At 43.5% G+C, this 245,336-nt stretch overlaps 6 protein-coding genes across 12 annotated transcripts in view; 2 read left to right on the top strand and 4 right to left on the bottom strand.

The window, feature by feature from the left end:
* Positions 1-29,661, bottom strand: part of RASSF2 (Ras association domain family member 2) — a 45,393-nt gene extending 15,732 nt beyond the window's left edge. Inside the window, exons 1-8 of one of the 3 annotated variants that reach the window (XM_034761792.1) lie at positions 29,514-29,661; positions 16,032-16,122; positions 12,687-12,762; positions 11,398-11,549; positions 6,496-6,584; positions 2,181-2,341; positions 1,698-1,799; positions 273-324 (exon numbers count right to left, since the gene is read on the bottom strand). In XM_034761792.1, the coding sequence (XP_034617683.1) occupies positions 273-324; positions 1,698-1,799; positions 2,181-2,341; positions 6,496-6,584; positions 11,398-11,549; positions 12,687-12,762; positions 16,032-16,090 (691 nt within the window). In that variant the 5' untranslated portion in view covers positions 16,091-16,122; positions 29,514-29,661. Of the gene's footprint in view, positions 1-272; positions 325-1,697; positions 1,800-2,180; positions 2,342-6,495; positions 6,585-11,397; positions 11,550-12,686; positions 12,763-16,031; positions 16,140-23,310; positions 23,448-29,513 lie in introns of those variants that run through there. The other 2 variants (XM_034761793.1, XM_034761794.1) reach the window with 2 other exon arrangements.
* An 8,177-nt stretch (positions 29,662-37,838) lies between these two features.
* SLC23A2 (solute carrier family 23 member 2) lies at positions 37,839-166,584 on the bottom strand. Of its 4 annotated transcripts, XM_034761789.1 has the most exons (18): positions 157,348-157,451; positions 155,120-155,280; positions 153,703-153,769; positions 114,702-114,979; positions 90,111-90,209; positions 79,473-79,589; positions 75,872-76,029; positions 63,382-63,470; positions 60,057-60,127; positions 58,707-58,888; positions 54,562-54,682; positions 53,612-53,768; positions 51,458-51,605; positions 50,711-50,816; positions 45,959-46,088; positions 45,657-45,794; positions 44,117-44,212; positions 37,839-43,302 (listed from the first exon to the last, which is right to left on the bottom strand). In XM_034761789.1, exons 4-18 carry the CDS (start codon positions 114,804-114,806, stop codon positions 43,070-43,072), a joined length of 1,950 nt encoding a protein of 649 aa, XP_034617680.1. In that variant the 5' UTR covers positions 114,807-114,979; positions 153,703-153,769; positions 155,120-155,280; positions 157,348-157,451; the 3' UTR covers positions 37,839-43,069. The 4 variants fall into 4 exon arrangements, with proteins under 4 accessions (XP_034617680.1, XP_034617681.1, XP_034617679.1 ...); XM_034761790.1 differs by lacking the exons at positions 155,120-155,280; positions 157,348-157,451 and adding an exon at positions 166,511-166,584; XM_034761788.1 differs by lacking the exon at positions 155,120-155,280 and having other exon boundaries at positions 157,348-157,473.
* LOC117871769 (activating transcription factor 7-interacting protein 1-like) lies at positions 161,826-162,723 on the top strand. The gene is made up of 2 exons (XM_034759533.1): positions 161,826-161,987; positions 162,103-162,723. Exons 1-2 carry the CDS (start codon positions 161,826-161,828, stop codon positions 162,721-162,723), a joined length of 783 nt encoding a protein of 260 aa, XP_034615424.1.
* Positions 166,585-175,922: 9,338 nt separating the features above from the next.
* Positions 175,923-183,649, bottom strand: TMEM230 (transmembrane protein 230). The gene is made up of 4 exons (XM_034761787.1): positions 183,501-183,649; positions 179,735-179,862; positions 178,714-178,836; positions 175,923-177,296 (listed from the first exon to the last, which is right to left on the bottom strand). Exons 2-4 carry the CDS (start codon positions 179,831-179,833, stop codon positions 177,156-177,158), a joined length of 363 nt encoding a protein of 120 aa, XP_034617678.1. The 5' UTR covers positions 179,834-179,862; positions 183,501-183,649; the 3' UTR covers positions 175,923-177,155.
* Positions 183,650-188,877: 5,228 nt separating this feature from the next.
* Positions 188,878-192,422, bottom strand: PCNA (proliferating cell nuclear antigen). Of its 2 annotated transcripts, none has more exons than XM_034761785.1 (6): positions 192,092-192,422; positions 191,390-191,487; positions 190,894-190,961; positions 190,307-190,501; positions 189,701-189,824; positions 188,878-189,559 (listed from the first exon to the last, which is right to left on the bottom strand). In XM_034761785.1, exons 1-6 carry the CDS (start codon positions 192,310-192,312, stop codon positions 189,477-189,479), a joined length of 789 nt encoding a protein of 262 aa, XP_034617676.1. In that variant the 5' UTR covers positions 192,313-192,422; the 3' UTR covers positions 188,878-189,476. The 2 variants fall into 2 exon arrangements, with proteins under 2 accessions (XP_034617676.1, XP_034617677.1); XM_034761786.1 differs by lacking the exon at positions 192,092-192,422 and adding an exon at positions 191,780-191,928.
* A 2,726-nt stretch (positions 192,423-195,148) lies between these two features.
* CDS2 (CDP-diacylglycerol synthase 2) lies at positions 195,149-236,011 on the top strand. Its single transcript, XM_034761783.1, has 13 exons — positions 195,149-195,360; positions 220,231-220,373; positions 222,315-222,411; positions 223,814-223,911; positions 224,878-225,017; positions 226,973-227,031; positions 227,804-227,886; positions 228,864-228,951; positions 230,104-230,172; positions 231,554-231,706; positions 232,666-232,785; positions 233,622-233,725; positions 234,351-236,011. The coding sequence occupies exons 1-13, from the start codon at positions 195,298-195,300 to the stop codon at positions 234,478-234,480; spliced, it is 1,347 nt and encodes a 448-aa protein (XP_034617674.1). The 5' UTR covers positions 195,149-195,297; the 3' UTR covers positions 234,481-236,011.
* Positions 236,012-245,336: the final 9,325 nt, after the last annotated feature.

Raw genomic sequence — 245,336 nt, 5'->3', positions numbered from 1 at the left:
AGCAGTACAAACAAGTCATTGTCTGTATGAAATTTTAGTTTGTACTGCCTTTGCTAGTGCTTTTTACATAGCTTGTTCTAAAACTAGGCAAATATCTAGATGAGGTGATATACCCACTCACACACACACACACCCCGGAAGACCTCCGTGTACCTGCAGGGGCATGTGTACCCCTGGTTAAGAACCACTGCCTTAAAGATACGCAGCAGAGGTTGCCAATTAAGCCAAGTTACTCTAAACCATTACAGCTTGAGGATTTCTTCCAGACTTACCTCCGCTGGTGTGGACAATATACAATGCAAATTCGTCAGCCGAGTTTTCAATCTGAACCCAGGAAAAAAGAAAGATGTCAAAGTATCAAAAGGCAGCTAGATTACTTTTTGAAAAAAGAAACACTTTGCACTTTCATAACACCTTGCATCCAAGGACTTGCAAGTACTTGATAAGAGACAATTCTCCACAATATGCTTTTGGCTTCTGGCAAGAATTCTAGCCATTTAGCAGATGGGTTAAAAAAATAGGGTAGAGCTGGGAACAGAGCCTAGTATTCCTTTAGCTCAGGGATGGGCAAAATACTGCCCGCGGACTGGATCCAGCCCATCTAACATTTCTGTCCAGCCCGCCAGGCTCTTTGGCTGCCCCCTCACAATCTCCGGGCTGCTAAATGTCCCGCGGCGCAGCGGGGTGCTCAGGCAGGATGCCTGCTTGCCGTGGCCCCACGCCGCTCCCAAAAGCCGCCAGCTACTGCTGGCATGTCTCTGCGCACCCTGGCGGGAAGCGGCTCTCCACACTGCCCCCGCCTCAAGGGCCATCCTCACAGCTCCTATTGGCTGCAGGGGTGGTGCTTGCAGGCGCAGGGAACACACGGAGACCTGCTGCCTCCTTCCCCGCAAGGGGTGCGCAAAGATGTGCCAGCAGCAGCCGGCTGCAGCTCCCACCTGAGCCCTGCTGCGCTGCCAGCGGGGAGCCACCTGTGGTGAGCACCTCCCAGCCGAAGCGTACACCTCACACCCCCTCCCGCACCTCAACCCCCAACCCCAGATCAGAACCCTCTCCTGCACCCCAATCCCCTGCCCCAGCCCGGAGCGGCCCCCTGCACCAAACTCCCTCCCAGATCCCACACCCCCTCCATTAATATAGTAAAAATGTGCGGCCCTTGACAACTTACCAGAATTCGTGGAGTGGCCCCCCGCGAAAAATTATTGCCCACCCCTGCTTTAGCTTTATTATGGTAACACCTAGCGAATAGGGCCCCATTGTGCTAGGCGCTGTACATACATATAAGTAGCGTCTCTGCCCCAGAAAGCTTACAGTCTAAGTAGACAAAGGGTTCCAGGGGAAACAGAGACACAGACAGGGGAAGTGACTTTACTAAAGTCACTCAGCAGGTCAGTAGCTGATCCAAAAATAGAGTTCTGGTTTCCTGACTCCCCCCTCCAGTGCTCTGTTCAGTAGGCTGCCCTGCTCCGGACAAAACCCCTCCCAAAAGTGGGAAGCAGAATCCACCTCCCTGCTTTAGGCACAAGAAACACTGCTTGGTCCAAGCAATGGTTCACTTCTGACTTTGCTAGGTCTGAACCTAGCAGTTGCCCAGGATTCTCTGATATAAAGACCCTGTTGAACTAAAAAAAACATCTTAAATTATACGAGTTTAATGAGAAGGTTGAATGGAGAGAGTAAATTGGGATAAAACTTGCCTTAAATTTATTGAGCAGCAGTTTGAGAGCTTGAGAAGTGGTCATTGTGCTGTTTATCCTGACATTAGTGACTGAGCCATAGGCTGGTGTGAACACAGATGTCTAGGGATGGAAAAGACAACAGATTTGGATTACAATAAGCACAATATGCATCGGTAATTTTCCTCACAAACACTTCCCCTCCCCCACCCGGGCAAAATTCACTCCAATGCTCTCCTCAGCCCAAGGTCTAGGCACCTTTCAAGTCCCATTTAAACTCCATTTTGAAGAATTCAGGGGATCCCAGGCTTTCTGCACATGGACGGGTTTTGAGGACCCAGCCAAGGTCGCCAAAAGTAGGAACACACTACAGAGCTACTCTTCAGCCACATAATCAGTGCTGACATTTGAATAGTGACACTTTCTTTTTAATCTGCTATTCAAGTTATTTTCTGGCACTTCAAAAGTGTAACTAAATGCTCTGTCTGGGCTCCGAGTCCTTACTTTGTGATTGTAGAAATGCCCATTGATGGAAAACCGATGGCGTTTGATCCGCCGCTGTTCACTTGGAGTACGGAAATTCCCCCTGCGACGGACTCCCACGTCACTCCGAGTCCGCATCAGCTGTGGAGTTTCCTCTTGCTGGGGTTTTAAGTTTCCAACATCTGAGATTAAGAGTAAGAATGGCTTTAAAACAAGAGACTCACATGTGTAAAAGGAAATACCACTGGAGAAACGTGTCATTACTACTTACATGGTCAGCTCTTTGGGGGAGGGACCATCTCCTTGTTCTGTGTTTGTCCAGCACCCAGCACAATGGGGTCCTGGTCTGCCACTGGGGCTACTAGGCACTGCCACAAAACAAAGACCTCCAGAGGTCATCTAGTCCATCTTGATCCTACACTGAGGCAGGACCAAATAAATCTAGATCATCCCGGACAAGCGTTTATCCGACTTGTTCCCAGCACTGGAAGCTGTTAAGAATTCCACAGCTTCCTTTGCTAGCCTTTTTCAGTACTCAACTACTCTTATAGCTAGAGAGTTTTTCCAAATATCTAACCTCAGTCTCCCTTGCTGGAGATTAAGCCCATTAGTTCTTGTTCCACCATCAGTGGACACGGAGAACAATTGATCACCTTCCTCCTCCTAATAGTCCTTACATATTTGAAGACTTAGCATGTCCCCTCTCAGTCTTCTCTCAAAACTAAATGTGCCCAGTTTTTTTAATCTTTCCTCACAGGTCAGGTTTTCTAAACCTTTGATCATTTTTATTGCTCTCGTCTGGACTCCCTCTAGTTTGTCCACATCTTTCCTGAACTGTGGCACCCAAAGCCAGACAGTACTCCAGCTGAGGCCTCACCAGTGCCAAGCAGAGTGAGATAATTACATCCCGTCTTAGATATGACACTCCCACTAATATACTGCAGAATGATACTAGCCTTTTTTTGCAACTGCATCACGTTGTTGGCTCATCTTCAATTTGTGAACCACCATAATAACCCCACGGGCTGGATCTGGCCCCCTGCTTCATTTCATCAGGCCCGTGGCAAGTGTCCGTGCCATGGCCCAGAAGCTCCAAGCCTTGTTACCACTCCCGCCGCAGGGCTGGAGCCGCGAGCACCAGCTTGCCCCGCTGCGGGAGGAGGGTTGCCAGGTCGTTAAAAGTCCAGTCAGCTCCACACAGCGACCATCATGTCCCTGCGGCCCCTAGGCGCAGGGGTGATCAGGGAAGCTCCACGTACTGCTCCTGCCCCCAGCGCCGGCACCACAGCTCCCACTGGCCGGGATCCATGGCCAATGGGAGCTGTGGGGGCGGGGCCTGCAGGTGCAGGCAGTGCGCACTGCGCAGAGTCCCCTGGCCCTTCAACCTAGGGGCTGGACATGGTGGCCACTTCTGGGAGCCTGCCTTAGCCCCGCTGCGCCACCATCGGGGAGCCACCTGAGGTAAGCGCTGCCTGGCCGGAGCCCGCACCTTGAGTCCCCTGCCCCAGGTCGGAACCCCCTCCCGCACTCTTAACTCCCTCACAGACCCCACATTTCCTCCCATACCCCAACCCCCTGCCCTGAGCCCGCTCCCGCACTCCAAACCCCCTGGCCCTGACCCATAACTCCCTCCTTCACCCCAAACCCCTCATCCCCAGCCCCACCCCAGCCCCCACACCGGAGCCCCCACACCGGAGCTCTCACCCCCTTCCGCACCCCAATCCCCTGCCTGGAGCCTAGGGGAAGCCCCGAGCCTCCACAGCCCCCTCCTCCCTCATGGGGCTGTGTGTGGTCCATGACTAATTTTTTTCTGTGGGTCAGTGGCCCCTGATAGAAAAAAGATCCCCCACTCCTGGTTTAAAGTGATGCAAAGTTCTGCATATTTTAGCCTGAAATCAATTAGAGCTAGTGCAATATAATCTTAGCTGCTGGTTTATATATTAACCCTAGGGTGACCAGATGTCCCGATTTTATAGGGACAGTCCTGACTTCTGGGTCTTTTTCTTATATAGTCTCCTATTACCCCACACCCGCTGTCCCGATTTTTCACACTTGCTGTCTGGTCAACCTAATTAATCCACATCTTCTTTTTCATCTATCGATGGAGGCTATTAATTCACAATTGCAGTGTAAATCCATGCAACTACTTGGCTACAGCCTCTTCTTTTATGAAGTTAAGCATCTTACTCTTCTTGTCATATTTTAACATTTTTTAAAAATGAGAACAGGAGACGCAAGCCAATACTTAACATCTCTGAATAAAAACTGGCCCATATCCAGATTATACTGAAATAGCAGTTCATCCATTTTTAATGAACCACTTGAGCTAGGACAGCAGAAAAGCGTCCAGGAGTCTTAAGGGGCAGGGTGGGAAAACAAAATTTAACTGAGAAAAGGCACCTCCATAAGAAGTCATGATATAAACCACATAGGGTTGCAACTGCCCTTTCAGGCCCAACCCAGATTACAATTCCACCTCTCTACCCCACCAGCCAGTCCCCGAGAAAGAACATAATCGAACGAAGCTACATTAACAAGGGAGCCGTTGCAGAAAGGATGTAGACTTCCTGTTTTTACAGACCCACACACAGCTTCCTCTGATATGGTCAGATTGCCCCGGTAAAGAAGGCGTTAGAAGGAGTCCTAAGACAGGCACACTTGTTAAACGCACTGAGCGCTACTTACCCACGATGGAGAAGATTTCCCAACTGTGCATAGCCTTTTAGAGAATTAACATTTAGATAGCACTTTCCCTCCCAATAGATCCCAAAGCACATTGCCATGGCTATACACGAATGGCTTCATCTACTGCTGAAAAGCAGCCATCTCCAGAGAGCAACATGGTGGGTCTTTAACAGTGTCTTGGAACACTGCATAGCAGTCAAGGAGGGGAAGCTGATCAGCCAGCCAGAACTGTAGGAAGATCCAGACAGGCAAACTGTGATTACAGATTGTCTTGTCCTCGGGACTTCTCCATCCACACCCTTGGAAGATGGGCCACGGGGGTCTTCAATGATCCCAAATGATCTGGTTTTCTGTTTCTCTGTCTCAAGAGGACAGCTTTGGCAGCACCACCTGTTAATGCCATTCTGGGGCACCCATTAAGCACCAAGACACAAAAAGGAGCATCATGGGGCAGTTTGGTCCCAGGAATAGGATACAGGATCTGGAGAAAGGAGACCTGGATTCTATTCCCAGCTCTACCACAGAGACCTTGGCCAGTCAGATCCTTTCCCTGTGCCTCTATTCACAGCAGGAACTAGTTCCCCATCCCAACTGGAAAACAAATAACAACGTAGTGAAGAACAACCCCATTCCCTACAGCTTTGGGGCAGTCTCCCATCCAAGCAGCAACCCAACCTAACCCTGCTTAGGGTGGAAGATCAGGCAGGATCAGAGCTCAAGGCAACAGGACGGCACACCACCAGCATGGTAAGGGTTACTACACTAAAGCATGCCTGGAGCAGAGACAAACCTCCCTCTGCTCTTTACACAGGAAAGGCCCTTCAGACTCAATTCTGTGTGCACACACAGCTGAAGGGGGGGGGCAGGAACTTCTTAGAAATGTTTACTTCTCCATGGTAACACTACTAAACAATGGCTCCTATTCTTCCTCTTGCAAACCGGGAGCAACCCAAGCACCAGGGGTGCAGGGGGACTGCCAAAGGAAAGGGAAGCATGGGGACAAGTGGAGATTGTTACTCAACAACCCTTGCTTTCCTTTGGGGTTTCACTCTGGGCTTTCAGAGTAGCTTCTATGACACCTGCATAGCTTCTGGGCAAACAGCAAAGGCCACGATGGTCCCACACGAACATGCTCCCAGAGATTTCTGCAGTGGATATTTTGGGTTAGGCTTAAAGAACTCACAGGTTAACATAGCAACAACTCCCTTCCTGGGGAATCTGAACGCGATAGGGCCAGAGAGGTTGGAGAGGAAGATACAGGAATAGTCAATGTTAAAAAAACAAACCCTGACTCATTCAATGCAGAGGATGGACAGTGCTCACTGGACAAGCAGCTATTGATTGTTTCTTCTTATCCTTATTATTCAATGTGTGGACCTTGGTCTTAATTACTGTACACCGTTTAAATGTGCTGGGAAACTCTTGGGCGACTATAACTAAAGGCATTGCTACTTATAATATAGATAGATAAACCATTTCATGCGAGACACATGCAAGAATAATTTCTGACAGAGCGATTCCACTGAATCAAAGAGATTGGAATAAAAGAAAGCAAAAGTTTTAGGCCTGGGGCATCACCCCTTTGGTTTATACTGGAACAGCCTACTGAAATAAAACAGATCAGTTAGCAAACCCACCATCCTGGTCTCACCTGTTCCACTCTCTGAGTCATCAGCATCCGTGGGGGTGTCAACATCTGTAATCTGAATATCAGGTATGATACTTGGCTTCACTGCAGACCTAATGGAGACAGACACATTGTTACAATACAAGATCAAAGTCACCAGCCAATACAGCGAGCTCACTTTCTCACACATAATGTAATGTCAGATGTGGGTGCCTCATCTAATGGACTTTAAAAAAAAAAAAAAAAAAAAAAACACACTAACACACGCCCAAGTAAGGTTCGTATCTCAGAGTATGTAGCCAGGCCAGATAACCCCTACACAAATACAAGCAAGGTGGAAATTCACCCCTTGTGCAAAAGGGCCAGCCCACTTTTGCTGGTCCTCCACACAGGGGTGAATTTCATACCTGGACACTTTCCGGTTTTATACCAGACTGAGGTACATACACCCGTGCACACGCACACACTGGAAGCCAAGAAGACTGGGACTGAAATTTTGGATCAGAGGCAAGAGTGGGCCCCCTATTTGACAAGGCAAAAGCTTGCTAGGTTTCATTTCTACTGTCATTAGTCTGTAAAGTAATTCAAAGACAGTTGTCCGCTGTTGGACGTAGCAGAGAATTTCTGCCACCCTAGTTTTCAATACGCTATTTACTTCTCCACACTACAGCAGGGAGAGATTTTCGGCTTTTAGTCCCGCAAAGTCTAATACCTGGGGAGAACGCTGAAGTGACCCTCAGATTTAACTTGGCTAAGACACTGCAGGTGATGTACGCCCCTCTGCAGTGACGTGCAATGCCACCGCATGACTTCAGTCCTCTTAGTAGCTGGCACTTGCACCAAGTCACATTCTGCTCTCAATAGCTATGCAGAAGTAGTGGGTCCAGGAGATCGCATTCAGGGCTAGAAGTCAGGAAACTGGGTTCTATTCCTGGCTCTAACCTGCTGGATGACATGGGACAGCTCGCTTCTCTCTGTTCCCTCGCCCATGTCTTGTGTATTAAAATTGTAAGCTCTTTGGGACAGGGACTATTGTACTGTGAGACCATACAGTACCCAGCATAGACTGGTTGGGTCTCTAGATGCTATGGCAAAAAACACAACCGTGTGTCCAAGTGCCATGGAATTCAGTGCCTACATGATGATTTTAAGTATTGTTTTTCAATGCTCCCCACATCTTAACACACAGCTAAATGGAATGCATTGGTCCTGGTAAGACAGTCAATGAAAAGTCAATCTATTAGTTCAATCAAAAGTTTATCATTTGACAAGTCCAATTCATTAGCTGTAATATCAGCAAATCAGTAAGGACTTTATGCAGTTAGAAAGATCAGGTGGCTTTCTAAAAGAGATTGCTCACATTTCTGGAGATTTAAGGGAAGTGTAATGATGCCTTTTGATAACACAGCAAAGCAAAAAACAATGTGTTGCACAGGATTAATGCCCTATAACTGTGTCCCCATCTCAGCTCTTAATATCAAACTACTCGGCCAATGGAAATGTTCTGGACATAGATTTTCCAGCTATGATTTTCATCCAAACTGATTTTTATAGGGGAAAAAAAAAAAACTGATGAAGTTTTCCCCCAAGTTCCCTTCCCCTTTTATTCCCCCCCAGCCAACTTTACTTAAGTTGGATGTTTTGAACAATAAGTTTTTGTTGGGCTTCACTGCTGAAGAGAGGATCTCCTAACAAATACTGGGTTATATCAAATGTTTCAAAATATAGGATGATTTTCCTTCAGAGATAGATCCCATGGAATATGTTTGTACAACACCCACAGTGGCTTCCTCCCCCCACCCCCACACACACACACACACCCTGGTCATAAAGAATAATGTGGTCGTACCAGAATGATGTGAAGAAAGTACCGTGAAGTAAGACAGGCAGCAACACAATGATTCCAAGGGTCGCATGATGCAAGACAAGACATAAGGAGAGTTCACTCAACAATGAAATGATGGAAAAATCATAAGGACAGGAAAGGAGGAGAGGGAGACAGGACCGATGAGATTTACAGTTCAAGACAGTGAATTGGGACTTCTCCCAGCTCTGCCACAGCCTGACAGCATAACCTCGGTGTGCCTCAGTTTATCTAGACTAAAGCAGTGATAATACTAGCTTACTTCACCGTAGGGGCTAGGAGACTAAATTCATTCGTTTGCAAGAGGCTCATTAGTACTCATTTCCTTTCTGGGATAGTCTAAACCACCTAGGTGGAGGCAACGTTAACTTTCCCATCCCAGTCTTCACATTACTTTCTCCCAGTCACATTTATAGACACTTTCATAGAGTTTAAGACCAGAAGCGACTATCAGATAATCTAGTCTCATCTCCTGTATATCACAGCCCCTAAAATTTCACCCAGTTACCCCTCTGTTGAGCCCCATAACATGTGTTTGGCTAAAGCTCATCTTCCAGAACAGCACCGAGTCTTGAGTTAAAGACAAAGACGGGGAATCCACCACTTCTCTGGGTAGTTTGTTCTAATGATTAATCACCCTCACTGTTTAAAAATAAATAAATAAAAATGGTGCCTTATTCCCAATTTGAATGGGTCTGGTTTTAGCTTCCAACCATTCTTGTTCTGCCTTTCTCCACTTAATACCGGCGATTTTCTCCCTATGAAGGTGGTTTCTACGCTCTATCAAGTCACTGCTCAGTCTGGTAAGCTAAACAGACTGAGCTCTTAAAGTCTCTCACTGTGAGACATCTTCTCCAGCCCTCATATCATTGTTGTGGCTCTTTTCTGCACCCTCTGTAATTGTTTCAATGTCCTTTGCAGAACGCTGACAGCAGAACAGGATACAGTACTCCAGTCTTTCTCCTCAATGACATGTATTGTCCATAGGACCCCTAACTCTCCCTCAGAGTCGCTGCTTTCCAGGATCTAGTCCACCATTCTGTAGGTCTGGCCTGCGTTCCTTGGTGTAGAATTTTGTATTTGGCTATGTTAAAGGAAGCACTGTTATTAAAGGTCCCAATCCTGCAAGGAGCTTCATGTGGATCTTTGTCATACCACAGACAGCTCTTTGTCGCCTTGTCTTCACTGAATTTTTGTACCTTAGGTGAAAGATTAGCCTAGGGTAAAAGTCCAAATATTTGCTACAAACATACCCATGGAAAAACATCCAAACTAGTCTTTACAAATATGTCAAGTGCCAATTAACGTTGGATAATCAGTTAACGCAACGTGCAAAAGACAAGGCCCCATCTTCACTAGGGAAAAAAAGGTTAAATCTTAACACGTGATTTAAACAAAACAAAATGTGGACAAGGCAGTTGTAGTTTTAACTTGCGTTAGCCCTTCAAGGTAAACACGAGCGACTGTTGCCCAGGGAGTCTTGCTTCCTCCACCCCCCCCCCGACCCCCTTTTTGACTTTTTTGTTTACTCTGGAAGGTGTAGTTTTTGGGTTAGCCAGAGAGCTGAACTATCCAATCTGCAGGGAAACTGAGCCAACAGCCAGATCTGATGGTGGGAACATAAGGCACGCCCTAGCTGGGCGAGAGAGAACAAAGCTGTATTAAAGTTACATACTCTTTGTAGGGAAGTTGCAAGAGCCAAGCGAGGAAAATAATTCTATTGGCAAATCAAGAAGTTAGAATACCTCCTACGGGATATGGTAAAATACCGAGTCAGTGAAATACACCGACTCTAAATAAAACCAGGGGAAAGTTCACTCCACAGCAAACCTAAGCAAGCTTAGCTTCTGTTGTAGATTGGGTTGCTTTTCATTGCCTTCCAGATAACGCGCACACAAAAAGCAGCACTGCAAGATGGGAACTCACAAGGCTGTCTCTCATGTTTGTTTACCAACTGGCAACGAAGAATTAATACCGCCAGCCAGCAATTGTACAGATTTTTTTCCATCCACAGATCTCCAATAGCTTTACAAGAGGTTCCCAGTTCAGAGATGGGAAACTGAAGCACGCAGGAGTTGTGTGATGTTGAACAGGTCACCTAAGTCAGTGGTACAGCTGGGAAAGAAAGCCCCAGGTGTCTCAGTTCCTACGACCCAACTGGTTCTCTGAAACAAGCAGACTGCACTGGTTGAGCCCTAAGCCCAATAGCAGGACCTGCCCATCACAGGAGTAAGGACTTAGTGGCTGCAAACAGCAGCTTTATTAGGCGAAGCAAAAGAAAGCCTCTCGAGCAAGATGGCAGGAGATGCAAAAAGCTCACCTTAGATGTACTGAGGGCTTTGAGCACCAGCAACTGCCTACACCAGTAGTGCTGGTCTATTCAGCAATGAGCCAACTGGCTAGATTCTCCTCAGCAGCAGCAGGGCTACAGAAGTTCCCCAGTCTCCCCCACAGGGCTGTACAAACCATCACCGTAATGTTGACCAGCTCAGATGGGAAGAGCTTAGCACACAGTTGTAATCTGAAGGCAACCAGTAGGGTGGCAGTGTGGCCTAGTGGAGATGGCACTAGAATAGGACTTTGGAAACCTGGGTTCTGTTCCCGGCTCTGCCACTAACCCGTTGTGTGACCTTGAGAAAGTCACTTCACCTCCCAGTGCCTCGGTTTCCCCTCCCACCCTATTTAGCATGTAAGCTCTTCAGGGCAGAGCGTGTCTTCCTACATGTTTGTACAGCACCTAGCATACTGGGGCTGTGCTCCTGGTTGTGGCCTCTAGGCGCTACTGCAATACAAGTAATAACACACGCATCACTCAATTCTCCAGGTCAGGCATTTCAACACTCTTCCCTAGTGACTGCAGATGACACTTGCAGTAAGCCTTAATTCAACCTCAGTAGGGAGGAAAAGCTCATCGGTCTGTTTCTGGAGCTGCATGTTGGGTCCTGGTGTTGCATGTGTGCGGTCCAGCAGACACCCATGCATGTCTCTACCAAGACAATGAATCCATGCCCGGGAGTTCTAACAACAGCTTCCTCCCTAAGCAGAGCGGACCATCTACTGACCCCTGTGCACCCAGGTTGCAGCCAGAGTGCCAAGAGGAGGAGGAAGGAGGAGGCCGGATCCGCTGGTTGTCATCCTGCATCTGCAGCCGGATGGGCCTGCGCAAGCCCCAGGAGATGTTCAGCAAACCCTCGACGATGAACTCGCCTTCCTCCTGGGCAGCAAACACAAAGACACACAACATCTCAGAGCGCTGCCTTGGCCAGAGCCCTCTCCTCCTCAGCAAGGCAGATCTAAACACACAGCCTTGCCATCCTGTCCTGCCCATACTCCCACCAGGCTCTCCAAACACTTGATCGTCACTAACAAAGCCTCACAATGTGAGAGACAGGCCATATCATCTCCACGGTATGGACAGGGAAATGGAAAACCAAATGGGGTTGGATTTACTCAGTGTGTGACATCATGCCATTGGGCAATGTTGGAAACAGAACCAGGAGTCCTGACTCCACGCCTAGTCTACCCTTAAGTTTTAGGACTAATATTTTGCTTAGGGGCATGATTTTTTTAAGCCAATGTAGTTATACTGGTAAAAGCCCTAGAACAGAGGCAGTTACAGCGGTATAAAGAGACTTTGTACTGGTATAGCTTATTCCCTTTCCCATATGGAAATAAGTATACTGGTAGAAAGCACCTTTATGGAGATACGGCTGCACACAGTAAAGGTAGTTGTGTCTCTTTAACGACACCAATATAGTTAGTGAGATACAACTTTCTAGTGTAGATAAGAAATCCCCTGTTCTAACCCTAGACTATGCTCCCCGCCCAGAGTTGGGAAAAGAACCCAGGAGTCCTGACTCCCAGCCTTCTGCTCTAACTAAAAGCCCACCTTCTCTCAGGTGCCGTGCACTCGATACTCCAAAAAGCATCCCACAGCACACAATGGGCGACAGGCTTAAATCATGCAATATTAAGGAACAATGATATTACTGATAAAAAGTTGGTCTAAAGGATCATGGTGTTCCCATTCCAGCCTTAACCTTTGAATCCTGGGAAGAGACCGGATCCCACTCCCATTTAAATGAGTGTCAAAATTCCCATTGATTCTGAAAGGTGATCGTGTGGGAGAGGGGAGAGCCTATTGGATCTCTATGTCTCCCTCCGTAAAATAGGAGCCCCACAGCTTAGAACTCCTCCTTGCAATAATAACCAGCAATCAGCTTGCTTTGCCAGCAGTCACTTTTTGACCTCCAAGGTGGGCACTGACCCAGGTGGTCTCGTTTTTCCACGCAGCCTCCTCCCTTTAAGTCACAAGACCATCCTGCTTGATATTTACTCATTGATTTCTCACCTCTCTGTACCGGAGCTGCAAATTCTGACCTTCATAATACAAGTTGTAGGTCTTCAAGTGCAACAGCAGTTCGTTTCTGGAAGATAAACAACATTAATGCAGGCAAGGAGTCGCACTGAGACGAGGAAAGAACCAAAGCCTGAGAAACTCAGGTTCTTATGCTGCTCCCGGCCCTGTGGTATCAGAGCGCCTGAAATGGTAACCTGAAGGGGCTGACCTGAAGCAGGTTTGATGGAGTCAGGAATGACCTTCCAGAGCCAGAGCTGGATTAAGACAAACGGGTAATAGGCACGATGCCTCACGACCCCGCAGCCCTGCATCTACATGGGATGGCAGGAGCAGGCTCCCCACGGCAGAGCCATCTGATGCCCTGCTGAGGGACTTAGCACTGCTTCTCTTTGGCCAGGCTTAGGCTACCCCACTTCTACAGCCCTGGGATCTGCCCAGGAGACTGTCTGCAGGCTCTGGCAGGAGTCACTGCAGTGGTTACGCTCGCGTCGCTCTTTCAAGCTTTTCTTTACAACGGCAAGGGATGGAAAAACATTTTCTCTTAGATATGAAAGCAGAGATTCCCACGGGATCTCCTGACTGTGGGAGATGAGGCCCTGGGTGTGGGTCCGTAGCACTGATGGCTTAATCCAGCCATCCCCAGAGCTTGCATTCAACGACTGAGGGCTACGAGACCAGAAATTGGTCGTTCCCTGCCTCGGCTTCCACTCACACTGCACGGAAAAGGGGCGTGTTGGGGAAAAGCACAAGCATGCCGAGGTGGAAACGGAGACCCTCTTCCCAACCTTCATGACGTGGCGCACAACAGCTGCCATCTGGAGAGGGGAACTCACTGCTCCCTAGGGGTGCATCAGGTCTCTGTGTAGCTCCTACTACTCCAGATATGGGGCTGGCAGTGAGGACAGGCTGACAAACAGGACTCCCCACCCTTACCCCTGTACACATACACCTCCTTTCCTTCTCCTCTCCTGTACCTCAGCCTGCCTTGATGGACCTTAACAGAGCACTGTCCTTGTTACCAACGAGTGCCAGGCGGCTCATGCTTTCCAGTAGGGATTCTTCCCAGAAAGTTACTGAGCAGTAAGCTGGAATCTGGAACTGGTGACCATTTAGTATATGCATTATTGCAGCACCTAGATTCTCTCTCACTCACCCACCCACCCACCCTGCACAGAGTCAGAGACTGTCCCTGCTCTAAACAGACACGACTGGGGCAGGGAGTATTATCCACATAGAAGGCAAAGTGCAGCCCTGAGCAGTTAACTGATTTGACCAAGACAGTCTTCGATAAAGCCAAGAATAAAGTCCAGAATTTCTGAGTCCTAGTCCAGGATATTAACCACATGGGACAAGGAGTACACTGTGCCACTCTGTGCTGCCAGCTGCACATCTGGAAATGCGGAAAAACCGATACCCAGAGAACCAGAACCACACACTAGAGGTCCAGTGATCACTTCCCATTTTGTTTCCATAAGCCCTTCAAAAAACAATCTGCAGGGTGCATCAACGTATCGGCCCTAGAGCTGGGCAATGATTTTGCTCCACTCTAAGCACACGCCCCAAATATGGGGGCCATCAATGCTTGTTTATTGCATCTTCCGGTCAAGAGTAAGGAGTGCGCAGCCACAACGACTGTGTCCTGCCAGCCAACACTGTCCTGAAGGAATGCTGTCTGGGCTTCGCAAGAGGCCTTTCTTCCAATGATCAAAAAACCCACTGCAACAAAAAACTCAGACAGACCGACCTTGATAAAGCAGACTTCAAGGCTGCAAGACAAGCAGCTTAGGGAACACACAGTCATTTGACTTGGTACCGCATTTATTGTCAAAATAATAAAACAGCCCCCATCACAACACATTTCTGATGTCTATTCACTGCACCAGCCCCCGATCTTACAGTTTAAATAGCACCACAGGTGTAGATACTGAATGGGAGGAGGGGAGGGAAAAGAGAGACCTAGCATAGGTACACAGGTCCAGATCCTCGAAGGTGTTTAGGCACCTAAGTCCCATTGATTTCAATGGAGGTTAGGAACATAAATATATTTAAGAATTAGGGCCCTCGGGCCTGATCCTCCAGGTAGCTTTGGCTGCTTGGCACTACTCTGACAATGCAAAGCAGCCAAAACACATTGGCCGGTTAGGCCCGGAGTGCGGCAGGTGCAGTATTTTCCTGACCTCTAGAGGCGTTTTTTTTTTTTTTTTTCCCCCAGCCTGGGAATAACATTGTTCCCATGCAAAGGTCACTAAACGTCTGATCCATCCAACCAGGCATCTCACAAATTGCCCAATCGCTGGACGATTAGGTATCACCTAGGTAACATTTCTATTAAACTACCATAGGACGGACACCTAGCATTTGCACAACACTTCCAATTTGGAGGCATCAAACTCTGCAAAGGGGGGCGGTTAGAATTGTAGCAGATTAGGGTTGGAAGAGACCTCAGGAGGTCATCTCGTCCAACCCCCTGCTCAAACCAGGACCAATGCCAACTAAATCATCCCAGCCAGGGCTTTGTCAAGCTGGGCCTTAAAACCTCTAAGGAAGGAGATTTCACCACCTCCCTAGGTAACCCAATTCCAGTGCTTCACTACCCCCTCGCTCTCATCTGTCACTAGGTTGCCTTCCCCCATTCAGTAAGGGTCCCACACTTTCCCTGACCACCTTCTTGTTGCTAACATACCTGTAGAAACCCTTCTTGTTACCCTTTGCATCCCTTGCTAGCTGCAACTCCAGTTGTGCCTTGGCCTTTCTGATTACACCCCTGCATGCTCGAGCAATGTTTTTATAAATATACATAATTATCATCATTCCTATTTTACAGATAGGAAAACTGAGGCAGACAGACAGACTACAGCCAAAAATTTCCCAAAACACTTGTCCAGTGATTTGGGGGCACCTCAATCTAAGGCACATGCAGAGAATTGGGCCTGGTCTACGCAACTTTTGTTCCAGGGTAACTCTTTCAGTTAGGGGTGCGATTTTTTTTTTTTCTTCTTACCAACGTAATTCTACTGATCTGTTGTTATAGCTTATTCCTACTTAGGGGGCTGGGTAATAACCAGCATCTTTCCATCTTCATCTCCTTGGCTGCAACCCATTCAATGATTTCTCAGCCATGGAATGTTACTATTCCCCCCCAAGGCTCCTCTGTGGATTTTTCCATGCTTTGAATCATCAATTGCTAGAGAGATCACCTCCCCTTCCACCTCTGTCCACAGCTTTAAGTTCTTTGTGTGTCTGCATCTGCCCCTCCTCCACCAGTCACCGGGGCCTTTCATAAATAAATCATAATACCAAAAATATTTCTGCGTTAAGCTCTGGTTGTAATCTTACTTTGAAATGTATTTGTCTTTTCCACAGGGGACTAGGGATGACTGGCTGCAGTAATCCATCCTCACAATCTTCTTTCATTAGGAGCGGAGATCTGAATTGTAGAGGGCGGGGGAGGGGGGAGGAGAAAGATACAAGAGAAATTTGCATTAATCACTGCATCATTTCCATCTTAATATGTGTAGATTGGGCCGGATCCAAAGCCCCGTCAACTCTGCGGGAGTTTTTCCACTGACTTCAGAACTTTGGATCCATCTGTCAGCTACATCAGTCCATGGTGCAGACGGCAAAATAGAAAGTTCCAATTCAAATGATGGACTTAAAAGCAGAAATATGAAAAGTCAGGTGAGGGGAAAGTAAAGGGAATCACTGCAAGTGCACCATACTAAGCCGACCCAGGGAGACACAATTAATAGAATACTTTGTATTTCTATTATATCCTTCCACCCAAGCCCTTTTCAGATAGGAAGGTATTGAGCCTCTGAGGCAGATATCATACCCGTTTTACAGATGAGGAGAAGAGGACACTTGCACTTGGACACTAGTGTTCTGGTTTCAAGTCCCAGCTCTATTGCAAACTCCCCACTTACAAGCAATTCACTTACTCTCTGGGCCTCAGTTTCTCATCTGTGAATGAGGATAATTATCCTCTCTCTCTCTCTTTCATCTATTCAGGTTCTAAGCACTTTCGGGCTGTTCTTACTTTATGTACAGCACCTGGAGCGTTGGGAACTTTAGGTGTGATCATAAAAACAAACACTCACTGACTTGCTGCAGGTCGCACAGTGAGCCATTTGGCAGAGGCACAAATAGAACCCAGGAGTCCTGATCTCCCACCTTCTACTGATGGATAATTGTCAAAGGTTAGGGCAATGACCATTTTATTGTGCTGTGTTTGTACAGTGCCTAGCAAAATGGGGTCCTGGTTCATGACCAGAGCGCTCCTTGGTGCTATTGCATTAATAATGATAATCATGTTTAACCCACACATCCAAAGGTTCGGAGGGACATCTCTTAAATCTAACAGGCTCTCATCAGTTACCGGGAGCTGCCAGTTACTTTCTGAGCTGGAAATGCCAGGGGCACCTCTGAAGGTATGTTGACACTTCCACTCCCTGGATTCCCACAAGTGCAAATAGGACCTGGGTGGCGGGAAGGAGAACTATTTATCATTCAGATCAGATTCCAGTTTAGGTCAGTTCTCACCCACCCCTACTCACAGTAAGGTTCCCCTCCATCCTACCACTCCTTATCAGGATGCAACTTAGGATACCCTCTGTTGTTTTGAGAATGGCTGCAACAGACACAGAAACCTCCATCCAGTTCAGTGGTGTTTCTAAAGGGAGACTAGAGGCCAGGCAACCTTGGATTCTACAGATAGGAAGAAAATTTGGAACATGCTTTTCGACTCCACTGGATCAGGAGAGGTGTTTTGGTTGAACCCAGTAGGGAAAATGATAAATAAACAAATACAAAGATAGTTGGCCTGAACACAAGACTCTCCTTTGACCAATCACCAGCAGCCCGAGGGGACATGCATTTTCCACCCCCAGGTATCAACACCAAATATCCCCAGCCATCATATTTGAACCTGCTTCTAAGGAGAAGCTTGTTTGAATTCCCCAGTGGAAAGTAACACTGTCTTTGATCAGCTGGGGCCTCAGTCCAGTTGTTGTGACTATTTCACATCAAACACTCGACCACCTGAACATTTTGGGTCCTGCCTTTCGTTTCAGTTGCAAGGGAACAACACCATTTCACACACAAAGAACTGCCTGTTTCCCCTGTATACACTTGGAAAAAACAAACCAGTTGTGTTTTCATCCTGATTTCACTCCCCTAAAAAAAACAAAACAAAACAAAAAAACCTACATATTATAAACTTTCAAATGCAGAATGGCCTTGCCACCAAAGTTGATTTTTTACATTGAGGTCCAATGATTTATTTATTTATTGCAATTGCATGAGTTTAGATGTGGAGACAGACACTTGCCAAAAAAAAAGTCATTCATTTTTTTTACCTCTGAAGTGTCCCCACATGAAATTGTCAGTTTCTATTTATTTATTTATTGGGAGCTACGAAGCATAACTAAAATGAGATGTTTCCCAAGACAGCCAAGAGCTTTAGGCACTTTGGAAAACATAGGCTCCTAACTCACTTGGGTGCGTGTACAATTTTTTTACTTAAACTCTCACTTCAATTACTTAACAAATAATTAGAAATCATTGCATTACTTTGAAAGATGTACGCTTTTCAGGGCACATTTCTTCATTACGTGTTTGTGAAGTGTCTAGTACAGGGGACCCTGATCCCTGTTTGAGACCCCAGCACAAATCAGACACTTCTGTAATAGATACTTAAATATGAGATTTCATGCCAAAAATATCCACCACTTTATACACAACACACACGCACTTTCCTCAGCTGTACGATGGCAATACTATTATTGGACCTCCTTTGTAAAGTGCTTTGAACTCTGCAGATGAGAAGCACTCTGAGATCCAGGTAGTATTGTTATTTGTTTCCTAAGGAAATTGCTCAGTCCTTCTCTTTGACTTGAAGAGAAGGGCCCACGTGTTAAGTTAAAGATACAGGGTCTTCTAGCTCAGTATCACACTGAAGTCGATGGCAGATCCATACGGTGGTAGCAGGGTCTGGAGTGAATTTCACAGCAATACTGCACAGGGAAGTCGCTTCAGGACCTCAAAGCCCTTCACACAAATACGCTAGTTCGCGTCACACTGCAAGGAGGTGGATATTTTACAGAAGGGGAAATGAAGGCACAGTGAGGTGACTTGCCCGCAGTCACACAGGAGCCAATGACTGGGTCAGAAATCCCTGCTCCCAGTTCTCCTGGGCCACAGTTAGGATACCCTCTCCCATCCCACACTGGCACAATCCTGACCAAAACTGCAGCTACATTCCAACTCCATGCTTCTAAATCCAGCAGCGGCCCAAGCACAAAAGCCTATATTTAAACCCAGCAACAGCGAGCGTGAGACACAAGCAGACAAAGGGCAGGAAATTCAAAGCTACAGCTAACATCTCTGTCCACAGTGCATTCTCCTGAAAAAGGAGAACAGAAACGCAAAATAAGAACGCAACTAATGACGGAAAGACTAACACGGCTTTTTATTTTCTAGCTTATGCTACTGAGTTTCACAACCACCTCAGCAAGGCTGAAATAGCTGGGTTAAGCTGTGAATGGCCTGGAGGGAGGTAGGCAATGTTCACTTAGAAAAATTAGAAGGAAATAGTCTCCAATGGAAAAAAAAAAAGAGTAACAAACATTAATATTGACCAGAGGTGTGTTACTGGTCAGGCAAACATGAGCCATGTTTAGACTGCCACATTATGAACTCTGGACAATTGTTAGTATTAGTACTGACATAGCCCTACAAGTCACAGCTGTGATCGGGGTCCCATTGTGTTAGCTAACGTACCCACACGTAGCAAAGACCGTGCTTGCCCTGAAGAGCTTTTAGAGTCTAAAAGTTGGGGAAAAGTAGTATTGTCTCCAGTTTGCAGATGGCGAGACTTAGACACGGAGAAATTAAGGTCACACAGGAAATCTGTGGCAGGGACAGGAACTGAAACCAGATCCGGCACACCGTTTAGATAGACAAAGGATGGGAGGGGAAACTGAGGCACAGACAGAAAAGCAACTTGCCCAAAGTCACACAAGAGATCAGTGCAAAGCTGGGAATAGAACCAAGTCTCCTAACTCCAAGTCTAGTGGGCTGTCCACTAGATGACACTGCCTCTCAATGTTTTAGTATCCATGTTGTGGTCTCTGGGTCTTGTATCATTCCTCTCCCCTTTTTAGACTTGTTCCACGTACATGCTCATTTTGATAGGCAGAAATGTACCTGTGTAATCTGACTAATTAACTTCACAACCAACCAATCTCAATGTTATTCACCTCCAAGGAGGTGAACTATGGAAACTTACAAAGGGAAAAATCCTGATTTATCAATGGCAGAAGTCAAGAACAGCACTTCTCTACTTCGTGGAAAGTTCAGTGCTCATAAAGAGATCCTCAGAAGAAAAGCATCGCGGTGCGTAGTGCAGTCCGCATCCTAACAGAGAGATTCTCTTGTGGACCAATTCCCCGCCCATTGCAGACCACATAACGGTGTCTAGTAGAGGCAGCTGGGCTCTTCCGCACTCACAGACGTTCTCAGAGGCCATCAGGCTGTCCTGCAAGGAGCCTGGACATCTATCTCAACAGCCTCCTTCCCAGCCAGCTCGCCAAAGATCATGGCCCACAGATTGATCTCTGAAGAGATAAGGCATGTATTCCCAGCATGGCCACTGACTTGGACCTTTTCCCCCCTTCTTTCTCTCCCCTGCCCCCATCAGTAAAACAGGGATAACACTGACCTTCACACCAGAATTTCTGTGACCTCTGAATGAAGAGTGATATGAAATTGTAAGATATTAAGTGGACAGAATTACTGCTATAGAAACAAACAACATACTCACAGGACAGATCTTGCCATGCACTTCTACACCCAGTTCTCCCTGAACGCTCAGCAGAAACATGGGTAGAGAACCAGCGACCAGCTCCTCATGCCCTCTTTGAAAGAGCAAAAATTCAAGACAGAGCAAGAGGGTGGTATGAGTAATGGGGCCGGCCGGACGGCATAGATATCCGAACAGAATGGATGAGCGTCCGTCGGCCAAACTGAAACCAGGATGGGCGACAAAACCCTCGGAGACCCGTAAATGAGGAAATTATGTCTTATTCTATGCGAGCTCAGAAGGGAGGAACAGAGCAGAGACGGCACTGCAGCGGGGGAGGGGTGGGATCCATCCATCTTTCAGACAAGAGCAATTGCTATTACAAAGACAGCAGGGACGGAGGGATAGGTGACTGATAGGCGAGTCGGGAAGAGGCGACAAGGCTGCATCCGAGACACACAGACTGATGCGGAGGCAAATACATACAACCAAGATTTGCAGCAGTATGGCTGAAGATCAACCTTTCAACAAGATGTCTGGCCTGGGAAAGTTTCCAGCCACCTTGTACTACCTCAATTTGACCTTCCCTGAGGGTGGAGTCTCTTGACTAGATGACCTCCTGAAGTCTCTTCCAACCCTAATATTCTATGATTATTTTGAGAGGAAAGGACAGTGTTCATGTAATTGAGACCCTGGCCTGGTGCTGACGGGATCTTGATTCAATTCCCATCTCCGCCAGACTTGTTGGGTGACCTTGGGCAAGTCGCTTCCTCTCCGTGGGCCTCAGACAACGAGAATACTGGCTTTTATCCACCTTTTGTCCATTTGCGCTATTTAAATTCTAAAAGGGGAGATTTTTTTTCTAAAGCATTTAACAGAGTTAGGCACCTAACTCCCTTAGGCACTTATGAAAATTCACACCCCACACTCTTTGGTGCAGGGACTGTCTCTTATTAAAAATCAATATAGAGCCTAGCACTACAGGACCCAAATCTAGGTTGGGGCCTCGAGGCTACGGGAATAATTACCTTCCGCTACAGAGAGCTCCACCAAGAAGCCCTTACACCCACCCATCTCCCTTCCTCAAAGGGGTCCATTAACGAAACCAGAGGCTACGTGACTAGTGTATTCTGCAACATCATCAAAAGTTAGGAACCGTTGGGGAAGTTACCACCAAGTAATTACCACACAGAGGAAGAAAAAGTTACACAGTTACTTGTCCCATGCAAAAACGTTACCCAAGTCACACACAGATGGGCAGTGTGTGTGTTTTTCTTTAGGGCTCTTAGACTCCTTTGCCATCTCAAAACACACACAGCATTATGCCTGTCAGGGCTTCTCCTCAGGATCAGAGTTACCCAAAGGCCACAGAGATAAGCACTGGCTGCATCAAACAGCTGCAAAGAAGCAACCAGACTGATGTTTCTGTTCTATGGAGATAACAAGCCTGTTGGCTCTCAATACTTCATAAAAATACTGGGGAACTTAGAGGTTTTTACCTTGAACTAACCAATGCAGCAATGACAATTTGCATCAGCCGGGGAATTTGCCTCTATCCATTTACTCCCCTTAGCAGTCTACTTGTCTTAATATACCCATAGATAGGCTTTGCAGAATTCGATTTCTATGTTATTGTCATTTTTGACACATAATATTTATTTTTAAGCTTCTCCCCCTTGATTTAAATTCTCACTGTTGTGCAAAATTATGGGTTTCAGGCTTTTAAGATTTGCATGGATTTAAATTTTCACAGACTGAATGACAGTAGTCACCCAGATTCAAAAAGTTAAAGCTTTATAGAACCATTGAAGCACAGAGAGTCAACACCACCTCAAAATGTAGAAAGTACATATCCTCAAATCAAATGCAGCTAAGTTCTCAAGCAGCATTTTCCTTCCTAGGCCTATCTGTAAATGTCGATTATTAATCGATGAAAATATGTGTGTGTCGGATTGTGTGTACACAGTGAGGTCAATGTTTACGATTAAAATCTAATCTTTCCAAGTCTACATGAAGAGCATCCTTGAAGCTCCTTAGCAGCCGCATGCCTAAGCCAAGAAGTGCCGGGAGGCCTCTTAGAGCAGTTTATACAGCACCCTTCAAACACTCAGCCACTGCTGAAATCAGCAAAGGCTCTCAAGCTGGAGCAACCTCAACATAAACTAGAGCAGGGGCGCTGGAACAATTTGTATAGCGGGGGTGCTGAGAGCCATCGAACCAAACTGTAAACACTGCATATGATGGAAACCACTGCAAGCCAAGGGGTGCACAGCACCCCCAGCTCCAGCACCTGTGAAAGAGAACGGTCTTTGATTTGGGAACCACCTATCATGGTCTGGTGGAGCCCAGATTTATTAGCATTTCTGACATGCTGTACACCCTCTCATGCACACACACTGCTGTCTGTGTTAAGAAGAATAGGGGGCAGTGGATATATTTATGGATAGTCCTTTGTTTATGTTCACGTTGCAAGTTTTAATTCAGGCAGTAGGCGCCTGGAGCACCCGGTGGCTACTGTAGTTGCCATTTAAAAGGTTTGAAGCCATATGTAAAACAGCAATAATAAAATGCAGCTGTCTCTGGGGTAGAGTGCAGCAGTCAAGGTAAAGGAGAGAAATTAAGGCCAGGGACACCCTCACAAAAAATGGTTCTTGCAAAAAGGTTGTGGAGATCTTAACTGCAGACGTACTTAGTAAGGTCCCCAAGCTGAGCCACATGGTGTTTAATTTATCTACAACGGGAGAGAGAGAGCCCAACCCTCTGGTTTCTCTTGAAAGTTACATTATGGATGAATTTATAGAAGGTAAATGGGCTTACCCTTATGTATTTTGCCTGCCTTATGATTCAAAAAAGTTGATGCCTGGGAAGAGCCCTCCCTTTGTGAAAGCGACTTAGAGCCGGTGCAGCAGCCTTGCCAGGGTGTCTTCAGCTTCTCAGACGGAAGATTTGCTTTTGATTGAGCTCCAACTTCCTGTTTATCGACTGGCTGCTAGATCTGAAGTGACAAGCTGTTTAAGCCTTCTCTGACACCCTCATCTCTGTCACCATCTCCATTTCCTAAGCAAGACAAAAAGCTGCCAGTTCTTCCTTTTTTGGGGTTTGCTGTGCAGATTCAAGGTTCCTCATGCAGGGTTTCTAGAAAGGGGCTTGGCAGTCTGACGCTGACAACCTCACACCCAAGGCAAGACTTACTTTCCTTGATGTGTAAGGATCTCCTTTTAAAAATTATGAATACCAGAGCTTACCCACAGAGGTGAACCAGTACTTCCAGCCCTCATAATACAAACATGAGGTCTTTTACAGGCCACCACTCTCTTGGAGAGATGGTCTGAGCAGCTCAATGTAAACAAGATCAAACACCTGACAAGTCAATGCACAAAACAACCCCCAAGAGGTGCAGCAAAACGGCTCTTATTTAGACCTGGTCAGAAGTACTGTCTCACTCTGTGGCCTAGGAATTGAAGTGGCACTTGGGAATGTGAAGTCCTTTTGTGGCAGAAGCCCATAGTAACTACAATGGCATTTGGGGAATTCAAGCAAAAGCAATAGAAATTAGTGTTGCTGTAGGTTGCAGAGACAGAGAGGAGTGGTGGGGAATGAATCAGATGATTCATTATCTTATCGAGAATTTAGGATCATAGAAGCTTAAGGAAGAAACCTAGTAAGTCAAGGAGTCAATCCCTCTGCCAATGAAGAACAAAGCCTGCTAAAGGATGATTTTATTAACATCTAGTATTGTAGCACCCAAAGGTGCATGTTAAAAATGCCACCCTCCCCTTATGCTATATAATTACTACATGAGGAGCTTTAGTCTAGTCTAGGGTTACACACACATATCAGATGTTAAACCTTACTTTAGTCCCGATGGCCAGAAAGAATGCTCGGCGCCCTACACGAAGCCTGATTTGCTCCACCACTTTACGGCTGCTGCATCATCGAGTCAAATGGCCTTTCTGCTCATCTCCCTTTAACACAGTTCGACAGGCCACCCAGATGGCACCGGAGCAGCATGGAGCATTCTGAACGAGCAACTGAAGTGCGCAAAGATGGCAAGTATGGGTCACTTTCACGCTGTTACACACGCCATGCCTTTACTCGCAGGTATAAAGAAAACCTGTATGGTGTAGGAATAAATGGGACAAAGGAGACACAGGAACCGATGAAGACTGGTGCAGCAAGAGACGCCACGAGTTTGGGTTATTAAAAGAGAATCAGATCTGATACTTAAAGCTTTGAGCAGACACTGCTAACAGAAAACTCCAGCTGATCAAGGAATCCTGGAGGCTGTCCCTACCAAGCAATACATATAGGTAGAACTGCATTACCTGCAACAATTCCTTTATTTTCAGAAACGCTGGCTAAACAAGATGCCTCTGATCTAGGAAAGGGGATGGCTGAGATCAACAAATTTGTGGACGGAGCAGGATGTAGTGGCTAGTGCACAGGTCAGGGTCAGGACTCCTGGGTTTCATATATAAATAGATTTTAAAGCTTGAAGGGACCATTATGAGCTACTCTGACCTCTCATACCACACAGACTGCAGAATTTCCCCCAGCGATTCCTGCAGTAAAAACTGTGTAAGTCAAGGTTGAACTAGAGCATAACTTCATTTAAAGAGTCCAAGAGAGAGCATTTGTTACACCGCTTGTTAAGCCGTTCCAGCGGCTAACCCTTCCAGTGAAAGACTTAAATCTTTTGTCCAGTTTGAACTTTACCATCTTCAGCTGCCAGTGTTCTATCACCAACGGTGCCAGCAGGTCTGTACGTGACCTTGGGCAAAGTCAGGTAGCTGCACCGTGCCTCAGTTTACCCAACCATTAAAAATGGAGCCTATTTAATTACTATTTGGCCCGCATGCATACTAAAAGAATCCCTTACTCTTTGCAATGTCCTTTCAAAGCTTTAGTGGAAGGGGGCTACATAGAAGTGTGAAATTATATGAGGTTTCCTGAACCAATTCGAAAACTCAATGCCTCCTGCACACACAGAATGTTGGGAATATCAGGATTTAGCAGGTTTGTCATGCAACATTATCTGTTTCTAAAGTCACTTTCAGGGCTGACTGTACCAAAATGCAATCTACCCTAAAAATCTTTTTCAGATCATTCTGTCCAGGTCCTGACAAACCCATCTGCTCTGCAAAGCCACCCCTACCAACCCAGACTGCTGGGTTCCTTCACAGCCACTTGACTCACCCCTGTGTGCTGGCGAAGAGTGGAATGGCATACTCTCCGGCAGCCTATGCCCCCAGACAGCAGTGTTCGGATTCATCCGACACCCTCCCCACTCACAGCACCGCGGTGCCCCGGGCAGGGCAGCACAACACACATGTGCTCCACTCTCAAACAAAGCTGCTCCCGTAAGCCTCTTGCTGGGCCTGCCCATCTGGAGGGCACCCTAAGCCGTGATGGCAACAGTGATGGCAGAAAAGGAGAAACAGGCTGCGATGGCAGGGGACACTTCCGGGAGTTAGCCCAGAACTTGACAGAAACCTTGAGCAACAGCGAGAAGTGACGTTTCTCTGGAGAGATGGGGGTTTTCCATCCCTTCCTATAGAAGGGATTTCATCCCTTGTGGCAGGAACAGCTCTCATTAGTGGCCGGGATCTGGTGTAAACTGCCCTATTGCTGTAGTTTGCTAACCTGGCACCTGCTCATCTACAGGGTGTAACACCAGCACAGTTATGCTAATTGATGGGCACGGAGAATTGGATCAGAGCGATTCCTCGGGGCAGACACAGTGCACCTTCCTAGGCGCAGATCTAAGTTTTTATTTAAAATGAAAGTTAATGACTATACAGGAAACCCTCCAAACACAAACCTAGTGAAACTAACCCCAAGGTCATGCTCCTGCATCTGCAGACAGCCAGAAACATCAGAGGCCACCCTCAGGCCAGAAAGCAGGATATTAAGAGTCAGGAAAGAGCATCAAAACACCATTGGAAGCCCTGGACTGACTTCCTAAACTGTTGGGTCTGGGTGTGAAAAAGGAGCCATTGTTGTGGGTCACAGTGGGGCTCAAAGCTGGGACATTCAGCACCAGTTCCCACCAGCTAAGCATGCAGAGGTACTCCCTTGGCTATGGGGAGATCGCTCTGATCTTCGGAGAGAGCCAGGCATGTCTGAAAGACGTGTGCATAGCAGCTTAGGGTGGAAGAACAACATCCCCACCACTAAAAGCTGCCCGAGTGTGAATCCCCACACATGCCCCACTCAACAGATATTTCTGCGCTTTGAGTCCACCTTGAGAAGTATCAACTCCCTCCCTACCCCGTGACCCATAACCCGGTGAGGGCAATCTGCCCAAATGGTCTTAGGCCCATGCAACATAAATGGTCACATGGAGCCCTCTCCATCCTTGTCCTAAATAAGGCTGCTTTACTCACAAACAGGTGCTCACTCCAGCAATTCTCACATGCCCTAGGCCAGGGGTTCTCAAACTCCATCACACCGCAACCCCCTTCTGACAACAAGAATTGTTACACGACCCCAGGAGGGGGGACCGAAGCCTGAGCCCACCCGAGCCCTGCCACCCTGGGGTGTTGGGGGGGGGGTGTCAAAGCCAAAGCCCCATTGCCCGCCCCCTAGGGGGGCCTGTAATCTGAGCCCCACTGCCCAAGGCTGAAGCCCTCAGGCTTCAGCTCCAGACAGTGGGTGACGACCCGGTTTTAATGGGGTCATCAGGGCTGGCTTAGATTTGCTGGGCCCAGGAGTCAAAGCCTGGGGGACCCACTTTGGGATACCAACCCCCAGTTTGAGAACTGCTGCCCTAGGCAATGGCAGTATCTCTAGCCCAGCTGTTGTAAGCACTGCTGACCCAAGTCCACAGGGCAATTCCTATAATGGGAGCCCAGTATCCAATTTAGCGGGAGAAGGCTAAAGCCACTGTCCTACTGGAAGCCTGGTACTGTGCCCTGCAATGCGGCTGGACAGGGAAAAGCATGCTACCTGTTATGAAGCTGGGCACTAAAACCCCCTGCTTAGGCCCAAGTGGATATTGCCTGGAAGGGTCCTGCTCAGGGGAAATGGAGAGGAGCCAAGTACAAGTTAGATGCAAAGGGTAGTAAGGCCTCGAGATGAGACCCAGGGAAATTAAGTGGGATGGGTCAGAGCAATGGGATCTTCACCCCTAGATCACTGGTTCAAACCCAGCCCGACTAGAAATAGTTGCCATCAAACGGCTCTTTGTGGCCTACAGGAAATGAGCTGGTGGGTTTGAGTCCAGTCCTCTCCCGTGGGCTAGATCCACATGAGAGATCTCAGCAGAGGTCCAGGACTACAGACTGAACTATCCTTTCACCCCTAACTAAGATGTCACCAAGCCAGCGGGGAGAAGCATTCCACTGTACCCCCCTCCCCATTGTTTCTCGCCAGGCAGCAGCTGCTCTGGAAATCAACATAAGACTCCAGCCCACACGGCATCTTTCATGAGCACTAAAACCAGCTCACGCGCAGGTCAATTCGGGTGAGTCGACACTGTCCAAGGGGTCAGCACGAGGCCTGCGCATCTCTTACATCTTGGAGTGGTGCCGATGAGCTGGTGAAATCAGCACTTGAGCAGGTTCTTCGTTAACAGTCTCACTACACAGGTCATTATTCTGAGCCATGTTATCATTACTCAATCACAAACACATTTAAGGAGTCCGTTAGGAAGCCAAGAGCTTTGAATGATCATAATGGCACCTTCTGACTTTAAAAAGAGCTGTGAAGTATTAAGTTAATGACTTTTTACAGTTTGTGTGCTTAGTCACACTTATTTTGTTAAGGCACATGAGTCTGTCTTACCCACACAAGTCTCAAACTTGCAAAAATTTATTTACGGGGAGAGGGGGAAATGTGGAGGTTCGCAGGGCCCAGGGGGCTCTCGACTGGAACATGTTTCACATAAACACAGCATTTGGGCCAATAAAGATCCCTCCATAGTTAAAAAAAAAAAAAAAAAAAAAGGTTCCGAACCGCTGCTGTCTCCCCCTTTCAAAGATTGCAATTGTAGCGGTTTTATTATTTTCAGAGGGCCCATGTGGTAATGTTTGCCCAACCAATTGCTGGAATTCATACTGGGTTGGGATGGAGGAGCACATCTGTGAAAACCCGTAAGTCCTTCCCTCTCTTCCTCCTCCAGGGAAACTTACTTGAAAAGTATACTTGAAAAGTTCAATATACACACACCCACTGAATAGCTCCTGATCTAATCTCCCTCCAACGCCTCTCATTGCACATTGACCTCCCCATAAATCAGGATTTAGAACAGAAAGTCTGACACACTGAACAGCTTTGTGAACTTTGCTAGGTGCCTACTGAAAACAAGACACTCGAAATCCAGAAACCAGTTTCTTCCTCTTTCAGCATCCTTCTCCCCCCGACCTACACAGAGCAGAGTCCAAATGGAATTGGGAGTCTGTGTAAATAAAAACAGGCGGGGGAGAGTTACCCAACCACCCCTGCTGATGGCTAAGGAGGACACCAACATGATGCAATTTGCTTCAGAGCAGATACTAAGTGGCAAAGTTGGAGAAGACTCCCCAGGGGTCTCCAGCCTTGTCCTGACTCCTGGACCCCACTTCTTCCCTGAGCTGGGACGAGAATCCCAGATCTCTTGTTCCCAGCCTGCTCCTGTAATCCCTAGACCCCCTGCATCCATACCTGCCCCCCAGAGCCAGGAACAGAACCCAGGCATCCTGGCTCCCCGCCCGCTGCTCCATCCACTGCGCCAGGGCTGTACGGCTCTGCAGCGGGCACGCGGCTCTAGGCCACTCGCCCCATCCCCCCGATCGCTCCCGCACGGAGATCCGCCTTGAGCAGCCCCCCGGCCGCTCTAGGATGCCTCTTGCAACGTGGGAGCAGCCTTGCAAGCGGCTGCTAAACTTTGCAGGCTGCAGCCCATGAGCAGGGACTGGGGCCGGGGCAGGGATCCCCTGACAAGGGCCCGCCTTTGTTACCCAACTCCTCCCGCCGCAAACCCGTGCACCCCACCCGGGCGCCCCCCTAGCAGGGCTGCAGAGCGAGCGGCCGGCGCTTACCGTGCGCTGGGCCGGGCAATCAGCAGCTGCCCCGCCGGGGAGCCGCCCCGCTGCTCCGCCTCGGTGCCCGCTCCGGGCGCCCACCCCGCGCCTCCATCAGCTGCCCGCGGGGCGAGGGCAGACACCGCCTGCTCCTCTCAGCCTCCCTCCCCCACTTCCCCGTCTCCCTACGCCCCCTCGGCTGATAGGAGCCCCCCGCACCAATAGCCGCGGCTCGTCCGCGCAATTCCGCAGCCTCATTGGTGTCTCCAGCCCCCCTGCTCGGTGGGGAGAAGGGAGGAGGAGCCTCGGGGCCCGCCCCGACAATGCGCAGCTGGTTAGTGGTTTCAGCAGCTGCCAGAGTTTGGAGTGTCATCAGCCTCGGACGGAGGAGGGTGGCTGGCTGGCTGGCTTGGAGAGCCTCCCCCAGGCTGGGACTGCAAACCTCGGGAGGCTAAAGAGGATAGAGCTGGGACGCGGGTGTCTTGGAAAGCCCAGCGCACGGGAGCAGTGGGTTTGGAGGGGCACTAGCTGCACTAACATCATTTGGCGATGGTGGTATGGGGCTGTGATGGGAAAGAGAGAAAACTTTTGTGAAAATCCTTGGTGAAAAGTCACAAAGGCCCCAGGCCTGAGGGGGTCTGGCTACGTTTGAGGGTCTAGGCCAAAGGATCTGCCCAGGCTGGGGGTTCTCACACCTGCATCTCACAGTTGTCACTAGGGTGACCAGACAGCAAGTGTGAAAAATTGGGATGAGGGGGGGGGGGGGGAATAGGTGCCCATATAAGAAAAATACCCCAAAATCAGGACTGTCCCTATAAAATCGGGATATCTGGTCACCCTAGTTGTCACTCCAGATCAAACACAGTACGGGTCTGTAGGGATCAGGAGTCCTCACCACTTTGACGCATCATTGGAATGAGCGAGCAGGAGTCTTAATCCTTAAATCCATGTCGAAGGCATAGGCAGATCCAAACTCCATAAACTAGAAACTGAAGAGTTTTCAAACTGGGAATAAAGTGGAATATTTGAACCGTGCTGGTAATTAACCATGAGATCAGATTGCCAAGGGACATCTGTTCTCCATCCTTGGAGTCCTTACGTCTAGCTTGGGCGTTTCTTTAGGTCAGTGGTTTTCAGCCAGGGGTACGGGCTCCCCTGGGGTACACAGAGGTCTTCCAGGGGGTACATCAACTCATCTAGAGATTTGCTTAGTTTTACAACATAAAAAGCACTAGTGAAGTCACTACAAACTAAAATGTCATACAGACAATGACTTGTTTATACTGCTCTGTATACTATACACTGAAATATAAATACACTATTTATATTCCAACTGATCTATTTCATAAGTATATGGTAAAGATGAGAAAGTCAGCCATTTTTCAGTAATAGTGTGCTGAGACACTTGTATTTTGATGTCTGGTTTTGTAAGCAAGTAGTTTTTAAATGAGGTGTAACTTGGGGGTACACAAGACAAATTACAGTCGTCTGGAAAAGTTGTGAGCCACTGCTGTAGATTAGTCACGCTAGCTTCTACCACAAGCTATTGGGCTCAATGCAGAAATCTCTAGCTCTGACCCACTCCTCTAGCAAGGTCCTGTGTCCTGAGCGTTTGCTGACCCAAGTCAGGCTGATGTGTGTGGATGGAATGGGCACTTGGGCTCAAACCTGAGTCAGAGCCCGGGCTTAGTGTGCAGGGTAAACATACCCTAAGTGGGCTGACCTACCCCGGTGTTGAGCACCTTGCACGTGTCTAGAAGTTCTGGCCTAAATAACTTGCCCAGGTTGGTGCTGAGCTGGGAATAGAATGTAGGAGTCATAGAAACACAGGACTGGACTGGACTTCCTGAATCTTTGAGTCCAGACTCCTGCTATGACAGGCAAACCAATCATATAATCCCTTTCATAAACTGACTCTTTGTTCCAAGCTGCCTCTTGCAATGGGGGCTTTGTGTGCCGAGGTGTGTTTGTGTAGCATTGGTGTCCTGAACTTGTTCTGCGGGATAGGAAAAAATTTCTTAAATTGGATGGATTAGAACTATCTTTCTTTCGCTGCTGGTCCTCTTTGCTGTTGCTAGTGATGACATGCCCTCAGTTGAATAGCGGCACTCGTACTCTGAAAGAAAAAAATGCCTGGCTTGTCCATGCAGCCTGTAAGCTCGTCAAGTCAGGTATTGTCTCTTACTATATGTGTGTCCATTTTCTAGTTGACTTCAGTTTGTCCTCTCAATGCTAATATAATATAGCCTTATAATTTCCCCAAGCCACCTTGGTTGGCTTGCTCTCCGATTTTAATACAGCCGTCTTTTTCTTCAGTTGTTCATAGTTTTCTATATGCAATTGGAAAAGGCTAATTGCATTTCCCCATCTTTTGCAGTGGAGAACATTTGCTTGTTTTGATGAGCTTTTTTTTTTTTTAAAAATGTGGATGCGTTTCTGGTCAATTTCTTTTAAAAGGGGCCTGAGAATCCCAGAAGTAATGGGAAAATTCAGGACCAGACAAAGCGGGAGAGAGAGAGAGAGAGAGTTTCTGCTGCTTTGAAATACTTGATATCTAAGAGGCACTTGGATACCTGTCATGCTGAAAATCAGCCCCGTAAAAGCACATAGCCGTGTCAGGCTGAAAGGGACCTCCAGAGATCATGAAGTCCAGCCCCCCTGCACTGAGGCAGGACAAAGCAAACCTAGACCATCACTGACAGGCGTTTGTCCAACCTGTCCTTAAAACCTCCAGTGATGGGGATAACACAAACCTCCCTCGGTAACCTGCTCCAGTGCTTAACCAGCCTTATAGTTAGAAGTTTTTCCTAATGTCCAATCTCAATCTAAATATGGATATTGGATTCTGCCCTTCTTTGTAAAGTGCCTTGAGTTCTAGCGCTTTGCAGCGGTATGTAAGAGCGAGGGGTTAGTATTCGTTTCCTGAGGTTTTGTGGGCTGTGACAGAGTCATTGCTGTCCTAACAGGAAGCCAGAGGCCGGCACTAACGCCTGTGGAAATACTTTCACGCAGCTCTTTTGCTGCACAGAGAGACCAAACCGAAGCTTCACTGAGCAGCGACCATGCTCACAGCTCCGCCCCTGGAGTCCAGCTGCAGGTGTGCTTGTCCCCTCCCCTCCAACAGCTGGTTCAGAACTAGCTGACACTCCCCTGGAATCAGCAGCTTGAGCTGGGCTGACATCCAGGCCTTGGGGAAGTGCAGACAGGGGAAACGGTGGCTGCTATGGGCTGAGCAGAGAGATGGAGTGTTGCTGTACAGCATCTGTATTTACTTCCAGGCTGACTTTACTCTCAAGTCACCTTTCAGCTTTCCATTGGTTCCACCAGAAGGTTGAGTTGTTCCCTCCCTCCCCGCAGCTGCCAATTCAGCCCTGGAAGAAGATGCAAGATTGAGGGCCCTGACAGCTGTAGTCCTGGATGCATCCACAGAGCAGAACCAGCAGGGGTCTAAGCAGGGCAAACCTCCCCCCAATCCATCCCACCTTGAGCTGGAGGATTCGCTTTGAAGGGATGAAATGTTGGTTCAGCCTCAGTGGCGCCTGCTAGCTGCAGTATTGCCATCTCTAGGCATTCAAAAACCCTCAGACTCCTTTAAAAATAATTGTAATCATACATGCATTTAGGGTTCTTTTTAGTTGCCTTCTGGTTCTGAACCTTCTGGGCTACATTCGGGTCACTTTTCAAGCTTATCTCAACCATGTGTGCCAGAAATTCCCTTTTTTAATGAAAGCTGAGATTCTCAGTTTATCACTTGCCTCCAGGAGCTGGGGCTTTAAGAGAAAGGCGGAATAATTTGAGACTTGTAATACAATTGCAAGAGTTGGCAATGCTGCCCAGAGCCCTATTCCCGCTGTGACACAGGTTCAAGCCCTGTCATGCTGCAGTGTGGATGCAGCTCAAGCCACAGACCCGAGTCAGCAGGTCTGTATAGTGCACACCCAGGGCTGGCAATTGTAAACTCAGGTTTACAATGCGGTGTAGACACTCAAGCGCGGGCTTGGAAACATTGAGTCCACAAGCCTGGGTCCCACAGCGCCAGGCTTAACGTGCAGGGTAGACATACCCTGACGTGCCTCTATCTGGATGTGGGTACCTAGCTTTAACCTCTGTCTCTCAGTTTCGGCATCTGTTAACAGAGTACCATAGAAGGGTTTATGTTAACTTTATGTTTGCAATACACTGTGCGAGCGTCAGATGAAAGCTGTTCTATAAGTGCAAAGTATTAAAGCTCAATAATATATTGAGACATCAGCCATCTCAAATATCTAATTACTAGGAAATTAACTTAGGCCTATTGTCCCACAGGGCCGATGTCTCAATATATTATGGTCAATGCTATGGATGAAACTAAAATAATCGCTGATGCTGTATTTGGGCATTAAGGTTCTAGTGTTATGGTTCTAAATATGAACAGAAAAGCTGATTAAACGGTGGTAAACAGTATAAGCTGGTACCAGGCTGTGTCACTCAGAAGAGTTTCTCTTGTATTTTTCAGCTTCGGGAGCGGAGGGCAAAGCTAAACCACACTCACAAAATCACCAGTCACTGAACGAATATATCAGCAAAACTGTGTTCAGACACTGACATGCAGCTGTAGTAATATGGGAGGTTAAAATATCCAGCAGTGTCTCTGCTTACACCCACAGGAGACAATTTGATTTCTTGATGTGGACATCTACAGAGAGAAATCCTCTCCTTACACTCAGGGCTTGTCTACTGGGGGAAACTGACCAGCAGGACCATACCAGTAAAATATTCGGGGGGAGTGTTGATTAAAATGAAGCTTACAACAGATCTCCAAGCAAATCCCTTTAATCTCGCTATTAAATAAAGCATCTTCTATGAGGAAGTCAAATGTTTATTTTTTTAATCTCTAAGAGGAACAATGAGACACTCCATTTTCAACCATAGGGAGCACAGGTTCTATTCCAGGCCTTACTCCTGACTCATGGTGCAGCCTCATCCAAGTCACTTAGCCTTCCTATTGTTCAGTTTCCCCAGCTGTAAAATGGGGCTAATGATTCCTGCTCCTTCGTAAAACACTTTGCGCAAAACGAGTGTAATTTTTTTTTATTTCCAAACCATTTTGTAGAAAATTGGAAAAAGCTAATAAAATTCTCAACCTAACTTTTTTTTAAAACCAACTCTACTTGGATGAAATTTTTTTATTTCTGAAAAGTGTGCATTTTTTTTTTTTTAAAGGAGGAAAGAACAAAAAAGAAAACCCGGAACATTTTCCAAAAACAAGTTTCAGGATTTTTTTTTTTAAAACCATCTCCAACAGCTAAGCATTGTGATCTCTAGTAGCGCTGGATGGTGATGTTTGGATTACGGGTTTTTTTCACCCCATCAGAGTTGCTGGTTTGTCAGAATCAAAGTGTTCTGTGAGACCAAATCAATTTTGATGAAGTTCTACCTGGATTCCTCCCAGCTCACCTGCCTGGTTCCTTGGCAGCCCACTCAGTGGGCTGCTGGGAACCTGGAAGCCCAGTTTCCAAGGTCACAGATCTCTGGCAGCCTGGGCTCCTTGCTCCAGCACGGTGCCCCAAGCAGGCTGCCCCAGAGCCAGGGCTCCCAGTAGATCGAACAATAATTCTCTCTCAGAGAATTCTGAAATGTTTGATTTTTGTTCCAAACCAAAACAAATTTCAAACTCCTCCATGAAACAGAATGACCAACTCAAGTCTCTAGCATTCGTTCCCCCTCCGCACTAAAACAGCTACTGTTTCGGGAAACCAGGTTGCACCACCATCATCTGCCTACACATTTCAGTGTTGCAGCACAGATGGAATGAGCCAGGTGCTCTTCCAGCAACTTACACTGTCACTGAATTGGGGGCACCACTGGTCTGTACATGACATGTAGCAAACTCCCTTTACTCTTCCTCTTTGCTGCCCCATTGTCACAGGCAGACACAACCAATGAGCTCCTGGCGATGATCATCTGCTTTGTGTATGTAGATGTACCTTGCAGCGTCTCTCCGCAGGGCTCAGCGTGTTTACGGACACCGTGCAAGCCGTGGCTAGCTCCGTCCCTGCAACCAAGGGAAGGTCTCTCCCTGGAAATGGAAATTAAATGTCTGATTTTCAGATGTGCATGAGCAGCTCCCTTTGTCTTCAGTACCTCTGACAATCAAGCCCTAAATAACTTTCCCATGGTTACTCAGTGGGTCAGTGGCAAAAGAATAAAAGCCACGTCTCCTGACACCCAGCCCTGCATTTTAACTACTAGAGAGGCCATGCGTCTTCCCTCATAAATGTATTATTGTCATTAATTTTCATAAGCAAGCTAGTTTAACCCTTCTGTTCAGTGGAATTTAATCAATGGCGGGAGAGGGCAACTGGCACTGCCTTCTATTAAGGACTCTTTTATTGTCACTCAGATGTCAGAATCAGAGGAACACACCAAGGAAAAATACAGTCGCTTCAATGGTAAACTGCTGATGTGGGCTCGGAGGCTCTCTCCACTTTCCTGGAATTAATGTGGACAGCATCATAGATTCCAAGCCCAGGAGGGACCGTTCTGATCATCTCATCTGACCTACTGTATAAGAGGGGCCACAGAACTCCCTCAATGTAATTCGTAGAGCACATCATCCCACATTCTCCAGCAGGAGTTAAAAAGGTGCAGTGCAGAGGGGGAAATTCCTTTGATCCTGACTTCCCAATTAGCAGCTGTCCAAGGTCCTGCATCTGCTGGATCTTGGCAGGGGGAAAGACTCTGGATTGTATTGATATGAGAAAGGACATGGTGTGAACAACTAATCCACTGAGACAGGACAATGACAGAGCAAGTGTAGCAGAGGTGCAGAAGCTTCCAGGATAGGCATCTTTTTACACACCTGACATTGTTAATCTAACAGCAGCCCACAGGGGATACAAATCGCTGAAATTAGCCAAGAGTACCTGGGCATGCGCCTCTCAACACCTTCTAATGGCTCAGCAAGGAGCCTCCCCCTTTGATTTGCTCCTGAACAGATCACATGCACAACTCCGCCCTAGTTTCTGCCTGAAAGCGAATAGTGCGGCTAAACTGACGCATAGACTGAACCGCGCAAACATTGCCATTTTGTAATAGGCTTCAACACTTCATGGCCATGATGCTCGGTACACTGGTAGATCAAAGCTCAATAGCATAAAGATGGATTTTTTTTGTGATTCATTCTTTTTACTGAAGACAGATTTCTTTTAAAAACTGATTTCCTGGAACATGCCTGACAAGAGAGAGTTCTTTACATATTCACATTGACAGTTGTGAAACTCAACTGACTGCGTTCCTCCCTCAATAGGTCCAAGTTTAACGAGCTGGCTTGAGCTTTTCTCATTCAGATACTTCCTCCTTTTTATTCATGCCTCGCAAACGCCCTGACAAGAGGTATCCAATTCTTGTAATAGCAACTGACTGAATCAGGTTAGGAGAGTGAACACTTTTGAGTGCAATAGTAGTAAATTCTATAATCAAAAGTCCAGGCTGAAGAACCAGCATCCTGTATAGTTTAGAATACAATATTCAAAGTGGTGATTGGGGGGAGGAGGGTAGACATACCCTCTTAAAACCAAACCTCCAAAGAACCAAATGTGTGTGTGTGTGTGTGTGTGTATATATATATATATATATATATATATATATATAGTGTGTGTGTGTGTATATATATATATAGTGTGTGTGTGTGTGTGTGTGTATATACACACTCACACACACACACAGTACATATTGTGCAATTATTTGTATTTTAAACAACTTTGTTCTAAGGAATAGCTTGTCTAATAAAAACTGTCAACCACATACTCCTCTTTGTGTAGGCTAGGAAGCAGCATACTGGTCTGATTTCTGGCAGCTGTAATGCATCACCTCTGCTGTTTTCAAAAGCCATGCAAAAATAGTAGCGAAAATAGCACAAAAGCCCTGGAACAGCTATTTGGTCTATTCATACGCTGGTAGGGAGTAAAAAAGGAAAATAAACACATTCCCTTAGGATCTTAATATTAATCTGTTCATTGGTCCCTTAAATTGAATTAAACACACTGTGGTCTAGCGGACAGGGTACTGGACTGGGAACCAGAAGAGGGCCTCTGTTCCAAGCTCTCCTAATGACCTGCTCTGTGATCTATCTGTGTGCTTGTTTTCCTTCCCACCCTTTGCCTATCTTGTCTATTTAGAATGTAAGCCTACAGGCTGCCTCTATGTATTTGTAGAGCACATAGCATAGCAGAGCTCCAATCTCAACTGGAAGATTCAAGACATTGCTGTAAATACAGATTATAAATAAGCCACTGCTTCTCTTTGTGCAAGTTCCATATTTCTTGAAAAATGAGTACTACCAACAAACTGCCAAGTTGCATCTATGTCAGCGTTTATTTATACTGAAAGGCTTTAAAAATACAGAATAAAATAGCTTTATCTACTATTATTCACAACATCTGGTCCAAATATTACATATTTTTTAAATATTTAAACGTTTAATGAAGCCATGTTAGAAAAACAAAATACGAAAACTTCATAAAAGAATTACACGTCTCAAAAAATAAAAAAAACAAACAGAAAACCCTTGGTATGTAACAAAATAAAAATGTTTACAGCCAAAGTCAGTCACAAAAAAAAAAAAAAAAAAAAACAACTCATGGAAAAATATTTATCCCCACTGTCTAAGAACAGTCAATAGTTTGTTATGCCAAAGGTTGTTATAAACAGACAAAGTACAATAATTTGGACTGGCAGCAAGATGCAAAGATGTCACAATAAATGCCAGATAACACAGGAGGCAAGTCTAAATACATCTTTGATATTAATAAATACCGATGACAATGCACAGTCACAATCAAATTGTAACCTGACAGGAATGGTTTGGATGTTGCTAAATATGAATCCCGAACACTTAAAGCAGCCCAGCACTATGTTGTATAGAAGATTCATGGGTGGAAAGCTAAATACTGGCAAGCGTGTGGCCTCCTCCAGTATTATAAACAGCTATATAAAGAGGTGGACATGCAACATTTGTTCTCCCACGTCCAGGAAGGTTAACGTAAGCTTGAGCAAGAAGTCCTACAAAACATGCACCAAATGGGAAACAAACCACTGGAAGATTTTCTGGAGAGGAAAAAGTGATATTTTTTGGTTTGAGAAGGCCACTTACAAAAAATAAAGTTAGGCTGTGCTGGTCCATCAGGCATTTTTATTCAGATCTAAATTATGTTAGCACAAGCTGCTTTGGATTGTATGCAAACATCCAATGGCTAACTTAAACCATCAGATATTGGCTATTTGTAAACCACATGTGCCTGTAGTGCTGTTTATACCATAAGTGATATTAACCTAGTGAATATTTGGGACACTGTTTTGGTATGAAGGCATTGTCATAACGGATTGTTCTCACCTGACACCTCTTGCTGTATAAATAGTACCAAGGATTTCAATTTGTAAGTGTTGATTCTACTTTGCAAGTAATGATATTTCAGTAGGGAGGTGAACAATAAGAAACCCTTCAGTTTTCAGGAATAACAAACACGGGTAAATAAAGTATACACAACTACTATAGATTCGTCAATGAAGAAATTCTATCATCACATGACATTGTCATGACAATCATACCACTCCCTCCCAGGAAATCTGTGAAAATTATCCTGAGTGGAAATGTTATTTTTAATATATGGAAATAAAATACTGCAATATTCATGTACAGACCACGTTGCCATATTGAAAGTCAGTATTAAAAGGTGTAAAGCAAATCCCAAGTAGTAATGTTTTCCCCAATAGGTTACTGATCAAGCTAGTCAGTCGATACATCCTAATATGACATCAGTCATAGAGGTAAATTTGCTATGAAACGTAATTTTGAAGATGCATAATTTGTCAATGTTCTATTTAGAAAATTTGTTAGCAAGAGCTCTTAATTTAACCAAAAAGATCAATACAATAAAAGATTGGCTACAAAAGCCCCAAAGCTATTTTGCTTTGAATATAGTTATACACCTTTGATATGACAAAATGCTATTTTGCCATGAATATTTGCCATTCTATATTTAAATCTAGTTGAAACACCTCATCTTTTTCTAGTCCTTTTAGTAGGTGTTGTCTTCTTTATACACTATTGTCTGATTTATCAATTAGAAAGGCAATTACATATACAGCAAAAACATAGTATTGCAATAACAACCATATTTCTATTCCCATCTCCTCCACCAACTTACCCCTTTAAGTATAAACGTAAACAAGAAACTTTTAAAGTATCCAACTGTTTTTCAAAATTAGAGCAAAACTCTGCAACCTATCTGCCTGCAGCACCTCATGTGGTAAACTTTGCATCACCTGAAGTTAACAGCATTTCAACACCATTCTAACCAAAATTCAAATTTTAAGTGTTTTGTTTTCTCAGGGGTGTGGACTCTCCTACCATAAACAAGGGTATTAAAAATCTGCACTTAGTATTTGATTGGCAATTGTAGATTCCTCTCAGAAACAGACGCACAGAAGGAAGGGGGATTTCTCTTCCCAAGGCAAAACTGTGCACATGAGGTTTTTCCCCACTCTTATCTGAGATATACACAAAGAGACATCTAACATTCTGGGTGCTGCAGTTAACATCAGATGTTAAATGTACTACCAGTGATTTTGTTAAAACATTTTGCTATAAGCAGTGTTTCATCAGCTCTCTTCTGGTTGTCCTTGCAAAATTAAGGCTCAACTTTAACCATTAGCTTTCTTAAAAGAAGAGGATTCAAGAAGTCACCTCTCTCAGAAGTTAAATGTTTCAGGATTTTGGTTGCAAAATGGACTGCTTAACCACATTAAATACTAGTTTTCAAGGTGGCTAGAAAAGCAAAGCATGTCAGCTAAACATTGTGATCCTCCAGTATATATTTTGCTAAACTTCTCTCACCCAATCAATGGAATCAGTGTGGTAGGACCAGGAAATAATCTAACTATAAGTTTTTAGATTGAGGAGGCTCTGGCTTTCCATAATCCAATGTACTTTCTTCTGTCAAGAATGGTATTGTATCTCAGAAAAACAAATCCTCAGAATGATGGTTGAACTGTTATTTGATTCAAACTACCATGCAGCACCTAAAGACTATTTAAAGTGGTTGTTCTTTCAAACATGTTAAAGAGGCCATTTCTGTGTGTGCGTGCAGAAGCGCTTTACTTCATCCAAAGTAAGATCTTGTAGGAAAAAAATCTATTTAATTTTCAAGTCAGGATTTCCCATTGTGTTGTCTGCTACTGCATGATGTGTCACGCTAATACAAGAACGCACAAGCTGCCTGGCATTACAAGATTAACATGCAAGTTGTTCTGCCAGCAATCTTGTAAGGTAGCCAAATGGTTCCTAAAGTTGTTGTAAGATTTTAGTTTCTTTCCACTGCCTTACATTAACACACTCTTTTGGGAAAAGATGAGACAAGCCTCAAACATGACACTCGCTGCTGAGTCCACAGAACAACATGTACTATTAAAAGTCTGCTTTTAAGGAGTGGCATCATCTTTAATTCAAACTTTTGCCTCCTTGACCCCACATTTATGAATGAACCAGCTTTGGCATTTTACATGATTATAACCACCTCAAACAAATGGCTTTTCTTTTTTTAATTGAAACTCCCTCACATCTTTGGTTGCACATAAAATAAAAGGTGGAAAATTTAGAAGCTTAGTGTTACTGATCAGTGCTCTTGGCCAAATCCGTTCCTAAGGAGACGGGTAATTTCTATAACCCCTCATTGCCTGTAGAGCAAAATAGAAAATAGAAGAGCAGCTTTGCACTACAGGTAACATAACCTTGTCTATTACACAATAATTCTTCTAACTGGCTTTCAACAAAGTCCAATTAACACCACAACTGCAAACTACTGAAAGTTCCTGGGAGCAAGAACAAATACATGGTTTGTTATGGAAAAAGTTGTATAAAAATATGTTGCGTAAACAGCCATGACATACTGAAAACTAGATCAATGGACTCATTTTGACTTTGCACTATTCAATACTGATCCATTAAGCAATTTTCTTCCCCTCCCCCACCCCAGCCCTTCCATGCTTCAATAACAAAATTTACTGCTCTTGTCCAGTAGTCAACTTTGATAAATATATTAGTGAATTACAGTATCTACCTTTATTTTTTATCCAGAGATACAAAACGCAAGCATCGTAGAGCATACTGGCCTTAAGAGTACATTACACTACACTTCCCTGATGATCTCCACAGCTTAAAAATGCTTTTTTGGGCCACACTGAAACACTGACATCTAAAACTAACTTGCAATAGTAAGAACATTAAACATGAATAAAACCTTATAATTATGAATGCATGATGAGCATTAACATCCACATAACATCAGAGCTGAGGCTATTCCAGAAAAAAAATATCTGAATGGCACCATCACTGGGCCCAATACCCGTTAAAACCATCCAGTGGATGATGATGCCAAATGTAGTGTCTCTGCTATTTAAAAAATCCACTTGTAAAAACAAAGAGCTGCTTTGTTAGTCCCCAGAGGAGGGAAAAAAGGCAACATATACATAGGCCACTCTTACTCAAGCAGCGCTAGTCAGACAGAGATAGTCTGAACAGGATGAAGAAAATTAGGTACAAGTCAGAATAAGCAAATGCTGATATTTTGCCCTGTTGAGTTCTACATATATGGGGCTGCTTAGACAAATTCACATTTTCATTCAGGAAGAGTTTGTGATTAAGTGGATATATGCACTGTATTGTAATGATAAATGCTGTTGGGCTAAGAAAATGTAACAGTCTTGAAGTTAAATAGTTCGCTATCCAAGTAAAAATAAAGTTGACACTTCCCTTAAAGAGAACTTAGACTCAGGCACCAGTTAGGTGGCAAGCTGCCAGGTAGACAAGAGCAACATATCTAAAAGATATCGAAGTGATTCTTGCACAGTAGTAGATCACATGGGTCAATCAGTGCTTTTATCTGGCGTAATTTAGTAAGGAAACTGTTGTCTGGAAATCTCTGAATGCACTGTCGATGATTGGGAAGATATTCTAGTGATATAACCATTAGCCACAATAATATAATGTCTGAGTTACAGGTGGCTGTGTGGAAAAAATATGGAATGTATGAGCTATAATTGGAAAAAAATACAACTGACTTGATATTGGTGTCTGTGTTTTACAAGTGAATAAAATGGTATTTACTCATTTCACACACAGATTCAAATTTACTGGCACAACTAACTGCCAGCAGTGGAAGTGCTGAAAACACCAGCACCGATGATTTAAATAAAATAATCAGAGGATAAGATTTTCAAAAGCACCTAAGTAATTTAGGAGTCGAAGTTCCATTTTCAAAAATGAGTCAGGCACTTAGGGACCTAAACCTGTTCTGAAAATGGGACTCGGGCACTTAAATTTTACCCAGATCGGTAACCAATTAGGCAACCAGACACACTATATAGAGCCATCACCATCCACAACAGGAAAGCTTTTTTTTTTTTTAAATCTGTCTCAGCTCTGGTTCCAGAATTTAAATGCAGATATACAAAACATATATTTTAATGCTTCTTAATCAGCAAGAAACTGCAAATACATCTGTTACTACAACGAGATAATATAATTGCAACCAAGGCTATACAGTAGCCTCAGAGTCTTCGTCTGAACTCCTGCAGTTACTGCTTTTCCTGAAGCCTTTCCATGTGTAGCCCATGAAGGTGGGACTGATGGGCAAGAAGCTGAAGCACCTGTACTTTTTGATAAAGTTCATGCCAAAGGGCAAATCGTATGTTTCCATGCCCTCCAGGGACTTACTGCCTTTGCCCACGCCTTTCTTCCATTTCTGGATTCCTCTCTCCTCGGGGCTTCCTGAAGTTAAATAAAAAAAAATGGAGGGAGAAAACTCATTCTACTTCAAAGACATCATGTTCCACAAGCAGCCAATACAGGAAGACATATAGTATTCTCGGGAGGGAAAAACAGAACTTCACTGCAAAGGTAGAGCCTCTAGTACAGGGTTGCTCCTACACCACTAAGGGCTTGTCTACACTACCGGCCGGATCAACGGGCAGCGATCAATCCAGCAGGGGTCGATTTATTGTGTCTAGTATAGACGCAATAAATCGACCGCCGATCGCTCTAGTGTCAACTCCGGTACTCCACCTCAACGAGAAGCACAAGGGGAATCGACGGGAGAGTGTCTCCCATCGACACACCACAGTGAAGACACCGGGGTAAGTAGATCTAAGTACGTCGACTTCAGCTACGTCATTTACATAGCTGAAGTTGCATAAATTAGATTGATTCTCTTCCTCCCCCCTCCAGTGTAGACCAGCCCTATGTCAATGGCGACTTGATGGAAGTAGGATCAGGCCTTATATGATCTTCTACTAAGGAGGTGGCTTCAACAGTCTGTTCTTTTCCCTGGTTTCATTTCGGAATCATCAGTACATCTTTTAACTTACATTGCCCTTTCGGCATAGAGACGTTAAATGATTTGTCTAAGGCACCACAGCAAGTCAGTGAATTCAAGCCAAGAATTAAGCTCTGGTCTCCAGCATCCCAGTTCTGTGTTCTAATCTCCAAGCCATGCTGCCTCCCCAGTTAACAGTGAGAATACTCATTCAGAAAGGCAAGTGAAGCCATTTAAATTTCAAATACAACAAGTTGTCACAAAACTGACCTGGAATGGTGTTATCCAAAATAAAGGCCACACACCCGCCAACAAACATGGCTGTAGTGAGAAGAACGTTTAATACTTGATCGATGCCTGCTATTCCTAGAAAAAGAAAAAGAATTAGGTCAGGATTTGCAGTTTTTACATGTGAACACCCTATTTGGGGGCCTGATCTCATGTACCTTAACCAGGCAAAAGTCCCAGCGAGCTCAAGAGGAGCCTTGCTTGAATAAGCAAAGAGCAGAGGCGTAGGTCCTTGCAAACGGTTTACAGGAGCATCTGCCACTAATCTAATCTAGTATGTAGGACTGAGGGAAGTCTGTGCCTTACCTACTCATTTTAGAATCTACAGGTTTGGATTTAAATCAGTCAGGAAACTAACCCTAAAGGAATTCATTTCAGGTTGCTTAGAACACCGTTTTCTTTAATAAATATATAGGAGACACTTTTGTTAATGCAATGAAAAAACTACAAGATAAAAAAATGAGATTTTTTCAAATTTCAAAATGATGTTGACAAAACAGCCCAACTATTAATATCATTCCTTGGCATGGCAAGTAGTTTACAAGGTTCTTCATTAAGGATTACTCTATTATTGCTTTAAATTTACTTCTCCCTGCTTCCTTAAAACAAATCTCAGCCAAAATGAACAGCTAGATTGGCCTCTGAATCTGCTTTTGAAGCAGCATGATTAAAATTGAGTTTAGACTTGTATCTTTCACCAAAACAAATGGTTCTGGTTCAGGCACTTTCTTCAAAAGATTACATATCTGCGTCAATCCCAGTGGTGACAGAAATCAAAACAGCTTCTCCACGGTTTAGTTAAGAAATCAGTCATTAAGAAGTCTGAAATAAACTGAATTTTGAGGCGCTCTCTCACTAAAATACATCTGCAAGTGACAGAAGCACCAGAGTCTTGTCAAAGGTTAAAACAAATACCCACATTTCAAGATCAAGTTCAATGTTTTCCCCAGTGCTTTTAAAACCGTTTATAGATTAGCTCTAGCCTTCTAAATGCACCCTTTTCTCAACTCTTCTTCCACCCATCTAGCAATGGGTCCTCTCCAGGCCCTGCATCTCTCTCCAATGCCACCCACAGAAGATGAGGTGAGAAAGTCATCTCCACACCATCTGGAACAATCTTCTTGGGTCTCACCATCTCATCAGCTCTCTGTATTGGGAACATATCTGCTCCTTTACTTATGGCTCTAAGTCGAGGTCTACACCTACATACTTTTGTTAGCATAACTATGGTGGTCAGGGATGTGATTCCTGGCCAACATAGCTGTGCCAGCAAAAGCCCTAATTATTCTGGCAAATCTGCACATGGAATAAGCTATGCCAGGAAATGTGCAATTTTGCTCCGATAAGCTGCTTTCACACTAGGACTGCATTATTGGTACATTACACTTGAATATACCTATACTGGCAAAGTGATTCTACTGTAGGCAAGACCCTGATGTCTTTTTTTTAAATAAAGTATTTATCACTAGCCCTTGTTTCACTCGGTACAGCATTTTCACATGAATGAATCACAAGTTTGTACCTGTAACCAGTGGATTTTGTTTGAGATAACTTGGAAGGACAAGTCCGAAGAAGATGGAAAATCCAAGTACAAAGAGGTTACGCGAAGAGTTTAAATCTATGAACTGGAGGTTTGACAGACCCACAGCTGTAATCATTCCTAAACAAAAACAATCAAAAGTAAGAACTTTTAGACTCTCTCTCCTTTTTGTTCAATAATTTTGTTCAAAGGTTAGCTAACATCCACAGATACACACCACTGAGGTCAAAGGCTGTCAAACAATCAACTAGCATATGAAGAGAAGCAGAGAAATAGACACTTACCAAAGAGGGTGCAGAAGAGGGCTCCAAGCACTGGGTCAGGCAGGGATGCAAACAGTGCACTGAACTTCCCAACCATTCCAAGTAAGAGCATGAAGGCTGCACCATACTGAATAACCCTACGACTTCCAACCTACAAAGCACAATGGGAGAGGAATAAAGCAGAATACTTCAGAAAAATGCACATTTACACCAACTTTAATGTCTTACTTTTTATACTAGAAAAACAAACAAACAAACTATATTTTATTGTCTAATCCCTCTTGAAATTCTCTCCAAACAGAGCCCAGCAATCTCCTGTAGCCCTTCATGACATCACAAAGCAAAGTAACCCTGCACAACAATAGCTGCTCTGGCTGAGACAATATACATAAGGGAGACTCTGAATTCTCCAGGGAGAACACAGCACAATTCCGCCCCCCCCCCCCGCCAAACCTACACCCTACGGGATCATCAGAGGAACAAAAACAGCAGAGATCTCAATTTTAGGACCAGCTGCTTCAATTTTCCATTTAGATTTCCCCCCCACACTTTTCTTAAAATACTGGCTGCACAGTATTACAAATATCTCAAGTTTCACAGCTGGAACATAGTTGTACTTCAACTGTGACATAATATGGTTTGGTTTTGCTTAATATTTAGACTGTAAGCTGTTTTGAAACTACAGAACCATTAACCTTGCCCAGCATGGTTTCCTTGATGTAGTTTGGTCCCATCTACAAAAATTAAAATCAACCATGTAACACAAATTGTACCTGGGTGTCCCAAGATGATTATAACAAATGGGAACAAAACATAAACATTTGCATTGGCACCACATTAACACAGCCTTGCAGAAAAACATAGCACCAGGTAACAGCAACAGTGTGAATTTTTGCCTCACCTCCATTCACTTCAGACAGGTGTAATTTCCCTGCCTGAAATCATGTAACTCATTTTAAGTCATCTCTCTTTTAAGCAGCTACAGAATTTGTTACCTGCAGAATTTGGCTCAGCTAATATTGCAGGAACTTTAGTATTTCCATTTCCATAATGTTTTTATATTTTAATTATGCAACCTATAGTGTAGTATTACTCTACATTTTATGTTGTATTGTACATTTATACACAAGTATAATGTGTTTTGAACTAGAGAGAGACCTAGTGTACATACATACATATTTGTATGCACAGGACCCAATTCTGGTACGTTTGAAAATTTGTTCCCAGCATAACCTTTTAGAGGTTTTGAATTCAGCAATGTTAAGCTTCATACAGAACATAAGTAACAAAAATCACTCTTATGTGTGGCTGTTTCCAATGCTTGAGCCCTTAACTGAGCCAACTGGTATAACAGGGTGCTTCACCCAAAAAGGGACACTCAGCATAAGCAACAATTAGTTTCTCAAAGTGCTTGGGTACTAACAGGGTCAGACACAATCAGGAGCAGCTCATGCTGCAATTATGTATCATTTGAATTTAAAAAATAAACACATTATGCCTTTGTGGGTAGAGGAAAATATTTTCACAATGTTCTTCACTGCTTAATCATTCTCAATGTTACCTGCTATGTGGAAAGAGACCAATTGCAAAGATAAGCCAGGCTGGTCAACATTAGTTATTTAGTGGATTAGCAATGCAAACAACTCTGCAAAATATCTTGATTAAAAATATTTCCCTATTTGTATAGTATTAATTTCCCTCTGACTTGCTATCCCTTTCACATTACTGAATACTTTATGATAGAGCGTGAACACTGGGTAAGAACTGAATCACCACCACACCCACAGCCAGTAAAAAGGAAACTGACATGCAAACATTCAATCTTTAGGCATTAAACAAATGAAGTCTCAACTGGGATTTGAATCCCACTGAGAGTAGTGTGTTACTGAAAACATCTTATTCAGAACTGAATTAGATCTGAGTACACGTTCCCAGGCACTTAGACACAAACTGAACAAAAAAGGTTTTTATTTCAAAACCAGTGGAAACCACGTACAGCTAATTAGTATCATATAAAGCGACAAAGAGTCCTGTGGCAACTTGCAGACTAACAGACGTATTGGAGCATAAGCTTTCGTGGGTGAATACCCACTTTGTCGGATGCACGTAGTGGAAATCTCCAGAGGCAGGTATAAATAGACTGATTCTTGCCTGCATATTTATATCTGCCTCTGGAGATTTCCACTACCTGCATCCGACAAAGTGGGTATTCACCCACGAAAGCTTATGCTCCAATACATAGTCTATAAGGTGCCACAGGACTCTTTGTCGCTTTTTACAGATCCAGACTAACACGGCTACCCCTTTGACACTTAGTATCTTATTGACATTTAATATCCTTTCCATCATGAATGTTTGTAGTGCAAGATGCCTGAAGCTTTTGCCCTGTAGTCAGATGCACCACTCGATTCTCCTCACAGAGTGAAATTCACCTGAGCAGGGGTCTAACATAAGGCCTATGACCTATCCAAGTGCCACTTAAGCTCTCAAAATTGGACCTTAAACTGTGCATGAGCTTCGTGCTGCACTCTGCACAGGGGTATATTTTACACCCACAGATTTTACACTGGTATAGGCTCAAAGAACCCTATGCAATTTTAGTTCATAGAGTGCCAAATCACCTGCGCTAGTGTAGATGGGCATGCGCAAGAATAAAAAAGTTGACCAATTTCGGAGGGGCATGTTGTGTGCCCCCACCCCAGGGCAATTATTGGCGGGCATGCTCTTGCTTGCTCCCTCCCCTTATGCACCCCCGGAGTGTAGACCTGCCTGCAATTAGGTTTTTAACCCCATACCAAGTTTACATGCCACTTTGGACCTTTGCCTTATGCTAACTCCCATGAGAATTAGGCAGTAGAAATTGAGATGATTTGGTCAAAGTAAACCTTTTATAATTAAACATCTTTTTATAAATATTTACACTAATTTTTTCCTATGGAATTTCCTTCAATAATAAAAAGGAGAAGAGAGATACAGTCAGCAGATGGCGCTGTTAGAATTTCTATTCTCAGCCAAAGCAAATACACTTGTGTTTAGTGGAGAAAAAAAAAAAATGGATAGAGATGCTCCAGAATGGTTATGTGTATGTATGTAAGAAAATGAAGCCATCCCTCTGTACTGCCCAAAGAGTTTGAAAATTAGATCTTGAATTTAACTAAAACAATTTAATACAATTGTTGTAAATGAAATATATATTGTGATTTGTCATCACAGAGCCAGTAGATGCTGTGTACATCTTCTATTTTCATTTGCTAGAAGAAGCTGGATCTTATTTCTGAGTTCAAACACCACAATCACTTATGCCAAATATTTGACAAAAATATGCACATCTATAACAAATGGTTACTCTTAGTAATTGGATATCCTTAACAATATTAATAATGGAGGTTGAACAAATCAGTATGTATTCTAAGGTCCCAAATCAGGAAATTACTAAAGCATGTGCCTACTTAAGCATGTGAACCGTACCCATTAATTCTAATAATAGAATCATAGACGATTAGGTTTGGAAGAGACCTCAGGAAGTCATCTAGTCCAACCCCCTGCTCAAAGCTGGTCCAACACCAACTAAATCATCCCAGCCAGGGCTTTGTCAAGCCAGCCTTTAAAAACCTCCAAGAATGGAGAATCCATCACCTCCCCAGGTAACCCATTACAGTGCTTCACCACCACCCTCCTAGCGAAATAGTTTTTCCTAATATGCAACCTAGACCTCCTCCACTGCAACTTGAGACCATTGCTCCTTGTTCTGTCATCTGCCACCACTGAGAACAGCCGAGCTCCATCTTCTTTGGAACCCCATTCAGGTAGTTGAAGGCTGCTATCAAATCCCCCCTCACTCTTCTCTTCTGCGGACTAAATAAGCCCAGCTCCCTCATCCTCTCCTCGTAAGTCATGTGCCCCAGCCCCCTAATCATTTGTCGCCCTCTGCTGGACTCTCTCCAATTTGTCCACATCCTTTCTGTAGCGGGGGGCCCACTAACAGGACGACTTATCTACTTAAAGTTAGGCATATGCCGACATACTTTGCTGAACAAGCCTAAAGCACAGGGCATTTTCAAAATACACATAGAAATATAGCATCCAAAGCATTTTAGGTGCTTTAAAAACTAATAAAAAGCCGAGGCCAAATGCCAGGTGTCTACTTAATTTAAACCTACAATGGGGTTTTTAACCTCTGATGTAGCTACATCAAGGAAACAGCACCAGGGCAAACTCCCAGTATAGGTGTGCTGCACAGTAGGGGATTTCACTAGTGTTGCTAAACAGGTGGCTAAACAACCCTCCCTTCCCTTCCCCCCAAGTGTAGACAAGACCTTAAGGTTTGCATTGTATTACGCTGTGTGTAAAATGTTCAGTCATTGTTATGAATTACCTCACAGCAAGGATACATACCAGAGCATTGATTTCTATTTACTTTAGAGCCCAACCAATTTGAAAACTGTAAAATCAACTTTGTTTGCACGAAGATCGAATTGATCTTATGTTACATTCTGGAAATAGGTTTTCTAACTGCTTTTGACAAAATGAAGAAAAGGTTTTAAGGTCTCTTATTCATAATGGACACTTTGACAGGAAAATGCCCAGTGTAGACAGATTAAGGAAGTTCAAAATATTGTGTGGCAGATGGTTTGCACAACAAGATACAAGAGAGCATTACTTCTCTGTAGAGGGTTATGTCATGAAACAATATAAATGGTGAGAGCCAGAGTACTACAAGATTAAGCAATACTCAGGGAACTGATTACTGGCTGAGCAGAGTAGAACATGTACCTTAGTGATACCCAAGACTCCGATATTAGGGCTAGACGACGTGGATCCATTACCAGTACCGAATACTCCATCCAAAACACAGGAAAGACCCTCAATGAAAATCCCTCTGTAATTCATGAAGGGAAAAGAGTTAAAATTTAGATTAAATATTCTCATTTCAAAATGTATTAAATGGCTGCACACTAAGTAGATGCTTATCATGGTCCCCGTCCCCAAGTGCTGATCCACTGAACATTTCAACACGTAGGTACATCTAACTAATCGCAGTGGGGTCTTGTTGCCACATCCCAGATATCTACATTCATAAAACAATTTAGGAAAATACAATGAAGTAGAAAAATCAAAGTTTAGAATTACTCTCTACTCTTAAAATTTAATTTCAGTTGCATTTAACAAGATACAGACATTGATTACTTATAATGAATTTAAAGCCCAAATATTTTAATGATTCCAGCAATATGATAATGACAATATTAGGCTATACATGAATGCGGCTCCTACTGAAGCCATAAGTCTAACTTCCATTGAGTTCAACAGGTTCAGGATTGGGCTTTGAGTATTATTTTCATTAAAGCAGCTCAATTCAAAATAGTTATGTTTTAGATATCAGATCATTGGGTTCTAGACTTGATCACCTTATAAAATGTGATACCAAAATATGTGATAACAAAACTCTGTCTCAGCCAGAGTACAAAGCAGTCATGACAACAGAAAATACTATACTTATTTCTTTTCCAAGCGACTTACCTATTTATTGCATGAATAGGTGGAGGAGGAGCACAAGACAACCTTGCACAGGCATAGTAATCTCCGATTGATTCTATAATGCTTGCAACAACTGCGCTAAGCATTCCTATTACTCCAGCCGCTGAAATCGTTGGCAACCCCCACTGAACTGTGAAGAGAAGAAAACTGAAATCTCTTTTGTTCTACTGAAGACAATAATTTAGTTATTAAGATGTAAAACCACTGGTTCCATTGCAGATTGCATGACTATTGCATGATCATTCATTAAAACTCTAATTCAACTAGATATGAGAGGCAAACACACTTGCTTAAATGTAAACCACTACAGTTTTTAGAGACTCTAACCATTTTAACTGGCTTGGCCATGTTTAAAAACAAACTGTTGACATTCAAGAGAAATCTCAATGATCTGAGCTGCAGCTTGAAAATCAGATCAGTGTGGGCTAATCACAGAATTATGATTTGTTTGCCCATTTGGTCTCTGCCTTCAAGGGCTAACAATCTAAAAAAAAGACAAAAACTACCAGCTGTGATTATCCAAATGCCAACACCCCAACTCTCCAAACTTTCACAATACTAAAATAAGCCTGATTTTAAGACAGAAGAAAAATCTTGCCATTATTTTCATAACCACTGCCTTGATGGTTTCATCTTTTTTAAAGACAGAGGCACACTTCCAATTAAGCAGTTTAAGTTATGCATACATTAATGAGAGATCCAGGGAAGTCTAATACATCTTCGATTTGAAAAATAATACCACAACCCAATTCCTCACAGCCCCCCATCTCCCACCAAAAATCTTCATTTGCTTCACATCACATTTTACAGAACATACTTCAGAAACTACTTCTTTAAAACATTCAATATGAACTAAAGCACATGAAAAACCAAAACGCAGGTTCCTCATTTCTGTATGATAGTATTTCTATGCATTTCTGGTATTGCTCCTTTCACCTCAAAGGGGCACAATTAAATTTGGTTGCAATTTGTGTTAATGAGAAATGTGACGATAAGTCCCCCAATATCAATTTTAAGCTTTAGATCCCTCGGCAAAAGAATAAGTGTCTAATGGTTTAACTATAAAATTAATGTATGCCCCAAGTATCCTGTTTCTCCAACCCACTATCACATTTCAAAAGTAGAAAGATACATTGCAGCACTTAATCGGTTAAAATTACCGGGCTGTAATACATCCATTTGGACATTGTGCAGTGCTCAGGAAATTCACCTAGCACAGAGAAAGGGAGTTCAGACACCAAATTTCAAATTTTGATGCCTGAAGTTTGATACTGATCTTTACTATTTAAGCCAATAAACAGAAGTGGTCTAATTTTCAGACTTGTTCAGACTCCCACAGAAAACAATGGGAGTTTAGCCCTTCTGAAAGCCAGGCCACTTCTATTGTAGTGCCCAATTTCAGGCTCCCAAATTTGAAAATTTTCATCATAATTATCAGAAGTGGATGAGAAGAAATGTGCTCAGTTTGGAAAACAACACAAAAAACGCCAAACCTGTGCATTTAAGTGATGCTCTCGGGTGGCTTAAAATCGAGACACGTGTATCCATTTGTTCTTACTATAGCTCTCAATGACTTCAGCAGCTTAACAGGAGCTATACGCACCCGCCACATCACCTCTATCTTACAGTACTATTAGCAGTGGAGTGTATGAAAGTAACAGCTTGCTGCGCAACAAACTGCATATCAGCAAGTGCGTGTAAGGAAAATTAAACCCATCCTTTCCCGGGAACCCCAGGAGTTACTTTGCCGTATCCATTGGTCAAAGGTTACTCTTTTGTGGGAGAACACGTAAAAGCAGATGTTAGTTATTAAACAGCAATAGTTATCTGGTTATATCCTGTGAGGTACTGAGGGTCCTCAACTCCTATTCCAGGAAACGTGAGCTGACGGTGCTCAGCACCTCTTTGAATGAGACCCTGCGACTTGTGCGGTTTTTGTATGTAAAGGCAAAGTCATAACCAGGTTTAAAACTCCTGGTTTCTATAGGTCAGTTTAAAAGTCCATCCCTCTGATTGTCTAAACATATCAGAAGTCATTGGTATGACTTGCTCAGTATTGTTAGCAGGGAACACTGAATGGATGCTTGTGAGCATACTTCTAATTCCCAGCACGTACACATGTTATAACATACTCACAAGGATAAGGAACCTTAAACCAGGGTGCTACCAACAGCACTCCTTGTCTAGCGTCCGTGCGAGCATAGAACCCATACTTTGTGCTGTCAGGTGGAAAGACGTCTGTCACAGTAAAGATGAAGCAAAGCAACCATGACACCAGGATAGCCAGAATAATCTGGGGATGGGGGGGGGGGGAGGAGAGAAGGAAGAAGAAGGAGATATTTAAAGTGAACACACTTTATCCAATTATCAACAAGGAAATATCCATCAATAGTGAACTGTTCATGCAAACCTCTATGACCTACATATCAGACATTCTTAAAACCAGAATAATAAATCCTATAATGGACTTGTTGGATAGATTATCCTTTAATTAAACTGCATCTAGAAAAGCTTTAAAGTCGACTTTTTCCCCTTCTTAAAACAGGGAATGCCTCCAAAATGAGTACTTCAGGAATTACTGCACTAGTTTTTATTTTAACAAAAACATAAAAGGAAGCTTTTCACATAAACTCAAGTGCATATTACAGAAAGCCTGAAGATAGTGAACTTTATCACCCCCTACTTTTGAAAGCTGAATTTAAGATGTGAACCCCTCCTTCCCCCTACACACTCCTTCACTCCCCCTTTTCCTACCCTGGACCCTGTAACTGGTTCTGCACAGGCACAGGGGAGAGCCCACATGGAGCCAGCTGCAAGAATGGGGACTAATAATACTAGAGGTTTGTCACCATTTCCTGTACCAAATGAGAAATTTTGTGGCGTTTCTTAAAAGTGCATCTGTGCTGTTATCCCCATTATTATTATTTTTTGTGATCTGCTGAGCTGGTTAAAGAAAAATCAGAACAGTCTTCACCACTTCAGAGAAAAACAAAGAGTCCCTTCAGACTTTATTACACCATAACCTGTGGTATGGAAAAACCAAAAGCAATTTTATTCCTAAATGAAAGACAAATGGAATTACTTACAGGAAACATTTTGAAAAGCTGCAACCTGTAGGCTGTCCATCCTTTTTTGGATTTGTAAATTGGTAAGGGGAATTTGACGTTCCTTGCATATTGAGAAAACAATAACACTAGGAAAATAGTTCTGAGGGAGAGAAAAAAAGGGCCATAAATCATTCGCATCAGTACATTAAAAATCCTTCCCATTATGAATATAATATTGTCATCTCTTGTGGACATTCTACTTCCAAGGTATAGCAGCATATTTTGATGCTTAACCAAGATGAAACATCTTTACAGAGAGAAAATGAATAATTTAAGTATGAAGCCATTGTAATGAGAAAGCTAATACTATAAAATCTGTATACATGCTTTAGAGTGTCATAATACAGCTAGAGGTAAATAGGTCAGAACAGAGGGAGCGAGATTAAGAGATCTAGGCCACTGAGAGATGCATTTTCAGAGATGGGAAAGCTACTGCGATTGAGAGATATATTGTTCTCTATAACTCCTGTCTTTAGGGTGCTGCCACTATCCATAGCCAGGACTATGTGAAAGCACAGAGATTTAGGACTCTATGAAGTCTCACTGCTAAATACGCAGAAGGGGAGGTCATAGACAGGCTGGAGGCAAGTACATGGAGAGATCTTAATACTTGGTACTTACATAAAGCCCATCATCGCCAAAGCACTTTACAAACATTAGTCAATTAAGTTACCAAAAGTCAGTTCTGGCATCAGCTCTTAAAGGCTCCAATTTTGTGGTGTATTCACCCTCCAACGTGTGAGTGCAATGGTCAAAGATTAATGAGTTACACATTAGCACAGGGTGAAATTTCACCACTATGCAGAAGGACAGCTCAAGGCTTACACACCACTCACATTCTCAAAATAGGGTTTAAGTGATATACAGAACCTGTGCTGGCTCTCTGGCACAGAGGTATAATTCACTTATCCTTTAGGTTAATACATAAAAGCTGCACAATCGATTTATGGGAAGTAAGTCCTGGTGAAGCCATACTCTAATTCCCATCCCACTGCTAAGTTTTTACAGGAAACACATTTTTTCTCTGAAAACAAGTCGGGTCTTCTGGGAATCCAATAACAGAAAGAAGGAGAAAGTATTCAAAAGTGTAAGAAATGCATATCCATTTAGAGATAGCACAAAGCAGGGGAAGGTGCAGCTTGTGTAATGCAGAGTTGTAGGGCAACATGAACTGCTAAAACCACCCACACTGTTCTGTTGAATAGGATACTTATGATGGCAAACAAAAAACAAAAATCATGATCTCTCCCCCTCCCCACCTGAAGGCCAGGCAGGCCAATATTCAAAGTTCTATTCAAACTTTAGTGTTAATAATAATACTGTTTATTACTTGTACTACAATAATGCCTATAAGCCCTAGTATTAAGCAACCATTTCTCTTGGGCCAAAGCATCTGATTCGAGTTTTGGACTTGCCTCTGGGTCACAAGTGCAAACTTCTAGCTTAGAAGGATTAAAAAAATATTAATTTAGCACTGTTGTAAGATTTTAAGTCACTGCTGCTCATACTGTGAAGAGGATCAATAAGGCACGGTATTTCATATTTTACTCAAGCTCACAATAGTGGAGAACAGTCTTAATGCCTAAAAATTACTAACAAATGACCTGAATGAAGGCCTATTCCAGGTCCTACCCAAAGTAGTCACCTCATATGCTTCTATAGTCTCTTACTGTATTCGATGTTGACCTTGAACTAGTCCTCATCTTGAGAGCCAGTCTAGCTCTAATGAGTCAAATCAGAATGTAAACTACATAAAAACTTGAGTTAAGTTGTCCTAAATATAAACCCTTTTTGAAATTCTAGGAGTAGGTTACATTCCCAATTCAAAGATTTTAAGCTTTTTTCTTTCCATCTTTTCCTGTTCCAAATCATCTTTAGTCCAGAAGAAAAACAGGCTTTGTTCTCTCAAACTCCAGGTACAGAATGTTCTGTGCAGGAGTAGTGTCATTCATACTTGCAAAAGTATGAATGATAAAAGGTACCTTTCCTTGCATTTGAGGTACATCTTGCACTCTTCAAAAAAAGACATTACTGAAAGATGGAGTACTTTAGTAAGTGTAACAGGCTCACCCTAAACCAGAGTTCAACTGGTTGCAGATAGTATTAAATAAAAGTAATGATAAAAACTAACAAACTGGATTACCCAAACATGGCAGATGTTACAAGCTTCCTAATTCAGTGGTTAAAGCACAGAAGTGGGAGTCAGAACTCGAAATGTAATTCCAACTCTGCCACTGCCTCATTGGGACCGTACACAAGTAAACCTCTGTGTCTCAACCTGATGATCTACTAAATGGGTATAATATTAGGCCTGCTTCAGGAGGGGAATATTGAGGCTTACTGGCAGTCTCTGTATAGTATTTTGCGATCCTTGGATGGAAGACATTAAGTAAACACAAAAGTATTATAACTAAATTAGAATATTTTGCCCTAAGGCCCTGTGACAAGGCAATTTTCCTGCAATATTCTTGAAAAACATTATTGAATTAAGTTTAAGCATCTTTGAGTTCATTGTATTGAACACAAAGTTTATGTATTATTGTGGGATTGGATGCAACTTCACTGGGGGGGGGGAGGAGTGGGGAAGGAAAACCTGGCCAATGAAAGCCCTAGGAAGTGTGATGAGCTTCAAAGAACTATTTTAAATAATGTGCCAGAGAAGAAGAAACTTCTGGAACAAACAAGTGAGTTTCCTAGGAAATGCAAATGCAAATTCCCACCTCCAGACCCAACTTTTTGAAGTTAAACCCCAAGGAAAGAATCATGGTCTGCTGATTGTCTATTCTCAGAATCTGAAGTTCAAAGATCCAACCTGTATACAGGAGAGATGGACTTATTCATGGGTGTGCTTGTTCTCAGCTAAAGCAGTGATGAACTTGTACCCACAGAAAAAGCCCTTTGTGAGGCCTGAAGGATTGATCAACTTGCCAGAGCCCTAGCTGGATTTGGGAGAGGAGGAGGGGGAAGGTATTTCTGGTAAACTTATTAGCATGCATGAAGAGTTTTATTGTTTTTAAAAGGTTTTCTCTGTAATGCTTTCATCTTAAGAACAAAGGTTCTTGCTTACAAAGAACTGCGGGGTAACTTATAACTGGGCAATTACAGCTGTTTATAGCCTCTGAGGAGAAAAAGTGCAGATGCAGGCCTGTTTAGGCAGTTTGGCTTGCTGGGGAACTCACAGTGTAAGCAGGGAACTATGCAGACTAGAAAATCCCCAGTCTGGAGGGAGAGAGACACAGGTCTCATTCAAGAGGTAACAGCTGAAGAGCCTGGAGCCCAGAGTGGGTGCCCTTACTGGACAATGCAGGGGGAATTCATGTGGAGCTGTCCTGAACAGTGACAGGCCTTATTCACCAAACAGACCAGCATCCTAGATGCACAACTGAAGCACAATCTAGGAACTCATGTTTCCCAATCTTCACTCAGTGCTCAACACACTATGATGCATCCTAAGAGTAAATTATTTCAGCCTTGGACTCTGATTTGAGTAACAAATGAGGTCAGAAAACTGTCTGGGAAATTAAAAACCCTGTAAAAACAGGATTAACTGCCTGTTTAGTGAAGGACAGTTCATTCACAGGTACTTTTCTGTCTCCCAAGTTAGCAACGCAACTCTTCGTAGCATGTCATAACAGTCATGGTATTTTCACGTGAGACTTTTTTTTTTTTTTTTTTTTTTGCAGGTCAGCTGCTCTCTCTCTCTCTCTTTTTTTTTTAAAAAATATGTTGAATTTAGCTGACTGAGGAGACACATTCCAGTCTTGTACAAATTTCTGCATTGCAGGAGACAGACAGGATTTATTGATTGGCTGATACTTAACTATTTAATTGCTGTTCCCTAACAACAAATGGAATGGGGGAGGAGGCAAGAAGTCCACCCACAGTTGGAAACTTGAGAGTTGCTAAAGCTGTGTATATTTCCTCACTAACCATTGTTCAATGGGAACGCAGGAAACCTATACAATAAACTACCAAAACACTAATTACTACTAAAGGCTACGTCCTATCCTTTGTCTTTGTGCAAATCACTCCCTGACGTGGGCAGGAGAACCACTGTGGAGTGACAACGGTATGCATCCTTACTTCATAATGCAGCCCAGTTAACCATAGCCAAGGATACTTACAACATAGCAATACCCCAGTGTTTGCCTGCTCTCTCCCCTGCAGCCTGGAAACCCGACAGGCCAATCAGAGCCACAGTTGGTGTAATTGTCAGAGGTCCAATGTATCTCAGGAGAGCTCCAGGAAGGCCAAGGAAGCCAATCACCACTTCTATTAAGGAGGACATGATAATAGCCCCTTGGATCTGAACACACAAAGAATGGGAAAAAATACAGGTCAATTAAGTTTGAAATGGATACACTAAATATGTTTTTTCGGCTCTGGGTTATAAACTGCAATTAAAGAATTCAGTGACAAAGCAGGCCTAAGCAAACTGTTTTTCGTCATACAACAGCTAATTATGAGTTTAAGTGACTTATTGCTTACGTATAACACTTATGTTTTTCTCCACAAAACTATTACCCAACAGACCAATGGGCCAGTTTGGCAGTTGTGTGGATAGTACATCACACTGTCATACAGGAGACCTGGGTTCCAGGCTAACCTTTAAGCTCTCAGATCGAACCGGCAAGGGCTGGTGGCGCCACGGAGGTGAGATGCTCTTAGCTCCTAGGGGCAGAGCGTATGCTGCATTGGTCACAAGTGCTCCTTAGAAGCTGGCATAGAGCAGCGTTGTGGTCTCAGGAGACTGCCAGCCTTCTTGGCTGCAGGGCTCTTGGCAGGATGTAGCTATGGTTTGAACATGGGGAAGAGAGAGGGGTTGTTTTAAATCGAGGAAAAATTGGCAGCCCAAAGCGACGGGATGGGAGATAAGTTCCATGACACATGCCTCAATTGGACTATGCTACCACCTATCCTTCTGTAGTGTGATGTCTGCGCACAACCCCCATCCTGGGCTCTGTAGGACACGAGCAAGTTCATACTGAAATGCTGGAGGTGGGGAAGGAATTGGGCAGACTCAGCAGGTCTCTGGGGAGCATCAACATCTCCATCAGAACTGTATCCAGCTTTAGAAACCTTGATGTCAAGTGATATGCGAACTGCAGATAATTTTCCTTGGGGAACAGCTTATTGAATTGCTGAGCGAGGGCAGGCAAGCGGCTTGATAAAGTGTTTAACTGCTATTGGTTTACACAAACGGTACAGTCTAAGCAGCAGAATGTTAGTCTCCCTTGTGTATTGTACCGTGTGTCTTTTTGAACGTGGTAAATGACTCGTTGCATTCCATTTTCAGTCATGCATAAAGAAGTTGGAACGGTTAAAATTTGCACGAAGCAGATAATGGGATATATTCACACTGAATGGTAGTGGAGGAAGAAGTTACAAACTTAAAATACAAGAACATATAGAGGTATGGATGAGAAACCTTAACTGAAATGGGATGATCAACGGAGAAAGGCTACTTATGTTACCTCTCGTATCCTGGGGTACCAGATATGTTCAGTGTGCAGCAGCTCTGTTGTTCCATTAGTAACTGTTACATCTTGGAGGAATAAAAAACAAACACATTTTAATTTCTGTGTCCCTTTCAGAGTGTTTTTATTATTTAGGAAGGGAAAGATTCACCTAATACTTCAGCAGTAGTTTATTTTTTAGACGGATTGATGTTTGAGAATCAGAAACATTCTAGTCCCAGCAATCAGCTCTCAGAGTCTGTCTACACGGCAGCCAGACACCAATGGCTGGCCTGTGCCAGCTAACTCAGGCTCGCAGGGCTCAGGCTATGTGACTGTTTCCTTGCCGTGTATACTTCTGGGCTCAGGCTCTGAGACCCTGTACAGTGGGAGGGACAGAGACCAGCTCCAGGACCCTGTATGGTGGGAGGGTCCCAGAGACCAGGGTCCGGCCTGAGCCCAGAAGTCTAGAGGGCAATCAAACAGCCCTGCAGCCCTTGAGTGGCACAGGCCAGCCATGGGTTTTTCTTTGCAGCGTAGACACATCCTCAGAGTACTAAGGCAGCATTTCCTAAGGGCTAGCCTCCAATTCCACCCATTACACCAGAGTGGAAAATCCTAATTTGCCAAATATAAGGGTCAATTCTGGATTCTTTTCACCCCAGTAAGAACTGAATGGGAATGTTTTCATCAGGAGAATTACTTGATTTTATACAATGTCTCAAACAGTCAAACATTTGTTATTTACTAATTTAGCTAGTTCATTAGAGTGTAACAACAGCTCGGTCTGACCCCTTTAGAAGGTTAGAAATGGTCCAGAGCAACAGTAAACTGAAACCAGCATCTCATTTGATCTCTAATACAGGAATAAGCCACAACAGGGTGTGTACTTCTAGGCTAACACACACTTCAGTGCACTGTGATGCATCAACTTGAAAGCAGATCATCTTCAACCACCACCTAGCCTACTAATGCATACCTTAGCATGGCTTACTGCCATGGACACTGAAAATGTGTGTGTAATTTCGTAACATCCAGGCCCTGATTTTCTGAACTATAGACTTGGATATTTACCTTCTCAGATGTTTGCAACAGTTCATTTCAGGTTTAGATCAAAAAGCAAGAAGTGAAAGTAAGAGGGTCACAATTAATTAAAGGGATCTGGGGCCTATAAGAGATAGTTGGAAACTGTCTCTTTCTATCCTTTAACCTGCTTTTCCCTTCCCCAAATCAAGCTGTCTCATTCTGCACATGTAAGCTCTTAAAATCTACTGTAAAAAACTGAACTGAGAGCAATGACATAGTTTCCACTTCAGTTTTTTAATTTAAAGAGAGACCAGATGGTCAGATTTAATCTAAAAGGTGACTATGCACCTATGGAAAACTTCAAGACACTGGGGTTGGCACAAGAGACACTGAAGGCCTAATTTGGCCTATAGTTTTGTTTGCTTATTTAATTGGTGACATTGAGGTAGAAACAACAAAAACCTGGCTCTCAAAAGCCAGGCTTATTATACAGGGATAACAGGTAAACATCTAGTTCATAGAGTTTATGGCTAAAAGGGACCATTAGCTCTTCTAGTCTGATCTCCTGTATATCACAGGCCATAGAATTTTGTCCAATTATTCCTGTATTGAGCCCAATAACTTGTATTTTACTAAAGCATATTTTCCAGAAAGGCATCCAGTCTTGATTTGCAGACATCAAAAGATGAAGAATCCACCACTTCCCTTGAAATTTTTTTTCAATGTTTAATCACCTGCAGTGTTAAAACTGTGTTCCTAATTTCTAATTTTAATTCGTCCAGTGTAAGCTTCCAACCCTTGGTTCTTGTTCTGTCTATCTTCACTACAGCCCTTTAGTACCTGGTATTTTCTTCCTATGGAGGTACTTATACACTTTAATCAGATCACTCAATTTTTTTATTTATTTGTGATAAACTAAACAGATTGAGCTCCGTAAATCTCTCACTCCAAGGTATTTTCTCCAGCCTTCAAATAATGTTTTGTGGCTCTTTTCTTCAACCTCAAATTTTCAACATACTTTTTAAAATGCGGATATCAGGACTGTATGCATAACTACACGGTATTTCAACAATGGTCTCACCAACGCTATGTACAGTGGGGTAACAATCATCTCCCTATTCCTACTCATTAATCCCTTTGATACATTGCAGGATTGCATTAGCCCTGTGCGTCACAGCATTGCACTAGGAATTCATGCTGAGCTGCTGGTCTACTATAACCTCTAACTCCTTTTTAGTTGCCAGGATACAATCCCCCATTCTGTAAGCATGGCCTTCATACCTTATTCTTAGAGTTACAGCTTGGTGTTTTAATCCAATCAAATGCATTTTGTTGTATGGGCCCAGATTACCAGTCAATCCAGATGACTGCCCTATCTTCATTATTTACTATTCAGCTGGTCTTTGGGTCACCTGAAAATTTTATTAGCAGCAATTTTATATTCACTTCCAGACTGTTGACCAAAAATGCTGACTAGCATTGGACCTAATACTAATCCCCGTGGAACCCCACTAGAAATAATCCCATTCAATGGTGATTCCCCAATGACAACTATGTTTTAACATCTCTCAGCTAGACAGTTCTTATTCCACTTCACCTAGGTTTTAATATAGATATAGTACTACTATTTTAATTTTTGAATACTAACATAACATTAGCACTTTTCTGAATTTTCCCTGTTTTCTCCTCAGCCAGATCTTTTATAGCTCATGGATGCAAGTTATCCTGCTGATTTAAAAAGCTTTATCCCTAGTAGCTGTTTCAAATCCTTCTTAATTAATAATAGACTGGAAAGTATTTCAAAATGCTCATGTGACAAGAGTACATCATCCTGCTTCATTCCAAATGCACAACAGAAATATTTATTGAACACGTCTGCCTTTTCTGCATTATCAACAATTTTGCTATATCCATCTAGTAATAGGCCTATACCACTGCTATACCCAACTTACTGAACCAAAAAATCCACCTTATTGTCCTTAGTTCTACAAGCCATAGATTTTTTTCCTGATATAATTAGCTTCTCTCTCTCTCTTTTTTTTTTTTTTTTTTTTTAAAACATTTCATTTACAAGACGAGCGCATTTGACATGGAAATCACTAAAAGAAAATCAGAACTCCACAACAGCATTTTTACAAAATCATTTTTTCAAAAGCAGAAAAGCATACATTTCTCCTAATCTCTCCACTCATCCCCAAAGAGAGGTCAATGACATACCTTTTGATATGTCAACTCAAAATGGGACATCTAATTTGCAACTATCTAGGTGATTTATCATATGGTTAAAATTCCACAAGCATACATGACTTGCATTTACCTGTGTTATTACACTTCCACTTCTCCAAGGAGAGGATAGCTCTGGCAGGTGCTAAGAATGCAAAAGCACTGGCTTGAAACAAAGGTAACCTGAAGAAAATGGAAAGAGAAAATATAGACATTTATAGTTTGCAACATCATAACACTGTTTCTATGTATCTTTCTACGTGTGGTTTTCATGAGGTTAACCCTCCCCAACTTACTAATATTTTTTTCACTGTGTGTTAGAAATTTTGAAGTAAACAATTTTTTATTTAAAGGAATAAAAAGAAATCATAAAAAATCCAACCACCATCTAGAGATACGGAAAGGCATTAAATGCAATAGCAGCTATTATCAGTAACAAATGTTACTGAACACAGGTATGCAGATACCAGGTATTGGTACAACAAGATCTTTATTCAATGGGGGGAAAGGCAGTGCGTAACAGGTATATAATAAAACAGTACAAGTGTCATGGGCTGTATGGATGCCTAATGTGCAGAAGTACAGTATATGAAGTGTTAAACATTCTTCACATAGTTTGAGTAAATGCCACACCTTAATTGCATAGCTGGGATTAAAAGCATATATAGTTTGATCATTGAGTTATAAAGCAGGTCAAAACTGATAAGTTCCAGGTGAGCAAGAGCAATAAATCTGGAATCTGAAAGGATATTAAGAGAAGACATGTTTAATATTGTTTATATAAATTCCCAAAAAGGTTTTAAAAATGACGTCCATCTGTATAGACTTGTATCTTTGTATGCATTCAGTAAGCTATAGCTTTCACATGTTAAGATAGTAATAGACATTGTTTAACTATTTAAGAATAACACTTTGAACTGTTCTCTACATACTGTTTTTGAGAGATGGTCACATAGTTCTCTTTAAAAACAGTTCCAACTATGGCACATCGAGCACTTCCTGCTCATGGGGCACTGGCTACACTCCTGCCTTTCTGCTGCTTGTACAGCCACAACAGAGAGCCCTGATGCCCGCAGAACCAGCAGCACAGGAAAAGGAGCAAAACCAGCAAGCTCAGCTCGGGGTAACAACTAGCACAAGAAAGTGGCACTAGAAATGCGAAATGCCAGAACAACTGGAGGGAGGACCTTCCTCAGTGAAGTACTTCAGGGAGTAAGATGAACAGAGGAGGTGACGAGTAGCTAGAAAACAGAGGAAATAGGAACACGCATGTGTTAACATCATACGTTCACAGGCAGGAAGAGGGATCAATAATTGGTTTATGATTGGCAGGGGAGGTGGTCCATGAGATTCTTTTACAAGAATTGGCCCACACAGAGAATTTAGAAACCTCTCCTTTTTAAAAATTGTAAGTACTGACAGCACACAAGTGAATGGCCATGACTTTGCTTGGATTGTGAGATTCTATGAGTCCCTGTATCGGCTACTTGTGGCAAAAATCTAAACCATATCCTGGGCAAAGAGAAATGGTGTTCGCTGTGAGCAAATGATTCACCTTGTACCTTTGAGCTTCACTTGACAAACTGAGTACATGGGCACACAGGGCAAAATATGTAATGCCTGAAACAAGCTGCTACTCCTCACCTCTACCTACACACTACTCCCCTTCCCCTTTTACAAATCCTTTAATTAATATACCTCATAAACACATTCTTCAATAATGAAGTCAGTTTAGTGTTTCAACTTGATTCCAGTAATTTACTTCATGCAGAAGCAGCTTTTCAAACCTTGTGTAAATTTAACTTCATCTGTAACATGCACATGTTGTGAGCATTCAAAGCTTAACATTTGTTCCTTTCAAATGATTAGATATCAGCACATTCTATGCATAGAAAATAGTCACAGAAGCCTGGACTTCTGCTGTGTCAACTTGCCTCCATTTGACACAAAACTTCTTGATGGATAAATTTAGATTATTATTTTTTTTAAATCATAAAATTACTATGTCTTAGAAGAGATCAGTGCAAAAGAATTCAGGGAGCTGAGCTTTTTAACTATATTTGATAAGAAAATGTTATGTGAAGTGTTCAGAGATATGTTCCGAGCTGTGGAGGTTTTTTTATTTTTTTTAATTAATGATGTTTGGATTTTCAAGTAAAACACTGAAGCCCAGATTTAAGCAAGTATGCACATGTGTGCTCAGGTTAAGCATTTGGATATTCTGCTTTGATAAATTATTTGTACATTATCTAATGCTGTTTTGCATTACGAGGTGGTGAGTAACCGTTTTTTTCTTAAACAACAAGGAGTCTGGTGGCACCTTAAAGACTAAGGGATTTATTTGGGCATAAGCTTTCGTGAGTAAAAACCTCACTTCTTTGGATGCATCGTTTTTTTCTTCTTTGAGTGATTGCTCATATCGATTCCAGTTAGGTGACGCCCAAGCCTTACCTAGGCGGTGGGGTTGGAGTTATGGAATCGCTGATTGGAGCGCCGCTCGGTAGAAAGCTGCATCGTCTCTGGGAAGCTGGATGATGGTGTAATGAGAGGTGAAAGTATGTACCGAGGACCAAGTTGCTGCCCTGCGGATTTCTTGTATCGGGACCTGGGCCAGGAATGCAGCTGATGAGGACTGAGCCCTCGTGGAGTGTGCCATATGAGCCGGGGCTTCTGTCTTGGCCAACTTGTAGCACGTGCAGATGCATAAGGTGATCCAGGAAGATATTCTTTGAGATGAGACCGGGAGTCCTTTCATCCGGTCTGTCACTGCTATGAACAACTGGTTTGACTTTCTGAATGGCTTAGTGCACTCCATGTAGAAGGCTAGTGCTCGCCGAACATCCAGGAACTGTAGCCTCTGCTCATGGCTACTGGCATGAGGCTGAGGCTAAAAATCAGGCTACCTTCCATGACAGATAGAGAAGGAAGCAAGTCGCCAGCAGTTCCAATGGGGGCCCCCCATTAGCCTGGAGAGGACCAGGTTAAGGTCCCACGTGGGGACAGGCTGTCTGATCTGGGGATGTAGCTGTTCCAGACCCTTTAGGAACCGACCAACCGTAGGGTTGGTGAAGACAGAGCGTCCAGACGCTCCCAGGTGGAAAGCTGAGATAGCAGCGAGGTGTACTTTTATGGAGGACGCTGCCAGCCTTGCTGTTTCAGGTGCAGAAGGTACTCTAAAGATGAGAGGTAGGGGTGCCTGAAGAGGGGGTGTACGACACTAGTCACACCAACAAGTAAATCTTTTCCACTTTGCCAGATATGTGGCTCTAGTGGAGGGCTTTCTGCTGCCGAGGAGGACCCCCGCTACTTGTTCTGAGCACAGAAGCTCCATGGGGTTCAGCCATGAAGTTTCCAAGCCGTGAGGTGGAAGAACTGCAGGTAGGGGTGATGAAGACGACCGTGGTCCTGAGCGATCAGGTCGGGGAGGAGTAGCAACATGACCGGGGCATCCATTGACAGTTCCAGGAGTGTGGTGTACCAATGTTGTCGAGGCCATGATGGTGCTACCAGAATTCTCTCTTCCCGTCCCTGCAGATCTTGAGTCGGACCTTGTGCACGAGAGGGAACGGGGGACAGGCGTAGAGCAGACTGTCTCCCCAGGGTAGCAGGAATGCATCCGTGATTGATCCTGGGCTGTCTCTCTGGAAGGAGCAGAACATTGGGCACTTCCTGTTGCTCCGGGTGGCAAACAGGTCGACCTGGGGAAACTCCCACCTTTGGAAGACAAGGTGTCTGACATCCGGATGGATGGACCACTCGTGTGTGTGGAAGGACCTGCTGAGGTGGTCCACCAGCATGTTCTGAACTCCTGGTAGATAGGACGCTTCCAGGTGAAGGGAATGGGCTATGCAGAATGCCCACAGCTGGAGGGCTTCCCGACAGGGGAGAGGAGCGGACTCCACCCTGCTTGTTGATGTAAAACATGGCAGTGGTGTTGTCCGTCAGAACTGCCACGCACTGGCCTTTTAGTCAGGCCTGAAAGGTCTGGCATGCTAGTCGCACAGCCCTCAGCTCCTTGATATTGATCTGGAGAGAGAGCTCATCCTGAGACCACAGGCCCTGCGTTTGGAGATCTCCCAAATGCGCTTCCCCTCCCAGAGCTGACGCTTCCGTTACCAGTGACAAGGAAGGCTGAGGGCTGCTGAAGGGGACTCCTTCGCACACTGTCCAAGGGTCGAGCCACCATTGAAGAGACTCTAGCACCTGCCCCGGCACCGTGACCACTGAATTCAGGCTGTCGTGTCCTGGGTGATAGGCCAAAGTGAGCCACGCTTGGAGTGGTCGGAGCCTCAGCCTGGCGTGCCGGGTCACGTAAGTGCAGGCTGCCATGTGCCCGAGGAGACTCAGGCATCCCCTTGCTGTAGTGGTCAGATATTGCCTGAGGCCTTGAATGATGTCCGTCATGGCTTGGAATCGGGACTCTGGCAAAAGTGCTCTTGCCTGAACCGACCACCCCGATGAATCTATTCTTTGGGTCGGTGACCAAGGTTGACTTGTTCAAGTTGAGGAGGAGACCAGTCTCTCGAATGCGGATCTGACCAATCAGACTTGGGACTCCACCTGCCTGCTGGTGCGGCCCCTGAGCAGCCAGTCGTGGAGGTAGGGGTATACCTGCACCTGTCTCCGATGGAGGAAAGCGGCCACAACCGACATGCACTTGGTGAACACTCAGGGGGCTGTTGAGAGGCCGAATGGAAGGACCATAAATTGATCATGTTTGTGGTCGACCATGAACCGTAGGAATCGTCTGTGTGCAGACCAAATAGCTATATGGAAACACGCGTCTTTCATATCGAGGGCAATGTACCAGTCTCCCGGATCCAGAGAAGGGATAATTGTGTACAGGGAGACCATGAGGAACTTCAACTTTACTATGAACTTGTTGAGTCCTCGCAGATCTAGAATGGGTCTGAGACCCTCCTTGACCTTGGGGATTAGGAAGTATCAGGAATAGAATCCCTTGCCTCTGAGGAATCTCCTCCAGTGCTCCCATAGTGAGGAGCACCCGCACCTCCTAGATAAGGAGCTGCTCGTGAGAAGGGTCCCCGAAGAGGGACAGGGAAGGTGGGTGGGAGGGAGAATAGGAGCAGAATTGGAGAGAATATTCCACTTCTACCATACGGAGAACCCAGCGGTCCGAAGTTATTTGTGAGCAAGCACCGTAGAAGTGGGACAGACGATTCAAGAAAGATGGGGAAGGATCTCCTGAGCCTCTTGGTCTTCAGAGGCCTCCTGTCCCACCTCTCTGTCAGGGTGTGACATTATTGATATAATCTGGGACCATATAGAACATGGCTGCAACCAAAGTCCTGTAGTGGCACCAAATCTTGTAAAAAGGGGGTCAAATGAGGTGTCTAAGACAAGGTTATGGTTTGCTGGTTATGATTATGCTGTCTATATGTGTGTATCAATTTTGTAGTTGAAGTTGTGAATACTGGCTCTATACTGTCTGTATTTCAAACTTATGCTATGCTTCTGGGAGACATCCCAGACAAGTTGGTGTTAGCTCTGCCTAGCCTGCTTGATGGCCCATTAAGGACCATCAGCTAAACAACTGACCCATGGAGAGAAGGCAGATATGCTTTGTAACTCAACAAAGTATGCAGGAACTTGCCCATGTGACTCCAGACTCCATTTTGCTGTAATTTTCCAAAGTAAGAACAAAGAGGTGTTCTTATACCTGGAAAAAGACTATAAAAGGCTGATGCCTCGACTCCATCTTGTCTTCAATCCTGCTTCATACCTCTGGAGGAACTTTGCTACAAACTGAAGCTCTGAACAAAGGACTGATGACCCATCCCAGCTGGGGATGTACTCCAGAGACTTGATTTTGAACCTGCAGTTTATTTCATCACTGCTACAAGCCTGAACCAAGAATTTTGCCATTACTGTATGTAATTGATTCCATTTAACCAATTCTAACTCTTATCTATATCTTTTTCCTTCTATAAATAAACCTTTAGATTTTAGATTCTAAAGGACTGGCAACAGCGTGATTTGTGGGTAAGATCGGATTTGTATTTTGACCTGGATCTGGGGCTTGGTCCTTTGGGATCGAGAGAACCTTTTTTCTTTTATTGGGATATTGGTTTTCATAACCATTTGTCCCCATAACGAGTGGCACTGGTGGTGATACTGGGAAACTTCACAGACCATGGCTCTACCCCCACCTCAGGCCTTCCAAGTCCGAAGACGGGGACCGAGACCATGATGGCCAGGGTGGTGCCAAGCGGAGCTGGACTGGGGAGCGGTGCCGCAAGGTTGGAGAATGGTGCCGGGAACGAGGATCAGCATCGCTGGGGAGTAGCGCCACAACTCTGAGCAGTGCAGCAACTCCACCGGCGGTGCAGAGGGACAAAGCATCACCGGTTTGCCTCAAGACGGTGCCACACGTTGCAGTACTGGAGGTTTGGCTCGAAGGACCAGGGACCGCGGTGCCGTCATGGCAATGAGGTCCCTCGCAACCTCAAAGGTGTCTGGGGTGAATGGCAATTTCACCTCGTCAATGACCTGACTCAACGGTGCCGGCTCCAAAGTCTTCAGCCCTGGCTGCTCCTCCCATTGGCCGGCTCCAAACGGGTGGGTCTCTGAGTCGGAGATCTATTCCTCCTCTGCTTCTGATGCCATTTCTGTGGCAGGGAATGGGACCGGTGCTGGATTGATCCCGTGGGTCTCTCCCAGAATCCTTCTGCGGTGCCGCTTCTACCTCTTCCACTGGGACACTGCACACCAATGAGCTTGGTGCCAGGTCTTGCCATGACAATGTAGGTTGTGGTGTAAGGAGCTGCTTGAGGCGAAAGTCTTGCTCTTTTTTTGTTCCGGGGCAAAACCCTTTACAAATCCTGCACTTGTCCGCTTGGTGTGCTTCCCCTAGACACTTTAAGCAAGCATCGTGGGGGTCGCCCATTGGCATGGGCTTGTTGCAGGACTTGCAGGGTTTGAACCCTTGGGATTTAGGCATACTCCGAGTCCCAACGGGGAACACGGTCGGGGTGAAGAGGAAAACCTCCCACTCCCAACAGCTATCTGCTGTAACAACCGAAAACACTAAAACTAAACTTAACGAGGCTAGGAATAACTGAACTAAACTAAACTGAAAGATAGGGAAAACGAGGAGAGCTTGCTAAGCAAGTCACCGCAGTTCCAACGACCGTCACTGGCGGCAAGAAGGAACTGAGGAGCGCCGGGTCGGCAGGGTCATATATTGAGCGCCATGAAGACGCCACTCCAGGGGGCTCCACAGCCGACCCAACGGGTGCTGCTAGGGGGAAAACATTCCAACAACTGTGCTTGCGATGCGTACACATCTAATTGGAATCGATATGAGCAATCATTCGAAGAAGAATATCAATTCACAACAAACTTGCAAAAAGCAAGATGCTAATTTAGAGTTTAAGTCTAACAGCAAGCCTATTCTGCTACAAGACATTTACATAGAGCAAGGTTTAACTAAACTACTTAACAGGCAGAGGCTGCAGTATGCTCAGTCAACTACTCACATGCTCAAAGTTACACAAGTGCTTAAGCACTTTCCTGAATCAGGGTCTGTATGAGTATAGGACATATCAACTACCCCTAAACAAATGCAGCATCCTTTCCTTGGCTCTCCTATGCAAATACAATTAACTGCAAGCACGCTTTCTTGTCCCAGCATATAAACAATGACTAAAACACTTCCCTTCTGATAGGAGCAAAGTCCACTCCCAAACTGAAGTCTCTCATGCCCCACGGGGGCTGAGAAAGCAGCTTGCAAAGCATATTAAGTTGGGTAAATCGGCAGAATCCATAGTAAATGGTTTTACTACCCACCGTAAAAAGGCACAAGAATTCTGCTACATAATTAAGCAATGAATGCTCCAAAGAGCTTCTGACTGAATTCGCCTCATTCCAATTGCTAGAATAAACTCAAATTCAGCTTACAATAAAAGTAAAACGGGAAAGGATCTAAAACAAAGCGAACGGCTCAACTTTAGCAATGCTATTTCCACAGTGGCTTTATCTCTGTGTTTAAGCCTGGATGAGTTTGGGGAAAAAAACCATTAGGAGTTCTCTATTAGCTTCCCTTTTCCATGGAGATGGTGATTATCTTAACGGTGAGGAGTTATTCTGAATGCAAACTGACTTTTTTTTTTTTAATTATTATTAAAGCATTGAATACAAAAGACACTGACTGTAAAGTTGTTTGATTAGTGCCCCTGCATTTTTCTCCTCTCTCCAGCCATTCTCCTTTCTTCTAAGACACAGGAAGTTGTGTTTATGGCTGCAGGATCAATTAATACTCTTTTTGTTAATATAGTGATTTCCCATACAAAGCTACATTTTCCAGTAGTTTAAAACTAGGGCAGTGGTTTTCAAACTTTTTGTATTGGTGATCCCTTTCACACAGCAAGCCTCCGAGTATGACACGCTTATAAATTAAAAACAGGGGGGAATATAATATAAAGGGGGCTCAGGGACGTCAGCCCCACAGTGCTGACAGCTCACGACCCCAATGTAACCACCTTGTGACCCCAGTTTGAGAATCCCTGAACTAGGGGTCGCATACTTTGTAGCTTGTGTAGGCTGAGCTCATTGCACTCACAAGGGGCTCCAGGCATCCTTCCCTTCTCTCCTCCTCCCCCCCCCACCCCCCCCCAGCTCCTTATGTGCCACTCTTCCCTCCCCCTCTATTGCAGGGACTCCCTGCAACCTCCCCCAATCTCCTCTCTGCCATGGAGTCTGTGCCCCCCGCTCCACTTCTCCCATACCAGCGTCTCCCATTCTCCCTCCCCACACCAGTAGCTTTCCCACTTCCCCCATGTCATCTATTCCCCTCCATCACATTTTGGCCACTGATTCTTATAACACACTGAAATTTTGAAATTGATCAGGTACAGCATTCAAAAGTGATTGTGCTACCCGCATACAGACAGAGAAATGCCATGAGGGGAGCATAAGGCCTCCACAAGTTCTGCTAAAAAATTCACTCTGAGTTGAACATTGTTTCTAAACTACTTTTTTCAACTCAGTCACAATTAGGGTGACCAGATGTCCCGATTTTATAGGGACAGTCCCAATTTTGCGGGCTCTCTGTTATATAGGCACCTATTAGCCCCCCACCCCCGTCCCGATTTTTTACACTTGCTATCTGGTCACCCCAGTCACAATGGACTTTTTGTCAAGGCTAAAATGGCTGGTCTTTTATAAGGACATGATCAAGGGACTCCAGTGGTTATTACATTTCCTTCTTCTCAAGAGAAAACAAATTCACTCTTCTCAGATAAATACATGGTAATTTTTCAGCAATATACAATGAAGTGATGATACATGGAAACACCACACAACAAAAATCAGAAGAAAACCTAGTACAATCTCACCTTTTGTTTTAAGTAACAATTATATATCTTAGTGGAATTGAACTACAATCTTGATAAACTGAAGCTATGCCCTAAAAGTACGCTATAAACAGTAATGCATCACATGCCTAAGATCACACAAAAGTACAAAGTAGATACATTACCCAAGCCCATATAAACATACAGTCGGGATGCAATTTCAAGGGCAACTCTGAATTCCCTAATGGTTAAGGTTTTGACACTAGCGCTATTGAAGACAGATTCTGAGTAATTAAAATGTTGTTTTGAAACATTCTAGTTAACATAAATGCATTGCATAGATGTAACAATGCTTAGATACTACAAAGACATAATTCAGCAAACCTAAAATATGGATCGAGGTACATATTTATCTCTCAGATCATAATAGTTCCTTTGTATTAATTTAAAAGGCTGGAAAAGAGCTATGCTTTGGTAAATAGCCTGAATTCCTAAAATTAGTATGGATACCAGACTAACCACAATGGCTCCAGGTAACTGGCTACATCCATCTCTAAGGGCTTTTAACCAGTGAAATTTGACCTTTCTGAAACCATAATGGCTTTATTGTTTAAACATTTCTTAGTTCACAGGCTTGCCAATAAACCTTGTAAGAATCTCATTTCAAGTGTTTGTGTCTGCAGGTCCCAACCAAATATAAAACAATATCACATGCTAACAGTTACAAAATGTTCAGCTGCTAATTCTCCTCACAAACAAGTCAGTGGAATAGGTCTGAGAGGTGATGGAGCAAGTCTTCAGTGGTCTAAAAAATGAAGATGACTTTTTAATCTAAAAAAGACTTAGAGAACTGACCATATCTTCCGATTTCCGTGACTACTCCTTGACCCTATACGTGAAGGCCAGTATAAGATGCAAGATAAGGAGGTAAAAAGTAATGTGTTAAAGGTAACAAGCATTTGAAGTAAGCAGCAACATAATCAGATATAGCTGTTCAATTTAAATGTGATTAGATTGAAGACAATGAGGGGCCTGGCCCATGCTTCTCTTCTACCCTCTCCCCCTTTATAAATGTATACCTAAAAATCTAGGAATAAGTGTATTTGAGCATTAAGCCAACTCTTAACTTCAAATGAGTATAAACAGGAAGGACAAACCGAATAGGAAAGAAAACTGTCTCATATATGTGAGGGACAGAGAATTTTGTTGCAAGGAAAACATGGTCTTGGGAAAAAGCAAATGCTTTTCTCTCCTTTCCGCCAATTCCACCCAGACAAACATCCCTTCCTATTTCTCAAGTAAACATATGATGAAAGAAATATCAAAGCAGCTTTACAACTCTTAGAAAAGCTGAGGGTAAGAAAAGGACAAAGAATCTTTTCTGAAGAGGTAGAAGGAAGGTGAGATGGCAGATTAGACTTTCTCCAGACCATTGAAAACAAAAAACAAACACCACAAGGACTTTGACTCAGGAAGCCTGAATTGCCTGAAGAGATTTTTTCCCCTTTGGCTGATCTGCATTAACAATCCTAAATGATTTGTTTAACGGGTTTGCCCTTTTTTCCCTGCTGAGTGATCTCCTCCACCCAAAAAGTCTGTTTCTTGGGTAAATGTTTTTAACTGGGACTATGTTGTCCATTTTTCATTGAAAGTCTAAGACTTAATTCATCATAAAAATGATATAAGATGAAGTGACACTTGAACAGTAATGCTTGGACATGATAATACAATGAATATCTTTCTTCTGGTCTTATTTTTCTTTCTTGATTCTATTCAAGATGCAGAAACATCTTGAGTTTTATCCATCCCTTGACCCAGACAAATGATGGATGACCAAGGGTTTAAGTAAATGTTTAGTTAAAATCTCTCTGCAATATTCCAAGTATAATGATAACTACTTTTTTATTTTTATTTTAACTTCACTGTTGTTAGAACATACTACATTTTGGCAATAACATATTATTTTAAAAATCTGGCAATATTTAGACCAGTCTCAGACATGTCATCGTATTAAAATAGCACTTCCAGAAACAGTGGAGTGAAAGATACAGGAACCCCAAGCAAGCTAATCTAACGCTTATGTTCCTTGACAGCTTGTGGTAAAGTGATACTGGCACCTCTGCGCAGCCAAGAAAGAAGACCTTTATTTCCCACCCATTCCCACAGAAGGAATTTACAAGGAAGCATATGCAAAGGGTGTGTTATTGGCAGAAACAGTAAGATCAGGGATAAGAAGTTGCCCTTCCCTTTTCTTAATGTCTATTATATTATCTACCTTAGTTACGTAAAAGTGATTCAAAAGTATAAGGGTTTTGGCAGAACAGAGAGAGATTCTTCTATATCAGCATTTTATCCTTAAGCATGATTAATTAAACAGATCACTTTCTTTCACCGAAATACACCTGCACCCGGAAGCATCAGTCGTACATTAGCTTCTTCAAGTATCTGACTCCAGAGATCCTACTATTTCAACATACTTTGACAATCACCTTGCTGAAACTGTCACAGCACAATACGACAGAAGCAGCAGCAGAAGTTACTGTGTCCATACACCAAAACTTCAACTGGTTACCTTTTGGCAAGTGGTACAATGACAGTATTCTAAGCAGTCACTCTTTAAAGTGGGCTAAATAATTTTTTCCCTATGTTCATTCATCTTGTTTCTCCTCACTACTTCCCCGCTCCTCTACTCTTTTATTCTGCTCATGCCTTCTTTCATTCGAAACAGCTTCCCAGTTATCCAAAATGTAGTGCTGGTCTATATTAGAAAATTAGATCAATCCAGTTATATTGCTCTGGGGTGTGAAAAATCCACATCTCTTAGTGATGTAGCAAAGCTGACCTAACCCACAAGCACATCTATAACAGTGCTACATCGATGGAATAATTTTTCCGTTGATCTAGCTACGGCCTCTTGGGGAGGTAGATTTACTACAGTGACAAGAGAACCCCTCCAGTCACAGTAATAAGTGAGTATAGTAAGTTTACACTGAAGCACTACAGTAGCGTAAAACTGGAGCTGTAATGTTTTAAGTATAGACATAGCCTTATTCTTTTACTTCATATCCATTTTTTTGTGAAACCTTCCAAAATTAGGATCAGACAACCCTATTCCCGAGCAATCTTGAGTCTGAACTGTTATTCTGTATTTCACATTCATCCTTCTGAAATACCCTATGCACTTCTTGGATATCCTGTACATTTAAAGAGATGTGTACCCCACCATCAGTATCGCAACAATAAAGAATGAAGTATGAGTTTTGATCTCACCTGCATCCAAAAGTTGTTTGTAACAAAGTAGTGATCCCCACACAGAAGAAAATGGTCCCAATCAGTTGGCTAGTAGCCCACTGGTCAAATCCAACACACATGGCATCAGCTAGCAAAAAAGGTACTGCTATAGTTCCACTAAAACATGTCAGGTAGTGCTGTGAACACAAAGAATGAACAGCTTGTTAATACTAATAATCACACATACAAGAACCTTAGAGATGCACTATTTTTCCCTTTACACTCAGTTTATTTATTTCTTTAAATTAACCACCAAACCTCTCATTGTTTTCTGGTTCCAAATATTTTAATTTCTAATATTTTTTACTTTCCATGTTTAGCTACTTTTAGCCAGCTACTAATGACTTCTACTTATAGATGATAAATTAGGCTATTTACATAGCTAAATGGTTCCTGTTCTTATTCTTGATGAGTAGGTATCTAGGTAACCATGCTGAAGCAGCTTCCAACTTACAGAAGCAGAAAAATAGCTCGCTCCATTTTGAAACACACAAAACCACAGGGTTAGAAGGGACCGCAAGGGTCATCTAGTCTACACCGCTGCCAAGATGCAGGATTTGTTGTGTCTAAACCATCTAAGACAAATGACTATCCAGCCTCCTTTTGAAAACCTCTAGTGAAGAAGTTTCCACAACCTCCTGAGGCAGTCTGTTCCATTGTCCTACTATTCTTACATTTAGGAAGTTTTCCCTGTGATTTAATCTAAATCAGCTATGCTGTAGTTTGAACCCACTGTCTTGTCCCACTGCCTCTGTGGCAAGAGAGAACAATTCTTCTCTATCTTTTTTATGGCAGCCTTTTAAGCAGACATGCCAAAGCCGCAAAGAAACTGCAGAAATTGGGCTTGTTTTTGGCTTCTGAGTTGCTTGTTGGCTAGTTTCTGGCTTGTAGCTTGTTGCTTTTTTTTTTTTTTTTTTTTTTTTTTGGGATCAGCTCCTGGCAAGCAGGAGCAAAGGGGGTGGAGAGTCAGGGGTGCACACCGGGCCCACGACAGTCCCAGGCTGCACACCGGGGGGATCTAGTCACGTAGCATGTTGGGGTTCTTAGGGATTGGCTTGTTTTTGCCTTGTTTTGAAATGGGATTAGCTTGATTTGTGGCTTATTGTGAAAGTTGGGGTGCTTATTTACAGCGTGAAAGTTGGCAACTGTGCCTTTAAGTATTTGAAGATGGCTGTCATGTCCCCCTCTTAGTCTCCTCTTTTCTAAACTAAACATATCCGGTTCCTTCAGCCTTTGCTTATATGGCTTGCATTCCAGCACTTTGATCATCTTTGTGGCTCACCACTGGATCCTTTTTAGTTTCTCTGCATCCTTTCTATACATTGATGACCAAAATTGGACGCAGTCCTCCAGCTGAGACCTAACCAGCGCCAAATAGAGCAGCACTATCACTTTCCATGACTTGCGTGCTATGCCTCTGTTAATGCGACCTAAAATTGCATTTGCTTTTTTTTGTAACAGCATCGCATTGCTGACTCATGTTGAGGTTGTGATCCACCACAACTCCCAGATCCTTCTGAGCAGTGCTGCTGCCAAGCCAGTTATCCCTCATTCTGTATTTGTACATTTGGTTTTTCTTCCATAAGTGTGGCACCTTATATTTGTCTTTGTTGATTTTCATTTTGGTGCCTATAGCCCAGTACTCAAATTTATCAAGATAATTCTGAATTTCAGCTCTATCCACCAAACTGTTTGCAACCCCTCCCCCACACACACAGAGCTGTGTGTTATCTGCAAATTTGATTGGTATGCTCTCTATTCCTACATCCAGGTCATTAATAAAGCTGTTAAACAACATCAGACCCAGAACAGATCCCTGTGGAACCCCATTTGAGACCTCCCTCTAATCCCACATCATTCCATTAATAGTTACTCTTAGTTTGCGGTTCTTTAACCAATTGCATATCCACTGAATGGTAGTTCTGCTGAGCCTGCATTTCTCCAGCAACTTATCAGAATGTCATGTGAGACTGTGTTAAAAGCCTTGCTGAAGTCCAGGTATATTATGTCCACTGCATTCCTCCTATCCACCAAATTAATTCACGTGAGGATTACATGAAAGACTGTCTGATTAGACATGAATTTAAATAGTACTTCAGTATGAAAACTATATAGGGGATAAGTTCTGGAATGTTAGAGACTAGCCAAATCATGGATTTATTCTGCTCCAATCCAAGTAGATTAAAAAAATTATTAAAAAGCTGCATGTTCAACTATGTAAGAAAAAGAAAATTCCTGCAGTACTGGCTGATGAATAACTGCAGGAATAAAAATAAGCCACTTTGGATTTCTAAGGAGTCATTTGTTTGAGGATCTCAAAGTATTTTTACAAATACTAATGAAGTCTCAACACTCCTTTGGGGTAATTTTATTACCCTTTTTAGAGAGGGGGAGAGAGATGAAAGGACTTGCCCACATTCACAGCAAAACTGCAACTAGAATCCAGCTGTCTTGGCTGTCCATTAAGTTCTACTATGGCCATGTCTATGCTACAGACTACTGCCGGCATTACTAAGTTGATCAAGGATGCAAAGAGTGAGATTCATGACCAACATAACTGTTTTGGCAGAAGTCTGTAGTTTAAACAGAGATATACCAGCAAAACTGTGCTTTTACCACTAGAGCTTGTTTCATTCGTGGGGGGCGCTTTTATTACACCAGTACAAAGCACAGCCTTGCCTGTCTAGTTGTGCCCACACTAGGAGCACTTTGCCGGTATAGTACACTGGTATTCCTATACCCACAAAACACTCCTAGTGTAGACATAGTCTAACTCGCTAACTAACACAAAGTACAAACAAATGCCTGAAAAGTACAAGGAACTCAGCAGGCGGGGGGCGGGGGGGAGAGGTGTTTTTTTCATAATTAACCAGCTTTCCAGCCAGTAGATGCTGCCATCTTGGTGCTAGTCATTCCCAGAACTAACCCTACTAAAAGCAGTACCTCCAAGAAAGATCAGAACATTAACACAGCATCTCTCTCACCTTCCATCCCCCTATATTATCCTCACATGAATTCATGAGTGACAAGTTGCTACTGAATTTTAAATTTTTAGTTAAATTATGGAACACGTGTTAGGTAGCAGCCCAAATGGCTATTTGTGAAGTGAGTCTCCAGTAATTCCTGAAATGCAACAGCTAGCAAGCAACATTATAGCTCTTTGTCAATATGTGAATCCTAGTGAGGTGGTAGAGAAGGGAAGGAGACATTTTGCAGGCAGGCTATCTTGCCATGATAGGCTTTTTTGCAAAAATCTAGGAATGCTGGAGAAAAAAAATTAATACAGATATGAATGTAGGGGAGCATAACAACAAATAGATAGGACTTTTATAAGCTTCCAGCTGTTTTAAGACTCCCAGGTAGTACTTTCCATCCACAATACACGACTCTGTTGCCAGAGTGGGCTTGCAGCCCTCCCCAACCACTTCAATAAGTAATCAAATGGACTCAAAGCAGAAGGCAAGTCACCAACATTGTTGTATCACGTACCATTATGTACTATATAAAAATGCTGAACATTTTCTTAAAGATTATAAACCAAAAAATGGATTTCTTCAGAAATATGCGTTTTGAAATGTACCTGTAACCCCAAGAATATGCAGAGGTACCAGGGAGGAACATCCTCAATTGTGTAAATCATGTCAGCTCTCTGCGCATCTAAACTTCCACTGCTGTCCAGTGTCTCTGCCAGAGAACTCTGTTAAATTAAAAGAGGAAAAGCCAACAGCAGTTTAATATTACAGAAGAATAACTGAATTTGGAATGTTAGACTTTTAAGGTACTCTTGAAGAGGACGGGGTTCTAGTATTCCAAAGCAACACCAGTGCATATTAAAAGCTTAAACCTTTGAGATGATCAACCGCTATCCCCAACTCTAACTACTGAGCGTGAATAAAAAGATTCTCTTTCATAACCCATCCCCTGCCTATTCAGACAAACAAAGCATAATCCTCCATTTGTGATATAACCACTTTGGCAGCAGATTATGCCAAAATAAATGGGGATTATCATGACTGATTGGTTTACACAAAAAAGGAGAATGAGGAAAAAAAGAGTAAGTAGAAGAACATTCAACAATGGATATTTCAAAAGTAAAATGGCAATCCTTGCATCAGAGATCTAAACTGAGGGCAAGAACATTTCAAACTATTATGACTGCATTCTCAGATGGCCTCTTACTTCTTTTAGTCATGTTCAATCATTTTTAGCAACATAGCAAACCTTATGGGGTTGTTGCTTGTTGCCGCACACTGAAGCATGTAGAAAAAAAAACGTTGATATAGCTACATTAAGTAATCCAGAGCATCTTTAATACAGACAAACTGAGTTACTCTGGATTTGCCAAGTGTAAATGAGATCTGAATTTGGCCTCTGCACATTAATACACCCTAATTAGGAGAGAGCATGCTAGAAAAGCAGCTACGTGTATGGTAGTACCTTCCAGCCTCCCTAGATAGTCTGCAATAATTTCAGAATCATTATCGTATTTTCTACACTAAAATATTTTAAACACAATTTTAATGGCTTCATTTCAAAACTGGGGAATTAAAACTGAGATCAAAATACCTACATGTCTTTTAGTGCCAAGAACATTTGAGCAGGAGGGAGGATTTGATTTTAGCATTTTAAACCCTGAATGATAACTTATATAACTACTGTTCTGGTCTAATCCACACTCAGAACAAATTCACATGAAAAAGCCTTACGCAAAACTGATAACTTTCCCAGACTCCCCTTTCCTTTCATTGAGATAAATCCACGTAGAATTCTTACATGATCCCAATTTAGTTTATTATCCAAAGCGTCATGGAAATCAACTGACCCATGACATTTCTTTTTCACACTGCACTGATTTTGTTAGCAAAACAAATACAACTGCCTAGGCTACACATCCATACTCAGATAAATTACATATAGGGCTGGGGAAGAATGGGGACATTGAGATTTTTCCTGTGCGGAGTACAGTGATATTCATATCCTAGAAGCCTACTCAAAATGTTAAATTCAGTGTTTTGTTGAAGGAATGATTGAAATGAGAGGGATAGCTCCTAAATGATCACTGAGAGGAAGCTGTTCAGTGTGGCTCCCATCTGGCAGACCAGCAGCAGCACTAAGCGTATGCTTTTACCAAAGGATAACTAAAAACAGAATGGGGAAAAATCAATTTATTTTTATGAGAGTAAATTAGGTGAGGTTAACCATGGGCAGGAGGTACATAGCACTGACCTCACCTAGCCACTTTCATGGTAGACACTAAGTGCCTTCTGCCTCCACTCAGGATTATACAGCAAGCTAACTACAGCATGTTTGATATCTTGCTTTGTGTCAGTGAAGACGAAGCTGAGTGAAGAGCATCAGTGGGGAAAAGAAAGCTGCCACCGGAAAAAAAAAAAAAATGGAGAGAGAAAGGGAGATGCAGAAGTTAGTGAAAATGTGGGGAGACCCGATGGCACCTTTATGTGACATGGGGACTTTTCTTATTCATTAGGTTGAACAGCTGGACAACCAGAAAAGCCCAATCTAAGGAGGGCTTAGGACAAATTGAGACTGAGACAGTCTGTCGGAAAAGAAGAGCCCTCGCCCAGGAAGTTAAGTATACTTCAAGAGAAATTTCTGTGATGGTTTCAGTCTCATTGCAATAAAGTTCTGCTCAACTTCTTAAGAGTGTTTTTGTGCCTGTATACATTTCTCCTCATCCTTCCTTTTGCTCTGAGATTAGTATATGTACTTGCTGAGGATTTTGTTTATAATAGGGGATTTTGTATTTTAATTAATTTTTTGGCTAAGTCATCAACATACTGACTAAAAACGGTCAAGAAGGAAACACCACCACCCTGTTAAATAAAAGCTAAGTCTAATACCAATAGAGAAAAATTGTTTCCTTGTGAACAATGCCAGAGTTGTTTTGGTAAAGCCATCCATCTAGGAGCACAAATTAAACACGATGGACAGTTGCCCTACACTCCTGAAGGCAAAATTATCATTTGCCCCCTTATCCAACAGAACACTGTTGATACTGTGTGTCATGGGTAACTTTCCAAGGTCAAGTCCTTCCAAAGACTAACTGAGTGGCCTGACCTTGACAAGTTGCCTATGACAGTGTGCTGAAGTGACATTTTTGCCTTCACATGTTCAGAATGCCACAACATTAGGTACTAGATTTCATGCAAAGTCCTGGCCATAATCTGGGCAAGCTGATGTGCCTTCATTGGTCCTTGCCCTTTGGCCTCTTCTCTTGGTCTGCAGCTATGCTGAGGAGCTTCCAATAACTTCCCACAGCTGCATTAGCACCATACTACCCAGAAACACTCCCCACTGGTCTTCACAAGACAGGTGAAATTGCACCAGCTCTACAGTGATGGTGGGAAATTTTCTACGATAAAAGCGTTATTTATTAGCCCACTGTCCTACCTGGCCATTATTTATTATTATTGGCGTTATTTATTGGCCCACCCAAACACAAGTTTACAACACACCCATCTATAACAAAAGAGATTAAAAGCCTGAAAATATATTTAGAAATAGAAAACATTCAAACAAACACATCCAGCAGCTCTGAGCCCAGCAGTCTGTCAGCAACACACCAACCACAGTCTGGCTTCCACCAGCCTAAGATCCTATACTTGCAGGATAACCCCATCACACTCCTAGGCCTGTATTTTTTCAAAAAATTGTGTCTGCACTGTCCAGTCCTTAGGGTGTGACCTGCATGCTGGAAGGCTGTTTGTGAGCGGCCCAGGTTGGGAGCTACATCATCAAAACATTGTGAGGCACCCAAAGTTGCAGGGCAAGTGGTGACCACCCCTCACTGGTCTGGATTGCACCCTGGAATGTAACATGAGGTATTTGATGGGAGTGAGTGTGTGACCAAGTTAGCGGATTTGCGTGAATGAGCGTGATGGAATAGACTGGAAAATAAACAGATTACTGAAATAATTTTTTGTGGGGCTGGAGAAGTGAGACATATATGGATATGTATAGAGAAAACCACACAGAGTAAGGGAACAAAGCAAAAGGGAAATAATGGAAGCAAAGGGAGAAAGACACCAAAAATAACTGACAGACTTACACCATGATCTAATAAAGGGGAAAAAATAAAGAAGTGGAGAGAAGTCAGAAGTGAAAGATGATAAAAATGTAAGAGACATAATTCAAGATACATTTTTAAAAGTGTTATATGATGAGCTAACTGACAACACTTTACAATTAAATCAATTATGCAATAAGCAGTGCACAAGTGTTTATTTCTTTAAATTGGAGCCTTTGGGCAGTGCAGCTATTTTCACTCCGGCTATCAGGCCTAATATTGGGACTAACAGGTGCCAGGTAATTTAGCATTCATGGTCTACAGACTTATACATGTTAGTGTGCATATTTACTTGCCACAGATTATACAAATTTTAGTTATCTTCACTTTGAACTTTTTTCTTTAAGTCTTGTTTGGTCTTTGATGAGTGATATTTTATGAGAAATAGAACAACAACAAAAAAGAAACATGATTGATACCTTGTTGTTAAGGGTGATTGATAAACAGAAGAGATATGTTTACATAAAGGAAATTACAGTGTCAACCATTATCTCCCACACTAGATGGCTAATGGATAAAGCCATCTCCTTTCACCTCTACCAAGTTCCTAAATCAAGCAGAGCTGATAAATTCTCTATCTATATAGGGCAAATTATATTATGCACTATTTACAATCTTGTTCACGTACAGTTTAAAAAAAAGAGACAGAAAAAGAAGTACCCAGAACTGAGTACTTAGTGTGTTGAAGCAATGAATGGATGTTTTTCTTCAGTGTAACGTAATCTGAGTTACACTGGCATGTAGCTGGCTAAATTGTCCTAGAACTAGATGAGGAGTTAAGAAATCAGTAGAAAACAGATAAAAATACAATTTAGGCACAAAAATTAGTCAGCAAATGCATGCTTTCAAATCTGAAGACCAATATACAACGGTGATTTTACCATAATAAATTTTGCATATTAAAGAGTCTTTATCAGATTATTGCTACCACATGCAAGCTTTGCCTTGATGTGACCCAATCCCCATGGTGCAATACTAGCATCAGATAAAATTTACAACTCACCAGTTGCCAAAGTTAATCTTTGCAGTACCATAATGAAAACTGGAGTTTTGCCTGTTAAAATATTATATTAGAAACAGAGAAATAATCTTTATGGCTCTCTGAGTAAGCTTAGTGTTCGCAGTTGGACTCTGGAATAAAAAGTTTTCTGCATCTAGACAAGTTGATATATTGTGGACTTTGTTTCAGATATTTATCTAATGTTCTTGTTAAACAAAATATAATCCAAAATGATGCTGGTATATTATTAGCCTTCCAAAGTTACAGCTAAAAACCTTTCAGATAGTCAAGGAACTAACCAAATATTAATAAAGAAAAGAATCTATGCAGCTCTTCCCAAAAATCTCAATTATGTCCTATGATTTAACAAATACCTTTCCATAAAGTATGTGATTTTAGTATTAGTATGGAAAAGAGGAGACTAAGGGGAGATATGATGGAGGTATATAAAATCATGAGTGATGTGGAGAAAGTAGATATGGGAATAAGTAAATAACTTTTCCTTAATACAAGAACTAGGGGCCACCAAATGAAATTAATGGGCAGCAGGTTTAAAACAAATAAAAGGAAGTTCTTCTTCACACAGCGCACAGTCAACCTGTGGAACTCCTTGCCTGAGGAGGTTGTGAAGGCTAGGAATATAACAGCGTTTAAAAGAGAATTGGATAAATTCATGGAGGTTAAGTCCATTAATGTTATTAGCCAGGATGGGTAAGGAATGGTGTCCCTAGCCTCTGTCTGTCAGAGGGTGGAGATTGATGGCAGGAGAGAGATAACTTGATCATTACCTGTTAGGTCACTCCCTCTGGGGTACCTGGCAATGGCCACTGTCAGTAGACAGGATACTGGGCTAGATGGACCTTTGGTCTGACCCAGTAAGGTCATTCTTATGTTAGTATTAGACAGATCATTTCAAAGCAAAACACACTGACAAATTAAGACTGTGATGCCTGTTTTAACATTGCCTATTTTTAGTCTAAATTTTAAAGATGAATAGCAGAACTGGATTCTAAAGATCTCTATAAAAACCTAATATAAATATATGATTATAACTAAAGCTACCTTCAAGTCAGATATTTTTAACAGTCATTTTTAAAAAGTTCTGGTAATTTGGTCACCAGATCAATAACTATTCCATATAGTTTCACTTGAAACATTTCAGGCTACAGAGTCTACATTACAAAAGGGAAGGTTATAAGAACATAAGAAAGGACATACTGGGTCAGACCAATAGTCCAACGACGCCAATATCCTGTCTTTTGACAGTGGCCAGTGCCAGATGCTTCAGAGAGAACGATCAGAACAGGCAATTATTGAGTGATCTATCCCCCATCATCCAGTCCCAGCTTCAGACAATCAAAGGTCTAATGGCATTTGGGGTTCAAGCCCCAAACAAGATTTTCCTTGAAGAAGTTCTCCAGTCCTTGGCGTATTAACACTCAGCACAAAGATGTCACTTATATGGCTTAACACCAACAGTACTAGGGGAAATACATTAATCAAGATTTCTTTAGTTTCACAAAATCTGTGAAAGTCAACGTTTGTTTCAATATAGAAAGCCCACTTGTTTAACAGGAATACAACACGACTGAAGAGTAATCCCATAATGACTACTGACACTTACAGTTCTATTTATCAGCATGAATAAGGCTGATGGAATAGATTAAAGCCCTCCCCTACTCCACCCTCTAGGATTAAGAAATCCTTAATTCTTTCAAGTAGCCCTGCGGGCAGGTTTAAGGAGAGATTTTCAAAGGCACAAAAGGCAGTTACGCACTCAACTCTCACTGAAAGTCACAGGGACTTGGGTTCCTAACTCCCCTTTGTGCCTTTGAAAATCTCCCCCATAAACAGTGAATCAGTTTCAAGGGATGAGATGTGACAGCCTACAGATAACTTTGTGTAGTCCTTTTCGTTAAAGGAGGAAAAAGACATAGCTCATGTTTGCCACCACCTAATCTATTATGTTTTTCCTGTAACAGAGCAAGCAGCTTCCTGCACTATCTGATTCAAGACTTTTGTGAAATATTTTCCACCAGTCAAAAAACGAAAGATCTATTTCATCCCTATTAGAAATACGTATTTCTTAAAAGGAAAATTGGACGATAAAGATGCCAGATTAGAAAATCTGCAAAGACTGTGAATAAGTAAAATGTGCACAAAGACTGACAAAAGCAGTGCATGTATTGCCACCAAACTCTCTCTTCGAAACTGACTTCAAAATTCATGGGCCCAATCCAGAGAGGTGCTGAAATCAGAAGGAGTTGGAACAGCAGAGCATCTCTTATAAAGGACAAGTGTGAGGGAAAAAAATAAAAAAACACAACTTACTTCTTGCACCAAAAAGGTGCTATGTCTAGTAGCGGCTATTTTGTCAGATTTTTTTTTAAAGTTGATTAAAACGAGCCCCAACTTGAACCAGGACCCAAATTCTACATGATTTTAGCAATACAAGAGTGGTGGGCTAACAGCAATTAGCACAGCTTACCCAGCCTCTTGAGTTCAATGTAACCATCAACAATAAAACAAAATTGCATTGTAAAAGGTAAAGAGCTAATTTGGACAGAGGAAGAAACAGACACATGAAAGGCAGAAATGATGAACCTTTATCATTTCATGCCTGCTTTTGAAAGGTTTCAGGCATGACATGGACAAATGTATTCCATGTATTTGACATAGCATGAGAGCACATTACATTTAAAAAAAGAAAAGAAAATCTGTCCTCACCATTCAAAAAAAAAAAAAAAACCTAAAAGCAGCCAAATGCAACAGATGGAAACCCCAACTCGCAACACACACTTACAACCCAGAACGGATGCATATAAGTGACACTAGACTACTCCAAAGGCATCACCTCTTCTTGCTCTGACTGGTCCATTCTTGTGAGCCAGCAGGTATCTCAGAGGATTGGTCTACATGGGCAAAGAAGAGATGTGCCTTTCAATCTAATCAGCTTAATTTGACTTAAATCCCCCCTCAATGCCCATACAGGTATAGTTTATCACCTTTAAGATTGTTTAAGTCAGCTGTGTTGCGCCTGTGCTGACAATCTTAAAGGTATTAAACTATGCTTATGTGGGCACTGAAGGGTTTTCAGTTTAGTTAACCTACGGCTTCCTCACCATGAGAAAGCTTAAATTAAAGGTGGGATATTAAGCAGCTTTGGGGTATATCTACCCTGAAAAGACTAGAGCAACCCAGCTGCGCCACTGCAGTGCTTCTCTGTGGCACAGGTAATCCCCTTCGACGGGAGACATTTGCTAGGTTTACAGAAAAATTCTTCCATCAACTTAGCACTGTCTAAACCAGGGATAAGGTCCTTATAGCTACATCTCTCAGGGGTGTGGATTTTTCACATCCTTGAGAGATGCAACTATGCCCTTAGTTAAACTGGAACAAAAGGCTGTGTGGTCACTGTGATTTGGATAAACCAAGTTGATTTCAATTTAATTTAAGTTGATTAGAAAGGTGTTAAAGCTAACCAAAATAAACTATTCTTAATCAGAAGCATGTCAACACGGGTTTCCACTGTTTTAACTTAAACTGGTTTAACATATAAGTTCAACTGGGGCAACATTTTTGTTTACATAAGGCCTAACTCAGCAGAGCTAACTCAGCTAAACCACTTGTTTTTGCCCATGCAGACCGATATACAAGAATCTTACTGCCTATGCACCAGAAGAGCTAAGATTCTTTTACATTCTTGTATATTCTGCCTGTTTGCAACACTGCCCTACCCTATTAGCTCTTTTTCTATCTGTGTTATCTTGCAATGTCGATACAACCTAGATGGAGCTACTAATAAGGTAGGTGCATAACTGGTTGGAAAATCGTTCCCAGAGAGTAGTTATCAGTGGTTCAGAGTCATGCTGAAAGGGCATAATGAGTCGGGTCCCGCAGGGATTGGTTCTAGGTCCGGTTCTGTTCAATATCTTTATCAATAATTTAGATAATGGTATGGAGAGTACACTTATAAAGTTTGCGGACGATACCAAGCTTGGGGGATGCAGGGAGGGTTGCAAGTGCATTGGAAGATAGGATTAAAATTAAAAATGATCTGGACAAACTGGAGAAATGGTCTGAAGTAAATAGGATGAAATTCAATCAGGACAAATGCAAAGTATTCCACTTAGGAAAGAATAATCAGTTGCACACATACAAAATGGGAAATGACTTCCTAGGAAGGAGTACTGCAGAAAGGGATCTGGGGGTCATAGTGGATCACAAGCTAAATGAGAGTCAACAGTGTAACACTGTTGCAAAAAAAGCAAACATCATTCTGGGATGTATTAGCAGGAGTATTGTAAGCAAGGCATGAGAAGTAATTCTTCCGCTCTACTCCACTCTGATTAGGCCTCAACTGGAGTATTGTGTCCAGTTCTGGGCACCGCATTTCAAGAAAGATGTGGACAAACTGGAGAGAGTCCAGAGAAGAGCAACAAAAATGATTAAAGGTCTAGAAAACATGACCTATGAGGGAAAATTGAAAAAACTGGGTTTGTTTAGTCTGGAGAAGAGAAGACTGAGAGGGGGCATGATAACAGTTTTCAAGTACATAAAAGGTTGTTACAAGGAGGAGGGAGAAAAATTGTTCTTCTTAACCTCTGAGGATAGGACAAGCAGCAATGGGCTTAAATTGCAGCAAGGGCGGTTTAGGTTGGACATTAGGAAAAACTTCCTAACTGTCAGGGTGGTTAAGCACTGGAATAAATTGCCTAGGGAGGTTGTGGAATCTTCATCATTGGGGATTTTTAAGAGCAGGTTGGACGAACACCTGTCAGGGATGGTCTAGATAATACTTAGTCCTGCCTTGAGTGCAGGGGACTGGACTAGATGACCTCTCGAGGTCCTTTCCAGTTCCATGATTCTATGATAAATGCTACGAAATCAAAACCAAGCTGACTGATTTAATTTTAGGCCTAGTTGCCTTAACAGAGTCTCTTTGAATAGTTAATATGCCACTACCAATACCCAAGGAGAACATTTATGGGTGTATTTATGGGTTCACAATGCTTTCAGTAAAGAACAAAAAAATGCCCTTGTATTCGGAAGGATTAGAAACTTGAGTATGTGAGAAACAAGACAAAGGGCACAAAAATCACTACAGTCTTAATGCCAGAACACCTGCTGGCAGGCTTTTTTCCTGTAATTCTCATTAATTCTGCCTTCTAAAAGGGAAGTGAGAAAGTTCTTGTTGAAAATTTCAAAGTCAGAGTGATTGAATCAATATTTAGAAACATCATTTACCTTGTTATTATGGACATTTTAAGATTAAAACTACCCATCTGATCAAAATTATAGAGTGCTATTGGGGGGATCTAAATGCATTGGAATTGGCAGGGTTTAGTTTGCAGAAAGTTAGCTTTAGAGAGATCTAAAAGGAATAGTTATGAGGCTGCTGTGTAGACTGATGGTGGGAGGAGGAGATCTTGCAATCTCATGACACATAGGAACTCACTGAAGGGATTTACAGAGGGGTTGAGCCCGTGGTCCTTTGTTCTTTCCTTTACATGCTTGTCTACAATAGCACTTTACAGCGCTGCAACTTTCTCGCTCAGGGGTGTGAAAAAAACACACCCCTGAGCGCTGCAGGTTTCAGCGCTGTAACATGCTAGTGTAGACAGTGCACCAGCGCTGGTAGTTAGGCCCCTTGTAGAGGTGGCTTTTTTAGAGCACTGGAGGAGCTCTCTCCCAGAGCTCTACTGTGACCACACAGCATAGACTAGCCCTAAGTTGATACATTTTAATACTTCTAGATGTCTTCAGCAGAAGCAAGTTTGACAGAGTGTGGCAGCACATGAGGATGTGTAAAAGGCCAGATGGAGTTCAGAAATGCAAAAAAGCAGCATATTAAGAATTAAAGAAATTGTTTGTGTGCTTTAACTCCCAACCTAATTGCTGTGTCGCTCCTTGAGCTCTATAACCAAGGACCTGACCCTGCAGTCATAAGGAAGGTAAATACCTCAGTGAACCAAGAATTGGGGCTGTAAGTCAGTGTTTTTTGTGGAAGTAGAGAAGGTAGACAATGAATTTAAATTAATTAGAAAGAATGCCCAGGCCCTAGGATGAAGCAAGAGTAAGTTATTTTATATTAACATGAATTTTACAAAGTATTTAACAAAAAATTATACCTTTTCTGCTATGCCATTTTCTGTGGTATAGATTGCCATCAGCTCTGTGTCCTCTGTGTCCTGATCACCACTCGATGTCGCTCCACCACTTATGACAACCTACAAAAAATCCACATACATCGTAACTTACTTAACTACACAGCTTGTGACACCCTATTTGATGTCAACTGTCTCTAAAAAACATTAAAAAGTATGTAACAAGAAGCTCTCTCACTGTAGCACCTTAAGAATATAGTCAAGCGTTCTAGTGGCCATATTGCAGTGGTTCTCAACCAGGGGTACGTGTACCCCTGGGGGTACACAGAGGTCTTCCGGCGGGTACATCAACTCATCTCGATATTTGCCTAGTTTTACAACAGGCTACATAAAGAATCACTAGCAAAGTCAGTACAAACAAAAATTTCATACAGACAATGACTTGTTTATATTGCTCTATATACTATGCACTGATTGATTTATTCCAGAATTATATGGTAAAAATGAGAAAGCAAGCAATCTGTCAGTACTAGTGTGCTGTGACATTTTTGTATTTTTTTGTGTCTGATTTTGTAAGCAAGTAGTTTTTAAGTGAGGTGAAACTTGGGGGGTATGCAAGCCAAATCAGATTCCGAGTCCTGAAAGGGTACAGTAGCCTGGAAAGGTTGAGAGCCACTGCCATATTCTATAGCAGTTCATAAAGTAAAGGTCACATTTCCAGACATCTTGCTGAGAAGATTTTTTTTTAATTATATATGTATAATCGATTAAAAGCAACACAGTATTCTTGTTTCTCTACTAAACAAAAGCATGGTTTGTGATAATGAATAACCAACTGTCTCTTTTGCTTGTGTTTTTAATGGCACTTAGATGAAAATGGGGAATTTCTGGCTTTAATCTTCACCTTGTTTCCCAAGTAAGGGAAAGGGGAAGATTTTGTCATGCTCTCAAATTCTTTCAGCGTGAGCACAGTAAAATTCTCTGGAAATTAGATGTACTTTCATTACTGAAGCATTTGAATACAACACCATGAAATCAATGTCATGAGTTTTTCTTAACTCCACACCTCTCATTTAGATTGCCTATCTGACAGCATAAAAGCAAATGCTAAGCATTTTTTTATTTGACTTTTCTAGCAGAGTACTCCCCTCCTAAGTGCCTGTAATAAATCACAAGTGTGATGCAAAGTATTTCATTCTGTTATATAATTTCTGACTTTGGACCATGAGATAAATACCAATTATCTAAATAATATGGATCACTGGTCTTTTTAATAGGCATTTAACATAAGAATATGCTGAACTGTGTATTATAATCAATTGAGATTTTGATCCTTACCACCATCTTCTTTTATATCCTGGAATACATTATACACAACATGAATTGCAGTTTTCAGTTCCACAATCAGCCCCCCATAAAAACACCCCCCCCCCCCAAAAGACTGACCCAGTGCATGGGTGTGAAATCACATCTGCAAACTAAAAAATAAACCTATTAAGGCCACAAGAGCAGTAAGCTAAAGCCATTCAGGCAGTGAATGAAGACTACAGGAGGAGGAGGAGAGAGGAACTAAGTAACACAAGGAAGTGGGAGAAAGGTAACAGCAATACTACTAGAACAAGCATAAATTGGTCTCTGCGTCACTCTTGCCATCTGTGTCAGCACCATAACATCTCGAGGAATTATAGCCCCATAATTTATTTGCTTATCTATGCACATATTTTGCAGAGAAGGTCTCCCTTTGATTGACCATGCCTCTCCCTCCACTTTCTGCTCATTTCTGAAAGACCTTCATTTATCAGTTGATTCATTTTAGATTTGTTCTTTCCTCCAGAGTAAAAGCTGATCATCTGCTACTCTATGCCTTTAGATTGCATTTAATATGGAGTAACAGCAAGTTCTCAGATCCATTAGTATAGACAGATTTTGGGGTTCTTCTTATCCATCACGCCTTGGATACAAGACTCATCCTAAAAGCGAAAACCCATCCTTAAAAATACAGCACATGTTCAAATATGGACAGTGATTTAATACATGATTCTCTTTTTCTCTAACAATTCTGAGAACGAAGACGTTATTTTGCAAGGTATACATTTTACCTCCATTTTCTACTAGTTGTAAACCTTCACGGACAGATCAAAGGCAAAAAAAACCCAACACACAACAACAACGAAGGTGTCAATAACCTAGTGCATTCAGTTTGCTAGTTCACCTAAAAACTGCATCAACAAGTTATTAGTATCAGTTTGTGCATTGGCAAAACAGAAGTGATCCAATACCATTTTATAGCTACTTTGAACTATGAGAACTTGATATTTTAGTTGAAAATTAACTAGGTTAGAAGTCACAAAGATCTTAACATTCACGTTAACATTTTCCACCAGTGAGCAAATATTACCGAGTACTGAAAAATCTAACCTTTCCTCTATCTAGAAATAGCAGGCATAATTCAATAAGGGATGACGAAAAAGGAGCTCTCTCACAGAGTTAAGAGGCTATCTGGCAGACAACTGAACTGTTACCAACAATGATTTGGAAGCTCATTTCTGTACCAATTCTGGGTTAGAATCCATTTGTAGTTTTTTAGAACACTTACATAAATAAAAAGAACAATTCTTTGCCATGCCTGGAAATGACCTAATTTTTAAGATATGAAGTTTATTTTAGAAAAGCTTACACACTTGAAAATAAAAGCATTTCCACTAAAAGAATGCAGCAACAGACATTTGTGCTCTGGTCAACACTCTTTTAGATACACAGAACACAATCCTCGTGTCTGTCCTCAAAACAGAGAGACAGACATACAACTCCAGTTTGTCAATGTCAATGAGAGCTGATGTCTTACAAAATTTTATAAATGGTAAACAATGAAGCTGTCCATGTCTGCATTCTTGATTGCAGTACTTCAGACTATTTCAGGCCCTTCCATATTTTAGAAACATTGTATATCGCAAATAAAAATAAATGAGAGTCTAGGCTGTGTAAAGACTACAGGATTAGGCTCAGTGCCATCAAGAAATATAAAAAGGAAATTCCTATTCCTGCTTTCAATTAGTTATAGTCTTTTCCCTGTATGTCCTTCCACAAACCCACACACATTCAGGGGGGAAAAAAGCATGCATTTTGGGTAACAGTCAAAACATCTCACAATTCACTGAAGATCTTAAATGGTAAAAATACTGAATGAATTTCCATATGCATTCTTTTAAGCAGTGCATGTTTCCCAATACATTATTGATCTAACAATTTTTCAAAACGTTCTCTGATTTCATCTTCCCAATGAATTAGGCTGCAGTGAACATGTATGTCATGCCTATCCTCAAGTTCCTTCACTGGCTTCCAGTCAGGTTCCAACGACAGTGTACAGCTTTGGTCCTAAGCAATATTAACTGATCAAGTCCCAGGTATATTAGAGACAGAATTTTGATCTATGAGCCACCATGACAGCTACGCTTCTCTGGGACAACAAAGCTCACAAAGCCCAGAACGAAGTGCACAACATCTGGAGATAAAACATTCTCAGCTGAGTATCAGGGGGTAGCTGTGTTAGTCTGTATCTACAAAAACAACAAGGAGTCTGGTGGCACCTTAAAGACTAACAGATTTATTTGGGCATAAGCTTTCGTGAGTAAAAACCTCACTTCTTCGGATGCATAGAGTGAAAGTTACAGATGCAGGCATTATATACTGACACATGGAGAGCAGGGAGTTACTTCACAAGTGGAGACCAATAAGGGGACAAGATACTTTCAAATCTTGGGGGGGTGGGAGGGGGAAGGTTTTTGTTTGTGTTCTTTGTTTGTGAGGGTGTTCGCTCTCGGGATTGAGAGGGACCAGACATCAATCCAGGTTCTCCACATCTTTCTAAACAAGTCTCTCCTATTTCAAACTTGTAAGTGAATAGCCAGGCAAGGCGTGTTAGTTTTACTTTGTTTTCTCAACTTGTAAATGTACCTTTTACTAAAGTGTTTATGTTTGTTTGCTGTACTTTGAACCTAAAACTAGAGGGAAGTCCTCTGAGCTCTTTAAGTTTGATTACCCTGTAAAGTTAATTTCCATACTGATTTTACAGAGATGATTTTTACCTTTTTCTTTAATTAAAAGCCTTCTTTTTAAGAACCTGATTGATCTTTCCTTGTTTTAAGATCCAAGGGGTTTGGATATTAATTCACCAGGAGTTGGTGGGAAGAAGGAGGGGAATGGTTAATTTCTCCTTGTTTTAGATCCAAGGGGTTTGGATCTGTATTCACCAGGGAATTGGTGAAGGTTTTTCAAGGCTTCCCAGGGAGGGAATCCATTAAAATGGTGGCAGCGAAACCAGAGCTAAGCTGGTAGTTAAGCTTAAAAGTTTTCATGCAGGCCCCTACATTTGTACCCTAAAGTTCAAAGTGGGAATACAGCCTTAACACTTCCCCAGGTGGGTATTGTAGTTTTACGAATGCTTGATAAAGATCTTGTAGGTGTTTGTCTCTGTCTGAGGGGTTGGAGCAAATTCGGTTGTATCTTAGCCCTAACAAGGACAATAACAGAACACCACTGGCCATCACATACAGCCCCCAGCTAAAACCTCTCCAGCGCATTGTCCACGATCTACAACCTATCCTGGAAAATGATCCCTCACTCTCACAGACCTTGTGAGGCAGGCCAGTCCTCGCTTACAGACAACCCCCCAACCTGAAGCAAATACTCACCAGCAACTACACACCACACCACAGAAACACCAACCCAGGAACCTATCCCTGTAGCAAACCTCGTTGCCTACTCTGTCCCCATATCTACTCTGGCAACAGCATCAGAGGACCCAACCACATCAGCCACACCATCAGGGGCTCATTCACCTGCACATCCACTAATGTCATATATGCCATCATGTGCCAGCAATGCCCCTCTGCCATGTACATTGGCCAAACCGGACAGTCCCTCCGCAAAAGAATAAATGGACACAAATCGGACATCAGGAATGGTAACATACATAAGCCAGTAAGTGAACACTTCAATCTCCCTGGTCATTCTATTACAGATTTAAAAGTCACTATCATTGAACAAAAAAACTTCAGAAACAGACTTCAAAGAGAAACAGCAGAACTAAAATTCATTTGCAAATTCAACACCATTAATCTGGGCTTGAATAGGGACTGGGAGTGGCTGGCTCATTACAGAAGCAGCTTTTCCTCTCCTGGAATTGACACCTCCTCATCTATTATTGGGAGTGGACTACATCCACCCTGATTGAATTGGCCCTGTCAACACTGGTTCTCCACTTGTGAAGTAACTCCCTGCTCTCCATGTGTCAGTATATAATGCCTGCATCTGTAACTTTCACTCTATGCATCCGAAGAAGTGAGGTTTTTACTCACGAAAGCTTATGCCCAAATAAATCTGTTAGTCTTTAAGGTGCCACCAGACTCCTTGTTATTATTCTCAGCTGAGGGGATCCAGCTAGCTCCTAGAGAAGATCAGGCAACTTCAGAACCTGACCTTTCAAAAATACTGCAAAAAGCTTTCCTCTTCAAAAAAGCCTTTTCATCACAAGACAGGCATTCAACACTGACGTCCACTTCTACCCAATAAACCCCTCTCCCCCCACCCCAGGGAAGAGGGGGGGGGGAGAAGAGAAAGAGACACAGGAAAATAAAACCTTAAAAACAAAACACCCCCCACCCCAAATCCTCCCATATTCAATTTCCGTGTATCTGAAATTCATAAGCAGCTGTTATACCAGCAAGGAGAAGTTTTTCACAATAGTATTTTGCACAATTCAAATTATTTATGAACTGCACTCTCATATTTGAGCCATTAGACATTATGGGGCTGTAAAAAAAAAAAAGAAATAAATAAAACTAAAAGACATCCTTTTATTATTAACAGGGCAACTGAGATGTTACTGTTCACCAGCAAGAAATGAAACTACCACACAAAATAAACCACATCCCGCACACAGAGTCATGTTTCCCTTTCTGTCACTGAGTTACTTATTTAGAAGTGGCTGGGTCCCATGCCTGCCATAGTTTTTAGTCATGCATCAAATGGAAACATTTTGTTTTAAAAACTTTTAAGCTACAGCATGAGATTGACAAAATGAGTAATACAGCCTACTTCCTCCAACTAAAGGTCTCATCAGGGGATCACTGTGTCGAAACCAAGTTGCCAAACAAGTTCGATCAACTCAGAATACGGATTGGTCTTGTAGTGTAGCCTGGACTTATATTACAGACTTGTACTTCTACAGGACTGTAGCACAATACAAGAGTCCAGATCAGTCCTGTCTACACTGCAAAACCCATGGAATTTCTCAGTGTGTTATTTTTGGGTGCGGGGGAGGGAGGGGAAAGTGTTGGGGGATGCAGAATGATCATCATATTCTAGCCAAGTACCTAAAATTTGGTAGCTTCTACAGTGTAGTCAGGACCAAAACACATTTCACACTAAAACTACCGAGTAATTTCTATCCACCAGTCAGTCTGCTCATGGCATAGTGCTGGTGCGCTGCAGTAGAAGACAGATGAGGATTCAATTTCCAATTCCAGTTTCCGGCTCCATGGGACAACCAATGTGAGAAGAACTGTGCAGGCATTGCATTCAGAACATTTGAAGAGGACTGGCAGATGCTCAACAATACCACTAGTTAAGGAGTACCATCACCTTATTAAAGGACACTTCATCCACTACTCTTCAGCTGGGAGGACGTTGTTCCCAACGTTCATAAGGGGAAGATGCTCATCAGGGATCCGTAAAGGATAGGGTGAAATGCTACTCCCATCAAAATTTACACAATACCTCTAATTTTAAGTAGTCCTCCCTAAAGTAAAACTAGCTCAGTAAAATACCCATGAAAAATCACCCCATTAAGGAAGGCTGGGTTGACAGGCACAGGAGGAAGATGGCATTTTAGAATAATAAAAACGAATTGTGTATTATATATAATGGGTGATATCTTTTATTGAACCAATTTCTTTGAGAGAGAAGCAGCTTTCGAGCCACACAAGAGCTCTGAAGAATAAGCATGAGTATGCAACTACAAACATTAATGGCAGCTGAAAAAAAATCAAACTAAGTATTTCAACAGCAAAAGCACGTGGTGCTCCCATAACAGGGATGCTTTTATGATTCTAAAATGAAAAATACTTTTTCTTGGCATAACTGTCTGTATGTTGCAATATGATCATTCCACCAAGTCTTGTGACAGGATTTCATGAAAACTGTACAAAACAAGTGAAAAATAACTCAGGACCATTGATGGGGGTTTTCTGTTTGTTTGTTTGTTTGTTTGTTTGTTTGAAGCACACACAAAACAGACCATCTTCTGTTTTCTACATGGTGATATTTACAACAGGACTTAGGGTATACAAGTTTATATTCAAAGGGCTCTTATTCTCATGTCACTTACCTCTACTTATTTTACTTTTGGCCTATTTTAAATGAGTTTCACAATGCCGGATGTACTGACATATGTGTGATCACCATTGAGTAGTGATGTGTATGTGAATAAGCAACAGGAGAACAAAAAGCTATGTAGTAATAGTTTTTTTTCTAGTACTAGGTTACTACAGTGATCTTTTACCAAAGGGAAAAAGAATTGTGCCCAACAAAATGTAACATATCAAATATTCTCCTTTCAAAATTTCATTGATTCAAACTACAGCTGTTCCTGGACACTGCTCATCCCTACCTCAAGAGAAATATAAGTGATATTTTAAAGGATTCTCAAAGCAGAAAGGTTGAGACAGACAAGCCTTGATAAGACAAAACATTCTTATCGCTATGGCTGTAGTTCATTCATATACTTCCTACCCCAATCAACCTATTTGTACTGAATCTTGCCGTGATTGTTTGGCACTGGTGCGACAACTGCTGGAATACAGTGTCCAATTCCAGTGCCTGCAGTTCAAGAAGGATGTTGATGAACTGATGAGCTGATGAGGTGTCCTAATTAGCCTGCCTGCCTTAACTAGTTCTAGCAGGTTCCTGATTACTCTAGTGCAGCCCCTGCTCTGGTCACTCAGGGAACAGAAAACTACTCATCCAATGACCAGTATATTTGCCCTCTACCAGACTCCTGTACCCCACTGGTCTGGGTCTGTCACATATCCCTCCCCCCTGCTCAACGTCAAGGGGTTGGGCAGCTTGGGACGCCAGACAGTGCACACGTGACAAGCCATCGGCGTTGCCATGACGGCTCCCTGCTCTGTGTTGCACATGGAACTGGAAAGGTTGGAGGGTTAAGAACCATCTGGTCACTCTTGTGTTCTTCTCCTTGTTCCGCTGCATCCATTGAAGAGGGGCATGGTCGGTCACGAGGACAAATCTGCGCCCAAGCAGGTAGTAGCGCAATGTTTCCATGGCCCATTTTACAGCGAGGCATTCTCTCTCCACCACTGCATATTTTTGTTCCCTTGGAAGGAGTTTCCGACTGAGGTATAGAATTGGGTGTTCCTCCTCCCCGACCATCTGTGATAGAACGGCCCCCAACCCTACTTCTGATGCATCCGTCTGCAGGATAAACTCCTTGGTGAAATCAGGGGCTATCAGTACGGGGTTATTGCAGAGGGCAGTCCGTAGGTCTGTAATGCTTCCTCTGCTGCGTCAGACCATCTCACCAGATCAGGTCCACGGGCTTTCTCTAGGTCTGTCAGGGGGCTTGCCCTTGTGGCAAAGTGGGGGATAAATCGTCGGTAATACCCCACCACACCTAGGAACGGCCGGACTTGTTTCTTGCGACTTGGTCAGGGCCAATTTTGAATGGCCTCTAACTTGTTCACTTGGAGTTTTACCAGACCTTTTCCCACAATGTAGCCAAGATATTTGGCCTCTGTAAACCCTACAGCGCACTTGGCAGGGTTTGCTGTAAGGCCAGCTCGCCTGAAGGTATCGAGGACTGCCTCCACCTTCTCCAAGTGGGTTTCCCAGTCTGGGGTATGAATGACCACATCATCCAAGTAGGCAGCAGCATAACTGTTATGAGAGCGTAATAGCTTGTCCATAAGGCGCTGGAAGGTAGCTGGGGTCCCATGTAGTCCAAAGGGGAGGACAGTATATTGAAAAAGACCCTCTGGTATAGAGAATGCAGTCTTTTCCTTTGTGTCTTCTGCAAGGGCAATCTGCCAGTACCCCTTTGTCAAGTCTAGGGTAGTCAAGTACGGGCATTACCCAGACGGTCCACTAGTTCATCTATGCGAGGTATGGGGTACCCGTCGAACTGGGATACTTCGTTTAGTCGCCGGAAGTCGTTGCAAAATCTTGTGGTGCCATCATGTTTGGGCACCAGCACAATTGGGCTGGACCGCTGACTGTGGGATTCTTCAATGATCCCCAACTCCAGCATTTTTTTTACTTCTGCTTTTATTTCCTTCCTTTTTGCCTCTGGCACCTGATAGGGCCTCATTGTTACTCTGGCCCCAGGGTTCGTGACGATGTGGTGATATGTCTCGGTTGTTCAACCCGGTTTTGTCGAGAACACATCTTGGTTCCGGAAGATCATCTCAGATACCTCATCCTTCTGGTCTGGTGTTAAATCGGGAGACACTCTCACCTGTTTGGAAGGCTTGTTTTCCTGGGTTAGGTCTTTTTGGACCATTGTGCATGCCTCTTGTGCATGCCAGGGTTTCAGAAGGTTAACGTGATAAATCTATTCTTGTTTTCTGCATCCTGGCTGCCGCACCTTGTAGGTTACTTCCCCCATGGGTTCAACCACCTCATAGGGCCCCTGCCATTGGGCCAGAAGCTTGCTTTCTGCCGTGGGTACCAACAGCATAACCCGATCCCCTAGTTGGAACTGTCGCACTTTTGCCTGGTGATTGCAATGGGTTTGCTGGGCCTCCGGTGCCTTCTCCAAACGTTCCTGTACAATAGAGGTAACCCGGGGTATCCGGTCTCGCATCTGCATTACATTCATAGATTTATAGATTCTAGGACTGGAAGGGACCTCGAGAGGTCATCGAGTCCAGTCCCCTGCCCGCATGGCAGGACCAAATACTGTCTAGACCATCCCTGATAGACATTTATCTAACCTACTATTAAATATCTCCAGAGATGGAGATTCCACAACCTCCCTAGGCAATTTATTCCAGTGTTTAACCACCCTGACAGTTAGGAACTTTTTCCTAATGTCCAACCTAGACCTCCCTTGCTGCAGTTTAAACCCATTGCTTCTGGTTCTATCCTTAGAGGCTAAGGTGAACAAGTTTTCTCCCTCCTCCTTATGACACCCTTTTAGATACCTGAAAACTGCTATCATGTCCCCTCTCAGTCTTCTCTTTTCCAAACTAAACAAACCCAATTCTTTCAGCCTTCCTTCATAGGTCATGTTCTCAAGACCTTTAATCATTCTTGTTGCTCTTCTCTGGACCCTTTCCAATTTCTCCACATCTTTTTTAAAATGCGGCGCCCAGAACTGGATACAATACTCCAGCTGAAGCCTAACCAGAGCAGAGTAGAGCAGAAGAATGACTTCTCGTGTCTTGCTCACAACACACCTGTTAATACATCCAAGGATCATGTTTGCTTTTTTTGCAACAGCATCACACTGTTGACTCATATTTAGCTTGTGGTCCACTATAACCCCTAGATCCCTTTCTGCCGTACTCCTTCCTAGACAGTCTCTTCCCATTCTGTATGTGTGATACTGATTGTTCCTTCCTAAGTGGAGCACTTTGCATTTGTCTTTGTTAAACTTCATCCTGTTTAACTCAGACCATTTCTCCAATTTGTCCAGATCATTTTGAATTATGACCCTGTCCTCCAAAGCAGTTGCAATCCCTCCCAGTTTGGTATCATCCGCAAACTTAATAAGCGTACTTTCTATGCCAATATCTAAGTCGTTGATGAAGATATTGAACAGAGCCGGCCCCAAAACAGACCCCTACGGTACCCCACTCGTTACAGCTTTCCAGCAGGATTGGGAACCATTAATAACAACTCTCTGAGTACGATTATCCAGCCAGTTATGCACCCACCTTATAGTAGCCCCATCTAAATTGTATTTGCCTAGTTTATCGATAAGAATATCATGCGAGACCGTATCAAATGCCTTACTAAAGTCTAGGTATACCACATCCACAGCTTCACCCTTATCCACAAGGCTCGTTATCCTATCAAAGAAAGCTATCAGATTGGTTTGACATGATTTGTTCTTCACAAATCCATGCTGGCTGTTCCCTATCACCTTACCACCTTCCAAGTGTTTGCAGATGATTTCCTTAATTACTTGCTCCATTATCTTCCCTGGCACAGAAGTTAAACTAACTGGTCTGTAGTTTCCTGGGTTGTTTTTATTTCCCTTTTTATAGATGGGCACTATATTTGCCCTTTTCCAGTCTTCTGGAATCTCTCCCGTCTCCCATGACTTTCCAAAGATAATAGCTAGAGGCTCAGATACCTCCTCTATTAGCTCCTTGAGTATTCTAGATGCATTTCATCAGGCTCGGGTGACTTGCAGGCATCTAACTTTTCTAAGTGATTTTTAACTTGTTCTTTTTTTATTTTATCCACTAAACCTACCCCCTTCCCATTAGCATTCACTACGTTAGGCATTCCTTCAGACTTCTCGGTGAAGACCGAAACAAAGAAGTCATTAAGCATCTCTGCCATTTCCAAGTTTCCTGTTACTGTTTCTCCCTCTTCACTAAGCAGTGGGCCTACCCTGTCTTTGGTCTTCCTCTTGCTTCTAATGTATTGATAAAAAGTCTTCTTGTTTCCTTTTATTCCCATAGCTAGTTTGGGCTCATTTTGTGCCTTTGCCTTTCTAATCTTGCCCCTGCATTCCTGTGTTGTTTGCCTATATTCATCCTTTGTAATCTGTCCTAGTTTCCACTTTTTATATGACTCCTTTTTATTTTTTAGATCATGCAAGATCTCGTGGTTAAGCCAAGGTGGTCTTTTGCCACATTTTCTATCTTTCCTAACCAGCGGAATAGCTTGCTTTTGGGCCCTTAATAGTGTCCCTTTGAAAAACTGCCAACTCTCCTCAGTTGTTTTTCCCCTCAGTCTTGATTCCCATGGGACCTTACCTATCAGCTCTCTGAGCTTACCAAAATCTGCCTTCCTGAAATCCATTGTCTCTATTTTGCTGTTCTCCCTTCTACCCTTCCTTAGAATTGCAAACTCTATGATTTCATGATCACTTTCACCCAGGCTGCCTTCTACTTTCAAATTCTCAACGAGTTCCTCCCTATTTGTTAAAATCAAGTCTAGAACAGCTTCCCCCCAGTAGCTTTTTCAACCTTCTGAAATAAAAAGTTGTCTCCAATGCAGTCCAAGAATTTGTTGGATAGTCTGTTCCCCGCTGTGTTATTTTCCCAACATATATCCGGATAGTTGAAGTCCCCTATCACCACCAAATCTTGGGCTTTGGATGATTTTGTTAGTTGCTTGAAAAAAGCCTCATCCACCTTTTCCACCTGGTTAGGTGGCCTGTAGTAGACTCCTAGCATGACATCTCCCTTGTTTTTTGCCCCTTTTAGCCTAACCCAGAGACTCTCAACACTTCCGTCTCCTATGTCCATCTCTACCTCAGTCCAAGTGTGTACATTTTTAATATACAAGGCAACACCTCCTCCCTTTTTCCCCTGTCTATCCTTCCTGAGCAAGCTGTACCCATCCACACCAACATTCCAATCATGTGTATTATCCCACCAAGTTTCAGTGATGCCAACAATGTCATAGTTGTATTTATTTATTAGCACTTCCAGTTCTTCCTGCTTATTCCCCATACTTCTCGCATTTGTATATAGGCATCTAAGATACTGGTTTGATCTTTCCTCCCAGTTTTGTCCTGACCCTCCTTTCTCTCTGCCAATATAGCCCACACTCCCTCTCGTTTCCGACCCATCTCCCCAGTCTCCATGTACCCCACTTACCTGTGGGCTTTGCTCACCTGTCCCCGTTGAACCTAGTTTAAAGCCCTCCTCACATGCTCTATTATACTTCTCCCCTCATTGGGTTCCTCTTCCCAGATCTCTTTGGCGACATCTAGTATGCCACGGGGGTGATGCCCATATAATAACTCGAAGGGGAAAAACCCACTTGAGGCCTGTGGTACCTCCCAGATAGCGAACATAAGGTAGGGTAGTAGGGTGTCCCAATCCTTCCCATCCCGACTTACCACCTTCCTTATCATAGCCTTGAGGGTTCGGTTAAACCTTTGTACCAACCCATCAGTCTGCGGATAGTAGACCAAAGTTCTCAGGGTATGTATATGGAGTAGCGTACAGAGGTCCTTCATTAGCTTCGACATAAATGGGGTTCCTTGGTCGGTTAATATCTCCTTCGGTAGCCCCATTCGGGCAAAGATCCCCACCAGCTCTTTGGCTATAGTTTTAGAGGCCGTGTTCTGCAGGGGGATGGCTTCTGAGTAGCAAGTAGCATAGTCCAAAACAACAAGTATATATTGGTGGCCCCGAGCCATCTTCTCCAGGAGTCCCACTAGGTCCATGGCTATTCGCTCGAAGGAGACCTCTATGATGTGAAGGGGTAATAAAGGTGCCCTCAAGTGGGGACGGGGACTATGCAGCTGATCCTCTTCTCCCTCAGTGCTCCGACTCTTTGTGGCCTCTAATGGGCCTTCAGCCTCTCTCTTTTTCCACCTGAGCCCTCCTGGTGGCCCAGTCACCCGAACTTTAGGGCTTGGTGCTGCTAATTTAACCCGGGGTGCCTCTTCCTTAACTGGTCGGGTCAGCTCCCTCTCTGTCCTTCGCCTCTCTACCAGGGCGACAGCCTCGTCATAAGTGGAGGGTTCGTTCTGGCTTACCCAGGCATGAAGGTCTGGTGGTAGTCCCCTCATGTATCGGTCGATGACTAGAACCGCTAGTATCTCTTCCGGACTCCGGGACTCTGTTTACAACCACTTTCATGTGAGATGGATAAGGTCATACAATTGGGACCACGGGGTTTTGTCTTCCCGGTACCGCCAACCGTGATACTGCTGGGCCCGCACTGCTGTCGTTAACCCAGATCTGGCCAGGATCTCTGCTTTCAGCTGGGGGTAATCTGCCACAGCCTCTTCAGGCAGATCATGGTAGGCCTTTTGGGCCTCCCCATACAGGAATGGGGCAAGGATGCCAGACCACTGATCTCGAGGCCAGGCCTCCCGTAGGGCTGTTCTCTCAAAGGCCAGAAGGTATGCCTCTACATCATCCTCCCATGTCATTTTCTGCAGCCAATGGCTGGCCTGTATGAGCCACGTCCCACCATGGCCGCGATTCAGTTCTGTAAGGGACTTTACCTGGTTTACCAGTTCCCGCAACATAGCTCGGTCTTGAGCAGCCTGGTCCATCAGCAGGCGATTAATCTCTTGCTGCAGCTGCACTGCCTCCTGTTGGGCGGCTGCCTGGACATGGATAGCCTCCTGCTGGGCCGCCGTAGCTTGTATTAGGTGCCTGCACTATGTCATCCATTGTGGTGAAAAAAAATAAACCCTCTCCCTTTTTTTTGTTTTGTTTTTTGTTTAAATCACCCTCCTTCTTCTGCCGCGCTGTGCACCCCAAGATCCCACTGCTGACACCAGTGTGACAAAATTCCTCCTCTATCTTGGTGGGTCCTGCGCTTATTGGCGGATTTTCTTGCCTCAGAGATTCACCATGTGGGTTGGGGAACAGCCCAGAGACCTTCCCCTCTGGGAGAACCCACAATCCAGGTTAATTGGGAGGTTTGGGGTACAGGAGGCACTGTAGACAGCTGCATGACAGCTACAACTCCCTGGGCTACTTCCCCATGGCCTCCTCCAAACACCTTCCTTATTCTCACCACAGGACCTTCCTCCTGGTGACGGATAACGCTTGTGCTCCTCAGTCCTCCAGCAGCACACCCTCTCACTCTCAGCTCCTTGCGCCTCTTGCTCCCAGCTCCTCACACTCGCACCACAAACTGAAGTGAGCTCCTTTTTAAAACTCAGGTGCCCTGATTAGCCTGCCTTAATTGATTCTAGCAGCTTCTTCTTAACTGGCTCCAGGTGTCCTAATTAGCTTGCATGCCTTAACTGGTTCTAGCAGGTTCCTGATTACTCTAGTGCAGCCCCTGCTCTGGTCACTCAGGGAACAGAAATCTACTCATCCAGTGACCAGTATATTTGCCCTCTACCAGACTCCTGTACCCCACTGATCTGGGTCTGTCACAACTGTTACAATATGAAAGTTATCCAGGTTCAAAGCTAATCTTTAGTGTGCTCATGAGTGTCACTAGCTACTGCCTCTTACACATCATTTATTGGTATTAAATTTTCAGTTAGAATTCTAACAGCATTCTTTGGGCACCTATGACTTCAGGCTAAGTTTTCTTTTTATTTGAATTGTCATAGGGGATAGATTTGTTTAAGTCTGATTACATATTCTTACTTACAGAATTTCTTCAAATTATAACTGGATTTCAAATGTATTTAAAACCCAGGACCCAGACAAAAGTCAGCAGCCAGACCTATATGGTGAGAAGTGTATTCCTTTAAGAGGTGCCACTCCACTGTATTAGGTTTGTTTTTCCCTTTCAGAAGAGGCAAATCAAGTAAAGTACCATTTAGATGGAAGTTTAGTGGAGATGTAAATGCTGCTAAATCATATTTGGATATCCAGGTTTGGAAATAGAATACTGATATTAGCAGGGGTGATTTACTTTGAACAGGTGCATGCTGAATAGTGAGGAAACTGCATGCAACATCAAATCCCCAAAGTCTCTACTTCAACAACTCTGAAAAAGTATGCCAGTTATTGCTTCCTAAATCTCTGTGAGGAAAAGTAGTCAATTGTCCATTTGCAGTTAAATTTGATTACTTTTTCTATTATAATCCATTAAGTGCAAAGCACATATTTAACAAATCCGATTTCTGACGTTTTACTTTGCTACAAATGTTCTTTGAAGAAAGAACGGTTACTTACCTTCTGTAACTGTTGTTCTTCGAGATGTGTTGTTCACGTCCATTACACATTAGGTGTGCGCGCGCCGCGTGCACGGACGTCGGAAACTTTTTCCCTTAGCGGCTCCCGTCGGGCCGGCGGGGCCCCCACCTTCCCGCCAGAGCGGCGCCCCGCTCCAGGGTATATATATCCCTGCCGACCCGACCCCTCCGGTTCCTTCTTGCCGGAGACTCCGACAGAGGGGAAGGAGGGTGGGAAGTGTAATGGACGTGAACAACACATCTCGAAGAACAACAGTTACAGAAGGTAAGTAACCGTTCTTTCTTCTTCGAGTGATTGTTCACGTCCATTACACATTAGGTGATTCCCAAGCTTACCATTGGAGGTGGGTAGGAGTCAAGGTACAACTGACTGTAACACAGCCCGGCCAACCATCGCGTCCTCTCTGGTCTGATGATGGATCGCGTAATGGGCTGTGAACGTGTGTATGGACGACCAGGTGGCTGCCTTACAGATCTCCTGGATCGGGACCTGCGCCAAGTAGGCCATTGAGGACGCTTGGGCTCTAGTCGAATGGGCCCGGATAACCGGGGCCGGAACATTGGCGAGCTCATAACAAGTGTGTATGCAATGCACAATCCATGCCGACAAGCGCTGTGTCGAGATAGGCAAGCCTTTCATACGTTCCGCAATCGCAATGAACAGCTGGGGTGTTCTGCGGAACGACCTGGTCCGCTCCAGGTAAAATGCCAACGCCCTTCGGACATCCAGGGTATGTAGGCTGCGGTGGTGAGGATCCGTATGGGGTTTTGGGAAAAACACCGGGAGGCAAATGTCTTGCCCCATGTGAAACTGTGACACCACCTTTGGGAGGAATTTGGGGTGCGGCCTAAGTTGCACCTTATCTTTATGGAACACCGTATAGGGTGGTTCCGATGAGAGGGCCCTCAATTCTGATACCCTTCTGGCCGACGTGATGGCCACGAGAAACGCCACCTTCCACGAGAGGTGCGTGAGGGAGCAAGTGGCCAGGGGCTCAAAGGGAGGACTCATGAGTCTATTTAGGACTAGGTTCAGAGACCACGTCGGAACCGGCGGGCGTGAGTAGGGAAACACCCTTTCTAGCCCCTTGAGGAATCGGGCCACTGTGGGGTTGGAGAATACTGACACTCCCAACTCTCCCGGATGGAAAGCCGAAATAGCGGCTAAGTGAACTCTAATAGAGGCGGGCGCAAGCCCTTGATTCTTGAGGTGCAGTAAATAGTCCAAGATGGATGGAACCGAGGCCTGCAAAGGCTGTATGCGTTGAGGCTCACACCAGTGGGAGAACCTTTTCCACTTCGCCAGGTATGTTGCCCTTGTAGAGGGCTTCCTACTATTAAGGAGGATTTGCTGAACCTGGTGAGAGCACCTGTGTTCTGCATCGTTCAGCCAGAGAGATACCATGCCGTGAGATGAAGCGAAGACAGGTTCGGGTGGAGTAGGCGACCTTTGTCTTGCGTGACTAGGTCGCGATGGAGGGGAAGGGTGATTGGATCGGCTACGGACAGTTCCAGCAGGGACGTGAACCAATGCTGGCGAGGCCAGGCTGGGGCAATAAGTATGATCGTTGCCCTGTCCCTGCAGGTCTTGAGAAGAACCTTGTGTATAAGTGGAAATGGAGGGAAGGCATATTTTAGGCTCCCTCCCCATGGGATCATGAAAGCATCCGCTAATGATCCCGGGCTGAGGTTCTGGAACGAGCAGAACTGAGGGCATTGGCTGTTGTCCCTGGTGGCGAATAGATCCACCCGGGGAAACCCCCACTTCCGGAAGATCGAATGCAGGACGTCTCCTCTCAGTGTCCATTCGTGCATTTGATAGGATCGGCTGAGGCGGTCTGCTAAGCCGTTCTGAATTCCCGGAAGATACGTCGCGATGAGGTGTATCGCATGGGCTATACAGAAGTTCCATAATTGGAGTGCCTCGCGACAGAGGGGAGAAGACCGGGACCCGCCCTGCTTGTTTATATAGAACATGGCGGTAGTGTTGTCCGTCAGGACTGCCACGCTGTGACCTTTTAGGAAGGCGTGGAAGGTCTGGCAGGCGAGGCGAACCGCTCTTAGCTCCTTCAGATTGATGTGAAGCAGCTTGTCCTTTCCGGACCACAGCCCTTGGGTCTGCAGTTCCCCCAGGTGCGCCCCCCAGCCCATGTCTGATGCGTCTGTCACTAACGTCAGAGTGGGTTGTGGGGCAGCAAAGGGAATCCCTTCGCATACCTGCTGGCGATCGAGCCACCAGCGTAGTGAGCTGAGCACCTGGTTCGGGATCGTGACTACTTGATCCAATGGGTCTCTGTTGGGGCGATGCGTGTGGGCGAACCACAACTGTAAAGGCCGGAGTCTCAGCCGGGCATGTCTGACCACGTGCGTGCAGGCTGCCATATGCCCCAGAAGCTGCATGCAACACCTTGCCGTTGTCGTGGGAAATTTTTGGACCGAGCTTACGGCCCCGTGAATTGACATGAACCGTGCCTCTGGTAAACTCGCTCGCGCGGTTACCGAGTCCAGGGTAGCACCTATGAAGTCCAGCCTTTGTGTGGGGACTAACGTGGATTTCGGCACGTTGACCCGGAGGCCGAGCTTGTCGAACGTCTGCAAGGCCAGCGTCACATGAGATCGGACCTCGGCCTCCGACCTGCCCGCGAGTAGCCAATCGTCCAGGTACGGGAACACACGCATCCTTCTTTTTCGAAGGAAGGCTGCTACCACGGACATGCACTTTGTAAACACCCGTGGAGCTGACGCCAGGCCGAAGGGCAGGACAGTAAATTGGAAATGGCGCTGTCCGACGACGAAGCGCAGAAAACGCCTGTGGGCCGGATTGATTGCGATGTGAAAATAGGCATCTTTCATATCGAGGGCAGCATACCAATCCCCCGGATCCAGGGATGGGATAATAGTTCCAAGGGAGACCATACGGAAGCGCGCTTTGATCAGAAACCTGTTTAGATCGCGCAGGTCCAAGATAGGACGGAGGCCTCCTTTCGCCTTGGGGATCAGGAAGTATCTGGAATAGAATCCTTTTCCCCTTAGGTCCAGAGGGACCTCTTCTACTGCTCCTGCAGCGAGAAGGGTCTGTACCTCCTGTATGAGGAGTTGCTCGTGAGAAGGGTCCCTGAAGAGGGACGGGGAAGGGGGATGGTAGGGAGGGGGCGAGGAAAACTGGAGGGTATAGCCCGCCTTCACTGTGCGCAGGACCCAGCGGTCCGATGTTATGCGCGACCAGGCCCGGTAGAATTGGGACAGACGGTCCTTGAAACCCAAAGGAGGATCCGGTATATGAAGTGGTACGCTGTCCTCGGGCGTAGCTTCAAAAGCCTGGTTTATTTCCCGGCTGCGGCTTGTCCTGGCCGTGATTCTGGCCCTGGTTAGGCGTATTGTTACGTCTCCGCCTGTTATCCCTGCCTCGACGGCGGTAAGGCTCGTGTCGGGGCCGAGGGTGGTAATGCCTTTGCGGCGGCTGGGGTTTGAAGGGCTTACGCTGCGTTACCGGCGTGTGCATACCCAACGACTTAAGGGTCGCTCGTGAGTCCTTAAGGCTATGCAGCCTGGCGTCCGTCTGGTCGGAAAACAAGCCCGAACCTTCAAACGGGAGGTCCTGCAGCGTGGTCTGCACCTCCGGCGGGAGACCTGAAGCCTGCAACCACGCCAAACGCCTCATCACGACTCCCGACGCGATTGTTCTAGCCGCAGCGTCGGCTGAGTCCAGTGCGGCCTGTAAGGAGGTCTTGGCCACTGCCATTCCCTCGTCCACCAGGGCCGTGAACTCCGGATGCGCGTCTGGTGGGAGGGAGTCCTTGAACTTGGCGACTGATGCCCAAGAGTTAAAATTATGCCTGTTTAGAATCGCCTGCTGATTGGCGATCCTCAGTTGCAGGCCCCCCGATGAATAGACTTTCCTCCCGAATAGGTCCAATCTCTTAGCTTCCTTGCCCTTGGGGGCAGGAGCTTGCTGGCCATGTCGCTCCCTTTCGTTGACCGCCGAGACCACCAGCGAACAGGGGGACGGATGTAGAAAGAGGAAGTCAAACCCTCTAGATGGGGCGAAGTATTTCCTCTCCACTCCCCTTGCAGTTGGCGCACTGGAGGCCGGTGTTTGCCACACCGTCTTATAGTTGGACTGTACTGTCCGTATAATCGGGAGAGCGACTCTGGAGGGGCCCTCTGGGCTCAGGATATCGACCATGGGGTCGTCCTGCTCTATGGTCTCCTCCGCTTGCAATCCCAGATTGAGGGCTACCCGGCGAAGCAGGTCTTGGTGTGCCCGATGGTCAATCGGGGGAGGGCCGGACACCAGTGTGCCCGCTACCGCCTCATCTGGCGAGGAGGAAGAGGTCGGGGCCTTCTGCCCATCCTCATTGTCCTGCAATCCGGCATCAGCCAATTGCTCCTCTGCGGCCTGACCCGCCGCGTGGGATTGGGACGGTACCGTACTCGGTGCCGAGTCCACTCCTTCCCGCTCCGGTGGTCTAGAGACCGTTGCCTCCCTATACGATGGCGGACGGTGCCGCGGGGAGCGGGATCGGTACCGGGATGGCCCGGATCTCGAGGCTCCCGATGGGGGCTCTTGTTGGTGGTAGGCCCAGGGTGTCCAGAATGGCCATTGGCTCGGCTGGCCCCATTGTGACTGACCGTAGTCCCTGCTGGCTTGTGACATACGGGCATAGCCGCCGTATCGGTCTGAGTCAGTCCCCGAGACCACGGACGGTGACCTGGAAGGCCACGGTGGGGCCGTGGGACGGTGCCGGTCCGGTCTTGGGGAGTAGCGCCTCCGCGACCCGGACCTGGAATGGCGCCTCGTCGACCTGGACCTGGAACGGTACCGGTGATCGCGGGACCGGGAACGGCTACGGCTGGTCGGCCTCGGGTAACGAGCCGCCGATGCTTCGCGGTGCCGACTCGTGCTCGGTTGCTGAGTCGGTGCCGGCCGTTTGTTGAAGCCCGACTGCTGCAGTGCTTCTTGCGCCGAGGGCAACCGGGAGTCCACCGAGGCGGAGCTCGACCGGGACCGGTCCCTGGAACGGTGCCGAGATGGCGACCGTGGTGGGCGCACCATCGCCGGCTTGCCTCTGCGCGGCAGCATAGGCGGGGCGCCTTCAGCGCGTGCCGGGGCCTCGACGGACAAGGCAATGAGGTCCTTAGCTGCCTCAAACGTGTCCGGAGTGGAGGGCTGTTCCACCAGTTCCTCCAGCCCTGCATCCTCGCTCGACGCGCTCATCCCGGGGCTCGACGGGCCCTTCGGCGCCGGAGCCACTACCGGGGTCGGTGATGAGGCCGTGTCGGCCTTAGGGGCACTCGAGGTCTTTACCGGTGCCGCCTTCTTGTGCGGGGAGCGACCTCGGGCCTTAGGTTGGCCCTTCACTTTTGCCGGCGAAGACGATCGGCGTCGTGCACTTCCCCGCTGGGTCGGTGCTGCGGTCTTCGGGTGACCCGCCGGCGCCGGTTCCCGCACCGAAGCCGGGGCGCTCCGCACGGAGGCAGACGGTGCCGTCGAAGTGGAGGGCTGTAACGCCGTCTCCATGAGCAGCTGCTTAAGGCGAAAGTCCCTCTCTTTTTTAGTTCTGGGCTTAAAGGCCTTGCAGATTTTGCAGCGCTCCTTCTGGTGAGCCTCCCCCAGGCAACGAAGACACGAAGCGTGGGGGTCGCTCAAAGGCATAGGCCTGCGGCACGTGGCACAGGCCTTAAACCCCTGGGCGTGTGGCATACCCCACCGCCCGGGGCCGGTGCCGGGGCTGAACAAACAACCCCAGCAGGAACTTTAAGTACTCTAATGAGCTGTTAACTACTGGTTAAACACTACACAACTAACTGATAACTGCTAGATAACTCTAATGTGCTAAGGGACACTCTCAGACGAGAGACAGAGTTGTTCCAACGCCGCCACGGACGGTAAGAAGGAACTGGAGGGGTCGGGTCGGCAGGGATATATATACCCTGGAGCGGGGCGCCGCTCTGGCGGGAAGGTGGGGGCCCCGCCGGCCCGACGGGAGCCGCTAAGGGAAAAAGTTTCCGACGTCCGTGCACGCGGCGCGCGCACACCTAATGTGTAATGGACGTGAACAATCACTCGAAGAAGAATCTCACAGTACAGAGTCATTTAACGAAGTGAGAAGACAACGAACCAGTAAGTGAAAAATTATATAGCACTGTCTCCTGATATAAATAGTATGCAATAAACTGAAGTGAATCAGATGGAGCTCTTTGGCCAGGTAAACTTGCATCAGTTGATTTATGAAATCTGCTAAGGGAGGACCCAATCCTGTTACCAATTAAGCGAGAGAGTTACGACTTCAGTGGGAGTAGAATTTGGCCAAAGCGAAGAAAGGACAAGGAAAGGCGGGGGAGACGCAGAAACTTAACCGGGTTGAGAAAGAATCAAACAAGTGTAACCCATGCCTGCTTGGTGTGGTGCTCTGTCCCCCTCTAGTGCACCTAAACCATGTAGAGATTGATGAGCCTGCTACAGCCTTGGTTAAGAGGCATGCGGCTTTTAGCTCATGCAGTAGAGGCTCACACACTAAGCTTCAGGGGTCCCAAGTTTGATCCCAGCCGACAACAGGTCGTCGACATTACACGAGTATCAATGGAGCCTACTGCTGTTGTTTTTTTATTTTTCTCTCAACTCTGAGAAAACCTACAGCACACACAAAAAAAACAGATATTCTCTCACTCTGCCCCCAACATCCCGCTCCTATTCATCCCAAATGTATATTTTGTGAGGTTATCACTGATAGGTTGCCTTAACCACATAGTGGGATTGTTTAGCACTATTCCCACATAGGCTGCCTCTCCACACACACATTATATATATATACACACATATACAAATATACACACACACACGTACATAATATGGGAATGGTCAAGAGAAAAAAATATTTGGTTGGTCCACAAACACAGGGATTCATGTCTAACCTGCATCTTCATGAAAATAATATTTGCACCTTTCATATCATAATCTTTGTAGAGGGTCACAAGGACCACCAGATAGCTGACTCTTCTCAGGGCTCTGTTAATGCTGCTCCCAAGAATCGATGCCTTTATAAATAAACAGCCCCTAGCACTGATATTTCAGAGGTCAAACATTTGCAAAAGCAGGCCAATGTCACATGATTCAAAATGAAGGCTAATTAGAGGGAACGTCCTACCCAAGCTTCAGCCTTCTACTCTTAATGTCACCACACTCAGCATCCTGCTTCTCTGTTTTGTTAGCTGTGGAGAGATACGAGGACACGGTAGATTTAATCTAATCAGAATTTTTGGAGATGTGAGACCAATGACCGTGTGGACAGTTATATCAGAAGCAAACAGTGACTAAACATTAGCTCATGGAGGATAAGATCAATAAGATCTCTCCCTTCCTCCTGAAACCAAAAATCTGATAAACTGTGTGGAGATTGGATAAATAATTCCAAGTTTACCCACCACATTTCTGTCACATCTTAATAGAAGTAACCAGAAAAGCAACAAACTTGTGGAAAAGCAACCAGAAATATTTTTTAATGTGAAATGCAGAAGAGCAAGATTATAGATCTGATGGGGAAAGACACCTTAAATTCACTAATGTTTCTACTGGAAACCCCAGTTCTCTTGATGGGGCAAGAGAACCAAATGGTAATGCAGCAGCATTAGTCAAGTGGCAAAGTTTTCTTGATTTCAAGCTCATTATGTTAAAACACTGACATCCAATGGAGTTGAGGAACTGAAGACGACATTCTAGACCAGGGGTTCTCAAACTGGGGGTCACGACCCCTTACGGGCTCACAAGGTGGTTACATGGGGATCATGAGCCATCAGCTCCATGGGGCTGACAGCCCCGAGCCACCACTAAATTAAATCCTCCCCTTCATTTTATAAAGGGGGGAGGGGCACATTCAGAGGCTTGCTGTGTCAAAGGGGTCACCAATATAAAGTTTGAAGAACACTGATCTAGACAGTCAACAGAGAACTAACATCAACAAAAACCACTGTGATCCTGTCCACAATGTAGCAAAACTGTGATATCTACAACTGTGTTAAGTCTATAAGATGCAGACATTAAGCAGATACAGCACAGTTATGGAGGTTCGGTGCTAAAACTCACCTATTAAAAACATTTAAACATGGTTGCAGCTAGCATAGTTATGCTTCCGCAAAAGCTACTAACATAACTTACTTCAAAATGGTTTTGTATCTATGGCACAATCCTTCAGCATGAAATGAACCATGGTACTGTGAAATAATTCAGTGTCATTTACTTTCACCTCAGTTAAAATAAAAAATATTTTCATCTTAGCAATGCCGTCACCACACACATTGTTAGTATTTGTTTTTCCGAACAAAACACATTCATTGCAACTACTCATAATATGGAACTACTTTCCCTACTTTAATAAAATTATTTCCAGACAAATTACATCCTGAATTTCCTCTCAATAGATGTAATTTAGCCAGACAATTTTAAGACAAGATTCTTCCCCAAAAAAGGATGAGTAGGTGTATGCTTACCAAGAGACACATCTTAAGACATGTGTTAGAGAGCTATATCACAATAGACATTGAGGAGTCAAGAATTTAACTCATTGATCTAGTAAAAGTCTCTTCATAATGCAATGCCACTCAAAATTTCTATATATAAAAAGCTTAATTGCGTATCTGGACACTATGCTTAAGCCAACATAAACCCTCATAACTGAATAATACAAAAACCTTTTACATATTATTTAAGAAAGAACATTCTTGAATATTTTACTTACAGGTAAAGTGAAGAAGGCAGGATGCTTAGATTCATCTTCATATTTGCCCTCTGTTGAGCTTCCAGTCTCCACTGATTTAGAAGCAGTGTTCTTGCCAATCCCCATGGTTTCCAGAATGCCGAGGACTGTCACACAGTAGCTAAATTGAATTTTATGAGATGGGAAGGTGGAGAGGAACAGGGCAGTTTACAGACAGCAGCACCCCCAGAAGTAAGAACGGCACCTAGTAGTCAAGTTCAAGCATTAGGTCCTGGAAGTACCGTTAGCTTTGATGGCACCTAGAAATAAAGAAGTGAAACTAATTAAATATTTTTTCACAATGACAAAGCATATTTGTAATACTTTATAAAACCAAAAAAAAAGGAGTAATTTTTTTTATAAAATTCAGTAACAGCCACAACCATTGTGAGTGCAGTACCGCTTTATCTAACATCCCATATGGAACATTACAATGATCCAGGTTTCCCATAAAACCCTGAAGGAAAGCAACCTCAATTTTAGCTCTCTAACATACTGCCTGCTAAAAGTTTAGGTTCTCATCCACATGCTCTGCCAAAAAAAATATAGATTTTTATTTTCTCCCAATTTAGGATACAAATCAAAGCCACTTATTGGTTTGCTCACCCCTTTCCCCAAAATCTGGAGAATCATTGATTTACAAACACCATTTGCAGCATTCTGTATACTATTACATGAAAACCCAATGTGAACAATGTTTTACATGTTACACTAGCCTACATATACACACACATCTGCTTATGATTTTATAATTTACTATAATATCCATCTACTTTATCTTGAATGTTTGAGCAAGAGAGGTTTCCCTTGGGATGGGTTTCTTTGATTATTCTCTCATGCTGAACAGCTGTTTCCCAAGAGGAGAGATGTGCCTCGTATCTTGAAAAAGTTATTCTCACCAGCTTCAAAGTACTGGAGACTTGTATTTTTTTTTCTGTTGTTTTTTTTAATTCCACTAATTTAGATGGATTAGGACCATTTGTAAAAAACTTTCTGCAACCAGAAAAATCCCATCCTTTAGGATGTGGAAGTAGGGTGATGCAATTAGCTATTATGTGTTCCTGGCGGTTACGCTTCTTCAAGAAGTAAATGCTATGGACCTATCACCTATATATGGGTAAACCTGATCTTTCAAGGTAACGCCATGCTGCCATTTTAAAATAGAAAAAACACACATTTAGCTTAGCACAGTAAGCTGAAACTTCACAACATGAAGGACATTCCTCCACTATAGAAACTTCATTTTAACCTAAGATTGAGGATGATATTGGAGCCCATTGCTGGTTATAGAAACTTAGTTCAAAAGTTTGGAGGAGAACACAGAAGTTCAAGGATGCAAAAGTGATTGGTTTAGGGTCTCGATAGAATTGAATATGAATTTTACATAACATTGCATAACATATTTGTTCCCTTACTCACTTTGGAATGGGGACATTAAAAGAAAAATCTTTTGTAATTAATCTGTCTCCTTTTAATCTGCCAAACCGACCGCTGCAATGTACTTCCCCTATGTTCCCTACTCAGACAAACATCCCAACTCTGCAACAATCCAAAACTTGACATCCCCAAGAGTGAAAACACAGCCTGAATATTTAACCCCAGTTCCCCAACTGGCATTGCAGAACATCATCACTAAGTTCCCGGGCCAGATGAGTCCTGTTTTGACATCATTTAATGTATTTTGTGATATTTTATCATCAGACACCTGTAAATAAAAATTAGTTACAGGCAAGATGAAAAAACACTAAACCACAGAGAAAGAATGTGACAGATCACAAAGTCAGAAAGAGGAAGGAGAAAAATACTCCCCACCAAAAAAAAAAACAAAAACAAAAAAAAAAAAACCCCCAAAAAACCACCCACAATAATCAAGGGAAATTTCTGTGAAAGTAGCCACAAAATTGAAACAGAAGAGAAACCCATGATACACTGGCATGTGCTCTAAAGTCAGTGACATTTTCAACTAAATCCCTGAGATGGAAAGGCAGTGAATGAACATTCAAAAAGAAGTCACGAGAAACAAATCTTAGCACAGCCAAATAACAAATCCCAACAAAGTAGTGACTGTTTATTCTCTTTCCTAAAGGTTGTCTAGCAAAATGCCAGGAGTTTAATGTCTGATGCAATTGCAGTAATAATGACACTTGATGCGTGACCTGTTCTGCAGATGGCAGAGTTGGGGCTATGTTTGGAATAATTACACAATACCTCAATATTTAAGAATTTGTTCCAGTTTAAGAATTCTCCATTTGCTAGTCGATTCTGGTTACTCTGGTTGACGAACAATTTAGTTTTAAAAATAATTTAACATTTAGAGAGCCAAAAAACAAACACAGATACAAAAAAGTGCTATTTGAGCATTGAAATGCAAGTGAAGCACTCCTAGCAGAAAAGTGAAATGGCCTCAAAAGTAGTATTCTTAACTCAAAGGCTTAACTAATAAGAGCCAGTAATTTTCAAGTATATGTTAAGAGGATACTGGCAACTCATTGTTGTAGTTGGTCCTTTAAATTAAAAACCAAAAACCAAAAAAGGAGAGCCAGCCCAAGTGCTCAGTGTTTGGAACACCCTTTTGTAAACAAAACCTTTCAACCCCCACCAGATGCTCACATTTCCACTTGAAAAATATGACCTGCCAGAGATGGAAAGTAACTAGTTTGCTTCTAATTTGTATACCTTTATCACTGTTGACAGCTCCAAAAATAATGTGGCAAATGTTAGTGCAAAACCTACTGGAGATGTTCACGGTGTCTGGATGGCACAAAAATAGAAGAGAACATGAAGACGAGAAAAAGAGACATGGTGTGGTTATGGAATTTTTTTTTTAAATCCACAGAAGTACAAAACAAACAAAATTGGGATAGAGATTGCTGTTCTTCTGTGCAAAAAAGTTATTTACAAGGGGAAACAGTGAGAGTGACTAAGGTTTTGTCTACACACACAGTATGTCACTTTAACTAAAGACCAGTATAGTTTATTCCTGTACAGGAAGAGAAAGGGTAATAAATTATACCAGTCTAAACTGGTACTCCTGGGGGAATTCTGTGTCAAAAAATTAAAACTTCTGCACCAAAAATTAAAAATTCTGCACACAATATTTTAAAATTCTGCAAATTTTATTTGTCAAAATAATGCAATATAATCACTCTGGTTTCAATTATTTTGGTAATTTATTTAAACTACAATATACTAGATGGAGAATGGGAGTGGGGAGCACTGGAGGAAATCCCCAAACCCCCTTGCCTAATAGTAATGTAGATAGGTTTCACCCTTTATGTCTAGTTATTAGTCAACAAATATATGCAGCCATATGCTCAGTGTTGCATTATAGGCAACTGAAGAGCAAATGAGGACTGGCGAATCAAACTCTCAATTTATATTGGCTACTGACCATCTCTAGAAAAGGAAGTCGCAAACAGTTCATGGAGCACATTTTGATAGGAAATGTTTTCAGTCCAAAAAGTTAGATTAGTTCTAATCACTAAAGCAACATAAGCATTTATAAGGCCATACTGTCCTTTACCCACTGCAGCATTGCTAAAAATAGCAGTGTAGATGCAGCAGTGCTGGCTTAAGCAATGCCTTATAGGTGCCCAGATTTCCAGGCAGGCTTATACCGTCCGCTCTGAAGCCTATGTCGCCACATCTCCACTATATTGTTATATTTGGCAATGCTAACAAGGGTATGTCATATATATCTATATCAATATATGAATGTAGCTTGGGTAGACAGATATCGCCAATATGTCAGAGTTTTTATGCTAACATACCCTGGTCAGCCTCGCTGATCACTTGCCCTTTCCCTTCCTGCCAGGGTTAATCTTTAACCAGTTAGGATCTTTTGATATAATAGGGTGTGTCTACACTGTGATAAAAAGCTCATAGCATCAAGTCTCAGTCAGCTGACAAGGGTTCATGAGGCTTGGACTGTGGGGCTAAAAACAGCAGTGTAGACATTAGGGATGGGTTAGAGCCCAGGCTCTGAGTTCCTCCAGCTTTGCAGAGTCTCAGGGCCCAGGCTCCAGCCCTAACGTCTACACTTCAAATTTGGCAAGCACCCCAAGCCAGCAGACCTGAGCTAGTCGAGGTGGTGCCACTCATCTTTTATTGAAGTGTACACGTACCTTTTCCAGCTTTGGGAAGCATAAAGCACCCTACCTTGGATAGAGCCTGGAAGGTAAATTCTCCCACCAATTGATGGCCCAGCCAGTATCTTAACTCCTTTTGTTGGGGTTACTAGGCCTGCCTGAGCCAGAGTTCTTCCGTGTTTAAACTCTGTGCTTCCATGTTTAACTCTAATCGACCTCAACAACCAAGGACAGGAATTGGAATGTGTAAATAGCCAGTTAGCAATTACGACCTTGCTCATACTAGGTACCAAATAATAATGATGAGGTTTGCATGCTTCTAGCTGGGGAAGGGGTAATAAACTAAGGGTAAACAGGACCAAATAACTGTTTAGGGAGAAGTTACTAACAAGCCAGATTTATAGCCCTAGAATGATTTAGTTGCTTAAATGTATAAACATGCCTTCGGTAGAGAGGGGGGGGGTGGTAGAGAGGGGGAGAGAGGGGGGGCTTAGTTGTAAAATGTATAAAGAAGAGAGAAACTGTTTTTGCTGGTGTGCTTGATTTGAGACTTGCTTGTCTCCTTGCACCACTTTGAGATCTCAAATAAACTTTGATTGTTTCTCCACCCCAGTATGTTTATTGGCGTGAACCACTCCGGGCAACGAACCCCACTGTTGCTGTCCTCGGGCCCCTGTGCCGGCAACAGTCTTGGCGTCCCTGGGTGGGCTCGAGGCTGAAATTTGGCCTTGCCCGGATCCCTCCTGGCGGCCGACGGATTACGACAACGACCAACGCCCAGCGCGCACCGGTGACTTCATCGGGGGCCTCGGCAGAGACGTGATTTGGTCGATCCCGGAGGGCACAACGGTGCAACGCGCTTGATTAGTGGAGAAACAGCTGTGGGCGACGGTGCAGAACCGGACCCTTGGATAAGGTAGGAACAGTCCAGTGGGGACTTTACCTGTTTTGACCTGGGGACGTCCAGTGTCTCCCTAGAGTATGGGGCAGGGACAGAGTACTGCAGGCAGGGCAAGGTGTACGCCCTTAGAATGCATTCTGGTGAACTGGAAAGTGTTTGGATCGGATCCGTTGATTAAAAGTAAATTAAAAAGGTTCTGTACAGTAGACTGGCCTCAATATCAGCTAGAGGACAAGGAAAGGTGGCCACCGGAGGGATCACTTAATTATAATACGATCCTTCAATTGCTTTTGTTTTGTCAGCGTACGGGTAAATGGAATGAACATATGTATGTACAGTTGTTTATGTTGTTAAGAGATAGATCAGATCTTTTGCAAAAGTGTAATTTGACTCCGACAGGTTCGGTAGTAACTATTGTTTGTCCTCAGAACCCTCCCCCGGTTGTAATGGCAGAGTCGGTGTCCCCTTCGGCTCCAACACCCCCACCATATAAAGATAGGGTGCCTCAGGTCCCAGAGATTGCCCCCTCGGTGGGATTCTATCCATTGATTACTGAGACTCGGATAGCCCGTACTGGAACAGAAAATCGCCCAGCCACTACAATGCAGGTCTATACCCATGTGCCTTTTAACCCAGTGGACCTAGCAGCTTTTAAGGCACAGGCAGGGGAATTCTCTACGAATCCAAGCAAGTTTATCTCGGTCTTTGAAGGGTGTCTGGCTAGCCATAAGCCTGACTGGGACGACTGTAATGTCCTTATGCGGACCCTGCTGTCTGAGGTGGAGCGTAATCAGGTTGTGTCTAAGGCACGAGAGGAGGCACAGCTTAGACATGAGGCAAACGCAGCAAACGTTCCTGTTGCTGCAGTTCAGGTCCCTACAGCAGACCCCCGGTGGAATCCCAACGTGCCGGCAGATCTCACCTGTCTCACTGTATACAAGGAGCTCCTATTACATGGTCTCCGACACTCAGCTGTCCGACATAATTGGGCTAAGCCGTATGAGCTAGTACAGGAGCCAAAAGAGAGTCCGGTTGCTTTTCTGCAGCGTATTCGGGATACTATCAGGCAAACTACTAATGCAAACCCTGATGATCAGGCTACTGAGGCAATTATAAAGGGTATCTTTACCAACCGTGCTGCCCCTGATATTAAAAGGAAACTGCAGAAAAAGGAGGATTTGATGGGCATGACAATGGCACAGATTTTGGAAACTGCAAACAGGGCTTACAGCCTTAGGGAGGGAGAAAAGGAAAAGAGGCAAGTGAAAATGATGGTTGCAGCAGTACAGGCTGATGGCAGGGGAAGATTTCAGGAAGGTGGAAGGGGCCAGGGAATGAGAGGACGTGGGCGTGGGCGCCCTGGCTCACAGGAAAGGCGTCTGGGTCGCAACCAGTGTGCCATATGCCGAAAGGAGGGACATTGGAAAAATGAGTGCCCCGAAAGGGAAGGTACCCCTATGATGGCAGCGGAGGATCAAGAATAGGGGCGTCAGGGGAGACGGACTATCCTGACCCCGGAACCCCGAGTAAAAATGCGGGAGATTCAGACATAGCCTTTTTAATAGACTCTGGAGCTGCACGAACTGCTGTAAACCAACCCCTTCGGCTGCCTGTGGCAGATTCCCTCACTGTGGTGGGAGCCACAGGGAAAGGAACTAAGTGCCCAGTATATGTCCCAGCGGAATGTGCTTTGGGAAACAGAACTCTATCTCACAGACTGGTTTACCTCCCCGATTGTCCAACACCACTATTAGGACGGGATCTGCTTTGTCGCTTAGGTGCCACCCTGCATTTCACTCAAGATGAAATAAGCCTCACCTTACCCCCAGAGAATGCCTGGATAATGACTCTTGCAATTGAGCCCTCAGCCATGCAAGCCCCAGAGTGGAGTCAATGGGAGAAGCGGGTTTTTCCTCTGGTATGGGCATCAGGGATCCCAGGAAAGGCAGCCCATCATACTCCTATTACTGTTCAGCTCTTGCCAGGAAAAGGTCCAGTGCAAATTAAGCAGTATCCGATCAAAAGGGAAGCCAGAGAGGGATTGCAGGAAACTATAGACCAGTTCCTAAAGTGCGGGGTACTTCGAGAATGCCAGTCAGCTTGGAACACTCCTATCTTGCCTGTACAAAAGCACAATGGCACATACCGGCTGGTCCAGGACCTGAGGGCGGTTAATGAGCGGGTTAAGACTCTACACCCCCTTGTTCCAAACGCGTATACATTGTTGGCCTCTATAGGGGGGCAGTACACCCATTTTTCAGTCCTGGATTTAAAGGATGCTTTCTTCACGATTCCGGTTGACCTCCAGTCTCAGGAGATTTTCTCCTTCGAATGGGAGGACAAAAGGAGGGTAAGAAAGCAGCTTTGCTGGACAGTGCTGGCCCAGGGATTTAAAAATTCCCCCACCCTTTTCAGCCAGGCCCTGGCTAGAGACTTGGAGGAGTGGGACAACAAGGATAAAGTCCTCCTCCTGCAATATGTGGATGACTTGTTAATTGCTGCAGTGGGTCTAACCTCTTGCCTTAAAGCCACTGTGAGCCTCCTGAACTTTGTTGGACTTCGAGGATATCGAGTAGCACAGAGTAAGGCTCAAATTGCTCCCCCAGTGGATGGAATCTGACAACGGAACACACTTCACATCCCAAGTCATTCAAAAGATATCAGATGCCCTACAGATCCCCTGGAAGCTTCACACGCCATAGCGACCGCAGGCCAGTGGGGTAGTGGAGCGTACAAATCAGACACTTAAGCGGCACCTCTCAAAGGTTTGCCAAGAGGCTTCCCTTAAGTGGCCTGATGCTTTGCCCCTTGTTCTGCTCTGCATTCGCGCTCTCCCTAAGGGCAGGTTAGGGCTCAGTCCCTTCGAGATTATGTTTGGAAGGGCATGGCCTATGAATGGTACACCGGTTCTGGCAGGGGAGTGGGAAATGGGGTGTGGCTTCTTATCTCAGTACATGTGCTCTCTGTCTGCTGTTCTCTGTTCTCTCCACAGGTATACCAAAGATTTGCAACCTCTCCCGCTGGATGCCCCGATCCACTCCTTGCAGCCAGGCGATTCCGTACTCGTCCGGACCTGGAAGGATGAGCCTCTCCAAGAGAAGTGGAAGGGACCCCACACCGTCCTGCTGGTCTCCCACACAGCAGCAAAGGTTGAGGGACACAAGAACTGGATTCATCACTCTCGTCTGAAAGCAGTGCCTGCTCCTGAACGGTGGACCGTCCAGCCTGCAGAGAAGACTGCCAGCGACGATTTGGGACTTAAGCTGTTATTCAGACGACAATAGTGTCTGCTGGAAATGCCCTGTGATCTCTTTGGACAGTCACAGCGCACTCCCCGTGAGACCTCTGAGCGTTGGTTGTGTTTGTTTTCACAGGACCGGCCTAACCTGGTGGCCTGGTCCCTTTTGTTTTTAATCTGCTTACTACTGATAATTGTTATTTTGTGGGTATTTGGGGAATTGTGATTGTTAGGCCCTAGGATCACCTGCCCAATATGAGTTTAGATCCAGGGTCTGCCACAGTGGTGCTCTTTGCCATTGGGACACTCCTCTTGTTAACTCCCGTTTCTCCCCAGGCACATGCGGGATGGAAAGGAATCCCTACTAACTTAGAGACAAACACATATGAGTCCCTGAAGGTTTGCTTTGCCCAAGAGTTTAACCTCTCCAACTGCTGGGTATGCTCCCAAATCCCGCACCACGCAGCAGGGTTACCCTGGAGGGTGGTTCCCCAGAAATCCCAGCATACTCTCTCATTGAGAACCCCAGCTCCATGGCACTCAATCATATCTTGTCTACAGAATATGAGAAAACTCAGCCAAAAGCTTGTTGAGTATTCTCAAAGGAGGGAATTGTTGGGGTTACTAGGCCTGCCTGAGCCAGAGTTCTTCCATGTTTAAACTCTGTCCTTCCATGTTTAACTCTAATCGACCTCAACAACCAAGGACAGGAATTGGAATGTGTAAATAGCCAGTTAGCAATTACGACCTTGCTCATACTAGGTACCAAACAATAATGATGAGGTTTGCATGCTTCTAGCTGGGGAAGGGGTAATAAACTAAGGGTAAACAGGACCAAATAACAGTTTAGGGAGAAGTTACTAACAAGCTAGATTTATAACCCTAGAATGATTTAGTTGCTTAAATGTATAAACATGCCTTCGGTAGAGAGGGGAGGGGGAGTAGAGGGGTGGTAGAGAGGGGGGGCTTAGTTGTAAAATGTATAAAGAAGAGAGAAACTGTTTTTGCTGGTGTGCTTGATTTGAGACTTGCCTGTCTCCTTGCACCACTTTGAGATCTCAAATAAACTTTGATTGTTTCTCCACCCCGGTATGTTTATTGGCGTGAAGCACTCCAGGCAACGAACGCCACTGTTGCTGTCCTTGGACCGCTGTGCCGGCAACACTTTGAAAGTGAGTTTGTTTTACTTTTCCTGGGTTCTGGGTTTTACCTTTCCTGGGTTCCTTTACCTCCTTGGATTTATCTATACGTATTCAGGCAGATAATACCCAACTGAACAAGGTAAGCCACATAAATTTTTTAAAAAAAAATAATACTGACATTCTCCCAGTTTGTCATTACAACATTAAGTTATCTTCTTGTGAATATTTCAACTGCAAAAACTTTCCCAACTTCATAAAGTTGGAAAATGGGAACCCTAGAGTGAAAAGCTCATTAACATACAAATAGAAAAGGATGCTGGAAGAGTATTTGCTCAGATTCAGAGTTGTGGAGTCTTGTGAAAAGCTTCAATCTTTTATGCTGCTTAAACTGGCTTTTATACTCAAGACACGTGTCTGCAGTTTATCCTTTACAGAGCCTCAAAGAGTTTACTTGAAATGGACAAAAGATCTTTAAAGTGCATAGATATGCACCAATAAAAAGTATAAAAGGTTGTGTATATGGGGAGGGAAGGGATCGCAAACCCCATAAAAAGTGAAGTAACTTAGAATCTATTTAATTCCCTCTTCCATTGTGATTTATAACATATCAAAAGAGGAAAAACTGCATTTACCACATTCTTTAGGAGCACTGATGACTCATGGTTTGAACCATTAACCAGAACTAACATGGCAAAATTGTCATCCTTGCTTCTTCCCACTTGACTGATAAAGAACTGCCTTATGAGCCAGAGAACAAAAAATAAATAAAAACGTATTTACATTCATTTCTACAATACATATCAGAGTATTAGAGTTTCTTTTAGGAAAGACATGGAGAGGAGAAAAGGACCATCATCTTTTGAGTAAAGTGTTAATTAAAGCACAGATACTGTATTAAAAAAAATAATCTCTGTTCTCTAGACTGTGAGCTGCTTGTGGCAAAGAATGTCTTTCATTAGATCTATTGAAAACTTAAGATGCCAGCTCTCAATAAATAAGCTGTTGGTAGTTTTCAACTTGTGAAATCTACCAAGAGCTTGGCAGCAACAGAAATCACAAAAATTAGCAGTTTATTCTGAAACCAAGACTGCACTACATTCAGGATATATTGTAAATGCTTGGGCATTTTTGATCTGTTGACTTCTTTTCCGTAACCATACTTAAACATTAATCCATTTGGCAGATGCATAGCTAGGAACCCCAGGCCCACAGGCTTGTTTAAGCTGCTTTTTTTGAACACTAAAAGCAATCCTGTAGGATTTTGAAATCCTAAATTCATTTCATCGCTGAAATGCTGACTTCAAGCCTAAAATTCTTGTTTGACAATCCTCTATCTCCACGGTAAAAATCTGAAGACATTAAGCTGATGGAATCTTTTCAGAACTTCTACACATGAAGAAGCTTTATAGTATTTATGTAATTATTAAATTCTGACAGCAAAATTTACAAGAAAATAAAGTGAGGGGTCAGAGACAGATCTTTGTGGGATTTGAAAAGTTTTACAATTCTGCTGAGCGACCAGAACAAACTACCCAGAAGGATCATGGCAAGAGGGCATGGAAAATTACCACCTTTTAATGTTGTTTGTCCTGGTGATTCCCCACAAGTACTGTAAAACTGGACAGAGGCTGACTCGGGTCTAGGTCCCTAGTAAGTTACATTTCTGATGTCGTGAACAAGTAGTATCCAGCTTCTCTAAGGGCCTGTCTTCACTAGCAACGTTGAAGTGCTGCCGCAGCAGCACTTTAATGTGGCTGTTTAGTCGTGGCACTAGCGCTAGAGAGAGCTCTCCCTGCACGGTTAAAAAACCACCTCCACGAGGGGAGTAGCTCCCAGCACTGGTGCACTGTCTACACTGCCACGTTACAGCGCTGAAACTTGCAGCGCTCAGGGAGTGTTTTTTCACACCTGGGAGCGAGAAAGTTGCAGCGTTGTAAAGTGCCAGTGTAGACGAGCCCTAAAATGTAGGCGGATTCCACTTCATGTCAAGTGGACGCTCCTGTCCTCTAGGAGTTTTCCTTTTTGACTATGATTTACACTTGGTTTGTCTGGCTGGGGCAACAGAGGACTCAAAGGACAAACTGAACGTCCCCTGCCACACCTACGAGTGAAGAGGGAGAGTGAACTACTAGAGCACAGCCCTGTGCCAGAGCACTGAGCAATCCGTTTTTGTTCCTGGGGTGCGGGGAGGGAAAAGGAAGGGAGATGTGGGCTGCAGATACACAGCTCCAAAGATTTTCTGGGATGTGACACATGCCCTGAGAAAGGAGGTGGCGTGGGAGCCTAAACTCTACATCGGCTGCCCTTAAGGGCCAAAGAAACCTCAAGAGCTAAGTGAGTTCCACCAATCTCACACTAAGGAGCCCAGAATCCTGTAAAATGACGTATTCAGAGAGGAGTGAATCATCTTAATTATAGGCTAAAGAAATTTATGATTTTTTTGTTCTCAAATTTAGCCCCAACGTTGATGTAAGCCACTAACTGCCCTCCTCCACAAGCTGATACAAGTTGGGCCTGCTCTATCAGCAGATATTTGAAATAAGAGCAACAAAATTTAGCAACAGTTAGCTCTGCTGCAATGTAAAATAAGCCCAGAATATCTATATAACAGTTGTCTGATTTTCAGAGGTGCCAAGCCTCTGAAACTTCCATTAGCTTCAATGGCAGTTGAGAGTGTTCAGCACCTCAGAAAATCAAGACATACTATATTTAAGGACCCTATGATTTAGGCATCTCTAACCTCAGGTTCTGAGTTTGAAAATATTTCATTTCTGTATGGGCTTGAGACAGAGGTGTGGACTGGAAAACTGACTCTTACCATTTAGGTATATGTACTGATAAGACACAAAATATAGTTTTGAAACTGACGTGAAAGTGGAAAAGAATAATATTTGAGGTCATCCTTCTTTAGCGTGCCAAAACACAATTTTAGCAATACTGCAGCACTGTTTCAGTGAAGAGTGCACTACAGACTGTAATTAAAGAGCGCTCTCAAGCGCTGCTGTACCAGGCAGAGACCCGTGAAAACTTTAGGCCTGTAACCAAATCACTGGATTTACTTTGTTATGATCTAGAAAAGAACTGCACCTAAGCCAAGTAGTCGACATTGTTCTGCAGCAGATCCTTGGTGAAGGCATATTAGGAGCAAGGAAGGAGACTGCATTCAGAAGAACAGGGTCCCATACAATTTGGCTGCCAGCAGACACTTACATTTAAAGAGGTGAGAAGGAGGGGAGGACTCAAGACTATAGCTGTCAGAGAGTATCCCCTTAAGCCTCCCTGAGGCCTTGGCTACACTGGCAATTCACAGCGCTGCACTTGCTGCGCTCAGGGATGTGAAAAAACACCCCAGCGAGTGCAGCACTGTAAAGCGCCAGTGTAATCAGCGCCTGCAGCACTGCGCGCTCGCTCGCAGCACTGCAAGCTATTCCCCTCGGAGAGGTGGAGTATTTGCAGCGCTGCGAGAGAGCTCTTGCAGCGCTGGCGGCGCGACTACACTCACGCTTCACAGCACTGCTGCGGCAGCACTGTGAATCCGCAAGTGTAGCCAAGGCCTTAGACTCATGCCACACAAGACAGTGAAGAGATGCAAAGGGTCCTGGGAAGTTGTAAAAGAAATTCTGCCTTTAACAAACACTGAATTGACCTGATTAGAGAAACAAGACTGGTTTTCAACATTCTTAACTATTGAAACAGACAATTATGGAATGTTGTTGAGGCTCTAATTAACCAAGTTCACTTACTGGGTATAGCTCTCACTTGCCAGATAACCAATTAAACACAAAAGCAAGGCAATTCCCAATTAATTATGGAATGGCAGCTTTATCCTGATTGTTTCTGGCTTTGGTCAATTATCAAGTCAGTAATGACAAATTTCAGTGTTTAATTTTCTCTAACTGAAGTACAGATTTTTAAAGAGACATTTCCGTGATATCAAGATCCTGGTGGATCTTCAACTGATTAAATGGGAGTCACCTTTTGTATAGTTGTCTTACTACACATGAACACAATACAACTGCTCTTTTACAGACAGTCTGACGAACGCTGTCATAATAATTAATATTTCAAGTCCCACAGATATCAGACTCTGGGCACAATTGTATCAAGTCCATAAAATGGACATATTTCTAACTATGCAGAATGAACATTAGCTTTTCCTAATTAAACAAAACTGCAGTTTATGTTCGTGAGTTAAAAAGCACGAAACTAGTTTTGTCTATTTAGATTATAAACTGTTTCGGGCAGCAACTCTTTCATTTTCTTGGTAGCATGACTATCAAAATGGGGCTGTCACATGTGATTGAGGCCTCTAGGCACTACCATAAATAATCAAGTTGTGTTATCTAACAGCCTAGTCTAGCCTGCAACATTCTGGTTTTTAAAATGAAGTACTTCTCTGCTGGAGGGTAAAAATTTAATCCCAACATAAAAGTTCATGACCAAGTTATGAAAGACTGAAAAAAAATAAATCACTGCTACAGCGCTCAAAGAAACCTAACTTCTAGCTGAAGGACTATCCTTGCAGTTATGCTGACAAATGTCACGATAATTATATGGTAGCTCCCCAACACCTGTCTAGCTGACATAACTGCACGGTTAATTAAGCCCAATACATACTGAAATTAATACATATAACTTGAGCAAAATACTGATTAGGGGACCAATTCCCCTTAATTCTGATTGGCTCACAGGATTTGCGCAAGTAATTAATCTTAAAATTGATGCTTAGATAGGAGCTTTATAAACAAGTAAATTAACAGTTTAGGTCCCTATTCTGCAAACTGTTCCAGGTGGGCAGAACCCTGAGCCCACATGAAGGTGCAACAGCCTTGCTCTGCATGGTGTGAGGATTCATGCTTGCAAGATCAGGTCCTTAACCACTGTACTTATTTTATTTTTAAATATTTTTCTAGTTCAGTCTAGGAGAACAGATTTTCCACAGGGTATCACAAACTGGAACCTCCTTCAGTTAAAAGAAGGCTTACAAGTTGTTTTCCTTTTATTGTACACAAGTCCTTTACAACAACAGTTTTCCATGACAGTGACTAAAATGTAACCATAAAAGGTTTGCAATACCTCTGAAAAAAGGCTTACACTCGACAAACAACAGCGTTCAGATGCTTACAAGGCAAGTATGTTTCAAATCCCTGATGCAATACTTTTAAGTATCATCTCTAAAAATCCTTCATGAAACAGGTGTCTCTGCCCAATAGAAATGTTGGGACTGTACAGAGAAGTGGATAAAAAGCTTGGCAAGTACCCCAAAAAACTAACCAAAAATTTGGGCTTTTAAAAGTAGATTCAAAGGACATTTAGGTGACCCTTGGTTACTGAGTTAGTTTCTTACTTGGGTTCTGAGATGCTGTTGCTTTAAAACAAGTCTTCGAAAGAGAACATAATATTTTCTAGTGGTTGTGGTATTTCGACTGTCATACAAAATAATCTATAGAATTAAGATTCCAGGAGCATCCCATCCCTCTGAAGCTAAGAATTTTTGTGGAGTCTATACTATGGATCTTACAGTGGCACAGCTGTACCACTGCAGCTGCACCACTAAGCTCTCCTGTATAGCCGCTCTATGCCAGCGGGAGAGAGGTCTCCTGCCAGCATAATTAAACCCCCCTCAACAAGTGGCGGTAGCTATGTCAGCGGGAGAGTGGTAGTGTAGACAAAGCCAGTGTGAAGCAATGGAAGCAGCTACAAGCATGGCTGAGAGCACTTTTTGTTCAGAATATCACCAGGAAGGAATAAAGGAGAGCAGCAGAATACAGACCCTGGACTTCAGAAAAGCAGACTTTGACTCCCTCAGGGAACTGATGGGCAGGATCCCCTGGGAGGCTAATATGAGGGGGAAAGGAGTCCAGGAGAGCTGGCTGTATTTTAAAGAAGCCTTATTGAGGGTGCTGGAAAAACCATCCTGATGTGCAGAAAGACTAGCAAAAATGTCAGGTGACCAGCTTGGCTTAACAGTGAAATCTTTGGTGAACTTCAACACAAACAGGAAGCTTACAAAGAGTGGAAACTTGGACAGATGACTAGGGAGGAGTATAAAAAACATTGCTTGAGCATGCAGGGGTGTAATCAGGAAGGCCAAGGCACAATTGGAGTTGCAGCTAGCAAGGGATGTGAAGGGTAACAAAGGGTTTCTACAGGTATGTTAGCAACAAGAAGGTGGTCAGGGAAAGCGTGGGACCCTTACTGAATGGGGGAGGCAACTTAGTGACAGAGGATGTGGAAAAAGCTGAAGTACTCACTCAATGCTTTTTTTGCCTCGGTCTTCACAGACAAGGTCACCTCCCAGACTGCTGCACTGGACATCACAGTAGGGGGAAGAGGTGAGCAGCCCTCAGTGGTGAAAGAACAGGTTAAGGACTATTTAGAAAAACTGGATATAGACAAGTCAATGGGGCCGGATGCAATGCATCCAAAGGTGCTGAGGGAGTTGGCTGATGTGATTCCAGAGCCATTGGCTTTGAAAACCCTTGGTGATCGGGGAAGGTCCTGAATGATTGGAAAAAGGCAAATATAGTGCCCATCTTTAAAAAAAGGGAAGAAGGAGAATCTGGGGAACTACAGACTGGTCAGTCTCACCTCTGTCCTCGGAAAAATCATGGAGAAGGTCCTCAAGGAATCCATTTTGAAGAACTTGGAGAGGAAGGTGATCAGGAACAGTCAACAGGGATTCACCAAGGGCAAGTCATGCCTGACCAACCTGATTGCCTTCTATGATGAGATAACTGGCTCCGTGGATATGGGGAAAGTGGTGTATATGATATACCTTGACTTTAGCAAAGCTTTTGATACGGTCTCCCACAGTATTCTTGCCAGCAAGTTAAAGTAGTATGGATTGGATGAATGGACTGTAAGGTGGATAGAAAGCTGATTAGATCGTCAGGCTCAATGGGTAGCGATCAACGGTTCAATGTCCAGTTGGCAGCCAGTATCAAGCGGAGTGCCCCAGGGGTCGGTCCTGGGACCGGTTTTGTTCAACAGTTTCATTAATGATCTGGATGATGGGATGGATTGCACCTTCAGCAAGTTCGCAGATGACACTAAGCGGGGGGAGAGGTAGATATGCTGGAGAGTAGGGATAGGGTCCAGAGTGATGTAGACAAATTGGAGGATTGGGCCAAAAGAAATCTCATGAGGTTCAACAAGGACAAGTGCAGACTCCTGCACTTAGGATGGAAGAATCCCATGCATCGCTACAGGCTGGGGACCAACTGTCTAAGCAGCAGTTTTGCAGAAAAGGTCCTGAGGATTACAGTGGACGATAAGCTGGATATGAGTCAACAGTTGCCCTTATTGCCAAGAAGACTAACGGCATATTGGGCTGCATTAGTAGGAGCACTGGCAGCAGATCGAGGGAAGTGATTATTCCCCTCTATTCGGCACTGGTGAGACCACATCTGGAGTATTGCATCCAGTTTTGGGCCCCCCACTACAGAAAGGGTGTGGACAAACTGGAGAGAGTCCAGCAGAAGGCAACGAAAATGATTAAGGGGCTGGGGCACATGACTGACAAGGAGAGGCTGAGGGAACTGGGCTTATTTAGTCTGCAGAAGAGAAGAGTGACGGGGGGATTTGATAGCAGCCTTCTACTACCTGAAGGGGGGTTCCAAAGAGGATGGAGCTCAGCTGTTCTCAGTGGTGGCAGATGACAGAATAAGTAGCAATGGTCTCAAGTTGCAGTGGAAAAGGTCTAGATTGGATATTAGGAAACACTATTTCACTAGAAGGGTGGTGAAGCACTGGAATGGGTTACCTAGGGAGGTGATGGAATCTCCATCCTTAGAGGTTTTTAAGGCCCAGCTTGACAAAGCCTTGGCTGGGATGATTTAGTTGGGGATTGGTCCTGCTTTGAGCAGGGGGTTAGACTAGATAATCTCCGGAGGTCTTTTCCAACCCTAATCTTCTATGATTCCGGTTGAATCATCACTTGGTTTGGTGGTCTATTACAGACCAATTTTTAAGTTCTCAGACATTTTGACTTTATGAAATTACACCTGTGCAGCGTACAGCCACCATAAGGTGTGTATCTATGCCATGCCAAGAGTCCTAGACCACTATGACATCAGAGGTCATGCAACACAGAAAATGATGAGATCTAAATTAGCTGTTATCACTCAAGAAAAAAAAGATTTTGGAGTCATCGTGGATAGTTCTCTGAAAACTTTCATTTAATATGCAGCAGCAGTCAAAAAATCCTAACAAAACATTAGGAACCACTAGGAGAGGGACAGATAATAAGACACAAAATAGCATAATGCCACTATATAAATCCATGGTACACCCACAATTTAAATACGGTGTGCAGTTCTGGTCACCCCATCTCAAAAATGATACATTAGCATTGGAAAAAGTACAAAGATCAGCAACAAAAATGATTAAAGGTATGGAACAGCTTCCGTATGAGGAACGATTAAAAAGGCTGGCACTGTTCAACTTGGAAAAGAGGGGGGATATGATAGAGGTCTATAAAAACTCATTACTTTAGCATGGAGACAGTGAATAAAGATGTGTTATTTACCCCTTCTCATAACACATGAACCAGCGATCACATGATGAAATTAACAGGCAGTAGGTTTAAATCAAACATAAGGAAGTACTTTGTCACACAATGCAGAGCCAACATGTGGCATTCGTTGCCGGGGATACTGTGAAGGCCAAAAGTATAATTGGGTTCAAAAAAGAATTAGGTAAGTTAATGGAGGATAGGTCCATCACAGTGGCTATTAGCCAAGATGGTCAGGGATGTGACCACATGTTTTGGGTGTCCCAAAATCTCTGACAGCGAGAAGATAGGACCGGATGCCTAGGGATGAGTCACTCAATAAATTGAGCTGTTCTGTTCCCTCCCTTTGAATCATCTGGGCCCAGCCACTGTCGGAAGACAAGATGCTGGACTAGATGGACCATTGGTCCCATCCTCACTCTACCACTAATTTATATGCAACAATTTTGTTAGTTGTACGAGGGAGACTTGCATAGATGCTGGATTAACCAGCTCAACTGCCACACTCATCTGCCATTCTGCCACCCACACAAATCAACATAAAACTCCCAACACAACTACCCCTTCCCAGATACAACCACGCACACAAACACCACAACCAACTTACACAATAATTCCAAATACATATAGCCTTGACTACTGCACACACCCTTCATTCGCCACCAGCACAAATCCACACAACTCTTTCAGCACAATACAACCCACATACAAAATCAACACAATCACCCATAGAACCAGCAAACAGAATAACCCCAAACATCACTCTCAACCCTAGAATGTCTGAGTCAATGTGAAGCAATGGAAACAGCTACCAATATGACAGAGCTCTTTTTGTTCAGAATATCATGAGGTTCAAAGATCACTGCAATTCATAGTCTGTTACTGACCAATTTTTAAGTTCCCAACCATTTTCGGCTCTGATCTTTTTTTTAAAACCAGTATGACTTCACCGATCACACCCCTGTGACTGCACAGGCTTTCAGCAACTAGTATGTCTTCATAATTTATCTGCGATGCTTGGGCATTCTATCCAGGGATGCTCAGGAAAATTAAGCTCAATTAACTGAAGAAGGTGGGAACGGAAAGCATATTGAAACATTGTGTGGACTCTCATGGTGAGAAGTAATATGGACTCGGTTCCCTTTAAACTCAGCCTGAGAGTCCACACAGCTTTAATGTACTTTAAATTCACAACATCAATTAATTTGGCTTAACTTTCTTGCATGTTGCTGTGTAGACTTGCCATTCAGGTATATAACACTGTTTATACTGAGAACAAAGATAACCAGTATTTTCTGGACACACTTGCCCCTATATTTTCCTAGGTTTTTCTCTGATCCTGTATTTTTTCCTATTGGTGATCATTCTTCTTGCTACATCATCCTTGATTGGTTTAATCTCCTGTGGAGCACAGTACATACTAAGTTTATATACAAATAAAAAATGAACGAGTAGGATGCTTCCAATATAGGCTGAAACAATACATTTGAAAAGGAATGTGATAAAAAAAAATAGGGGTTCAGTGTTTCAGATTTTGTGCTTTTTAGCTTAACAGCATTAAAAAATTTGAAGTGAATTCTGGGAATAATGTCCAGAGCAAATTTGAGAAACACATTACATTTGCAGTTTTCATTATGAAACAGAGCACAATCTTGAGTTCTTACTCTGTACCATGTAGCCAGACACATGTTAAAATGAATGCAATACATGTCCATTTCTGGCAGAAATCACGTCAATTTTAAAACATTATATTATTTCTCCTCTATGTTGCATGTGTCATTACTGAAATGACTGTGCTTTTAAATGTTATCTACTGTCAATCAATGTTTAGGTCTTCATGTCAGAACCTAAGTAACTTTTTAAAATGTGTATCACATAGCAGTGTATACCTTGCCCAGGAATGATTACATTCGTTTACTTTATTCTGGTGCAAAGAATTAGTAGTAACCTCTGAAATTTCAAGGCAGTTTTAATCTGGATACACTATTTTTCCTCCAGAAAAATTCATGTAATTGACACCAAGGGGTCTTTTTGGTCCTCATGTGTTGCATAATTATTTGTGAATTGAAAAATTTTGATATCCTCAGACACTACAGTTTATTAAATCCTGTTCACCTGCTCATGAAGACTCCTGACAGCATGCAGAGTAAACATTATTTGTTTAACCTTACATTAAACTGCCATGCAGAAATATAGGATAAGCTATCTTTATCCATAAACCCAGTCTCATTATCATTTCTAGCTTAAATCAGAGAGAATCCCCTTGTTGGAAGAGCATATTTAATACTCCTCTGAACTCCAAAAGCTAGAGTTCTCGGTCCCCTTCTAAAACTACATTACCTTAAAGTCAACATGAGACTAATCAACCCAAGAGTGAGTATCTACTTTTAGTTAGGTACTTTACACAAAAAACTCATGACTGATAACAACTATCCACATAATTAACAGCTTCCTTTCTAGTCGGAAAAACTGGCTTTGTAAAGTATTTGAGAAATGTGAAGCTTCCATTTATTGTTCTTAAATATCCAACATTGTTCAAAGAAAACCCAACAGCAACAATTATTTTCCTCCCCAAATTTCCTGCTATAAACACTTCAGCGTTTTCAAACACTGAAAAACTCCATTCTTAACTGAATGATTTCCACACACACAGGTTTTTTCTCTTATTTCAAGGATTTTTTTTAAATTTAAGTCTGTAGGCAAATATATTGCCACATATGACTTTACAAATTAAGAATGGCTTAAGCATTTCTTCCTAGTTCTCTTTACAGCAGTCACAAATCTGTCTACAGTAAGCAAATAAAACTGGTTAAAGTCCTCACATCCAAATGACATGTTTTGAATGTTAGTTTGTAAAATCAGAAGAATTTTTCATATGGTTTATAGTCATTTACATCTTATATTCTTTATGTCTACTTAATTATAAACTGGACATTTAATATCTAAACTTAAGCAGATGAGTTCTTCCTTTTACAACTTCAATTCAAAGAAAATAGCTTACCTCCAGAAATCTGTACTAATCTCTACAGAGCCTCTCAACCAACTGTCCTCTCCAAAGTTTCTTGCGTTTTCTACATAGAGGAACTGAAGGCTGTGAGTAACATTCTACTAAAATGCAGACATACTGAAGGTTTTTTATAATCTAGATGGGCTCGTTATATTGTATAACTATTTTATCCAATCAGAATCACTATTTACATTACACAACAGCTAAAAATACAAGAAGACACCACATGGTCACAAGCTGTTACTACATGCCTCTGACATAACTAGAAAATTTAAGTAAATGCACAGTAAGTCGCTTTATGAGTAATAGCATAATGCATACAAATCAAATTAAACCAATGGCCTGGAGGTGGTTTAGGCATGATAAACTGTTGTATACATGCTAGAATATTATAGGCAGAAAATCCAGTGGAACACAGTCAAAATCCTCAAATTGAGCAGGACAACTATTTAAATGCCTGATTTTATAAAAGCTATAATCGAGCACTCCCCACCCATCCTACCCCCATTTCCAGTATTAACTATTGTTAATATTGATGTTATTATACTGTTAGTTACATGGTTTGTAGGACAAAACAGTGGAGAACACACTCACACAGTATACAAAGGAAGGGGGAGACATGAACACATGCTGCGTGACTGCTATGAAAATATTTTTATAGCTATTACCTTAAATTAATAAAAAAACTAATGAACTCAAATCTTATCTGACAGCACAAAATTTAGTTAGTAAAATTTGATGTTTGAGTGCCTATGATGGGGAGGGGAGGATTGAAAACAGGAGAATTGTAACAGAAAATAAAATTAGGTCCTAATTTTAAAAGATACTTTTAAAATTGTTTCTTTATTGTAGTTTACTAAATGTCCTATGTATATTAACACTTTGCATTTCTACAAAAAAATGTAATCCAAAGAGGTAAGTCCTTTCCAAAGACATGTATGCATTATACATTTTAACAGATGGAGAAATTGAGCCCAAGTAACTGGCTAGCCGAAAGTCACCAAGTATGTCAAGTATAGAACCCTGAAATACTACCTTCGGATTTCTATCTGAAACTACACTGCAAACTAGGCAGCCACATTATGTAAGTTCTGAAGCTTAGTTTTATAAACCAGTTTAATCACAAATGTCAACAAACATTACAACAAATGAAGGCAAAGTATTGGAACACAACATGCTTTGCACTGAATGCTTACCTTTGCTAAAGCTGTTGGTGGCTAAAGACTGGCTTTCTCCTATTCCTTCTTAGTAAACAAGAAGTAAAAGCTTCTCTCTATAATGATTTCAGTGTGAACAGGAATTGTGTACCCTCTCTTTCAGTGGATTTTTTTTTTTAAAAGAAAGGTAAAATAGGAACAATTAGCCTTGTCTCAGGTGCTGAGCATTCACAGATTTAACTGTGGTCAATCGGAGCAACAGGTACTCAACATCTCCAGAAAATAAGTTTTGTTGGCTTTCTGTTAAAAAACAGCTTTAAAATTGCCAAACATTTGTACTGCTCACAAATTGGAGAGAGCTAGATGGCACTATTGCTTTGTTTTTCAGCTCTTAAAAATCTGGGTTCAAAAACACACACATACGCCATTGGTTTCTCTGTCCACTTACAAAACAGAGGCATTCAGTCAAAGGATAAACAAATATTGCAAAATATTCTATTCAGATACCAATATCTGCTATTAGACATATATGGGTCAAAATATCTGGAAATTTACTGAGCGCCCACCCTAACTTAAGATAGATTATACCAAGACCCCCTTACCTGATCACTGTATTCACAGTTCTGACCAAACTCTTCCTTAAAGTAAAAAAAAATTAAAAAAAAAAAAATCCTGCCTCATTTACAAGTAAAGCAGAATAGCTCCAAATCCTGGGTACCTTTTCCTCCAGCTTTGCCTTGTCTTATGGTAACATGCATTTAACTTACACACCTCCATGTTACATACTCAAAAGCAGAGGTTTGCTAACTTGGATTCCTCTGAATCCTGTTTATATATGCTGCATTTCACATGTTCAATGAGCAATGTGGGCCTACTGCTCAATAATTGTTCCTGCAAACACTACATTTCAAGAGTAAGGACAAATATCTTTTTCCTCCCCTCCCTAATCTATCACATTCCCCAGAAAAATTGTTACTTTTTTATTTAGGTATGGCATGACAATACATTTGCATGTGCCTTTTATTTAGGTGTGAAATGCCAATTAATTGCATGATCATGAATGCCAAGAAAGCAGGATAACATGGCCCAATGCATGCCAACTCTTCCCAATCAAATCACTCTTTTTGATCTTTCATACATCTGTTATCTTGTAACACAAGACTGAATAAGAAAGTGATTCCAATGCTATTACAAAACTTATCTTCAAAATCTGTTTTAAAAGAACAGAAGTGCCACATTTGTTAGCTAATGTTCAAATGCTTGAGGCTGCCCTTATTAGAGCAGGATTTTTCAATGAAGTAGTAGGTCCCCTGGCAAGGAAATCATATAGGGAACACATCAGATTCATCAAGGCAAGATGCGTCTCTCTAGCATGCATCAATTATTGTGGAGGGTAATCATCTAATTTAACAGTGTTCTCCCCAAAACAGGGTCACAATGGAAGGCTTGAAGTTTCTTCCAACCATCAAATTATATAGCATATCCATATATGAACATCCTCCCTTTGAAGCACTCCTAAAATAACCAGAGGACAAGCAAAGCAATTGTACAGGAAAGTAGCATTACATATTAACAGAATAAATAGACCTAAATCTCATTACTATTTAAAGAGCTGAAAACAAACAAGTTTTATCTTGCAGACATATTTATAAATGTTTAGAGATTTCAGATTTTAACTGCAGGTACAGTAAAGCACAGCCTTCGGTGGTAAAATGTATTCTAAATTCAGAGAAATTACTACAAGACCTTGAATGCCAGTATCATCTTGCTTACAAAAGCATTTAAGATGCATCCCTTTAATATGAAAGCACTTAGGGCTCCTACATTTAATGCTTTGTAAATGACATACAGAGAACTACATCTGACTAGTGAAATTGTTCTGAAATCCTGCCATTTGACTTCAATGCACGATCCTGGATACTTGGCACTGTTACATGTTTGCTCCTTACAAAACCCGACTAGTTAAAATCTAGGTCTTTCCGTTGTAACAGAAAGGATGTCCACTGCTATCCTATCATAGTGACATAACTGGGATTTCATTTTCTGGTTTGAAAGCGTACTGTTAATGCCTGACTTTTTATTTGTATCCTAAATCTGATTACAGGGCATATTACTATGGAACATTTCTTAGAACTTTTCCTGCATCTGTATGTTTTTACATATTAAAATCAAAGGATAAAATACTCAGTTAAAAAAAATAGTCAAGAGGGAGTTATATTTTTAAATATATGCTCATTATTCAAGAAGAAAGCACATTGAATACATTGTGGTTTTCAGGACCAAGTGTGAGAGATCACTTTCAAATATTTGAAAAAAGTTTCCCTTCCATATACAGGGCCACGAGCTTTGTTGGCACAGATGTAACTGTTCCCCCACAAAATACGGTAAGATGGCAGCCAGTGATCTACTGTTCTTTTTATTAGGTCAGCAATCTTTGACACTGATCACATACCTCTTTACTGGACCTCCATTTACATTCACAAATCATTCTTAATGGTGGATCAACCGCCAGAGATTATCTTTACAACTAAACTTGGATTGGCACAATAGTAAATATATGGTTCAATGTTCAATAAGGGTTAACTTGGTGTTGTTAATTTCAATGCCAATGTCAGCTTTAACTATTACATTCAAGTTTTAGGGAGCACCTGGGTTTCTTGCTACTGAGGATTGTCAATACTTCTTTCTGCCACACACACACTAAAACATGCACAGCCACAACTCAAAGAAACAACTTGCATTGCAACAGACCACATACCTACTGCTGAGTATCAAATCTGAAATTAAGCAAGGTGACCAAGTACTCTCCGACTATACCTGATGTCTGCCAGTATCTTGGACCCTTCATAGTCAGGCTTCACAACAGGATACAGCACACAAATGGTGCTAACTCCGCTCAGGGGGCGATCTGCTAGCCACAGACATTCAAAAACCCACACTCCTTCTATGGGATTGCTCTGCAGAACCCAATGCCACAAATCACAGGATGCTACTGACACACTTTAAGAAACCTAGGCCAGGTCTACACTTAAAACATTTGCCAGTATAGTAACATTGGTTAAGGGTGTGATTTTTAAGGACACTCAGCAAAAGCCATAGTTTAGAGGCAGTTATACCAGCAAACAACTGCTTTTGCCAGTCTAGTAAACCACATTTATACTAGACTTCCACAGTGAGATGATTGCAAGCTGTGCACAAAATTAGACAGAATTCTGTTTTTTAGCTGAAGTTATTCTCTATTTTTATACCAACAAAAGCAACTCCAAATTCATACATTCTTGAACTCCACATGCTGTTTGCACAGATGCTTAGGAAAAGCTCCTGCACTAAATGCTAACTGAACAAGCAGAATAATCTAGCCACAAAGGTGAAATGGCGTTAGGGCAAGGAGATATGTGCATAAGCCTGCCTCTGCTCAATCTTCACTTCAAATACTGTTATCTCCTTCAGGACTCAGTAAGCAAGTGATATGTACAAAAGTTATTCAAATACTCCCTAGCTGCTGCAGTAACCTTAACACACCTACTTTCATCTAAAATTAAATAGTCCCATCAATCTTCAAAGCATGGCCACAAGCCCATCTCAAATTTATCACTTTCTCACTTTCTTTCCAATAATGCAGTTGGTAGAGTAATGCCCTTCTGATCTGGTGACTATACATTCCTTTAAGATTATTTCAAGGAAGCTTTTCTAGGAATAGTCAGCAAATGTATGCTCATTTTTATGTAAAGGAATTGTTAGGTTTCAAGTGTGAGGTACTCAGTTCTTTCAGTTATCCATTTTCCTCAATCTAGCTCTTACCCCACTGTAGAAGTTTTTAGCTAACTGCACACCCAGTACAGTGGATGCTGCAAGGTTTAGCCCCCTGTACTACCTGGCTCAACGTCTCACCGTGGGCAACTGGCAGTGCTACGAGTTAATGCGACCGTGTTTGCCATCTAGTACTGAGAGTGGTGGTTGTCATTGGGAAAAGAGTACCAGCAGAGCAAAGGAAGAGAGACATTTTCATAGATAATAAGGCCAAAAAGGACCATTGTGATCATCTTGCGCAGAGGTGGGCAAACTACGGCCCATGGGACCATCCTGCCCGGACCCCGAGCTCCTGGCCTGGGAGGCTAGCCCCAGCCTCTCCCCCGCTGTCCCCCGTCCCCCGTGGCCTCAGCTCATTTGCTCCGCCACCGGCGCAATGCTCTGGGCTGTGAGCTCCTGGGGCAGCGCAGCTGCAGAGCCCGGCCTGACCTGGTCTCTGTGCTGCGCGGTGGTGGCAGCAGCATGGCCCGGCTCCAGCCAGGCGGCGCGGCTGTAGCGACGCCAGCCACCGGTGCTCCAGGCAGCATGGTAAGGAGGCAGCGAGCAGGGGGGGTTGGATAGAGGGCAGGGGAGTTCGGGGTGGTGGTCAGGGGGCAGGAGTGTAGATAGGGGTCAGGGCGGTAACAGAGGGTTGAATGGGGGCAGGGATCCTGGGGGGGCAGTCAGGGAGGGGGGTTGGATGGGACGGCAGGGGGCAGGGGTTCCGGGGGCGGTCAGGGGACAGGGAACAGGGGGTGTTGGATGGGAAAGGAGTCCCGGGGGGCAGACAGGAGGTGGAGGCCACGACCCCCTCCCCTAACCAGTCCTCCACACAATTTACGAAATCCGATGTGGCCCTCAGGCCAAAAAGTTTGCCTGCCCCTGATCTAGCGTGACTTACTGCATAATACAGGCCATAGTATTTCCCTGAATTAATTCCTGTTTGAACTACAGCCCATATTGTAGGGGGGGGAAATCCAATCTTGATTTTACCATTTCCAGTGGTGGAGAAACCACCACAAACCTTGGAGACAATGAGGAGACAAAAAGTGTGTAGCGGGAGGAGATGAAAGGGGAGAAAAAACACAAAATTATTTCATCAAGATAGAATCCCTGGTTAGAGATGAAGTACATCTAGAAAACTTTATTCTGGCATCAGGAAGAGTCAGAGGTGATAAGGGAAGGCTGACTCAGATGACCTACAGAAAAGAAAAAAGCATACAGAGCCTTTAAAGATCTAATACCTACGTTCCATCACTAGCGGGGAAAACTACTATTGATGACCTTTCTATATAAAAATCTGTTTCTTTCACTATAAGGCAACACACAATATCATTTTAATGATTCGGAGAGTCACAATATCCTGAAGTTAGCAGAATGCACTATTGCTTATAGTAGGGCTCTTCATTTTTGGTTTTTATTTTATTTAAAATTACCCAGGAAATTATCAGTATTTATTACTACAACAAAAACAGGTGAAAATCAGTGCAAAACATATTAGTAATTTTTCTGGATAAATATCAGGGTTTATTTTGGTGGATGGAAGGACAAGAGAAAAGTATTCAGTATATTAATGCTTTGATGAACAGAATTCAATGTGGTTTGCTACAGAACTAAAACAGAACTCAAAACACAATTTCTCCTCTGAGTTTAAGGAAACAATGTACAGTATCTCTAATCCCCAAATAAAACTTTTCATTTGAATAAGCAGTTTACTGTTGTAGACTTAGTACTATTAGCCTATAAATATTTACATTTAATAATTGGGCCACACCATTTGCAGCACATACATTCAACTTCATCCTTTTCTCCTCTTTGTTTTTTTTTTTAAACTTTCAAATACTTCCTTGTGTTCTGAAATGTATTATGATACTGATTTTCATTTTCTTCCCATTTTAATGCGTCAGATCTTTAAACCATTATCTGCTAACAGCTTGAATGGGTACATGGTGGGCATGAGATTCATCAGTACATTCAGATGTGCAGGCACTTCAGAGCTTGCGTGCGTGTCTGTTTGTTTATTGCGTGTATCTTGTAGACTAACACAGAGCCTTAGTTCCACAGGCCTCTTTGCATATACACACAGACTAATGTATTATTGTAATACATATATCACATGCAATGTGTTGTATTTTCCTAATAAAAGAAGTTTATTTTTATATATTTGAATGATACAAAAGTAGGGTGAAAATCAGAAAAAAAAAAAAAAAAGAATATTTTTTGTAAAATCCGGGATTTTTTCGGTAAAAATCAGTTTAAACTGAAAACGAAGGGGCTTACCAGTGCCAGACTAGTCCAGTGATGAAAAGGAGTGATAGCGAGGGAGGGTGTGCTTGGGGATGAACGGGCTAGTGAGAACCTAGGCACCCCAGCTCCTATACAAGTGCCTTTGATAAAGGAGTTTGTCCATAGCCACCTCAAGGAGGCAGCAACTTTTGGACACATCCTGTAACTTGGGTTATTTTTTAAATAGACCTGAATTGAGTTTTCCTCTCCTTAAACAACTAAAACCAATATGTTTTCCAGCCTAGTTCTTTTTTTCTTTGTTCGACATTTCAAAGGATAAAGGCAACTTGATCTGGCACAAACTAGAGAAGTGACAAGATTGAACACTGCAGATCCCAATGTGAGAGGACCCTCCAGGTTGAAGAGCAATTGCCCCAAACAATCTACTTGGATCTCTTGGTAAGCTTAGTATAAACTATTGTATTTTTTGTGCATCAGCGTTTGCTTATGTTTTTTATGCTTGCACTACTCTGAGAAATATTTATTTTCCTTTGTTCATAAACATTTTATTCACAGATACTGGTGTCAAACGAAGTTGCATTGCTTTATCTCCTGTTTGGTGTTGCCACTGACTTCATTACGAGGAAGTGTAGATGGATTCAACACAGGCATCCATGGCTTAACAAAAGTACATAAAAACAAAAGAAGTTTTGCTAGTAAGTTTATAAGCATGTGATCGCTTGAAAGAGCTGTGAAGTAGCTTGTAGCTAAGGGTAATAACAATAGCCTCTGAAGAGAAAGAGAAAGCCTCCTCTGCAGAGGAGGCCTGGCTTGCTGGGGAACTCAGTGTAGACAGGGAACTGTGCAGCCTGGAAAAACTCAAGTCAGGAAAGTCTCTGTGCAAGAGAGGTAACAGTTAGGGATCTGGGAACCTACAGTGGCTGCCCTTGCTAAACCATGGAAGGGGTACAAGGCACAGTTGCCTTCAACTGTGACATCTACTACAAGCAATTACAGGGAAGGACCAGGAACTGAAAAAATTCCAAGAAGGAAGCAATTCAGAAAGTCATCAGCAGTACTAAGGATAATAAAAGTTTCTATTTCAAAAGGGCTTAGATTTTAAGAGCATATGGAAAGTCCAGTGAAATTAGTGGCATAAATTCTATTTCACTAATGCTATCCATTCAATACTCACTATTCTGTCTGCAAGGATGAGCATGCATTACAGAGGGCACCTGCCAGCAATCTACCAAAACAAACTGATATACTGGGCCAGTGACACAGAGCCGAGGCAAGTCTCACAGCTTCCCACAGGAACACTGAAGGTCTCAGACAGTTCTACCAGAATGCATACTAACACCTGAAATGCCACATCTTTACTGACAACCTCTAGTATATTAGGGATTATAGTGGGGTGGACACCCGCTCCTGCCTGGGAAGGGTTAAAGCCTGCCCTGCGGGGGGGGGGGGGGGCGCTGGGGGAAAAGCTATGTTGGCTGATTGGGAAGGTAGCAGATGTNAGAGGCGGCGCTGGGGGAAAAGCCACGTTGGCTGATTGGGAAGGTAGCCGCAGCTGGGCCACACCCTAATCAGGCCTCAGCTGGCCCTATATAAAAAGGCTGTGAGCTAGAGGCCAACCAGCACCTCTCTGCATTCAGAGAGAGCAGGGCCTGGCTGCAAGGACCTAGAGCAGAGTACCTGACTGGAGCAGGGCTGGGGAAAGGTAGAGGAGCTGGGAAGCTCCAGCCTAGAAAGCCCCGGGCTGTGGCCTAGTATTAGGCCAAGGGGTACTGGGGGTTGCAGAGGGCAACCCAGGTGTAGGCCAAGGCAGCAGGTCCAAACCCTCCTTGCCAGTGATGAGTAGGCTGATACTGCAGTCTTCCCCAGGTGTGGGGCTAGATGATGACTGGCAGTTGCCTTACACTGAGCTGAGGTGAGGTGGGGTTAGTGGGTGGGGGTTCCCCTGGGAGGGGAGACCCAGTGTGTGTGGGTACTGCCAGGGGGCAGCACCCAGAGCAAGGGGTACTGGGGTCCTAGGAGGGACATGGGAGCCAGTAGAGGACAAGGCAGATCACCAGCCTGCAGAGGGTGCTCCAGGCTGGATTGAGCTGATTCCCTGGAGTAACCAGCAGGAGGCGCTGCAGGGGTGAGTCTGACCTCTTACAGGGATTAATTCATGTTTATTAAGGGCTTTGAAAATCTAAACCCCCTTTGCCAAGAGGTGGTAACAACCATAAATTGCACTGGCATGTTCTTCCAAACGATCACACAGGCCTGTTTTAAAAATGATGTCCAAGTAGAAACCAAGTTTGCCCTCCAGCACTAAACTATGGCTTTCAAAGAACCCAAAAAACTGTTAGTCTGTTTGTGTGTTTTATTCCAGTGGCAGTTCTTGCTTGGAGTTTCTGAAAGCAAGATTAGAATCTGAAAGCAAACAGTATTTAAAAAGCTAAAATTAACATGCTAATTTCAAACTGTCTCAATTGCAGAGAAAGGAGGATGGTTATGTCAGAAGATGACTTTTTGCAATAAATATATTGATAAATCTCTTTTCCACAGGTTCATCCCAGAAAAGCAGCTTGTGTTATACGACAAGGAAAGTCTCCAGAAAACATTAAAAACAGAACAAGAAACCGGATTTACCCAAGTTAGTTTTACTATTGGTGACTAATCATGAGGACAAACCCAGTGATTTATGGTCACTAACTGGACATGGAGTATCTTAACTATTTTTTTAGGGGCTAGATCAGCAAAGGAGACTTAGATTGAGCATTTTAACACCTAACTTTTAGGTGCCCTACTGCCTCGTGAGACTTACAACCCTGAGTTAAGTGCCCAGGCTTCCTATACAATGCATAGGGGAAGTTAGGCACCTAAGAATAGAGCCACAAAAACCACTGAGATGAGCAGGAAGTGCCCTAAGACCTAACTCTCAAAAACAAACACATGGAGATATACCTATCTCATAGAGCTGGAAGGGACCTTGAAAGGTCATTGAGTACAGCCCCCTGCCTTCACTAGCAGGACCAAGTACTGATTTTTTGCCTCCAATCCCTAAGTGGCCCCCTCAAGCATTGAACTCACAACCCTGGATTTAGCAGGCCAATGCTCAAACCACTGAGCTATCGCTTCCCCCATCTACAAAAGGTCGTAGATGCCTAAGTTTGGGAGTCAGAAACATGAACCCTCTCCTGAAGTTAGATGTCTAGCCCTTTCTCACAAAAAGGAGTTGGTAGTATCTTTATAACCTTTAGGCCAGTATTTAGAGTTCTCAACAAGGATGTGGAAGACCCATGTTCAGTTCCATTCTCTACCTGAGTGTGGAGCAGAGACTTGAACTTGGATCTCCCCACTCAAGAGAATGCTGTAACCACTGGGCTATAGGTGCATGCTGGGCAGCTCTCTCAGGCTCTCCTGTTGAAACTGTTCCTGTGTATAAATAAATAAATATGCATTGGAGCACTTGGCTCTCTTCTCCTAGGTGAGCATGCTAACCACTGGACTAAAGGGGGAATGCAACACCATTTTTTCCTCGTGGTGTTTTGTGCAGCACCCATTCTGGTAGGCAGTTCCTGACACCACCTGTTAGATGGAGCCCCGCAGGTGAGATAGGCTAGGCAAGGCAACGTCTTGTTTGAGGATCTTAGCTGTGAGCTAGGGACTTTAGGCACCTACAGAGATAGATGGCAGCTGACTGGGGGACTGAGGTGGCTAAATGGCAGTGAGGCATCTAAATCCCTTTATGGGTCTAGCCCCAGATAGTTTCTCATCCCAGAGCAAAACATTAACTCCTATTATTAATGCTTTTTAAATTATCTGAGCACTCCTCACTCTTGCCCATACACTGAAAGATTTATGTAATGCTGCACTTTATTTCAACATATTATGGCAATTATCTAGTAGTCTATCACTTTCACCACGGAACAAGTTTGAAAAGATTGTTTACACAGACTGGCAAGTGTTCAACTAGTCCTGCTCATTATTCCCCTTGCTATTGTTTGAGATATGTTTAGATAAAAGGTATTATTCAATCATCCAGTTTCACCTCCTCACCATTCTGTTTGTGAAGCCAGTTTGCTGCTTTGGAAATTAATGCAACGTTACAAATTTAGCATTGCTACTTCACTGGAGAAACAAATAGGAAAAGGAGATGGGCAGTAACAAGACCTTGCTTAAACACAACTGATAGTCTATACAGCAAGTAAAATGATTAACATTGGTACAGCAAGGTGCGATTTACCACCATGGGTTTGAAATTTTTCCTCAGTATAGAAGTCTTTAAGTAAGAAAAGATTTAGAACACATTTAAGTCCAACATGGACTGAGAATTTTATATATATATATATATATTTTTTACCAATTCACCAACCAATGTAAATGAGAAGATAATAGAAATGGAAATGTTTCATTTCTATGTTGGTCATCAAGGAATGTCACAAAGGAAAATTAGAATAGGTCAACAGTGGTTCAAACAGCTACAAAGATATTTTTACCATCTTGAGTAAAACCTTGAAACAAAGTTTATCCTTACAACAAGACTACCCTTTTAAGACCTTATTTTAGGCCATGTATTTAAATTGGTTAAATGAATAAATTTTCTGTCTTTTGTAACCTTTTGACAGGCTAGCAATTTATTCTTTTACCATGTATTAAAGTTAAAAGGCTTTTATGATGCTTCTGTACATAATTTGGTTTGGCACATTTTAGTAACTAGAGTTATATGCATAACACAATGAAGTGTTAACCTCACTTAGTTGGCATTACTTAATGTCCATATGCCCTGAACCTTTTCTTAAATGCAGTAACTCTCCCTGTTGTTTACTATTTGGAGTAAAACCCCTTTCTTATATATTCTTCCTTCAATAGACAACTTCCTATTTGAATAATTAAGGCAAGACGAGATCAGTGTAGATATCCTCTTTTTAACGATACCCACACACTGTGGTGTCTCCACAACCAATCTATTACCTGCCATTCAACAAGGCATTGGTTGTCTCAACAGCTTACAGAATAAAAATGGTAATTATACTTAATATACTGGATGCATTGTTCTAAGGACAAAGACTGAGCATATTCAGAAAGTACTGAATAGCCTATGAAAGCATTTGTTAACTGGTGTGCAGAAGTTGAGCTAACATATGTCCAAAAGATCTTGCTGAAAATAGCGAAAGTCCAAGGATTCAGACAAGTCTATGATCTTATGCTCATCTAACAGTAGGAAACAAACCCTGACAATCATCAATAAGTTCCCCTGAAATTATGTTTAAAATTGTTTAATTGCTAGTATTGCTTGTTTTAACTGAGTCCCAGGCCTGGTCAACACTTACAATTTACATTGGCATTGCTATATCTGCTAGAAGTATGAGCTAATAGCTGGAAGCTGAAGCTAGACAAATTCTGACTGGAAATAAGGTGTCAATTTTGAACAGAGGGTAATTAACCATTGGAACAATTTACCAAGGTTGTGATGGATTCTCCATCTCTGGAAATTTTTAAATCTAGATGGGATGTTTTTCTAAAAGATATACTCTAGGAATTATTTTGGGGAAGTTCTCTCACGTGTGTTATACTAGGTCAGACTAAATGATCACAATGGTTGGTTCTGGTCTTGGAATCTAGGAATAGCTAAATGTGGTTCGGAGAAGTGGTATTACTATAACAGCAGAACTACTCCTTCTATCTGCCTATGCGGCATCTACATGAGGGGGCTACGCCAGTGTAGTTAGGCTGACATAACCACACTGACATGGCCTTTAATGTAGATATGGCCTTAATGACGCTTTCGGTAATGGTGCTGAAAATTGTTTTGTCCTCCCATGCTTTGTCCTTTCCAACTAAACCATTGTCAGAATAGATTCAGAGGATATGACTACTCTGCAATTAAAAACCCACGGCTGGCCCGGACCAGACCAGCAGATTCGGATTCACGGGGCTGGGGCCAAGGGACTGTTTAATTGCAAAGTAGACGTTTCAGCTGGAGCCTGGGCTCTAGGACCCTGCAAGGTGGGATGGTCCTAGAGCCCAGGCCCCAGCCCAAGCTCAAAGGTCTACACAGCAATTAAACAGCACTGTAATCCGAGCCAGCAACAGGAGTCTAATTCAATGCAGACATACCCAGAGGAACCCACTGCTGAAATCTGTTGCCAGTGACTGTAGTGTTTCCTAGAGTAGAAGAGGCATCATAGAGAAATTCTCTGTCAAGAGTAGTATCAGCTACCAACTCAAGAGATCATGCTGACTCTCCCCCATCTTCTCCCTTAGAGATCTATACAATCAAAACTGGGATGGATTTTACAAAAGACAATGGAAATATGCCAGTATGTTGGAAATACCATGACCCAGGTTTTACAGAGGGAGACTAGTATGTTGCTTCTATATTGCCTTTCATCCAAGGATTTGCAAACATCAAAGTCAGCCAACACAGCTGTGAGAAGATTACTGAGCATCTAGAAGCTCTAATCATGAACTAGGACCCCATTTTGCTAGGTAATGGGCTATACCAAGTCAAGTTCCTCATTATTGCACAAGTTTTCCAGCTTCTTGATTTAAAAAAAAATGAAACTTGGGCTAGCTCGATTAAATAGTCAAATACATTTGTGACTGGCTCTACAGTAAAACACAAACCCCAAAATAATTGGAAAAATAAAAGATGTCCCTCCACCTGCATCTGTTAAATTTTTTAAATGTATAAAATTCCAAGAGTAAATTGGAGTAAGTAAACTAATAAGATTAACATATTCGTGGTAAATATCAGGTTAGTAAAACCACTGTCCGGTAGCCTGAATTTATAATACTACCAGCATGATCATATAGTATATATATAATTTATAAACAATTAGTGTGAAGATAATTAACACTGTGCAGTAGACAAACATTGTCTCCATTTAAAGATGTGGAAAAGGGGCACAGAAGTTGTGACTAACTCATCGTCACACATCTTCAGAGCTTGATCTAACTGCTATTGAAGTCAATAGGAGTCTTTCAATGACTGTAGTGAGAGCTAGACCAAGCTGCTAGTCCATGCCATTAGGTGCTGATGGTTAATCCCAACATGTTTTTAAAAAGGAGCGATCCTGTCCAAACTCAGGGCAAAGCGGGGGAGGGCTCTACATCATATCAGTTAAAACACTTCAAAAGATGATGCCTTTACCTAGTATGCATATGGCTTCAGAGATAGTATTAAGATTCATGAGCTCCCAGTCTTGCATTTACCCTACTAGATCACAATGCCTCTCTGGTTAAACTGCTGACACGTACTTAATTCTGCATGTATTTCAACTGTCCAGAACATCTAACCTAAGCGAGAATGAAAAGTGACCTCCAGCTTCAATTTCCTTGTAAATGTCACCAAACAGCAGAAGTAATGGAGTATTTGCCCAGCCTGCTTCCTTATGAATTCCTCCTTCAGTTCCCCTTCATGCACTTCTCACAAAGAAACCTGCCTTTTCAGCCTCTCATCTGAAGTGCTGGTTGTTTAAAGAATGACTAATCAGCTGGTCCTTGAATGAGGGACATACAGCTTGCCTACCAAAAATAACTCATTCTGGCTTCAAAAAAAATTTGCCACAACCTTATAGTCTCATCAAATAACTAGGATTCCCTTGGTCTAAAAGGCATTACAAGAGACTAGTAGTCAAATGGTCTGGGAACTGCAGGCAGAGCTTGGGTGCAGTATCAGAAAGTCTTTGTCCCATCCCACCATCTGAAATGGTCTGCACAGGCAAGCATGTTGCCTTTGTTAAATAGGACAGAAGCAGATACTGGAATCTCCATACAAAGGACCAGTTTCTCGATTTCGGCCTCATTTATCCTTTGTAACTTAACACAATAGGGATTCCAAGACTCAGATAACACAAAGCAGGCATCCCTTCCCACAAGAAAGGTAAAAGCCACAGCATGTTCAAATCCTATCACAATGCAGTCAGCTCTCAACTGCTATTTGACTTCATGGCATTTTAATTTTATTTAACATTTGCCAGAGAAACAAGAGAGAGTTGCTATTTTTGTAATGCAGCATTTTATTCCGAATTACAAGCTAGTAATAATTTCATAGAATGACAAGTGACAAAGCCATGACAAGCTATCAAGGTTGTAGGTTTGGGGCTTTTTTTGGAAAGCATTTATATGCTCATGAATATTGTAAGATTATTTTTTAAAGCTTAAATTCAATCAGCACCACAAAATAGAAAAAACTTTGAAATGTATACTTAAAGGCACAGTATAGTATTCTAACTGATAATGCTAAACTAGTGACACCAAAAAGACCACTAAAAAACAATGATACTATGGTAGCCAAATAAGAGCCATGATCACAGATGTGTCTCAAAAGTGGGTTCAGTTTACATCTATAGTACTCTGCAAGCGTAACTTCAGGCCACACCTACTTGACCCAAAGCTCCTTTCAAAGATTTCCCATCATGGCTAATACCAGTTCAGCTACACTGGCGTTAGCAACGTTGATAGCCCTGGCGTAGATAGGCCACCAGCATATTAACGGCCGCATCATCTAACTCCGCTCTAGTGGGCATAGTGCTTCAAATACCAGCAGCAGCCTGTTTACGTTAGGGTTCCGGCATGTGCACAAAGACTAAAAGTTCTCTCTCCCCACTCCAACCTCCTTTTAAATTTTACAGCTGATCACAGCAAGAGCAAGCACCCTGATAAGAGTTGAAACCACACTGAAGACATTTGCGTGGGGGGACATTGCCAACAAGTCTAATGAGATATCAAGAGATGACAAGCAAACCGGAGTAGCCACAATGAAAATGTGCTAGTGCATTTTAAAGTACTAATGGGGCTCAAGCTTACTAAAATGCATGTAGGCATAAGAATCTATTACATGTACTTAGGAGTGCAAGTATACAGAATCAAAAATTAGATATGGAGGAGACCTACTAAGTCAACTTGCTCATTCACCTGACAATACAGAATTGCTCTCTACAATACATTCTCAAAATGTTTTATCCAGTCCACTTAAAATGACTCACGCAATAAGGTAGCTGACTTACAAATATATGCAACTAATAAATTTCAGGGATGCCCAGAACATTCCAAACCAGCCCTATGTGCAGTGTTAGATTTAAAACACCATCAGGGAAGAAGAAAAAAAAAATCAACCAACTTTTCCTTCAGTATTTATACCCATTTGACTCTATATACTTTGAGCCATTTTAATCTAAAAACAACCATATTGTTCATGTTAACAGGAGGTTACTGAAATCAGACCTCAATCCCCTTAATCACAAGGCAGATAAGAAGCAAACATTCCTTTACATCTAAAATGATTAGTAATTGCACTCAAGAAACCTTATTTCAGCCATTAGTTTTAACCAACATAAAACCTAGAAGTCTAATACAAGAATACAATTAAATGTCGTATTGCTGCTTAGACCTTTTCAAAAGCAGTTCTAACAGAACTACTCTTCCTCTGTGCCCTTTTAAAAACCCTGGAATCATTCAGAGAGCTCATTTTCTCCGGCACTTCGACGTCACAAGCATTGGATCAAAACGCCACTTGTACAGAAGGAGAAGGATATAATGTCCTCTACCACACACAAGATCAGATCCGGATTATTATGGTTGTACCTAACATCATCTATATACTAAGGGCATATAGTGCATGTCCTCAACACTAACAGAATTGCTTTGTGTTTAAATTGTCTCAATCTTAATATTAACATGATTTTGAGAATGGATAACCATGTGCCTCACTGCCTGAAGTGGAGAGGTTAAGAACCTCTGAAAACTCCCCATTATTAAAGGGCAAAAGGCTGGACTGGACTTCACTCCCTCCTGAGTCAATTAGCACAGCTTTCTTAGACACACGGATAGGAAGGCCCTGAAGTATGGCAGTAAAAGCACTTCAGTGGAGCCCAAGACAGAGGGAAGGGTAGCTAGTTTAGCAGAGAAACAAGAAACTGGGAGGATCTAGGGAGAAGCCTGAAGGAAAGTTATATTAAGCACAAACTGCAAGAAAGCAGCACAAGGGGGCTTGGAGATCTGAAGTGGAAAAGGAAAACAGCGGCCTGTCTGAAGGGGCAGACCTAGCTATTTTATACAGGGTCCCCAGGCAGAGCAGAGGGTGGGCCTGGGTTCCCCTACCAGCCTCTGAGGCATGCAAGCCCAATGGAAGGAATATTGAGCCAAAAGGCAGGCTCAGGAATAGCCCAAGATGGGAGCAAAAGGCTCTCTTGTATTGGGGTGTTTTGTGACTTTTCAGTTGGACCCTTCTGCTACCACATCAGGACACTGAACTTTGCAACTTGGCTGAAGGGCTGGGCAACAGAAGACCCATTGAGAGATGGACTGCCTGAAAAAGATACCGGAGACAAGGACAAGTCACAGCATTGCACCCTGCCACAAATGGGCGCGTCAGGTGGTGAGTCCACTATGTTACAGTGCAATTATAGTACAAACCTAGACGTTGGAAAAAAAGTGATATTTCAAAATCCTGATCCGTTTTCCAAGGTGTGCTTTTTTTTTTTTGGGGGGGGGTTAAGCTAAACAAACATAGCTGAGAGTTGTCAATTTGGATTCACTTCTTTGTAGTAAGTGGTGAATTTGTTTTTATATATTTGTTTTATATCTAGAGGTCAAGATAGGTTCTTAATAAATTACAGTATTTGAAACAGTCGGTACGTAGAAGAAAACCTAGAAGTCTAAACTTCATTTTTTGCCTCTTATAATCTGAAAATAGCTGACCACCCCCAGACTTTTTTCCACCTTCCAGACTAGAGTTACCATCAGTACACTACTAATCACGAGAAAATACGGTTTCTAATGGAAACATGCTCCACAATAATAATAGCAGTATTACAGGTTAGAGGAGAAAGGGATAAGTGAAAGCTTACAAGCAAAACATTTTAATGCAACAGAGCACAGCAAACAGATTTTGTTTTCAATTATTTAATTTATTCCTACCTTCCACTACAACATGATGCACATCCCCTTACATAACCCGACTGTCAGTCTCCTCTTCCTGCAGATTCTAAGCAAAAATAAAACATATTTTAATTACTGACATAGTGTTTCATAGTAACTATAGTTAGGTGAGTACCGGGTGGTAGTAACTGTTTCAGATATGTATGGACATAAAACAGGGAAATTCTTCAGGCTAACTACCCAAATTTCCCCAATCAGTTCCAACACATCTCTCAGTCAGATGGCATTCTGGTTTGTGCTATACCCTCAATGTAATTTACATGGCAGGCCCTAGAATACCTAAAAATGTCTTGAACATTCTTCTCCATAGTGCCTCAAGCTTGAAAATGAAATGCATGAGAAAAATGTGTTTGGAAAAAAAAAAATTATCCTTAAAAAATGGCTCCTCAGTCATAGTATCTCTAAGGCCTTGGCTACAGAAAAGAGTAATAAGAATCTTGACTACATGAGGGAAATTGACCAGAATAGCTATTGCAGAATAAACTATTCCATAATATCTCCTTGTGTAGACACTTCTGGAATAAAAGTCCAGAATAATAAAGTGACTTTTATTCTAAAACAGGATGTCCACATAGGGAGCTATTCTGGAACAGTAATTCAAGTCAATTTCCCCTGAGCAGATAAGGCCTAAAAAAAGTTAATACTGTCTCAAATTAGATCATTATGGCAGGTTATCCACTATTTGTCAAAGAATCCATACTATTAAAAAAAAAGTTTTACCAGTTTAATTTAAACCCAAGTGACAAACTAAACCAAAGAAAGCTATTCTTATACCAGAGTAAGAGCCTCCACATGGAGGTTTCTAGGACTATGTCAATTACTGGTTTAGATGGGGGGGGGGGGGGGAGAACCAAAACTTTCCCATGTAGGCAAAGCCAAGGAGAGAAAGTGACAAGCTGACTTGTTCTAATTATAACCCTTTGACATGGAAAACAAAACATTAACAAATTGAAACCCTACAATCGGCAGCATCTCTAGCTATTGTTCTTTTCTACCCAATCTTTTGATCGCACGCAGGGGAGGAGGGGTCCCCCACATTTTTAGCATTTTCTGTTAGGGAAAAAAATTCAACTGCTGCTGCCCTTACTAAGCTACACATGCAGAAAAATGTCTCCATCCAAACAACACTAATAGCAAAGCTCTGACCTTTATTCTTCCCTGTGAATTCAATTGTGTGTTAACTTCAAAGCAGGAGTATTTCAGTGCTAATGCTATTAAGACAGACAATAAGAAAAACACTCAACAAGGCATATTTTAAAAATATCTATATCCTCGCACCCCCGTCTCAGAAAGGACTCTTTTCTTGTTGCTCCTTCACCATGTCCTACTACTACCTAGAAAACTGTAGGGGTTGCTATCGCGCTTGGTATATTTCCTTTTTGCCTCCCAAACTCACCTTTGGATCAAAAGTAAATGCAAGATGAGGACATGGTTCTTTATTGCAAAAAAAGGCAGCAAGCAGCTGGCCAAGTCACTGCTGGAGAGAATGGTAGGTACAAACCCTGTGCCTTTCCCTTAGAGCTTAGACAATACTCTTGTAACTCCCACGAAAACTCACTAGGGGGAAAAAAAGATGTTCTATTATCACACATTAGTTAACACATGGTAAAAGACTAATGAACACAGGGCAGTTTGTAGTTTTTTCCCCTCCCCACATATTAGCAGGCTGATGCAAACTTCAGGAGGGAGCCTAAGGTTCATCTCAACTTGCTAACTCATGTTAAGACCATGTGTGGCAAAAGTGAAAAGGGAAGAAATGCATCAGATCATTCATTACCTTGTTTTACACTAATCTAGGGACTTCCCCTTTCTGCCAGAACTTGCAAGGTTTGTGATTCCCCTTCAGGCTGCTAACTTCTGGTGCCTAAAGAACCACCCTTAAAAGCAGATCCAAGCCTGTGTTAAGAGTTTATCTTCTCCGACTAGGCTACAACAATGGTTGTTTCAAAATGAAAGGATGGGAATAAAAGTGAATCCTCCTTTCTCTGTCTCTGTATTTTATCTTTTAGAGAAAAAATAATCACATACGCATAGAAAGCTATGCTACTTGCATACACAATGCTGGGCATTAACTGCTCTACTTACCTCAGGGGTCGGCAACCTTTCAGAAGTGATGTGCTGAGCCTTCATTTATTCACTCTAATTTAAGGTTTCACGTGCCAGTCATACATTTTAACGCTTTTAGAAGGTTTCTTTCTATAAGTCTATAATATATAACTAAACTATTGTATGTAAAGTAAATAAGGTTTTTAAAATGTTTAAGAAGCTTCATTTAAAATTAAATTAAAATGCAGAACCTCCCGGACCGGTGTCCAGGACCTGGGCAGTGTGAGTGCCACTGAAAATCAGCTCACGTGCTGCCTTCGGCACACGTGCCATAGGTTGCCTACCCGACTTACCTTTTAGAAAGTTAAATGTAACTGCAAGCTAGGACCAAACTTTGATGGTGGAATTTGATTTTATCTATGTCGCTCATTTCCAATAAAAATATTTTAAGATAAAGAAAATGCGTACACAAGACACGCATAGGAGGGAATGTGAGGAACATGGGGCTCACAGGTAAAAGTCACAGAACAAATGTATCCTTTTATCTGTTCCAAATAAACCCACAAGCATATCACGAGAGAGGGATCAGACAAGGGGAAAAAAAAAACAGCCCACCCCTTCAGAGCCATGTGAGAATTAACCTGAATACTTCACTGGTTTACAAGCTTACCCCCGCCACCCACTTGGTTGCAAATAAAGATGAGGATATAAGTGGAAGAGAAAAAAACAAACATGCCACATTAAAAAAAAAAAAAAAAAAAAAAAAACCCTTTTCGGCCTTTTTTTTTTTTTTTTTTAATTTATTTCCTTTTGCAAGATAAAGGGATCCTCTTCCCATCTACCTACTGCCATACCCGCACAGACAGCCAGCATGACAGCCCAGGCCATGCTATTCCTGATGCAATTAGCTTGCTCTGCCCTACTGGTACAGGCTAGGGAAGGGAAGCTGCAGCTAAACATGCCAAATGGGGACCCCAGCTCCCAGACAGAACATGGAGGAGTGATCACCTAGCAGGAGCATGGAAGAGAGATGACACTGAGCACCAGGAAGAGGTGGGTGGGGGGAGTTTATACCAGACCTGAGGAGCGGGTCACCCCCCAGACACACACAGCAAGGTGCAGGGGGGTGATGCTAAAAGCAGGGAGAGGGTGGCAATGGGGGGTGGAAGGGGAATAGGGATCATTGGCTATGGAAGTGGTGGGGGGGGATTATCCCCAGGCAGAGGATTAATACAAAGCGGGGGATAGGGAAGGAGGAAGGTGGGTCAATATCACACAAGATGGAGCAGGACGTTAGCAGGGGAGGGGGGCAGTGCCAGGCAGCCGGGGGGGGGCAGTGCCAGGCAGGCAGAAGATGCGAGCTGACTAACCAGCCGCAGGGAAGGGATGGGGATGATGGGGTCGCAGGGGAGGGGGGTTAGAGGCAGGGCTGGGTGCTGGTGGGTTACCCCCGGGGGCTGGGGATACACCCGCAAGGGGGGGGGGGGGGGAGGGAAAGCCCGGGGGGGGGGGGGCGGGGGGGGGGGCTGCGGGGGGATAGGGGGGGGGGGGGGGGTGGCCCGGTTCGTTTCCTCTCACCTGCCATGGCAGCCCTGGGGTGGCTGGAAATGGCGCTGGGGGGCTCCGGCTCCGCGCTCTCGGCGGCGGCGACTGCGGAGGCAGCAACAGCAGCGGCGGGGCCGGCCCGGGCACGCGGGAGGGGAGGGGAGGGGAGGGGCGGCCCCGCCCCCCCCCAAAAGGCGACCCCCCCCTCCCCCCCCCCCCCCCCCATGTCCTGGGCCCTCCGCGGAGCGGGGGTTGTCGCTCTGCTGCCCCCTCTTTCGCCTCCCATTTCCCCTGGTCCCATGTGTGCACCGCCCCCCTTCACCCCCATCCATCCCGTGCCTCCCATTGCTCCCCCTCCCTTCCCAGCCCATGACCCCCTTCCCCCCAGTCTGCTTCCCCGTCTGCTCCCCCCAAAGGGCTCTTCCGTCCCCCTCTGTCCCCCCCGCCTCCTCCCCCCCATTCTGCCTCTCTCCACCTTTGTCCCTTCTGCTGCTCCACTGGACCTTGCTCCCACCTACTCTTCTCCATCCCTTGCCCCTGCTCCCCTTCCCTCTCTGCCCCATTCCTCCTCCCTCCCCTGCTATCTTTCCCCCTCATTCCTCTTCTGCTCCCCAGTCTGTTTTCCCCCACTCCTTCTGTCCCTTCCACCCCTCATTCTTCCCCTGCTCCCACCCCTGCTTCCCCAGCCAGCCCCTGCCCTGGGTGCATTATAGCTTGGACTGTCACTGCCCTGGTTTTGTTGCATCAGTCACATCCCCTGTGCAGAGGTCTGAGTGCTGGGAGAAAGGTGCAAGTCCCTGGCCAGGGTGTTTGATGAAACATTTCTCTGTGTGCAATAAACAAAGGGATGTTTTGTGGGAAGTTCACATACACACTGTAGGGGACATTGCATGATGCATGTACGCACCTTTTAGGGACATTTTGGAAGATAACATCCCAAAAGGAGTGTAAGTTAGGGTGATACTCGCACCTTTTGAGCCATTTTGTGGGGCACACCTATCCACACCCCTTAGGGAATGTTTTGTCATTTTTATAACAGGTTTCGCAGGGTTTGTTTGCATGGTTGTAAACTGTACAAGGAACTCAGACCGTTTGCTTTTCCTCCACCTATGATATCTCTATTTAGATTCCTTCTGTCTCCCTGTCACTGGTAGAGTTGAGACTCATGGTTTCTACCCTCCTGTGGAACATAATCAACCCTTTTCACCCTTGGCATTTCAGCCTCCAGTCATTGTACAATAGTTTTCCTAAGTGCTGAAAAATACCCCACCTTCTGAGCATTCTGCACTGACAAGTACATAAATACTATTTTAAAAAAAACCTGGGCAAAGTATTTACTCAAAACATCAGCAACATTTAAATCCAAACTTCTCTGAGCTTCTGTTTCTCCTCCCACCGTTTGTCTGACTTGTCCATTATAAGATCTTCAGAACAGGAACTAGCTCTTGTTGTACATATGTCTGGTGCCTAGCACAATAGGGCTCTGATTTCAGGTGGGGCCTACAGCTACTGTATTGCTGTAATACAAAATCTATTTGTATTTCTAGTCTTTGAACATAAGTTTTAAAAGAAAAACTGGAACCTCGATACTGTTGTAACTGCCACTCTATAAATATCTTATGTAGATGGCAGTAATTAGTTGCAATACAATAGACAAGGAGAAGCTATCTTGTTAAAGCAGAAAACAAGGAGTCAGAATCCTGGGTTCTGTCCCCAGCTCTGCCAATGATGCTTAATTTGACTATGCCTTAGTTTCCCGACCTGCAAAATATTACCTATCTTAAAGGGATATTGAGAGAATATATGTTCTTTGAGCCCTATGTTGCTGGCACCACTCACATGTTAAGTGGTTGCTGGATCAGAGACGCACATGGTAGCAGGACACACAACTCTCAGCTGTCAATACCTGTAATTTATTGCAAGTCACATCGTAGTTGATGTTTATGTTAAAGCTGCAGCTCCACAAGTTAATCCCATATTTTTTGGGGGGCCTCAGTTGTCATTTTCAAACCCTTGGGTTGTCGATAGTAGGCGCTGCACTTTGTCAGCCCTACCGTGCTTTGCCGATTGCCACAGCTAGGTTGATTATATTTAAGTGTCCTACTTATTATATCTTTCTGATTAGGTTTGATGCTGTAGATTATGGTAATGATTTACTTTTTGTCCTTTAAAGTATATAGTACTCAGCTCAACATGCTGAGATGCAGCTAGTTTTTGAAACCCTGGCTTATTCCACTGTCCTTTCTGTATTGTGTGAAGTCAATAGCTTGTCCTCCTGCAATCAAATTGCGATGAAGTGCAATCTGATAAATTTACGGTGGGTGATCTACTGTCTCTAGTGATCTTCAACCCTGTCCTAACTGATTCTGAGCTTTCTCTTGAAGCTTCACCCTTGCTTATTTGATTCAGGTGTCTTGTTGCTATTACAGGAATCCAAATCACTAGGAAAGACTCTATGCTCCTTAGGCCAGAGGAACTAACTCTGAATCCATTACATCACTGCACCCAGACCTGCAATTCTGTGTTGATCTTGCAGCCCTCTGCCTTGACCCTTACAGTTGGTACAGAGGTCATACACTGAGCTGTTTACCAGTCTAACTCCTACTGCCCCACATAAAGAGCTGATTTTAAAATCTTTGCTCTGACAAGGCCTCTTGAGGGCTAGTGCATCATTTAGTTCCACATTCACTGGGTCACTCCCTTTGTTAAGCCCATAAATGGCTTTCAGTTGTACCAGATGGAGACACTGTATAGTAAGGATAAGTCATGATGCATCTATGCATGTGTGTGTCCACACACTCATTATGTGCCCTGCTATAGAATGTGACCCTTCATGTCATAGAATGCCCAGCTTTAACTCAAGCCTATGTTACTTCTTTAGAAATGCAGCTTTTAAAAGGCTGAAGGAGTTCGCTTGTTACAGTAGGTTAGTGTGGAGCCATGGTATAAGAGGCATTTTAGAAATGCAAGATTGATTGATTGAGAGTGAGGCAGTTTTGCAGGTGGCAGTTGCTTCTAACGGAAAGATTGATTGCATGTACTTATTGATGCAGATTTTCAAATTTCCCATATTGGCTTCTTGTGCTTGGAAATTGCTGGCAAAGAAAGCTTTATTATTTCCTTTATTATTTGAATGTAGGGTGGGAAGGATAAAGAATTTGGATTTATGAATAAAGCATGTAGTTTTGCCATCCTCAATTATGGAGGAAGGTAGCAGAATTGGATCCAAAGGGTCCTATTGAATTTGTAGGTCAGGTTTATATTTAGCAAATAAGGAAAGCCAGGGATTAGGAGGATAGCCCCAAAAGCAAGGGGCTAGAGTGGCTGTTTAGTGCTCTAAGCATTAGATGGACATAGCTAGACTCCTTGGAACTATATGTTTAAGTCCCACCAGACTCATCTTTGTTCTTCCTAGATAGATTAGCTGCCTTATAGTTGGTTTACTGTGTTGCAATTTTTTTAGGTAAGACCTTGAAAACTGAGTTCCTGTCTGAATATTAAAGACCCTCCGGCACTATGACAGGAAGTGGAGCTTTGATGGCCCCAATTTCCCCCTCTCACTGCTGTGTAATATAAATGCAAACTAATATGCTATGATTATTGGAAAATAGAAGCCCATGTTATAAAACTATAGCAAAGGACAGTGAACAATTCATGTAACTCAATCACCGGACCATAAACAGCTGGGAAGAGTTAGAGATCTCCTCTGTGTGTCCCAATCATAGCAGCACATCTACAGGCTATAGGTACAATTATAGCAATTAGTCAGCATGCAAACATTGAGGGACATAACACCCCTTTGCAATTTTCTTCATGCATACACATCTAATCTATTTCTCTTTATGCATGTCCAATACATTCATCAGCATGCTATTTGGATCAAATAGGCTCAGAGACTCTTAACTGTCATTTCAGTGGAAGTTAGCAACTTACATACCTTTGAAGATCTGGGCCTAGGTCCTTAGACCTTACCCAAGGATGTAAGCTTGCTTGTAACTCTTCCCCCTAGCACCAGAATGAAGAGAGGATGCTGAGCTTTAGGCCTTGTCTACACTGCAATTGATTAATATCTATCTCATAGAACTGGAAGGGACCCCCAAAAGGTCATCAGGTCCAACCCCCTGCCTTTGCTAGCAGGACCAAATACTGATTTTTGCCCCAGATCCCTAAGTGGCCCCCCTCAAGGATTGAACTCATAACCCTGGGGTTTAGCAGGTCAACACTCAAACCACTAAGCTATCCCTCCCCCCTGTTCCACTACATGTCCTAATCAAGTTATTATACCCTGGTGTGGTTTCTGCCTGGTTACTAACCCAGACCAAGTTCAGTGACAAGGTTGTAACAAGATTCCTTTAATATAGTTATAATGATCATAGAATATCAGAGTTGGAAGGGACCTCAAGAGGTCATCTAGTCCAACCCCCTGCTCAAAGCAGGACCAATTCCCAGCTAACTCATCCCAGCCAGGGCTTTGTCAAGCCGGGAAAAAAGTCTTTAAGGCCCGAAAAACAATGAGAGTAAGCGATCGGCAACAACTTGAGGCTGTCTATAAGGTCAAAGAGGAGCTATTGAAGACAACTGACGTTAAACTGTTAAATGGCAAACATGAAAATGTAGATTCTGATCTAAATTCCCCTTTAAGCAACATAGATTGCATGGAGGACAAAAAGGAGGTTAATGGTTTAGTGGATATATGTCTTGACCCTGAAGAAGGGAGAACTGAAAGTGAGGAAATCTCTCATGTCAAAAGTCCTGATGTCAGGGCAGAGAACAAAGATGGTGACTTAGATTGCAAACCTGAAACATTGTCTCCAGAGAACGTTATTTCTGAACAAGAGCAGGAGGACTATTATTGCTTCAGTCTCTGAGGGTGGAAATCAGGTACTTGATAACAAAAAAGATGACCTTCACGAAGAACACCGAATAAAAGATAGTTTGGACCAAAGAGAGACAGAGAGCCCATCTGAAGGTGAAAGCAAAGTAAGCTGTGACGTTAATGACTCTTCAGAAGAGAAAGCAGAAACAAATGAATTAGCTGTTAGTTCTGATCTACCTGTTGAAGAAGAAAAAAGTGCTGAAGAAGAGGTTGTTGATGAAGATACTGTTGGAGAAGAAGCTATATCTAGCAGTATGGAAACCGACCAGGAACCAAAGGATGAAGGAGACCAATCTGCAGAACTTCCAGAAACCACCATTGAAAAGTCACTAGAAGAACCAAGCGAGAACATCTTAGAAAACACAGACTCTATGGAGACGTATGAAATAATTCCAATTTTGGAAAAGCTGGCCCCAGCTGAAGATGAACTATGTTGTTTTTCTAAAACTTCCCTGCTTCCAGTGGATGACACAAGCCCAGATTTGGAAGATAAAATGGAGAACTCTTTGGGTTCACCATCCAAACACGAATGATTGGTAGGACACCACCATTGTAACATCATGGTTTTGGTGGGAACCGTGTGGGAATATTGCAGTAATATGAGAAAAGCTCTTGTGCCTGGAGTCCCACCCTGACCAGCACAGGATACCAGGCTGTATGAGACATCCAGCCTGGAAAATTACACCACAAGCACGGATGTTGGACCTTCCACAGGAAGGAACTGAATCTCAGCACCCTGATTCCCACCTCTTTGTTCTAACCACTCAGTATGCTTCTCATATGCAGTATAAATACCATAGACAGAGCTAGGAATGATCAGAAAATGCATTTGAGCAATTCATATATATTTTTAGTCAATTTTTGCCAGAATCAGAGGGGTAGCCATGTTAGTCTGTACTTGTAAAAAGTGACAAAGAGTCCTGTGGCACCTTATAGACTAACAGAAGTATTGGAGCATAAGCTTTCGTGGGTGAATACCCACTTCAGACGCATGTGGTGGAAATTTCCAGAAGCAAGTATAAATATGCAGGCAAGAATCAGTTGAGAGATAACAAGGTTAGTTCAATCAGGGAGGATGAGGCCCTCTTCTAGCAGTTGAGGTGTGAACACCTAGGGAGGAGAAACTGCTTTTGTAGTTTTGGCTAGCCATTCACAGTCTTTGTTTAATCCTAAACTGAATCACTGGATCCTAAACATGTAGGGCCTGGTTGTAATAATTGGGCCTACACATTTACACCATTTGTAAGCCCAATTGTGGAAAAGTGGATAAGTTTATGAAGTGTCACAATAGCTAATAACAATGAATGTTGATGGGGGAAGGCACGAAAGGAATCAAAAAGCTGAATTAGTCCAAACAAGAAGGCCTACTAATATAAGTCAAGGACTGTGTTAAAATTATGGCTGGTAAAAAAGAGAAGCATAGGACAAAAAATGAATGGACCAAAGTAAGAGTCTGCCTGGCCAAAACTGTACATTTTGCAATACTGCTGTAAGCCTGTGACCAGGAAAAGGCAGCTCAAAGCCATGTCATGAAAGCCCAAAGTTTGCCAGGTTGCAGAGTGGCTGATAAGACCATATGCTGTGTCTGTGGTTTTCCCAGCAGAGAGGTTGCAAGAGAGTCCATGCCAGAGACAGAAGCTGCACTTTCTATCTATAAAAAGAACAGGAGTACTTGTGGCACCTTAGAGACTATCAAATTTATTTGAGCATAAGCTTTCGTGGACTACAGCCCACTTCTTCGGATGCAGAAGTGGGCTGTAGTCCATGAAAGTTTATGCTCTAATAAATTTGTTAGTCTCTAAGGTGCCACAAGTACTCCTGTTCTTTTTGCGGATACAGACTAACAGGGCTGCTACTCTGAAAACTTTCTATCTATGCTATTCTTTGTCTTCTTGTTAAAGTCTGACTCTGTTTTTTAGATGGGCAGCTCCAGCCCATCTCAACTAATTTCTTTTTTCCACAAAAAGCACAGCACTTCCCATCTAAAAGACTGGCAAACAAGGGGATTTTTCCTTATAAAAACTTTGCAGCTAAAGGGAAAGTGGGATATGGTTCAAATGAAAAACCTTACTTAATATTTTACAAGTCAAATGCTTTAACCTGTTTTGTTCTACTTGGTCTCTATCTGTAATAGAAGGTTAAAAAGTTGTTAATCGTGTCTGACAGGGCAGCAAGCAGGCTGCGGTCTCTGTATACCAAACCCTGAACTGGGTTTAATGATGGACTTACAGGGCCATGTTAACACCTTTGACTCTTTGAGGCCACGTATTAAATTTTGATTGACAACCCCGACGTTGCAGTGAACTCTGTGTGGTCAGATCCCTGCACCCACACCCAGACTGAACAGGTTCTTTAATGTGGTGCATACTCTAGCCACAAGGCCTTAGTCAGCCTGGTTTTGCCCATCTCTGGAACCAAGGAGTGCAATATTGCCATGATATTCTGAACTTAATATTTCGTAGTACATTCCCAGGCAAGTCAGTCTATTACTTTGTTTGTTTCTCCATGCCACTTGGTAAGGACGCTGCTATGTAAGGTCAGGGTTTCCTTGTGATGCAGCAAGTATCTTACCGGCATAAATTTAAAGGCAGAGATATTTTTGGCAGTCATCTCCATTGTTTATGCAGCATTTCCAGTTTAAACTCAAGCATCACTTCGTTCTGGGACAAATCTGTTTCTCCACATGGGAAAAAAAATAGAAGGAAATAATCCTAACCCTAATGACACTATTAGAAAACACTCAATTACTTCAGGGTACGAAGGACGTCAGGAAGAATCCCCCACAAGCAGGTTATTCTCTAAGGTGGGGTTTCTCGAACCTTACTGTGAAGCATCAGAATAGTGACATCAGGTTTGATATGGCATTGCAATTCTGGTATTCTGTGTCCATTTAAAAAAAAATCTGCATGACCAATTGTGTCATTTATGTGACAACCATGAAATCTGCTTGGAAATCACAAAGTCCTGGATAAGTGAGAAGAGACTGGATGCATTGTCCCAGGCCAGATTGTATTCCCAAGCATCTGCTTGGAAGCCAAGCTGTTCAGCATGTATGTGTCATACTTACTTTGGTATGAATCTCTGGTAAACACTGAATTGGGTGGAGAGTCTATAATTTTCTGTTCCTTTAAAATTAGATATAGGCTGAAAGCAAAATACCAGCTCTGGACACTCTCAAAGTGTAGATAAGTCTGGATCCTATAGAGGTTCAAACCAAAAATCTCAGTTCCAAAAGTCTTTGGAGAAGTTTGTTCTGGATCCCAATTTTGTAGCTCAGGCTCAACTCACCATCTTGAGTGATATGTTGTCAAAATAAGGTTAAAAACCCAACTTGCACTAAATAATTAATCTCTGGAACTCACATCCACAAAATATTACTGTGGCCAAGAGTTCAGCAGGTTTTAAAGGATTAGATATGTTTAGAGGGTCCGGACTCACCCCTGCGGCGCCTCCTGCTGGTCGTCCAGGGAATTAGCTCGCCAGCCTCTGGAGCACCCTCTGCAGGCCGGTGATCCGACTTGTTCTCTCATTCTCAGCTCCCATGTCCCTCCCAGGACCCTGGTGCCCTTTGCTCTGGGTGCTGCCCCTGGCAGTACCCATATGCTAGGTCTCCCCTCCCTGGGGAACCCCCACCCACTATCCTCACCTTGCCTCAGCATTAGGCCACTGCCAGTCACCAACTAGCCCCCGCTCCCTGGGGCAGACTGCAGTATAGGCCACTCATACTGGCAAAAAGGGTTTGGACCTGCTGCCTTGGCCTAGCCCTGGGCTGCTCTCTGCAACCCTCAGTACCCTTTGGCCTTCCGCAGGGCCGCAGCCTGGGGCTATGCAGGCTAGAGCTTCCCAGCTCCTCAGCCTGTCCCCAGCCCTGCTCCACTCAGGTACGCTATCCCTAGCTTGCTGCAACCAGGCCCTTCTCTCTCTCTCTGCACTCAGAGAGAGACTGCTGAGCTCCTGGCTCCCAGCCTTTTTATACAGGCCAGCTGTGGCTACTTCCCCAATCAGCCCAGTAGCTTTTCCCTTTGCCCCAGCCCTCTGCCAGGGCTGTTTTAAACCCCTCAGGCAGGAGTGGGGTAACCACCCTGCTACAATATGTATATGGATAATGAGAACATCTATATTAATAGGTTTCAGAGTGGTAGCCGTGTTAGTCTGTATCAGCAAAAAGAATGAGGAGTACTTGTGGCACCTTAGAGACTAAAATAAATTTGTTAGTCTCTAAGGTGCCACAAGTACTCCTCATTCTATATTAATAGTAGATAGGGTAAAGAAAGTAGAAATTTAAAACCAGTCCTGCACTGAGGTTACTTGATAACTTACCATCAGTGGGCTTTTTGCTTATTCCTCTGAAGCTTCTTGCACGGACTGCTGGTGGAGACCCAATACTGGAGTAGATGGACCTGAGGTGTGATCCAGGAACATAGGAATTACCAGATTAAAGAGACGGACAAGGCCATAGGTGAATTGATTTGTAGCTAAAGAATGCTATATACCACCACCTAGTGGAAAACAGGTAGCATCATCTTTCAAATTCCCTAGGTACCAGAGGACATAGTAAATATATTGTTACCCCTTTTGGGGCAAGTGTTAGGCTGTGTCTACACTAGCGAGCTTACAGCAGGGCAGCTGTACCAATGCTTGATAGTTCTCAAACATTTTAAGATGTGTATGTAGTGTAATGATGTACTCCTTTTTTGGTAAATCAGGACTAAACCCTCAGTTTTCCTCATCTCTAACATGGGGATAATAGGACTCTTTTTTTCAGGGGTTTTGAGGAATAGAATCATAGACTTTAAGGTCAGAAAGGACCATTATGACATCTAGTCTGACCTCCTGCACAACGCAGGCCACAGAATCTCACCCACCCACTCCTGTATCAAACCTGTGTCTGAGCCATTGAAGTCCTCAAATCATGGTTTAAAGATTTCAAGATGCAGAGAATCTTCCAGCAAGTGTCCCGTGCTGCAGAGGAAGACTAAAAAAACCCCAGGGCCTCCGCAAATCTGCTCTGGAGGAAAATTCCTTCCCGACCCCAAATATGGCGATCAACTAAACCCTGAGCATGTGGGCAAGAGTCACCAGCCAGACACCCAGGAAAGAATTCTCTGTAGTAACTCAGATCCCACCCCATCTAACATCCCATCACAAGCCATTGGGCATATTTACCGCTAAAAGTCAAAGACCAATTAATTGCCAAAATTAGGCTATCCCATTATACCATCCCCTCCATAAACTTTTCAAGCTTAGTCTTGAAGCCAGATATGTCTTTTGTCCCCACTACTCCCCTTGGAAGGCTGTTCCAGAACTTCACTCCTCTGATGGTTAGAAACCTTTGTCTAATTTCAAGTCAATAAAGTTTAAAATGCTACTACTTTTCAAAGATCACATAAAAAAAAAAAAACTTTAAACATTAATTAATGAGGCCTCAGGTAGCAAGCCTAGATAGATAAGCCAAGTATTGCTATTACCATTTTACAGAAAGGAAAACAAAGGTTTTTGTTAAATGACAAGCGCTCAAGGTTACACAGTGGCAGACACAGAAGGTAAAAGAAGCAAATCAGGATTTCTGACTACTAGTCCCCCCTGCTCTTGCCATGGTAGAGTTGGGGGCTCAGGGGGATGTTGCTTCATCTTTGCATACACTACGTATCCTGCAAAAGGGGACCATACTCAGACGCATTCAATGGTATTATTGAAAACGGAATCAGCTCCCAAATTCCCTCAGTAGATTTTTGGCCTTTTTATGATAAGGCTGCTCAGAATGCACTGCCAAAGCAATACAGATCCAAGTATGGTCAGTAAGGGGGGAAAATAACAGCAGTAGAGAACATTTACAGTAACTAATTAGATGAGACAGCTCATTCTTTGGATGAGTAGCTGATTTTCTTGAGGCTGACGTATCGTCTCCTGTATTTCAGTGCTGCAATCAGCATTTGGGATGTAGCTAGCTGAACAGGGAATGGGCCCATACTGGGGACCCTTTCTGCAGTTCTTGGGGTTCTTTCCATGGGGCCCTGCCATAACTCCAACCGAGGCTGCAGTCTACAGAAGTAAAGGATTGCTCTTTAAAGCCCTGCTCCTGCTCCCATTAATGTCAATGGAAGAGCTTTCCTGGATTTCACTGGACAAAGGGTCAAGCCCCAACATACTGTATAGAAGATGATACATTCATTTTGAAGTAATTTTTCCATTTCTTTCTAATGCATGGAAAGAAGGAACCTTTTCCTAGTGCCTTCTATTATGAACATGGGAGCTCTCAACCTGAAAGTGGGTAGTCTGGGTCAGTATTAACTTTAAGCATGGGCTTAAGTCCTACTTGAAGTCAAAGTTGAGCATGTACTTAAGTGCTATGCAGGACTGGGATCTGAGTACTCATCAGCCTCAGACCCATAGTGAAATCATGTTTTTCAAGTGGAACAACAACTGGGACTTTGACAGTCTCAGACTTGGATTCTACTCCCACCTAAACAGTTTCACTCTCTCTTAGATTGCTATATGTGGATTTCACTATTGTAATAGGAAAAATATCAGAGACAACTCCACTCTCAAGTGCAGTCTTCACAAAAAAAAAAATTCAGCCTTAAATTGCTTGTCTTATACCTGGATTTTTAGAGGCATCCAGTTATTATTAAAGTGAATCAAAGATATTCTAACAAAATCTATAGGGAACTGACCTCTTTTGACCAAAAGTTGCAGGTGGGGGGGGGGGGGGGAAGAACAAAGTGAAAGGGGATGGTTTTGCTCTCATTTACACTGGTAACTGCAATCTGTTGAGTTTCTTCAACGAAAGGAATCACACTGGAGTAAATCCAGAATGAGCTGAATCTGGCTTAGGGTTATCAATAACTCTTACGATCTCAACTCTGATGTCCTTCTGTTGAAAGGAAAAGAAATCTAAGGCAGATGAAGAGTTCATCATGAAACCTATATACCCTCTGCATGAGAAGTCATGTGGTCTGGCTGTTAGGCCAGTGGATTAGGTCTAGGCCTGGGGTCTATTCTTGGATCTGCCACGGACTTGCTGAGTGACCTTGATCAAGTCACAGAGGGGAAAAAAATAAATCAAGATCAGGACTTCTAGTCCCCTAGTTTTACCACTATGGCAACATTCCCTTTTGTAGTTTGTGGGAGTCTATGGAATAGGAGTCTGTGTCTCTGTTTCCCCTTCTACCGTTTGTCTTGTCTATTTAGACTATAAGCTCTTCGGGGCAGAGATTGTCTCATGTATCTGTACAGCACCTAGCACAGAGGGGTCCCAGTCTAAGTTGGGGACTGTAGGCACAATGGGAATGCAAATAAAATATTCATCTTCTAGAGAGGTCTCACTTTTGAGACAGATTCCTTACTGCATCATCAATAACCAACAAAGCAAAAAATACGGTCATCAGAAAAATGTTTTTTAAAGCTTGCATGTGTGCTAATAAGATCATTAAGACCCTTTAAAAAATTCTAGGATAGACCAGTGAGTTGATGGGGCTATTATTATTTAAACTCAATATTACTTTAAAAAAAAAAAATCACAAACTGCTTGGGAAGATACATTTCCCTTTCACGTAGCTATCACAGAACAGATTTTAAAGAGCGGGCCTGGTGCAGCAAAGCATTTAAACATGCCTGTGACTTTCTTTAGAACTTAAACATGTGCCTAAAGTTAAGTGCTTTGCAGAACAGGGACAGAGGTTAAGCATGTGGTTAAAAGCTTGGCAGAATCAGAGCCTAAACCCAGGAGGGCCCACTATGATGATAGAGCCTGACCTTGCACCTAGAATTTCACCCAGTGACTCCTACATTCAGCTCAATAATTCTGGTTCCCCAGACTGGTTCTGTCCAACCTGTGATATTACCGCCAAGGAGCAAGATTCCCATTTAGGAGAATGGCTCAGGTTTGAATGTCACTAATATTTGCACACAGGCATCTTTACATCTTTCCCTGGTGACTGATGGGGCTGGCGTCAATTGAAACTAGCAAATACAATAAGTCAGCATGGGAATATAAAAAAAATAAAAAAAGCAATATCTTGCCCTCCTTTGTATTATTCTGTCTCGCTATTTTTTTTTTTTTAAAAAGCTCAGTAGATGTTATTAGTTTGCTGCCCTCTGAGTGACCATTTAGAAAGACGACAGCAGTGCCAGAGCTGTGAAGCATAAATTGAAATCTAATCAGAAAGGACAGGATTGTTGTGCCAAATCATCCTTGTATATCCTGCAGGTTTTTCTGTCCTTATTTATGCTAAGATCAACTATGGCTATAAAAATAGCAGTACAGCGCTAAGCCTCTCAATGGCAAATATAGCTGAATTTGGCTAATTGCAGTCGACAGGAACAAAAGCAGAACTCCACCGCAGGGGCGAATCTAAGCCTTCTTTCATGCTAGATGCCAGAAAGATGCTGTAGATTGTACTAGGATTGTGAAAATAAAGCCCTGCTATAGAATAATTTATATTTCTAGGGCAGTCAAAGTGCTCCAGGTGAGCCACAATATTATTTCTCTTTCAATTCTATGGAGGTTTCACACAAGCTAAACTATAGTATTTAGTACAAAAATTAAAGGCAGTTACAAATCTATCGGACAGCCAAGACCTCTGCCATCAACCACAACCCCTGGAGCCTCAGCCCATCCAGCCATATGTTAAGGGCTGGTTTTTCAAATGAGCTCAGCACTCACTTTTCAATCTGACCTTTGACAGTCTAGAACAGCACCCACTTACTGAGGGCCCCCCATCACCAACATATCGCTGCAGGGCCTCACCGCTGTTTTCTCTTTCATTGGGCACCTTAAACCACTACCACACAATCCAAAGGGAAACTCAGACATCCAATGTATTCAGTCCTCAGGTACATGCCAGCCCCCAACTCAGCTCAGTGTCTCTCTGTCCTTGAGGGTGTTCCCAGAGCTGGATCACATTGTATGGTTTCTGCAGGAGCCAGTCCTACTCTCTGCAGCTCCTTCTTCAACCCATCTACACTTCCCAGGTTTCTTTTACTTGAGCAGCCCCAGCTTCCTACCAAGCTTCCTCCCCCATCTCACATACTTTTTCAACATATGGGGAATCACCTGATTCCTCTCAGGTGGGGCTCATCAGGGCTGGTTTAGCCTGGGTGCTCCTACCCCTGGGCCAGCCACCCCATCACAGAGAGTAACAGACTGAGTGTAATCTATTGCTCAAGCACTTTGAGAGCCTCGCACAAAAGGGGCTGAGTTATGTACCTATTTAAAGTGAAATCTTTCTCACTTTTGCTACTGATTTCCATGGGACCAGGCTTACGTCCCTCCAGCTGGTCCAAAATCCCTCTTGGGGAACTGGTGTGATGTTCCGATAGCTTTGCTGCAAAACCAGCGTGTGTTCAAATACCGCTGAGGGTTTACATCCCTGTAACAGCTGCTGGGAACTTCTGCAGCTGGCATAAAGAGTTTCCATTCACATTAGCACCTGCCACCAGTGATGCTGGAGTAGATGCTCAGCAGGGAAGCTGTCAGACAAGAGGATAAGGTAGCCACTCTGGGGAGCACCACAGCACCTACCACAAGGCTGTTCAGGGAGGCGGGAGGGCTAGCAAAGGTCTGCAAAGAACATGGCATTTCAACTAGTTAAATCCAACAGTGAGGAAAATTTAGTGCCGATAGCTCCAACCACATTACTCTGGATATTGGGTAATAATTCCTGCCTCCCCCCTCACCTTTCAGTGCTGAGTTTTTAATTAGACTCTTCCTCACAATAGCTCCAGGACCTGAGAGCTGGAACACTGAAACCAACTCTGAGGAAACATAACCTCCTGCCCTAAAACAAAAGCATTATCCAAGAGTTACTGAATGAGGAGATCATCCATATGGCTTCCTGGGGCTTTGCTCTTCTTCTTAGGAGTCTGTCTCCCTTTCCCACATCTGTACCCACTCTTCCCTAAACACTAGAATATGTGCTGTCAAAAATATTTGCAGGGGGACAGATTGGACAATCTAGTACAATTTTACTAGATTTACATTTTTATAATTCCCCTCAAGGCCCCTGCATGGCATGAACTGAAAAAGGGACACCCTTTGGGGACCCTCTGCACTCCTCCTAGATGACAAGAAGGGAATCTGCAGGGGCCAGGGTGAACCAACTCATAAGAACATAAGAACTCACCCCACGAGATACACCCTCCCAGTTTGACAGCAAACTGTTCATAACTACTCTTTGAGAATGGCCTTTCAACCAGTTATGCACCCACCTTATAATAAATTCATCTAGACTGCATTTCCCTAGTTTGCTTATGAGAATGGCATGTGAGACTGTCAAAAGCCTTCCTTATTCAGCAGAGCATCAGGGCTTTCCTTATTCAACAGAATTGTGCAGTGCTAACTTAACTCTTTGGACACTCTATGGTTCTTTCCTAAAGCCCAGGACCTGCTATTTGGCCTTTCCTACAACTTCTCTCCATTAAACCATCTACTTCTGTCAGATTTTTCCCCTGGGATGCTGCCAAGTGCCTCTTATAAGTACACCTCCTGACGCTTCTCTCTTTCATTGAGCAAGCTCTCTCTTATACAAAGGGTTACTTCCAAACTTTCACATGAACCCTCGGTGACTGGGCTCCAGCCAGAATCTTGAAACAGAGTGTTGGATCATGGGTCTGTTCCAAGACCCGGGCCCTGTGTCACAAACTCCCTCTTTGTTCTGGCCAACCCCACCCAAAGACACACAAAGAACCTGAGTCAGCAGCCTCTGCCAGCCCAGGGAAACCCCCTGGCAGAGCACAGTCGCCAGAATGGCTCATATTTTCTAAGCTTAAATGAAAGCATTTGGCTCAGCTCTGCTGTCTGAAAGGACCTCGCTTCTCCCTACCAAGTGTTAGAAGATTGACTTTAATTATCCTTGGCATTTCTGAGCCTGAAGCTGCTGGTGGCCACCTCTCTCTCAGCTGGTATCAGCAGTGTCCCCGCCAGGAGGAAAAGGCCTTGATGCAGCCTGGGGAGCAGCTTCCTAGGGAGCAGGATACAGTGTTAGGGCAGAAAAATGGCAGTTTTTATGGATCGTGGCAGGAGCAGCAAAGAGGGGAGATACGCAGAACCTGGGTCTGGATCTACCATTGACTGGAATCTGGCTGCGCTCAGGTCCTGTAGCTAGTACGTGAGGTCAGCACCCACCCCTACTGTTACCTTGTCCCCGTTCCTTCTGTTGGATTATTCCCATGTTGCTCATTGTCTAAATCTTAGAGCTCCTGTTAATGGGGGAAAAGAGGCATCCGAGTTACTACAGCATTGTATCAACACTGACATTGCTATCCCCAGGCATTCAAAAATTATGAGATTGGCTTAAAAAATATTATAAATGTGGGGTGATTTTTCTTTGCCTGCTGGTTTCTTAGCCTTCAGAGAGCACTTGGGTCACACTGTCAAGCAGGAAGGTCAGAAACGCACTTTTTGTACATTATACAAACACACACCATCTATAATCCTCACATTTGCTTTAAAGCCTCTTCTTCCCTCTCCTCCCTCTTAAAATGTAACTTTCACCTACCATGTCAGATCTGGACATAACCCTGACTCATTGCCTGGTGTCAGCTGCCACCCTCCTCTCTGGACTTGGCTCTCACTTGATGGATTTCAGCTGCTCCCAGCCAGTATGTAACAACATCTGGGAAGTGACATCTGACCAGAGAGCGAACCGCGTCAGGAGCACAGGAAGAATGAAGTGCTGAGCCAGCATGACACAGCACAGCAGAGAGGCACGTGTATATTTTCATTTCCTTCAAACAGATGGATTAAAGCAGCAGAAAGGGAGAACTTACATCCTGCATTCAATCAATCCCTTCCCTTAGCCCCAACACTCTGGGCACATGCAAGTCACTCAATTAAGGACAGTGCAGCAACCCAGGGAATAGAATTTAGACCCCCAAAAAAGTGTGGGGGAGAAAAATTAAGACTTGGAGGTTAGCACAGAACACAAAAGTGTTCTGGGGGAAATAGAGAAAGGGAGGCAGAAAATCAGAAAGAACGTAAAAATGAGCACTGCTGTCTCAAATCAAACTGTTATATGGGAGACATTTGCCTGGAAAAATTCTCCCGTAAGCCTCGACACATGTGTTGTGTGCACTGGAAGTGCTACTTTGCATGGGAGGAGCCCCTTTCCTTTGAGACTCTCACATCCACCAAGTCTCAGCTCCCGCCACTGCTGGTTGATAACTACATGCATTGCCATCACCATCTTTTGGATCTAGGGAAACAGATGGAGAGAGGATAGTGGCCTTTCAGACACATAGAACAATCTTGGGATTTAGTGGCAGCTGCCTTTGCTTACCCCCTCTTAAATAATCAGGCCATAAATGACCTGCCCACAGCCCTACACACTAGGCCTGTTCAAGACTAGAACAGCTTCCCTATTGTAGCAGCCAGAACTTGTTCCCTCCTGTAACTTATGTGGGTGCACTAAAGGCCACTGGGCTATTTGGCATACAACACCAAGTGACCAGAGATTTTTGAGTGCCTTAATTTCTGAGTTCCCAACTTGACACATTAAAGGGGCCCCATTTTCAGAAAGTGTATGCCCCCCAAAAAAAAAAAAAAAAACAACAAAAAAAAAACCACAACCAACACCCCCAACAACAAGAAAGTAGTACTCCAATTGCCTGGTTTAAGAAGAACAGGTTAGACAAACACCTAGAGATGGGTTAGGTATACTTTAATCCTGCCCTAGGTTAGGGCAATGAACTGGATAGCCTCTTGAGGTCTCTTCCAGTCCTACATTTCCATGGTTCTATAGTTTGGTTGCTTCTTATTTTATATATTCAATCTATTAGTTGTCAAGCCATGTACCCTGTGGCAGCTTCAGGTAAAATGGCTCTCTCAGAGTGTGATCCCAGGGTATAGTGCTCCATTCTATAGGGTAGGTGGAGGCACAAGTCTCTCAGCAATAATATGTCCTGTTACATTTGGTTAAGCCGATCCTCCAAGTACTGATTTTCATATGTGTTTGATAACTGCTTGTGCAGCCCCTTGATACTCTCAGAAGGTGCTTCTTCTATAAACATAGTTACCATTCAAGAGTTGGCATTGAGTTGGATGAGAAGGTAGAGACTGAGCTATTGATTCCAGCCATTCTACCCAAGACAGCCCACTTGTCTGAAAAAGCTTAGCCCCCACATTTTACACTGAGATATTTCCACTGTTCATAACTCCTTAAGGTAAATAAATCCCCTTCCTGCTCCCTCCTCCTTCAGCAAGCTCCCCGATTGAGGGCCTGGGCCCTGTCCCCCCGCCAACCTTCCTCACTCTGGGAAGCAAGTCAGGCTGCATGTACGGGCTGTAAACCTATTGTGTGGGAATGAGATGAGAAGCACCAGGAGGAACTAGAGCCCCTCCTGACCCGCTAAACATATGAGGGTCAGCCTCTCAGTCACTCACACAAGGACTGCAGGAACTGCTGCAATACATAGTATATTAACTCTAAGCTTCCTCCTCCCGCCGCCTTGACGGTGAGCACTGGGACGCAATGCACGCCCCGCCATTCAACTCACTGCACATGAGCCCATAGCAAAGATGAAGCTGCTCAAAATCCCATCCTGGCAAACTGCTGCCCACTGTCTCCAGCAGATGACAGCATGAGTAATGGAAGAGGAGGCAGTAAGCAATGGTAGATCCCATTGAAAGCTTAATCTACGTACCAGGCAGAGTTACTCCCAGCAAGTTTGGGAGCCATTTTTATTGCATATGAGCATCTTTGGATTTAAAAGAGACATGCTTATGAACCATACATAGACTATAGTGCAGTTTATTCATATTCAATGCATATGCTTGAATTTTACATTACAATGTCTCGTTCCATACTTGCTTCTTGGAACACCCAGTTCAATTAAACCTCAGAAGCCACTTCGCTCATATTGACATCAAGCGGGAATCTACCAGTTGTCCTCAGTTTCTTCTGAATCTCCAGAATAATAAACAACGTGCAGCTAACAGAGCAATACAAGCAGATAACATGTGCAGCACTGTCCGTGCCTAGATTTTCTTTTTATATGTTTAGGGTATTGTGTACAGTACAGGGTCTAGGGCCAAGTGACCTCAAATACACATATAGACAGATGAGTCCAGTCTGCAAAGAGGGGATCTGAACTTCCCTAATGTTCATCAGTGTTCAAAAACAGAATTTTAAGATAGGAAAATTCAGGTCCAGGGCCCAGCTTTCAATTCTTCATCCTGCCTCTCCACAGAGTTTGTTTAAAATCCTTCATTAAGCAAAAATCTTAAGTCATCCTTATGAAAGGAAGACCAATAAGCTTTAGCAAAATTAACCATAGGGTGGGACGTAACTGGCACTCAAGGGATATGTTTGTCAGGTAAGTGGACTTATCAGACTGACAGGGGTTCTTGTATGACAAATGCACTGTAAATCACCGCATGCACATCCAATTTCCTCTCCCATTTGCATCAGATTGGAATGTTGACTATTTGCCAGATGCAAACCTACGCTGATGAATGATGATGCTGGAATTATTTGGATGATTATGCAGCAGTACAAAATGAGATGTATTATATTTGTTTGCCACAAAGACCCTAACTATAGCTTTGATCTATTTGAAAGACAATATATACAGTGTTCTACAATACACTAGCCATTAGAAATATGAATCTCTTTAGACAAAAATCATAACTTTTTTTCTTTGCTGAAATTATATACGGTTCATCTGGCCTTTGGGTTGCCCAAGAAGAACTTCCCATTAGAAACAAGAAGAACTCTTCAAACAGTAAATGCTGTGCTTCATCTAATGCTGCAATCACGTCTGTCGAATTCATGTTCACACACACACACACAGCTGGCAGTTACCTAGTAAAATATTTACAGAATTAGGAAATTGCATCCACTGATAAGTCTACTTAGTTTAGGTTCTTACATGTTCCATCTTTGATAGCCAGGGTCAAGTTAACTAACATCCCTTAACGCGAAACTCATTACAACTTGAGCCATGCTCCCCACTTCCAGGGTGCATTTTAGTCATCAAAATCTGGAATGTCATCGTAGGAGTAACCCCTGTAGCCTTTGGAAGCATAGTATGCAATGCGCAAGTGATAAAAACCTGGTAAGAACACCAGGATTCCAATGATCAATACCGGGATAGCTCGGTCTGTTCCCTGGAAGAGAGAAGCAGAGAAACAAAAGAAAAAAATAAATACTCAAAGTAAAAGCTTTGTAACAGGAGCTTGCCTCAACTGGTGTCACACCCTGATCCTGCCTCAGGTTTCCCTCCTCGCCCAGACAAGCAAACCACCATAAGCAGGGCTTTGACCAACTCGGCCCTTGTGGAGTCTGGTTTATTAACACAAACTAACTGAAACCTAGAATCTCTCTGCCTTCTTCTCCTGGACTTTTAATTCCTTCTTAAGGATTTGCTTCTGCCCCTCAGTATAGGTAACTTTAGCCAGACCTATCCCTCCAGCTGGTAGGGACAACTTCTTCCTCCTCTCGAGGAGTGTACACTGTCAGGCCCACTCCAGGCTCTGAGACTCTCCAGAGGCCTCTCCTAGCTCCTGATCTTCCCCTGTCTGACCAAGCAGATTACCATCACGTGATGTCTAACCACTGGCCCAAATCGGTCATCCTCTGGGAGGCACGTAACTAGGCCCAGGTGGAGCTGAGCCCAACTGTCCATAAAGGGCCAGTTCACTCTGTGCCAGGCTTGATTTTAAAATCACTCTAGACCAGCGAAGCTCTGATTTGATTAATGTTTTGCTTGACAAGGCACAGGGGAGGGGAACTATTGTTAGTTCCCATTAGGTTCATGTGGCTCCTTTTGCAGCTTGGAAACATTGCAACTTGGTGAGGCTTTAAAAACAAAACAAAACTGCCAACCACAGGCCAAGGCCTGCAAACTATGCTGAGGGAAAACTCTCCCGGGAATTGGCGTTGCACCTGAACAAGGGTCAAATCCTGCAGGCCAATCTATTTAGTGATCAGTTCATCTACCTCTGAAATGTAGCCAACTCTGGAGTGGTAAGCAGCAGCCATTATTGAAGCAACACAACATAACAGCTTAAGAATAGAAGAAGAATACTGTATCCTTAAGTGGAGTGACAGGTGCAAACGTAGGCACTAACTACCTTGAGTGCAGCTTAAATGCTTAGATGGGCCACCAGAAAAGAAAATACTACAATTGTATGTACTACAGTTTGGCCAGAACATTCCTACAGAAGGGGCCATGAGATCTTGAGTCATGAGCAGTGATCAGGATCTTAGCTTGCCATCTCCTCTGAAAGACAGCAAACCCAGCACTCCCAACACCACGATCGAGTCAGTACTGGTAGCTGGCAGGACATCATTTTTCCTTATCCAAGCACAGACCAGCCCACGCCTAGCTAGAGAATGCAGATGGGATTATAGCCAAGGGCAGCAGGGTCGCTGGCAAACATTATCCAGGGAGAAAAGCTCTCACTCTGCCTACAGGTCCTGGCAGTGAAGTTCCATATTTAAGACAAACAAAAGTTGGCAGGAGGTGATTTTTTTTGGCACTAAACACAAACCATATTTTAAAAAGATATTCAGCCCACTTACTCCTTTGCTAATGTATCCTGCGAGGAGAAGCGCTCCTATGACAATCAGAAGGGTGCCGATCATGAACAGAACAGTGGCCAGTGCAATGGCCTTGTAGGGGATTTTGGGTGGGCTCCTCTTGAACTGCAGGGAAGGCAGATATTAAATGGCATTAAAATGTAGCACATCTTCCTGTCTTTGGTGAGTGGGGAGGATGGCGGCACTCAGACCAAGCAGAGAAACTGCCACAGGGGGTCTTCCCTAGCCGTGGGGATTGTGAGAGCAGCAACATCTCGGTCCTATCGGCTCAGGGGAGTTCTGCCCATGTAATGCCTCGTTCTTTCAGGGCGAGGATTCATACATCCTTGTTCCCAGAACCGGCTGTAGCCAAGATATATTTGGAAGTGTCAGTGTCTGTTCCCTTCAGAGATGTCACTCCACAATGGGGTCGTCTCATCCCCAAAAGGAACAGATATAGATCTAACCTTCTTAAAATAACCAGGATTCCAGCTCCAGCCCTGTGTCCCATCCCAGGGGCCATTCCATCTGGCATGCCAGATTCCATGCTGGAGGCGCAGCATGGGAAGTACAAGCCAAAGGAGAGGGGCTTTAAGACACCTTTGTCCCGTCCTGATTCTGGGCTGCATCACGGTGCAAGCAGCCCTCACGGCTGTGCAAAGTTCTGATAGCCTCCCCCATGCTTCCATCACAAGCTTGAATGGTCGTAGCTGCTTGCACTATAACTGCACTCCGTCTGCTGGCACTTGTGTGCACACATGGAGCATAACACAAACGGGACACGTGCCTAGTGTAGCAGTGCACAACCCAAGGGAATTCTTCTTTGACGTGCTGCAGGCTGTTTAGGTTCCTTATACCTGACCAGAGCAGCACACAGGGGCCCAGAGAGGAACCTCATCCCATCATATCTATGGAGGTCAACAAGGAACAAAATTCAGAGCTGCTGGATATTTTTGTCACATAAGAAAAAGAAAAAAAATAATTAAAAAAAATAAGGAGGTTTTCCTCTGTTTTCCCCTTTTACCTGCAGGTCAATATAACCATCATCAGTACTGGAGAGCTTGGAGTACTTCACTTTGCTACTGGGGATCCCAGCAGCTAGATTAGTACGCGATGGCATCATAACAAGGAGGCCGTGTCATCAGCTATAACCTGAAACAAACAAAGCCATTGCTTATAGCAGCCTAGACAAGAGGCAGTGTGGTAGAATGCAATGCTTGGAGTTTATTAAAAGGTTAAATATCACTTCTAAAGAAACAAGTTTCCTGACAACACCTTAACTCATTTAAAAACAAAAAAAACCAACAATCACACCTAGCATTTATATAGCATGTTTTCCATCCACAGGTCTCAAAGTGCTTTACCAAAGTGAAGAAGCATCATTATCCCCATTTTACAGAGGGGGAAACTGAGACACAGAATGGGGAAGTGACAATGACGGTGCAGGGAACATAAAGCTGATCTGCCGCCCAGTGAATTGTATGGTGGGATATGCCAACTCCCTTAGAAATGTTAATCTTTCCCCCTCATTTATGTTATTTGTCCACTCTTTATAGCTCACTCAGAATAGGCCCTGACAGCAAACTATTCAGTTTCACTAGCACAGCATGGCAAAGCCTAGGTAACAAATAATACAATGGAATATTGAATTCCACAAAAATTTGGAACTATTTTCAGAAGAATTTAAACTACCACCTGTATTAGGGTTTTACAAAGTTTTGTTGTTTTAAAAAACAAAGCCTCACATTTGTTCATAATAAATACATAGGCACAAATGTACCCAAACCTCCCAGACCACATGCTAACTGTGGTCATATGCCACATACCCTGTGCCATGAGACCATGGCCCTCATCCAAAGCTGGTGCCACAAAGCTTGGTATTAAACATATTGTATTAGCATCCAGGAACCTCAGTCGAGGTCCCTCTGTGCTAGGCACTACACAGACAAGTAACAAAGAAGACAGAGCCTGCCCCAGAGAGCTCGCTCCCTATTTAACACTATTTTGTTGAAGCCGTAATGTTCTGCAGAGATATGCTGATTTTGGCACAAAGGTTTTTAAGGTCTGGGGTTCCCTGGTCACTTTGGATCAGAGAAAGGATGAATTGAAAGCCAAGGTTTCCAGTCTAAACCCACAAAAACAACGAGGAGGATCTTAAAGACTAACAAATTTATTTGGGCATGAGCTTTCGTAGGTAAAAAACCCACGAAAGCTTATGCCCAAATAAATATGTCAGTCTTTAAGGTGTCACCGGACTCCTTGTTGTTTTTGTGGATACAGACTAATACAGCTACGCCTCTGAGTCTAAACCCAGACACTTTGACACAGATTTGTTTTGCAAAATCATTCAAAACATTTGGTTTTCATTTCAGCATAGAACAAAAACAAATTTCAAAACCCCGGAAGCTGTTACAAAACGGAATTGCCTATTCCTCCAGACCGCTCTATCACAAGACAGGCCAGACACAGACAAGTGGACGGAACAGGCCAATAGGGAGGAGGAGGAGAAGGTATCAAAATAAAACAGGAAAAGCAGAAAAAGAGAAGTCACAGCTCCCTGTTTGCCTACCTAGATTAGATCTGCGAAGGAGGTGATGTTCAGTGCTGGAGCTTTATTTAGCCAAGCCACACTTGTACCCTGTAATTTCATCTTGCTGTGAATCCAAGCCCTGTGGTTTTCTTGCCTGCAGTGACACCCAGTCGAGATTGTACTCACCAGGCTGGGGTATCTAGCTTTGTTGTACAGCTGATGGCCTTGCTTTCTAGGAGCTGAAACCTGCATTTATCCTGCCATCGATGCCTCTGTAGCAATACACAGGAGGCGATGTCTAAGCTGACCTGTCAGCAACCCAGTCATCAATGCATCCTGCCACCAGAAAAATCTCCTGGAAGTCTGAAACCCAGGATAGCTTAGCTGTTCCTTCCACAACCAATGCTGCTAAGGACTCATATCCAGGTCTCAGGTATCTGTGGTTCTGAAGGAATGACTTCAAACCTGCACTGCAGTCTGCATGCACTCTACAGCCAGTGGGCAGGCCCATATTAAAACAGCACTTATAGGATACCATGATGCTCCAATACCGTTTAGTTGATAGGGGAAATGCAGTTCACTGCACAAAGGCTTTTACTGCCTCTTTTATTAACTAAAACCAGACAAACTTGAAAATATTTTTGCTCACTAAGTGTATATCCTGATTCCCTAAATTCCTTGGGGGAATTCTGCCCAGCTCTATAACCCATTGAACAATATACTCTCCCTCCCTCTCACTGAAGGAGGGTTCCCTTTTCTTGAATACAACACAACCCCACCAAAAACTGCCAGCAGGCCTCTTCTTCCCTGCAAACTTCAAACCTTGTACAACTGGTATGTCAGAAGTACTCTCTGCATGTATTGTGCATATGCTTTGATTTAAACTTCAATCTGGAAACCCTAGCTGTATCCCAAAAGGGAGAAGAAATGAATGGTTAGTTCATAGTAGCAGACAGCCAGTAACATCTTAGCCATGGGCTCGATTCAGGATTTTGCTTCCTTTATGGACAAAGCAGGCAGACAAAACACATTTCTAATTTCTGCAGCTATTGATGACAGAGAGAGCCCCAAAGGTGAAGTGTCTGAGGAGTGGGTTATGTCCTCACCTACTCTCAACATGCAATGACAATTGCCAGGAAGTGCATAGTATTGGCAGATACCGCACAAGAAATACTTTGCGCTGCATTAGAGCTTTCTGAGCATGTCAAAGCACTTTTATATACACTAAGTAAGTCCCACACACATCCATGAGCTAGGTATTATCTCCACTTTATAGGTGAGGAAACTAAGTCACAGAAGTGATGGCCCAGACAGCTGGACAAAACCCCAGATTTCCTGACTCACAGTCCCATGCCATAACTACTTATTTCCACTGAGAGTAAAGTGGGCCCGATTCTGTGTTGACTTGCCCCAGTTTTACATCAGGGCAACTCCATAGTCTTTTCTGTAATCACATCTGATTTACACCAGTATAAATGAGAATAAAAAAGAGTCGAGGCCTGTGTGTTAATGCTGATAACTGTCAATAAAATGGAGACTGACAGCAAGTCATTGAAACTCTCAGAGCTAGAGAGTTATGTTCTCATTTATATCAATGAGAATCTGGAGTACCTCCACTGAGGACAAAGAATATACTCAAGATCTACAATGGGCAGTGTCTAGCTCACTATCTGGCCTTCTTTACTGCTGAAATCTGTTTGCAATCCAAGTTTTCTATGATGTCTAGCCACCTTCTAAATACCATAAAAGTCAGTTGATTTTACTTCCAGAATAAAGCTCAGGATCACTGACAGATCTGTGTAAAAGGAAAGGGTGTTTTTAAAATTAAATAAACTTCCATTCCCACTGCACCACCAGGATTGCTTGTACAGGGGTGAGTCTATCCTGGCCTTGTAAGAGCGACAAACTCTTTCTCAATCGTACCCTGATAAAGGGGGACCCCTTTAGAAGTTTTAAATTCTCACTGATATCACAAAGTCCATCGAGAGATCCAGATAGTCCAGAAACATTAACCTCCAGGAAGTTTATCCACTGCTACTTTAAACAAACATGGATTAGGCGTTCTGATGAAATTATTCTCTTTGCTAACAGGAAAAATTCAAAAAGGGGCTGTTCATAAGCTTATCTGGAATTGCATGGCTCTGTCACTTGGTGGCAGATCAAATCAGCCAGTTCAACATGTGTACCCTAGAGATGCAAAATGTCAAGATTTTAGCACAAAGAAGCAGAATAAAAATTTCACTGCAACAGTGTTCTGTACCTGTTGTTCAAGCCCATCTCGTCCAGTACTGCTGTGCTTTCTTTCTGCTGCACCTATTGCAAAACAACCCAGGAAGTTTATTCACCCTGGTAGTCATTTCCTTCCAGGTTAAGGCACTAAGCCTCATTTTGATTTGACTCCATTTCTTCTTTAAAAAAAACCCAGCACTTGATTGGTAGCTGAAAAGTGGAAGCTGATTGGACAGCTTGTGCTGCGTGCCAGCTGCTAGGACTCTGTAATATGTGTCACACGAATGAGACAAGCTGGGGCTTGTCTGCTGAATACAGAGCTGTCCTGTGTGGGTTGGTGGGTGAGGGGGATCCCAACTTAGATATATTTCCAGACAGTTTTTTTTTTTGGTCAAGCATCTTACTCTTGCAATTAAGGATTCTTCAATGTCCTTTCATGAGGCATTTATAAATATCTCATTTATTTTTTTAATGGAGATCTTACTCACAATTTGTGTCTCAAGATTGTAAAATCCCAGATAAAATCTCCTGCGGAAGCTTTTGAAATCAATCAATAAATTCAAAGGGCCATTCTTAGTTATTTACAACGTGTATCAGATAACTTGCATTGATACAGCACTTTTCAACCCAAAGGGCTGTATATACATAATACAGGTTCGTACAACACATAGTCCCCCACCAAAAAAAATTATGAGGTGCTCAAAATCATGAGCTGCTTTTTATAAATAATAAACCTGAGGATCTTTTTATTTGCCAGCTGGCGTTTCCGCTTTTAGGGTTCACACATTCCAACTTTTATCCCCAGCAAGAGCAAGAAGCTTACTTAAACAAACAAACAAACAAACAAACCACGACTAGGGCTTCTAGGTGCTAGAGAGACAAACAATAATAATAAAAGGGCTAAATCCAGAGATTCCTTCAACCATCCCAAATCACAGATATGTTTAGGATGAAGCACAATAGCTGTATAACTACACAGCATGACTTCACACATTTAACACAGGAACTGCAGTGTCACCAGCACCTGTAACTTTATTGCAAGTTTTGTGTTTTTCTGAAGCACTGGGAGTTGTGCAAGTGTGGGGGGAGGGAGTTGTTTGTTTTTTTAAGTAAGCTTCTAGCTCTTGGTGGGGATAAAAGTTGGAATGGGGAGGGAGTGTGGGAGGTTTAGGTTGGATATTAGGAAAAACTTTTTCACTAGGAGGGTGGTGAAGCACTGGAATGGGTTATCTAGGGAGGTGGTGGAATCTCCTTCCTTAGAGATTTTTAAGGCCTGGCTTGACAAAACCCTGGCTGGGATGATTTAGTTGGGGATTGGTCCTGCTTTGAGTAGGGGATGGTACTAGACGACCTCCTGAGGTCCCTTCCAACCCTGATATTCTATGATTCTATGAATGTGTGACCCCTAAAAGCTGAAACACCAGACAGCAAATAAAAAAATCCCTAAATGTATTATTAATAACAAGCAGCTCATGATTTTGAGGGCCTCATCATTTTGGGGGGACTGATTCATAACTTTTCATGCTTAGGGGTGGCCATAAGGGAAGCAAACGTACCCAACTGAAACAAGACAAAACATAATGACTCAGGTTGATATTTGGCTAGGATACTAAGGTTAACGCTCTTGCTAAAAATAGCAGTTGTGCCTGAGATAGAGTCACGTATTTTCTGCTCTATTAAACTACCAAGAGGGTTGACTAAAATGTTCCTATGATGATTGTCATATTATTTCTCTCACTAATGCTCCTTTCACTAACTGGAAAGGGGAAAGATATCACAAAGTTCACCCAGCCTCAGCTGCATGCCTGGGGGTTGCACCAGAAAGGGAAGCTCAAGGCTACACCCGCTAGCCCTGCTTCTCATACAATGGTGAAACGTGATTAAAGATTACCACCATGGAAGGGTAGACCCATTCCTGCACTTGACAGTCGTCCAAAGCTGATCTCAGCAGCTCCATAGTCCAACATCACATTTCTGAGTCTCCTTGCAGCTCTGTACAGTGAGAGCAGCTGATTGGGCATTTAAAACAGACCTGAAAAGGTGCTATAACAGGAGAAAAAGAGGGGCACTGGCACTGGATTCTTTACTGACTCGGTACTTAGACCAGCTGCAGCTTTTGGCTCTGACAACGACAGGCATTCAGGCAGCACCACGTGACCCAAAGGCTCTTAAAGTCTAACGATCGACTGACGTGGAAGAGACTAGCAACTCCGCAGAGGGATGCCAACAGCAGCCACGAGTTGCTCATGCAAGGTTGAGACATGCACCTTTAGATTAAAAGACTGCAAAGGGGTGTTTCTCTTGTGCAGCGTTTTTCAAACGTGGCCACCGTGGCTGCACACAGCCACCAGGGGCTTTTCGTCCGGCCACAACAGCCGCTTGGGCGGTGATGGGGAAGGGGGACAAAGCATCAGCACTTTCCCATCCCTCCCTGTTGCTCCTGGATGTGCCACCGTGCACCAGCTCTGGATGACTGGTGGGGCACAATGCTGCAGGAGCAAGGTGAATTCTTAACCCACCTGGGGGAGGGGGAAGGGGGGGCAGGAAGGCTCGGGCTTCAGCCCTGGGGTGGTTGGGTGGCAGGCTCCAGCAGCAGAACTTCAGGAGCCTGGCTTTGGGACTTTGGGTGCCAACCCCTTGCTCTGGCTGCGCAGCGGCAGGTGCTGAACTCCAGCTCTGGCCATGTGGTTCCAGCCCCCAGCTCCAGCCGCTCAGCGGTGGGCTCTGTCCCCCAGCTCTGGTCACAGGTTCTAGCAGCAGGAGCCGGCCCTGGGTGCTGACCCCTACCCCCGGCTGTGACCGTGACCGAGCAGGTGTTGACCCTCAGCTCCAGCCATGTGGCCCCAGCTGGGACTGATCCCTAGAAGCGGAAGCTGTCCCCAGGTGCCAACCCCTGACTCTAGCTGCATGGCAGTGGGGCTCACCCCGACTATCACCTCAGGTTCCCACTGTCTTCCCCATCCCCCCATCGCCCCTGCTGCCCCCTCATCCAGGCCTTTTGTCCTGGGGCTTACTGAGAAAAGTGATATTAACGAACATGCAAGTATCACATTTCACAGCAGACTTATTGGGATAAGACTAGCTGGGAGGCTGTGATAAGTGAGATTAACAAACATGCAAGTATCACTTTTCACAACATTATTTTTATTATGGAATCTGCCAAAAAAAAAAAAAAAAAAACTCCACCAAAAAACCCCTACATCAATTACAATGATTTGGATGTGTGTTTGTGCATATTTCTTTTTCCTAGTTATTCTAGGAAAAAGTGTCAGAGTTGGTGGCTGCACTCTGAGACTACCAAAAAAAAATTTGTTGCAAACCCCTGGGGGTAGAAGAACATGCAAGATGGTCACCGTGTGAGATTATCATATCCTATATGACATGTAACCATTGTCCCCCTCTGCCTGGCTGTTTGGTCGAGCATAGGAAGTACTCCCAATGCTTTGAGAGGTATCTAATCAATTAAAGAAACAGGTTTACGGGTCTTGAAAAGTCCTCTCTTATGTTCCTACAGAGTGATATGGACTGACAGCAGCTCTGCATAGGAATTTCTGCAGAAATATCCTCAAACCAGTTGTAGTCTGTAGCCGCAAAAAGAACAGGAGTACTTGTGGCACCTTAGAGACTAAGGAATTTATTTGAGCATAAGCTTTCGTGGGCTACAGCCCACTTCTTTGGATGCATATAGAGTGGAACATATATTGAGGAGATATATATATACACCCATACAGAGAGTATGAACAGGTGGGAGTTGTCTTACCAACTCTGAGAGGCCAATTAAGTAAGAGAAAAAAGAATTTTTTTGAAGTGATAATCAAGATAGCCCAGTACAGACAGTTTGATAAGAAGTGTGAGAATTGGTAAGACAACTCCCACCTGTTCATGCTCTCTGTATGTGTGTATATATATCTCCTCAATATATGTTCCATTCTATATGCATCCGAAGAAGTGGGCTGTAGCCCACGAAAGCTTATGCTCTAATAAATTCCTTAGTCTCTAAGGTGCCACAAGTAATCCTGTTCTTTTTGCAGCTACAGACTAACACGGCTGCTACTCTGAAACCTAAGGTAGCAAAGTAGTGTTGGTTTTAGCCTACTGCTGCCACCTTGCGACTCTCTCCTGCTACATCATTCTTTGATAGCTAGTGGTCATTTTGTAACTAACACAACTGAAGCTATTTGGAGGTTTCACACAGCTTCCAGCTAAGTTTGACCACTGTACACAAGCATGCTTTGAGCATATCATGGTAGCTGAATTATATTTGGAACACTGGCTAACTCAGACCAAAAAACCCCTACTCTAAGGTTCATGAAGGGTAACTAATCAGTCTAAGAAATATATTACCCCCTCCATACACAAGTTCTTGCCAAATTTCTCTAGGGATGGGCCTGTAGTGTAGTTTAACTCACAGTAATACTTAACTCTTTACCATCCTAGCTCCCAAAGCACTTTACATTGGAAAGTGCTAACCTAATACTCTTGCAGCTGGTAAAACTGTGGCCCACAGTAAGGGAATTAATTCTCCCTGATGGTTTCCCTGAGCATTTGAGTAATACTTTTAATTTAAATGTCTGCAATTTAATAAGTTTTTTGATCATTTATTGTAAATTGTTCTTAAAAAATCCACAATGCATCATCTTTGTAACAAGCTGAATGGGAAGAGTTATTGGTATTTCAATGTCTAACCTAAAAATGGCATTACTGCAAATAATTTTAAGGGACATTTTGTAATCAGTAGCAAAATTTACTTGCTGGCTGTATTTGTTTTGTATACAAGTTTATTAGAAGCTACTTTTGAACTTGTCATTGATCCTAACAACACTGTTTTATGAAAGTTTAGATAATTTAGCAACACTGCAACTAGAAAATTTCAAGTTTATGAACATAGTCAGACAAGTCTGGAAATTGAAATTTCCATTAGTTTGAATAGGCATGTTTAATTACTTTAATACTACTTGTGTAAACTTGATAAAAAAGCCTTATTTCAATTAATCTAAAGTCAATGAGGAATCAACTTAATCAAAATTGATGTAAACCCATCTTTCATCAAAATGAGCATATCTATGGAAAGTTGCCTTACTTTACACAAACTGGTTCTGCATGTGTGGTTACACTGCAATGTATTGTGTGAATGAGATCACTGTACTCAGACCTCCCTCTTCCATCAATTAAGAACCTGCTGCAAAAACATGTAGATTTAAAATAGAAGTTGTGTAAGTGACATTGATCACACCCACTTATGTCACTTATGACTTGTCTTCTATTTACAGCCAACAAATAAGGAATGTTTAGTTTCAATTGCAAAGTGAAATTGGCTCAACAGCAGTATCTATATTTTGGTGTGAGTCATGTGATTGTCAACCAAAAAGCTGATGGGTATGGCGCATGGTCATAAAAAGTTGCAAAGCTTTTGCTATTTCATATTTTATTACATGTAATGTTGATGGCTAAGCTCCTGCTACACTCTACATGTCTGATTTAAAACCAAACTATAAATATTTTCATCACTATTCAGATTTATTGTTAAGTCTATTCATAATGATGCAGGATAAAGAATGTTATTCAAAAATTTTATTACCATTTTCACCTTTCAATTATATTACAGTTACCATTTTGAAAAGGACATTGTAAAGGCTGAATTCTGTTTACATTAGTAACCTCACTCCAGTCAGGTTTCACACAGAGCCCTAGAGAGATCACTTTTTTATTGTAACTCAATGTTTCAATATTGCACCCCTTTACCACTAGCAACTTCCAAAGGGAGTAAAAGCTTAGGTTCTAAAAACAGCATCTAAAAAGAATGTGTAAATAGACACATGGTCTAGAATAGCAAAGATACAAATGTTTTTCAAAAGTAGGTACAAAACAAAGTTGAAAAAATATTTACAGAGAAATATCTACAAACATGCCTAACAGCATTATTTGAGGTTTCAGACTGGACACTTTCTTCCTCCTCAGAAAAGCAGTTTTCATCTCCCAAGAGCTTTTCCCTTGATCCTAGTGCATTTTAAGAACCATCTTGCTGATCCTCAATCTTTGGGGCAAGATAGTATTTTAAATGTCCCATATCTGCAATCTTGTACTCCACAACTGAGGGAGAAAAAAAAGCAAGTCAGTTACTCAGATCACTTCCAACAGTGTAGTTTATGCCCATGTGAACTCTACAATGCAGCTTAGAAGTGGTGTAACTATGCAACCTTGTTTTGAAGAAATGAAAGCAGCATTACTTACCTAGTGGAACATCTGCAGACATACTAAGTGTAACTGTAGGTGATAGTGGTGTGGCTTTGGTAAAAAAATTCAAGTACCTCAAAGCAAAAGTGAGCTGGACTGGCTCATTCATCTCTATTGTAACCTAAAGGAAGAAATAAAAAACAATCATGAATTAAGAATACAACGCTCTCTTAAAAGCAAGGACAAATGATCAGTAGAGCTCCATTAAGTATTTGTCATTTCTGCACTCTTACTTTGAGAGATTTCTTCAAGTTTTAACAGCCCATAAATGTAGCACAGCACAAGAAGGAACTTCTGGGCACTTAACTATTAGTTGCAGTGACAGCAATTTTCTACCACAACAGAGCAGATGCCAGCCAGAACACTAATAACATTTCCCCCACCCCCCTCCCATTTTCCTGATACCTATGCATTACTCAGCCCTGTTTTAGAGACAGGAAAGACCCAAAATTTTGTAGCTTGTCAGTTTCCTAAATCCAGTCAGGTAGACTGGGCATTTGAGTCAATATTCCGCAAATATTTCAGAAAGTTGCTCCTGCCCCAACAGTAGTGAGACTCAAGTCCCCATATTTTCAAAAATTTTCAGAGCACCATCAAACTTACAGCTTCTTCCTCCTTATCCACATTACTGGTCTGTGACAGCTTGATATTTCCATTTCCTAGCTCTCCATTAGCAGAAAATTTTACACCATCTTTTGCACAAGAGATGACAACAGCATCTCCAATATGGCTGAGATCTCTGCAGATCCGTGCAAATTCACCAGAAGGCATTTTCACTACACAGCTGTATTCTTGTTCCTGTGAGAAGACAACCTTAGATATAGTTTCTAACAGTACCAGAACAAACTTTTGTATTCTGTCACTTGTGGGTGTGTGTGTGTGTATATATATGTGTATATATATATATATATATGTGTATATATATATATATAAAGCCAGTGTGTGTGTCACACTGCAGATTTAAGCCAAAAATACCACTCAGAGAAACAAGTCTAAGGCTTCCACTGAAATTTAGTGAGAGCTTTGTTGGGAAACAGTCTGCCTTGAAATAAAGTTTAGGTTTATTACATTTCCTAATAACAGGAAGCTAGTCAAAAAACATTTTATGACAGCTAAACATTCAAGTTCTTGATTTATTTGTAAAACCCAATAATCTAATTTAAGTCAGCAGTGGAGACAAAATTACTTACTGGAATTCCAAGTTGTTCCACATCTAAATCCATTAACTTCATCTCATAATCAGAGACCTTCTCCTGATCTAAAAACAATCAGACAAGATGTATTTGACCAGAACTGTTCAAAAACATTATTAAAGCTAGGGTTGTTTGTTAGATTCTGTCCCAGAAGGTTTCCTCAGTGTAGTCTTAATTTGATAAAGAAATCACAGAATCAATTAGGCTTTTTTTCTTAGTGTCACTTTGTGACTATCCCCAATGCCACAGTTATTCTTTAGACAAATATCCACTGAAGTCTAGTCAAAGCATAAAGCTTAATAAAGTTAAATAGTGACTGATGGTTCAGAGATATGCACATATTTTAATTCTGGAACAGCAAAGCAAACCAAGACACTAATTAGCAGTTCTGAAATGCAGAATTACAAGATTTCACCCCCAATTCTGCTTCATAACTGAATTAAAGAAGAGTTTGTATCTTAATATTGAAATAATTTGGAGTCAAGGTATTTACTTGGTGCCTCAAATACCAGAGCCAGCGTATCTGCATTGTCCTCTGCTCTGAGGGTGATTATGTCTTCATTGCCAGCACACTTCAGTATTTTGGACATACTAGGAAAGAACAAGAGAATTGATTACTAGGTCACTTATACTGCACTAAAGTGATATTTGCAAAAAAATCTGGGGGGGCTGTTTCACACACCCATTTAATGCAGCTGCCTCCAGCGCATTAGCGTCAACAGCAGCCCCTGCGACAGTGGCTGAGACACTCACATGGCTGCGGGACAGCTCTGGTGCTGTTCAACTCTTCCCCCGCCCTCCCCCCCGCCAATACAGGGCGCAACACCGCAGGTGGGGGGCACATATGGAGGGGGTGAGATGCCATAACTCGGGCCGCGCTCACCGCAGTGACGGGACCTGGGCGGACGCCACTATCCACAGGTCCCTTAGCCCCAGCGCGCCCTGGCCAGGCCATGGCACTCGGGGCCCATAGGCCCCTCCCCCACGTGCAGCTTTCCCGCCAGCGCGCCGGGGCATTGTACGACTGGCGCCGAAATGACGTCACCTCCACCAGAGGCCAGCGCGCGCTAGAGAAACGGCGCGAGACACCACTCCCCCGCCGAGAGTTTCGCTCTCCCGCGCCAGCCAGTCCCCCCCCCCCCCCCCCGGCTCTGCCCGCGGCTGAGGGCACCGACCCTCCCCCCAGCCCCGCTACCTGGCCAGGTTGACCCCCATGGCGATGTTGCGGTCGCAGCGGTAGGTGTCGAAGCCCTCAGAGCGCAGCGTGAGCTGCACCAGCGAGACGTGCGAGGAGTCCATGCTCTGCAGGCTGATGCCGCCCGAGCCCAGGTCCCAGCAGGCCTCGGTGATCAGGTCCTTGAGCGCTTCCAGCACCCGCTTCAGCACCGAGCCCTGCACCAGCCGCGCCTCGAACATCCTGTCAGCGGGGGAGCGGCCACAAAACGCAGCGCTGCACTGCTCCGCACACACACAAACCCTCCACTGCGCGCCAAACGGCGGCTCTTATAATGCCTCTGGCCTCGAGTCCTGGCCCCGCCCACACATCGCGCTACACCAATCATAGACAGGTCGACGCCGGCAGCCTCGCCTACACGCCGCTGGCTCACCAATTAGCGCCCCCGTGATACCGGTAGTTCCGCCCCGTTGAAAGCACCCCCGCTAATCATGGAAGAGTCCGAAATCCCGCCCACATGCCTGTGTTCGGCCAATCTCTAGGTCGATAACATCGCCCTAAGCTTGCCTATCACCTGACGCGTAACAATAAGAGCCACGCCCACCACTTACTGTAGGACGCCCAATCAACGCGTGGCTCTCGTTGTCCATACGTACCTGCCAATCGCTGGTCTCCTCAACACTGGATTCCGCCCTAGTGTCCACGGCTCCTCCCAGCTTCTCTTCTGCTGCCCCATCCCGACCCGTCTCCCTCTGTCAGATAGAGCCATGGGGCCCCAGTGGTCGGGGGGAGTTGAGAAGGGGGTTGGGGCTGCTCGATGTTATGCGGAGGCCCCGAAGTTTCCATGGGAGTTGTTGGATGGAATGTTGGGTCCCCATAAAGTTCCATGGCAGGGGCTAGATGGAATGTCGGGGCCCCAAATGTTCCACAGCAGTAGCTGGGTGGAATGTGAGGGCCTTGAATTTCCCATGGCATTTGGGGGATTGCTTCTGGGTGGAATATTTAGAGACCTGTAGGCCTTGGAGCCGCCGAAGGAGTGGAGCAGGGGGTGCTGCTGGGTGGAACATCAGGACTCTGTAGGGTCTGCTGCAAATGTGGGGGGGCTGCGGAATGGAATGTTGGGGCCCCGACGGTTCCGGGGCAGATGTGCAACCGGGCATCCCTTTTGCATAGGGGCCGATAAGTGGAAGCTCGGGGCCCCCAGGTGGTTCGGTGGCACTGAATGGGAAAGCAGGGTTTACAGTGGAAGGATGGTATGTTGGAGCTCTGAAGGTTTCACAAGAGTCATGGGAGTCCTGAAGGTTTTGTGGCAGTGCGGCGTTCTGATCAGCTGAAGGCCCTATGGCAGTTCTGGGCTACTAGATGGGATGGATTGGTCAAGCTGTTGAGTTTGCCAACTTGCATTGATTGTGGTGGTTTTTGTGGTGATGTAATCAATTTGTAGCCTCCCAAGAACTTTCTGGTTTTCATGATGCTGCACTGTGTGGTCACTCAAAATATCACTGAGCTCACTGCCTACAAAAGCACAAGCCCCCCTGAGTTAAACATTGTTCCTTACTTGAAACCAGTTAAAGGCCTGTAACATACAGCCTAGCCTCACCAGTAGAGACCCTTGATACACAGGTTAGTAACTGCATTACAATGTTAATATCAGCGGCAGATCCAATGCACCATCACCTGCCACTTTTCTTTTAAATTGCAAAACCTTTAACATTTTTCAAGTTGTAAAACTCCAGAGTCCTCATTCCGCACCAATCTGTTGTTCATTGGATGCTGAACAACTCAGGTTATTTTACCTCTATTTGGCACTGGTGCAACCATTACTGGAATACTGTGTCCAGTTCTGGTGTCCACAGTTCAAGAAGGATGTTGAAAAACTGGAAAGCATTCAGAGAAGAGCAGTGGGAATGATTAAAGGATTAGAAAACATGCCTTATCGTGTTTGACTCAAAGAGCTCACTGTATTTAACAATAAAGGGGTGACTTGATTACAATCTATAAGTCCTTACATGGGGAACAAATATTTGATAATGGGCTCTTCATTCTAGTAGAGAAATGTCTAACAAGATCCAATGGCTGGAAGTTGAAGCTAGACAAATTCAGACTGGAAATAAGGCATACATTTTAAACAATGAGCATAATTAACCATTGGAAACATTTACCAAGGGTAGTGGTGGATTCTCCATCACTTACAATTTTTAAATCCAGGTTGGATGTTTTCCTAAAAGATCTGCTTTAGGAATTATTGTGGAGAAGGTTTCTGGTCTGTGCTATATAGGAAGCCAGACTAGATGATCACACTGGTCCCTTCTGGCCTGGGACTCTGTCCTCACACCCCAAACCCTGGCCTTTGTGTCTCTCTGCAGGGTCCAGCTCTGCCTGCGCAGATACACTGTGGTTTATGCAAGCTAGGATACATCTGTAACCCCAGCCCCAATGCCTGTTCTGCATGGCATTAGCGACTGTGGGGGTGCAGAGGGGGAGTCTTTGGCCGGTAATGACATCCCTTTCCTGGGGAGGGGGCCAAGGACGCAGCACACTGCAGCAGGGGCACTGGAACAATTTGTATATTGATCCATTCTATGCATCTGATGAAGTGGGTTGTAGCCCACGAAAGCTTATGCTCAAATAAATTTGTTAGTCTCTAAGGTGCCACAAATACTCCTGTTCTTTTTGCGGCTACCACACGGCTGCTACTCTGAAATGTGTACAGTGGGGAGCTCAAGAAGCAAATTGTAAACCCTGTATATGATGGAAACCGCTTCAGGCCAAGGGGTGCAGCAACACCCCTATTCCAGCAGCTCTGCACTGCACCACCGCCTGCCCGCCCACACACCCCCCCCATGCCTCCATCGGTCTCTGGTGTGTGGGAATCCCATGAGTTACTACGGCACCATGTACGCCACTGCGTACACCAATCATGGCGGCCTCGGCAGGAGAGCTGCTCACGTCCGGGTACACATGGGCGGGTCGCGCGCGAGAGAGCGAAGGCTTCCGCGTTGAGAATGAGGCTAGCGGAGAAAGATGGGTGGCCACGCCCACTTTTCCCCTCCTGCGCCTGCTATTGGTTCGGCTTCTCTGCCCCCTCCTGGCCCCCCCATGGAACTCCGGGGCGACTCACGCTGCTGCTGCCGCCTGGTCTCGCGCAGCAGCGCTCGGAGCTGTTGCACCGGGAGCAGCTGCGGGTGCGGACAGCGGAGCGCAAGGCGCCGCGGCCTCGGGCTAAGATGAGCGAGCTGAGGCAGAGGCTCGGCCGGGAGCCAGACGGGGCCCAGGAACCCGAGGAGAAGGTAACGGGGCGGGGTCAGAGCTGCACAGAGGCAAGGAACCCACTGCTTTGGACTGGTGCTTGCAAAGGGGCCGGGGTGGGGGGGATGCAACGGCGGTTGCGGAAGATGGTCAGGGGGAGCTGCAGTTGGGGTGACCATGGGGTACAGAGGAGATGCTGCTCACGGTGTGGGCTGCAGAAGATTGTAATGAGCTACGCAGGGGTTGGGACGGTGGGGGTGTCGTACAGAAAGGGGGTGCAAACGTTGGGGAGGTATAAGGAATTAGGGGTGCGATGTAGTGATGTACGCTTCATCGCCTTGGGGGGGGGCTGTACGAGTTTGGGATGTAGGATGTGCTTGGGTTGCACTGTTGATGGGATAATCAGCATGAACCGGAACAAAGATATTTCCAGCCCTCCCTGAGGAATCGGGGTTACAGCGGATGGGTTAGCCTGATAGCAGTCCCATCCCCTTGCAAGAGCTTTGTGGGCTACATGTGTTTTGGTATAAACAGAAGCTTTTTGGTTTTGGTCTCCCACCAGAACTGTAGGCTTATTTGTCATCTTTCTGAAAGGTGCTAGGATCCATGTGTCCTTGCAGGGAGACAAAATCTTCCAAACAAGAAGCAGGAGTGCACTACGCTGTATGGTGTCTATAATCTGTTGCACCAAATCTCAGTACCAAGAGAATTTGACATTTATTTGTAACCCAGAGCTGGGCTTTGAGTGCTTTGAAAATAGTCCTGAGTAAACAAGACCTAGCTGTGGTTCTTTTTTCTATACGATTATAGAAGTGTCTACTTTTCCTGATAGGCATATTGGTCCTTTTTTTGGAGTGCAACTGGTTTCTGTTGCAGGAGCTCTGATTATTATGGTAATGTGGATATTATATTCTTTATATACTTCCCCAAGTGTACACAGCATTTTACAGACCTACCCAAAACAACAAAATCTCTGTATGGAGGAGCTCACAATGTAGCTATAATATGCCACCCCCAAGAAAAAAAAGTATGGTGTGTTGGATTACACAGAATTTATGATTTCAGCAACTAATAAGAACATTTAAAGGGCTAAGAATTGTAATACACTGTTTTTGTCATTTATCAAACAAGAACACATCTAGATGTTTTAAGGGGGAAAACTGTCACCATCAAGTTGTCTTGTAAAGTAACTCTAAAAAGGGTTGTGCTGTCAAGATAAAAATCATATTTAAAAATGCATCTTTGTCCTTGCAATTAATCATGTTAGAGACATTGAAAATGAGAACTGAAAAATTGTATTTACTCTTTACTTTCTTATGCTGTTAGGTTAATTTTTGCATCTTGCTCAGCCTAGAGGTTACACTAGGCAGGTCAGTTTCCTTTCGGCTCCTGTTCATTAGGGCAGTGTTATTGTGCTAGTACTTCCTACACTGCAGTGGAATGTTTGAACTACTTAAAGTAAAAAAGTTAAAATCATGATATTTCTATGTTTAAGTAAACATCGAGGAGTATGTAAAATCATTTCTTCTTTTGACAGCTTGCATTTTTTTCTACAATTGCAGCAATGTTCCTCTTAATACCTCACATGAGCTTTAATATATATCTTTGGTTCTAATTACCTATATCATTCTTGTATAATTGTAGAGCTGAAACTTAAGCAAGAAAATTACCCTTTATTGAATGGGGTAGCTAAAAACTTGCCTTGATTTACGTCCAAGGTGCTGATTGCCTCATAGCTTGTATGAAGTTGTATCCTCTCAAAAATTACTGACTTCCATTTGTTCAGTGGTAATAACATTTTCATTTTCTATATTAAACAAAAGAGGATTAACCCCTCATCAGCTAGGTAATTGCATTTGTTTCAGTTGCAATTTATTTTACAGCAGGGGAATTTAAAGAACTCTCATACAAAGGCTTGGAAGGATTGGATTTTTATTGGTAAATGTTGATAAACATCAATTTCAACATACACACAAACTGATTGGAAAAAATATTTTAATCAATATTTATCAAAATTTACAGATAGGCCAAGTAAGAACGCTGCTTGAGAACTTATTACAGTTTGATTTAAGAATATTTACTGTGTATTTATTGACATGTGATGACTGTTTGTGATTTAACTGTTACAAAGCTTTAACTTTTTGAATCCAAGTATGTATTCTTGTTAAATAAGTGTCTGATTTCCCCCAGCTATTGCCCGACTCCCCCACAATTTTCCCTAACTGTGAAAATGTCAATAAGTAAAAATACAAAAGCCTTAAACCCCATAATTTTGCACAAGTGTAAAAATGTAAATCAGTAAAAATGGAAAAAAGCTTAAAATAAACTGAGTCTCCACTGAAATCATTAAAGAATTCTGCCAAGCTTACTTATCCTGCAATACTTTCGTAGGAGTTGGAATGCTTCCTTGGAAGCTTGGAGACACTAGTATTGCTTAACTGAGATGAAAACATTCTTGGTCAGCCAAACAAGCTGAGCTTGTCTTAGCTATATGGGATATGTTCTTCTTTAAGAAGGTCAAAGGGCTGTTATAATGTAATCTCTCTTGTTATCTACAGCTAACAAAGCTGTTTTTTCATACAATGAGTTTTCCAAAAGGGCTCCTCCAGTTATATGTGCATCGATACCTTGAGATGCAATCCTCCCAATTAGAAGTCTGGGAATTACGAGGCATCGTTCATCCCAAAATAACCCAAACCAGCAAACAAAATGCGAAAGACAAAGAATTACTGCAGCCATCTCTGAGGTTAAAGGTGGCTGCTGTGCAACAATACACAGCAGTTTAGGATAGGAAGCAAATAGTATTTTGAAACTTAACTTGGAGAGAATGAGGTTGTCAGAATGTGATTACCTAAATTGGGTGCTTGGCAAGATTATCTCTTTAATGTATTTTCCATTCCGTGTGCAATGAGGTCCATGTGAGCAGACCTGTGTAGCAAGCTCCCTGTAAGACCCCATGGAGTCTGATATGGTAAAGCTGATTAGGACCAGGGTTGTCTTCCTCAATGTTTTGGAAAGTGCCTGGCACACTTCATGCATGATAGCAATAGAAATAATAGCAATTGAGTGTAGCTTGTGTGTGGATGCTGTAATGTATGTGCAGGTCTTTTTGTTGAAGCCTTCGTATCGTGTTTGAGCATCGTTATATGGAAGAGACTGTTACCCATTTTCTGTTATATTTGTAGCCTTGCCAAGAATAATAATTCAGTAGAGTTCGCTCTGTTTCACAGAAAAAAATTAGCTTTGCAAAGAATAGAAGCCCCGTATGAATCTTAAACATTTTCTCTTTTTGCTAATTTTTTAAAGTTAAAGTTGTACATTATTAAAATGTAGCATTTCAGCATTTCCCCCCTACCTACATGGTGTTTTACACTTCACTCTGCGTTGATAATGGAAACGAGTTAGTTTCACTTTCTGCTCCTGGTTCGCTGGCACAACACACTAGCTCAGGGGTAGGCAACCTATGGCACGCGTGCCGAAGGCGGCACGTGATCTGATTTTCAGTGGCACACTCACTACCCGGGTCCTGGCCACAGGTCCGGAGGGCTCTGCATTTTAATTTAATTTTAAATGAAGCTTCTTAAACATTTTAAAAACCTTATTTACTTTACATACAACAATAGTTTAGTTATATATTATAGACTTATAGAAAGAGACCTTCTAAAAACGTTAAAATGTATTACTGGCACGCAAAACCTTAAGTTAGAGTGAATAAATGAAGACTCGGCACACCGCTTCTGAAAGGTTGCCGACCCCTGCACTAGCTGTTATGTTTCTCTTTCCATTGGTACAAGGGAATGTTTAAATGTGAAAGTTTTCACTGAAATGAAAACCCATTCTGTGAAAACATTTCCCTGTGTATTAGATTTTGTAAGACTTTAGATTCTGGGTCTCAGAGATAGGGGATAGGATCCTTTTGATTCCCTCCAGGTCATAGTGAAATGCAACAACTAGGGAAATTTACACTGATGTTAATTGTGCTGTACCTGCTGTATGGATAAATAGGAACTCAATCCTATTGACCATCTTTACCAGCAAAGGATTTGATTAAAAAATAACTGTCAGTGGATGTTTGTTGTTAGATGAATACGATGAAAGTTCTCAGCCCCTACAGTACAGTTCAAGGCTCTTGTTCTCCCTTGCTGTTTATAAACTCATTCTTTTATTTGCTATAAAATTGGATGTGGGTGTCTTCTTAGTTGAAGTGAGGAAAGACTTTAATGTGAGTGAGATCAGAGTCTAGCGCCTCTTTTACAAGCATCCTGTTGAATCACATTTTCCTTCAACTGCAATTTTACATAAGTGCACCAAACAAATCTAGCATTTTTTTTCTGTTGTACATGAGATCTAGGGATTTTTCAAGAGTCTCAGGGGCTAGTAATACATTTAGCTAGCACGTGTGGGAAGGGAGGAGGGCAAGACTGTGCCATTTAGAGGCATAGTCTTTAGGGCTGCAGATCTTACTGATGCATGATTTACAGCTTTCTTTGACCAGCCTTTGTGGTTCACATCCTACATCTTGGTGGAAAATACCGTCCCTTTTAACTATAGTGGCAGCTGCGGGACCGAATGGTAGAAGCACATTTAGCAGCTCTGCTGCGAGGCATACTTGTGCGGTGGGCCATACAGGTGAAATTTTCCATTGCAATGTTCAGATACTTCTACTGAGCATGCACAAACCAAGAAACTTTATTTCTAAAAGGGGTGGGGGAGGAGGTGTTAAAAATTGAATGCAGGAAACGGAGGGAGAAATGCATATTGGATGGAGGGGCGCCAGAACGGGAGGGGGCAGGGGGCCATGGTTCCATCACTTTTAAAAGTGGGAGGCCATAGGCCAATTTTACCAGCTGTACAGGTGAGGGAGCGGGGGCTTCAGGAAGAAGGGGGCAGGCCATGGTTCAGGCACTGGTGGCCCCTCCCACTTTTATGAAATTTCTGCCACTCCTGGTCAGGATGCCTGGGTTCTATTCTTGGTGGGAGTGTGGTGACTTTTGGGGTTTAAGTGTTGAAGTCTTCGCCACTGACTCACTGACCTTGTTGTTTAGCTATCTACATGCTTTATAAACCACCCATCAGAGTAGTGTGTAGCTAGCCAACTCTAACTTGACTTCTTTGTGCCTCTAGTATCCACCTGTATAATGGGTATAGTACGTGCCTGCCTCACGACGGTTTTGAAAGGCTTCACTAATGAATGTGAAGTGATTTGAAAGCATCAGGAGCTATGTTGGTGACATGTTGTAACACTAAAGCGAAAGAAGGATACAATTCCTTTAGCTCAGCTTTTGCATCATGCTCGCTCTGCTTGGGTGCATACGCACCCCCTCAATTAGACAGATGAGCACATATGGCAAATAGAATAGAGAAGCTGAGACTGGCTGTGAGGATAGGGGAGGAAAAATGTAATGTGAGACCCACACTCGAATATTTAAGCAATTCTGAATCCCCCGGTTGTTCATTGAGGCGCCCCCGACTTGTATATAGATCACTAAAGGCTCACAAGTCTGAATTACAGAGCTACGATTACATCTAAAGGATCTGGTGATGCCACAACTCAATACACCACAAAATACGTGCTTTTTTGATACAGTCCAAAGCCCTGAAGGACTAGGGTTACTTCCCCTTATTCAGAGTGTCCCTGTGACTTCACTTTTAAAATTCTTAAAGGAATTTAGAACTGATTAAAAGTGCTGGTTTATTTGATCTCCGTAAGAGACTGACAGGCCCAGTTTACTTTCAAGAGAGACGGCAGCAGCCGTGTCCCAGCCCCGACCCGAGAGGTCATTTTGGTCTCCATTGCTCGCTGACTACTTGGCTTCTCTGAAACTGCCAACAGAGGTGCCAGTTAGTCTTTTACAATGGTGCTGTTTATTGTGAAGACATTCTGCAACTAGGAATTGGTCTGAGACCACTCTAATATAGTTCATGATGGTTGGCCATCAGATGGTAGCAACTTTTACCACTGCTAATCTGGCCTTGAGCTGGGGAAAGTGTCACTAATTGATCCTGGTTTCCATCAGTCACTACGTACCAAGAAGGATTTGTTCTTGCAAGGTGCTGAGTACATCGCAGTCAATGGGAGTTGAGGGCATTCAGCACCTTGGCAAGCTGAAAATATATATGCAACTCCCCTCTTCACTGCCTGCTTCTTTTCAGGTTCATATCGATGCTGGAGTGGCTTTGATCACTGATGGAATCCAGTAACTTAAGGATCTGGTCCCAGAATCCTTCAGTGACAATATTTTGTGTGAGTGAAATGCATAGCAAGGTGCTTGACTTCTGCTAACCCATTCATTGTTATGGGCATAAAACTGCACTGAGCTTTCCCACATAACAAAGGCCAGGCATGACACAGCAGGAACTGAAATGCTGAATCCAGTGTTTTTTGTTGGTAGAAAATCTCAAACAGGTACAGTGATGGGGAGACAGACACACTGGTTTGTTCACAGAATCTTCTTGATGGGGATGTTGCCAGTGTTACCTACACGCTAATAAGTGGCTAACTTATTTTCTTCTGTTTGGCTCAGTGTTTCATTTTCTAAGCCTGCAGCACCAGATCAGCTGTACTCTCCAGGCAGATGACTGACCTGTTCTGCTGAACTCTTGCTGTCTTAAACTCTGCAGAACTTATGTTTATTCACTATGTATAATCAGGCCACTCTAGCCCATTGTGATGGAGACTGTGGCACTTCAGCTTGCCAAGGTGCTGAATGCCCTCAACTCCCACTGACTGCAGTGTTCTCAGCACCTTGCAAGAATAAACCCTAAGTATGGTGTCCCTTGTTCTATTTCTGAAGCATATGGTTATGACAAGACAGATGAAGCTGAGATGGAGGGGAGATTCTTTCATGGGAACAGAAGACTAGCAATCAGAGCTCTGCATTTCTGTTTCCTACTCTGCCACCCTCTGTACCCTTCTTAAATCTACATATTAATTACCTGGTCTGTAAACGGCATATGCCTACCTCTCAGGGATATTGTAAGGCTTAACGGACTTGCATAAGGGATGAACTTGGCTTTGTTTGGGAAGTGACTAGAGCTTCTTGGATGAAATGTGCTAGACCCAGTGAGTGCAGATGATAACGGGAGATCAAGGAAACCAGTCCATGTACATACACTATGATTTGCCAACCAGTTGCATCTCCTGGTTCAGGGATGCAAGGAAAGGATTGGTTGCTAAATTCTTTAATATGACACAGTTGCCGGAATTTTGAGTGGAAACTTCACAGTGCTTGCTATCGTTTGCCCCCAAAATCCAGTCTAGTGTAATAAGTACCCATCTCACTCTGTCAGCTGCCTCACTTGTAATAGTCTCTTGAACTTTTCTTTAGCAACATTAAAATTTCCCAAGTGCACGAAAGATGGTGAAGATCAATGGATTTCTCTTTATAGATGAGTTACACTGTACATCAGTGACTAGGTTTGTAAAGGTAGCCGTGACTTCCTGACACTGACAGCACTAGATCAATAGGATTGTCTGTTTATCCATAGAGGGGCAAATCCTGCTTGCCTTTTTTACATGAGCAGTCCAATTAAAGTCAATGGGACTGATCAATAGAGGAAGGTGAGCAAGGTTTTGCACAGTGTTCTTATTAGCAAATTAACTAGATAAGCTAGATCTTTCTTATATTAGGACTTGAAAAATATTTGCCTCTGGGATATAAAGGGTGCTAGTTTCTGTATTTTATGATGGCAGAAAGAGCTTTCCAGAAGTGAACAGTGTATAAATTGTTGAATTATGGCTTTTTTTTTTTGGTCTGCAAAGGGCTCCAGAACCACCCTGCTGCTTATAGCTTCCCTAGTCAGCAACAGATTTAAATGGCTGTTCAGAAACTTGTAGGAAGCAGGGATGCTGTCAGCATTGCTATTCTACTTGGCTGCTGTTGGAGCCTCTGCAGCACTGGAACGGTTGACCTTGGACTTTGCGGGTAGCTCCTCATACACTCTTTGACATCTGCCTTGAGCTGGTCAGCTTAGCTTTCTGGTTAGGAGAGATCTGATTCCTCTCCTCTTTTCCCCCCCCCCCCCGCCTTGCTTACATTCTCCAGCCCTATCTAGCTCTTATGTCTGGAGATTTGAGGCCAAGGTCCTCACTTCCTTCTCCTTAATCTCTTGTGAATTGCATGAAAGGAAAGGAAGGCAGAGAGAGAACAAGGCTGTTCCTAATGGAAGACAAAGCTCTAGGCCTGGCAGTGGTGTGAGATGATCTGGAGGGGTAGATGATTGGCTGATGCTAGATGATCCTAGGGAGCAAAGACAAGAAAGAAGACCTAGAATGAGACAGTTGCTTTAAGTGGGAACCACTTCAGCAAAGGGACTGGCATTGTGCCATTGGTGGTTGTGGTGTGAATTTAACGGCTTGCCCCTTGGTGAGGGCACTGGACGGGAAGATGCTGTACAATCGTTTCAGGAGTAGAAGTATCAGGGTTTGTTCCTTGTGTGGCTGCTGGAAGTTATTTGCAATGACCGGTAGAGTTTTGGATAGTTAGTTACAAAGCTTTGGACACGCTGGAAACAATAGTCAAAGGTCTTTAAGATAGCAGGTAGCTCAGAGGTTATTGCACACGTGTTACTGATAAGATAGTAAGAGCGAGATTTAAAAAAAAATCTACCCTGTGGTTTGGCTTAGCTGGTGTTTGGCTAAATTTCATGTTTTAACTGTATTCCAACCTGGAAACGACCACTCTTAACGTTTTTAGGATTCTTTTGAAACAAGAGAATAATTACATTTTATAACAGTGATTCCTTACAAACAGATGCACATATTATTATTGGTTCATGTGTGGACAAGACTGTTTCCCCATAACACAGCTGATTATATATCATCCTTTGAGATTTGTCCTCTCCTAGAACTCTGCAAAAAGACTCCCCATCCCTTCTGTGACACTGCACCCCATATTCTTCATAGTGATATTATTACATAGCATAATTAAGATGTATTTTATGCAAGATGGGCCGTGCAAGGTGTCATTGGAAAAGGTATGATTTGCTGAAGATGATTATCCTGTTTGCATGCATGTATCCATTTTGTATCTGAAGTTCTGAATATTGACTATGTGTCTGTATTTCACATGTAGTCACATCTGGGCGATGCCCACTAGGCAATATACTTCCAGTCTAGACAGCTGGTTGGGAAGAACCTATTCATGGTAAGGGGCCATTAGAAAGAACAATAGGCCTTAAAAGAAGCTTATCCCACACTGGGTGAACCTTCCTGAGAACACTCCAGACAGCCTATAAGCAATGGCTGCTATGACACTACAAGGACATGTGATCAGGCCACATGACTCTGGACTCCATCTTGGGATGTCAGTGTTTTTCCACAAACCGGTCTGGGAGCCAAGTTTTAAAACAAAGGGTTCCCGCCATAGGCTAAAGCTATATAAGGCAGGGAGTGACATTGTCTGTTGTTCTTCACTCCCCACACAAGAAGACTCCTGGAAAGACCTGAGGCGCAAAGACTGGACTGGGGGAAATGCTGGACCCAGGCTAAAGGGATTTCTAGCCTGTGTATGAAGACCTGAGAAACCCAAGCTGTAAAGCTAATGCAGCTTGTACCTTAAGAATCTGTAAGTCTGCCTGTACCATCAGTAAGGGTGAGAATCTGCTAATTCATATCCAATTGTATAAATATTATGCTCAGTTTGCATTTTTGTTTATCTGTTAGGTAATCTGCTTTGATCTGTTTACTATCCCTTACAATCACTTAAAATCTATGTTTTGTCGTTAATAAACTTGGTTTTCCTTTATCTAAACCAGTGCGTGTGAGTGAAATGGATGGGAAATTGTTGAAGGAGCAAAGGCTGTTGCATATTCCTTTCCACATTGAGGGGGAGGCGAACTGGACAATACATTCATACTGGTTGGAGTTTGGACCAGGGCAGGACGGTACACCTCTGGGGTCTTAGGCTGGGAAGCTGGTGGTAATTTTGGCTGTAGCCCCTCTGTTGTTGGTTCACATGCAGTGGCTGGTCAGAGAGCCTGCATGTAACTGCAGCTGGGCGTGTCCCTACCTGTGTGTATGCTGGTGGAAGTGGAAGACAGGGAGCGTGTCTGCAGCTTGTCACAGCAGCACAGTATCTGAGGGAGGCCAGGCTGATGGGTCAGTGGTATCCCAGTTCTAGCTAGCACCCCGGGGGGAACCCGTCACATCCCTCCCCCCACCACACACCTGAAACTTTACCCAAAAATTCCTTGCCTTAAAGTATATGGGGAGCACAAAGCCACCTTTGTGTGAAATTTTGTGCTTATAAAATTATGAGCTGAAGTGAGGGAGAGTGGCCGTTGTTAAAATCCGAGTTTTTGCATGTAAACATTAATGTGACGGTAGGAGCTGAGATTTAGTACTGAACAAACTGCACGTACAGTAAAAATCAGAACAATGTTCAGAATTCATTCATTGTTTAGCCACCTGATTCTTGGTCAGAGACAGCAGAGTGTCCCAATAAAGCCTTCCTTCCCGTTTCACGAAGCTTTTTATACTCACAGTGGTCAAGATGAAAGAAGAAATCACCCTCTTGCTCTGTTTATTGACCCTGCACATGAGTGGTTTTCAACCTGTGGTCCACAGATCCGCAGACTAAGATTTCCAAAGGGGGCTGCACCTCCGTTCGAAATTTTTTAGGGGTCCGCAAATGGAAAAAAAGTTGAAAACCACTGCTATACATCTAAGCCCCTTCGTTTTCAGTTTAAACCTATTTTTACTGAAAAATGCCTGGGTTTTACAAAATATTCTTTTTCCGATTTTCACCCTACTTTTGTATCATTCAAATATATAAAAATAACTTCTTTTATTAGGAAAATACAACACATTGCATGCGATATATATATATATATATATATATATATATTACAATAATACATTAGTCTGTGTGTATATGCAAAGAGGCCTGTGGAACTAAGGCTCTGTGTTAGTCTACAAGATGCACACACTAAACAAACAGACACGCACGCAAGCTCTGAAGTGCCTGCACATCTGAATGTACTGATGAATCTCATGCCTACCATGTACCCATTCAAGCTGTTAGCAGATAACGGTTTAAAGATTTGACCCACTAAAATGGGAAGAAAACAAAAATCTGTATCAGAATGTGTTTCAAAACACAAGGAATTATTCAAAAGTTTTAAAAAACAAAAACAGGAGAAAAGGATGAAGTTGAGTTTATGTGCTGCAAATGGTGTGGCCCAATTATTAAATAGAACTATTAGTCTATAAATATTTACAAGTCTACAACAGCAAACTGTTTATTCAGATGAAAAGTTTTATTTGGGGATTAGAGGATGTATTGTTTTCTTAAACTCAGAGGGGCCATTGTGTTTTGAGTTCTCCTTTTAGTTCTGCAGCAAACCACATTGATGAAGGGAATTCAGAACATTATCTACTGAATACCCTCCCCCCCCGTCTTTCCATCCACCAAAATAAACCCTGATATTTACCCAGAAAAATTTATTATTTTTTTTTGGCACTGATTTTCACCTGTTTTTGTTGTTGTTATGGTAATAAACACTGATAAATTTCTGGGAAAAATTAAATAAAATAAAGATGGAAAACAAAGAGCCCTATACACGTAGAACATACTTGACCCAGGAATCTGAACCCAGCTCTTCCCCACCCTTTTCTATTCTGGGACAGCCAAGAGCTCAGTTTAAAGCATGTTAATTTAAAGGGAAATACATCCAAAAGGGAGATAAAAACAAGTAGCTTCATTTTAAATTTCATATATAGAAGAGCACAATATACACCTACATTCCACCTACTTACTCCCTTTCAGTGGAAAATGGCATTCTTTAATTTCTGTCCTACACTGCTATACAGCGTTGGTGTGTGCTTATAGAGCAGTTTAACACCTAGGAGTGGCATTGCCCACTGCTAGTATCGGCGAAGCACTGTGGGAATCTTTGGGATGAAAGTCACTACAAAAGTGACAGAGTTTCTCCCTTGAGTAATGAGACAATTTCTCTGCTGTGGAAGGTGCTTCATTCCTGGGCTCAGATGGTTGAATTTCAGCAAGCTGAAGAGAGAGACCTAGAAGTGATGAACAATTAAAATGCAATGAAAAGAAAGCTACAGAATCTGGCCTGTCAGAGGTTGAGGTAGTCATCACTGATTCTCAAGTCGGCTGGAAGAAAAACCACGCATCTGAAGTCACACAAGAGTAGGATGCTCCAGAAGCAATTAGATGTGAACCATACAACTAACTGTCCATCCACCCCATAGACCCAGATTAAGTTGCCAGGTAGTTAAAGTTTCCCCATGCAGGTATCCCCACCAATCTGGCACTTAATGAAGCCTGTAAGGTTGGTTATTTTAAAAAAAAAAAAAAAAAAGGCGGGGGGGGAGGGGGACGACAGGGAGAATTGTCAGACATTTATTGACACAGGCATTTCCCATGTGTTCCAGTTCAGTGAGCATCCAGGAATTGGGACATGCTTATAAACGGAGAGCCGCTGCATGCATCATCACAAAAACACATGCTGACTGAAGTATTACTGTCCCCCCGCTACTGAGCCTTGTAGCTTTGTTTTGAACACAATCAAATTTAGCAAGTCAGTAGGATCTGATCAGAGATGTGTGCAGTCTGTGTTCAGCCCAGCAACAGCCAGATAAAAACTTGATATTGGTGTCAGCAAGTGTGATTCATTCAGAACAACATATCCTGGTGACTCACTCAGTCAGCACAGCATGATGTTTAGCTGTGAGGATGGATGTGTCCCCCTCACCCACTGCTCCAAAAAAAAAAAAAAAAATCCTATTTGGAGTTGGTTTATTCGGAGAGGGTAAATGTACTGGGCTCAGAGTCCTTTGCAATTATGTATTACAACATACAGTGGTTGCAAGATTCTGTCATCTTAGCACTGGCCTAATATTTAGACTTGTTTGAAAAAAACGTTTACTAGACCCTATTGTAAAGAGTCCTTTCGGGAACCATTTTTCAGATTGCTTCTCTTTGCTAGAGCGCCGTTTAGCACCGACACCTCTCTGGCGTGCTTTGTCATTGTTGCATCGATCCGTGGAGATACACATACACACAGGTACTGACTGGGAATGCGACATGAACGCTGATCCATGTCCCCCGTCAAAGGGGTAATCACGCTTTATACTCCTAGCACTCAAATATAAAAATGTTATTAAAGCTAATGTTAAAATAATTATATAATACATAGGTGGTGAAAAGAGTGTCTGTACATCTGGGTATAGTGCTTAGATTATCGACAAATACAAAGTTTGTTTTTAAAAGTCACATGCTACATAGAGTACATAATCAGCAATAACCCAAATTGAGGTGAATAGATTTAACAATACAGTTTAGATATTAGAATCCAAATATTCCGGTATATCACTCATGAAAAGTTGTACAGAGATTTGGTTGTGGAAAGCAAAATATATTAGTGAGTGGAGAGTGTCCCTCAGTAATTGAGAACTAGGTAGGTTGTCCATTTAGAAAATACAATCCATGAGGAAGGTATTTCAGTTACTTTCCTGACTGCGCACAGTGATGGGTTCTCCAGGAATATTGACAAGATAGACAATGCTTCAGAGCACACGCTGATCAACACTGAGGTCAGGACGGAATTCCTCTCCTAGGTCCCAAAGCGTGCAGCACTACACACCTAGTGAGTAGCATTATCAGGTGGCAATTTGACATTCCCGGACCACCCAGTTATTGACTACGGCCAGAGGCAGGAAGCTGGATTTGATGGAATAGTATTGATCAAGTCACGTTCTCCTGGGGGGCAGATCTCCATCTGGAACCTGAAGGAAACAGGAGCAAGTGTGTAAGGGTTTGTCTACACTACCCGGTGCTGTCCCATGCCAGCTGACTCGGGCTAAGGGGCTATTGAATTACGGTGAAGACATTCAGGCTCAGGCTGGAGCCTGGGCTTGAGGACCAAGTAGGAAATCCATAATCACTATCAGACTACCTGGAAGTAATTAGAGCTCTATTTCTGCAAGCACTTTAGCGTCTGGTCTGCCATTACCTCAAGAACATGATTGCGGGATTATAGCTGTACTGTTTTCTTGCTGGAAGTCCAATTTGCTGAAATTAGGGGAATGAGCCTCCCCAGTCTGTCCCAAACCCAGAGCTAAACAAGCACCTCCTCCCACATTTCACTGGTCCCACATACACTGAGTTGTTTAATATCCATGGAGTTGGGCTGCATTTTTCTTTCTCATGAATGCAGAAGTCAGTGGAGAAATGCTTCTAAGCTCAGGTTCCCAACACACACAGCCAAGGAGGAGTACATTGGAAGAGTTCTGTTCTCTTCACCATAAAGCAGACGATGGTCCCGGAAGTACAGAGAGCAGTTTGATTTCCCCTTCTCCCTCCCAAAGGACATTACTACATTGCAGACTCTTCCCCATCCTCTACATTTAGTCTCATTGTCAGACCTTCAGCAGAGGGTAGGTTTTTCACCCTTCACTTTAATTAGTTGCCTCAATTTCTGGAAGATGTTGCACACAAGCAGATCAAGCAGCTGGGAAGAAGCAATTTCTGAACGTAGATCCAGCAGAGCAACTAAGGATCTAGTACTGTATCTGGTTTGCCAATTTTGTTCCATTTCTCCCTACATTTAAATCCCTCCTAAGACCCATTTCATCTGCAAGACAAACAAAGGGGAGCAAAGCTCTTGTAGTAGCTATAAATTAGTTCCCTAAAAGAAAGTGTAAGTAGGTGGCATGTAGGTACCTAAGTTGACAGTTGGCTAGAGCATAATGGCTAACGCTGCTTATGAAAAGTGCTTTGGGAGAATTAGTGACCACAATTGGTCAAGACCCAAGTTTTGCATTTCATTTGACTAATTACTTAGGCCTTGATTCTGCAAGTCCTGCCACATGCGAGCTGCTGCCTACACACCAATAATGTAAGTTGGGGCCTTACTGAGTTGTTCCCATTTCTTTAGTTGTCAGTTCTATTGACCCAAAGCCCGATTCTTTTTTTTTTTTTTTTTTTTGTTAGCAATAGCTAGTATTTTCTGTCTCTGCTTCTTGCTAGATTCTTGCAAAAAGAATAAATGTCTCTTTCCATTTAGATGAGGTGAGTGCACAGATAAAAGGATTTCTTGAACTAATACAAATCTAACGCTGTTAATTGCTTGGGTTGGTTTCCCCATTTGGTGGTGACGTTTTTGGCATAGAAATACTGCCACTTGTTTCCATGACAACTTGGATCATGTCACAGATACTCAGGCAAATAGCTGATGCTCAGTGTCCATGTGGGAAAAGGCTGGGCTAAACGTGCATGAGTATTTAGTGATGTTTGCTTACACGAGGAGCCCAAAAAGCCACAATAGGAGAAGATGGTATTTGTTTTACCCTTAAGAATTGGTTTACTTATTCCAGAATTCGTGTCAAATATCCTGGTTTATAACGTGTACTGGTACAAACTGTGCTCTCAGAAAGGCTGGCAAGAACTAATAGTTCAACCTGGAAAACAAGAGCAGGGCTCTTCAACCAAGAGATAATGCTAATAAGAGGGGATGGGATAGGAAGATGTAAAATAACACAGGATCAGGAAAGATGGTTTGTGTGCTGCTATGTATCCTTTTTGCTAATGCAATACTAAGGGATGAGGCAGAGGCAGCCAGTGAAATTGAAAAACACATTCTAAAAAGGAGATGGTAAACTCTCTGTGGCGAGGACGGTCTTCTTGTTCTGTTTGTACAGGGCCTAGCACTGTCAGGCCCTGATCCATGACAGGAGCTCCTAGGTGCTACCCCAATAAAAAGTAATTGGTAATTTTACACAACCCACTTAACTTGTGGAACTTATTGCCTATTGACTACCTTTCACCATCCAAGGATTTGCTTGAAAAATAGCTATCAATGGATGTTTGTTATTAGATGAATACAACAGGTGTTTAGTTCTCAGCCACTACAGTACAGTTCAAGGCTCTTGTTCTACCTTGTTGTTTATAAACTCGTTCTTTTACTTGTTATAGTAGTATTGAGGTTATGAGTTTAGTAAAGTTCAGACGGGTTAGAGACGTTTATATGGCAAGGAACATCAGCAGTTGGATGTAATAAGATTAATAGATTCCAAGGCTAGAAGAGACCATTATGATTGTCTAGTCTGACCTCCTGTATGACACAGGTCATAGAACTTCCCCACAATAATTCCTAGAGATAAAAATATAAGTGGTATAACCCCTTATCCTTCATGGGTTAGGAAGAAACTTCCTTTGGGCGTAGGGTTATTTCTCTGAAGCTTGTAGTATTGGACACATTTGGATTAGATGGATCTGTGTATCTGTGATTCGACTGAATTACTTCCAAGTTATAATGGCTATAATGAGAACTGATCAGTACCTGACTTGTATTATGAGAACAAGGGATCGCTCAGACTAATGGCCTTGTATAAAAGAAAACAGGTCGTTACACAACAGACTCAGCTGGTGGCACTCGTTGCTGGAGGAGGTCATGTGCCTGAAATTTTTCAAAGTCTGCATAACTTTATAATCTCTATTTGTGATTCCCCAAGAGAAAGTAAGAACGCCCGATTGCTGCATTGAACTGCCGGCTCTCCCCGCCCTCCACAACATTTTTTGGAGGCTAGTAGGGATGGTGGGGAATTATTTGCCAAAACGTTTTTCCACTGGAAGATGCTAACTTGTTGAGACAAACTTTTTGCAGAAATGTATTTGTTTTGACAATTTTTACTGGGCAGGATTCTCCGATCCAGGATGGAATTTCTGCTGAGAGAGACACTCCCACTCCAGAATAACCAATAGCCTAGACGTTAAGGCACTCACTTGGGATGTCCAAAGCCCTGCTCTGAATCAGGTAAAGCAGGCACTTGTACAAGGGTTTTCTACATCCCAGGTGAGTGCCCTAACCTATGGACTATGACTCTTCTGGGGTGGGTCTCATGCTTTTTTCATGAAAAATTTGGAACGAAAACCTTTTGAACGTGGAATGAAAACAAATGATGAAATCGCTTGTTTTGTTTTTTTGTGAAACAGAATTCTTGTTTTCCGGCCAGCCCTCGTAGCTGGGTGCCTCTTTGCCTTCCCCTAAAGAATTTGGAATTGGTCTCTGCTGATGGCAGGATACCAGGCTTTTTTTAGATCAATGACCTAATCCGTCATGGTAAATCACGTGTTGCTATACAAACTTAACACTGCATAACATACTCCCCTCTAGTAGTCTTGTTAGAATGTTGAATGAAGTTAAAGGGACACATTTTTTTCTCCCCAGACTCAATGAATGGCTTGATGGCCCATATACTCAAATGCCACTTTTCCGCCACTCTGGTCATGCAAAGGAACCTTAAATATGTGTAGCTATAACTTACTCCCATTGCCACTTATGTAATGTGGCCGTAATTGGGCTGTGAATGGTTTAAAAAAAAAAATCTATGTAGTTCTTTCAGACCTTTGTTGTCTGACAAATGTGTTTCCCCATCCCCTTCTGTACCCTCAAAAATATTTTTTAAACTTGCAGAGCTTGACTTGTTTCAAACAAGGAGTCCTATTTTAGTGGGCACAATTACATCCTTGCCCTTTATCGTCCTCAAATTTGTTCATCCTTTATCTTCCATCTGCAAGGAATTGGGGGCTCATTTTGTTACAGGGGCTTGAAATTATGCCTATAAAGAGCAGTAAAGGTTTTTTGGAGGTGTGTAAATTTCAAACAAAGCCAGAACTGTTGCACTTTTTCATGACTAGCTTTTCTGTTAAAGATAAAATAATTGGTTATAGTGCAGATTATATTCTTAAATAGAGAGTTGACAAACAAAAAAAGTTAAGGGGAAAAAGTTGGCGCTGTGTGTGTGTGTGTGTGTGTGTGTGTGTGTGTGTGTGTGTGAAGAGTGTTTGAAGAGTGTTTGCAGTACAGGGACTATAAACAGGTTTCCTGCTATCTGATGCGGTAAATGCAACTATTTTTGTATGACTGAGCCTTTTCATATAGAAACCCAGTGTTATGTGAGGCAATATCATGTGTGCAACATGGTTCAAGATCTGCTGCTAACGCATCATTGATGGAATAAAATCTGGATTTAGGAGCAGTTAGAGGGAACCTTGCAGCTTCGCTGGACTGATGTATTGATGCCGTCTGCTCATGGTCCTTATTACCCCAGAATGACCAACTTCCAGCCTTGGTTTCAGGTTTAGGGTGGGCTATTTGGATTCTTAGCTAGCTCCTATTGCACCCGGATCTGTCTTGTGTGAGAGATGGAGCAGAGCAGTCTCTGTAAATGCCTGACTGGTGTCTGTTTAGCAGCAGGGGGATGCCATGGCTGGGAAAAGATCAGACTAACAGTTTTCTGGTACTAGCCTGAGATCAGAGGATCATAGTACGGGCTGCAAAGGCTCTGTCTGGCTTTGCTCCTGGGAGAGCTCTCTGCACAGGTCCAATTTTAGAAATGTTTTCTTTGTGTGACCTCCCTCCCTCCTCACCCCCACACACTTTGTTTTACTTTTCAAAAAGGGCTTTGTGGAAGGAACTCAAAATATGAAAATTAAGGGAGGAGACTTATTTTTGAGTGGCGTCCCTGGAAGATGGCTTAACCTGCTACAAGCTCTTTGTTTTTTGGGTCTCCATAATCAGCTGTTTCAAGTGCAGGGAAGAGGCTCATATTCAGGAAGGAATACGGTCTATTGCTGGAAAAGGGGATGAGGAGTCTGGGGTACTGAGTATTGTTCCTGACTTCGACTCACTATATGACGTGGGGGCAAATCTCTTAGCTTCTCTGGGCTTCAGTATCTGCAACCACAAAAAGGAGATAAGACACCCATGGGGGATGTTTTAGAATCATAAAACTCATCTTTGCGGAAGAGCAAAGTGTTATCACCCCCATTTTGTTGATCTTCCACAGCTGAAGAAACGTTTTCACAGAGGCGATCGTGTCAATTACAGGCAAATGAGCCTAACTGGGCAAACTGGTTGAAACGGTAGTAAAAAAAACTAAGACAATGAGACACGATAGAGACCTATAAAATCATGAATGGTGTGGAAAAAGTGAATAGGGAAGTGTTATTTCCCACGATACAAAAACCAGGGGTCACCAGGTGAAATAATAAGCACCACGTTTAATACAAACAAGAGGAAATACTTTTTCATACAATGCACAGTTAACCTGTGGAACTCATTGCCATGGCATGTTGTGAAGGCCAAAAGCATAAATAGGTTCAAAGAAGAACTGGATAAGTTCACGGAGGATAGGTCCATTAATGGCTATTTGCCAAGATAGTCAAACGCAACCTCATGCTCGGCGCAAATCCTAAACCTCTAGTGACCGGAAGCTTGGGGGGATCACTCCAACTGCCCTGTTATGTACGCTGCCCATGAAGCCTGGGTACTGGGCTAGAAGAGGGACAGGAAACTGGGCTAGAAGAACTGCTGCTCTGACCCCGTATTGCAGTTCTTATGTCCTTATGTAAAGGAACCAGTGAATGCAGAGAGTGATTTTGCTCTAGTTGAGTTGAATAGACGGCTACTTGGAGCATCAGTAGCCCAGAGCAATTCTCAGGGGAGCAGCTGGGGAACAAGGGATCTGACAGATGCAGAGAACGTAGCCTGAGTGGGGAAGCTGAAGTAGTATTTTTAGGCTGCAGACTTAGCATATAGGCCAAATCCTTCAAGCCTCACTCTCCCAAGTAGTTACAGTGAAGCCAGTGAGGCATTAAACGTTAAAGTCCCTAGCTAAGTTGAGAGCCCATTATACTAGCTTGTGTACCTCCCACTCTAAAGAGACAAGACCAAGGGCAGGAGAGGAGGAGAAGAATCACAGAAATGTAGGGCTGGAAGGGACCTCAAGAGGTATATTGTCCCCATTTTACAGATCAGGAACTGAAGCTCAGTGAGATGAAATGCCTTGCACAAAGACCCAGGAAGACTGGCTCATCTAGGAATTGAAAACCCAGGTCTCCCGAATCCCAGTCCAGTGCCTCAGCTGCAAGAGCAGCACGCTTCTTGCAGAACGAAGAGCAAGTAGGATCTGGCCCATGATCTTTTAAAACATAAATACGTGATAGTAAACAAAAGATCCCGAGACAGAATACTCAGGTGCTGTGTTTGCACAGCTTGAATTGCTTTGATGAGCCTGTTACATGTTAGTCTGTCTTGCAAGCAGTAACCAAAGAGCATAAATGGTACAAAGGGTATTCGTCTCCCTTAAATCTCTTGTGATTCCAAACTCTAACAGATTACCTGTGTTTATTACTAAAGAAAGTTAGGCCAACACTTTTACAGAATGCCCTCTGAGGGTGTCCAAATTGAAATGCTTTTTGGGATTCTCCCCCTCCCCCCCAAAGGTGTTGAGTTTATGCTGACATCAATATTACCTGAGACACATGTGGCTGGATTTTTTTTTTTTTTTTTTATTTCGGTCACCTAAAAATCAACGCTTACAATCACAGGCTAGTATCGATGGACATATCTTTCTACCTGTGATTCCTCTGTGTCTGTATCATTTAACATCATCTGTGCTACTTGTAGGTCATTTTGCCTCTTGTGACCAACCAGTTTTATGCAAGATGTATTAATATCTGATGATCATCCTTTACCAAACTGTCTAAGGATCTGTCTGCTTTGTTTGCTGCCTGTCAAGAAAGTAATTGCAACACACGAGGTTGTTACCATGGCAATTCCACAGTTGGATTAAGCAGACCAGACCACAGCACATCATTCACCGGCTAAACAGCAAGTTATTTAGCACCCTGGTCAGCTGCTTTAAACCAGTGTTTTGCTGCGGGATGGTTGCAATTTACATAAGTTATAAAAATAATGGAAAATTACTGAGTCTCTTTCCGCCCTAGCCCATGTTACTATGCACTATAATGTCCTATATAATCCCAGCTCCGTTTTAGAGAGGAATTAGCATGGGAGCAGTGCTGTTCTGACACCATGGCTTTAAAAAGAAAACCTAATTGATGTTGTCTGTCAGCTTGACTGGTGACTTTCCCAGCAGGGAAAATTCTTTTCTTCCAGTGCCTGTCAGGATCAAATGGAACAGTCAACACACACTGCAGTAATTATTCCTAATTTAGCAATGTACTTTCAGTGTCCCTTTCAGTTCAGGGTTCTGTTGGCTGCCTTTTTTTGTACTCTCATCTGGTAAGATCTTAGAACCAGGAGCGATAGACATCTTGAAAAGTCAGGCCTGGGTGTGCCTATAATAAATCATTGCTCCTGAAAGGTACTCCAGACCAAGTGCTTTGTCCACAGGCAGAATACCTTCCCAGGGACTACTTTGTCCTAATCCTCACTCAGAGGGAACACTCTGCTTTATTGCTGTCAGCCAGAGATTATTGTTGCTGGGGGTGGGGGGAATAGATGGCAAGATCCAGATGGAGAATTCTATGGAAATCTCCCATGCTGAGAACAGGAAAATGCAGAATGACCACAATCGCATATCCTGTTTTAAATAACCATCCGCCAGTTTGGGTGGAAGTTGAACCTATACTCTCGAGACTGAAGATGACATTGCCTGAGCCATCCAGTCTGCCCCGTCTGTCTCTCCCTCCCAACCCAGGCCCAGAAAATAAAGCATAAAAGCGTTACTTTGCATGTCTGTGGTGCCTTTTCTCTTAGTCTCTGAGCACTTTGCAAACATTAAACCTCACCACACTCTCGGAAGCACTTAAGAATTATTTCACCCACTTTGCAAATGGGTGAAAACTGAAGCTCCTCGGGGCCACGTCTCCTTCTTTAATCACAAAATGTTCAGTCTTTCAGTGCCCAGTCTGCAAGCACAGGCTCTGTGTTAGAGGTGGCTGTGCAGAATGCACAATAAATAAAATATGGTAGGGTTAAGGTTTGTACAAGTTAATATGTTTGACCTCTCTAGATTGGTGGTATTCATCTCAACCTGATGCACTTAGGTAGAGTAGTGGATGCAGCGTGGGAAGGTCACATGCCATCTGGAGTGAAGTAGGCAAAGTGCCATCCTAAGTTTCAGGACTCATGAGTATCCATGTGGAAAAGACCATTCTTCTGGTTTAGTGCATCTGTGCGCTTCCATCACTGGCACAAGAACAATTGCTGTAAGGGGCACAGAGATTAGTTATCTTGCGATTCCCCGAATATTGCCATATAGAGTTATAAAGCAGTGCTTTCCCAGAGGCCATATGGGTACTATACTTGAGCTACAATGAAACGATTTTTTTGGCCTGTGATCTCTTTCCAGAGCCTTCTCTCAAATAAGGATAACTTGGTCAGCCTAATTAGTGGGGGGAGGATTCAACAGAAGTCCAGGTTTAGCGTCCTTTCTCTGCATGTCCAAAGCATGCTCAGTCCACCTGCTTTTTAGCTAGTGACATCACAGCATGTGATGTCCTAGAACGATTTGGATGCAGTAGAACTTCAGAGGTTGTTTGTAATTGTGAACAAAACGTTCTGGTGGTTCTTTCAAAAGTTTACAACTGAACATTGATTTAATACAGCTTTGAAACTTTACTATGCAGAAAAAAATGCTGCTTTTAACCATGTTAATTTAAATGAAACAAGCACAGTTTCCTTACCAAGTCAAATCTTTTTTTAAACTTCCCTCTTTTTTTAGTAGTTTACATTTAACACAGTACTGTACTGTTTGCTTTTTTTTTTTTCTTTGCTGCTGCCTGATTGCATACTTCTGGTTCCAAATGAGCTGTGTGGTTAACTGTTCAGTTCATAACTCTGGTGTTCATAACTCTGAATTTCTGTTCTACTTGAAGACTCAAAGAATTATTGGTTGCGTGGAGGCATGTATCTGATATAAGATTTTTGATTGTAGTACAGTCACTCCTGGAAGCCTAGTGCTGAATACCCTACAGGACAGGTTTGGGGTGCATTCAGCAAAAAACAGTTACACATTTTAAAGTTGGTTTTATTTATCCTATGTAAAGTCCGCTGGCTCCTCCTGGAAGCCTAGAGGAGCCAGCGGACTTTACATAGGATAAATAAAACCAACTTTAAAATGTGTAACTGTTTTTTGCTGAATGCACCCCAAACCTGTCCTGTAGGGTATTCAGCACATAAATCCAGATTTATTTCAAGTTCCTATTTGCTTTTGCTATTCATTTTGGAATAAAGTCCAGAAGCAAGAACAATAAACCCTCCCTCCCCACAAGACTGGCTCTGAGCAAATTCGTTGCGGTATACAGTACAACAGGGAGGTTTGGGGGTGTGGCTTTGTTCTGATTCCATAGATCACTTACCCCAGGAAATGGTGTCGGTATGTCCCCCCCCATGGCAATGGATGGAAGTGGCTAAAAATACTGCTCTGACAGCCTGGTTGTCCTTGTCTATGGGAATCTGGCTTGTGGCCATTGCTACCTGATGTCTTAGGGCCAATATCCTTCCCTGCTTTCAGGGAGACTGAACAAGGATCTTGCTTTTGTTCCTGCGGGATTTTATTAAACCAGATACACTTAAATGTGCATTGGCCCGACCTCTAGTTTACCAGGGAGTTTCTCCTGGACCAGCTCCAGGCGCTGTCTCATCTAGCAGAGCACTGGAATGTTGCAGGAGCCCAGGGAGATTAAGTTTGACAAAGCTGACAGCATTTGCTGACTTAGTTCCCTCTTTGCACTTCCTGAAAACACACTCCCATTGGGGAGGTTTAAAATTAGCACATGTTGGGCTCTGGGGGCTGACTTGAGACTTGGGCATGACTTGCCACTCGACACGGAAGTGTGGATGTTATAGGTAAGGGTAAGATTTTGTCATGTGTGATGGGGTGTTTTTTTTAGTAGAAGTCAGGGACAGGTCACAGGCAATAAACAAAAAGTCACGGAAGCCGTGACCTGTCCCTGACTTCTACTTAAAATAACTGACAAAATAGGGAGGTTGGGTCCAGCACTGTGGCTCTGGGGTCCCCCCTGAGCCAGGAGCTGCAGGGGCCTCCTGCTGAAGCAGAAAATGTCATGGAGGTCTCTCATAGTCATGATTCTGTGACCTCCGTGACATAATCTTAGCCATAATTATAGGCGCACACTGCACAGTAAGGAATGTAGCGTACTAAACTGAGCTGCTAACGGTCACTTGCAGAAGGCAAAATCTTTCTCTTTGCTGCTGTTTGATGTATAAAGGACTGAAGAGAAGCAGTGTGGCCTAGTGACCAGGGTGCTGGACTGGGAGTCAGAATGCCGGCCAGAATTCTGTTCCTGGTTCTGCCGTTTGTGCAAATCTCCTTTAGTCTTTGTTTCCCCTCCCACGCAGTCCATCTTGCCTGTTTTGGTGATAAGCTGTTACTGTGTGTTTGTACAGCACCTAGCTTAGTGGGGCTCTGCTCTTAGCTGGGTGTTGCACCAATACAGATTGGGTGGTGCATTGGGTACATGTCCTGGATATTTGGTTGCTGCGGTGGCTTAAAGGGACAGTCAGGTTTAAATGATGAGACATTCTTCCTTATGGACATTGTGTTTTTCCTGCTTGGCATTTTGGGGGTTTCTTTGGCATTAATTTTAATGCACATGAGTTAAGCCATTGCATAGAAATGTACAGAGAACAATCTCCAAAAGCACAAGTCTTCCCCATCTTTCTGGAGACCTTTCACTTGAATTCTGTGAGTTACTGCTTACTCAGAGACCCACCTGGGGTTCCCAAACACCTCTTGACAAACTCATGTACCCGTGACCTCTGGTGCATCGTTTAGGCTTTAGAACAACTACAAAGCACCTTTGGTGATACAAAAAAGGACCCCTTCTCTTTGAAGTCCATAGTAAAACCTTCATTGGCTTCAGTTGCAGGTGGTTCTGCCCCATAGGTTCTATCACATAAGTGTTTGGCTCACAAACCAGAACAGGGTCAATGAAGTAAGCCAGTTTGTGCCCAGAATATCTTGCCATCTTTTCCTTTTAGCTACAGGCTGTGCTGAGAGGAAATAGAGTGGAATAAGGGCGGACTGACTTGATCTAGTGCATTTTTAAATTAAGATCAAAAGAATGATCACCAGTATCTAATACAACTGTTTGCCTGTGTTTGTCCTGCAGGAGTCTGAGTCAGAAAACAAGCTGGATGGAGAGACTGCATCGGACAGCGAAAGCAAATCAGAATTTGGAGGGGCCCCTCCTGCACCTACATCAGATGACACTCCTGAGGTCTTAAACAGGGCCCTGTCCAACCTATCTTCAAGGTAGCATTAAATACAACTTCCCCATTGCTTCTGGGGCTCCTACCAAATTGGTGCACTTTCCCTTTTTTACTAATGAGGGTGGATTTGATTTAAATCACTAGTCAGGAAGACTTGATTTAATCACAGATTTCTACATAAAAGTGCATTCTGGTTGAATGTTATAACCTTAATACATATACATATTCTTCACAACTCAGAGATAGATATAGGGTGGTTGTTTTTTTTTAAAGGTACACACTATACATTTTTAAACAGTGGTTTATTTTGAAAACTTTTCAGGTGAGTTTTTTACAACTATATCAGAAAATGAATGATTGGTTGGTTATTTCATTGATCAAAGGTAATTGAAGCAGATATTCATGAAGTCATTGGGAGGTGAACTATCTCCAGTTCAACAGGTTAATCATTAATATTCGGAGGATTTTCTTGCCATGCTGTATTAGGAGGAGAACATCACCAGACAGACATTTAAATTGTTTTATTTAACTAAAACAACCACGTTAAGTATTCTGGATTTTTTTCTTCAACAGCAAACATATAATATTTTAACAAAACAAGCATATATCCCTCGCTTCTCACATTTATCTCCAGACTTCTTCTCTTTGTCCAGATGTATCCTGCCCCCAACAATCTTCTATTCATTGAACTTTTTGAAACTTTGCACTTTTAGAGAGAGGTAAGGGATTGACTCTGTACACAAATTTGCAGAGGGACAATAGAGTTGAGGTCTGTTATTTCTCACTTTTATATATTATTTATTCATTTAAAAACATTTTTGCTGTTAACAAGCATGTTACCTCTGGAGACAAATCGACAGATTGAGAACTGCAAAACTAAGCTTCTCTGATGGTATCGTCTAGAGTAGACTAAGCACTGAGTCCCATTGGGTAGATAGAAAGATGAACCTAAATAATCTATACAGAAGCCTGTGAAACCCCATAAGATTGGGTCTCTAATCCATGAACTATTGGAACCTTTCTTAAACATTTCATGAATATATTGTCTCATACTATAGAATTAGAATTTATAATCCCTATTCCACAATGAGATATCTTTGAGCTATAATATATCTTATCTAAAACTAACTTTAGATAAGTTTTTTCCTCAAAAAGCATTTTATCAAAAAAATCAGATTTAAATAATTTTTTTTTTTTTATTTTTACTAACCACTATTTAACCAACCTAGGCAGGCTGTTCTATCCCATCAGTAGATGGTGACAGGAGCAACACACCTCATGGGTAACTGACTGCTCTGGAGGGACTGGCTTGGCTAAAATTTCTGTATTCTGTTCCTGCTCTTAGCCTGTGGAGAGAGCTTTGGGGCTGGCTGAGCGAGTTTGGTGTTGAGCTTGCTTTTCTTTGGCAGAATTGTGGTATGGTCCTTTTATTTCAGCAGATTTAGAGAGTTATCATTGAGAGGTTTCTTTGCAGCATGGCCTAATGGACTGAGGGGGTACTGGATGTTTGGGCCTGAGGTTGAACCTCAGTTATGCCATTCCTGTGTGATTTGGGGCAACTCTTTATCTCCATTTCTACGTCTGTAAAATGGGCAAAATACTCCTACAAAACTAATTCAGACTAGGCAAGGCTCTGTAACTGTCTATTCCTATTTACTCCCTGCCACCTTCATCTGTCACTTTCTCACCCCAAACGAATCTTCAGCACCTTCCGTGCTGTCCCCCAGCATGGAGCTCCCTTCTTGAGCTTACCCAAATGGCCGCTGTGTGAGCTTGAGCTTACCCACATTCCTCTTGGCACCAGAGCTGGGTTAATGGAACAGCATGACATTCTCACTGCCCCCGAGCTAAGGATACACCGCCGTTTCCTGCTTCCGCCTTTCACCAGGAGGCTGTTCAGAAGAGATAATAAGTGCATCTCTCACTGCTTTCCTGCTAGATAGGCCCATAGCCTAATGTTCACTTTTCTCTTCCTGTGATCTAGATGGAAGAACTGGTGGGTCAGAGGGATCCTCACTCTGGCAATGATTGCGTTCTTCTTCATCATCATCTACCTGGGACCCATGGTTTTAATGATGATTGTAAGTGCTGTTTCAAAACCCTTCGTTAAATGGGCCGTTATGGGAGAATGGTTGTCAGGGACCTAGATGGCTGAAAAAAGTGAATGGATACACAGAGCCTTTTGCCTCGAGGTTCCTAGCGCTAACCTGGTCCTGTTTGGTCACGACCGAAAGCTGGTCGAATTGCTGTTCTGCTCAGTGATCTGCAGGGAATAAGGTTCCTCGTCACAATTACTATTTAATTGGTGCCTTCTTGGTGGAATCCTCCTGTTTCCTTTATTGCTATCGCAGCCCAGGTGCGTGGGTGGAGAGCTGAATCTGGTTGAGTGTTGGTCTGCCATTGAGCATTCTGTGTGTATAATATGTGCTTGCGGCGTGGCTTTATCTCGGGATTGAGTCTGTTTAGAGCTGATACAGATCCAGGATTTTCAGCTCAGGCTGTAGAGGTGTGTGCTTTTAGCTTCAGAGATTCCATGTCCAGTCCTTGCTGTGGGAAACCCATCCGACAGCCTCGTTGCATTTGTAAAGACTGTACCAACTACAGTCTGGCTGTATCCCTACTGGGCATGTTCCCTTATCATAGAATATCCGGGTTGGAAGGGACCTCAGGAGGGGGGGGAGGGATAGCTCAGTGGTTTGAGCATTGGCCTGCTAAACCCAGGGTTGTGAGTTCAATCCTTGAGGGGGCCACTTAGGGATCTGGGGCAAAATCAGTACTTGGTCCTGCTAGTCTGTTTAGAGCTGCTAGTGAAGGCAGGGGGCTGGACTCAATGACCTTTCAAGGTCCCTTCCAGTTCTAGGAGATGGGATATCTCCATTATGAAAAACCCCCTGCTCAAAGGGGGACCAATCCCTAAATGGCCCCCTCAAGGATTGAACTCATAACCCTGGGTTTAGCAGGCCAAAGCTCAAACCACTGAGCTATCTCTCCCTCGATGGTGGTCTTGAAGTGCCAGTCCTCTCGAGTGCATGGGATGAACAGTGATTTTTGTCAGTGCCAGTGAAGGCCGGATTGTCTCCCCAGAACTGAGCCGAACTCATGATAGAAAAGCCAGTGTTTGAAGTGCTAACATAACTTAAAGTGAGGCTGTGAGCTCTTGGAGTGGGCCAACCCACGGCCCTGGAGGAAGTAGGGCTAGGAGCGTGTTTTGCCTGGCAGGGAAAGCTGCTAGCTCTAGCTGTAAGCAGGTTGAGCAAGTGAACAATTTCTCAGCCTAGGAGAAGTCCCCTTATGTCAGCTTTGGGAGTGCGGGGGGGAAGGGGAGGTCACTTGCAAGACAATAGAAGAATTCTCCTTGTGGCTCCTGTAAGGGTCAGTCTAAAGCTCCCACTTTTTACATGCATTTAGCATCCCATTGCAGATTATCCGGTCCTGGTTTAGTGTATCTGTGAATGATGCTGCTTCTTAATGTTTGTTTTTCAGGTGATGTGTGTCCAGATCAAGTGTTTCCAGGAGATTATCACTATTGGCTACAATGTGTATCGCTCATATGAGCTGCCCTGGTTCAGGACCCTCAGCTGGTAAGCAGCACGACTGCTGCGGTCTTCATTAGAGTCAAGGAGCACAATACGATCCTTCTCGATGTGCATAATGCCTTTCGTCTAGAGTGCTTTTGAATCACTTGACGCCTCATTGATGTGCAGCCAGCCACCACTGGGCATCTTTTGTAATATTTATACACTTGGTTCCATTGCTTGTCTGATGAGAGCGAGGTCTGAATCTCCTGATCTGTGCCGGGCGGTGGTGTTGAATGCTGTTACTGAGCGAAGCGATGAGTAGACGTTTGACTTGTGGTTCCAGTTGCATTGCTCAGGCCTGAGGGTGTAGGGAGCCATCTGGGATATTTACCTACTGAAATGTATTTGTGCGATTGGGATGAAACTGTATTGGCTGCACCCAGCGTCTGATGGCGTGCCACAGTGAAGGAGGGGAGCACTGCCTCCAGTAGCTAGGAACCTGGAGAAGACTGTTAAGCAGTGCCACCTAAAGGCAAAAGCTTCCTAAGTACCATAATGCTGTACAAAAATTGAACAGGGCTGTTGACATGTTCCCGTAACATAGGGGTTGGGTGACAGCCAAGTATTTGCATTTAATGGAGCCGTGGCTTCTACATGAAGATCTAATGTTTTGATTAGAAAAAATGTGAGGGCTTGATTTTATTTCCGCCCCCCCCCCCCCCCCCCGCACTTGCAGTAAGGTTCCTTCACACTGCCCGAGCCACCTTAGTGCAAGTGAGAATCAGGCCCTGACCCTCTACTCCTGTCCACCCCCCCAATGTGAGTGAATTTTCTGCAGACTTTCAAATAAAAATCACCATTATTCTGCTGCCCAGTATGTCAACCTTCAGGCGTCTCCTCCCCCCTGCACGAAGTGTAGATAGTGCAAGCTGATAACCTCTTAAGTGTACTAGTCTAATGATCTACTGGGTCAACCATGTCCCATTCCCCTGTAGGTTCCTATTAAAGGGAATGCTGCTCTGTTCACAGGTACTTTCTGCTGTGTGTAAACTACTTTTTCTACGGCGAGACGGTAACGGATTACTTTTTCACCCTGGTACAGCGAGAGGAGCCCTTGAGAATTCTCAGCAAATACCATCGCTTCATTTCCTTTGCCCTCTACTTAACAGGTAATTTTATTTGTTTCCGCCAGTTAAATTTGTCTCGTTGCTGTTTTTGAGCTGAGGTTAGTCATCAGCCTCTTGAAATGCAACTTTTTTTTTTCCTGTAGGCAGGTCGGGCTCCAGTGTCCCCAGTGGATTTGCTCTGTCTTACGTACAAAATACGAGTGTGGGGAAGGATGGTCCAGTGGTTAGAGTTCCAACCCAGGGCTTGTGTGATCCATGTTCAGTTCCCTACTTGACCTTGGGCAAATCACTTAGTCTCCCCATGCCTCCATTTCCTGCCAATAGAACAGGGATAATAGCAATTGCCTACCTGACAGCTTGTGAGGTGCTCAGTTACTGTGTATCTAAGATAGCCTTGTTGTGAAAGACAGCCTACAAAATAGGGAATAATTGGGTTTGAGAGCAGCAGTGTTGTTGCTTCCTCAGTTTCTTTTTCTTGCCTGATTTACTGGGGGAAAGACACGTCCTCCTTTCCTTGCTGAGGATTGTCCTTCCATCCCAGCAGACAGTGTCTGGTTTAGGTAGGGTGTTGGTGTAAATACCTGATTCTCTCCAGAGACTCGGTTTAAATGAACTTGATACTTGCTTTTGATCTTTCCTCTCCTCCTTTTGTTTTGCCTCCCCTAGTCTCCAGTCCTGGCACGCGCACACTTCGTGAATGCAGCGTTAGTAGGGAAAGGTGCCTGACTCAGAGCCCCTGGAGCAATATTCCTCTTTCTGTAGACCTGCGACGTGCAGCCTCATTTCAGGCTTCTTTCGCACCTCTAAGCCAAATGTGACTCACCCCTGCCATGAAACGAGCCAGAAGTGAAGCATCTGTGGCAGATGGAGCGATCATTGGCTTTGAGTTATGTCTCGGTGGCCGTTGTAAAGATTTATTTTGGGGTTCAAACACGTCTGTTAAGAACTGGATCCACGCCTGCCTAATTGTGCGGTGTAAGTGACCAAAACGCCCTCTGCATCGGATGGGAAGCTACAGTCCTCTTTGATGCTACTTCCATTGTGCAGTGACTAGGCAGAATAACTGTAATTTCCACCTTTCTTTCTCCTGTGCTAGCCTTGCAAAGTTTTACTTGCCACTTGGCTGGGTGATTAATATTTTGATGTGTGAGTAAACGATCCTTTTCTTTTGCATTCTGGTAAAGAAAGGGGAGTAGACTTCTTGCCTTTGCTGGTAAATTTTCATGGCAATTCAGCAACGCTGCTCCAGGCCTAGAGTAACTCTCCTGTCAGTGTAAACTGTGCAGAGGCAGACTCAGGATAAACTGTAGATCTATTTTTAACTCCTCCTTTCTGGTGATTAAGTGGAGGTGTTTCCTCTCAGCTAGCAAGCTCACTGTGAGTTATGAATCCCTAGGATGAGCTTCAACCTAGAAATGGAGCGGCACTTGCTGTTGAGAGCTGTGCTAGATTTCCAATGGTCCTAGCAACATGGGATATTTGTGAGGTGTCGGGGGCTGGTTAAAAACTGGGAGAGGGAGGTTAGGAGCTAAAGAGGGTTATCACGATACCCTAAAGCACTCAAACAACTTAACCGGCAGACAAACTGTATCTAAAGAGTATCACTGTGTAAATGCAGCCACCTCTGGGTGGACGCAGCAGCTAATTAAGAACTCTGTGCCATTAAACAGGTAAGTGAAGAATACTCTGTAGTTGATATTACGTGGGAAGATCAGAGGTAGAATAAATGATTAGCTGTTGGCAGAAAACAGTCTAACCTGCATAGGGGTGATCATGGTTAATTGGCTATAAGTCCTTTTTAAAAAAAACAATTTCCATTCTTTAATTAACCATTTTGCATCCACGGTGCACATCATCCTCATGTTGCTGATTCTGTTCTGTAGCCGAAACAATCAAGAGATGCTGCAGTGATACGGCAGATGTAATGGAAAATCGAGAGGCATTTCCTACTACTGCACGATCTGATCTTGCTCTTTTTTCTTTTCTCTTCCCACAAGGCTTCTGCATGTTTGTCCTGAGTCTGGTGAAAAAGCATTACCGTCTCCAGTTCTACATGGTAAGATTAAATAAACGGCTTTGTTGCTCCGGAGCTATTAGCTTTGGGAGATGGAGGCTGTTTGCATATATGGTTTAGAAGAGCAGAAGCCTGTGAATGCTTCTGTGTCCCCTGGGTGTTGTGATACTGCTTAATGGAAAAGCTGTTCCTGGCAGCTTGAAGTATTTGGCATTTGGCTCTTGAACTGACTGATTTCCTTAGAAATGTGAATTCCATTGTCTGCATTTGCAGTGCATTTCTTAGTAACCCTTTCAGCTGTGCAAGCTAAGGTGATTGTCCAAGGTTATTCAAACCTCATGCCTGGAGGGTGTTGGTGGAATCATCTGTAGGAGTTAGACTGGCCCCACCACAGTATAGTGATGCACAGATTGGCTACCTGTGTCCTTTATTGGGATGCTTTTGTTTCCTTCTGGATGCAGGATGTCAGACTAGATGGACCATCCCCAATATGGGGATTCTTATGTTCCAGGTCTCTAGTCAAAGTACACTAAGATGTATGGGATACGTGTGGGCTAAAGGGTACTTGGTCCAGGAATGTCAAACATCCTCCCACTCAGGTTCTGAATGGTAATGGAGATGTTGCTTTGCTCAACTCCGAAGTAGGGATGGGATACTATCTGCCATCTTTGTGTTTACATCATGCTGTTTCCGCCTGAGATGTACATAGACATAACCCACTCCAAACAGTATTCATCGGCGTCTGGTTTCTGCCGTAGGCTGTTACGAGAAATGTCTCTAGGCAAACTGGACTGCATGCTGTTTTCTCTTCCAGTTTGGTTGGACCCATGTGACTTTGCTAATTGTTGTTACCCAGTCGCACCTCATCATTCACAACCTGTTTGACGGAATGATCTGGTGAGTTGGTGCCTGTTACGTGTGACTTTGCTTTGTGTTGCATAGTGTATGCTCCTGATTTCTCCTTGCTAAAGTGCTTTTTACTAAAACTTTTAACCAACAAGCATAGGGATAGGATGTGCCTTCCATAAGGGACTACAACATGCTTTGCATAAGAGAGCCAAACAATGGGTCAGGCCCTTTTTGGATTGCTTTGCGCTGCTCAGTCAATGCAGAGCAGCCAGAAAGCCACTCTAAAGGGGCAGCTGCGTATTCCTCTGGCATTGAGAAGGCTCCCAGATGGCATAAAGCTAGTGTAGCTGCTTTTGTCATCCTAACTCGAATAGGGGGTGGGTGCAGAGAGCATGCACTCCAGCCACTCATGCTTGGTGAGGTGGTCCCTGGGACACAGCTGCTGCCAGTGTAACTTAAAGCAGCCACCAGGTCCAAGTGTTAGGAAGGGGGAGTGGTTGGAAGAGGGTAGAAAGGTGGCTTTATAACCAGCCTCCTTTGGCAGTTTGTTGCCGCTGCTGCCCAGTGTGTGAGGTTAGTGCAATGGAGGATTCAGTCCAATATCCTCAGTCACCTTGTTCCTTGTATCAGCCATAATGAAAGAACTTTACCGTGCTCGTAGTACACTGTACAGTGTGCAATCTGAACCATTCTTAAGTGCTTTACAAGCGGCAGAGCACCTGGCTCACCCCTGAAATGCAGCTGCTTCTGGGGTTAATCACGGTGATTGATTAACAGCCCATTACACATTAGAGCAAGCGCAGAACACAGCAAGGGGGAATTCATAGAACTGATCTGACAGCTGGCGAGGGCCTTGGGACGAATGACACTACTGCAAAAGCCCAGGAGTCAGTCTGACATGGTGTAGCCATATCAGACTTACCCAAGCGGGCACTAGCTGAATGTGGGCAACATATTGCGGTTAAGCGTCAAATGACTCCTGTAGTTGTGCCCGTTATGAATGGCTTCTCTCTCCTTCCTCCTAGGTTCATTGTCCCGATTTCATGTGTGATCTGCAATGACATCATGGCCTATATGTTTGGGTTTTTCTTTGGCCGCACCCCACTCATCAAGGTTTGTCAGCTGTGCAAAGCCCTGTCTTCAGGCTCTGTGTTGCTGTGGAGCCTTTGACCCAAGGTTGGAGACTCGATCAGGGTGGTGGAGCTCGCCTTTGCGTTTGGATCCCAGCCTCAAAACTTTCCACCCATCAGTCACTGTTTGAAAAGACCCTTGGTGAAGAATATGAAGGAAGACTTGCCAGGGCTTGTGTATCATTTGTGCTGTATTGCACTTCCTTAGATCCTGATCCAATGTCTACTGATCAGGCCCTTACTTAAGTTCTGTCCCCATCCCAAGCTCTGCATGCTAATGGTTAAAAGACACGGTTTCCTACAAAGGTTCGGTTTATTTACCTGGTGAAGTTCTTTGGGAGCATGGACTCTTCCTTGCATTGTACAGCGCGGTCTGGGCTTGCTGACTACATATCAGAGGAGGTAGTTTAGAAATAGCTCTTCTTTATTGCAGCATATGCAAGCTGGAGTTATTGAATATTTGACTTGAAAAAGCCAGTGAGAACTATTCTAGACTAAATGCACAGTCTGCATTGAGAACAGCTTTCCATAGTGATGAGAAAATGTCAAACTAAAGGTTCCGAAGAGTGTATTGTAATGAAAAACTTCCTCTATATTAATTTTTTTTCCTTATGGGTGAAACCATAAAAAGCTTTTCCAGGGATGCTGTTAATGAAGTGGGTTGAGTATCCCAGCGACTAATAAACATTCCCTTTATGGGCCTTTTATTTATTTTTTAATGGCTGAAATGAGGGTGTGTATGTTTCTGTGTTTGACCAATAACCCGAAGTTGTAACATTTCAGATACGTACCTTGCTAAGATTATATTAAATGCTTTTAAATATAGTCAGATTGCAGTGTATTTTGGCCACTGCTCTGCCTTGGGGGCTGCAAGGCAGGGTGATGTGCCTGCTTCTCCTTCATCTGGGAACTTGGCCTTGTCAGAGGTATTCCCCAATGGGCGAGTTAGGGTCAGACCGAGTGAGAGGATCTGTCCTACGATCTGCATGTATTGGCCTTTACCCAGTTGGAACTCATGAGCTGGGGATATTGATTGCCATCTAACTTCTGTGGGAGGTGGACATTGGCTTCGCAGAGCTATTTGGGGTGGACCTTGAGGGTATTTTTTAATATGTTCTCTTTCTTGTATCTGCAGCTTTCCCCAAAGAAGACCTGGGAGGGTTTTATTGGCGGGTTCTTTGCCACTGTTCTGTTTGGACTGCTGGTAGGTAGCACACCATGGCATTTAATTGGCTCTCTCTCCATAGTAAGATGCACCGGTGCAGTCTGCCTGCCACGGCTAAGGAATACACGTAAGCTTTGTGCTCTCTTCCACCCAAGTTGTCTGAAGTTTTACAGCGGGCTTTAAACTGACTTGTTCTGCCTTCCAGTGAGGACGACTCAAACCCACTGCTGAGAAATCGCTTCCTCTCAAGTGGGGCTTGATATTCTCAGACCTATAGCATCCAGACTCCATGGGATTTCCCAGTGCCACACATGCTGTACAGATAGAGGCCAGGGTGGCAGAGAAAGCAGTCTGCTCTGCTTGGACGCTAGTGATTTGCCACGGCTCTCTTTGTAACACAGTGTTTTGGCCCTCGTGTCGTAGGCTTAGATTTTTCCTCTTGCCTACTACCACTGTGCATGCTGGAGATTGCAACATCTCAGTGGGTGCTGTCGTGCTGGCAAAGTATTTTGGGATCCTCTGAAGTGATTGCTCTGCTACACTTCTGTAGTATCTGCCTCAAGGTTGTGTGGGGAGCTCAGCGCTCTGGTCGCAGAATGTTATCCCCCTGGGACTTTTTGGGGGTGGGGAGAGGGGGATAAGGCCACATTTAATATCTGTGCAGTTGCATAAAGCCCAGAGAGAGCTGGGTAATTCAAATGAAGACTGAAAAGTTCAAGGACTGTCCCAATTTGTCAGGCTGTTATCTGTTAAGGAAGGATTTCATTAATGCAAGTTGGCTGGATGGAGTTGTCTGCTCTGTCTTGATCATGCAGTTACTCTGATTGCTGCTTTCCGAGCTGATGTACATGAAAAGAAGCCGCTTACCATTCCTCTAGTCAACTTAATGCTTTGCAAGAGAGTAAGCTTCTTAATGAGCCAAGGATGTGGCTGACTCGCAGCCCTGAATCTCAGCTCTCTCTCTCTCCGAGGATGTCATTCCTCCTTCCAGCGTTCAGGTGAATGGGTAAGGCTTGTATCAGAGCCATCTGATGAGGGGGATGCATGCCCAGATCTGAATTTTCTACTATTGGTGCATTGCCATATTTTAACATGTTGCAACATAAAAACAGATTGAAGGACATTTAGGAGGAAAAAAATAACATGCAGAAGTGGAGGGGAAGGAGAAAAAACGAGGATGCTTAGGAAGGGAGCAATCAAGGATGAGAAGGAGGGACAGCAATAAATATGAGGCCAAGAGAGACCATAGCAAAAACCCTTTCAGTAGCTGAGTGTGTAGGGAGAAATGGCCAGAGCTGGGGAGGCAGTTGCACAGCCTAACGCCCACCCTCCCAATAACCAACCAAGCAAAGGTCTGAATTTTAAGTTGCCTGTATCCTTAGTTTCTCTTGACATGCCTTTTCTGCTTCCCACAACCAAGCTGTCGTACTTGATGTCTGGATACCGGTGCTTCACCTGTCCCGTGGAATTCAATAATGACTCCAACAGCTTCACTGTGGATTGTGAGCCATCTGAGCTGTTCCAGCTACAAGAATATAATATCCCTCTGGTGATTCAGTCTGTCATTCGCTGGGTAGGACTCTGAATGTGCATTCTCAATGATGGATAGGTTGGCAATAACCATTAAAAAGGGATACATTAACTGGGCTGGAAATGCCCAGGAAGGACGGGATTAGTTTAAGGTACTACAAAGGAATGCAGCAAGGGGTAACTGCATGTAACTGACCAAGGAAAACTTCATATTCGGAGATGTTCCCCTAATAGCGAGACTGGTTAAACCATGGAATAATCTCCCAAGGGAAGTGGTGGAAGCCAGATTTCTTAAGTTATTTAAGACTAAATTGGACAGAGCCCAGGAGAACATACTGTAGGGAACAATCTTACCCTGATAGAGGTGGGGAGGTGGGCAAGAAAGGTCTCTTCCAGCTCGACTTTCTATGAAGCAAGAAAGGGCTCTGCGTGCAAACGAAGGGATCTAGCAAAATAGAGAGATGATTACAGGAGTACCTAGGCACTGCAATCATAGAACAGGACTCCATGGTGCTAGGCACTGTGTATACACAGAACAAATGCAATCAATGCCCCAAGCCGCTTACAATCCAAGTATGAGACAAGAGACAACAGATGGATACAGACAGATGGGGGAATACAAGGAAATAGTGACAAAATGGGTCAGATATATCCCTGGCTTTGCTCTGATGTCAAGCAGGGGTGAATTGTGGTACAGTATGCGTATGAGATTCGTCTTTGCAGAATTGGGTTTAAATAGAGGTGATTAACACCTTGGTCAAGATTTCTAAAAGCAACTACATATTTCGGGTGCCCAACTCGGAGTGCCTTGAAGGGGCCTGAGTTTGAGGGCAGATGCATAGCACTTTCTGAAAACCTGGCACCTCAAGTTGGCCTTCCAAAGTCACTAGTCACTTGAAAAGCTTGACCTTGGACTCCAGTAAGGCAGGGTTAGGATAGATTTCAATGGAGCACAATGCCTTTCTCTGATCCTTCTCCCACTTTGACCCTCCTTGTCTGCAGAAAACAGTCCGGATGTATCCCTTCCAGATCCACAGCATCGCCCTCTCCACCTTTGCATCCCTCATTGGGCCCTTTGGAGGATTCTTTGCTAGTGGGTTTAAGAGAGCCTTCAAAATCAAGGTAGTGTATGGGTAGCCCCCTTCTGCCAAAGTCAGGTATCAGACAGCAGGTGCATCTGAAGCTAGCACATTTGATTGTCATCACCGTAAACAATGCCCCAGGTCAGAGGATGGCGGGGTTGGAGGAGGCTTCTGTCAATATTGTGGGGAAAGAGGAGGGCTCTTCTCATGTGGAGTGGAGGGAGGAAAGATGGGTTAATAAAATACAACAGTGAAATGCTAAAATTAACATTGATGCAACATTGAGGCTGAGAAACTGAGTACCTGCAGATCAGGAAATTCCACAAGCTGAAGCTTTCTCCAACACATTGCACATGCAGAGGGTCCTTTATATGTAAATATAAACCTTTTATACCATAACATACAGGATGCTCAGTGGGGCAGGGTTTTAGATGATAAAACTTTAACCTCTTTGGAATTTCCTGCTCCTCAGTCCTGATATCATAGAATCATAGAGTATCAGGGTTGGAAGGGACCTCAGGAGGTATCTAGTCCAACCCCCTGCTCAAAGCAGGACCAATCCCCAGACAGATTTTTACCCCAGTTCCCTAAATGGCCCCCTCAAAGATTGAACTCACAATCCTGGATTTAGCAGGCCAATGCTCAAACCACTGAGCTTTCCCCCTCCCCCCTAACGCTTGTTTGCAAGAAGTGTTGTTGGTTGAAAAAGTAATTTTGGGGATGGGGGATGAACAGCGTCCTTAGGCTGCGCTTAGTGCTATCGGCAGATGTTCTGGGAGAATGCGGTGTCACACAGTGCGTTCACGCTACGTGTATGCAGTAAATGTGGATAACAGGTTTTTGGCATAGCTCAGTGAAACTTTTATGATTGCACAGGACTTCGCCAACACAATCCCAGGGCACGGCGGGATCATGGATCGCTTTGACTGTCAGTACCTGATGGCTACCTTTGTCAACGTGTACATTGCAAGTTTTATCAGGTATTATTTATTGCTTCATGGCAGCACTTAGTGGCCACAACTGAGCGACTCTGATACCTTAAAATCTAAATACACAAGACATGGGGCAGGAGGGGAAAAAGCCTGGGAGATTGTGTCTCGCCCAAGGTCACACGGCAGGCAGGTGGCAGAGCCAGGAATAGCATCCGTGTTTCCTGAATTCCAGTCCTGTCTCCTATCCACTGATCCCTGCTTCCCTTCTCCTTTTGGGCTCACCAGAGCATATACTAAGGAATAACTCTTTCCCATTAGTTTGGGCCTTGGCAGATAGCTTTATAACTGAATGGAAAGGAAAACCACTGGTCTGGAGGGACATTTTGTTGTTTTGTTTGAATTTATGGGGACCTTCTAATGGGAGAGGAGAATAATTTCTTCCATTGATTGGAAATTAAAGACTATTTTACATTTCACTTCCTTGTGTCTCTTTCCTCAACTGTAAAATGGAGGTGGCGGAATAAGGCTAGTCCCCTTTGTGAAATGCTGAGGGATGGGGATGCTGTTTAAGGATGCTCGAAGTTAGGCACGTGCTTTGCTGAATCTGAACCCAGACGACCAGATCCTGGAGTTAGGATTCATTGCAAACAGTTCTTTCTTTGGTTTGTTGCAGGGGTCCTAACCCAAGCAAACTGATCCAGCAGCTTTTAGCTCTACGGCCAGATCAGCAGGTCCACATCTTCAACACGTTAAAGGCGCACCTTGTTGATAAGGGTATGTTGGCCAGTTCTGAGGACGCATAGGCATCCAGGCAGTTGGAACAGGACTGAAAAAGAGGGCAAGTCCCTCAAGGAAATCCCAGCTCGCCTGACTTAAGACAATAACAAGGCCTCGTTTCACTGTTGTTTTTTCCTTTCCTTGTAAATGTTCGCATTTGTGGGGCTCTGGGTTTTTTTATAATATGTATTTATATGGCTTTGGTTAAAATAAGCAAAGTGGAGCTTCTAGATGGAAAGGAATCAAGAACTGAAAGGACCGTAGAGTGAAGATGTCCTCTCGGATCTGCGTGGCAACTCTTGTCTTCAGTGTGTATGGGCAGAGCTTGACTTCACTACTCTTAGGGGATGTGTCGACGCTGGGATACATGCATGCGTTTTTTCTGCCCAGGTTCAGCTCCAGGAGTGTAAGCTCTAGTGAAGATGAGACACGGGCACTTTTACATCAGTATCCTCTAACCCTGCCAGGCTGTGTCTATACTAAGAAAATGGGAAGCCATGCAACTCTCAGTGGAATAGAGAGGACACTGGTAGTTCTTTTTGCAACCTTGTGTATCCCTGTATGTAGGCTAGGGAAATTGGGGACCTGTAATTATCCACCACTGGTAGCTGCATTGACGATGAATTTGAGTCTTCATTTCCCCTAGTATAGCCATAGCCTGGGTGTGCATAGAACTTCTTGCAGGTAGAGAACAGAAAGCTCAACAAATCTGAAAGAAATGTTTGCCCAAATCCTGCTACATAAGATCCATGCAAGAAGACCCATGCATACACTTCGACTTGCCATCTTTGTAGTACCTCCCACATTTCCCCCACTCCAGCAATTATTTAACAAAGTCGATTTTTAAACCCACATTTTTACTGTGCCATTTAAACAAAAATAGACCCAACTAATCTTTACAGCAGGGACAGGAATACAGAAGGGAATGTGAGAGGTTCAAGTTACATCAAATAACTTCCTTTAAAAAGCATTCCAGTTTTATTTAAGAAGTCCTACCAAGTAAGAACAAGCTTTTAAAAAAATTTGTTCACTTTTTCATGGCTTTTTTTCCATCCAGAGCATAACGTACATATTTTTTTTAAAACATTGAAGCATGAAAACTTCTCTCAAGAGTAGGCAACACCACATCCTGATATTTTAGCTGTTTGGAGAGCTATCACTCACAGAACTTTATTTTCCCATTTGGAAGTCCAGAGGGCGTAGTACCCAGCTGGCTGTGCTGTTGGGGTTTTTATTTTCTGGTGTGGGGAGGGTGGTTTTTTTTTTGTTTGTTTGTTTCGTTTTTTTCTTTCAGGGATCATGTCTGCCAATGATGTATTACTTGAGTTCTAGACATCATGCTGCTGAGTTGACCGTAGTCGGGATTGCGTGTCAGTCTGGGTTTGGTCAGCTTTCCAGGCTTCTCTCCTTTCTCCGTCACTGACTCCGTCTTGTTTTATGTATGTTGCACTTAACGTTTGGAAACGTGTAATTGTTTTCCAGGTATTTCCCTCTATTTCTTGACTTCAAACATACCATACTTTTTTTTTAAATAAAAACAAATAAATGGAAACGCCATCAGACTGACTTCAGAGGTTCCAAGATTCAGAATGATAGCTTGTGATCTAACAGCACAAAAGTTCATTTTAGTTGTGGGTTGTATTAACATTGTCATGTATCAGGGAAACTCTATTTTACTGTGACTTCTCGCCATAGTTTGTGGGTGAGCCAGGCTGTGATGAGAAATACATTTTACATATTTGTTGAACCTGGGGAACAATTAACAGGGAAAGATCATACAGAGATGCCGTTGTTAGTGTCTTGAAAGCAAGTCACTGTCCTAAGTCTTCAACGCAGATCTATATTTGAAGCTAGCTAACCTAGCAAGTGAAAATAAAGTACCTGAGATCATTCTGTATGCTTTTACTGCATAGTCTAATGCCACCACTGCTTCCACATACCTCTGGCGTATTTTTATCTTCATAGCAGCCACTTCCTCCTCTCCCTGTATTGCAGTTCTGGAGGGCAGAGAGTCACATCGGCGGTGCTACACAAACAAATATTTGATCAAAAGCAAAATGGTGCTGAGAGGATATTAAGGCAGAGCCCAGGTGAGATGCAATCTAAGGATCTGACTCTGCACCACGCAAGACACCCTCAGCTTCCACTGAGGATGCTCGGCAAATTGGATGACTTGACTCTGTTTCTGTGGTCCCAATTCAGGGTAGTATTGAAGCATTTTTGCTTAATTTTTAAGCAGATGCTTTCCTGAACTGTAGGCTTAGAGCCAGTGTCGTGTCTACTGAAATCCATCGGAGTCTTGACTTTGACTTAAAGGCATTAAATTCAGGCCCTTAATTTGGTTTCAAAGGCGATTTAGGAGGTTGTTTTTAAATGTTTCCTCCCTTAGGTCTTTTTGGGGGGTTTAATCACCTGGCAAAACAAAAGCTGCTGCTATTTTGGATACTTCTTGTCTGATACCAATATCTGCCAGAATTCCAGCACCCTAAACTGTGTTTGAGCAGATGTTCATGAACAAGTTATCAAGCGAACCTACAGTACTGTGTAATAAATGTGATTACAGTGTATTGATCTATAGAAAAAGAACACTGTCACCTGTTTTCATGTGAGAATTTGGTCTTCCCCCTTCATCTGTTCTACATCTTCATACTTTTTTACAATTATTAGGCATATTTTTCTTTGAGGAAGCTTATGATTTTAAACTATAGGATTTGGGTTTTCTTCATGTTGGACTTTTTTAATGCTGATTGTGAACACTGGAGGGCATTGTGGGTTCTTGAGTGTCTGCATACTCATAGGAGATAGGAATAGCCATCCACATATCTAATTAAAAGCTTTCTGAACTAGGCTGAGTACAGTTTTTCAAACCTGGGTTCATACATTTCCTCTACTTCTGCCCCCTCCTCAACCTTGAAGTGAAGTAAAACGAACCTTCAAACCTGTCAGGAATCCTGATAAATTAATTCTATATGTAAAGGCACTCATAAGTGCTGTTACTTGTCAGTGTCCTGTGTTTGACTGCTCTTACTCAGTCGCATGGCTCATTGGACGTGTACAATACTTACACTGGTTTAACATCCAAGGGACTATGGGATAACACCCTGTGTTTGCTGTACAAAAAGTTACGTACCAGAAGGATAGAATCCTCCTCTGTTTTGCATAGCTCCGTGGTGCAGCCTGTCTTCATTGCACGAATCCATTGGTTTATTAAAAGCCCTATATTTCTCCTCCCCCCTCCGTCCCCTATATGCAGCAGAGCTCTATAGTTTGGATCATAGTAGAAATTGGCTGTGAAACAGGTTTACCAACCAGGGAATTTCAGCCTGTGCACAGTAGCTGCAGTGCAACATACTGAATGTAGGTTTATACATTCACTAGCTTCTAAGCAATGACATTCTTAAACCTCTAAATGCTGGTAGTTTGCCCTAAGTGGTTCAAATTGGCCATTCCAAAATGAGAGGTCACTTTTGGAAATTTGGGGAGTAAGTGACTCATCTAAGGCTACAGAGGAGGTAGTAGTTAATCTGTGATCCAGGGATTAAAAACCTTGGAGTTGCAGGGTTTGGGTTCTGGCCTGCATTAGGAAGGATTTGAGCCAAAAACTTTAATTTTGCCTCATGTCAACAAAATCAGGGTGTAAATCTGAATATTAAGAGTGCACTTTGGAGTCCATCAACTTTAACATATATATCTGTGTATGTTGTGCAGGTGACTAGGTCCTTCCCTGAAATATTTTTTAAACTTGGTCCTAACATAGCTTTTGTGAGGCCTTAGATTTAGTGACTTTGTGTAGCTAGCACTCACGAAACACACTGCCAACAACAGAGCTGCCTTGGCAAGATTTTCATAAAGGCGCTCACCAGAACTTTCTCCTATAGCTGAAATGCATGAAATCAAGACCCCTGCAAGTTACCTGCATGCTGTGGTAGCTGCTTTGTGAGCACTGTTGGGTTAAAGGGGAAGACCCTCTGGGCTTGCTCTACAAGGAGACAAACTGCAAAAGCAAAGTTGCTGGTGTGTCAGAACAAGTGGTTGAGGAACAGATTCAATAGCTATGTGGTTTTCTGAGCTAAGAGGAAGGTAATGTTCCTCATTCTGGGTCTCTGAATTAACCCAAAGCTGTTAAAGGGTGAAGCTTCCTTGCTGTCTTGTTTAGAGCTCTACAAATGGGCTGGTTCTGAAACTACCTGCTAGCAAGGTCAAATGAAATGGCCGAAAGCCATTTAAAGGGCTTTTTAGAATGCTCTAATAAGTGAGGGGAATGCTGGAGACTGAGGCCCTGATCCTGCAACTGGTTGCACAGGGGGACCCATTGCACCCACAAGCAGAGCCAGGGGCCTAAAATCCTCTGCTTGGAGAGAGGTGTCTCCATAGATGATAGTAGGTAGGTACTCAGCTATGTTACAAGCCGCTAAGAGACCGGAAGGTTAGAGGATGCTACGTGGTCAGCGATGGTGAGTGGAGGTGACAATGAAGGCAGTTGCTGGGGAGTACTAGCTGAAATGGGAAGGTAACAAGGGATGACGAGTCCTTCTGAGTGCATATTGATGAGTTGACCAAGTTCAGTTGCACATCCTTTTAAAAATTCCTTGATATTCTTTGAGCTAAATGAAAATATAAGCAAGCCATGAATGAGCACAGCAGCTGGAATCAAATGTCTTCAGGTATTAGTTTTGATGAGCATAGTATCCAGTTGTCTCTTTTTTGCTTAAATCCATTTAATCCCCAATAAATGCCCTGTGTGCCAGGCTCATTTTTGCTATGGGTGGTGCATATGGCAAGGGTACTTCGTTTGGTTTTGCTGTCTTTTGTTAGTACGATCTATCTTTCCATTCAGAGACTTCATAATTAGCAAACCTCACTCCTTGAATAGTGGAATAGAACTGCATTACTGCCTGTATGCGTTGGGTTCTCCTCTAATCTGAAATGTGAGCAGATATTGCTCTTTTACGTTAAAACCCTAGCTCTCAACTGAGGGAATGGTTGATTATGGCATGTATTGGCTTATCAGAATAGAGCCAGGGAGCTGGAGTTTGTTTGTAGTCAGGAGATTTGATTGGCTGAACGCTGAACTTCAATGCCATATATATGGTGGTTTCTCCCCTTGCCTAGGAAGTGCAGAATAATACAGGAAAGCAGTAGGGAGGCTGTTGAAGGTTCGTCATGTACTGAGGATAGAGCACAATAGCTTTTCCATTAAAGGCCTGAAATAAAATAGGGCAAGTTTGGTAAATGTTAGCAGTGTTTTAAAATGCCTGAATACTGATTGGGGCAAATGCCTACAGATAGGCTGACTTTGGTTCTAAGCAGCCACACGCTGGTTGCCAATCTCTTTGGAAGCTTGGAGCAGTTTAGCTGGCGTTTCCAACTGGAAACTGACTTCTCCAACCCCAGTTGCAGCCCGAGTTACGCTGTGGATTAGACACAGCTTGAATAGAAGGCCAGGAGTGGCCCAGAATGCACAGCAGAGAGCCTCATTACCACCCAGGTTCTGCTAGGCTTACTCGGGTTGAGTGGTTCCTTACTCCACAGTAGTATCTTTCCTGTGTGCACTCCCCTGGACTTCATTAGGATTACTCAGAGTGAGTATAATCTGCAGAATCTAGCTCCTGTTTGATTGAAAGGGGGATTTTTGCCATTGACTTCAGTGGGGAATCCTACAGCACCACAGAAACCTGAAGCACCAGTAAGTACATTGCAGAGGCCTTTGGGAATTGTTGATTTCACATGGCTCAGGGCAGGTCTCCTAGTTTGCTGCATGCATTGGACTCCCACAAGCACTAATGCCAAGGCAGTCACTGTATACAAAGAGGGGAGAATTCTCCATCTTCCTGCAAAAATCTTTTTCCTGCTAGTTCTGTACACTTGGAAAATAGATGTAACCATGCAAAAAACCATCCATGGTGGTCGTCAAGACTTGGTGGGGGAGACAACCATTTTAAAATTGGAGTCCGCATGCATCTGTCGTCATGAGGTCCTCCCGCCACCTGTAGCCAAACCCAGAGTTACATTTTTGTACCACAGTAATTTCCCTGAGTTACTGTTCCCCAGCTCTGATGTGTCCTCTGCAATCTGCTTACTTCTCTGTGCATCGTTTTTGATCAATGTTTTAAGCAATACGTGTAGACTTGCCTTTATTTGATTGAATGTCAGAATGTGATATATTGTATATTTTAAAGTATTTACCCTATTTATATACTGTATGTTACTGTTAAATAAATATGTAAGTTCCATTATCTGTGGCAAAATTATTAACACTGGCAGAGGAAGGAGCTCTCTTTAATGGTGCCTTAAATGGCACTGGTGTATTGTAGCAGTCAAGGAAAAATGTAATCGCTAATCCTTGGAGGGGTGGGATAACCTCTGCTTTGTGCTGGTAACTAAGATCCCATCTGTTTCAAACCTTCTCCTGTAATTTTTATTTATAAGAGGGATCCAAGCTTCTCGTCCCTAAATGTCCCCAGCGATCGGATACTTAATATTCTTTCCAAAAATGAGCTCTAACTCTGGATGTTTTTATCCACTTAAGACTCATACATCAGGATCTCCCAACTATTAGAGATCAAGATGAAACCTAATGTGGGGGCAGATTATCCCTCATCTGCCTGCCATGGTGTTCTTGCCACCTGCCTCTGAAGCATCTTGTATTGGCTGCTTCCAGAGCCACAAATGCTGCACTAGATGGACCGTGGGTTTCATCCAGTGTGATGGTTTGTGTCTGCCCCCAGACTCCTAACAGATTTTCTTTTCCAGAAGCACTGAGCAGTCACAGCTGCCATTGACTTCAGTGAGAAGCTGGGAGTAGGCGACAGGGGATGGATCACTTGATGATTACCTGTTCTGTTCATTCCCTCTGGGGCACCTGGCATTGGCCACTGTCAGAAGACAGGACACTGAGCTAAATGGACCTTTGGTCTGACCCTGTATGGCCGTTCTTATGTTGCACAGAATTTGGTCATCATTAACGTCCCTGCCAGGGCTTGTATTTTCCCACCCGGCTGTGGTTTTCATTGCTGACTAGACTGACTCATTGTTTAACTCGAGACCTTTGCAGGGGTTCCATGCAACCCCCTGCAAACTCACTTCAAAAAGCACCCTGAAGTAGCAGGAGCTGCAAAGGGAGACAAGGCAGTGTCACTAATGCTGTCGCAGGGAGAGAACCAGCACTTTCCGTTGGGGATGTTGGCTCTCCTCAAGCACACTATTAGAGGGGCCTAAATCCTTTTCTTGCCTCCTAACCCTCCATGCCAACCATGGGTAGCCAGGCTTGGCACTGGAGGGCACCTGTAGGCATGGGTTAAATTCTGTGTTGTAGGCCAGAGGCACCGACTAAGATCATGGGGTCCAACAGACAGTCCCTGCCCAGATAGCTTAGGCCCAGATCTTCAAAGGTGCTTAACTCCCACTGAAATCCGTGGAAGTTAGGGGCCTAAATACCTTTCATGATCAAGGCCTTACACTGTGACTAGACTAGACAGATAAACAGAAATAATCTCTCCCCTCCCCCCCATACACACTTTATAGAGGAGGAACTGAAGCACAGCTATTGTCACAGAGCTGGAAACATCTCAGATCTCCTGAGAGCCAGCGTCTTAACCACCCAACCAGCCATCCTCCCTGAAAGCAATCCCATTCCCCCCCCCCACCCCACACAACTTTTCCTGTAGTCCTGAGGGTGCAGCAGCTCCATCCCCTAAGAGGCAATAGCTGGTGAATCCGTTCACTGGCCTATTGCACAAAGCACCTCTTGCTGAGTGTGGAGTTAGCTCCCTGAGCCCAGGATGTGGCAGACAGGGTTTGTGGGCTCCTGCATTGTGGCTTTTTGTCATCCGTTTTTACCAAAAAAATTCCCGGGTGTTTTTTTTTTTTTTTTACCAAAAAAAAAAAAAAAAAAAAAAATTTAAACCAGTTTTCACCTGACTTTTGCACCATTCATGTACATGAAAATAGTGATTATGGTGAAAAAAAAATCCAATTAGGTAGATGTTTGTGGAGAAGTATGTGTAAATACCAGGCTATCTGGTAAAGTAAAGCACTGTAGTGGAACAGGGGTCCTCAACCTTTCCTCTGGAGGCCTCCCGAACATGCTATAAAAATTCTATGGCCGACCTGTGCTGCCACAACTGTTTTGCTGAATATCCAGTGGATTAAAAGCCCCTGGCATTGGGGCAGTAGCATGCGGTGCAGTTGTCCAGGGCCCCACGTCACAGGGGGCCCCCCGCGAAGCTAAGTTGCTTGGGTTTCAGCTTCAGGCGCGGATGGTGGGGCTCAGGTTTTGGCTTTCTGCCCTGGGCCCTAGCAAGTCTAAGCCGGCCCCCTCTCTGGTTTATTTTGGCTGAGCCCCCTGAAACCTGCTCATGGGCCCCCCGTTGAGAACCACTTTAGTGGAAGACAGACAGACACACACACACGTATACATATTGTTAATGTACATTCATGAACTAAACCACAGCATTAAACAGCTTTTATTTTCTGTATGTACTTTTCTCTTGCTTTTTTTCATCCTGCTATTTATTCAGAAAGCTGTGGAATTTTTGTGCACCAATTTTCTTTCATTTTTTTATATTTGTAATAAACTGAGATGCTTGGGAAATTTTAAAATAAAACCAAAATGAAGTGCTTTGAGTAAGCTGCAGCTGTTGCATTTTAGGTGGGGACTGCGAACATCTGCATTTCCAGTAATATAATGTATATACATAATATGCAGAGTCTGAGTTGTGATCTTGTTTAATTTCACAAGCCAAAATCACTTCCCACTTTGTTGCAGCTGAGAGAAGTTAGTGGCAACCCACCTACCAGTTAACACATTTAAGAAATCCATTGCGAGGCTCTGTACAAGTCCTGCCACATCTCAGAGGCTGAAGGTTTAGCTACAGGGGAAACTGGCCAGAACAGCTGTACCATGTGAGTGGCTGGAATATGTTCACATAGGGAGTTAGTCTGGAATAGCTACAGTTCTTTAAATGCACATCTTAGAGGATCTTTATTCCAGAATAACATCTGTAAACAAGACCTATTGGTTTGTCAGTATAGCGAGGCCAGTTCAGCTCACTTGCAGCTGGTGTAAAGGTGGCAAGTCGGTCAGAATTTTTTTGATCATGAGATTCCATTTAAACTTCTTAAACCCCAGAGCGCACAATGGCCCCAAGACAGTTTTGGTGCAGGGGATACAGGGCTGGGCTAAGACACTTGGCTTCTAGTCCTCTCTCTGCCACTGGCCTGCTGTGTGCCCTGGATAAGTGACTGACCTCCCCGTGCCTCAGTTTCCCCCATCTGTAACATGGAGATAACCTACCTTCATAAAGTGCCTCAGGCTGTGTGGAAGAACACCGCTAAGTTACTTTGGTAATGCTTCAGAGGGGTAGCTATGTTAGTCTGAATCTGTAAAAAGCAACAGAGGGCCCTGTGGCACCTTTAAGACTAACAGAAGCATTGGGAGCATAAGCTTTGGTGGGTAAGAACCTCACTTCTTGCATCTGAAGAAGTGAGGTTCTTACCCATGAAAGCTTATGCTCCCAATGCTTCTGTTAGTCTTAAAGGTGCCACAGGACCCTCTGTGGTAATGCTGGGTCTTAGGCTGGCCAGCTAGACCTAGAGGGTGGTTGCATAAGTCCTAACTTGTTACTTTAACAAATGCAATTTGTTTCCCTCCTCCGCCACCCCCCCATTTATGCTGTTTACATGCCATTCCATTTGCCCCATTAAACTAGACTGGACTGTCTCAGGATTCTGTGCTGCTGTCTATCACCACAGTCTCTAAGCACCTTCCTTATGCACAAACGTTCGGGTTGTGTGTTCAAATCGCAACAGATCCCCTCCTTTTGCACGGTGACGTAAGTGACTTTCTTCTGCTTTCACACAGGAGATGGTGCAAGATGTATGAGAAACAAACGTCTGACCCAAGCTTACGTTGCAGCTGTTCCACTAGTAAAAGACATTGGCTCTTCTGCTAAAAATGGCTGCATTGCGCAATACAGTATTCATCAGTTCTCAGAAGTGATTGTATTTCATTAACTCTGAAATTTAAATTAAAAACCCGCTAAATTTCTGAATGATGACATTTGGCTGCACACGCTGTATCGCTCGCACAATGCAGCTATGCAATTATGCTGACTTACTAGAGGAGAGGCTAATTAACTACCAAGCTAATTTATACATGGCCCTTAATTTACAATGGATGAAGTCATTCTATGTAAAGTACCTTGAGAGCCCGGGTCATGTAATATCTCACACTGCCATGTGTTTAACCTCACCCTGGGAGATTAAATAAAACCCCCGTGGGGTAGGGCAGTGCTGTGATCCCTGTTTTACTGATGTGGAAACAGAGAGAGAGAGACTTAAGGGCTGTGCCCAGGGTCACACAGGAAATCTGTGGCAGAGTAGGGAATTTTGAACCTCGGTCTATTGAGTCCTAGTCTAATTCTCCCCGCCCCCACCCACCTGTCCCATTCGCAAATGAATCATAACACTGCGTGAGGGACTTTTTCCCTTCCTCTAAATACATCTTTAGAAAACGGCAGCACTTCCTTTATTAGCTTGCTGCCCATTCCCTCCAGTGCAAGCTTATGGCTGTGTACTGGTCTGGTTACCCTAATTTGTACAGGGTGCTTTTCATCTTCAAGGGGTCGTGCTAATGAAGCCTCCTACCAGCCAGGAAGTGGGTACATGGGAGCACCTCATGAGTCAGTGACGGCGGACACGTTAGCGGAAAGGCCAGCTCTCAGCTGGTGTAAATCAACTGAGATTCATAGCGTTCAATGCCACTCTGTTGAGTTGCACCAGGCGAGGCTCTGGCGTGTTTGAGGGCAGGTAGTATTAGGAGCATAGGTCTAGTTTGATTTCTCTATTTTTTGGGGTGGGGAGAATTAGACTAGGACTCAAT

This window comes from Trachemys scripta, chromosome 2 (assembly GCF_013100865.1).
Source record: "Trachemys scripta elegans isolate TJP31775 chromosome 2, CAS_Tse_1.0, whole genome shotgun sequence".
NCBI lineage: Eukaryota > Metazoa > Chordata > Testudines > Emydidae > Trachemys > Trachemys scripta.
The sequence above is the reverse complement of the archived record's forward strand: the minus strand, read 5'-3'. Positions and strand labels throughout refer to the sequence as shown.

Coding starts and splice junctions, on each gene's coding strand:
- PCNA (XM_034761785.1), bottom strand. CDS start 192,312: ATGTTCGAGGCGCGGCTGGTGCAGGGCTCGGTGCTGAAGCGGGTGCTG. Junction 191,488..192,091: donor ATGGGGGTCAACCTGGCCAG/GTAGCGGGGCTG, acceptor GTTCTTTCCTAG/TATGTCCAAAATACTGAAGT. Junction 190,962..191,389: donor TCTGGTATTTGAGGCACCAA/GTAAATACCTTG, acceptor GATTGTTTTTAG/ATCAGGAGAAGGTCTCTGAT.
- LOC117871769 (XM_034759533.1), top strand. CDS start 161,826: ATGAGAGTAAGCGATCGGCAACAACTTGAGGCTGTCTATAAGGTCAAA. Junction 161,988..162,102: donor GCATGGAGGACAAAAAGGAG/GTTAATGGTTTA, acceptor ATGGTGACTTAG/ATTGCAAACCTGAAACATTG.
- TMEM230 (XM_034761787.1), bottom strand. CDS start 179,833: ATGATGCCATCGCGTACTAATCTAGCTGCTGGGATCCCCAGTAGCAAA. Junction 178,837..179,734: donor ATGGTTATATTGACCTGCAG/GTAAAAGGGGAA, acceptor CCTTCCCTGCAG/TTCAAGAGGAGCCCACCCAA. Junction 177,297..178,713: donor CAGGATACATTAGCAAAGGA/GTAAGTGGGCTG, acceptor TCTCTCTTCCAG/GGAACAGACCGAGCTATCCC.
- SLC23A2 (XM_034761790.1), bottom strand. CDS start 114,806: ATGGGGATTGGCAAGAACACTGCTTCTAAATCAGTGGAGACTGGAAGC. Junction 90,210..114,701: donor CTGCCTTCTTCACTTTACCT/GTAAGTAAAATA, acceptor GATTTTTTGTAG/GTTGTCATAAGTGGTGGAGC. Junction 79,590..90,110: donor AAAATGGCATAGCAGAAAAG/GTATAATTTTTT, acceptor TTAATTTAACAG/AGTTCTCTGGCAGAGACACT.
- CDS2 (XM_034761783.1), top strand. CDS start 195,298: ATGAGCGAGCTGAGGCAGAGGCTCGGCCGGGAGCCAGACGGGGCCCAG. Junction 227,032..227,803: donor ACCGTCTCCAGTTCTACATG/GTAAGATTAAAT, acceptor TTTCTCTTCCAG/TTTGGTTGGACCCATGTGAC. Junction 230,173..231,553: donor CTGTTCTGTTTGGACTGCTG/GTAGGTAGCACA, acceptor CCCACAACCAAG/CTGTCGTACTTGATGTCTGG.